Here is a 205,142-nt window from a genome sequence, read left to right as displayed (position 1 = left end):
AATATTTCCTGCTCGACGAAAACGATTACAAAACCTCAAACTAAAATAAATTTTTCAATCAGTCGAGTCACTTGCCAGGAGTCCAATTAAATATTAATGTACAAGACAATGTTTTGCAATGCAAACGCTTGCTAACAATTATCGCACAAAAGCATCGTACTATCGAAGACCATACTTCTTTCTTTTCCTTTTTTTCCCCAAAAAATCGCTTGCGATGCGTTCTACGCGAGAAGTCCTGGAACTGCATTAATATGCACCCTTTAACCCCGCTAGTATGCACTTAAATCGCATTAAAGCCGCGTAAACGCTTTATATTATTTATGAGCAGCGATAGGGATATTATAAACCGCGGTCTAACTACGAGAAGAGAATTGAATGGAACGTGAATGGAAGCGATGGAAACTGCAGTGAATATGACCTGAATGAAGCGTTCGTAAAATCCTATTTGTCATGGATGAATTAATACGTTGCGCAGCTTGTAACGGAAAATTGTACAGAGAAGCAGGCTACAATTGCGTGTTACGAGTTACACCGTCACGATAACGTTGTAATGCACCCTCGAGTTTCTCAACATCGATATTCGATTGTCTCAGAGCGAAGAATTACGGTACTTTCTCTTCAAAATTCACGTTTTCAAGAAATTTCAGTTAAAGTCTTAACTGAGATCTAGAATATAGAATTTACATTTATAGAAAGAAGACAAGGCATTAAAAGAATATTTTCGCTTGGAAATAAGTGTTCAAGACAGAAGTCCATGAGATAGTATTATAGTTAAAGACTTTAAACGCTGATATCTAGAAAACTAAAACATGTGACATGACTTAGGCCATTTTGCCTTACTACCATAGAATTACAGGTAGTTCGAAAAACGCTTGTAATTGGGATCGTTTATCCATTTAGTATGAATAATTCAATATACTTATATTGCAACTGAAATAGAAGACACTTTTTTTAAATGAAAAAGAATTTTAAATTTAAAGTCCTCAATTTTAAATATTAAATTTTGAATTCCAGATAAGAAAGGTGTTAAGGTCAATTTCTCTTGTGAATAATTATTTTTCATTTAGTTCCTATCATGAATAGATACGTTACGTATGTAACTATACATCGACTTTTTTCACGACCTGTCGCGCTATCGTAGAAAGGTAATTACGTTAAAGCGAAACTAAATACGTATCGATGGTGTTTGTCGATGCCAGCAGACATTACGTTCGCGACGAATTGCGAGCACGGAAGAATTGAATTGAAACAGTCGCTCAGAGGAACGATAAAAAGTTTTGATTGCTGGTACACGTTGCTCAACTCGATGACAGGAACGTGGTACGTGTATAACACGACCGATAAACACAATGGAGTACGAATGACGTGCGAAAATTTGAAGCGATAGGGAGAAACGAACTGCTAGTGATTTCTGTTTAAATGTATCTGACAATTAAAATAGTTGAAGCGAATTTTTATAGGTTTAGAAGAGAGCTATTTCTAATACACAGTTGAAATAGTGGAAGTGAATATTATGTACTTGAGTTATCACATGTCATGACGAATGTGTATTTCTGTAAAGTAATTCCTATGTAGTACCTAATAGTAATAGTAATTAATAACTCAGGATAATGGTAAGATGTGTACAACCAGACATTCGTTCGATTTTTTAATAAGATTTATGAATAAGAGGATTATGTAACTCTTTTCAAAAGAATATGGGTTAATAAAAAGAAGCAAGGAATAAAATTTGTACAATGTCACAGATGACGTCAATGAGGTAATAGAATACCAAAATGGGAATTTATTTGGTCTTGGAAAAAACACCAGTTTTCCTCTTGGAATAGGAAAATCTTTGCAATTCTGCAAAGAAATTTCCAAAAAAAGAATGGAAATACGACCGAGATGTTTGATAATGCATGGATAATACATAATTCAGAGTTGAAAATGGCAAAGTTTAAAATAATCTTTGGCTTATTTTCCGTGCACCTGAGTTACGTTTCTGCGCTTTCGCTTTTCCAGAAGTCTGTTCTGAAGGGAAACCCTCAAAGTGACCGCGTAGGTTTCAGTAAGTACATACTAACCTCTGGGCGTTATGAAAGTGTTTAGAATACTTAGTAAGGTCGTGTACTAGAATGTTAATAATAGGAGACATCTATCGAGCAAACATTTTGTATACAGACACTTGTGCTTCTGTTGCGTTACGTTCAACAAATGCGTGTCTAGCGTTTCTTGGTCAGGATAAGCTAACTACTACTACGAACACGCACTGATCTCATAAAGGCAGCTATTAAAAGATACTCTACGATGTTGTGTACAAATACGCAATTAAATGCAATCAAAGCGTCTGTCAATACATGCAGCAAGGAGCTGGACACAACTCAATAAGGGACATCCGTGTGAACTATTTTATAATTACTGAATACTAAATTCAACCCTGAAGCGAGTCCCCTACGTTACATTATCCAGGTGATACATTATGCATCGCCATTACGTAACCTATATCACTAGGTACACACGTAGATACATATAGGTACATGTTCTAATTATCCGCCATCATTAAGTCGACTAGTAGAGCACAACTAACTCGCGATTTGCAATCTACTCTGATTAAAAAGAAATTTATTAGAATCGTTAAAGGATTATTAAGCAGTCATACTTGTTTATCAGGGAGCAAAAATTCAATCACACTACGCAAACCAGCGAATTATTTCTCTACGAGATGATAATCGTTTTCACAACAATTGTACATATTGATTGTACAATACACGATTCATGCATGCTAATGAATCGCCATCGGGGATTTTTATCTATAGGAGATGCTCTCTGAATTGTCAATATTCAGAGATTTTTGAATATTTAAAAATTCATTAAAAACATCAAGCGAGAGATCCAGAACACTAGGGAGTGAAAAAAGATGCATGTGGTTTCATTTCTCGAATATCTAGCTGGAATATTTTTTCCCAAATTTCGGTGAATGGAAGGCCTTTGCAGTATGCATATTTAATTTCAATTTTAGTCGAAAGTTAGTTGAAATTGAGCAAGTAGATATTAAAGCAGGAGTATTTAAGTTGTTATATTTTAGTTTGATATGATTGATTAATTTGGAGGAAGCTTATATTAGGGGTCGCAGCAAACAGTTTCTAGTTTTAGGCCTTTATTAGTTAATCAGTAAGATTTGTTTTCTTTAACCCCTGACTGAAAACTGAATTAATTTTTATATAGGAAACAACTTTTCTCCGATAATATATACATATTCACATTAAATTAATTACTGGTAATTAACTCACAAAAACACCATAAAACTTCCACTGACTCATGTTCAAATCTTCAGACCAGGAAAGATTAACGACTTCCTCAATATCGTACTGAACACAATCAAACAGAATACAACAAATATTTAATTCAGAATAAAACCCCAGAATCCAGACAGCAATCACTCAAGACTTAGAATTTCTTTAATCGCCACTTCACAAGCTTTCAAAAAGACCTCACAAGAAATCGCATATCCCACAAAGTGCATAAATGCACCATCAACACTACAAATTATCACTTTGCCGCGTATTCCTCAAGTTTCAAGTGTCATCTAACCACCACTTGCATATTTATTTCCATATCTCCCCATTTATCCTCCAAAACCGGTCTAAACCCACGGAACCTCTTCTACGAAACACCTCGACTCTTCTCCAAGAAGTAAAACCATCTGACGAAGATTCTAAAGAGGATAAGTCAGGTCGAAGAGAATTAGATAACAAAGATGAAAATAACACGGAGGATGGATGAAGATTCAGATACAATTTCGAAATAAAATCAAACCAGAACAGCGAAATTGAGTCCCTTGCTAGGATCGTAACAATACATTCGTGTGCATTTAAAGGATTCCAGGAATTCCAATCTAAATACGTTGCAGATTCAGATTCGCCTCGAACCGAAGCTACTATTCGGTGAAAACGGATTTCGAGTTGCACAAAGGACACTGGATCACCATCCACTGGAGCATCCACATGAACGGAGTGAATTCAATTTAATGCATACTTCTCCAGTGTTCTTCCCACACACAGACAATGCATAATATATCACAACTGCAGTAGGATCCTGCAGTAATAGATACCACGTGCAGGACAGACCGCGAATATTCAACGCCACCGGTCGCACTGCGTTTGAAGCCTTCAGGAGGAGCGCTATAATGGTCGCGGTTTTTGTCTTTCTTTCGCGACTGTTGTGTCTCACCAGCGTTCCCTCTCCTTTGGCTGACTGTACAAACTGGAGATACCGGTGTGGAATCGCCGATTCGTGATCTTGACGAGTTCGCAAAATCGCTGTACGTCAAGCCTGATTCGGAAAGATCGAGTCCACTTGATGGCCGAGGTTCAAGGACGATTGTGGTGGCCATCTATGAATGACGATAAGAGTGTATGTAAAAAAGAAAGTGATTCTAAAGTTTCACACGTTCAAACTCTTAAAAGATTTTAAATATTCAAATACTAATTTAAGTTTTCAAACTTTCAAATTTTTAAATATTTAAACTTTTAAATTTTTGAATTTTGAAATGCTCAATTTTTTCAGTTATTCTAAGGCTTTTGTAATCGTCTCGATTTCGGAATACATAGTAGCATAGATGTAGACACTTGTTTCATAACTAAGCCAGCATTCTCGGTATAGCTTTTATTAAAAATTTCAAAAACAAGACGGTGAAAGGAGAAGGGTAACTATATGTATAGTTTTCCTTAAGGAATCGACGAGAAAGAATGTGAGATTGACTTTTAACGTAGAGGTAAGAAAGGGAATATTTCTCTCTGAGAGTTTGTCAAGAAAATATTAAAACCTGAGTTCTGATCTCAGTAAAACAAGAAGGAAAACTTCCTGGCATTTACTTTCCACGATAACAGGTAACGAGGATCGAAGAAACACTCTTAAACTTATACCCACATATAAAAATATATCTATCTGTATTCTAGTCTTCTTTGGCCACTGCTATTACACTGACTACCGTTAGTATCCTAACAAATTCTAAACGTATTCCCTTAAGTTTATCTAGACGTTAACATTATCTTCCAAACATATGTCTCATGCTAGCATCGTTAACAAGCACCTCTACATTACATCAAGCACTAAAGTTACAAAATATCTTGGAAATGTCAAGAGATCTGGCTTTAAAGGATCTCTGAAAATTCCTGTTCTCGCCTGTTTCAGAGAAGTATTAATATTTCATGGACAAGCTTCTTTTTATACAGAATTCGAATGTTTACGATCGTTAACAGGTGCGTCAACTCTTCTAATACCAAAGGATGATCAAAACCTACTACAGGCTGCGTTGAGCTCATGCAAGTTAACTGCGATGGCCTCTATAGCTCTAATACGAGAGATGTCAGTGTTTTATGTCATACTATCATCGTACCTCTGCGAGAGATATTACATCAAGGTATATGTGTACAGAATATATGAGTTTCAGTGAATATAAAACATAAAGATACTTATCACCCACGTTTAAGTACTTTTCTTACTGACAATAATACTTTTAATAGTATGCAATTTGAATGTTAATATACCTATAAAACATAGCATAGTTTTTAATATTATTTCTTGTGCTGATAAAAATAAGAACATTGTGATTCTTGAATCGTCAACCGATTTGCAATAAAATGCAAATGTAGAAATTAAAATTGATTTATTAATTTCTACGCCAAGAGCAATATTTGCAGAATTTTCTTTTATGTAAGTAATCTTAAAGTTACTTCGAAGCAGGACTTAACTTCTTAACTATTAAAATATAACTTAACCAACGTTACGTCTCTCTTCGACGTGGTCTATTTTCTAAAATCACCGCGCGAAAGTATTTCAAAGAGCTTAAGTCTTCCACGAAAGACTCTGGTGTAGCGAATTCAAGAGAAAAAGGTTTTCAGAAACTAGGCGCTTGCTGAATGTTTAGCGATAAGTCCACTAATTGCCTCACGAATGACGTTCAAGGTTGTTCCACGTAAAATATGAGGTCTAGAAGTAACACAAGAAGAAACGTGGTGAACGAGAAATTGCGGAAACGTCGATACTTCACGTAACTTTCTTAACCAGACGAACGTTCTACGGGCAATCTTGAAACGCAAAAGAAAACAGTTTTCCATTAACCGACCTCTCAATAGATGGGATACAAATCTACCTGAAAGGTTGAAAATAGATAACTGAACGCGAGAAATTTATTCAGAAAGTTCTGCGTAAGGTTTATAGATTGTAATACTTTTCGAAATACAGGAGGCTGGATAATAATATTGGTATTGAATTATTCAGTATTGAATTGCTCGTAAGCAATAAGTACGGTATCACAAGAAATACGTATTTACCAAGAACTATCTATTTATAGGTGTAACTAGAGGTTCTTATACGACTATAATTGACTAGAAATTGAAATTGTTAGAAACTGATTAACATGTTTGGCTTTAAATGGAAAAAAGCGTGACGAAAAAATAAATTACGGAAAAGCCAATCTTTTCCACTTGTTAGTAACTTTCTTACCATATCTCACGATTTATTTAATCTGTTAGTCATTAACAACACTTTCTTCTTAATATCTCTACTGCAGAAACCTTCAATTATGATCGAAGTACCGGTTTATCAAGATAGCAAATCCACATTAATTACTCCGCGCGTCAATCGACTCTGCGTTGCAAATCGGATGATCCGACGGTTTTCTCCGATTTTCTTAATCAACTGTTTGTATTCAATGGCGCTGGTATAAAATCAGCATTTCAAACAGGCTCGCGAAATTCACTTAATTTTGGTCGACTGCATGAATATGCATGTACCTTAACGCATGATTGGTTCTTGGTCGGTACTGCTTTGCTACATTTGCTTACAATATTCACACGCAATCACGAAAGATGTAGTCTGTAGTTGAAAGTAAACTTCGAATTGTTTCTCGTGATTTTTATGGATAGACGAATCAAAGCCTGCCCTTAGAAACTCAAGTGATGACACGATTCTTCCCACCACTTTCTTCTGTTTTTTTTAAATATTCAAATATTCAAATTTTCAAATTTTCAAATATTCAAATATTCAAATATTCAAATATTCAAATATTCAAATATTCAAATATTCAAATATTCAAATTTTCAAATATTCAAATTTTCAAATGTTCAAATGTTCAAATTTTCAATTTTTCGTCTCTTTTCCTATTTTATCCATTCATATAATCAATAGGTAACGTATATGATAGAAAAGTTGCAACTTATAATGTACCTACTAAATATTATAACTCATCATTTGATTATCTATTCTAATTCTCATCTTTCATAAAATCGTATGCCCTCGTATCAAGGTCTTCATAAAAAAGAATTCTGAATAAAAATTTATTGAATTCTCGCTTCGCCTCATTTTTTCTCAAAACGTTAAATTTTCGCCTTTCATTCGAGCGAGTGAAAAAAAACGAGCCTTTTCACCGTTGAATTGAATTATAAATACGTAACAGTATAGCAGCGCCTAAGGAAAGTTTATATTAGAGTCCGTTTTAAACGTTGGCGAAAGGGTGGCGTTTTAATTCCGTCGTTGGAAGAACATCGTTAAGAGAAAAAAAAAACAAAAATGTAACGGGCAAATGAAAGGATCCAAAGTGAGGCAGATGAATGAAAGGAACGGGAGAGAACAACCCCCGAAGCTCAACCGAGAATATCTCGTTGTAATGGAATCGAGAATGAAACGAGCCGGATCTGGACGAAAACAAGTCAGAAAATTAAAAAGGTAAAAAAGAAAATATTCTGCGTCTAACTATGAACTTTACTGCAGGATACGACGCGACATGACAAATGATGTAATAGGATAAGAGACAAGGGGTATTCCTTTATGGAAAAATACGTCGAAACTGTCGAGTAAATATTTTTTAATTAAAGCTTCGTCCTTCAAAAATGGATTTCAATTTCAACGCGCGAAGACGAATATTGGAGCTCAACTTATTTGGACTTACATTTTATAGTAGCGTTAGAAATATAATAATCTACATACATACATAAGTATACCAGTGATAGTTAAGCACATAGGTGTCCTGAGATTTTTAAATGGAATTTTTTAATGGATGAAATTTTATTCTCCAAGAATAAGAAACCTTATTCTCTATTTTGGACTCACGTTACGCGAGGAGTCTTCTGTTTACTGAGACCACTAGTTACATTCCATCATAACCTCCATTTTATGGAAATTAGACAAACAAGAAAATATACTATTTACTATGATTAAACAACAGTGTATACTAAGAAAGGATGAGAAGTAAAGATAAAAATACTGGTTTTAAAATGTTACAAAAGGCTGCACAAATAACTAAAAAAATAATTTTTAAAAGTTGTAACCTATTAAACAAGTTGGGTTGCTAATTCGACAAAGATAAAGCGCATAAAAAAGTAGTAATGGACTAGCAGATGCTTCGAATTAAAAGGCCCACAGACTTATTGTGCAATGAATTGTAGTACATACAACTGTGAACGATAGTGACATGTCCAAGGTTCTCGCGAAACGTGTTCTCAGATACTGTCACGTAAAACAGAATAGAACAAGTTGGTATATCTGTTTCTGCAACTCACTAAACAGCCTGCTGTCTGTGGGCCTTTTCACTTTAAACATCTAACGAAAGATTCAGGTTACATAAACAAAGACTATTAAATTAAATATAAGTATGAATATTAGAATTTTAAATCTTTCAAAGGATGTATATTAATAATATTGATACACTTAAAATATCCTGAAAAGATTCTTGTCCCTAGTTGATAACAGAAAACTGTCATCACAATTTTAAAAAATATTTAGAGTTGATATTACAATTTAAAAAATACACGAATGCAAGCTGTTTTGAATCATATCGCTTCACTTGCTTCACAATGCTGTCTTTATTCTGCTGCAGTCCGCCAAGAATTCTCGCAACTACCTTGTAAGTCAATATTATTCATAATTGTACAAGCACTACGACTGTCACCTACATACAACTAACGTTCCGATCCAATTATTAACAACATTCCCTAGAAACAGAAGACCCCTCAAGACCCCGAAAAACCGCTCAAAAGTTCCAAGCGTCAAATTATCGAAATTCCAACTTCACTTAAGATATTTCGAAGCAGGACAAGAACCGAGCCGGCAGAAGATTCCCAGGAGGGCCAGACGGATCCATTCCATCACTAGCTAAAAGCCACCCAGGCACGAGAATTCGAGGGATTTAAAGTACCATCCACGGCATTCTCCCACGTTTAATTTTCTTCCCTGAACCTCCCGCGGGAAAGCAAAAAAAAGAAGCTACAGACGATCGGGAAGGAAAGTGCACGGTTCTCACCCTTCGTTATCCTCGTCCCGTTCCGTCTCCTCCTTATTCTCCTCGTCGGCCATGCTCCTCGAATATTTTCTCGTCTAGTGGTCGCGAAGAAAGGGCTACTCGCTCATAGGTAGCATCACGGGTCCAGGCGAGACAATTTGTCAACTCTGTTCGTCGGGGATGATCTGAACTGATCGACGAGGCAACGTTAGCACGATAGAAGGCGAAAAGAGAAAGAACGCGCGGGAACACAGTTGCTCTTCGCCGATCTGGGCACACTACTATCAAATTTTGCTCAACCGGCTCGCGCGAAGTAGCCCAAGGCATCGTCAACTGTTACGGCTTCTGAAATCCCGCAAGGTACCCAATTCTATTTTGTATAATGCCATAATGCCATTAAGGGTATCCTATATCGCGGGTATTTTCCGCATGCGGTGTGTCACAGACAGAGAACGCGACGAGGAATGATCGGTCGCGATAGAGAGGCGTGAACGAGGGAGGGAACTAGAGCAATCGTCCACGACTCTTTCATCATTCTTAGGAGGAGAACTACCTCCGTGTAACGGTCACTTTTTCATGAGTCTTTGAGGGTTTGAAGAACTCTATGACGTGCGTCGAAGTATCATCTTGAAGGGATATGGACAACTGTTTATGAGATATTAGGGATTGAAGTTATTCCTGAAGTGCTTTTAGCTCTTGGAACGATTTGGAAAGTTTTACAAATTTAGGATTTGAGAATTTCGATGCCTGAGAATTCTAACATCTGAGAATTCCAACATCTGAGAATTGTAACATCTGAGGATTCCAACATCTGAGAATTCCAACATCTGATGACTTCCAACATCTGATGACTTCCAACATCTGATGACTTCCAACACCTGATGAATTTCAACACATAAGAATTCCAACATCTGAGAATTCCAACATCTGAGAATTCCAACATCTGAGAATTCCAACATCTGAGAATTCCAACATCTGAGAATTCCAACATCTGAGAATTCCAACATCTGAGAATTCCAACATCTGATGACTTCCAACATCTGATGACCTCCAACACCTGATGAATTTCAACACATAAGAATTCCAACACATGAGAATTCCAACATCTGAGAATTCCAACATCTGAGAATTCCAACACCTGAGAATTCCAATATTTGAAAATGAAATTAAAAATTTAAATATCTGATACTTTGAAAACTCAAGAACTTCAAAATTTAAAAATTCAAATACTTCTAAATTTATGACATTCACAGTCCTACGGGGGTAGCAGGTTGGCATAACACGTGATTCACCCATCGTAAACGGATTGCGACACGAACGGACCGTAAGTCAGGGCATTTAATACATCGGACATCGGCCGATTTCGCTCAACTTCGCGATAACGCGGATCCGAGAAACGGGAAGCTCGTATAGCTTCCGGTGGATTAAAAAAAGCTTTATGGGTTCGGTGGAATTCGTCGAATTAACCTGGGAACGGTAGATCAATGTCCTGGAAACGCGTCGGGCGCGTCCACCGCCGAGGGGGAGACAATAATTCCACGTGGGAAAAGTTATTAACGTCGATCCCGTGAGCGAAAGAGAAATTGGAAAACCGAAGAGGATTTGGTCGAAAGGCGGGCTTCCGCTAAAACGAACCGACATTTTAATCCTGAGCATATAGGGACGCTACAGGGCTGCCTGTCGACGTTCTAATATACGTTACAGAATTATTATTTGAAAGAAGATTAAAAAGCTGCACTTGTGTAGACGAAGAGACAAGGCAGCAGGCTGAGCCACCGAGCTGAGTTTCGAGAAGTGTGGCTGATGGAAAGCTTTAAATTACTCTAACTACTGTACAGTCTCGATTAACCGGAACTTGAGTATCTATTGTATAAGGGTGCAATAGGATCGAAGATAAAAGTGAAACCGAGACGATAACGAAATTTAGGAAATTAGGTATTGAATAGACACTTTGGTTTAGAAATTGCTCTTAAGCCGATTAATCTAAATCCTATTGTACTGTCTACTGAAGCGTAATAGGTGGTTGTATTGTCGGCTTCCGTAAATACGATGAAATTTAATGAAATGTATCAATTATTATATAAGTATTATGTTACACGCGAAATAGTTATTGTAGATACTAATTGTAAGCTGTTTCTAGAACTATCTCTAGAAATATTTCTCGATATATGTACGAAGTAAGAAATAATTAGACTGTTTTTTAATTTTAAGATAGTAGACTCTATTTCCTTGCAACAGCAACAAAATTTTTCATTACAATTAGTTAAGAATCTATAAGAATCTTGTAATTAGGGATCGTTCAATGAGTAATAAAAGGGAGTACCTACTCCACGCTGGAGGGTGTAAGAGCCACAAGGGCAATCCAGTTACAAAAGGTAATTTCGCAGTAACGTTACTGCAACGACCACGTAATCTCACTTTCATTTCCGTCCGGTATTACCCGTAAAGATTGTGTATTTCTACATGATTACGTCTAGCTGCAAAACTGGCACGTACACGAACGACTTTGAAGAGAGTAACATAAATGGTTCGTATTGCTTCCGCGAGTGCACTGCCAGGCACACAGAAAATATTAAGTGTCGATATAGGGTCCACCGTAGAGCAGTTTCGTTCATAAGAAAGATTAATTACTCAGACGCAGCAGGTTAAATGCTATGGCAACTCATAATATCTTCTAGAGACACTTTTAATAAGCAAAGATAAACGTTTTATCAAATTTAGGGACATTAATGTCAGTAAAAGTAATATAAATTTATGAGTGCGCCCTTAGTAACATCTATTATTTAAATAAATGAGAGAGAGAAAAAGTGAAACACGCTAAAAAAGATATAACAGTCGACGTAAAGTATTTAAATAAGCTAATGTATTAACTATAAGAGGTACCACATTTGATCACTCGTGTTAAATATATCCATTATTGAATTGATAAAGGATCTAACATTTACGGTTCATTAATCCATTTCTATCTTCAGAAAACTAGCAATGAATACACTGGTAATTAGTACACAATTTGAAATACATATGCATACATATTGGCACATGTGTAATCACGTGGAGAGGGTTCAACGTGACAGCATTTGGTACGGGTTGAACAGAGGCCAAAATCAATTCTACGTATTTCATTAATGTATAGAGAATTAAATACTTTCTATAGCGATGTCATCAGATTTCATAGTGGTTTGCATATGTTTAAAATTGGATAACTCACAAGATTCATGAAGCTACGATCAAATTTATCTTACTCAACAAATATAGATTTCTGCAAAGTCAGGTCATAGGATAAAGTTAGTGAAAAGTAAAATTATGTTGAATTCTACTATTCTTCTAACACAGATGGAATCAACTGGATTAACAAACGGTCAGAGAATTCGGTTGATCCCAATAGACCCTGATTTTTCATCTTTTTTCTGACTTTTACTCAATTTGTAAAACTCAATGGTTAACGTACGTATGTATGTACAATGAAATCGATACCAGCCATGATGGAACTTGATTGTGTAAGATCCAACTATAGAGTCGCTTTCCAACGGTTCATAGAATCAATGCAACTTTGACGGAATTTATGTACTGATATAAAGTTGGATTTCTATAGAGGGATTTGAATTATACACATATGGTACCATCGAATCAATTGTATCTCGAATGCGTTCAGAAATGAATATGGAACTGCTTGTGACTGAGAAAACAAGGTCGAACAGAACAAATGAATATACCAATTTACCAATCCTTTATACGAATCAGAAGATTAATTTAAATCCCTTTACTATTTCCAATAATTGAAGGACAAGCTTAATGAATCGATAAAATGATATTAACACCAGTCTCGGATATTGTAACAAGAATAGTCCCCCCTGTAACGCGTGCATAATACCGAAGACTCGAGGGATTCCAGATAAGGCATAAGAACGGTATTCACTTCGCTATTTTGCAACGTACGCGACCATCTCGCTTAATGCAGACGCCTCACTGACTTTGGCTTTATGCATTCCCCTGGCGTAGCCTGAATCGTGCCTATTGTGAAAATGTAACGAAGCGTCGCCTCAGCGACTTCCGATGCACCGTGGACGACAACGATGCATTCTTGTTTAATTTCCTGCGTGGAAAGCACCGTCACCTGCTTAACTTTCCACGATTGATAGCGTGAAAATATCCTCAGGTGGGTGTTAACTGAGTCACAACCTTATTGTGATGGTAAACATCGAACGAGAGCAACAAATAAGAATTTTCTACTGATAATTAACCTTACAGGGAGCGCGTGAGTGGTGGGTGTATCGAATGCATTCCAGCTGAAATAGCAAACGTGAAAATTGCTTCCAGTTATGTCAGCCTGTATCACTATAAATTATCTCCTATCGGCCTCTTCTAAACGAGAAAATGCATTATCACATCTGCATAAATTTATGTAGAAAGGTGTGATTTTCCTATATAAAATCTTAATAATTTCAAAATTAAAATAACTTTGTATTTTAAAACTGTCAGAAATAGGTATAAAAACACTTTTTTCTTAAAAAAAAAAAAGGAGAAAAAAGAACGTCAACACAGATATATTTACAATAGATACTCGAAATTGTGACTGTGACCAATTGACCTTTAATACTTATATTTATATGACCTGTGATATTCACAAAGTGAATTCTAACTTCCTCGTATATTCAGTACTAAAAAAATGATTAAATACATACACCTAAACCGAGCAGACTATATAACCACTAATATGAAGCCAGAGCGCGAATAATAAACGGTCAACTTTTATGTAGGTGGAGCGTAAAATGCACCGGATGAGCTAACTTAACCGTGTTATCAGTATTAATCTGTACGCGACGTGGAAATTCTAGCGCTCGTAACACGTTAAATTTGAAATATTTCTCGAATAATTTTCCGCAGAGAAGTCGCAAATTTTTCGTCATTTACCGTCAGAACAGCGACGAACACTTGCATTAATAATGCAAGTGGCATAAGTAGCTCCGTAATTTGAATGAAACGCTTCCGTTCTAGGCGCAACCCATCCTTTGTTCACTCACAAACGTGCAATAACAGGAAATATGTATTCAAGGCTCTTATGTATTATTACGCAAGAATCTGCAACCTATATGGGCCATCCTAGCAGCCAATCTCGAAACGCTCGAATCGCACGATCATGCAACGCACAGTTTGCGTTTAATCCCTCGTGAATCGATATATTCTAATCTGCGACGGAATTTCAATCCATCTGTACAGGGTACATCTTTAAACGTCCCTCATCCTTAGATATGTTATCAGCTTTATTTCTTACTGCGACGTTATTATTTTTAATCGTGGATCATACTACAGAATAACATTACGACATATTGAAATTAAATCTCTACTAAATTCTTAACACGAGAATTGCTTGCTATTAAAGTATACTAATGCAGAAATATTTGAGAATAGAAAAAAAGGGAAAAGTATATGAACTATCTTAGGAATTTCACTGTTAACTACAAGTTCATGGAAATTGTAGTGTTTAACTTGAGCCCTTGCTTATCGCGGTCTTCCATAAATTAAACTAAGAGTAAAACCGTATCAAGTGGCAAGAAATAACAGAGAAACGAGCACGAAAACTGATAGTAAATACAAAAACATTGCACGAAAACTGAGAGTAAGTACGAAAACATTGTACGAATGCTAATTTATGGTAAAAGCTTCTTTCCCAACCTTAACTGGAAAGCAGTGTAGCACAAGCTTCGATATGAATTCCATCTCCTGTATTATGCAGACAAAGGATATACTTTCCTTCCAAATAGGGAAGAAACATGTTACAGGAATCATACAAATGAAGAGAATGTTCCAAAGAAATGAGATGAAATTCGCGAAACAGGCACACAAGTATGTCTCTAGAAATATTTCAAGAGTTTTATGAAAAACCGAATATTTTACTCCTTCTTAAGTAATAAAAGAGACTTAAAATACAGAGATGAAAGTAAAATATTTTCTAAAATATTTAAATGAAATTATTTATTCTATTATAGGAATTACTGTGATATCACTGAAATTGCAGACATGTATATGTATCTAACTGTGAAAAGACTCAACAATGTGACTCTGTAATCAGAACAATTGCAGAAAATGACCTTCCTGTTAAATACCAAGTAAATTCCCCGATTCATCTGCGAAATACATATTACACATTAGCCTTCTACAGATAACTGCATACGATTAAAGTATTATCTTATTAACCTGTACTTAAAGGAACCGCGTTATAAATAACCTTGCCTCAAGTCTAAAACGTAAACAATCATTTTAATCAACAAGCTCAACGCAGATGTCTTTAATTACACATGCCAGACTTATTAAGTCAATTCAACCTAAAGATACCTCTGATGCATGACGAAGACGATGAATACTTCGATGTATTTTATTGATTTCATTGAAGTATATGAATACAGAGTAACAGTATATGAATATATTTAAAAAAATATAGAGTACCGAAGAAAATTAATCCATAAGTAACAAAAAATATTTATATAAATATGCTGACTATAAGACTTATTATATGACCTTGTCAAAGACCTCAGTTATAATGTCTCCCACAGATTATTTTATGCTAAATAAAATTGAATAAAAAATATTCATAAAACAAAACCATAAAAAATAAGGCCTCGACGTCATCCGTCTGACCTTGGTTCGAAACTGAAAAGTGAATGTAGCCAACGTCAAGGACACCGCTGTCACATTACATTCAATTTATCTCACGCTCCTATTCCCAAGAAACGCTGAATCTCCATATCATTTTTTTCTATCTATTCCATCATGCAAAAGAGCCCCTGTCCAACGTTCCTCGTTTCGCGCCACTTTTCTTAAACGTCATTTATCTCGATATAAATCGAAAACCGTAAACACGTTACAGCGCCACCATTCTGTATCATCGTACACTACATCCTTCATCAATCCTCAAAAATTCAAACCTCCAAATCTTCACGCTCCTTATTGGATGTAAAGTTATTCCCACGTTTCGCAACCATTCTTATCGCGTCCCCTCGGTTATCGGGAAATCGCGAATTAGCACGACAGTGAGGCCGACGTCGTCCGTCCCTCGACAGAAATCGTCAATTTCCGCCGAGTTCCGGCTCGCTAGCGCGAGGCGTCATTCGCTTAGCCTCCGCGGAACGAATCCCTTCGTTCAAACATACGTCGAGTCGCGCAAGCGACACGAGGACGATGACACTTCAACAGTCTTGTTATAAGCTCGCCGCTACATTCACAACACTAAAATTATTTGAACATTTGGAGCACAAGTCTTGCTCCTTACACATTACCTCTAGGTTTACACACTACGTACAACATTTAGAGAAACCACAACTAAGCTACCATATATATAACATAAAACCGTAGTACTTAGAAAATACGAAAACCATAGCAAGCTACCAGTAATAATAAATTCAATTCAGAAACGTCTATCTACAGAACTCGAAACTCGTCGATGAAGCTACACCCACAGCCTACAGCGAGTTTATAACAAAGTAACTGTATCGGTGCATCCGTCACTCGTTCACAGGCAGCATCCTTTGTGCTCGTTGCGCACGAATTATTCTACGCTTCGCTCACCTCATCGGGAGTAGTTTCCACGTGGTCGACCCGGTGTCCTCGCAGTCAGCTCCTCATCCTTCCTCTCTTTCTCTCCATGGCAGCGAGCAGCATCACCGTGGCCACGCGTATGCGAACGTGGCCGTTCAGCGCGGCGTTCACCGCCATGACACACGATCATTCCCCGTTCCCGCTCGAGAAACGGACACACAACGATCTCACCGACACTAGCGCGACATCCAGCGGCCGATCTTTTTCGGCGGCCGGCAACAGGTCGCGGCGCGACGAGTTCTTCCACTGACACGCGACTGTCCCCCTCCCCTCGGCGACGCTCGTTGTTTATTACGCGGTCAGGACACCGCGGTTGCAGCGTCGCCAGGCGTCGGTCCCTCTCTCGCGGTCACTCTATTTTCAGTCCCTTAGGGCGGGAGAGGAGGGACAGCGCAGTCTGGCTTGGACGAAGGCTTCGCGACACTATTAACGACGCGTAAGGAACGATCGCTCGTTCTGCAGACCGAAAGAGGGACGCGGTCGGAAACAGAGGATGAGGACGCGTAAAAGAGAGGAGAAATACGCGAGACGCGAGCGAACGCTACCCATTATAAATAGTCGCGGCTGTACGCTAGCGATGGAAGTAATACACTCGCGGCCGCCAGGTGGAACGACTGTACTGCTTGAGTATGGAGAAGGGCAGTAGCTGCAGGGAAATGTGATGTTGAGTTTATAGAGGTTTTTGATAGTTTTGAATATTCTGTATCTTGTTTCTGTGCAAAATTGTAGTGAAATATTTTTAGTAGGTACTGGTTTTTTCTATGGTTGAGCAGTATAGAGGTCGCGAGTTTGAATTTCGTGGCGTTGCAGTGGCGATCTATTACCTATGGATTTTTTGTCGATTCGAAGACCGCCATTTTCTGGATGTCATTTGAATTTGTTCTGATTTTAAAATTTCGATGGAAATAGTAATTTGGATATTATTCGAGTTTCGTAAATTATATAAATTTTGATTACTATGATATTTTATTTGTTATTTGAATTTTGAAAATTATTGTAGAAATAAATGGGAAAACTAGAAATTAGGAAAACCGAACAGTTCTTAACTATTAAATAACTAATATTCCAGCCTAGTTGAAGTTTACAAAATAAAATTTGCAATATTCAAACTCAAAACTTTCAGTCTCAATTTCTCGAAAGTAAAAATATGTAACTTATCCTATCTCACTTTCCAACTGCAAAATTAAATAATCCTTTAAATATACACGAATCTGAGTCATTGTATGTATATTTAAAATTCTAACTCCGACTGTACGCATGCTATACAAAACATATACATATAAATAATAAATAAAAAATAGAAGTCTCTCAAACTAACAAAATTCGAATAATATCCAAAATAATCTCAAATGTTTTAAAACTTACAACTAGCGTGAACCAATGGGTGAACAACCCTAACATTGAGGTTAACTTAACATGAAATGCATACATGATCGAAACTACCTCACAATCAATTGATCGATTAATTAATGTGTAGTAAAGGAACAGATTCTCGAATTGTTTGATAATGCTCAATACCGTATCGCTTCTATTACTCGCGGGACCAGGGCAGACAAAGACGAGTTGCAAAGGGAAGGAGAAAGAGAGAACGTCGGCGGAAGTATGCGCGTGAGAAGGAGAGAGAGAGAGAAACGGAAAGCCGCCTCTGGCTCGCTCTAACTTCATGCTCGCGTCATTGTTCCGTCACTGAAGCCTGCCTTGAATTTTAACGTACTGCGGTCCTAACACCGCAAATTTGCATGATTTCCTTTTGACAGTCGGCAGTCGTCAATTTTACTATCTCGTACCAGACGAACTCGGACAATGGAAGCATTCACGGATAAAATACATTTTCGTCGTACAATTAAACGATGAATCCCGAAAAATGAGAAATGTTGAAAGGTGATCAATTATGAGTTATTTTTCAATAGAAATATAAGAATTTTAGGTAAAACTGAAATTACTGAATTTTGCCTACATTTTAGATACGATCGTCAAATATTCGATATTTTACAAAAATAACCTCTCTCAATGTTTCCACCGTATAAAGAAACCACAAATTACCTTACATCCGAATTGTTAATCCTCTGTCTCTGAACGCGACGTTCGTTCCAAACAGACACAAGCAGAAAGTTCGGATTCTGTGAATGCAAAACTTACGTCTACGATCGAAACAGTTAATTGCTACTTCCGTGTTGAAATTCTCGCGTTGCAAAGTAATTCTTTTGGACACGGAATCTGCTAAGGTACTAAAATTCGCGCGACAGCTGCCGTTGAACACCGTAGCCGTGTTACTTGTTTTGACGAGGGACGTTCGTTGGCAGCACTTCCGCGCCTTGTACCTGTTTATAAAGTTTTGGCGCGAATCCTAGATGTCATTACGTTTGTCGAATATTTACGGTGGGATCATAAATCGATCGATATAATCGCGTTCACTACCGTTTTAGCCACCCTGCGCGTCAGTGTTTCTTTAATTAGTAGAACGAAGTATTTCGAGTGTCTTTAACCACGAAACGATGTGATTCACTGACGTTGTGTACATGGACGCGGAAGATTAATTATTTTCGAACAGCCCACGGCGTTCGTGATAGAAGAATGCTTCCATAAAAGTGAAGTAAGTATACTATAAATATTGCATAGATAAAAATAACTGTAATAAGATAGTGTTTTAGTCAGTAAAAGAATTCTTGTGAGTACGCGATCGTATTGCATAGATACTATTACGTGACGTAAACAAGGTTAAGCTCGTACAACATCGTAGAACGTAGTGGCATGACGTCACATGTTGTTAACCCTCAATCGTACGTCAACTTTACAGTACATTCGTGTTTATTCGTGTTAAAGTGAATAAATAGTGTGTGTTCTCGTAAGTTTACGCGTTCTTTAACTAGATCAAAGGAATGCGAAAGCGACGTTTAGATGGAGGTTAGAATTCGTCTCTCTGCGTTTCGCGAAATTGATTTTTTCCTTGGGACCAACGATTCGATTCGAAATGATATTTTAGGAGCGGGGGAAGATTCCTCCCGGGAATTTTATACGATAAACCGTTTTATTTTAATAATTGTGTGTGCGTGTATTTTGTACAATATAATAATAATAATTATAGTAGCAATAGAAGTAGTAGTAGAATAATAGTAGTAGAAGTAGTAGTAGTAGTAGAACAGCTGAGAAGTAGTAACAGCGTGTTGTATCTCGCCGGAATCCTCGCCATTATAGGTTAGGTCATCCGCGGGCAGACGTGACAGCAGCGTGTAGGCGTCCTCCGCTATCTCGCGACGTCCTCTCGGTACCGTTATGGTGTCGCGCGAGGCTCGAGACGAAAAGCCACCTATAACGGCGAGATTCTGGGACAATGGGGCGCCATTGTTGCCTCTACTGCCGCCACGACTATATTCGACGGTTCGAAGGATGTTTCGAGATTGATTGATGATCGATCGTTTGAATTTGCGGTTAGGTTTCGGTTCTCCAGAAGAGGCTTCTATTCCTCCTCTTCCTCCTCCTCCTCCTCCTCTTCTTCCTCTTCTTCTTCTTCCTCCTCTTCCTCCTCCTCCTCTTCCTCTTCCTCCTCCTCGGCCTCCTCCTTCTTTTCTTTTCCTCCCTCTTCCTCCTCCTCTTCCTCCTCCTCCTCCTCTTCTTCCTCCTCTTCTTCGAATTGTGGCTCCTCCAGTTCTTCGTCCTCAGCCGCAGCCTTCACGTCTTCTTCGCCCTCTGGGGACTCGGGGTCTCCAGGCTTCTTGCCTGGCCTCTCTCCGAACCATTTCGGCAACTTCGCTGTTTTGCAGAAATTGATACGTCATTATCGGTCGTTCTCGAAGGGAGCTCTTTCTGATTGCGCAGCTCGAACGATGATAGCGAGGATTTTAGATACCTACTTTTTTCTCGCGAAAGAAACTGCAAGGCCAGCTTATTTTTCAGAGTAAAATTGAGCTTAGAATGTGAAAGTCAATATTTGAGAATTTCAAATACTGGTTAACCAGTGGTCTGTGGATTAACATTGACCTCCGTTTTTTCATAAAAAATTCTGTTCCAAGATCCCCTTTTTCAAGCTGCAATTTTTCCCTCTCGGAGTACACAGACAAGGTAGTTAACAACACAGTCGGCTGTTTATCTTTTAAAGGAACACACAAAGTGTTGATATTTGCAAACGGCTGGTCTTTCTCCGAGAAATGAAACCGGTATGGTATCAGGAAGGTACGGGCACACTCCAATTTCGCGAAAACTTTTCTCCTCCTCGCTTTCCACCGAACGAGCTGCTTCGACAATGTCAAAATATACTTCTCTCTGTGGCCGTTGAAGTTTTGACCCAGTTTCCAGAAAACGTTCTGGTCAGGTTTCAAGACCCGTGTCTCGAGCAAACGCGCACGACAACGGCACGGTGAAATAATAAACGCGCGGAAAACAATGGAACGCTTTTCGCCTTGGTACACCGAGTATCTTCCTGCTATTCCCGACAAACAACTCTGAAACTACTTTCAACCTGTTGAACGGAAAATTCTCCGTTGGACTCACGAAGGAACACAGTTCCTAGCTACGGGGTTTGTTTAAACTTCTACTCACTTTGTACCCTTAGCCTGTTAACCGACGAAGTTAACTTGGGTGAAAATACCTCCAGATTGAGCAAAACAAATTTAGACGCGAAAGTTTCATAGTAACACTTATACTTCGAACCGAGTCAGTTGATTTAGTTGAGTTTCTAAGCCCTCACTGCCCTAATCGGTAATTATAGCAGTAGTAGCTTTATTAATTATATTTGAGAGAGTGTAGAATTATTTTAAAGCTATATTTCTTATTTATGAATTACTGAAAATCTTGATTGTTGCAGGAATAAAGGAAATGAAAATACGAGCAAGCATGGAGGTAATCAATGAAACCCTGAAACTTCTATCTTCGCTTCTATTATCAGGTACGACTCGATTTATTCTCGTTTTTAATAATAAGTACTTGTGAGTAGTGTTTTTTAATGAAATGCAATAGAGGAGGTGCTCCTAAACTCTCAGCTATTATAAATCATTCTTCATTAAAGGATTCTAATAACTCTATCATAATGTATTATAATACTAACATTATATTAAAGTTAAATTCAGAAACCTACTACTAGAATGCAAGGTGTTATATAAATAGGGATTTCGAATTCTCTGGAGACATTTTTATCCAAGTTGTAATTCGGTTGACAAGTTGAAATACCTATGAATTTAATGTCACGAATAATATTTACTAAAAATTTCACCATACGCGTTTGCTCGAAGATGATTCGAAAATACGTACTCTTTTGACGACCAAGGAATTGCTCCTTCTGCTGAGCCCACTGCTTCTCTATGGATTCCTTCTGCTGTTCGGTCAGACCCTGAAACACCAATGGACAAAATGGCATGCTAGGATACGTCGTCACACGGGGGGCACTCGCCTGGACCTCTCCCTCGGTTTTCGAGACATTGCCACTTGAATCTCTCCGTGGCGTGCCAAGGGGTTGAAGGGGTAACACGGGGTACATATCAACGAGTCCTATTTACACGTAATTCCGCTGGAGCCTTCTTCGTGACTTAACGAATCGGTTGGACGTTGAGGGAGGCACATGTCACGATCAACCAAACAACCGTTAGCTTGACATTGTCTCACGACCAGTTGTTAATGACGGATTCTCGTAACACAAAACCTTGTTGTATTCTCTGGTTACGTAAACTGGGCGTTAGTCACTTGACAGAGATGTCGGGGTGTGACGAATCTTAAACGAAAGCGTGTGGTTGAGTGGTGAAGATCGTATTGAGTGAGAGTGTCTTGAGAATCGTAGAGCAAGGACATAATAAAAAGAAAAAGATAGTCGTGTCTTGAGGTTTGTGTTTAGCGTGGTTTGATGATGACTATTCTCGTTGAACCATTTGCTTTGATAGCGTATCTTCCGAGGGTAGAAAAAATTATAAATAAATGTCTATTGATGTTGCCAGGCGCAAATCAACGCAAATGGAATCATGAACGATCGTATCTATTGTTCGAAGGTCTGCAGTAAATTGTGCGGGACTAATTCGTGAGCATTGTGTTCACGTTCGCCCTGGTAATGAATCACGATGAATATCAGGGACCAAAGCTCGTGCGCTGTACTTTGTTGATGAAACAAACGCGAGTGTGGCAACGTTTTCGATGCTCTTTGGTGTGTTCTGGTTGTGCTATTTAGTAAATGGGGATCCAACACGAATTAGAAACACGATCGCTATGACGATCCTGTGGGGTGAGCAAGAAGAGGGATTGGGTGGATTTTCAACCAGCAACGCAAGCAAGAGGGGTGGTACACTAACAGAGAGGAGGGGGGAGAGAGAGTGCTCGAGAAGACTCACTTTTGGTGCGCTTCATGAACTGTTCTGTTTTCTGTTTCCACAGTTTCTCGTTGGACTCCGCTAGAAGCGTGTCATAGCCCTGCGATTCAATCGATATTCTTCACTAATCGCTCGTTTCTCTATAGCTACTACTTCCTAACCAACTCTGTCGCTTATTCTTTTTCATTTTCTCTATTTTATTTTTCACTTTCCCACGTGGACCAAGGCCCAGCCATTTGAACAAAGTTCAATGAGGTTTGTGATTGTTTAAGTAACGTGGGATCTAATATTCTGGCTTTCGATTGGTCAAATCGTTTTTCAATCAGATTAGGCGAGCGTTCGAAGAATCAGCGACGGATTTAATCAGTAAAGGGCATACTTACACCTTCGAAGAGCTTCTTCTTGTCATCGTAGGACCTGGTATCCACACGACGTTCGTATTTGGAGGCAACTTGGATCTTGGGCTAAGGAAAAAAATCAGTATTAACCGGAAAGCTATTAAATGTTTCGAGATTCTTACTGTGGTAGTACTTACAGGGTACTTGCCAGTGAGGGCTTCGGGATCGAGACCTTTCTTCAAAGCCTTGTGCCTCAATTGCTGCTTCTGACGTTCCTTTAATTCTTTAAGCTAAAATGAAACATGAAAGTTAATCGTAAAATAATATGAAATTGCTAGTTGCAGACGTTCCATTTTTTCGTTATATTATAGAAGCAGTGAAGATGAAAATACATTATAGAGGTACTTACGTCATAGTCCTGGCGTTTCTGGCGCTCCTCAAGATCGTATTTCTCGGTTTCCAACTTGACAATGGTATCCCAGAGTTCATTAGCCTTGGACCGTAGCTTCTCAATGGACAGGTTATCGATTTCCAAGGGTTTGATGCGAATGCTCAGCGAGATTTTCTTCTCTTCTTCGAGCTGTTCTTTCGTCTTGTTGCGCTCCAGTTGCGCCGACGTAAGGTTACCCTGTATCGAGCGGAAAAGTACATTAGCTACCCCGGAACAGAGATTCGGAACACGCCACACTGCGATTCATCTATTCTCTGAAACTATACGAACTGCCAGATCTTTCCTGGTGATGGTGAAGTTAGGACCCTTCTTGCTTTGATCCTTCATCGCTTGCATCATAGCCTGACGTTTCTTTTCTGATTCTTCCAGACGCCTGCGTGAATAATCCTTTCGATCAATCTTCCGCTATAAACGCGGAGCACGAGGGATCGGGTAATGGAGAACATACGTACCTTCTCTTTTCCTCTATATCACGTTGTTTCTTCTCCTCTGGGGATTAGAAAAATAGTTAGTGAGTCGGGGTGAGCTTAAAGTAGGCTCCACTAAACGATATCGCGCGCTACTATCATAATAGAAGACACTAGTATACAAGTGTCTAGTTATAGTTACATTTTGTTCCAAAAATTTTAATATTGAGATTTTTCAAAATTCCAGATTCACGTTATTTGAGACATTTAAGATTTGTATCTTCCAAATTTTCGTCCATTTGTCACAAAATGTCGATGCATGCTGCATTCAAATGCCATTCGTCTGGAATCCCTTTTAAGAAGTTCTGGTATCGCGCAAGTAGCAAGAAATTGGCGATTCTGTGATAGCAGGGCGCGATATTTGTCAGAGGATCGTATGGGCACTGAAACGCGATAAAGTGGGATAAAGCTCACCGATTTCGCGTTGGCGACGTTCTTCCTCTTCCTTCTTTTTCTGAGCCAATCTCTTCTCCTCGTCCGCGCGAGTGATCTTGCGCTTCGCTTGCTTCTCCTGCGTAGGACACATAAAAGGGCCGATAAAAGATACATGGGAAGACGGTAACGGTCCACTGGGAATCCCCGTGGCTAGTGTATAACATAGAGAGGGTGAAGACCGTTTGCGCTGTTACGAACCTTCAATCTCTTCAGCTCCTCCTCCTCCTTGGCTCTCTGCTTTCGCCATTCTGCGATGTATTCCTTGAGCTGTTCGTCTAGGTCACTCCTCTTCTGTTCCTGCCTCTGTAGTGTCGTTCACCGAGAAAAGAAACGTCGGGGAATGGTAAATACGCGTCGCGTCTAAATCACTCCCGATATCGTATCTACGAGATCCCAGGGATCTCTCCTCACCTTCATAAACTCGGGATTCTCCCCAGAGTCCCTGATGTAGGCCGGAACGAAAACAAAAGTAACTCTCTTTAGTTGTTGCCCGCCTCGTCCTCCGGAGAGATCTCGCAAGATCTTCCAGAACTCCGTACGCCACTCTCACGTTCCACTTTCGATTATTTATTACACTTCATCCATTCTCTCTCGTGGCGAATAATTCTTTTCTTTTCCTTTTTTTTTCCATTTTTTAAAATTCTTTTTTTTTTCTGCGCTTCTCTTTGACTTTTCCCCTGCCCTTTACCTTTCGTCGCGCAACACGCAAACAGCCAGACAAACAGACAGACAGACGCAAACGGACGGACGCACGGACAGACAGAGAAAGTGTACGAAAGCGCATGGATAGAAGAAGATTAGGTGCGCAGTGTGAGAAAGAAGAAAAGTTCGCCGGAGCATGGGAAATGGATCAGTTGGAAAAAATCTGTTAGAATCGGAGGATATTTGCAAATAGATGAGAGGGTCTGTGGGAAATGTCTGAGTTTCAATTTTGTATTGAAAATTGAATCTATACGTACTAGGTTTATGCTAAAATAAATATGGTGTCTGGAGTTACTAGTGTTTTTACTTTAAAAAAGTGATAAATGGTAGTAGATAATTTTAAGACACTACTGAATCTTTTCTAAAGAAATCAGCACTGGTAAATTAATATTATAGATCATTAAAAGAGACATTAAAATAAAAAGTGCGATAAAATGTAGTAGAGTTCTACTAGAAGGAAAATACGCTTTCTTGCAATAGTCGAACATTACATTATTAGAAATTTGGAAACTCTTCAAAGATTTCGGAATTCATATTCCCTCGTGTGGGAACGCGATAGATTATATTGCATGAGGTGGATCGAATCCAGGACCATTTGAGCGTAAGGGAAGGATCTCTAATTTTAAAGATGATTCCTCGGTGACAAGAAATAGACGCTTGATTCTTGGATCGCAGGGATCGCTGGGACACATCGTTTAGTTTTTAGCTGAGAAAAAGTGGCACGAAGCCGCTCTTGAGAACAAGCGATCAAGCATTTTTCACAGAAGCGATTTAGCAGGTTCGAAGAGAAAATTCGACAAATCTGAGCAGCGTACAATGAGAACAAGAATAATCGTGTCTGAAACAAAACTGAGGCAGTAAATAGAAACTATAAAAAAATTCAAAATATTAAATCCATGTAAATGAATCGAAAATGCTCTAACATAGTTAAGAACAACGAAAATTTGAAAGCGCTATCTTCACAGTGAGAAGCTACTAACGAAACCGAGGCAAATGATTATTTTCATTTAAAACAAAAAAAAGAAAAGAAAAAAGATGATGTCAGAGGATAAACAGGATAGAAATGGAGCACAAAGATCCAGCACTCATTCTTCTCGTCAGACATTTTCTTCTTCTTTCCCAACTCAAATGCAAGCAACACACAGTCGCCACCGTTATCAGCGTCATCGCTATCATCATTCTTATTATCAATTATTATCCACAGCGTCATGAGAAAAAGCCACAGTCGAAAGCCAAGGAGCTGGCCAGTTCACATAAAAGATGAGGTTCCGACGATCGCGTCACTCGAGAGGCCACTGGATCTTCGTACACCCCTTTGAGCTTCAAATTTCTCTTTCAAATCATTTTCAAAATTAGACTAAATCCAAGCTTCACTTTGCCCTCGCAAACTAGCCACGAAAAATCACAATAGCAAGACCAACCGAATGGGACCGTTTCCAAACTTTGGTCCTGGTCAGTATTACTCGAAATCATAAACAACGTTCAACATACTTGGCAGAGCAAGCTACGATTGCGCAACCGTGTATATTATGAAACAATCCGTCGGACGGCACACGACACTGTGTCCCACGAAAATTCAGTGACCTCCCCTAACGTTTTAGCCGATCTTTCTGCGACAAAGAGACCGAAAACTTTTGAGAGGAGATTGGCTGATTATTGCTGCGGGTCGATTGATTATGGCGCAATACCAACAAAATCAACAACAGAACGTGACAAAGAGGAGCTGGACAGAGGTAGGGAGGAGAGGAGGGAAGGGTTGGTTGAACGAAGGGGTGACGAAGTAGAGAGGAGCAAGAACGAAAACGACTCGAGGAAACGCAGGACACAAAAAAACGAAACAGACACCAAATAGTTGGCTGAACACGAGATCAACGAAAACGTGGTGGAGTCATCAAATCGTTTGTATACAGTATACGTATATGGGCACACGAGATTATGTACAGAGCCGTTAATTCGTGATTAATTCAGATATAGGGAGATAGAGATAGAGAGAGAGATAGAGACAGAGAAAAAGAGACAAAAAGAAAAACACGAGGGGGTGGGGTTGAAAGAAACAGAGATACACGAGCTGGGGGTTGGGGGTGTTGCTTCGAGCACTGATCACGAATTATTAAACTCATTTATTTGGCAGGATCGAGACTTCGGTGGTACATTAAACACGGATGATAACATACATGGTGTATTGAACAATTGTGACATGAAACGGTCTACGTATAACGCGGGGAAGTTTCTTTTTTTTCTTGGAATAACGAAGAATAAATTGAAAGGAGTTTTCACACGTTTTCACTATTGTAGTAACGTGAAAGATTGAGTTACATATAATACGGAGAAGTTTTTGGAAAAAAATAGGCACTGTTAAGGGGTGTTTCCATTTGACGGAAGTTTGTCATAAGAAGTTTTGAAAAGAAATTTTTTGTACAGATTTAGTATTCAAAATGTGTCCTGAATGTTTTCTGGATAACATTATTATTAGTTACGTTTACATTTCAAATACAGGTTCACATGTATAAAAGAATATTCCCAAGAACTGATCTTATAAACATAGCTCCAAATGAGAACAGCCCCGCAAAAAAAGGATCTTTCGACAAGTTTCACAAAAAAAAAGACTGACTAAGTTGTAACACCTGTAGGATTCCTGAATCCGAAAGGAAGGAATGAACTTGTCCTCGACCTCCTAAATTCTCCTTATCTGGACAGCGAAATTGTTGATCTCTTTAATAGCTCGGTGCAAAGTAAAGAACGCCCCCGAGAATGGGCTGCGTTTTTCCATCGAACGGTTTGTTCGCTAATTAGATTGCATCACCTCAGAACGTGGTACGTTTCAAACGGACACCGCAGCTTCGGTACAAGAATAAACCGCATTACGTTATCGTACACATATTTATGAAACGTTTGGCAGTGGTCCAGCCGTCGCAAGTTATAGTTAGTTGCACGCACCCCTTATGCAACTGCAGCCTGTATAACACGGTCAAAAGCCTTAAAACTTCTCATCTAAACAACTTTGTCGCTCGTAAATTACTCGACTGAGCGAATACGTCATTCCTTTCTAATTGTTGCGTTACACGGTCAAGAACCCCCAAAGAAAATTATAGTTACTCAGGTTTCCAATTTCTGGGAGTAACGTCAAACAATCGAAGGATCTGCTTTCCTCGAAAATATTTCGGCTGTGGTTGCAGTGGATGCGTTTTCTGACGAACTGATGTTCTGACGAATATGTCTGAACTTGTCTGGCTCATACGATAAATAGTTCGGACATATTTGTCAGAAAACGCATCCACTGTAATCGCAGCCATAATCTTCTGAATCATCCTTCTATGCTAAAAACATCTTCCAACTCCATAATTCTTCAATTCCTCATTCACTGAGAATACAAAAGAGCGGCAAAGTTATCAGAGACGCAGCAAAATGATTTCCCACCGTTTCCTACGAATTCCTTCTCTCGAATGATCGATAAGCTATCAAAGTCATGATCGGAAGTCTCGTTCCCGCCAAAAGCTTCGAAAGAAAGCGCGGACTTGGGGGTTGGGGGAGTGTGTGAGAGCGGCCGAAGAACAAAGGAAGTATTATTGACGTGTAAACACCCTCGAGAGAATTCAACTTACTTTTGGGACGCCCTACCCCTACAAAAAAAGAAAGGAAAGGTACATTAATAACAGTAACAATTTTTCTTTTCGTGTCTTTTAACGTGGGACTGCACAAAGCCGCGAAATGTACGCTCGATTCGCCTTTTTCTTTTTCTTTTCTCTTTCATTTTTTTTTTTTTTCTTCCCCCCCTTCCGATTTATTTGCTCTACCCACGGTTTCGAATGAGATCCTGACCCACGATCGGACGCAGAGAAAGCATCGTTAGAATCGACGACGGCCTGCCGCTGTTCCATCCGCTTTTATTCTCTTCCGTTCGTCCGTTTCTTTACGAGCAGCCGTTAGAAAAGTTTCACGCGCTCAGAGGAACGGGATGCTCGCGGCCATTTAGATTGGCTTTTTATAGAGGACGTAAAAGAGGTGAACAGGCAGCCTACCGTCTCTTTCGTCTTGAGGATCTTGTCACACCTATATATAGCGTTTCGCAAAAACTTTCCAGTTCGCTCGAGTCAGGCGCGCGAGCAAAGAATTAGGCGACTGAGATGATGCGCGGGGACAGAGTTAAGCGAAGTGTGACGAGCGAAGAATCCCTCGGCGTCGATTGAAAAGCAAAAGTGATTTGTCTCTGGGATTGAAAGTGTAGAAGAAAAGCAGCGAGTTCGTGGATTACTCGAGGCAGTTTGTTGGTGAAGATTAACTCTTTGCCTTAGAAAGGCAAAGTAATTATGTCGACGAAATTAACTTGATTTTTGGACTCTAACTTCTGAGAAGCGTTGATTTATCAATGCGTTATTTGATAGGTAGTGATTATTGAATTAATAATTTTTTTCTCCCAAAATTAACCCTGATGTAAGGAGTGTAAGAAAAATCATAGAACAAAGGGTAGTTTTCTTAGAGAAGTGTAAATTTCGAAATTTGTATATTTCAAGTCTATAGGGTTGCTATTATTCAAAAACTCTAGGTCTATCTTAGTCCTTTTGCGCAAATATTCTCGACTTTAGGCAATTGTCCCCACGTTTGTTTATCGTCATCGTTCCAACATAATTTTGCTTAATGTTTACTGCTCACAATAGGCCTCTATAATAGTATATTAACAGAAAATGAATGATGCTCCATTCAAGAAAATTAGGTTCCTCAGGATTCACCAAATATCAGAAGAAACGTGACCAAAAACCGCCATTTGCTTTTCAATCGTCTACCTTCTCTTAAAACAGCGTCTGTCCCATACGAAACGACGAAATAACCATCACACTGTATAGCAAAGGACACCTGAGGCGTGTGCATGTAGTGTATCAGAGGGGACAGGGTGGCAGCGACAGATGTATTTGTTTAACCATCGACGCAACAACAGCGGCACAACATCAAAGAACAGAGCACGATAACCATAGCGGACAGACTAACAGAGTTCACGTCAGAGACGCAACGAATCACGTGGAACAAGATCAGCCATCGTTGCTTCGTCTCTACACCATGGAAGCGTATCGGTAGACGTGTCCACCGATAGCAACGTTCGAAACAGTGAAAGCCACAACACCAACTACGACAACAAATGTACGTACAAAAAGAAATAACTGAAACAAAAAAAAAAAACTGCAAAAAGAAAAGAAAAATACACAAGGTACACAGACTGCTACCAAAAATCTGAAACACGTTCGAAAAAAGCTCCAAAGCTGAATACCACGAAGGAGCGCGAGGATGGGGTGACGATGCGCGCACTTCGCGAACAATAATTTAGAGTGCAACGAAAAAAAAAAAGAGGGAAAAAAAGATGGTGGAACGACAAGAGCGCGACGCGTTTCACGTATAAAATGGAGCAGGTGATTTTTCATCGTCACGAGCCGTAGTTCCTGCTAACGATATCAGATTACCCCGGCGTTTGACTCGAAAAATCCATCTGGTCGAACGAGAGGATTCGCGTGTCTTTTGTGGGATTGAAAAACCTTCAGGACACGAAGGGGCGGCGAGGGAGGGGTGAGATTGCTTCGAAACGTTCGCGACAACAATGGAACGAGCCTCATTACGAATTATTAAACGGGGAAAGCGCGTCGCGAGGAAGGATCGGCTTTGTCCCGCGAATTACAGGAAATTAGACGTTGCTGTGCGCGACGTTTACCGCGTGGATGATGGAATGGAACCGCGGAACGGAAATATCGGTCGGAAGCGCAGGCGGAGGGTCGTCGACGTTGAAGAGGAAACGTCTCGCTGGAGAAATGAGGGTCTCCGTGAGGAGACTTTGCAAAGTACGTGTGTACAGAGAGAACGAGAGAAGGCAAGTAAAACAGAGCGAACGTCTCACAATAGAAATCACTTTGTGCAAAAGAGACGGGCGTGGTGGACAGCGACCAGCGAGGGACAGAGACGAAAACTTGACAGCGACGATAGCGGACGAACAGATGCTCGAACAGTCAATCGTTTTTATCGATACAAGGCGGTACAACAACAGTTAGATTTTGAACAGTCAGAAAGAGAAAAAAAGAGAGATAGACAGAGACAGAGAGAAGAGAAAGAGAGAGGTGAACAGTGCCAGCAGAGGCGAGTTCTTGCAGTTCTGCCGTGGCAGAAGAAAGACTTACTCGATCTTCCTCTCGTGGTGCCTTCGATTTTCGGATTTTTCGATTCGCGTTGTCGTTTGGTCGATGGTGATTGGTGGTTTGATTGATTGGTTGGTTTTTGTGTATTGTATGTGGAGGTTCAGGCGTGGGAAGGTGGAGAGATAGAGAAAAAAAAACAGAGAAACGGAGATCATAAAACTAAGTCTGAGATAATTGTCAGGATGATTCTATTATCGAAGGGTTGACGAATCGATTGTCCTAGTGATGGTTAGCTTTTTCCCCTATGGAATCACCGAGAAATATGGCTCATGGAAGATGCAAGGATTCTGTTCCCTCGCTATAAGCTCATAAATAGTGACTATAGTGTCAATACTTAGTCAGAATGAAGCACTATTCGACTTCTGTGAAATAAGAATTCATTTAAAATAATTAAATTTTTATTTGATAGAAAACTTAGTCATTTGTGTTAGAAACAGTAAAAAAATCTAATACAAAAGAATAGGAATGGATTTTAACTTCTTTTGCTTACGAAATTAATCCAATTATTTACAATTACTTTCGAAATAATATCCCTCTGCTTTGACATGTTACTCCATATTATACTATCACTGTCTTAAAAAAATTGTATGAGTTATTGTTCTGTAAGTCTAGCAAGAAATTCTGTCATTCCTGCTTTTACTTGTTCCACTGATAAAAAAGGGGTTCTCTTGAATATAGACTTCATCTTTGAAAAGAAAACAATAACGGATAGCTAGATCTGGCAAATATAAAGGGGTCCTAAGTGCAGAAATGTTTTTTCAGCTGAAAATTACCCCACAGGCAAAATGTAAGGATTTTGCATTAAGACAACACATCAAACTGCAACGCTTTGTCTATAAAGCAGCTTTGGTTGGCAAAACATCTTTGTGTATGCTTAAGAACCCTTTGCAAAAATAAAGTCTGTTCTCAAAAGAACTACTTTTTTATTGGTACATAAAGTAAAAATAGAAACAATAAAATTCCTTGACTTTGACTTATGAAAAAAGTTACTAGACGTTAATCGTGTTAAATCAAGAGAAAACTATTTCGAAAGTAACCACGATCAATTGAGTTAATTTTCTGAATAGAAAAAGATAAAATCAGTGTCTCGTTTTTGTATCTAACCACGTATTGCGCTATCAAAGAGTCATTTCATTTTCTCTCGATCCTCTTCTAATTGAAAGAACAATATGTCTCGGTGGTTCATTTTGTCTAGAAACGACTCGATATTTTGTTTCAATGTCCATTAAATTGTTTTCGCGAAACAAGCTCCGTTAAAAATTACCCAGGCAAAATGTTGAATCGCGTTCTCGACGTGTACAGTGTAAATAAGTACCATTCTTTGAATTTTTCCAAACCCAACCTTAGATCGTGCTATCGATCAGAACAGTTTCCCTCCTGCTGGATTCACCGTACGATATCGGAGAATTAATATGCTGCTAGACATTCGGAGACACGGCGCCATTTGTCTGCTCTATTTTCGTGAGAGAACCACGACTGTTCTAATTTTAAGTTGTTCGAGAGAGATCGCTCTACATAGGAACAGCAAAAGTCATTTTTTCAATATCTTGAGTCAATGTCATTATTCAAAATATTATAAGAGAATTCTTGGAAATTTGAGACAAAATATGCATTTCCTTTTTTAGTACTTTGAGGCTTCATATCATATAGTATTGCATCAACTATACACATTGCAGTTATAATATTAACAACTAGAAAAAAATTTGAATGTACATAAAAATAAATGTCCACAAAAATTTCAAAGTATTTATGATTTTAATTGGTACTCTTGGAGGGATACTATCTTAAATATATTCGAAATATTTTTTTTCCAAAGTTACACAATGTATTTAAGAATATAAATTAATATAAAATGCAACATCTTACGAAACTGGTATAATAAAAAAAGTATTTATAATAGTATAACTTTATCTCGTTCAGTGTATCGTATTACCAGCTGCCTCAGGAGCAGATCAGATTGTTTTCTCTTTTAAAGTCGTGTAAACCGTGCAGAAGGCTGCGCCAAGCGCGTGTCCTATTTTCGTAAAAAGGACCGTGTTTCTAATTCTAACCGAGTTCGTATTTGGTGAACGAGTATAATGTTTATTACCTCGATGGCCCTGTGCCTATTGTCATAAAGTTGCACAAGTGACGATAAACATAACGATACATGCATGCTGAACTTGAATGAATTAATACAACCTAGACGCGGGGAAAATATTGCACCATTGATATTTCATAAACCCTGTAGCAGAACATAGAAACTAGTTAATTTGCTGACTGAAAATTTTGCAGCTTTGCTACTTGAAAGTAATTTTGATGATCATGATGTTTTAAATTGATGGAACCTAAGAAAAGCTCATCGATTAATCTGTGAAAATGCTTCTAAAATTAAGAAGAAATTAATGTCACGAATTTCGTAATGAAGTAATATAGTTCTATTATTTATTCAATTTTTAATGAAGTTTCTTAAGAACTAGCTTTTAAAAAACCTAAAAAAAAGACTCATGTGTCTTTAAAATTTTACAGTGCATTTTCTCTTTGACAAAGATTGAATTCCTGTAGTCATTAACATTATAACTACTACCAAATGAATTAGGTAAAGTCTGTGACGTAATTTTAAATCGACTTCCGTGTAAATGCAAATTCGTTAAAGTAAAAGAGCGATCTCTCTCGAGACTTGTCGAGAACCATAGGAATCCTAATTTCTCTAAAAGAGGGACGTTGAAAGAGAGACTAAAGCGATCTTTTGATAAAACGACACGAAGAGAGCTACTTCGATAGACTACAATTACGCCGCTCAAAAGGAGCCTAGGGTCTAACAACCGAGATCAGGATAAAAAAAAAAAGACCACGAGCACTAAAGATTCCGCGGGTGACTCTGCGCAGTAGTAGCGAACGCCTAAGCACAGACACGCCTCCGGAACTTACTTCCTGAAATGAGAAAACGAGAGAACGTGGACGTTAGAATTGTCGTATGCGAACGATTCACTAATCAACTTGCCAGAGCAACACTTACGTTTCCTCGACCACCTCCTCCTCGCTGCTGCAAAAGAGAAAATGGAAAACGAGATTTGTTAGTGTACAGGGTATAGGTAAATATACGGGGCAGTCGAGCAAACAAAAAAAACGTAATAGGGGAATGGGGGGGCTTGGGGCCAGGGGTGTGGGTGGGCGGGGGCAATTGGCACTCTCGTGGGGTTTTTTCATTTAATTGCCCACTAAAAATGCTTTTTTATTCAACACATATCAGAGCTACATTTAATCGAATTAGATCGTTCAAAAAATTCATACTATCCTTTTCTTGTATATTGCTACTAAAAATTACCTAATTTTATGCGAATAAAATATTTGATCGACGAAATGATAGTAATAAGGGTTTATTGTACTGTAACCACTTCGTTACCAGTATCCTCGTTAAAAAAATACTTTGAAAATTGAAACGTCAAAAAACCCAATAAATATTTTAAATGACTTTTACATATGTTCATTGGATTGCGTTCGAACGTGAACACGATGGAACATAAAATTGACCAGCCGCCGCGACTCTTGATTTATCACGACATTTTTGGACCCGCCTGTCCACCCAACTGAATATGGATCCAAGCCGATCCAACCGTGTGATTCACCGCTGACATGTATACACTGTTTCCATCCGTCTGTTCGAATCTTTGCACCTTAAAAATAGACGGAACGCGACTCGTTCAGGACAAAACGATCCTCCTCGACCGTGCAAAATGCTCCATTAACATTTCTAGTGAGCAACTTATTCATGTTGGGCAAAGGTGGGGTCGGATCTCGTGCAATTACAATTTTTTCCAGACGAATACACGTGGGCTTCACGGGGGTAGGGGTGTGAAGGGGTAAGGTGTTACTTTCACAGCAAAATCGAGGGGCGTTGGTACATCTATGACAAAATAATTCATCGAACGACGTAGTACACGATCTGGGGGGAGGGGTACCACAAATTACGATCTCTCATCTTACGTGGACGCTACTCATTTTCGGTGGATATTGTTCACAGTGCGACAACGATCGATTTTTGGGGTCTCTGTTATCCTCGACTTAGGTAGCGATCTGACAGAGGTGAACAATGTAACGAGAGAATCGGCGATTGTCGACCCTGCATATCGTCACTAGGGAACACTGAACGTGATCTATCGGCGACGTATTCGTTTGACGTTTCGCTGGGCTACACCCTACTATCTCTCACTTAAAGTTACGTTCTGCCTGAAATATCCCCGACATTCCCTGGCGTTCGAACGCTCCGCGGACCGGATTTCATGGATATTTCAACGGTGGCTGAGACCATTTTTCAGCCTCCGTCTCGCGCACGTGTGTCCGCCTTACGTAACTCTCAGCGTGGCTGAGCTTTATCAGATGGAACACGATTTTATTTCTTTCTTTTACAGGATCTTGCTTCCCTTTGCTGGCTTTGTTTTAGCGAATTCAAGATTGTTTAGAAATAAGGGTAGTGCAGACCTGTTATAGCTGTGACTGCTGTGAGTATTTCTGAGCCAGAGCAGAGCCTTCGAGAGCACGTAAACTATGCCTTTGGGAGGGAGAATCTTTACTGTGAAGATAGCTCGTGAATCTTAGACTTAGAGCCTTTATAGGATCCTAGGGTTTAGGGCTTTCGGAAAGTCCTGAAGCCTAGGCTCCTTGGAGGGTCCTGAGAGTTAGGATACTTAAGGTCTTTTGAGTATACTGAAACTTAGGGTTCTTAAAACAGTTATATAGGTTGTTTTGTGATTTCCCTAGCCCTTGGTTTTGCTCTTGGCTCTATTTAATGTATAATCAAATATGCTCTTGCTTTTGAGATAGTTCTACTGTTAGCTGTAAGGTCTGCAATACACAATAACAACAATATCTGTAATTTCTAGTTTACGCCAATGAGAAAATTCTTATTAGATTGACAAGATCTTGTGATAAAAGTGAATCCAAACATGACCTCAGGTAACTTATTTCGAATTCAGTCTACATTTGAATTACTCTTCCTTTACTCGAATTCATTGGTAAGAACCGCCCACCTAGTCCCAAACAATTTTAACTGAGTTCCTATTGAAGCTATACATGGACAACTTTTAATCAAAAAGATCTTACCCACTCCATTGAAAAGTCTCTCATTGACATAAAATAGTAATTACAGAAAACTTCACTTTTCTGGTGGCACATGTTCCAACTACTTAATCCAATCATCGAGTCCAAGCAGTCTGAACTCTTCCTGGATCGGTCCCAACAAGTGATTGGGCCAAGTCTTGTCAGACTAATAATTCGCGACATTTCAGCAGCAATCTAAGGAAACACCACTACACTTAAACGAAAGACAACGACTGTAGAACGTCAGGGAATGTCGAGACTTAAACTGATTATTTTATACGCTCACTTTGCGATTAATTTTAATACTTACGAATATTGGTCCTCATCGTCAGACATGTTTGCGGGTGGTTAAGGCGCTGCAACATGCAAACAGATCACCTCGTTAACACAACGCCTTGTTGCTCCTCGATCACGGTATCACCAGCGAAGCGAAAAGGACGACCAAATCGTCTACGTCGAAGCCAATTCACGATTTCCGGCGGAGAAACGACTCTCCCCCGTTCACAGGCTCGAGTGCTGAATTCTTTCTCGCGAAAGAAAAATACCGAAATCACTCGCGAACGGGAATTCCGAGAAATCCAATAAATCCTTGCGCAGGGCAATCAGGATCGTCCATTTCCCTTCGTTCGTGGAGCACTTCTCGCGGAAAATTTGAAATAAACAAACCGGAAAAGGGACGCTGGGAAGGGAAACGGGTGGCGTTGGGGGTGGGGGTGGGGAAAGGGGTTGGCGAGTATCGAGCATAAATCGAACCTTGCTGGCGCGCGCGAGAGAGAGAGGTGAAGAGCTAGAAAAGAAAGGAAGTCGAAGGGGCGAGACGATGCACTGGTGCAAAGGTAATCTGATATTCTGAGACGAGAAAGAGAGTGCCAGTTTGCTAACCCTGGCCGCAAGCTCGACGTCGCAAGCTCTATAAGGAGCCCATCCCCTTCTCTTCCTCGTCATTCTAATTTTAGAAAACCGACTCTCTCGCTCTTCCTCTGTCTCCCCCTTCGTTCGTTCATCGTGCAGCCTCTCTTTCTCCCCCTTTTTCTCTTTCGCCTCCCTCGCTCTCTATGGAGAACCCTCCTCCTCGTCTCCGTTGCCGTTACTCCTGCATCGAACTTTCCGAGCACTTCCTGTCCCGAACTCGAGCCTCGACTTCCATGCCGTTTTTGCTCGAGCTCTATCAACCGAATTGCTCTGCCTCCTCAATTATTTGTTTAGTGTGTCCCCCTTGTGCGCTGCATTAATTTACCCTCTTTAAATTAAACGGTAATGGGCATCGGTCATATCGTCGATGGCAGTCGGGGGTTGGTTAGAGATCGAATGCTTTAGTTTCCTGGTGTACCTCCCACGATACAATGTTATGACATTGTTAGAGCAGGAACAGTATTATGTAATTGCGCGCGTCACAGAGGAATGTCTTGAAACGGGATATTTGACGCGCGTCTATAGCCATCGCGGCGCCAACGCGTTTCGTGTCTATATCGGTACTCTCTTCGACCCGCCATATTTGGAAAATTGAAACAATTTCTGTGGGCGATTAACCGAGCGTCGAACTTGAGACGAATTTTACAAATTTTTAGTTAACCATTTCCAGTGAGAGATATTGAAACTCGTTTCTATAAAACTACAAAGTACCCCACTATTATCAAGAATAAAAAATATTGGACCTAAAAAAAAACTTTTAAATTTAAAAATACCAGGTCTTATAGATTCTCTATATTCACTATTAAATGAAAAATCGTTCACGATACCAAGGTAGTTTGCAACTTCCTAATCTCTGAAATGATCAAACGCGTCACGTGGCCGCATCATGGCAGAACGGAAGCCAAACTCCTCCACAGCTGGCGAGAACTTCGCTCGTGCATTGTTTAAGCTTCCCCGCGGAAATTCGAATGTTCCCTCGCACGGAGTTTCCCTTTCGACCTCTGAAGTTCTGCCCGAGGGTCACTGCTACGCGTCGAGTCCAAACGTTTCAGTAGATTAAGCAGTGGCTTGGTCAGCCGCCACTCGTGGCGAAGAGTTTCGATAGAGGCAGTCGTGCGATCCTCGCGAGCCGAATCTCCAATCGACGGCTCCGAGCCACTTGCAACCCCGTTTACCCTCTACTCCACAGTTAACTTCTCGACACGGTAATCGAGAAAGGGTTGGATACCTGGGAACTCGCTGACCTTTCACCCTTCGGACTCGTCCTAGACTAGCAACTCCAGGCTCGGTCTCTGATGTTTTGCACACTTGCACACTTCCTTTTCCAGTCCCCCTCCTTTCGATTCGAGGTGCATCGACGGTGGGGGACAACTCGAAGAAGGTAACGGCAACGAAGACGAGAAAGCTGAACGCACTAACGAAGCATGGCAAGCTCACTAATTAAACGGAGAACGTAGAGGCGCACCACCGAGTTCGAACAATCTCGTTATCACTAGTTAACTGATATACATAGATATTAGGAGAAACATTGAACACAATGAAGAAATATTTAGAAACTTACACTCGAACGGTGTCAATGTGTGGCTATGTGTGTGGACGTGTGGGTGGGTGGGAGAAGTGTGTGTAATGTGTGGTATGAGGGTTCGCCTCGGGGCACCAGCCGAGCAACAGATGCTTCCAACAGGCACGCACGAAGAGCTTTTGCTGGTGGAATGTGGAGTCCGCGACAGCTCGAGCGGCTCTGAAGTCCTGCGAGCAGAATCTGGACAGCACCAAGACTCGGTGAACGATGCCTGCTCGGATTCGGCCGACTCGATCGCTCCCTTTCGTTTTCGCTATTAATAGATGGCAGATACACGTCCGTGGGGCGCGAGCGTGATACGATCCTGGCACGCTACTATTTTCGTCCCTTCTTAGATCCCGTGTGGATCGCCCGCTCTGTCGTGGACCCCTTTTGCCTGTTCCGCCCCCGCAGCGGTGCTGTCCAACACGGATCGACGATTCGCGACTAATTACTGTTATTGACGTCTTTGTTGCGCAAGGTGCAGGGATGCATGGTCATAGGTGGACTGGCGGATGGATGGATGAGGGGACAAATGAGTAAGTGGACACGTCGTTTGGTGAATAGATAAGTGGGTGAGATGTTAACGAAGTAGATGCATATGTAAATCAGTGGAAATAGAGATGTGTATTAAATAGAAATAAAAATAATACTCATGTGTGTATGGATCTTTGAAGTAGTAGAGTGTTACTGAACTAGCTGACAGCCACTTTATTAATTGAAGTTAGAGAAGTGTAGCAAATAACTAAATGGATCGATACGTGTAGAATTTCATAATATAGACATCTAGATACATGAATAACTAACAATAAGTAGAAACTATATAGCATATAAATATCTAAAAGCAGAGGAATAAGAGTTCTCTTACTATGTCTTATCTAGGTATTAAAGACTCAGCTTAACCTTAAAGTAAAGCCAAGTATAATCATTAGAGTGAGAGTAGTGAAAGATAATAGAGTAGGTGGCGAGTTTGAAGAAGAAATAGGATTGGCGAGCACCTACGTATGTATGAAGGAAAATAGTGGTAGAGGAGATAGGAGCTTGAAATTTAGAAGTGGAAGATGTGGGATATGCGTTAGTAGGATCAAAAGTCGTGGAATGAAGGGTCGTACAAATGGGAGTGTATGCAAGTGGATAGAGTCTTATAACCGGGTAACATGGATAGAAAACCCGTCTCCATTTGGCGCCATCCAATCTACTTTTGCGAGGAAGAGAGATGAATATAATAAGAGACGAAAGGTTTAGATACGTTGAATGCAAAAAGTAAAAGAGTAAAGATTGAGAGACGAGAAGCTGCTGGCTGACGTAAAATGGATGAGGAGAGGGATAATTGGAAGGGAAACATGAATTTTGAATACATTGATTAAGAGTTTAGCCACAGGGGGAACTTCTTATCGTTACTCAAAATCAGCTTTGTATCTATCGTGTGAACCCTGTCTAAACTTGGTTAATAATGCACTCTACTAGGGAAACAATTTATCTAGTCTGAGGTCTGTGAAACTCCTTTCAATACTATTAGAAAATAGATCAAATGAAAATGTATAAGCTTGCAATTCTGATCAAAAGAATCAATTTAAGATCAAAAGTAAGACAATTTAAGAATTGAAATATGTGTCTTCGAAATGTTAAAAAATTTGCATTAAATTATTCCAGATATAAAGTAACTAAATACCATAAAACCAAAAATAAGCAATATTCTATTATTTGCAACTACCATCATCTTTTGGTCCAACTGTACATTTCTTATTTATGGCGTTCGGATCCTGAACTCCAGGTAATTGGCATTAACTGTTTAGCAACTTGGGGGAACTTGGTAGGAGTATAGATCTTACATCGTCTACTTTCACCTTACGAACTTCTATATTTGATACATGTTACAGTTGACTCTGCGAGTCTTGAGTAAGCCCTTCAACAGTTCAGCAAGTCCCGTCAACTCCCATTATTAGGAGTTAATTGATCTATTTGAGCTACACAGTATAACTGGATTATTTTGGACTCTCACCAACATTATTCAATTTTCCGTAACTTCACGTTTAATCCTTTCGCTGCAACGCTATTCAGCCTCCATATTTCTACAATTTTCTAATAAAATTAAACAATATCGAACATATTTTTACTACATCCTCTACCACAATCTACTCAACTGCCCCACAATCTTAAATCAACTTATACACAAATATCATCCATATACAGGACCCCTTTTCTTCATTCTCTTACAGAATTCACACATCTAAAAGTTCCTCTATTAAAAAAAAGTTTCTGGAGTACCGTTATACTTATTTGAAAGAAATATAACTTCGAACTCGCGAATTCCTCATATCAAATTCTCCTACTCCATCGTAAGAACTGTAATTTCAGAAAAATCAGACTGGCGGAGCGCAGCTCTCGCGGTTTAAAAATAGCAATTTATTCGAAAGTGTACATACCAACCACTCGCGGAACCATTCCGCATTTCCTTTTCACTTCCCTTCCGGCGGTTCGCCGGCGTCAAGGAAAGGAGAAAATGGAAGTGTATTTTTAATGGTCGGTCTGGGTAAGTGTCGAGGCCGTAATTGTGGTCACATCGAGGCACGACCGTAGGGAAATTGCAGCGTATTAAAAAACGCTTTACGAATGTCATTCGAGGAGGCGGCTATTTATACCGTGAAATTCGAACGCGGTAAATTCTTCCCTCTCGGGACTTTCTCCCGCTTTCATTTTCAGAAATATCCTCTCGTCCGGCTTGAGGGGTGTAGTGTGCTCTGGAAAGAGCTCCGCGAAATATCCGTCCGCCTTATCCGCGATAAGAGGCTCGGATCTCTCGAGTAGAGATTCTGGAGATAGAATCCGAGAAATGTCGTGCGTTCATGATAAAATCCTTCGAGGAATATGATTGGCTTATTGATAAATAAATTACCGCGAAGTTAAGAATAATCGAGTTGAAAGACGTGTAAAAATATTGTTATGTCGAGGGAGAGAATTTTTATCAAAAAGAAACGTGTTATATTTTCACTATTCGATTCTGTGATTTGACTAGTTATTCGCGCGAGACGAATCTTATATATTTCTTTTATATATTCAAAAAATGCTATGCAGAAACAATAGCTTAGAGAACGAGGAAAAATTTTTCCATCGAGTCGGTTATTTCCGACGCTGATACAGCTATATTATATCTGTCTCTTGGCTATTTCGTATTTGACTTCGCACAACGGTGGACAGATTAACTGCCCACTCATCTACACGAATGTGCCACTAAACACATTTATTCTCCTGTGGCGACAGTACAAAACTGATCCTCAGTTCTTCGTTCAATCGAACTTGCGGAAAACAACGTAAGCCAAATTTTGTAAAAGATTGAATTTATAGTTTCATTAACATCGCTATCACGAAAGTAATAGAGAAAACAATTTTCAATATTAAGTTAATAAGAACGTATTATTAGCTCTTTTGCTATTGAAATGATGCCAAAACGTAAATTGGTTTCGCCAAGAAATCAACATTGTATGAAAATCCCCAACAATATCTCCTAATCAACCTAAAAAAAATGGTCAGCTAAGAACCCTTAAATTCTACACTCTACTCTAAACACACTCATCCAATGTACTCTTCAGAGGACTAAACCAACCCTTCAGACAATTCCTCTACTGCCACTCACCCCAGCGGCCAACGCAAACAAAACACAAATTAATTAAATCCGCAAATGAACTCCAAATATAACTCACGCAGAAACTCCTATTCTCACGCAGGGTCTAAAAAAAGCTAGCCAATGGGCAAGGCCGGCGACGCGTTAACAAGGGGGATGAATCCCTTAAAGGAGCCCTAGGAGGCGTCAGTAGTCACGGGGAATCCTAAAACGAGGAAATCCCCGTGCAATCGTGACGAATGGTTTGACCAGCCCTCGAGTAGGAGGTTGGTAGTTCGGGGCAGCTGTGTCCGTGAATAAAAAAAGCCCGACGGGCAGCGTTGTGTTGTGGAAACGGGAGCAGCGGCCGAGCCGACGAAATAGGAGCCGCGATAAACGAATGTGGGTTGGCCCTCCGAGACCTTGGCGAAGGTGGAGGTGGCAGAGAGAGGGACGTCGAGAGGAAGGAGGCTACCTTATCAGAGGCAGCCTGGAGGTTGAAACTACGGCCGCGTGGTCGGCGTCGAGCCACGAGGCGGCTCCTTATATGGAGGGGGCCACGCCGTGGAGAGGGCGCCGCGACGCTCGAGTATAAAGTTCCACGACGCCGAGGAGCACGGCTCACATCGCGTCAAAAAGCTCGTCTCCTCGTTCTGGTCATGATAGCGGATTAATCGCTCCTCGTAACGTCGCGCTGCTAACGTTAACTTTTACGCCCACGTAATTCAAGCCCCCCGCCCTCCCCCAGCTGATCTCCCACTAAAATTTTATCGTCCAATTTCGACAACTCAGACTCGAAATCGAAGTCGGACGATCCTACGGAGCGCTTCAATTTCGCCATAAATAATACAAGAGGAATTTTATCCGCTCTAAAGTGAGTTTTATCGGAACGAGCCTGGGTTCGTTTAACGAGATTATGTTAGTTATGGTATTACTTCGTGCGATGCTATTAACCCGCTGAAAGTCATTAAACCGCTAATGGCGTTAATTAATGCCGGATGAAACGAGTTGAATGGTTAACTGAATTTCCGGTAACGGTGGAATATGTAGCTGCGATCTCTGAAGCGACTCGAAACGGTTCGATGTTAAAATAACGAACATTTTTTTGAAGTCTTGAAAGCTTTTGAAAGCTTTTGAAAGCTTTTGAATAAAATTGGATAGCCTGCAATTTTAGAAAGCGGGCGCATGAATATAAATCACTGAAGAGATTTCGGTAGGAGCCAGAATTTACGTAATTCTAAAAAAAAAATGAAATAAATTTTCTCGAATGACATCAGTAACAAAGTCTGGAGGTCGAGTATTAAGGGACTTTAGAATAGATTAGATAAAAATACTATGCAGTTTGTTTCATTTAATCTTATTTATATTTATTAACGCATAGCCAGAACTATAATTAACATTTAAAAATATCGATGTTAATAAATTAATATAATACTTTAAGCTTAAACAAAATTAAATTCGTGCATTATTATACAGAATCAACATTTGCGAAAAGCAATCTATTTCATAACATGCATTTAGAGTTGTCCTTAATGTGTTCACGAAACAAATGTAGAATATGACTCTTGGATATTTGTATTGGATCCAAGTCAAAAACAAAATACTTTACGGGCAGTTTTCAACAGTTACAAGTATAACATGTCATTTCATTTTGTATCTCACTTTTTACTTGTTATTTCTTGTGCAGTAAAGCAGCAGGTCATTAACATTCGCAATTAGAATTGTTAAAAAAAAATTCTATTAATTACGGTGTCTTACAATATTAGGTACAATTGGTTTTTTGAAAGGCCTATCTTTTCCACCAAATCTCAGCTGACCTGACTCTTTTTTGCCACCAAAACCACCACCTAAAAAATTACATAAAATTGTAAAGACTATACACAAAATATATAAATTTTCAGTCAGTACAGAATTTAATTAAACATACCAAGTCTTCGTGGTTTCCAGCCTTTCATCGTACGACCACACTCAAAATCAACAAAAATTTTATGTCCTTTTAGTGTTGCATCCACACAGCGTCTAACTGCTCTCTTAGCTTCATCTTCGCTTCTCATTTCAACAAAAGCATAACCCTGAGATAAACCAGTCACAATATCAACTATAACTTTTGCAGATAGAACATCCCCATACCTAGAAAAAAACTGTGATTATTAATATTTAAAATATGCATATCATATGTACGTATGATCAGAGTACATTTGTAAGTACAATATCATACATCTTTCAAATCATATTTGGTAACTTTTGGACCAAATCTAGCCACAAATAACGTTCTTTCTGGCTTTGATTTTAATCCATGTGGAGGTTCATAATGAGCCTGTATTGCTCGACTAATAGCTTTGTCATGTGGCTCTGTGTCTGTGCCATCTATACTGCCAGCTTTTAAAGGATCATACTCTTTCGCATAAGGACTCCAGTTTTGCAATGTATCTGTCTGAAAATTAAATAACAAACTGTACCATAATATATACTTACACAATTTTGATAGTTTCGATAACCTAACCTCTAAAGTTAAATGAATGCTTAATAAATCACTGTAAAACGAAATTATTCTACCACGTTCCCCAGTATTTTCAAACTTACATGGTATAACTTTACCAAAAAACATTGTATACTCACCATTCTTGTAAACAATAAAAGCTCCAAATGACGATTGATAACAATTATTACCAATTAAATATAACCGAGGAATTCGGTTCAAAGATTTAATGTAAAATCCTCTTTCTTCGATCGTGTTACTAAGTAAAAACTTTCAAAAATCAAAAAATAGTAGCAGAACGTTTGCAATACGATACAAATCCAAACCAGAGCTGTTTCGCACACGCTGCTGCCATCTTTAGGAAATATTAGGAGAACAATTTGAAAAGTAAGGGAATAGTTCAGTGGACTATCACTTTCGTTCGAAAGCTAAAAAGAAATTGGTTCATTTTAAACAAAGAAGCATCGTTTGTGTTTCTCGAAGAATTTTGTAGAACCAGTGAGTATCACAAAAATATTGTTATTTATTTCGACCATTTTGATACTTCGATCTAGTTAGGTTATTCCATATCCTTGTTTAGACAAGGAACGGAAGAGAAGAGCCGCGATTCGGAACTCGAGATGTCAGACAACAGGTGGAACTACGGCTATTAATATAATACACAACATCGTGCCGTTTTGCGTTCTGCGGGACACTGTAGAAGACTTTATTTAAAGGCACTGGCGTGTTACATACGCGTATTTACATAATACGAATTCCTATCGCCCATGAAACTCGTATAGTCACAGTAGCGCGCCTTCGGGAATTTCGAATTCGATGGCGTATATTTTACTGGTGCTGGCGTCAATGTCGACCTTTCGGCATTTTATTGGCGTAAAATCGTAAAAGATGAATGCGTTGTACATTTATTCACGGATACAGGAATAATTGCCTAGGTAAATAACGAATGGTCAGCATTTTTCAACACAATTTTTTTGGAAAATTAAGTATTGTATGTGATCGATAACGGAGTAACCAAAAAATAGATTATTAATCGACGTATTTGAAAAATGAATTGAGACTTCGAAATTTGTTAAAATTAAGTTTATTTACAAAATTATAGTTTCATATGTCTCTTATCTATTATACCAATTTTGTGTTCAGAAGTATGAAGCTTTATTTAAAATTAGTTAATGGATTTATTTTAAATATTATGTTTTGAGTATTATGTGATCTCGATCATGCACTGCTAGAGTGCGCCATCGTTATTTTTGTGGTTATAAAGCAAAATAGCATATGTCACATATTCTTATTTTTGAGGTATTGGCGTTTGAAATTTTGAACCAAAATTTTATTGGAGTATTATAAGCTTAATTTTTTTTTAAAGTTGAACTTATGTTATCCTGCCACATCACCACAGACTTTTACGTCAGATTTTCGAATACATCAAATAATATGAGTGCACATAATCGAACATGAATAATATGAATCTCGCGATCCGCAATATGGATTAACAATTACAATATACGTAAATCATTCCAGTTCAATTCTTTTGACGCATGCTCCTAACTATATTCAATGCTTCTAACTATGCAAAATCGTTATACATGTAGCAAAATACAAATCAGCACACCAGCTCTTATTTTTCTAGTACCTATTTCTCTATATCCATTCACTACATTTGTTATTAAAGAATTCCACAAGGAAACGTACATCAAAATCCTCTAAACCTTTAGCATACCAAAATGGTGTCATATAAGAATTCTAATACTATTTTTTGAATGGATTTAAATTTTCAAATTTCCAGATATTCAAATTTTTGAATATTTAAAATACAAATTTTCAATTTCTCAAACGTACCAATTTTAAACTTTCAAACATTCAAAGCTTTGAATTTTTAAACCTTTCGAGTATTCAAATTTTTAAATTGTCCACGTGGGTACGATAAGAGTTAAACTACAGCTAAGTTATATTTACTTAATTACAAAAAAATGATTACCATGTATCTAATAATATTTCAGTATAATCATCTTCCAAAATTTTAACCACCCCTAGTGCCAATTATATGTATAATACTGTTGCGTACATAATCGTATACATGAATCGAGACGTTAAAATTTAATTGCAATTTTCAAATTTCGCCTCGAAAAAAAAATATCACGAAAACCTTAACATTGATTCCACATAATTCGAGCGTTGGACCATTACAAAAAAGACAACACTGGAAATACGTACTGTAGGCTGAGCTTTTATCGGGTTTATCACTCAGAAGTCATTACTCTGTTTCTTCATTAGTGTACTGCTCAAACGTCTAACCTAGGTAATTAACTAACTAGAAATAGAGTATCAAACTAGATCTAAATTTAAGTGGGCGCCCATTCGCTTTAACGCCAGTATGGTGTTAACCGCTTTAACCCATCTCTTCTTGATGACGTACCGCTTTAATCTGACTTTGCAGATCGGGTTCTCCAAAGCCACGTCCAGCCATTGGTGCTCTAACAGTTTCCCAGCAGTTGGTCTCTTCCTGAAGCAGAATAACAGGTAAGACTCTTGAGCTTTTAACGAGTAGCTTTCAAATTAGATCAGTTCTTGAGAAATCTTTCCGCAATTGTATAACTAAAAAATTACATGTACTTATAACGCAACACTATGCAAATTTTTTATCAAATAAGAAATTAGAAATATATTAACGTAGGTCTCTCATAAATATGTTCTCTATTCACTATACGATAAACAGTGAAATAGGTTTTCCAGATGACTACGGTGATCTATAAATGTAGAGTCATTGAAGACGATTTTAACTCCCTTTGCTACACAGTTACGCTATACTTATTGATGACGCGAATTAGGTGTGAGTTGATTGAAAAGTAACACTTACGATGTTAAGAGACGATGAAAGTGCGAAAAATGTGTGCAATTTACGATTAGTGCGAGAATAATGCGTGATTATAAATCTTTCTATCTATTTAAAGAATTCTGTCTCGTTATAACAGAAATATTATTTGACCTACTAAAGATAATCTTGATATCTTTGAAACACCAGCACTTAAAGAATTATCGTATAATTTTGATTGAAAATATTCTTTTATAGAAATAATCATATTGAGTACAGGTATACGTGAAATAAAATTATCCACAGTTTTCGGTTTCATGATTTTTTATATTAAATTTATAATATAAATAAGTCAATAAATGAAGGATATATGCCCAGAAATGTGACCGCGATGTATTATCGCGTAACATAACTTATCGTATAAATAAAATATGCGTGCACGAATGCACAAGTACTATACATAATAAATAGACGTACTTCTCAATGTATTGCTGTCGAACTTTCGATAACATTAGCTATTTGATATGCTTCTTTTAGTTTGATGTTCTTTACTTAAAATGGATAAGTCGATGTTCAACCCTTTGTATACTAAAAAAATTCAGTTTTTAGTAAGCTCGTTAAATATCAGATGTTAAAATTGGAAAAACAATAGTACATCAGAGAACAAAGGGTCGATGTACATATTAAATATTGAAGAAGTTGTAGTGAAAGTAGAAATCTTAATTTTATAGAAAAAAATTAATATTCTTTTTATAATAAAAATTCCACTATAAGCACTTCAATTTAACATATATAAGATTCAATTTGCAAGTAAAAAACTCATACGAAATAAGGGGAATCTTTCTGTAATCAATTCATATGTTGGTAACAGATTTCTCTCTTATCAGAGGCGAAAGAATGAAGAAATAGTACCATAAACCTAGGTAGACAGCCTCGACTTTATAACGAGGAAATACTGCGCCAAAGTCTTTTTCGCTATACAGGGTGTTCCACCTAACTTGAGCAACTTAAATATTACAATTACTTTTGATGTCAAACAAATTGTTCAGACAAAAGCTGACAAAAGTTATAAGGTCAACTTTTATTTTTTCTTTACATTGACCTTCATATGTCCTTTACATGCCCACTTAAAAAAATTGCAGTAACATAAAATTACGTTCCCCTCATACTGAAACATTTCTCCTCCTCACCAAGTACATACAAACGAGATATTTAAGAAGCTCAAGTTAAATGGAACGCCCTGTATACAAATTTGAAGAAGAAAACGCATATCAAGCAATCCAATGTCTTCATCGAACACTCCCTTTGCACGCCCTGAGAACTCCGCGACAACAACCCCCATCGCGAGAATAGCAAGCAGGTCCTTCGGCAGTCACCGAATCCGAGACACAAACACCCTCAGCGTATCGAACTCTGCGACGTCGAATCGCCAGAGGACGTCGACTGCTGTTGCTTCGACTGAAAGTACTCCGCCAAAGAGTTCATCGTCTTCCTGCCGACATTCTCCTCCCCGCCCCAGTCCACGCTGACCGACTTCCTGCCAACAGACGAAGGTCTCGTAGCCACCTCGTCCCACTCCTCCAACAAATGTAACAGCAAATCCTTCGTGCTAGTTGGCTCGTCGAGATTCAGGCTCTTGTGTAAATTACGGAGCCCGGAAATCCGTGGAACATCCCGACTGGTCTCCCCGAACAAGTATTTCACACGTGGACGTCGCCAAGGTGGCGTCAAATCCATCTCTTCTTCAACTAGCCCTGGAACCCGAGCAGCCTCCTTGCTCGAACTTTCCTCTCGCGCTGTAGCAGAACTAGCTTCCCCTTGGGACGTTCTGTCATCCTCCTTCCTAGCCCCCTTGCCCTCAGGAATCTGTCTGCTCCTCTTCAACGTCGCGAACATGTTGCCCGAATTCGTCTCCGTGTACTTGTCGAAACTACGACTGCTATGGAACGTCGTCCCATTTAACTTCCTGTGTCTCACTATGCTCGACAGCTTCTCCGTAATCTCGTTACACTCTGTATTCTCGTTAGCAACCAGCCCGTTGCTCCTCGAGTGGACACCGTTTCGGTCAGCCTTGCCTCCGTTCTCCGTTGCCTCTGTCTTTTTGCTAGAAGGGCTGTCCGAGGGTCGTGCATCCTCCTCGTTGGATTTCATGCACGTGCCCATGGCGATGGCCCGTAGGTGCTCAGAGAGTTTGATTATCTCCTCGGCCAAGACAATCTGGCTCGCTGGGTCGCCTCTGGGCTTCTCCATGGCGACACCCTCGGAGGCCCTCCTCTCGAAGCTCAGCCCGAAGTTGGGCACCCTCAGGAAGCCTTGGCTGTCCTGGGTCGGGCTGTCGGCTCCCTCCGACGGGGTGCTACAGATACTGGCGCATGGGGAGGGGCTGTACGCCCTCAGTGATACCGATTCTTCGAGAATCGAGCTTCGTCGGGGTATCGTCCACTGAGGGAAATCGATCAGATAGGGACTGTCAGGATGCTCCCGCCAGCGTTCCACGAACAGCCTCAGATTTTCCTTGGCCAGGTCGAGCTCCGCTGCGTTGGGGTCCCGCACCCGCGGCATCTTCAGCATTTGCGCGGAGATTTCTGACCTTCGTCTTCCCACTGTCACCGTTTGCTCGACCTGCTGCTGCTGCCCTGGCTTTCGCGCCAACCAACGGTGCTCCCTGCACTCAGCCGCTGACATTCGTTTTCTGAAAGATTCGATAGCCCCTTCGTGAGCACCGCCTCGGCTCGTACTTTCGTTTTCTCTTTCTTTCTCTCTCTCCCCCTCTCTCTCTCGCTTCCTATCTTGTGTTTGGCATGTTTGATATCTTACAGGGCGTTCTCTTTTTAAGGAGCAATTTAAGTATTCTTTCTTGTTATGGTGGCATGATTGAGTGTTTGAGGAGGGTAACTATGACGATCGATATGAAGTATTTTACTGGTTCTGTCGATATGAACTTGAGCAGTCTTTGGGTCCTAAGGGTTCCTTGAAATTTTTCATTTTGTTCATTACGTGAAGAAACTGTCTGGGTGGTTTCGTCGATGGGGGCGAATTGTGTGGATGGTGAGATGGAAAAAGCGTTCCACGGGGCTTGAGTGGATCTATCAGTGCCAGACACGCGTCTCGAGTGCTACGGAAATCGAATGATGGCTTCCTTGGTCGATCGTGTCCGGGATGGCAGAGTTTTCGGGGGCAGCAGGTCGCCAAACGTGATACAGGAAAGACTGTTCGTGAACGCACAACATCGTTCGTGAAAGCAACTCGTTTTCCCCTGAGAACGAGAGTCAACGTTTCTGTTCGACGTATCCACGTATGTAGTTTCGTAGCGAAAAGCGTAACGTCACTCGTCACTTGGAACTTTGACACGCTCAGTCGCCGATGGAATGTCGGAGGATCCAAAACGGTTCGATGAAGTGACTTTTTATATCGTTTCACTTTTTGTTTGAAGGAACAGTTTTTTGAGTGAAAAGCAAAATGTCGATAATGAAGATTGCATGCTTGGGATTAATCAGACACAAAGGGAGAGAGAGAAAGTCGAAGAATTAACTTTGAAAGAGTTACAACGAGAAATACTGATGTAACTGTCCAGATAACTGAATTAAAAGGAGTCGTTTTGATATCGGTACCAATAATAGCAAATATTGTAATGTTTTGATTACTCTGCTCAATAACCTTTACTTTTTTCATTTTAAATTTACTATTCTTCTATATTTATTCCGAAGCGTTAAAAAATCAGGTAACAAAATCCTTATCATGCATGGTAATGTACCATAAAATTGCAGCATTCTATTGCAATATATAAATTTGACTAAAAATAGTTTAGAAGATCAGTAGATTTTTCTCTCATTTTTATCATGTAGAATTACCTTTATCCTCTATAACGTAATACGATATATTGTTTGCATAATATACTGCAAATTTATAATTCATTACTCCATGTACTAAAAGATTCAATATACCCTCGTTTAATAATATCGACGACAATCCAGAAATGTAAACGAGGATTATACGTCGAAATTAAAAATATTCAATGCGTCACTGAATACAATCCGAATAATTCAGGGCGTCAGATTATTCAATCAGGAGGATAAAATACGCCAGGCGATTCCGAAAGCTAAATCGAAACGCAGATTATTGGTGTATTCCACGGAGGCGACCGTCCCGAATTTTCTTGGCAGCGGGTCTAACGTCAACGTCTTTCCTCTATTTTGTTATGTGGGCAGTTACGTCGTTAATCATGTGCAAACGCATCAGTGTCCAGGTTCGACTGGTGTCGATCGCGAGGACGCGTCGTGATTAGTGACGCATGCAGATATTTTTGCACGAGTCCTCCGCGTCACTTTTCCATCGTGTGACCTCTATCAAGAATAACAAACGGTACGCACTCTTTTTCTTTCACCAGGAGACACCGGATGAAGTCTTTCGCGTCCTCCGATATGTCCACGAAGGCGTCGTGATCGAAGTCGTACTTCGCGATGGTCACATTGGCCATTGTCTCGATGTCCGTGTCGCCCATGAATGGAGACAGACCAGATAGTCTGGAAAACATTTTTAATTGGTCTTTGAAATCGTCCTCTATAGTTGTGCTCAGTCTTCCTCATAGCTGTTTGAAGAATTTCTCCAAACTATAGGGTAAAGGTGCAAATTAGTGTGCCCTTCCCCTTTTGTATTCATATTATGTAACTAAAAATGTGGAAATACTTTGAATAAGGTAAGAGAACCATTACTGTACTCTCTTCCCCTTTTGTTTTAATATATGACAAGGTGTAGCACTGTTAAATTGAAAATATTTGTTTTTTAATGAAATCAAGTTTTCAATGTGAGACTGTTACAATTTGTTATATGTTAAAATAAAAGGGTACAGTAATAGTTCCCTTGTTCCAAGTATTTCCACATTCTTTTCTTTCATAGAAAAGTAAGTGAAACTTGGATTCGAGTAAAATGGAAATTGTGAGGAGACTTACAGTACGTAACAGATGACGCCTATACTCCACATGTCCGTACCAAAACCAATCTGATCGAAATTTACGACTTCCGGTGCAACGAACTCAGGCGTGCCAAATAGAACTTGCAGCTTCTTCTTTGGATCGTACTCTCTCGCGAGACCGAAGTCTATGATTTTGATCCTGTTTCCTTCCTTCGTCAGACACAATATATTCTCCGGCTGTAAATAGAGAATTTGTCAGATGTTGAGTCTAGATACTTGAGTTACTTCAGAGATTTGTTACAATTTCAAACATCTATTACAGCTATAATTAAATGAACCTTAATGCATAGGGATGCATTAAAACTCATCAGTAACATCCCACCCCCTTTGAAGCAAGAATTACCAGCATACGATACCTTTAAATCGAGATGCAATATGTTTTGTCGGTGGATGAACTCGATGCCCTCGCAGATCTGTCGCATGAAGACAGCACAACTGCGCTCGGTCAATACGAAGTCGTCGTCTATCACCCTCTCGAACAGTTCACCACCTTCGATCCTTCAAACACGAAAATAACTGTACGTGCTCTCTCGCTGCTGAATACGTTTACGACATTAGGGACTTACAGCTCCAAAATAACGTATATCTGTTTGCCCGTGTCGATGGCATCGTACAGCTGAATCAATCGGGGATGCTGAAGCCGTCGCATTATTTCCACCTCTCTCTCCACGGATCGCCTGTCCTCCTTTTTCGCGGTGTTCACCACCTTCGCGGCGAGCATTAGGCCGCTCACTTTCTCCTTACATCGATAAACTGTGCCAAATTTTCCTCTGCAAATAGTGACGATCTCGTTTCACGCGTTTGCACGGCTAGCCTCTGTTCGTCGGGATTGAAACAATTTGAATCGTTCAGACGATTCACTTGGGGAAGGAACTTCAGTATTTATTCGTTATGAACTCGAAATTTCGTGCTAATAAAAAGTTCGTCAAAGGGAAATATGGGAATATTCTAGTGACAATAAACACTGCTCAAAGAAATTTTGGACAAAAAATGGCAAAATTTGACTGACGATAACTCCGCGAAATATCATCGTAGGATCATGATCTTTTTTTTTATATTAGAGCCCGTAGTCTTAACTTTAAAATACTAGACCTTAGTTTTAGATTCAGTGCACCTCTACTACTGTAGTGCCTTAAATCTGAGGGCATGTTTATCATATTGAAAATAACAAAGTTTGACGAAACGCACGGGCTTCCTAGAATTTTTTTCGGAAATGCCACTTGCAGAAGCATAAAGTACAATTCTTCCCCTTTAATTTAAAAAAAAATTTAAGTCGCTACGATTTTTTTTCACAAAGTTACAACATTTCAAAGTAATCCCTGCATTTTGTCATGTGCTGGCACTACCCCATGCGCTGTAAAAATGTAAGGGTTATTTTAAAGTGTTGTAACTTTGCGAAAAAAAATCGCAACGACTTGATTCTTTTTTTAAATTAAAGGGAAAGGTTCCAATTTTATGCTGCTATAAGTGGCAAATCCGAAAAAAATTTTTGCAAATCTGTGCATCCCGTCAAAGTTGATAATTTTCGATACGGCAAATTGCAAAGTTTGACAAAACGCAGGGACTCGCTAAAATTTTTTTTGGAAATATCGTTTAAAGTAGAATAAAGTTGAGACCTTCTTCTTTGATTTAAAAAAAAGATTAAGTCGCTGCGATTTTTTTTCGCAAAGTTACAGCTCTTCAAAGTAACCCTTGCATTTTTACAGCGCATGGGGTAGTGCCAACACATGACAAAAATGCAGGGATTATTTTGAAATGCTGTAACTTTGTGAAAAAAAATCGTAGCGACTTAAATTTTTTTTTAAATTAAAGGGGAAGGATTGTATTTTATGCTCTTGCAAGCGGTATCTCCGAAAAAAATTCTAGGAAGTTCGTGCGTCTCGTCAAACTTTGTTATTTTCAATACGATAAACATGCCCTCAGATTTAAGGTGTTGCAATAGTAAATGTGCTATTGAACCTAAAATCCAGACATAGTACCCTAAAGCTAAGAGTTCAAGCTTTAATATAAAAAAGAGATCGTGGTTTGGAGATGATTTTTCGCAGAGTTATAATCAATCGAAGTTGGCCAATTTTCAGCCAAAATTTTTGTATGCCATTATTTTTGTGAGCAGTATATTTTCCCCGATTTTTGTGTTAGTGGTACTTTATTTTTATTATAATAGATTTAGAATTCACTGATATGTAAAATTAAACACAGGAATCAACAATATCCGCAACAGTAGTAAATGTCAGTTACCTATCCAAAATGAATTACAGTGTATGCATTATGATAACGTGTAGTCCCTAACACTAGCACACGAAATACTACTTAGACAGCTGCGCAAACCTAGAATTTATTGTATTTTATTGTGCCAAGCGACACACTTAGGAGTCGAAACATCCTTCAGTATCGTGAAACCTTTTTAACTTGAAAAATTTTCCTATAACTGTCTAGCCTCTAGCCAAATGAACCTCGAGTTAATTATAATGGAAGAATTCCTCAGTCTTCATCTGTCTCGATCGCAAGCGTCAGACGAATACGTCATCAGCGTTCAACCTTGATGAGAGGAATTTTCATGGACGAGAAAAAAATTCCACGTAATGACAAAAGCTCGAAGGAAGTGCCAACAGGTTACACCCTCGCTCTCGGCTCGCCAGGACGTAGTGTTGTAACCTATAACACGGCTGTCACGAAGCCAAGTTAGTGAGTCAGTGAGTTAGTAGAGCATACCATAGACAACAGGGTCGGAATAACGAATTATCAAAACGGAGCATCTGCCAGGGAACGACGTAGCGCCACGACAAATTTTCAATTCAAGGAATTGAAATAAATAACTTTAAAAGTCCTTCCCTTGTATGATCAATAGCAAATAGTCTCGACTTTGATAAAATACTTCTTCAATACAGAGGGAAAAGTTTACTAAAATTTTTGGGCAAGATAGTTGATCCAGTTTAAGATAGTTGACCCAGTACTCGATCAGTACACAGTCAGTAGTCTATCACTTCAATAAATAATAAAATAGCATTACTAGAATGTTCTCAAATTGATCACAGAATAAGTTTAGATGTCTCACTGTATCATACAATATGTAACTAAGTAAGTGCTTTAAAACCATTGTTTATTCAAGTAATTGACTACTGGGTTTTAAATGAGTATCGAGTCAAGTACCTTAGACATAGCTACTAAATTCTTTTTTGCTAGTAAATATTACTAATTTAAATGATGTAAATTGACTATTAAAAGAAGCTCTTTTTTCTTCAGCTTAAACGTATTTTTTCATTAAAAGAATCAGCGTCTCTACTAAGTGACCGACTACTGGGTCAACTACCTTACGCAACAAACAAAAATTCCAACTCGAAATGATCTATGATCAGGGTGCAAGGCACGAATCACCCAGTGTTGCTTGTTGACGCTCGATCGAAGCCGCGTGTCGAATGCGTCGAGACGCCCGGTGTCCGAGCGACGCCCGACGAGACGACCGACGCATGAACGTCGCTCGCCGCGAAAAATGCATTATTTATAGATGCACGAAGACCTTGATTACACGGCGGAGACGTGTACTGGCGGGGTTGCATTCCAACGTTATCAACCCGTGAGCCGAATCGAACCGCCTTCGATCCTCTCGTCGACGAAGGCCAAGCTCACGACCGACAATCGGTGAACGACAGTTGTGCTGGTAATTGTGAAAGTGGTCGAAGTAAAACCTCTGAAGAAGCTGAATTTATCGCTAATTTTGTAACGTAAATCGAGGTGATATTAAGTGAGTAATGAATTCAATTTTTTTGGAGTTTTAATTTAGACCACTTTCATAATTAGCACAGTTTTGTGGGTTTTAATGGACACAATGAATTTTTCTATTTCGTTATGTCTATTAAATATTAAATATGAAGTTGTCGTTTACTGAAAAGCGAGTTTTACAAGCGTTCGCGAGGCCTCGCCATCTAGCTGCACGTGACTCACGCGAAATCGTGGCTGCGATGGAAAGTGGCCAATTCAATAACGCGATTGGCGGAAAATAGAAGCGATTCGAGTTAATTGGAAAACATGATTTATGGAGGTTACGCGTACAACGTATCGCAGAACGCTGAATGATCGTGAATGTTTCAGACGTAGTAGAGGAGCACGTTTCACGCGGCGGAGGATGTTCTGTGATTCATGATTCGAGGCGTTTAGTTATGAATGCAGAGGCTTAAATGGAATGTTCATTCTTGTGGTATTGAGTGCTGTATATGTTAGAAGTGTGCTGCATATATTCTTGATTAGATGATTTTGAAATTTTGGGATAGTGACAGATTAGGAAATAATATAAAGTTGGTAATTAGTAAGGATAGTAATAGCTAGAATACAAGGAATGGTTTCTGGAAATTTATGGTGTAATATCTATTAATCAGTCTAACTGCTGAATAATACTAACTAGGTATAATAATAGTTATTAGGTGTATGAACTGTTCACAGGCCAAAGTGATTAACTCCACTTTTTGAATTTTTTTAAATTTTAATACCAAAGTACTTGTTTAACACTGAACTTTCTATATTCAAAACTTCTAAATTTCGTTAATCGATCTGACAAATGAGTTGCTCATATAAAAGTCAGTCTATTACTAAATAATATTAGGTCCAATTTAAATGATTGGATATCTTCCTAATTGTGTCTTCCTGATGCAGTACAACGAGATTAAAAGGAGTCCTCGCAATGTGCGCCTCCATCAATCGGGGGTGACCATTGAGAATTGATGGTTCACTAATAGGTTGTCATTGACATTCAGATCTTACCTTTGGCATCGGTCCATTCGTCAATACCTCTGCTCGTGGTACCGATACACGATCGCTATTGTGTCTCGGCATTCGATCTCGATTAAAAATAAAAATCCTACCCTTCGAATCGCACAATCTTGAAACCTATTTTGTAAACTACGTCTCGATAGACACTCGTCTTTCCTCCAAGATCAGGATATTTATTAATGTCTTGCACAATGTTTCCACAGTGCAACGACAACAAAAGTAACATTTAACTTAGACGAGCAAACATTATTTCGTAAATTTACCGAGCTCGCGGAGACAGCTGTTTTGTATGAAAAGGCCATTCAAACTCGAGCCTCATTCATAATGGTACACGCGGATAGTAACCAAAAGATTACGATGTATACAAGACAGGAATACTACGCTCGCCGGAAGGAATAAACACGTCAAGGTTCTAGAATTTTTTCTCTACTTTCACAAAGGACATCGTTCCTCTCTCTCTTTGGTTGCGTTATATTCAGAGTAGAAAACAAAATAGAATTATCAAAAAAATTCTTCATTTTTCCTTTCCTCTTGGCAGGAAAATACTGATTTCACATTCTATGCAAAACTATACAATACATCGGAAATTAAATACACTTTATATCATGTAGAAGATGAAACAAATCTTTACTCAGTCTACTTATAACTTTAGGTGATTTTGAAAGTGAAGAAGAAAAAACCAACCAGTTTTATCCACATTAAAATGTGAAATCTTTGAAAGCATTTAATTTTTCCTAAAACTGTAACAGCTTGAAGATCCTCAATTTACCGAGAAAGAGACAGCCTTCAATTTAGCCCTTTCAGCAGTCACCTCTTCCTAGAATATTTCCCACCGCCTCGCGCGTGTATTCAAGTTTCATGGCAGCTTGTATAATCGTTGTGCAATGGCTGCACGCATATTGTGTCAAATTCAGGAACAGCGTGGCCAAGCACTGCGGCCCGCCACGACATTTCCAACGATTTAGCTCGAACGTGCATAAACTCGCTTCAGAGCTCCTATTAATGCGGATATCGGCCCTGGAATGCTACGCGTGGCGAATTTCTGCGCGACATTCCCACCGCGACCAAACGTACATCGAAAATCTCCTTCGCGACGCGATTCTGCGGTCGACGGCGATCGCAGTTGTCCTTGGCACGATGTATTGTCAACAATAAAAATACGCATGTACATAAGCACGCGAATCAAAGGAAGCCATCGTCGCGCGCAATCACTCACCGTCCGATCTCTGATTGGATGTCATAGTGATCCTTGAACTCTACGCCTCGACGTATCGTCACATCTCGGTAGGGAAAGCTTGGCTCGATCTCTGGAAAACGAAAACGTGGAATTATAGGAAATCCTGATGTTTCGAATTCTTGTAGCATCTACTAATATCTACTAGTAACTAAATTAACAAATGGTTAGGGTTACTAGTAAATCGTTCTGCTAGGGACTAGCTTTACTAATACATAGTTAATTCTATGAGTGACTAGCTCTACTAGTAACTTGGTCTACTCGTGACTAGATCTACTAGTAATCTGTTCTGTTAGTGACTAGCTCTACTAGTTCTAGAAGCGATTGATTCTAGTAGTAACTAGTCCTAGTAATGACTAACTCTACTGATAACTAGCTCTGCTATTGACTAGTTCTACTGGAAACTAATTCTATTACTAACTAGTTCTTCTAGTGACTAGCTCCATTAGTGACTAGTTCTGCTAGTAACTAACACTAAAAGTCACTAGTACTAGTCATTTCAATTCTCTGTATTTCTCGCGACTATCCTTTTGCCTTCTTTCCCATTTACTTTCAATAGGGGAAAAGGAATTATTGATCTGTAAATAGATCTCTGAAGTCTCCTACTTATAAACTCCTTGCTCGTACAAAGAAAAAATGTACAGATAGCAAATATTATCATTCATGTTCATACAAGGATAAAACAGTTTCTCTTAAGCAGAAATAGGGAAAAATATAAGAATGTAAATGTGACGATAACACTATAGTAGCCACTAGTATAGCAAATACATGAATACATTACGATATACGAATAGGTCGACGATGTTTATAAAACCTATTTATTCTAGCTGTATTTAGTATTTTAAATCGGTGAAAGTGATTAGTCCCAATAAAAGCGCAAACTTGCGTCAGTATTCATATGTCAATACAATTAACGCTGCAATATGATGCTACTAGCGCTTGTCAGTAAAGTATTTTCAGATCCACGTTCATATAACATCTTTTTCCTTATTTCTACTCATAGAACAGACTGACATAGTTTAATCTTCCAACTTGGGAACAGACCGCTTCGCCTGGGAACAAAGCAATATCGTGGCACGTGAGTCTCGAAGGAAGCATCGTCGATCGCATCGATAGCTGATGCTGCTGAAATTTGACTCGAGCTCGCTTTACGAGCGGCGATTTCCGGCACGATCCACGTTTCTCGCGATACTCATACTTCAAAATGATCGCAACGCGTCGCACTGCGGCTGTGATTTAAACGGGAAATCAAACAGCCCGTTAATCGTCTATTTTTTGATGATTCTGAGTTAAGAGGGAACCTCGCCAACTCGTGAATTCTGACATTCAGGAAGTGACACGGATGTACCGAATTGTGTCGCGGGTAAATTTAGCAATTTTTGTCTTTTGAACATGAACTGGCTGTAATATTCCCTATCGTGCGCATATAACGTTCGTCGTGGTTCTGAGGCGCAGAAACAGCAGAAACATTGATAAATTACTAAGCAATTAAAACGACCTGTTGGATTTTCCTTTGATCCAAAGAACTCAAAGAACAGATTTCCCCTCGTCAGTATCCCCAAATAATTTTCAGCGACAAACGAGAGAAAATTATTTGTTTCTCTATCCCCCTCCAGTATCCGCACGCGTCCCTTCACGAGCGCACCGTTTCGCGCCGGCCGCGACCTCATTTCACCCTTTTGTACAAAACAGCCTGGTCCACGTTGTGTGGCAACCTCCAAAGGCTCGAGGTTCATCGAAATCATTCGAACCAGCGGGCGAAACAAGGGGCGTTCCCCCATCGTTCCAAATTCCAGTGAATCACTGCATTTATTTAAAGAAAAATCACGATCGAAGCACTGCACCACTGGCCCGCGTCAAGAATGGAATCACCAAGCTTTCGATAGCTCTTCAAGCATTCTCTATGAACTCTTCGAACCAGTATACTCTCTATGCTTCCTCGACCGTTTCCTTTACCAGAATCCCTTGACCAAAGGAAACCGACCGTTTAGCGACCCTTCCTTTCTTTCACCTCAGTCACCACGATTTGCATATCTATCCGTGAAAGAGCCGCGCGCCCCACGAGACGCTGTTCCCAGGTGTTCCCTCGGGTGTTTCCTCAGGTATTGTCTCCCTTACCGCCCACTGGGTCGGTCTCGTCGACGCGTATCATCCTGTCTGCTTGCTGCCCTCCCCGCGGGGCCGAGAAGGCCGACGACTTTGCGTTCTCCGACTCGTCGGCTGGTTGCACGCGGCCCACGGATCCCACGCGCTCTCCGCCGATCCGCTGCACCCTAAGGGCAATTATTAACTATCGCGTTCGTGGTCTCGGGCGCCTCGAGTCCCGGTGGCCGCCGTCGACGGCGGCTGCCTCTTCTTCTCGGCTCGGACGGATTTAGATTTTCGGCGGACGCCGCGGATTCTGGCTGGCGGGTCACGTGGCCAGTGGCGTTCCTCGACGCCCCCCTGTTCCCGCCCGCTTCGCGGCCAACCACCTTCGATCGACCCTGTCTCCTTTCCTCGAACAACCGTCGAGCGACTTTTCCATCGCGGCCTCGATATCGACTATGGATCGACGACGAACGACGGCCTCAAGTTCGACGGGGATGGCGAGCTGGAAGATCGAGGCACGATTTGAGAACCACGTGGCCCCGCGACCGGCGTCGCAACAGTTCTGAAACGGTACAGCCGTGAAAAAAAGTAGAACTTTGATCGTTTATAGGTAGCCAGTTTTTGGTGTCATTGGGTTCCTAAGTCTTTGAGGATTTTTATTTGGAATTTTGTATATAGAAGTTGTTGGAACACGATCATTTATGTATGGAATTATTTTATGGATTTTGAGCAGGAAAGTGTATAAGTAGTTATACAATGTAATGAAAAGGTTGATCTTTATGAGAATTTACAGTAGACGTACTGTAAACTTTATAGAGGTACTGTACTTATAAATACTGTACTCTTTTAGTGTAGTCGCCTTAATTTTTGGACTTTAACTGATATCGAAACGCCTTGGTCCAGCTTTAAGTAGTAGTTAATGTTAATTGATAGTCTGCGAATTGCTTATAGATTAATATTGTCTATCTGTTTAGCTATTTGCAATTACCTGCAGACTATGTGTGAATTAAAGATATCCTTCATAAAAATAAGGAAAACATTTCTTTTTATGTTATCTCCATATTTTTTAGTTATCTAGCGAACATAAGTATATTTTTTACGATACGTCTATGGAATTACTTATAAAGAAATAATACGAAAATATTAGCACCAAGAGTTCCTTAAATACGAAAACTTTTGTAGATACGATACTTAATAGAAGTAGACTGGAACCTTTACTGAACAGACAGTCTGCGCAGTATCTGCCTGTTTCTACTGCGTGTTATATTTCACGGCTTGTAATGGCAAAAGTTTTTGTTCTCGTAGCCAAAGATTATTTTTGATACGCTCTTTTTATACTTTGCTATCGCCTGACGTCTTATAGACTATTTCGTTTTTACCATTTTGTTTTTATATGTCAATTTCGTCATAATTTATATATACGAAAATTTTATCAATTATGATTTTAATTTTTTATTCCCATCAAAGACGCATTCTATCTTTGTATGATCATAATTTACAATCAAAACAGAAACGTTTTGTGGCTTTTCGAAAAAAAATATTTATCAATATAATTTTCCATTTCGATATTTAATAGTTGTGTACACTTCGCCAAAAAGCTAGTATCAGTGTTTATTTTTAATTTTAAATATTCGTTGTCTACATTCGCTGAATTGCTTTTGGCAACGTTTAAGCAATTTGTTTAACCGTCACATTCCTTCTGCATTCCTTTGTAAGCTTCTTGGGCGCGAATTTCAATATTTCTAAATTCCTTCGAGTTCAAAATCTTGGGACCTGTATTATTTAAGCTTTTCATTATTAAAACGTTTCTAAATATAAAAAATTTTGAAATTATGCATAAGAATTTACATTTTTCACAAATTGTTCTTTATTACGTCACATTGTCACCTATTAAGTTAGTGTGTGATATTATATAGTATGTGATGTGTTGCTTACAGTTGTGTTGTGTTATGTAGATGGTCGAAGAACATGACGCCAATGAGAAACATAACCTCAGAATTGCTATTTCAAGTGAGACTATAAAATGTTCTTGTGAGTTAAAATTCAATCAATATTAGAAAAATGGCAGGTACTATGAGACAGTTGGAAGAACGACAGCTTCCAGCTGAAGTAACAAAAATGCGATGGTCACCAAAAATGGACCTGTTAGCAATTGCCAATGTCAAAGGTTAGAATTCAAAACCGGCATACGATATTTCAGAGACCTTATTCGAATTCTATTATTATTCTATAAATGTAATTATTATAGGAGAAGTTACACTTCATAGATTAACATGGCAAAGAGTATGGTTGTTAAGTCCTCAAGAAGAATCCGATACTTTAGTGAACTTAGCATGGAGACCAGATGGAAAACTTCTGGCTATTTGTTATGAAATATCAAAATCTGTATGTCTTGTAGATATTGAAAACAAAAATATTATTCATAAAACAAAACTCAATTTGCATAGTCCGATTACATGCATGACATGGTTGCCATTGACAAATTTAGAAAATGATAATTCATCATCTAGTAACAAGGCAAATATGCAACCAATAGGAGAATTTCTTCCACCCTTGCCTAGTTTAAATAGAAGTTTTGGTCAGGAACCTGAACGCAAAGAATTCTTATCGCAAACCTTAGATATACTTTTTGTAAGTTTATTTACATTAAATTTATATAAAGTTTGAAACCTCAATTTTCTGATGATAAAATAGCTACATTATTTTGTAGCTTGGTTTAGATGATGGCAATGTTGCAATGTATGTATTTGGTATGTTCTACTGCGGCACAATTTCAGTTGGTCATGGTAGAATATTGGAAATTAGTGGTGGATTTGGTAAACCAATGTGGATTACGTGGAAGGACAACAGTGGCATTAAAGTGAATAGACTATGGTGTCCATTGTTACAACAAAATGCAGCATTTTTAAAGGTTTATTGCATGATAAAGATTATAACTTTGCTTTTAATCGTAGTAAAAGCTCTACAAAGTTTTTATTCAAACCTGAGGTAGCACAAGCTCAAGCTAATATAGAGTACCTGATGGATTATCTTTCTCGTACATTAATGGCAATCTCAGAAGCATGGGAAACAATTCTCCTAGAAATGGATGAGAAACTTGAAAGATATGCAGAAACAGATCCTCCTGGTATAGTTGCTGCTGATTTCCTAGAACTGTTAATGATTGGCATACCAACTCAAAATATGGAAAATTTTTTATTGCGAGATTTGACTGAAAAAGGATTGAAAAAATTGGGACATAGTATTGAAATGTGTTATAGCAATATACAGGTACAGATATGGATTTTTGAAAATCCATAAGACACCATTATAATGTGTTCTGCATTTTTACAGAAATTAGTATTAAAAAATTTAACTAGTGTTGGAATGGCCTTAGTATACCAGTTAGCTGAAATGAGAGGGATGGTCAGATTAGGTGGTCCATATGAACTACTAGGGCTTACTGATGAAACAATTATAACTAATGCACTTCATGCTGCTGAGGCATTTTTAGCTAAATCTTCAGAAATTCAACAAGTCATAGATCATAGTATGCGTGATTATAAAGCATTTTTCAGGTATATTTTTGAAATGAAGTAAAAGTATTATCGGAATACTTTTATCATTAAAGTTTGTTCATTTCAGATGGCTATATGTAGTAATCCTAAGATTAACAGATGAAAGAATACCATCTGAAGTAAGTCGTGTCAGTCAACAAGAGCTAACATTTATTGCCGAATTTTTGCGAGGTTTTGATAAAAGTGAACCAGGTGTTGGGGGCAGAAAGGGAGTGAATTTAGAAAAATTATGTCAATATTTACGACGTGAAAATTTACAAACCTGTTTAACACCTGAAGGAAGCGAATGGGCAGCTATGCTCGACGAAAACCATTGTCTACGCGATCATCCGCTTATTGTTAAACAAGATCTCAACTTTTCACTATTGCAATCTCATGCAAAATTAATTGCCGCTATACAGAATGTTTTTGGAGAAGCGTATCAAGGCTTAGTTGATCATTTTACGATATCAAGTATTCCCTTAGCATCGTCCATAGCGTTCACATCTTCTCAATTTGCAACAAATACCGATGGATTATTAGTCGCAACATGTGACTTAGATCATAAAGTGTTGCGACTTTTTAAAGTTGAATGTCTATGTTTAGAATCAGGCTCGCTCAATTTTAAAATGGGCATAGTAGATATAGATAATAGATCAGGTTTGTGCAATTATTATAAACATTTACATGACTGTTTGACGTTAATGCTAATTATATTGTAATATTTTGTTTATCAGAATCTTACTCTAAAGCCTACATGGATGGTACTATAGTTGATCTGCAGTTTTATTCCCAAGATTACCTCAGTTTATTGTTACTCAACAAACATACTCATGCATCGTTTTTTATACAATTACCACTGAATCAATCTCGAATTTTTGAAAATCAAGATAAAGGACCTATTAACTTAAGCGAACTATTGGGTAATAGTTGGCCACGACCTTTCCAAAGTATCTCTGCTAGGCAATTAGCAGTCAGCGGTGCGCGAAAAGTAGCCGCTATTTTAAGTGAAGGCAATAGGAAAATAAGATTACTAGAAACTGAAGTAGAACCCGAAGATGAGGAAGACGAAGAAGACGAAGAAGATGGAGTTAATGACAATATGCTGGATACTACACATATAAACACTACAAATAATTCTCAGTGACCTTACGCACGTAAACGACGTTCAAGGTACGAGCAATAAAAATGATATAAATATGAACATGTTTACTCGAAACATAGAAGTGACAAATAAAGTAAAAGGTGATATTATCTTGTATTCGTTGAAGTAAGGTAACATTTAAATAAACAATTTAATTAATATTTATATAATATAAATATATGTACAATACATTACGAGCTTTTGTGTGAAAAGTACTAGTTACGATTATTTCATCAATTGGGAAATGATCAAGTGTTTCTATGCTTTAATGGCACAACTGAATGTTTGTTATATATCATGTATATACATTTACGGATAAACGAACTATGAGACCATGTGTTTTTTCAATGCAATAATTTACAATTTATCATACAAAAATTACTTTATGTACTATACAGCTAAATTATTCATTATTTCTGCATCTGCTTAAATACTCTTGGAAAATCGATGTCAAGAGCTACATTATCGATGCCACTGCTATCAATCGTTGGTATAGGTACTGCAGGAGTAGCACTTACATTTGGTGTATACTTTGCAGGAGAATTTTCCCTCGATTCTTCTAAATCTGCGATTGTATATCAATAAAGTATTAGTATGATCATTTACTTTACTTCTTGACCATATTTAAATACTTTATAAAAACATACCAAAAAATTTGCGATTTCGTTTTCGTTTCGTTGTAATGACAAACAGAGCAACTGCTATGCCCACAACTACTACCATAGTAGCAGCCATTCCTCGTAATAAATTAGTCTAAAAGAATAAATATTTGAAGCAAAATTTAAATATACATATTTTTTTAATTCAAGATATCTTTTTTATATACCTCAAAATCGTTTTCCCATACATCTTCCCAGTCTTTTTTAACAATTAATTCAACTACATGAATATTGATAGCAGAATGATCTTTTATACCTCTAGAAATACACTTATAGAAACCAGATTCAGCTGTTGATACACCCTGTAAAGAAGATTAATTAAAGTAAAAAATGTCTTGTATACACATGATTTTAATTAAAGTTATTAATTACCCTGATATAAAGTTTCCCAGTTAATACTTCGTAATTATACTTGTTTTCATCCATGGCATTTCCAGGCCCAATAATGCGCCTGTCATCAGTAAGTTGCCAAAACATAAAACGATGATAATCATCACTACTCAAACATGGAAGCTCAGCTAAGTGACCAGCTGGTACTTCTGTGACTGTAATTGTACTACTAACAATCTCATTTTTTAATAATAATAGTGACAAAGAGGTAAATATAAAAAATTCCACTCTCATCTGTAAAAAAAAAAGAGAAAAATAACATTATTACAGTAATTGTTAATAAAATTTAGACATACACGAACATTAATATACATTTAACTGTGCTTATTACATTAAATACATTTTAATTGTTCTACCTGTTGCATGCTACTTATGTCCAGTCTTCTGAGTACAACAATACATATAAATGTGTCACTGTTAAAGTACTATCACTTGAAATTATGGTAACTACACAAATTTCATATATACATTATTTTTATACATGTACAAATAAAATCCTCAATCAAACAAAAACAAGATCATAACGAAACTGTAGGAATACTACGGAGCTGTGACACACAATTCCTTCTATCGCAAGCTACTCTAGCAAAATGTTTTATATTGTTAGCACATCTTGTCTTATTATACAACAATTATATTCTAATTATATTGATCACCTTTATGGTCAGAATATGAGTACTATAGAACCGGTTTTACATATGACAGATGGTTGTTCAAACCATTATCTTATGCACAATGCAAGTGGAACACACTTGTCAATGAACCATGTTACATAACTGTGAAGGTAACTGTATGTAATCTATCACTCCTTTTATGTTATATTTTAATATTTAAATGCACTAATATAAGTTAATAGTTAGCATCAAAGTCACTGTCTGTGAATGATGACAGTCTTATGAACTAATGAGAAAAGCTTCAATAATGAAGCTAAGGTAGAGTTACTTATTTATATCTTTGTCCTATTCATCCTTGTGCAATAGAGTATTTATAGTAAGCTACACTGGCATCTTGTGACTACCATACCACCTGAAAGTACGTTATACATTCCTTCATATTAACTATTGAAGGAACATTGATATGTAATACAAAACCTAATATCAAGGCACTATTTATGTGCATTCTACCTGTCTGTCGTTATGCAATACACATAAGGTAGAAAGCATAACAGAGTATCAGTATTTTATTTCCATTTACAAACTATTAAATGAAAGCCTTAAGCATTTACTACTATTAATTAAATATGCTACATGAATACTTTATTAGTTACATTATTCACAGAAATGCATGCGACTCAGTTTACTATAAAATTAAATTTGTATAGATTAAGCTAAATATTGTATATACCTACTTAAATATCTCTTTAAATAATTGTAATTTGTATATTGTCATTACCGATAATATTGAATCAGTCATATGAAGACATTAAGTGCCAATCCAGGAAGAAGTATCCAAAACGGTGCCAAGGCAACTTTTGCTGGTAAAGACCATTGAGGGATTTCCAATTTTAAACAAATCAAAATTTGGGCACTTAATTTCAGAAACACTGCTGTTATGTACCATACCTAGAAGCAAATTATTTTCAACTTTTATCAAAAATAACTAGAAGATCATTTAAAAAGCAATTTGACAATTATTTCAAATAAATTCATTAGTTTACTTATAGTATGCCATCAGTTTCTTTAAAATACTGATGTATGCATAAAATAAGAGGAGGATATGTAAATTATGTGAAAAGAGAATTGTTTTATGACATTGGTTGTGAAAGGGACATATTCATCTTCTATCTTTTTCATTTTCCTGCTCTTAGTAAACTTACTTGTCGACATAAGTGAACAGGAATTTCATTTTTGTATCGAGAAATCATTCTAAAAATGACATAAATGAGAAGTATATGGTCGTACAACCACATTGGAATAAAAACTATGAACCAGTTCCATTGTATCTTCTGATCGTGCTTCAAAATAATTAGAATCAGAAAAATTAAGATATTAAACCATGTAAATAGTGCACGATGTAAAACTGCCATTGAAACATAAGCTTAAATACGTCGAAAATCACGAGATAAAACGTGATCGCGAATCTATACGATCATGTTGCAAATTTGCCGATCTGTTTACATCAAATCAACACCTGATATATCAAGCTTCTAACCTCTATTATCGACTAACCTACAAAATGTAATAACTTTCAAGATGTCGCTACTTGAAAATGTGCGAATCATATATATGTATATATGTATGCATACATATACATTTGCATAAAGAGAAGTATAATGTACAATACATTGTAGAAAGTATTGCAAAATTTAAAAGTATATAAGTAAAAAGCAAGTAAACAGAATTAAAAGTAGAAATAATTTAACAAGATTTAACCTTATCGTATTTCAATCATTTTTCTATATAAAAAACATTCCTATTTTTATCAAAATAATGAATAGAACACATTTTTTTAATACAAAAATTTTATTATAAACTACGCTTTGCAATCCATATTACACTGCTTTTTATTGGTTTTGGTATTCATTTGGTTTCTATATTTTTTTATATATAAATACAGAGAAAAAATATTTTACAATTTCACTCGTCTACTTAAATTTAATTAAAATTTCGGTATGAATTAAATATTCCTAATAATGTAATTAGAAAGTATACACCGCTTCATAGTTAATTACAGCAATTTGTTATAACAATTAATTTCACACACTTATATCTAACTCTTAAACAGTTTCTGCGCAGTAAACTATGTGACTATCAATTTCTTGCATCTTTTTTTCACACTTATCTAACTTCTTATACATATAGTGTGTTTAGAATATCTGTAAATTATTTTCCTATGCATATTTAAGAGTTTCTCTTTTCTCATACTCCACAGAAACATTATATAATTATAGTGAAATTGCAAAAAAGTATGCAAATACACATTATCTATAATTTTGTGGGTGTATGCCAATGTCACGACAATTTTATCACCCGATAGAAAAATACCATAGCCTTCAAGTCATTTGTCGATCGTTCAGTCAAGCAACAGATACAGGCACGGGCTTGACGAGATTTTTCGGTGTTGCGATATGGTTTAATTTCTGATAGTTTAGCAACTTATAAGCAATCATTTTCAATTTCGAATTGGCCGATGTAACAGGTGGTTACCGGCGACCACATATTTGAATATTTGTGGAAGTTAGAAGTGTATAGTGTATACAGATTGTAATTATATACCATGTCTAAACAGATGAACAATACAGCATCAAATGACACTCACGTGAGTATATTTCCTGTAACAAAGTAATATTTATTTTATATAATTCGACATTTAGTATACATATTAACATTCATCTTACATGCCAAATTTTATCTTACAATTATGACAAAGTCATATCAAAAATGTAAATGATGTCGAAGTATTCTTAGTTCGTAATCTTATCAAGATCATGCGATTACTATATAGGGTGTTTAAAAAATGTAGACGCAGAAGAATATGTAGAATTGAAATATCTTTGTTAATACAATGAAATGAGATCGTCCGTAGTCACTAATTTATACATCGAAGCAAATGCAAATTGAAACAAATTTATCCAGTCTTTATTGTACTTTCTCGAGCAGCCTCATAAATATACATACGTAACTGATAATTCTTTGAGCAGATACCTTGGTCAGTAGCTTACAGAAATAGAAATGTACTAAAAATTATTGAATTTCATTTGTAAAGCGACTATACACAAGTAGCAAAATGTTATACACTTTAAAAATATTTTAAAGCGAGCTTTCATAACTAAAACACAATTTTTGTTAAAATACAATTTTATATTTAAAAAAATAATAAAACCTATTAAAAAATTAAAAATGATAAAAAAATCTATAAAAAACGTAAAATCTATGTAATAGAAAAACTGATTACGTCATGTTATCCCAAGGACATTTCGCTCATTTTGTAACAATGACATAACTCAGAAATCATATTCTTAAGACATATGAGATAAACTCAATATTTAGTACATGATTCTTTCTATGCTTGTAAGTTGAAAATAACAAATTTTTGAGTTACGTCATTGTTGCAGTAAATCAGGAATATACTTTGCAACAATCGCGGAAAGACATTGGGGCCACATTGTGTCACTCCTACATAGGTATAATACACATTTATCCTGTGTATGTAATACCTCCGGTAATATAGCTATAAATACACTGGAATAGTAGACACTGTTCTTAGACCGAGGAAAGTAAGATCTATTTTAAAGGGTAGCGCCCCGTATCTGACCCTATGGCAGAAGCCGGTGATTTCTCAAGGCGTGAACGTAAAAATTCCCTCGGAGCCGGCAACAGAACCGAAGACACTTCCGCAAGGGTTTCTTAATAGGGATTGGCGCTCGTTCTTTCTCAGAACTTTTCTTTTTTATTCATCCCCACTTGGTCTTCGTACAGTTACGACCTTAGCCTCGTTCTCAGCATTCTTTCGCGAAGGTGCCGACCACGTGCAATTTGATTTGCGATGCCAAACTTACGATCGCTGGTAAGTCGTTTAAATAAGAAAAAACGACGGTTTTTTGTTTTTTCTCATCGCATTTATTCAAACTAGTCGCAAAAATCGAACCATCACGCTTGACAAATAACCTCGTCGAGATATTAACTTTTTAGTGTAATATCTCTTTATTTTATATTATGCAGTGGTTTTGTTCTTGTTTTTGCACATTTGGAGCAAGTAGAGTGGCAGTGGATGATATTGGAGTTGCATTTATGAGCTGACACCTGAGTGTCTATAAATTAAATTGTATTTATTGAGTGAAGTCTTATTGAACAGTAGCTGTGTTATTATTAAGGATTCTGATTTCGAGGCAAATGTCTTTGGATTCATTTTTGAGGCCATAACTTGGAGTAGTTACAAATTGATATCTTGGGTCAAAAGTGGAATTAAGATAATGAGAGTATACAATTTTTGAGATATTTAAATTTATGTAATTACTGTATTATTTGGTGTTTTATGGTGTGGTATTTTATGAAGGAATTCGTAATTTTAGTGTATGCATATTTACTTGTAATATATGTATTTTTAATTTTTTTCTCTTCTTTTTTAGGTTTTACCAATATTGGCTGCTGTAGGAACAGTAGCTGTAATAGGATTAGTAGTCAAATTTTATAAATCTTGGAGCGGCGAAAAGAAAAAGAAGTCTCCTGTTTTACTGGTTGACCCAGTTGTTAAATATAGTTTACCATTAATCCAAAAAGACATAATAAGTCATGATACAAGGAAGTTTAGGTTTGGTTTGCCTACACCAGATCATATCCTAGGATTACCAATTGGTCAACATGTGCATTTAATAGCAAAGATTGGAGAAGATGTAGTCATACGTTCTTACACACCTGTTTCCAGTGACGATGATCATGGTTACGTAGATTTGGTTATTAAAGTAAGTAGAATGAAACCCAAATACTGATTCTGTGCTCCCAAATTAAAATTTTGTAATGTAATACTTTTGCTCAGGTCTATTTCAAAAATGTCCATCCCAAATTCCCTGAGGGAGGAAAACTATCTCAATACTTGGAAAACATGAAAATTGGAGATACTATCGATTTTAAAGGACCATCTGGTCGTCTTGTTTATAAGGGTAATGGACAGTTTTGCATAAAAATTTTAAGAAAAGATCCACCTGTGGAATACAACGTTAAGAAGGTATGTATATGATTTATGGTTTGAAATATATACTATGTAAATATACAATGATTATACATAATTACCCCCATCAATTGCAGGTTGTAATGCTAGCTGGTGGTACAGGGATCACACCAATGCTACAGTTAATTCGAGCTATAATAAAAGATCCCACAGATGAGACTCAAGCTTCCTTACTTTTTGCTAACCAAACGGAAAAAGACATATTGCTAAGAGATGAATTAGATGATATTGCAAAGAACCATCCTGACAAACTAAAACTTTGGTACACATTAGATACCAGTGATGAAAATTGGCCATACAGTACAGGACACATAAACGCGGAAATGATAAAAAATCACATGTTCCCTCCTTCATCTGATACAATTGTACTTATGTGTGGTCCACCTCCAATGATTAATTTTGCTTGCAATCCTAATTTAGATAAACTAGGATATGACTCGAAATTACGATTTGCATATTAAAGCAATAAATCACGTTTTGTTGTGCCGAATTGTAGATTGCATTTGGCTTGTTAGTACGTGTTTTTACTCGATAAGACACATGATATTATCTTTCCAAATACAGCATTTTTTGTTTTATGTTGACTATATATTAAGTGTGTAACAACTTTAAAACCTGCTAGTGTGTATACAGAACCAATTTACATAATTGTACGCATTTGAGAATATTTAAAGCAGTATTCAAATGTTGAAACTCATTAAAAAAGATTTAACTTGCAAGTATGCACTTAATTTTCAAGTATACAAGACTGTGACTAAAACAGAATAGTCTTTATAGAATAAAGACGTTAACATTTGTATTTTGTATTTCCGTATTTCATTTAATTTTTAATTTTTTACAAAATATGTTATAGTAGAGCTTCAGTGAAAAACAAAACATAGGTTAAAGCATTTATTGATGTTAAACCTTATTGTATTGTTATAAAAAATGATGATCGCAAATTGTAGTTGTACAAATTCCTTTCATATTTCCTTTTCAGTTGGTAATATAAGATTTATATTATAAAATGACAGTTCATATTGCAGAAATTACAGAAAAATTAGCTGCTATACAATAACTTTCAATTATTATCGACGTTTATTAATTAACAAAATGAATAATACTTGAATCAAGTTCTCGATAATTTGATTATAATTCGTATCGCGAAGAAGCAGTGCAAACATATTAAAGCAATGAAAGAGCATTTTAATTAACAACGTCCACGATCCTTGACGCGTTTCCTGGGTGCTGCCCGCAAAATATCATCCACGCGTAAAATCATTTCTGCCGCTTCTGCTGCGCTGAGTAAAACTTGTCTCTTCACAGCCCAAGACTCAGTAATTCCTAATCGTTTCATGCATCCAACTTTTCCTTGCTCCATATCTATGAGTATAGAACAAACAAAAATAATTTGTAATGAATATTTGACACTTCAAAAAATGATTAATTACAACCATGATTATGATATGAAAACGTACCAAGACCCATCGTATTCGCACCGGAATTATGTGCAGCTCTAAGCTCACTAATCAGTTGAGCTGAATCATAACCAGCATTGTCGGCAATAACAGTAGGTAACTGTTGCAAAGCTCGGGCGAATGATTCCATTGCAACTGCTTCTTTTCCAGGAGTGGCGGCAGCTGCTTTCATGACAGCACAAGCCATCGCCATCTCGCTGCATCCTCCGCCATAAACGATTCTCGATTCACGTACAGTAGCTGATAATACGCAAAGTGCATCATGCAACGATCTTTCTGCTTCATCGATGATCTGCTGCGTAGCTCCTCTAATTATTACTGTACACGCTTCTCCCAAAGGAACGCCAGAGAATTTCAGCAAAGTATCCTCACCTATCATTACCTGAACAAGTAGATTGATTTATGAAATTGATGCATACATTTAACGCAACTCGAAAGCATACCTGTTCAATGAGATCGCATTTTCCAAGTTTTACCATCTCAGGGTTGTCAAATGTGCTGACTATTTCTCCGCCGGTGACAAGAGCGAGTCTTTCGATGCCATCGAAATCAGCATGCTCGATAGCCATGATGTTAGCATCAGCAAACAATTGTTCTGGGTAATTATAAATTAATTGCCTATTGATGAAAACGTTGCAACCGTGCTTGATGATCTTGTCAACTTTATCCTACATTAAATGTAATTGTTAATAACTGAACACAAAGTTTACACTTTTGCAGAACTATCTGAATGATTACCTTCATCTTTTCCTTCTCTGCTGCTTCTAATTCTGCAATCTTTGCCATTGAATCAACTCGAACTCTAGATCCAAATACCTGAAAACACCATGTACAGGTTATTATTATTGATTAACAATATTAGTATAAATGCCTCATTTGCCTTAGTTACCTTAATTTTATCTGTATCCATGGGAGTATTAGCTATAAGTATACGAGCGTCTGTCACCCTCTGAGGCTGATGCACTCCAGGTTTCTTGTCTAACAAAAATCCATCATCAAGGAAAGAATCAGTCAAAGTTCCTCCTCGTTTCTTGATTATTTGAATGGCAGACAAATTGCCAGATCCTTTGAGGCGTAAAACGGCATCCACAGCAAGCTTGCTGAAATGTTCTTTATGTTGGGATAAAATCTTTGAGCTCAGAGTTGTACGAGCAATGTTTAGTAAATCTTCACGGAAACGTTCAGGATCTGCAGAATTATCCGCAGCAGCATTTTTTAAAGCTTCACGTGCCACATTGGTTGCATTTCTCCAACCAGAAATTATAGTTTGTGGATGAATTTTTTGATCAATTAATTTTTCTGCTTCTCTTAATAATTCAGCAGCTAGAACAACAAATAATACCTTTAAGTTTCTTAGCTTAAGTCAATAGAAAATACATTAAATATTAAAATAATATACAAACCAAGAACAGTGACTGAAGTAGTGCCATCTCCAACTTCGTCATCTTGTACACGAGACATGTCCACTAAAATCTTAGCAGCAGGATTATCCACGCCAACATTCTTGAGGATAGTAGCTCCATCATTCGTAACTTGAACATCTCCTGCAGACCGGCCATGAGCCACCAAAATCTTGTCCATGCCTTTAGGGCCAAGAGTAGATTTTACCAAATCGCCAATGGCTATTGCTCCCACGAACAAGCTCAATCTGGCAATTTCTGCCTTTTCTTCTTCAGCCTCATTTTTGAGGATCCTGACAGGGTTCAGGGAAACCTGTAAATAGAAATTTAAAGTTTCACATTTACTGACGATAGAAATCACAGTAAAATATTACTGTATATTCGAAATTAATCGAATTATCTGATTTATTATAATCAACACTGCATTTTCATAATTCTCCTTCCACGGACTGCCCAATAACAAAATTTATACTTCAAAATTGTTGTTTAAAGGAATTACTAATATACAAGAGAACTATTTGAGTCACGAAGGTACACACTGAAAAGATGATTTTCCATTGAAGAATATTATTAAACGAATAGTAAAAAATATATCTATTGACACACGTGCGCCATTTGTCACGCCTTCGTATACGAAACCGGGTAACGAACGTTAATCCATCGCTACTCTGATTTTTGACGGTATTACAAGAATATTGTTCTACAACATACGTTAGGCTAACAAAATCGATTCATTACCATTTCGAATCGCCGTTGAAACGACTGATCACAATTTTTAGTCGAATAACGTTACTTCAACACCACAGCAAAGCACAATTACAAGAAGTTATTAGCCTACAGATGGCGCCTCCACTTGAAACTGCGGACATATTCGTTCTCTACGATTTTCCGCTGTAGCTATTTCTGCATTGGACATTGCAGATAATGCCGATCGTCTCCAACGAATCGTGATACTTATTAAGTAGAATATACCACTCATAATCGAGCTTTAAAGGAAAACACCGAGAACCTTCCTTTATAATGCGCCTACATAGATGGCGTACCATTCCAAACACGATCCTTTCGATCTCGAAGTTAATTCCTTTTAAGGTTTGAAGAAAGTATCACGATACGGATTTTAACATACACGTTCTTTTATATTTAAATTAAAACAGGATGTTCAGAAAAACGTATACGAATTTAAGGAGGTATCGCATTTAGGGTAAATCAATATGTTAAAAATTTCCAAAAATATTGTGTACTGGAAACATTATAGAAATTTCACTTAATAATGAACATTAGAAACATTTATTTTTGCTTCACGTTATAAAATATCAATTAATCACTAATGGTGATTATCAAGGATATAAAAAGATATGTAGATTTATTTTTTATACAAAATAAAAGGGTAATCATTATCATAAGTTCCATAGATTCTTTTTAAATTTGTTCATAATATTTGTGATTGAGAGCATTCTAGGTTAAAATTAGTACTTCCTCTTGTCCACCAGTACACGAATATCAAGTTACCGGACGTTAAACTTATTTGAAAGCACGCCACAATATGATAATGTTTCTCAGTATCATCATTGCAGTTGGGTGTATTACATGTTGCCAGACACTTAACTCGACTAGACAGTTTATTGCATTTGCGATTAGATTTGAGGGGATCATTTAAATATCTTTTAATAACCTGGTACACGCGTCGAGATACAAAAGGTACAACGCCTACTACATATTTCCCATTTTTCATTAGTTAACAATATTCAAAACTGTAAATTATATTTTTCAAAAGCATCGATAACAAATTCAGTGGCGGATCCAGAGAAGAAGCGATAAAAGCGATTTTACCCCCAGCAGTAGTAACATTTAAAAGTATTCTGTTACAAGCAAATTTCAAATCATGCAAAAGAAGGTTCAAAAATGTAAATATGTATTTCTACATTTCGCCCTTCCCCCTCCCCCTCTACACCCCCTGAAAAAAAGGATTCTGAATCCGCCCCTGAAAAAATTACTGATCTTAATTTCTAATTGTATGAAGTAAACGATCAGTTCACGTGACGAAGACCACCGAGTACCCTTCGGAAATTTAAATTTCACTGACCAATCTGTGTGACGCGTGCTGGCGCGCGCGCGTGCACCTTTAAATAACGGTCTCCACCCAGCTGTCCCTCATTTCGTTCGCATCTTCACGTACAATAGGGGTCGTACAGACCCTTTGATGCTTTCATGCGACTGCAGACGTTCTCGCGCATATGTGACGGTTCGAGACAATAATTCGGGACACCGGTCGTTGTAGAATACAAAAATATAAAGACTTGGGATTCCCTTGATAATCGATTATCATTTTCTTGAAGCCTCAACATTAGAGAAACAGAACTAATTAAAGATCTGTTTCACCCTTTGAATATTGAAAAGTATATCGACGCTATATTCGACATTTTTCTATATTTTTTCATATTGTATAGATTCTATGTTTTGCACATTGAAATTTACCATAAATGCATAAAGGTCTGCAGTCTACTCATAAAATATATTTACGGGCCCTTCGATATTTGTGTCATTGAGAAGTTAATATACGACAAGTCAGCCTTGGCGTTTCATCGAAGCCCGCTGTCTTCACGTTTCGATCATTTCGTTCCCATTAATGTGTACACAGCAAACCTGTACCGGTATACGGGTACTGCATATGCAAATCAATCGTAGATGCTCCACCTTTTATTTAGAACAGTCATACAATATTACTCGTTATAAGTAACTGAAGCATACATGTACATCATTGCAGCTGCGATTGGTAAAAGTAGATCTCTGTAATCGATTTTCCCATGTAGATCACTTTCCACTGAGATTCATTTCACCTCCTACCTTCGAAGATTCCCGTCTGACTGAGAAGCTGTCACTAATGAAATTCCAATGCGTGTAGTCATCGGTCTACACAATGATTTTTAATGGAAATCTCGAGTTTCATTACTACTGACTGACATTTAAATTGACTTTTCTCTAAACTATATTTTCTTGCTTTCAGATACCATTGGATATTTTTTAAACGAATAAGCTTGAAAAATTTGAACTTTGATTACTTATATGTAAACATATGAATAGGAAATCGCAAATAAATTGGGAACGAGATGACAAAAAACATACAAATTTGGCTGCTGAGTCTTAAAAATAATTTTCCCAGAAGTCTGCCTAAAACATTGAAAAATAGCTCTGATATTATAAGGATACAAGTTGTAAACGTCTTTCTGCATCAATCATAGATGCAGAGGTATTTAAACTGCAAGATCAATTGTTTCAATTTACACTTCTATTTTAAACTGTTATTACATTATTCATGGTACAGAGGGGGCGTATTTCAATTCAAGCTTCACCATTCAAATACACCAACCAATCAAACCGTATCGCCGATTGGAGTCATAAAAGAAGACGGAATAAGTGATTCATCAGATACACACGGACATATGTGTTCCGAGCATCGAAGTGGAAGCATTTTACGCAGATGTCCAGAGCGGCGCGTGCCCCTGGATCCGGTGGCGGTGGAAAATGCCTTTGGGCCCCACTTTCACAGGGGGGAGCCCGACCCCCGCGCGTGTACACATACACATGAGAGCGATAGGGAGAACCGGAGTCACACCTGGCCCTCAAAAATAGCATTGGCGTGATTTCGTGACGTCTCTCGTAGCGTGCATACAACTTCCACGATGACGAAGCTTCCCCACTACTCCAACTGATGACTGATTACAAATGCAGCTTTCCTTCTTTTTTAAATAACTAGCTACATGAATTATTATTAAAAATTTTGTACATTTCTTGTTGTCAGATTTCTAATCTTTAAAACTGTTAGTATAATTTACAAATTCTGTGACATTTTTTTAGCCTTTAAACGTTATTTATACTGTCGTGTTTATTTAGAAAAACTTAGATTTTACTCAGCTTAAACAATTGATTAACAATTACAGTTGATTCAATTGTCAGACTTATTAGTATTTAAACTTATAAGAATTAAAATTAGTGAGGCTTATTATTAGTGTAACAGCCGTAATATTTACTGCTCTTTGTGGTATATCCTAGATTGACACTAAATTAATTTTACAATTTTTAGTAAAGAGATGCAGTCTTCTCGTGAAATAAGAATTCAGTCGAACAATTTTGATGTAGGAGAATTTTTAAAGGGCTCCAATCGGAGTTTCTATTCACGCCATTGCATATATCTGTGGAGAATGCACCTAGTTACGCTTTGGCGGTTACACAGGGGTCACACGTACGAAGGGGTACACGGGGGTACCACGTAGAGGAGTACATGCACCCCGCGACAGCGACAAAAGAGAAGGGGAGGAGCTCTGTTTTCATAAGAGTTGGCTTACGAGCTCGGGGCGGGGAGGGAGCGCGACTTACGGGAGGAAGTCGGAAGCGAACCGATCCGAGTCAGTCGTTCGCGAAGCATCAATACGTTTGGATCAATCGATCCTTCAGTGCATCCCACTCGATCAACGCGCTATCAGCGAATGGACAATTCGAAAGTACTCCTTGAAAGTACCTCGTGTGTGTCGTTATTTTATTACAATTCATTACTGCGAAATACGATCAGTATATTTATAATATAGTGTACATCTGTAATACTGTAATATAGTTTATATTATAGTGTATCTACATTTATAAACATGCATTTGAGAACTTAGTGAACTCGTGTTTTCTGAATACAGAAATTAACAATACTCAATTAAAATTGAATATACTTATTTTTTGATGCGTATACGTATGTAAATGGACTTCGAATTTCATTTATTTATTAAAAAGAATATATTCGTTTAACGAGAGTGTGTTAGTCGAGGAATGCCTGCGGGTGTCGACAGGAAGTGTTAGTGGATCTTCATGGGGGTTGCGATGGACACCATAAGGTCTTACGGGCACGCGACCTGTGGGAGGGTCGTTCTGCTCCGCTGATTCGTGAAACCACCCTAGCGTGCCATCGCATTATTCCAAAAAGTGGATCCTCGTCGTTACCGTCGAAAGTGAAACTTTTTAGGAATCGTATAAGAGGTGCTTCGCCTAATCGCTTCTGAACGAAAATTTAAAGTGAACCGACTAATTAATAAACGATTACCTGAAACAGTGACAAGATGAGTGGCTTCAAGAGATATCAGAGCAAAGTGTTCTGGAACCACATGGCTTCGCAGGATCTACAGAGCATCGATCCTTTCGCCACGCGCAGCGACCTCGCGAAGGTCAAGCAAAGTCCACGCGAGCAGGAGGTGCTCCAAGAGGAAATGGAAGAACGGTCATCTAGTATTAATGAGAGCGATACGACCGATGGAAACATAACAGCGATTCACGTATGCCCAGGCGAGAAGCGTAACTGCGAGACGCTGTATTCCGTGGCGACGATTTGCGACGACAATGTAATGACGCAGATGTAAGTGAAATTGAAATGAAGGATGACCAATGCGATCGTGGCGATGGAATTCTCTCCAATGCACGTTGAGCATTATCAAGCTTTTCTTATCGCACTTGACACGTCATTTATGTATCGCCATAGTAATTACTTTGAAGTATTTGTTTAACTTTGTGCGACAATTGTTCAACCATTAGTACTGTTAATTTAATTATTGTTCCATTGCGAGACTTTTTTGGAGATTTCAATGCTTCTACTTTGGCGTAAAATTGTGTTCTTCATTACACAAATATTTGCTAAATTATGTGTGATGTTAGTAATTTTGTGTCGATTTTTCTGAGATATAGATTAATACTTCTTTGCAACGTAGTTTTCAATTTAGCTCTGAAAATGTTCTACTTCTACTCTGATGTAGACTCGTGCGATGCTCCTCATAACACGAACATTAAATCGTTCAAACGCGACGGCTACTTAATTTTCATTTTATGTGTACTGTTATTCGCAGAAAAACTTGTTACTTTCGTGCTAAATAATCTCGATTCGTTAGCTTAGAATTATGAATTACTTAACACATATATAATCAATATATTATAATGAATTCCTGGTTAACGATTGACAAGGTTGACAAGTTAATTACTGTAATATCCTTATATAATTTATTATCACTAAAACGAGATATCTACTTTTTTAACAATCTTCGACACTTATTGTAGGGCTACAATGGAAATAAAAGACGAGGAGAAAGAAGACGAAGAAAACAACGTCGTTTTAGCACACAGATCGTATAGTCCCGTAAGTCATGATCTTCGAAGCCTCGATTCCGGTTTCTCTGATTCTGAGCGATCGAATTGCTCTGAGCTTTATGAGAACGAGACGCCGAGACGTCGTAGAAGACGCAAAGGAGCAAAGGATCGACGAGGAGTGTATTCAAGAGTCGGTTCACATTGGGTCGAGGACGAAACTCTCCCAAATCCTACGTACACTTCGACGCCCAAGGACTCCAGAATTTTGCCTCGAAAAGCTGCAGTCAAGGCATGCACCGAAAGAAGTGTGCCAAGAGCGAAAAGGTAATTTAAGTACAAATGAATTAAAAATTGGAGCTGCTCAAAGATTCAGATCAGATATGATATACAGTGGACTGGTCTGACGCATGTTTCAAAGTTTAACACTTTGTGATGGAATAATATAAACAGAGGAAGTTTGAGAATAATGATTCAGAAAAAGTAGATTGTTTTATCTATTTCACAGAATAATAATACGATATAAAATAGTTCATAAATTCATTTGTGAGGAAATATGTCCTATCATATAGAGTGTAGATTATTTACAAGTGCATTTTTGTGATATATTAGACCTACTAGAGTTACCAGATATTTCACTAATTAATAACCAAGGAAAGAAATGTTGTCCTATATTTACTACAGAAGAAACTGAATTAAAATAGTAGAAAATGTGTAATTTAAGAATGGTTAATGTGTTTTATCATTAGCATTGTTTTTCTCCACGTTTGTTCTAAAGTAATGATGCTTTTATGGAACTCCCTTGACTACGAAATCAAGGCGTTTCTTGCGTTAAAAGGAACGGCAACATTATCTCTGAAACTAAGCCGCACCTTGCAACACTCGATAAGGTGTACAGAATGTATGTTTTAAGAACATGAATCGTCACGATAATGTCCCTCGTGCTGAGCCAAGCGATAGGAATGCAACGCGTAAAGCAATTCCCATGTTGTATTCCTCTTCGTGTTTCGTAAACCTCTCCATTCGCCCCTATACAATGGCTGAATGTTGTGTTAGCAAGTAGACAGGTCGTCATTCTCTAGGTGCATTGGAAGTAGCGCGATTCTTTGTTTAGAATATTAATTACTCATGGACGTGTGCAGTAAAGTATAAACGCGACTCTTCGTTTAGACTATTAATTACTCATGAAAGTATGCAGTATAAATGCATTAAATTTTATTAAACTCGTGATGCAACAGTCCTGAAATATCAAATGGTTACAAAATTTAGTAAGATTTTATTTCAAACGTAAGTAGACGACGTCAAATACACGTGACACCTTAAATTTTTAAATATGTAGGTACAGAAATTCAATCTTAGAAAAAATATAAGGATTTGGAACTTCTTTTACTTGAAGATCAATTTTTAAGAGTTTTTGCAACGAATTTTAAATTTCTTTTATATAGAACTCTCCACAACTCAGGCATAATTTTATGCAAATGGTGCTATTAATATTCAGGGGAGTTGATATTAAAATTATTATGTGTCTTGTGTTCGAAAATCATAACGTCGATATCCCTTATAAACCGGTAATATAACTGGACAACGTATACTGAACATGTAGGAAAATTCCGTGACATATCATCAATTAACATCGATTAATAGACCTTCGAGTATTTACAACGCAAATTGGACTATAGAATCGGAGCAACTAATAGAGCATGTATTAATAACTGCTATAAAACAGACAATTAATTTACATAACCGTCTTCGAGATACACGAATGTAAAATCAAATAAGCATACAGAAGTATTTATGTTTATAAGAAAAATCTTATAAATTAATGTCTCAGATTTCGATAGAACCATATTCCATAAAAATACAAACATCTTCATTAGACACTTCTTTTAAAGTCTCTCACTCTTTACAAAGGTAACAAAAGAAAAAGGTTTATAAGTCAATTATAGCGAGGAAAAAGAACTTAGGCTCTAATAGAATTTGATCTTTATTTACTCTCCACTTCCAGTCAGACGAAGTTTCATCCAAATCCGAGATATCAATTTACAGAAGTCTTGTCATTCTAATTCACTTCACTCTCTCTATTGTATCTTCAATTTCAATGTGCATTCACAACGAAGAAAACACGATTCGTGCGATGGATAAGTCAGATGCAATCGTGGGACATAAAAGAGAAGTTAAGAAGCTATTATCCATCCCGACGTACTTCCACGTCGAAGTCTCAAGCAGGAACCTTTTCGTTTGCCTTCGCCACATATCCCATTCAGACTTACAATAGATTATACCGATCTCGTCGACGTGATTTTTTCCTCGACACCCAGTACATTCACGCGCGCACCCGTACGTGATTCAATGCAACGTGCCACACGTGGAATACGTAAATCAAGCAGCGACGAGAGGAGGTTTGAGTCAACCTTAGAGGCTCTCGAAGCGACAGCGAACCTACCAAGAATGCCAGTGGTGGATTGTTGCGCAGGTGACCGCGTACACGACGGCTTAGCTACTCGAACGAAATTGGGATTAGTCATCGCGTGTCCATGAAAGAACGATTCTAGTTCCGGAGGTGACCGATTAGTCAGCATTCCGCGTTACGACGATTCGCCGCGGTCTCTCTATTGTTCCGGGAACGGAATCCTGTGCACCTGGTTATGCGGATTGGAGTTGAAGAACAGTTGATCCATAGATATGCCGCGGCGATGGTAGTTGAGACTTTTGTCTCTCGTTATGGCACGTCTCAGGTAGCAATGGAATCTGGAACACTTCGAATCGCTCCGAATTTGTATATGCGGCGAACAAATAGATCGCTTTGAATATGATTCGAAGCTTGAAACTCCTGATAAGTCTTAAATTTTCATGGGTTTTGAGTTTTGAAACTCTTGATATGACTTGAGTCTTGATATGTCTTGAGTCATAAGTAAATTTCGAAATTTTGATACATATCAGGTACTGTAGACATTTATACAGGGTAATCTCAGGATTAGGCTTGAAGGAAGAATGAACCCCTTAATGCCCATGGACATTACAAACACGCCCCTTAATAGTGTTTAATGCTAGTGCTTGTGACGTCCATGCATAGTAGTCATTAGTTTAATTGAATTATTTAATTTATAGACTCTCTCGTAACCGAATTAATATATAGGGAGACAAAAATATTCAGATGAGGAAATTTTTAATACAAAATTTCTACACTTTTGGAAGAATGTCAGAAGAGTAACTTAGGTCATGGATATGAATGTTGTAATGCAAATTACTCGCGACACATATTTTTGATGTTGACGAAATACTATGTAGTGTCAAGGTGCATTTATGATTCAACCTCGAGGAACGCGAATCGGTGATTTAATAATGCAAGTTAATTGTTAATAAGGAGGCCACACCAATTTGTGGAATGAATCTGCGTTGCATAAATTTCACGGTACACGCATCTGCGAGCACAATTATTTCCCATTTATAACAGTTAAGATTTTGAGATAGGAAACATATACGTTTATTGTCTTCTCAACGATGTACAGAGTTTTCTTAAGCTAAACTGTTTCAAGTATTTAATCTTTGCTATTTCTATTGGCTATTGGGTGATCAAACAAAGACAATTCAAAACATTATCCAAGACCTAAACCTTAATGTAAAGACTATTGTTTCCTATTTAAATGAAATATCTTTCTTTCACAGAACGGAAGAGGAAGAAGTAGACGCTACACAAATCCCCTCATCTGTTTCCCTAGAAGATGAATGTCTGGGCGATTTCCTATACGCAGCCGAACCACCCGAGGATGCAACAGAACTCAGAGACACCAACAGTTCGATACCAACTAGTTTCTCAGGAGCAGAATTATCCTGTAGATCTCTTTCACACTTAAGGACATACAGACAATCATCATCAGTGAGAGCATGGCTGGGTGACCTCGAGATGGAAACTGAAAATGAGTGCACGAACACCTTGCAGAGCAAAGCTTTGCCTCGGAGAACTCGCAAGTTCATATCCGAAAAGGAGGAAATGAACGACTTGAAGTCACTCTCGACCTTCGCTACCGCCGCTGCGAACAAACTGCTCATGAGGGCTGACCAGTTCGATCGCAACTATCAATTCATATTCGAGTAAGTGCAGTGATAATAAAGACAACCTTTAGTAACTCTCTCAAGTCCTCTTCAACTCCTCATTAAATTGTTATTCGATTAATCAATTAACAAGATCGATAATCCATTTCAGTAAAGTGGCGCACCTAGAAAGTAGCAGGTCTGAAAAGGAACTCTTACGTGCCATCGAGGAAGAAGCTTTCTCCGTCCTCTCGGAACTGGGAGCACCGCCTCCCCGAAGAATTCAACAAAGTAATTTAAAAGGAATACTGTCGCAGTTAGAGAAGATGAAAAACTACGTTGACAGCGCAATAGACACTCGTTTAGACTTTTACATCGAGGTAGGTAATCTTTACACAATATTTGCACATTGTTTGTAATTAAGACAGAATTGAAGATACAATAAATTATATTTTTTCTGCAGAGAGTAGTCAGAGCACTGGACGAAGCGCCAAAGGATGACACCACAGTGGCCAGGGGTGCCTTGGCAGCTTTGACTGCATTAGGATTGGCAGGACCTCGAGCTGCGAATAGTATCAGCAGGTGTTCAGGCATCAGAGCGCTTCTAACGTCTCTGATGACCGCGGGAAGGACTTCAAGCGATTTCGTAGCAGCTTCTCTGCGCGCTTTGGCCAGCGTGTGTTGCTCCTCGACAGCTATAGACCAGTTCGTCAAAGACGATGGTCCAGAAATCTTAACAGATTTAATAATCACGGATTCATCTGAGAAGGAAAAAACTGAAGCGACGGCTCTAGTCGTGCAGATAACAGCTCCATGGGTCAAGGCTGTAGGTCTGCCTTATTTAGAACCTTTCGCGAAGGATTTGATCCCTCCCTTGAATCGCTTAGTCGAAAGCACCAGTTGCGGGCAGACACTGTTATTGGTCGCTGCCGCGTTCAACCACCTATCCAAGTCCAGAGAATGCGCTTCCGTGATTCTGGAGCACGATACTGTAAGGAAGTTACTGAAGAGCGTGAAGAAATCAGCTGGCAAGAATGTCTGGCTAATGGAGCAAGTTGCAGCCCTCATTAGTGAGTTAGCTCGCATTCCTGAAGCCAGATCACACTTGGCCGAGGCTCGTGCTTCTGTCGCGTTGGTTTCTTTTCTTAGGATGAGACCCCCAGGCTTGGAAGACGCCTACAGACGTTTAGAAATTACCGCAGCCGCGGCGCTCACGCGACTCTGCGTCGATCCAGAGATCGCGAGGCAAGTCGTCGCGGTCGGAGGCGCGGATTGCCTTCCAGACTGCAGGGTAGATGATATAGAAGACGAAAAGGAATTCGAGGCTGGATTATTAAGATATACAAAGTCTTTGAGGAGAGCGTACAAGAAAGCCGCGAAACAAATTGATATCGCAAGAGCCAGCGATTATAGCAACTTGAGTTAAACTCAACGTATTACAATAGTATTTTATAAAAAGCTGTGAGAATTAAATTGTATAAAATAATTTCATATATGTACATAGGAAAATATTGTACATTAAATAATAAAAATATTTAGACATTTTAAACATAAATAGAAGACGGAGACAAATATTTATGTAAAAATAATATATTCTGATATTGAACACTTCATACATTGTATAGTAAATGTGTAAATATAAGCTTATGCATACAGTATAGTAACACATGATCAAATATTTTAAAATCATAGTAAACTCGGTGCAATGAATACAAAAGCGATTATCCTTCTATGTAACATCATTTTTCAATTGATTCTTGTGGAATATGTCAACAGTTGTTTCTAAACAAGGTCTCAATTCTAGATCACAAGCACCCAATACAAATTTTCCATCAGGCGCTTTAAAATAGTCTAAACCACGTCCTATCTTGATTACCCAACCATTACTGAGTCTGGAATAGTATTAAAATAATTTTAATATCCACTAAATTTCCGCGAATACAATTATATATAAAAAAATCGCTTACGATATTTGTCTGTCGTGTAAAGTATCCGAAAATTTGATTTCAAAAGAAATGAGATGAGCTGTTAAACTCTTCTTTAATTCTTCCAGTCTTCCTATTTGACCCTTTTTATCTTCTGTATCCTCAGTTGTAACTAAAGACATCTTGGACAATGCATGGCACTTCCTTACGGCTAATTCACATAATCTTACTAAATTCTGGCACTAAAAAATACATTTTATTAGTAATAATAAAAACAATTTTCTAATATATATTTATAGACTGACCATTATAGTATTTAGTACCTGATGAAATGTTCTTATATATGGATCTTCAATGTGAATGTATGTGACAGATGCGTCTAAAAATCTACCAAGCACACTATCGTAACCATGGCCTGTACTACCATTTTCAATTTTAGTCAATTCTCTATAGGTTCCAGTTGTCTTTTTCTTGTCTATTAAAGCTTTCAACTTCTCTGCTCTGTCTAAGTACTCTGATGCTCTAGTAGCAAAATGTTTTTGCCTTGCTGGGTCCTTTGTCTCTGTATTGTTTTATTACTAATTCTTCAACTAGTTCATAAATTTGTAAGAATAAAACAGTATATACAAGAATAAAGGAAAGTATCAAGAAATTTAATACACATACTATTACTTAATTTTTGGGAAAACTATTAAAAAATATTTAATATAGAACAAGTAACATACCTTTCATAGAATCTAGAAGTATTTGAACACCTTCCTGGTATAATACCAAAGCCATTGTGTACTGTTCACTTTTATCCATCTCTACTGCTCGCTTTAAAATTGTGGCAGCTGCACTTTCCATTATGTGTGTATACTGAATAATGAATTATATCCAGTTTAATTGTCCTAACAAAGTGCCTAGATCTAGATTAAAAACGTATATCAGCAATATTACTGATAATAATTTTATGATATAAATCACACACGTGGATAACAATCGACTATAAATTTTTACGAAAATCTTATCTTGTTCACGATACGGTAATAACTTTAACAATATAATTATAGTAATATCAAACTTATTTTATAATGGAATATTAAATACTTTGTGGGAAATTATACTATTGCGTATTTGAATATTATCGACTATCGAAAATATCGATATTACCTAATTAAAATAGTAGTTGTGCCCCACACACAAATAACAGAACTATGGCGCTCAAGTACAATGTAATTCTAACCTAGCAAGTATTTATGTCAAGTTCAAGTAAATCAAATGACGTAAGATCAATTAAAATTTAATTTCGCTCGCGTAAGATTCCTATTTCGATAGAAAAATTATTCACGTAATTAATTGTAGAATAAAACCAACCTGAGATCCTTCTCCCAGCATGAAATTCTTTGGTTACAGATTATTAACCAAAATGCAATGACGTTCTACTGTATGAGCGTCTACTGACGTCTGTGTATGTGTGCGTGCGCGGGTTTTTAAATAGTAAACAGTAAGGCTCTTACTTACACTTGGACTTACAGCATTCAAATCTTGAGTATTCGAATATTCGGGTAGCTACTCAATCGAATTCGAGTAACTGAGTATCCGAATACTCGCTTGATTTAGATTCGAATATCCAGATACGTCTGTATTAAAGCTCTTACTATCGGGATATCTAAGCACTCAAAAACTCAAACTCGAACTTGGATTTAAAATTCTAGTTTGAGTATTTTTTTAAAGAATAATTGTAATAATAATTATAAAAAAAATAGTAGACTAACATTTTTCAATCATATTTTTATCATTATTTCAAATTAATAAATAGAAAATTAGCTCTAATATTGAATACTTTCTAAAGTGTAAATAATGAAGTGCAAAGTGGAAGGAGAATTTAAAAATTACTTAATTTCATACAGAATTGTATATTGTAGTTCTTAACATGAAGTCTGCAAAAAATACTGGAGCAAGTTCATTATGGGGAGAACTGCCAGCAAGAGAAACCCTCAAACAAGAAGTGATAACTCCAGATATCATAGAAAATGTTTGGAGACAAGTTATGGAAGACTCTAACAACACAGACTGTGATTTTCAGATGGATAGACAACCTGAATATATACAGTAAGATTATATATAACTTGAAAATGAGTTCTAGCTTCATAATAAGCTTCAAGCAATTTTGTACAATATTTGTTTTTATTTATAGATTACCCATGGGAAATCTTCATGTATTAAATACTATAAATTTTCATCAGCAATTAAGAATGATGGTAATTGCTTAAAATGTAATACACATATACAGTTTTTCAGATGTATCCATTCCTTTTTTTTCCCTCTTTATTTTTAGGAAGAAGGAATGGTACTAGGAAACATGACTACAATTGAAACACAAGATTTGCAAGATTCGAAGGAAACACAGAATTCATTTAACTTTTTACCTGTACAGAAAGAAAGGTATCAAAGGTTGTAGATATATCATATACATATTTATAAAACTCTTAATTCTTTTTATTGCTTTAGGACTGCGTTTAAAGATTCTTCTACAGTGCATTACCTCACACCTCAGACAACACGTTGTATATTGAGGCATGCAGTTATTGTTCTTCTAGCTCACATTGGCTTTGAAAAGTCATCGGATATAGCTATAGAAACGCTTATGGATATTGCTGATCATTTTCTAAGAAGAATGGCTCTTCTAATGAAAGTAGCATATGAACAGAAAGATCATGGCTTCCCGGTAATATAAAATTCATTTAAAGCCATTCAGGTAGTTTATTCGATTAACTCTTTTCATATCTTGTTAATATGTTTTGGTTCATTTGTACAGGATATAGTGGAAAGGGTTCTCTTGGAAACAGGCGTCGGTGGTGTAGCTGCTCTTCACGATTACTACCAAGAATATGTCTTAAAGTTTGAAGAAAACATGAGAAGGAAGGTGGAAGCAATGATGGAAAAACAGAGGCAACTTAAACTTAATGCTTGTAGTTCTAAGTATTTAATTGCATCGAAACCGGTAGTACTGTTATAAAAAAAGACACGTTCCATCGCTTTCAATGTTTCCCCAATTTCTAGGATGGTCTTGGACGAGGCGGCTAATAAATTACAATTCGAAGAATTAGATGAATTTGGTAACGTTTATCGAGAGGTGCCGACTCTTCAACTGTTAGATCCTGAAATGGGCTTCCCTCCTAGCCTGGATGCTGGTTTCCAAATGTTGTACAGCCTCGAACAAGATGAGTGAGTTGTTCTTAAAAGTTCCATCTGAATAAACAATTTTACTATGTACGTAAACTATTGTAGATTAAATAGTTTGGAGGTGGAAGAAGAAGAAGTGAACGTAAGCGATTCTCCGAGTACTGGACAACGATCAGACACATCGACAGACAAAAAGAAATCCTGACATACCTGAGAACAATAATTTATAACTTTTTTTCTACTTCCATGTCTAAAAAAACAGTTTACAATAAATCCTTAATATAATAAACTTCGAAAAACTGCAGAAAAGTTATTTATTCATTGCATTATTCAATAACTGTACACTACTATTTTATTTAAAAGACCAGACTATTAACAAGAATAATGTTAATACAACGAATTTGAATTTTTCGAAAATAGTACTATGGCGTCATCTAGCATTGACAATTATGAACTACTATTTCCAGGGGTGTTTGAGAGTTTTCACCTGCACGTTTTCATTCATAAAAAAAAAAACTAAATACTTGCACATATTTTAAAAATAATTAATTTTTAGCTCTGTATTCTTTAGGACTTCTCTACTACATCGATAAGTTTTGTTAATCAACTAAATGTTTGTCTGCGGATCCCAAAAACAGGCTATCTTCAGTGCTGTGTATCGGACTTAATGATTCATTACGTATCCGTTTCGCGATAGTGTCTTGCGCAATTTGTTGTGCTTTGCAGAAAATTAATCGGCATATTGAAAGTACGGATATCATTGATATCAAAAGAAAAGATCATTCTCGAATTTTACTTCATACCATTCAATAAAGTTCACACGAATCATATATAACTACCGGTAAGAGTTCAAATTTTTGTGTAATTTTACGATTGCTGATTGCCGGCATTTGTAACGTTGCAATTCGTATTCCGGTTTTCTTCTTTGATAAGCTGGAATATTTTAAAGAGACTAGTTTTTAGAGCGTTCAAACTCTTTTTATGCAACAGCTGGTGTATTTTTCATAAACTGTCCACGTCTGTGAGACATTTCGTCCAAGTTGATAGAGTGTTTAACATACATAAATCGATTGTCATTGTTGTTTACAGTCAGCAAAATGTCTATTCCCATTAAGCCAGAACACCTAGCGCAACTAAAGGCATTTATAGATATGTGCATAGCTGTTCCTGGAATATTACATAAACCAGAGCTTGCTTTTGTAAAATCTTTTATTGAACATTTTGGTGGAACTGTACCAAAAGAGACAGCTAAACCATCGGAGCCTGAACCTGAACCTGAACATGAACCTGCGCCTGAACCTGAAAGCGAGGAAAGTGATTTGGAGCTGGACATGACAGGAGTCATTGGTAAGCTCATATTTTTTAATTATTTTATTCTCTAGATCCATGATTAATGATAAATTGCATTAAATATTCTAGAACCAGATACAGATGCTCCACAAAAAATGGGAAATCCTACTTTACAACCAACAGAAGAAGAAATTGCAGAGTCTCAGGCTAAACGCTCGGAAGCTGTGTCAGCATTTGCAGAGAAAGATTATGAGAAAGCTTTAGAGCTCTATACTGAAGCTATTGTACTGAATCCACAGGCAGCACTGCTTTATGCCAAACGTGGACAAGTTTATTTGTTACTGAATAAGCCTAATGCTTGTATACGTGATTGCAATCGTGCTTTGGAACTAAATCCAGATAGCGCAGCGGCACATAAGTTCAGAGGGAGGGCTAACCACTTGCTTGGAAACTTTGAAGAGGCAGCTAATGATTTGAGACTGGCTTGTAAGTTTGACTTTGATGAACAGGCTGATGAATGGCTGCGTGAAGTTACACCAAATGTAAGTACACTTATTAATTTCTGTTACTCTTTTGTGATACATTATTTGCATGTGTGACATATAAATACTGAATATCAACTTTCTCTTTAATTTGATCTATTACGCTTTTAATTTCTGTAGTTTGTATTTGGGATTGAAATGTCGCATTTACATAATAAGACTTATAGAACACACATTCCTATTTGAAAAATACAAAGATAAAATCTACTTAACTTAAATACATAAAATAACAACTTACTTCCACTAATGAAATAAATATTTTAATGGATTAAGTGTAATTAACATGACTTTGAATAATTCTAATGACAATAATAATGATCATAATTATAATAATAATAGTAATAATAATGGTAATAGTAATAACAGTAATAATAAGAGTAAGAATAATAGCAATCTGCATATTTGCAAAAAGCCAATCACACAGCATTAACAACACAATGCAAATCTATAAATATTTTATATGAAATATTTAATTTACATAAGGTAAATTAAAAATCAAACGTTTTACTAAATCAAAACAATATATTCATTTACATCGAAAATATAGTTGTGTAACAACATGGGAACATGTTATCAAGTAACTAATAATATTTTTTTTAAATAAATATTTTATAACTTTTAATAAGAACACGATTCGTTTATACAAGGTATTTCACAAAAGCCTCAAAAAGAGATCATTCTTATCTCTTTCTTAATGGAAATATATTTATGTATATTTTATTTTATAACACATAATTCTTGCTTCCATCACGTGATTTTCTAGTGGTTGAAATGTCACAGTGTTGTATAATAGTTGGCACAACTATTATATCAGCTTTCAAAGAAGTCTGTTGCATGAGTTCATTGTATTCCCAACTTTTCTTTAGCGTATCAATGGGACCCATTATTGTTGCGATATGTTTTCCAAAATAGCATGAAAGGTTCAACTTGAACAAGGCTCTACTTGAACACATTCAAGGGAAACTCACTATCCATTTTAGATCGGAATGGTAATACTCTTTCATACATAAATAGTATCTTAAAATCTTCAATTTCCAATCCACCAAGATGCACTTGAGCATACATTATACTATGTATGGTTTGTCTTACAGTGCCATCAATATTTATGTTACTTACTTCCAAATCCAACACTATTTTTTCTTACTCTGAAGTTAATCTTTCTGTATCTTCAAATGAATCTTATATATCGCACAAATTTGTGTTCCAGGAGTTCGATTTAAGTTTCATATTCTTCACTTCATCTAGGGCTCAATTAGATCTTCATTTAAATATAATTCAACCCTACTGTATAGTGTTTCAGGAAAAAGTTCTCCGTACCATTTTGAGTATTGAACTTACCACTAATGTTCATCTTCTTTCACTCATTCGTTGGTTTATTTTTGTACAATCTGCTCTCAGCCCAAACTTCATATGGCTTCAAGAGCTCTCTTCCAGAATGTTCAATTACACTCAACTAGGAGGACTTGTTTCATACTCGTGTATGACTTGCTCTACCGACTTCTTGTATTTGCCCACGAGTTCAGGCAAGTCGTAAGCTATAGCTACGTCGAGTCTATTAATCGGGCATCCACGGAAATAGGTGCACGTGGAACTCAATAGAGGGAAGTCGTACAGAGGATTCAGCCGGAAGAAGTCTCGATAAACGTCTGGATCGGGCAGGTCGTAGCGCGATATATTCTTCAGAGTGCTCAGGCCTTCATAAATATGGTAATCCTGAGGATTCTCAATAATTTTGTCGCTAATTTCCTTCTTATTTCCAAAGAACGTCTTGTGATTATAGTAGGTTGTTAAATAGCAGTCTACCATTTTAGCATGATTGCGCACTCGCACCTGTAACATACAATAATTCATTTCTACTAGTCCACAAAAATAACTAATCTCTCTGTACTTACAGCGAATCTTCTTGCGCTTGCTATCTTATGTTCCACTCGTTTGTCAATGGCAGTTCGCAAATCACGTAAAAACGCACGCTCTTGAGCATACAGTAACCTGGTTGGGGCACCAGCTTCATATGGTATCGACCACAGTGACGTGGAGTACATTACTGGCGGCTCAGCGCTAGACATCAGTGGGGATATATTCCAGATCAAAGCTCCTTGGACTCTCATCAGCTCTTCCGGCTTCACTTGGTCAGCTTTGTTAAGAATGATGCGTGTCTGTTTTGGAAGTTCGAGTTACATATCTTGCTAATGCGTTTGAAAGCTGCGAGGAAGACTTACCTGATACTCTCGGCCCTTTAACTGGTCGAGGATAGCTTCTGTTTCCGGTCCCACGTCTAACTTCGACGGATCGTAGACCAGGAATATTATGTCAGCACGATCGATGAACCATTGGCAAGCATCGTTGAATGGGAACAAACGTTGGACTTGTTTGCGGATTTCTAGAATCCCTGGTATTTCGACGATGTTAACCTGACGGCATGATAGATCACTCAGGTCATAAATTATGCTTATTATTGACAGACGAAAGTATTGTTCAGAGCTCAGGAGATGGTCCTTAGATAATGTGGAGTTGATTGGTTCCAGGGACCATCTTATGAGCTCTGAACAATAGATGCTCACTTTTTCCAACAGTTTGTTGTTGAGTCGCAAGCCCTTGAGCCGGTCGAGCATTCCTTGCCCGAACTTTTGCAAGCCGGAGAAAGTCCAGTCGGCTGCTAGTTGCGTTCCATCGAGGATCTCCTCTTCCTCTCCGTGCATTAGAATGTTGAAGTAGGCCGGCGACGGCTCGGCTCCTGTGTCATTTCCATTTGCCGTTTTGCATTGCTCCTCTAAGCACTCTCTCAAACCACCTAAACACTATCTGCATATTCATGCTCCTAGCATGCTTCTACTGTTAAGTCTTTAGCGTTTATTGTGTTTCATTCTTTATCCTCTACGAAACTATCGAAGGCGTGATCATGGCCAACTGAGTTAATCTCTATACGAAGTAAGTCGAAGCATCTCCGCACAACAAAATTCACGTTTCCCGTTTCCGTTACTTACGCACCTGTCCTCAACGACGTCTGTCTGTATTCTATGTTAAGCAAGTAGTTTATGATAGAAGATTTCCCACCGCTCCATGGACCCATGAAGAGAACCAGAGGCTTGGAGAATATTTCTGGATCTGCGAGAACACTGAATATGAATAAAAGGCGACTCGACGAGGACTTCACATGTCTCTAGGCTGGTTCAGACACGTCCAACAATCGACTGTGTCGATTTAATCGAGTCGACACTAATTTCTAGTGTCCACGCATAGTAAGTTACTAAATTACTCGACTAAATTACTGGACATGTCTGTTCCAGCCTTAAATACTCACCACCAAAATGTCTGTTACTCAAGTCCCTGTACTTATACAGAGACTCCAACGGCTGGATGGCATTGTCATACACTTTCTTCAATTCCTTCAGAATAACATCTCCAATCTTTTGAATGGCGTTCTCCTTTTCTTCGTTCTCTTCGTCTAGCTTCAGCAATTGATTAATGTGATCACGTGGTCGTAGATTCTCTGGCACCACAATTTCTTGTATCAGGTCTTCCTCAGGGGTAGGTTCCTCTTCTTCTTCTTCGGTTTGATCTGCTTCTTCCTCAGAGTCTTTCGCCTCGTCTCCTTCTCCGTCTTCACTTACTTCTCGTCTACGCCGTGATTTCGGTGTTTCACTTTCTTCACCTTCTTTAGCTTCCTCTGCGGATTGTCCTTCCTCTCCCTCAGACTTAGCTTCATCTTCACCAGACTTAGCTTCTTCCTCACCAGATTTAGCTTCCTCCTCACCAGACTTAGCTTCCTCCTCACCAGATTTAGCTTCCTCCTCACCAGACTTAGCTTCCTCTTGGTCTGCCTCTTCCGCCGACTTTGTTTCTGCCTCTTCTACTGATTTCGCCGCCTCTTCAGACTGATCTTCTTTCGCTTCTTCACTTCCCGCTACTTCTTCTTCTACTTGGCCCTCGGCGCTCTCACCTTGACCTTCTTTGCTGTCCTCCTTTCCTTCCTCTTCGCTGGCTTGTTGCTCTTGCGACTGTGCTTCCTCTGTACCTTCATCCTTTTCACCTTCTTCGGCATCAGCCTCCTCTTTAGAAGCAGCTACTTCCTCCGTTTCTTCTTTGGAAGCTCCCTCGTCTGCCTGCGAGTCAGCAGCTTCGTCGTCGGCTTTCTCCTCGTCGGATTTCACCTCCTCGGTCTTAGCTTCGTCGGATTTATCCTCGTCAGCTGTCGCTTCTTCGGCCGATTCTCCCTCGGCCTGCGCTTCGTCAGATTTTCCATCGTCGGCCTGCGCTTCTTCGTCAGATTTTCCATCGTCAGCCTGTGCTTCTTCGTCAGATTTTCCATCGTCAGCCTGTGCTTCTTCGTCGGACTTTCCTTCGTCCGCCGGTGCTTCCTCTGCAGATTGCCCTTCGTCTACTTGCGCCTCTTCATCGGATGTCTTGTCTTGCGTTTCTTCAGCGGACTGCTCTCCCTGATCGCTCTCGGTTTGATCCTGACCAGAGTCCCCATCTTCTACCTTTTCGGTAGACTCACCTTTGTCCTCCTCTGTTTCTGTATCCGCTTCGCCAGATTTGCCTTCTGCCAGTTCAGTTTCACCTTCAAGAACAAACAGTGGAAAAGTAATCATAATTAAGAGCTCACGGTACCGATTGGTCCCAATTGTCTTGGTAATTATGAAAAGTGGACCGAGTCAAAACTTGAAAAAATGATCACTTATTTGCAATGTAAATCTATACAACATCAAATAAGTGATAAATTCAACTTCTTCGGTTTTTTCTTAGACCATTTTCATAATTACCAGTAGTTAGTCTAGAAATTTTTAACCATTACCTTCTTCTGTTTCACCAGCTTCAGCACTCTGCTCTTCTCCAGCTTCGGCACTCTGCTCAGCCTCCGCGGATGCTTTCTCATCTTCATTCTCACTCTGTTCAGCACTTTCCGCTGTTTCCGCTTCTACCGATTCCTGTTGGTTCTCTTCTGTTGCTGTATCTTCTTTCGAAGCATCGGTTGTTGCCTCCCCATCCTGGAACGAACAGTATAGAAAGGAATTATTGTTTGAAGAAATTCCAATCAATGTCTTTTATAAAAGATTTAGAGGGATTTAGCTTACTTCTTCGCTCGCAGCTTTTGCATCATCGTCCTCAGTCTCTTTATCGACGTCGTTCCCCGCCTCGGCACTGGTCTGCTCCAAAGATCCTTCAAACAAAACATTCTAGAAATCGCTGTGCTCCACTCTAATATCCCTCAATATTTTAACATTACCTGTACCGAGATCCTTCAACGCCTTCTCAATATATGGTCGACACAGATCCTCCGGTGGCACCTCTAGCTCTTCTTCGCTCTGCACTCCTGGAACGAGATTGGATTCTGACACTTTATGATCCTTATTTATAGAGTAAGGGTTCATTTCATTATGAAATATTCTGATTTCTAAAAGTCAAATGATCGTATCTGCAGTCATTCGACTATTAGAAATCAGTGTTCCCAGCGATTGTATCCTAAGAATCTTCTGAATTCAGAAGAAGAAAAAAAATTGATTCTTTGAATTTCTCAAATGGTTGTCCCCCCTTAAAGCTAAAATTGAACGAGAACTCGGACTGTGAACGAGTGTCTTGATGAGAAATGACTGCGCTAACGCAACAAGTCACTTCGTTAGGGATCTAAGGACGCGCTAATGGTACACAAACATTAGGGTATCGCTGGTGTTGTAACGCCTGACGACGTAAAAATATGCGAAACAGACGATCACGAGGAGAATTAATATAAGAGGAGGCGTATATCTGCTTTAGATGCGGGAATTCACGAAGATTTCACGGTTGGCTTGATTCTATGCCGATTCTTCGGCTGCCAGGAATTTTCATCGTAAGTTCTCACTATGCTGAACATGCGGTGTGCCAAAAGAAGACGCGGAGTATTAGATAACATTGCCGCGAACCTTAAGGCGGCGGGTTTAACGCCACGCGACCAACGAAAATATCTGACCCAGGTGACGCAAGATCTTGTCAAAGTCGTTACACACCGTTTGGGTCAGTCGCGTGCTCGGACAATGACAGGTGTTCGGAGACAACAACTGTGGCGATGCATCCCAGGGGCCGAGGAAAAGTTTTGGAGGATTGTCAGTGAAGAAATGAAGAAAGAGACCTTCGAGTGGATTCAACAAATACACTATAATTGAATGTATCTGTAATTAAGAAGAAATGAAGATTCTGCTGATTAGAAATTGTAGAAATCTAAGGAGAAATCTGAAGATCAATTTAGAGATTTCAACGTAATAGAAAATTTTGGAGATTGTTCTCAAGATATTCTAGTCTTTACTTTTAATAAAGCTATCTGGATTTTAGGTCGTTTTATTCAGGAATTCTGGAGGATTGAGAGATTGGAAAAGAGAGAGTATCAACACTTTGAAGAATTAGATATGGGAAATCACTGAGAGGGAAATAATTGAAATATATTTTTAGTTAATGAAAAATAAGTGACGCTGCTGAAAGAGATTTATTCTAAACAACTTGAAACAAGGACGAGCAATCAGATTAACTATCAAGATTCAAGATAGAATACAGACACATGCCTTTGCCATGTTGCGTGTTCAATATGTCAGTGTCCAAAGTACGAGGTAAAGATTCACTAGTTAACAGTGCTATAGAACTTTTGTAAAGTAAAGTTACTAAGATCGAAGAAAACTTAAAGTAACAAAAAAGACAAATAGTATTAAAGCAAGTCTTACTTGAAATACAATATTATGGATATATGAGGGTCAAAGCTAGTAGTCACTGCATAGAACCGAAAAGATATGCCCATTTGTACAACGCGCAGATCTGGTTTAGTCGCTACAAAGTTAGCAATATGTAAATGTCACAATACTTGATGGCAGAAAATGTAAAATCTCGGTCGATGAAAATGTCGATATCATCTTTCTAGGCAGTACCTGGGACGAGGCCGATTTCTAAGTATAGCGACGAGTAGGCGGCTTTGAGCTGAGCTACACTTGAAAATATTTATATATTCGATGAGTGAAACGTATTTTTATCGGTTGTTTGCCGTGAAAAATGTGTAAACGTTTCAATCGATCCAGCGAGAGGCAGGAAGAAGATTGTCCTACTCAATAGGGTGATTTGTAATTGACATTGCGAGATTAATGATTCACCCGACAAAGAGACATACAAGAGGATTGTTGGCACGTATATCCAGGATTTTATGCTTCGCAACCGATGAAATAGAGACTCGACGAATATTTGAACTGTAACAGAGTTCCTTGTTGCTTAATCGGTGACATAATTTTAAGAGGAAATTTAATTAGGCTGTGCACGAAGAAAACAATAAAAGAAATATACAACACCGCGCTCAACTCATAAATTTTCATTATTACATCACACGTTCTAGTGCTTTTGGCACGAGACCTCACTGTTTTATCTTTTTGCATACTTCTACCTTTTGTTTTCTACTCAGTGAACCTCAAAATTCACAAGAAGAAACAACTTCATTCGAACGATTTTCCATTAATCAGATCCTATGAATGATATTTTTGTTCTGTTCGATTTTCAGACTCTTATATACGAGTTTCAATTTTCAATTATACATGTAATTGCTAAAACAAATCAACGTTGAAAGTCATGGTCAAAGGAATCTTTAATAGCGTATGCAAGAGACTTGAAACTGAAGCGAATCGTACAATAAGATGTTGAAATTGTACGATCGCGACATAATTTGTGAAAATGTCAAGATACAGGTAATGGAAGCAAAGGTAAGCAGCTGTCGTTTGGCAAGCATAGCTACCAAGGATAAAGATAGAATCCGAAGCCTTGTTCCGTGCTTCGTGGCATGTATAGTCTTTATTCCTTTTGCTGTAAAAATCGAATTTCTTTAAAACTGCTTAATTCACTTACTCGCAAAATCTACGTTAATCCTTCACAGAATTTTCAAACAAATTAGTGAAATCCAATTAAATAGTTGTAGAAGTTCTGCTGAAGAAATTCACTGATCAAAATTTACATGAAAACTTCCCAAGTGAGAAGTGTAAAGACTTGAATAGAAATTCGTGTGATTTACGAGCAACATTTTACAGTTAAATAACTCTTTAAAGCGGGATTCGCGATCGGATTTACAAAATTTAGAGCGAATCTGGCACGGATTTATACCCGTCCTTATGTAATTATTTGCGAGTTGTTGACAGTCGGTTTCCATCGATTCCCAAAATAACAAATCCTTGAATCTACAATCAAAACTCTTTCTTTACACGTTGTCCTGTCTCATTGTACCATTTTAGATGAAGTGTTATCAGTTCTGACAACTTGTCACACTTCCTGAAAATTCAGGTACCTTGAAGATCTTGAAATTCTTAGACTCAATGAGAAACCTCTTTCTTTTTAAAACAGACCATGTTACAAAAATCAACGTGGCCAACTAAAATTGAATAATTGAAGAAAGTACATGAATAATCAATAGTACTGAGTAGAGAGTAGACAGTTCTATCATATTTGAAAAATCTTCAGAAGCATGGACTGACAGAGTGGAAGACTAGCAGCAGGTCCAGACGTTCGAACAAGTGTCATAGATGCATCAAGAAGAAATATTGTTCCGCTAGTGGTATACCGCTACAAACGATAATGTCGCAACAGATAGCAAGCTCCTCAGACTCAGGATTTGTCTGTTCGATGCTGAAGAGACTCGGTGAGCCAGAAACCGATGACGCAGACCGGCGACTTTACGTAACATTGACCTTCGTCAATCGTCACTCGTTCGTCAGCGCTTCGACCACATCATCAACCGCTAAAGCTTCTAGAAACCCTACCAGTAAGATGTATATAGGGGTCCATCATTTTCAGAGTTTCAAACAACAACGTAGTTCAATAGTAAAAGTTGGAGATGAAAGCCTGAAGACTTAGTGGCTGACTTCGTTGGTACTCAGGAGTTGCAAGAAATCGTTGATCTTCCTTTACATAACTTAAGGAACAGATGCTGAAGTCGTCGTACAGGTGCATTCTAAAAAAACCGCACGCGTGATGTGGTAAAAATAACGCGACAACAAATGACGATATCGTTGCACGAATTTGTTTTGGAGCACGTTGCAAGCGATTCGTGTGTATCACTTCTATGAAAAGCACCTAAATCACTCACTTTTAACGAACCTAGTAAATAGATCTCTGTAACTATGGAACAATACAGAACTAGTTAGCTATTCCAGTTATTAACGATATAGCAACTAGTTTATTAGAAATATACGACCTAGGTTTGCACAGCGCAAAAAAGAAGAAGACAATTAGTAAATATCTCTTGTTTGATATAAGTACATATAAAAGTAAAAAAAAATGTGATTTCTGTTATCACGACGAATATATAACCACAATGTAATTAGAAACTATTTTCTTTTAGATTAAAAAAGAAAGATTTCAAGAGCGTATGATGATTTAAACGTCATTGGCACTTCACGAGATAGGTGAAAAAGAAGGCGACAGTGCAAGGTCAACGTTCTGTTAGAAGAGTAGACGGAAGGTAGCCAGGTGGAGATTTCCGGCTAGGGGTACTCACCCTGTAAGGAGACGGCTAGAAGGGCCAGGAAGAGGCCCACGAAGAACGCGGGTCTCAGCCGCGAGCCCGTCATCTCGTTCCACTAGGCACTACACGATGAGAGCCAGGGCTGGCAGCTCGTCTACACTCGATAGTCGCCTTCGACTCCAACTCGCCCGCGAGGAACTGGTATTGTCACTACCGCCAAACCCCGAAGACGCCCCTCTACTTCTCACCCCACAGCCAGACGACGCACACTACTATTTTCTCTGTTTTTTTTCCTTCTTTCGTTCATTATTAGGATTCCTCGATTTTCCTCATCTTTCACTTTAAGGACACCGAAAGAATATTCTTTTCGAGTCAAGGGCTTGGAACTGAAATTAGACTTCGGGAAGTTAAGGAAGAAGTACAAGGACACGAACGCAATGCTTGCTATAAATAAAGGGGTGGTTTTGGACGAAGAAAAACTGTCTTAAGGAACTATTCTAGGAGGACCATTTTCTGTAAATATGTATGATTATACTGCAGATGAAGATTGAAGAAAATTGAAGCTTCTCGAAGATTAAGAGGTCTGAAGAGAGTCAGAGCTTCTATAACCGATGTAGAAGAAGATCGTAAGCTTTGCAAGCAATGATTTAATAGTCAACAACATATTCTACAGGCTTTGGAATCGCAAATATCGTTATACTCTGTCACTCTGTGTAGAGGGAATGATGAATTCGAGTTTTTATTTGAAAGAGGAAGTGCCTATTTATTTGGAATTTCGAATTTCTGAAGTATGCAAGAGTTGCGCGCGCGGACGCCACTGAATCACCGAATCTTTATCTTCTGATCCGAAGATACTGGCTGTAGAGTCGCAGTTTTAAAAATACCTCTCGGCGGCCCGGTTTTCTCGGGGTTCGCAGGGTTTACCTGGCCGACCGACAGCAAAGACATTGACTACCGATCTCGTACGAGTGTCCTGCACTCGCTTCGACCCGCCACGCATGTCATCTTCAACCCCATTTCCGTTGCAATCACGTTTTTTTATTTGCAAACCTGTCACTGGTTATTTTTCTTCTGGGTCGACATTCTGCTACTGTGTCGACACAAAACTGGAAATAGAAGTGTACACAAAGTTAGGTGTTCCTCGGGACCTGAAACAACTTAAAACTTGTATGACTAGTGATAGATTTACAGTAATAATTTATTTTCATAAAGCGAAACAGTACAGAATTACTAGTTAAGTAGCAATTGCGAGCCAATTGCGAGCATCGCTGTTATTTGATTCCTAAAATACATGTGTGATATGGGGACAAGGTCATCATGGGAATTAGAAAAGATATAGTTGGAAAGAATTCATATCTCACGTAGTCTGAATTACTATTCTTAAATTTACTGCCATTGACACGAGTGCAAATTGTAAATAATAAGGAGGGGTTTCTCGAGATGTTGAAACACAAAAAAGTTTCAAGTTTCGAAAATTCGAAACTTAGTACTTTTTCGTGATTCGAAATTCTCGAGATCTGAGTAAGAAAAAAGTAACAAAACTTCAAGAAATTATAATGCAATAAAAGAAGAAATAGAGTTGTTATGTTCTTGTTTGTGGTTTGCTTAATTCTGGCTATTAAGATTTAAGTAAAAATTTTGTCGAGATTTCAGTTCTTAAAAAATTCCTCTTACGAATCAAAAGCAACATTTCAAGTTCCGAGAATTCAAAATTAGGCTCCAACCCACCCCTAATAAACACGTAACTAATAATTACATGAAAAAAGCGAATATTCGTGAATTCAATTCTGCTGGTGGTAAGCTCCCATTATTGTTTAACTTTCTGTTGCACTAGGTGGAACAAAATTCCTCTACATTCTATCCACTCTCCCAAAGATAGCAACACTCTGAACAGTTTAATATTAGGATATATCAAATTCTTGTGCTTGAAATTCCAGTAAGCAGAATTGAAGCACATTTTCCATGTAACAAGAGATATAAAGGGGCCCCATTTGCAGATTTTCCGGTAATGTAATATTAGCAAAATTCCAGCTGCCTCTTATTGCAACCGAGCGTGGCTGCTTACCGCGAAGCAAAGAAAAGAGATTCGCGGCGAAATGCGTGCGCGCTCAGACAGAGAGGAGCGTCGCGACGATGGGCGCCTTTATATTTAGACGCCCGGGTCGCCGCCGTATAAGGTGGTGGTCCCTCGTACAAAGTTCTTTCTCGTCCTCTCTCCTCTGCTATCTTCCGTTCCTTCTTGCCCTTTCTTCTTATCTATGCATCTCCTCTTGCATCCACTGCGCTTGATCTTCACATGCAACGTTCTGACGTTTGATTTTTATGACACAGCAGATAAAGAATTTACTCTTCGTCGAATGAATACTTCACTGCATTCTACTTTCAATAGATCTAAACAGAAATTCTTTGAAAGCCTTTGAATTTCAGATGGAAAGTGTTTCAAATAATAATTCAGATACAGAAGCAACAAAAAAAAGGTCTTCTAATAATAAAAATGTGTTTGGTTGCAGGCTCGAAAGATTGAGGAGCATAGGAGAAAGAAGGAACGTAGACAGCAAGAGAAATTGGAAAAGGAGAGACAGGAGAGATTAAAGAAGGCAAGGGAAAGTGCGAAAGCTTATGAAGAAAACTCTCGCACATCCCAAACCGAGACAAGTGGAACTACCCCTGGAATGGGTGATTTCCAGAAGTTCATGAGTGATCCAGAGGTTCTCCAGGGTTTCCAGGTAGATTGAATACTTTATTCATTCACATATTGTTTCAGCTTGCGAAAGTGATAAAATTATAATGTCCATTTGTAGGATCCGGAAATAGCGAAAGCCTTCGCAGAAATGGACACAAATCCAACGAATATTTTGAAGTACCAGAGCAATCCGAAGATAATGGCATTTATTAATAAAATGGCTACGAAGTTAGCTAGTAAAACAGGTGGTAACATGCCACCTGGTTTTCCGGGTATGATGAGTGGAATGCCCGGTTTCGCGAGTGCCGCTGCTGGAGCACAGGATGCTCCAAAACCTCCTAATTCACAGGACGATGTCGGTCTCGATTAAATGGCTACTTTTCACATGCAAAATTCCTTCTGCAATTTATACTTTAGTCATTTACGGCACTCTTTATATTGAAACGATCCATATACATATGTATATCTACTAAGTATGTGTCTGTTGATAAGACTAACCACAAGCTGGAATCTAGTATTTATTTTTAATCCAAAGAAATTATATTTTGAGAAGAATCAATTGCCAGAGCTGGTTAAAGAAAATATAGAGGTTCTATAATAGTATATCTATATTTAGAACAATGATTATATTTTAAATATGAGATATATCGATACTGTTAATGAATTATTCTAATCTCCAGTTATGGTTCAACGTAGTCTTCGATGTATCTTTCAACTGTCAGGACAGTTTTACTATTTCCCAGCTTGTTTAAAAAAAAATGAAACATTTGATTAGGTCTAAGGTTAGAAATTATTCTTATTTCTTGTATGTCTTTTCATATTTTTCACCTTTTTAATTGTTGTTTATATAATACGAGGATGCATTATACTAACAAGTGATATGTGAATTTGATTCTACGATATTCATTTTTTTTTTTTTTAATTTTGTTTTATAAGTGTTAAACTTTTGCCTAATTATAATTGACTACTATGTGATAAAGCGTCCGTTTTTCAACGAAATATTATTGTTTTAATACTTAACATTTATTATGTACTAGTAACTATAATTAAGCGTTTCATGCAGCATTTTGTTCTTTGCTCGGAAGAAAACTCATTAGCAGTTTCGATGCGTTTATCGAATAACAGAGTAGATTTACGCACGATATGATGTGGCATATTAGAATCATAAAACGATTTTCGGTATGAAGAGAACCTATATGCGAAGTTAGCTGTCAGTGTGAAACGTAATGGATAGAGTATTGCTGATCGTTAAAAACACAGCAGATCGTATTGTGTAAAATACTTACAAGAAAGAGAGAGAGAATGTTTTTGGCAAATGTAAGCAAATATAATGTAAAATGTTTGCTGAACTCACAACTTCCGTCAGATTTTTAAATAGTTATTAAAGTGTCTAATATAATTTTATGATACTTTCAAAAAGTACGTTGCTTTTTAAGTTCGGTACGTTTATTAGGAGTGTGATACTACTTACAAAGGTAGTTAACCAGAGATCAATTATATTTTGATGTAATTTAATTTAAAAAACGGACAATGTGAGTTGAGCATTCAGCGAAAGGTATAGTGCTTCAAGTACGTCTGTTGAAACAAACTGCCATATATCGTGAGTTCAATAAATACATCATATAGTTCTGTATAAATATTCAACGTTCTTATTCACCAGAACGATCTTGATTAAATATATACAAAACACTTATCAAGAATCACATGTCCAGGGTGCTTCATTCATTTTCACTTAGCAACTTTAAAGAAGCTGTTATAAAAAAAAAAGAAATAGATAAATTGTTGAATGATACACCCTGTGTACAAATTTGAAAACAAAGAGGATTGCACTGCATGTTGGTATCCGACGATTCGATAAGGCGCAACCTCGATGGCTAACAGTTAATGTGCTATCTCACTTGCCACGTGATCAGCACAATAAATAAATTCTTACAAATGGTAGTCCTTAACAAACAATAATATTGCACGTGATATAAAAAGGTACTGCACTCTTAGGGATAATTGTTGCTCGTTTTAATATACGAAATTAAATAATGCCTCGCCGATACTATCTTTTAAGGAACGAGGCGAATGACCAGCTTGTTCGGATCCTCTACAAAATTCAAACTTCCTGTTGAATCGCTACCAGCGACATAGATGGTATACAATCGCTTCGCGGCGCTACGCTCTCCTAAGTTTGAGCATGTGCAAGTTCGGATGCCATGGCACTTTCCTGAACGTCGACGTATTTGTTTCGTCAGGAGATAGAACCTCCCTGCTGACCGCGTCCAGCAGTCTAGACCCAACGATACTCGTGTCAAAGCTGAACATCCTGCGATGTCGCTTGACCTTTTCATTATCAATGTTCCAATTCCTTGTCCCTGGATCACTGACGACGCGACGATGTCTCTTATGATGTCGATGATGGTGATGGTGGTGATGGTGATGGTGATGACGCTGCAAGTTTCTTCTCGACGATGGTACCACATAATCCAAGCTCTGAGGGTGCACCGAAGAAGTTCCTACGTGGAGTAAGGAGTTTGGGTCGAAGTAGAGCCGATTATTCGCGAAAGGAACAAAACGCACCGTGTCCATTACCAGCGAACTTGGATGAAATGATGTATTCGGGATTCTGTGGATCGTGGAAGACCATTCGTCATTCTGACGTAAATCGATTGTCACTTTCCTGCGACAATAGTGACGATGCACTCGCGGTTGCAGTCTGGAAGAAGAAAATTGAATACATTCTTAAGAGAGAGGTCTCTTTTTCTGCTGGTAAAAAATCGATTTCTTCAAGATTTCTTTTTTTGAAAAAACTTTACAGTAAATTATTTTTAGCCTTTCTGTGTGTTTTTGTTATGTATTTAGTTGCAAGATTCTTTTGGAGAAGATTCTTCTACGTAGATTTTTTCCTTAAAATAAAATAGAGTACAACAAACCTAGAGGAACATGGGTGTGACGTTCTGTGTCGTCAGTTGAGCGGATGATCTCCTCTCGGTGTCCTATAACACTTGTTCCACGCTTCCAGAAGCAACACGCAACTGTGAAACCGGTAGAAGATCAGCAAAGGAAGTCCAATCCTAGATATGACGCCCCACGCAAGGACTCCGAAGAATCTCAACTGAAGTTCTTGAGAGATCCAATTCTGTGTGATTATAGTATCGAAGGCCCACAACACGGAATTACTAAACAATAGGAAAGTGATCACCTGTCTCGCTGGCTTTGCAATTATTTGGAAACGAGTGATACAGGATCGTTTCGATGCCTCTGCTATCAGAGTGCTCTGAGCGAAGCACTGAATCAATTGCAAGATCGATGCAGTGAGGAGCATTATATGCCTCCCTCGAGTCTCTTCGGATTCACTTTCAAGTATCGCTAAGGAACAGGCACAAACTACGATTGTGAAGACAGAGTATAATTGGACACCAAACAGCGCCACGTTTGACAGCAAACTGTCTAACGCAGCCGGCGCTCTCGTTACTATGGACATCTGACGAACTTGAACAAGCCCACTGGCCGTCATTAGACTGCTCAGTGTCAAAATACTGGTCAAGGTGCCGCATGTTAACCAGGACAAAGTTGCTGATGGGAAGTGTTCATCTTCTCTCACGACGAGGAATATCAGGATGACTACTATGCCAGCTACCATGCAGAGTATGCCGAGGAATAGGCCTTTGCTGGAGCCATCGCAGCCGACTTTAGTGTGGCTCGTCAGATCCTTGCTTCCGTGAAACTTTTGCTTGTGCGACAGCCGATTGCGTCCGACGTTTTGACCCATTACGAAAGTAACTGCAGCGGCGATTAAGCTAAAATCGATTTGAAATGTTAATTGAATGTTTTCTTGTGAATCGTAACTTATGATATCATTCGCAATTATCTTGGTACATACCTGAATTGGACGATGAACGGGTAGAGAAATGGCATGCTCGAAGTCCACAGTTGTCCCAAGGTGTTCGTGTTTAAGCATTCTTGCAAAGCAATCACTTGGGAGATTTGTTCGTTTGAAATGGGCTGATAAGGTTGGAAGTCAGTTTTCTCTGTTGTAGAATGACCTGAAAGTAGAATAAATTATCTGGGATAAGATTTCAGGGAATATTAGGATTGAATAGGAAACAAGAAATTAAAAACCAACTTATTAAGTCTCTGGTGTGTCTTATCAGAGACTCTGGAAATCCTCGGAGATTCAATGGAGAAACAGAATTATGCAATCCTCGTTGCGCAAGGTGAACGAAATAGGTCCATTCTTGGGCAGAATCCCAAATCACTAATCGAATCCAGACAGCAATGTTCGTGGCAGCCAAATGAATGAATCCGAATCTTGCAGCTAAACCAAATCTTTCAACAAGAACCTGCAAATGAGTGTAATTCTTGACTCTGATCTATCAAATATTAATTACAACTTTAAGTGATTGTATACTTCACAGCAAAATTAAAGGATCACTAATATTGGGCTGAAAAATTCCTGCTGATTGATTGAATTGAACTGCTATAACCGTGCAAAAAAAAAAAATACAGCAGTGTACTTAGGCCCACTTTTAAGGGCAAAGCGTCTACGTTTTTATGTCTTACTTTTACATCACCCAGTGTATTAAACTCATTGTCAGACAAGAAACGATTTAGCGCCGATCAATTTACTCACTTGCGAGTTCACAAACAAGAAGTGCATCTGAAGGAAGGTGAAGAGCCCATGAAGTACCGGATGTACGAAGACAACGTCACTCAAGCATTCCGCTCCCTGCATCATCGAGTGCATCGCCATCTCCAAGCCATTGAATACAAGAGTCGCCAGACCGAACACTGTACAAATGCATTCATCAGAGCTCTACATGTTCTCAGGTTAATTGAATTTCAGTAGGATCGTTCGAAAAAACTCACGCAGCGCTCCAACTCGAATATAGAAACTTGTCGGTGCTGTTCTGGATCGCGAGATATGTGCGCGTTTCAGGGAGCCGAACCTAGTCAGGGAGGTGCCACCGAGTTCTGCATCGTCAGCGCCAATTGCACCGCTCCCGAGACTTCCGCAACTGTCCACCAACACCCATATGTAGATGCTGATGATCACAGCTATGCTTCCTACGTATAGGTACATGAGGAACACCCCCTGCAGATTGTAAGGAAAGCAGAAAAATGGACATTAAATAGATCTGTAAATTGAAAAAGAGAAGGGCTACAAGGACTACAAGAATTCTTATTAATTCTACAAGGGTTCTTGTTAATAATTCTGCAAAGATACTTATTCAATAAGTAGACTTATTATTTATTTATTTTTCAACCTATTTCTTTACTATAGTATGCATTTGGCTTTTTTACGCCAACAGCAAAGAATAAAATTGTTTATCAGGTCGTCTGACCTAGTTTTACACAGTTCCTTCGTCAACACACCAATTCAATTGCAAACTTAGTCAACCGAAAAATGTTAATAATCGACTCTGTCGGCTAAAGGCCTACAGTGATCTGGATCATTAATAATGATGAAGGATACAAGGTTTGCCGAGTTCATCTTGCTGCGAGGTATACTCAGCTTCCCATTGCTACAGGGAATGATGCCTGAACCGCTCGGACTTACGGTTACCATAACACGTAGGCATTTCAATTCAGACTGATCCATAATTTACTGGAAAAAGGGGTTACGGTGAGTCCAGCTGAATCGCGCGTAATTACGAATGCCGTTTGGACTGAAATCATCAGAACACCGCCAGCTGTTTGCTTTTCCATCGTCCCCGATTGCACCACTGCGATCTTGATCTAACATCGTTGATATAGGATATAAACAATGGTGTACGTAAACGATATGCATGGATTGTAGCAATATTTTACAGTGTGACATGGAAATTTAAATGGAACACAAAATGTCCTGTGCCTGTATCAGTATGCTAGAGAGCTAAATTCACAATCAGAGGATTCTGTAATTTTACAAATATATTGAAGAGCAGATACATTTTGTTCGTTCTCTTATGGTCTAATTTTGATAAAGCTTTACAGAATCCTTTAATGCAAAATCAATAATAATTCCTATCAAGACCAGACGACTGCAATTAAATATGAATTCTTTTTAAGAATCGTCTCTAGGCAGAGTCAATGCAACCACCTGCAAGCTTCCTGCACCCAAGGATATTAACAGTCCAAGACCATTATGATGCACCTTGGGCTACCGTACCGTTATCTGTCTAAGCAACCTTGAAAAATCAGAGATGAAACGATCGTAAAGTCTATGCGACGAAAAAAAAGCTCAACGAAGTGTTATATCCATGGTACGAAATGAACGTGTGTATGCTGAAGACCGTATCGAGGATGGCTGAAGATATACATGTAAATTGCTGCGGTGCATCATGCAATAGATAGCACCGGCCATTCTTTTGATTATAGAATGAAGCACTGCTGAATGGATAACAGTTCATTTCGTATCGCGACTTTACGAGGCATATCCCTGATGGTGTTGTAGTATTTCTAGGTTTATGACCGAGAATAGGTACGTTCCGACATTTGCTTTTTCTTTTTTGCTAGCAGTATTAAAGCAATGGTCACGTTTCAGATTTTTAATAGTGCAGGAAATCTTGTTTCTAATAGGTATGGTGACAGATGAATAAGTTAGAAGATAGTGTGAGTTTGATGATGCTATGAAATTTTCAGGGAGACTTTCTCAAGGCTGTTCGAGGTCAATCAAGACTAAATTTAATAACTTAAGGAAGGATATGTGTTAATTTATAAGCGATACCAGATCTTCTGTATGGCCTTCATCTATAAAGTTAGGTGATCTTGGAACATTAAAGTCTTACATATGGTATATCAGGTGTTCAATAGCATATAATGGTTTCAGAGAATTTCCATTTGAAGATTGGTAGTGCAATACAAGTACACAATTCTATATAGATAATAGTACATGTATTATATATATTAATTATCTTTGTTTGTTGACTTACTTGCAAACTGAGAAGGGGAACAGGTGTGTCCATGACTTCGGCCAAGCACAGAGCAATCATCAATACCACGACAAGCTGGCCATAGACATTCGAAAGAACGACCCATAATTGCGAACTGCAACATGCAACATAAAAGTTTTACGTCATTTGCATTTCACGTACCGCGTTCCCCATTTTTTATACTGGTTATAAAAAACTTTAATGCGCTTCGTTCCCAGTTCTTTCAGATAACAGGAAACCAAGAACACTTTTACTACGAGTATCCGAGGGAGCCTAAAGTGGCTTAATGATTCCACTTTGGATCATTAGCGAAATGTAAATAAATTCACAGTATTTATTCGCTATAAATCAATAACTTTCGTTACAATCAGTTAGCTTCAAAGAGGTAATAAAAGAGATTCATTTTTACTTTCAATAGACTATAAATGAAAAAGTAATAGGAAAAAATATGGAGATTAGCTCTGAGCTTGTAACGAGAGAATACTTAAAAATTATTTTATTTTCAAGGAAATTATCATGTACAATTATATTTAATTACTAATATGCACTTATGCAGATGTATTCCTTTTCAATACAATTTTGAATGTTTTCAACTGTTCAACCCCTTTGTTAAAACCGCTACTCTTTCGACCCAAAATACAGAGTTAGAAATGATATTACTTATAGGATGACCTATCGTATAGGTTACAAATGACAATGTCTTACAAGGGTTCAGAGTGGTCCAAGAGATCGTTCGGCGATCGCGCTCTAGAAAGGATCCTAGAAACAAGGGACCTGGAGGGAGCCGAGGATCTAGTCTCCACAGCAGTGGTGTCAGCCTCAGTGTTCCTTTCACCCCTGTTGGGGGCTCCTCCAGGTGCACCCTCCACGGTGCCACCCGTTGTGCTTCCGGTCTCGTTCAGGCTGTCCTTGTCGTGCTGCTCATTGCTGGCTGTAACAATATTTCAAACATAACGTAACGTTATTTCATCCTTTTTTTAGGAGTAACTCCATTAGTGCAGGACGAAAAGTGAACTAGGTGGTCGGTCACAAACGGGACCTACATTAATCAGCTCCACTCTCTTTTCGGTCTTCTGGGTCAGTGGACTTGGTGCCACTGACTTTCGCTGGAAGAATTCACCGCGTCTGTCCATTTTACGATTCAAATTCGATGATTTAAAGGCACTTTTCTCAGCCAACGGAATCAAATGAAATGGAATTAAAAATTAGAAAATATGTACCGGTGGTTTTAGGGCGTGTCAAACATGTAGTCATCCAATGGAAAAGAGATACGATGTAACATGGACGTCGTATTAAAAATTAGAAACTCAATTACAAACATCCACGCGTATAATCAAAGTCTACAACTGGAGCTTTGAATTTATACATTAGATAGGCGTGTAGTACTATTAAACCGTTCACGTGGCTATGAACTAATGATAAAGCAAACGTGCTGATTTCTCGAAAGTTACGATCAAATCCATAATTTGCGATGTACGATGTTAATAATACGTTTTCGTTTCTAAATCTGTATCAAAAATTAGCACCAGATTAATAGGCTTACAAGGTATGTTAAATCGACAGTAATTACTCCACGCAAACTATCGTAGGTCATTAAGTTCGAGGAAAATATTTTCTTTGACTATATTTTATTTTGTTCCTTTATCTTTGATCATTTTGCTCGAACTACTGTAATTTTTATATTTTGTGCATTTAATTTTTAATCCGTGTTTTTTGGCTTCAATTCGCCTTAAAGTTTTTTCACCTCTCAGAATGTCTGATTAATGAGACTCCAATAGTTTCTATAAGATCGACACTTCAGTTTATTCGACATAAACTTTCACAAGAGAACCTTGATTAACTGATCTTCATCGATAATGACTCGTACAGTAAAGTATTGGTAGTCTGCTGAAGAAAGTAAAGCTAGCTATCAGGATCCTTCACCTTTGGATCTCGTGGTACTTCAGATAATCAAACTCCTCCTGTATTTTCATTCGAAGTTCCTCTCAATAGCGTCGAGAAGTGAAAGATCCAACTGATTTCATGAAACAGTGCAGAAGAAGACCAAAGTGGTGAGATCGATCACTGACCACTGACTTTCCTCTTGTTCCAATATTTGCAAAGATCTTGCGAACACAGCGTACGAGAAATCTGTGTTCCATTACGAATTATGAAGAACTAATCTGAAGTCTATTGAGGTAGTTGAAGGCCTTGCAGAAGCAAAAATGGTGTTGATGGTTCGACAGATCTCGTCTAGTCGAAATTGTCGGAAAGAAAAACGATCGACACGATTCTCTCTGATCGTTTCTAATAGCCCGTGACGAATGAACTACGATTACTGAACGAATGGTCTGAAATGGTTAGTGAATCTTCAGAAGACGTAGATATTCCGTTATACATTCTGTATTACCTCAACATTCGAGACGAAATTAATTTTTTTCTCGCGTAAAGGATGATCGATCGTCGCGAGGTAGATTATAGTAGCATTGCTTTCAGTAAGAAATATTACTGTAAATCAATGTTCAAAATTTTTAATAGATAGGAGTATTTATCACAAGGCGCGTTAGACTTTACTCCTTACAGACAAGTCTAGATACGATAGATGTGTTTATTTTAATTAGACATTAAGAAAAAAGCTTGTTCGCCTAATAATGAAAGTTGCTCCAAATTTTCAAGCAGTGTACAATAATTCCCACAATGTCCCCAGTTTTATTCATCTAAACTACCCATAAAACGCAAGTATTATACAACACTCACTATCTTCTCATCCTCTCCAATATAAAATCATGACAAATGAAGATCCCCGATTAATAGCAATGGACATAAGATTGTCAAGCAAGTCCTCCAAGCAATAGCAATGCCCCGTTACCTCGCTATCTCGTTACGATCTCGCTATGCTTCTCCCTAGTTCTCCCTGCTTGCAACAAAGTCGATGGTATAATTGATAAGCCTCGACGACCGACGTCCAACGAATTCACGAGTCCAGCAACTCTGAGTATACATGATTGCTGGGGATCAAAAGTCAAGGGGATTCAACATTCAATGCCTGTTACACGACGATCCTGAGGTTATTGATGAAGTCGAAGGGCATCGTACAGTCATCAAGGGTCGAGCATGTGCTTGATAGAAGTGACGCGATGATGAAGGGCTGAAACGGAAGAGAACGCATCCAAGATGGCTTCAGAGGCCAGGCAGGATGATAAAGCTTGATCAGGCGCGGGCGATTCGCTTAGAACAGCCTCGTAATTGAAAAATGCACACTCCCTTGATCGCCGATTGCCAGTGGTGGCTGACTTATGGGAAAATGATACAGATGGTGTGGTTGGGCCTGAGTTATAGGGAAGCGCTATGCTCGACGGCGTGCGTTCGTAAGCGTGTTGCACGAGATATAGTGAAATATTCTGAATTAGCGAATCGGTTGATCATCGGGCGTGGCAATTGTGCAAATTAATGCGTACGAATGGTAAAGTATCACATTAGATCGTGATTAGCGGAGTTTCATCACGAAGAAGTGTTTCGATAGTCTACTTTGAGGATCTTCAGAGGAATCTTATTATTTGTAATTTATTTACTGTAAACGAGATAAATTTATTAAGATAAAAATACAGAAAAACTTTTAAGTCGAGGAAGAATGCTATAGGGACAAAAAAGCAAAAGAAGAGAAGAAAGAGAAAAATAAAATAAAACTGAACTAAATAATTCGAACGAACAGCAGTACAAAGTGAGCTTCATTTTAAACGATGAGTGACTGGGAAAGTCAGTTAAGAAGCTGACTTTATCAATATTATCAATCATACGAGAAGTGACCAAAGAGGTGACCAAACTCTGTCCTGAAATCTTGGACATGTAATAAGGAAAAGTGTTTCAAGTATGCTTCCTATTCTCGAATATAGTAAAGCTGTAGTGAGGATGTAGTGATGAATGGTAGTCAATATGAAGTAGAGAGTAGTATATGAGATACTTCATTTTTTGACCTAGAATTCTAAAAAATCTCAGAGTCAATCTAAATAAAAAAAAAAAAAACAGAAGAATATCTTTACAGAATTTCATGTAAAACATAAAAATCCGTGTAGCAATATGAGATCAAACTTTGGTGTCACATTTCGATCCTATCTCATATTCCTATTCTCTCTTCTACATCTGGGCCTCCGTCAATCGATCTGTAGCAATGGCGAATGATTGTATACTGCCAGGTGAAACGTGAAATTTCTGACCCGAATAGGTAGGAAATCAGGTCGGAGTTTGCAGATTCGTACGTGAAACCGTGAATTTGAAACCTCTGCGGTTTAACGTTGGAGCCATAGCTCATCGTTATACATTGAGACAGGAGCAAAAAATCTGGTAATAACTCATCTGACAGCTGGTGGAAGGATTCGAGAATCTCATCTTCCTCGTTCGCCATTAATACAAAACGGCAAGAACTTCGAATTTTAATTTGATACCCACTGCGAACCCACTCGACAAATAGCAAAATGAAAAGGGAAAAAGAAATCTAATGATATATCGTCGACGCGGAATTAACGAACTACTGCGAAGACGACGAACATAGTGGAATTTCTTGTCGTAATTGACACATAAATACGTAGGTAAACCACGACAACTGACTATTGCTTATTTTACTGTCGTCGAGCGCTTGACGCGATGAAAGTATCTTTCATGGCAAATATAAATGATGCAGGGGGTTTGAGTTTTCTCTGTCGTCTACCTTTCATAATTGTGCCACTGTTATACCACTTTTTAAGGTAATTGAAATGACTGTAACAAAAATAGCTCTTATCCAACTTTACAATTTTTGAAACATAATGGAACTTATCCCATAAAAAATGCAATATACATATACTGTGATGGATATTTTGCTTAAAAAAACATCAATCAATATTGGACAAGAATTGAAGGTGTTGCAGTATTTTTTTGACGTCCTAGAAAAAGACAAAAATCCATAAGGATCGTTTTTGTTATGAGCTATTCAATTAATACAATTATTTTGATAATTAGTTTGATTTGCATTTAATAAAATAATATACCTACGAAGTTACAGATTAAAATGGGATGTGCCTAATTATTTATTCAGTTTGTAGTGTTAGTAAAATAATTTGGATTAGCCTTTCGTCTAATATAATGAAAATTAAAGCAATGTTTATAAATCTTAAATACAAACCTGAAAGACATGTGAAACTTTTTTCTCCGCGTCTTCCATATTTCAGTCACTTAAGACATTATTACCCTTATTAGAAAGGCAGCAGAGCGCCAGTTTAGTGTTTACTATTGTAATTCAAAATGAACTACGCGAACAGTGGAAACAGTGGAGAAAGTAACTTAAAATCCAACAAGGTAATAAACAACTAATTAACCATCTGCCATCATAATTTAATCTGAGAATACCAGAAAGTGAGAAAATAATATAGACTATTTCTATAAAAGTATTTGCCACTGTGATTCAATGCAGTATCTTCTCGATATACATAGGCACACTAACCACTGACGAGTTTATACCGCGGGACATGTTTTCGAGGTCAGCTTATGCTCATGAATATTCCATATCGATATTATAAAAAATAGTCAAGAACATGCACCACAAACAATTCTTTCTCCCTAAATAATATCAAACAACATCGAATGTAAAGAGACTATAACGAAAAAATACTGTATGAAGCTTAAGAAACGACAGAAACAAGAGAAACAACAGTCTAAAAAATGCATGATCCACGCGTGCCACTGTTATCAGATAATTTACCTTTTGCCTTTTGTCAAAGGAAGACAATTGTAGTGACAGGTACGCTCGAATCACGGGCCATAGCGAATAATGAAAAGCCTCTCTTCGCCGAGATGCAGGACAAGTGGCTGTCAGTTTTCACGGGCAAGCAGGGGAGAACTGCTCCAGACACTATCACGAAACAGAATGGCAAAGTAACCCAGAAATATGCAGTGAAGGGGATCCACTGGTCTGGTACACGAAACGGTGGTGGTGGACACCGTGATGAGAGCTACGATTATGGTGCTGATGATGATGATGACGATGACGATGAACGACAACGATGATGGTGTCGTTTCTTGTAACCTCGTTTCCGATAGTCAAAGAAGTACCCATTGACTGTCATTGCTTTTATTCTTGCGCGACAATGTTCCTCGCGTTGCAGGTAGCATTAAAGGTATGAGAAGTGTTCTTTGGAGCTGAGAAGAGTCTTCAATGGTTCTTAGAAGGTAATATGTTATTAAGAAGACTAATCTCAGGTATAGAAAGACTTAAACAATAATTGTCTTTCTGAATTTTTTTTTTTTTAAGTATATCTAAGCACTGTAGTAGATATTCGTCTTTCTTCATCACGTACTTATATCTTTAGGTATGATAATTAATTTTTGTATGTAGAAATATTAATGATACTCCAGTTATAGAAGCATATATAATTTTTACACACTCTAAAAAAAAGTTAAAACCTCTACAGCAGCCTCTACAACTGTTTATCTCCCTTTCAGAAAATAGAAAAAGGGTAAGAAGGTAATTTCAAGAAATGAAAAAAATAACGACGAATTTACAGCGAGAAGTTGCAATCTGTCCAGCGAAATTGCACACTAGCGACTTCAACGAGCAAGGAACTGAATAAATGGACACCCCAAGATTAGTACGATCACTGCCGTAATTCGATTAATCGCTTGCCTCGTAGGACGAGCTGTAATAAGATGACTTATCGCACCATAATGTGCGGTCCACGGTACAGCACGCTGGAAATGTGGGGAAAAAATCGCTGCAACCACCTGTCGCATGAATTATCGACGCTGTATACCGACACTAACACACGTCTACTCCGTTTTCTTTTTCAGCAGCTCTATGCTCTGGCAACATCAAAGGAACGCTGGGATTTAGACGAGATAAAACTTTTCTCGAGTATGTCTTTATGAGTGAGCAATTCTAAGTGATCATCAGTGGACATGTGACCCTAATTCGAAACGATTAATATTTTGAACATGTGAGAAACGTAAGTTAATAATTTCATTTACAAAGATGAGAGCGTACTGAAGGTTTAATGAGAGTTGAAAGTGTGTTTGTAGATTCTCTACCTTCTCAAGACGTGATTGTATAAATGTTCTTTCGAACGCATAAAACAAATCATGGCGAACCGAGTGTAGTAATTACTAAATTACCAAAACAAACTATAGCGTACTAAAATGTATGGCTCATCGAACACCATGTGAGAATTAATAGATAATCGAATTACTTCGATGAGGGTTCGAGTATTAAATTAAGAAATACTTTTTCATTCCTGCTATCGATAGCATCTGCGTGTGTGATAACGTCGTTGCATCGCTGCATGCCTGCTTTTCGCGATTTACCCACGCGAGACTAATCGACTAATTTTACGCTGCATAGAACTGAAAGGCTCCGTTACCGGCGTTGAAGACTGATGAACTTCGTTTAATTTCATATATACCTCTAATTGAGTCGTTCCTTTGATAATAAAAAAAAAAGAAAAAAGCGAAAATCATAGAGTACTATGAAGTAGTGATTGGATTGATAGCGAATCAATAGTATCGATTTCACTCCATAAATTATAGTATTGCATACACTGTCAAGCATATCGTTATTAGCACGTTATGTGCGAGAGACTAATAATTATAGTTTCGCCCACCTTCAATGTACAAAGCTAAATGAATCATTCGACGTTTCTATCAAAGCATCTATGCCTATCTGATTTTTGAAGAGAAATTTCAGAATCGGTTATAGAGATCAAAATAGTGGAAAAGTTCATGAATATGTATGTATGATAAATAATGAAATAAGATGAAAATAAAAGTTACTAATATAAATATTTTTTAATTCTGTTTTGCGATATAATAAATGCAAATCCACTGATCGTTCAATTTGTTTATTCAAAGAGAAAGCGGAAGAATGGGGAAAAAGAAGAAGTAATTAAACAAAAGTAATTTAGAGATCTAGATTACCAGACTTTGAATATTTACAAATATTGTTTGATGAATATGCATATTTTTTTGTAAAGACTCCATGAAATGTGAACTCTTGTTAGTCATCAGTCTTCTCCTATCTCTCCTACTCAAAAGGACAAAGTGTGTTGTTCTTATGACAAAATATCTTCAGCTAAAAAGTTCCTGTTACAACTTTATTTCGTGTTCAGTCTCTCTCTCATTAATTTCTTTCACTATTTCCTTATCGAATTGTTTGAATATCACCAACATGTACCACATCAATCAAATCACTATACACGTAGATAATGATCATGACATATGAGATACAATCAATTATAATCAATATTGATTTCCATCATTTCCAATGCTACCACAGAAGCAAACAGTCGTCTATTAACAATAAGCTCTAATCAGCGAACTCGTAGACCCGAGGCGACAGGTGACACGTGAAACGGTGTCCGAAATTCGTTTTCAGCGGCCAACCGGTTTCTTTGGAGCACGAAAGCGTCTGAGCCTCTATGAAAAAGTGGATTCTCGAAAGTTTGAATGAGCAGTAGCACTTGTTGAGCGACTTCCACAACTACTCACAATGCTTGTAAACCTGCTTTCACGCAGTTCACGCATACTATACACGTAGCCATCGGCGATTTGTCGCGTCCTCGCGATCCATGGGGGATTTTCCATGGAACGCCACATTTTCCGCGACCACCTTTCACCTCTTTTCTTCCCTGCTTTCACGCTTTTGTGTCATCCACGCGTAACTCAATTCGCGCGCTGCTTTGACCACCGTGAGTTCAATTTCGCCCCAATGAAAATTCTATTCTATGCAAATGTGCCTGTTGGGATCTTGTCAGATCTAGAAGAGTTCCGTTACGGCTATTGTAAAAGTGTACAGTATCATTTTAATTGATTCATGTGGGCACCGTTGCAGTTTGATGATTTTAAAGGTGATATCCAGGAACAATTGTGAGCAGTCTTTGAGCGGAGGCGTTTCAGAGACTCCTTGTTTAATTATTTTTGTAATTAAATCTACAGAATTTATAAAATAACTTTTGTGAAATGAGGGTGTTCGTTTTCAAAAAATTATATACAAAAATCACTGAATATTTAAAATAGTTTTTACCTATTAGACTAGCACTAGCTTTTCCTAATGATTCTTCTAATGATTCTAATGATTCTAATTGCAAATTAGAAGAGTAGATTAATGAATTGCATACGCTCATGTAAATTCTTATTTACATAAACACAGTTAAAGAAATGGAAACTCATTTAAAATTTCTTTCACCTTCTAAACATCTTCTTCCTGAACCATGAAATCGTAAAACCGATCACTCTAACGCAAACTATCTGTCAGAAACAGGCTACTGCAGTAGACGATTAAAATCTCATTGCAAACATATCTTGAAAAATATGTTCAAGCACCAGAAGGTAATGTAATGAAACCTCGAAGTGGTATAATGGAGGATGATATGGTAGACGATAATCGAAGAAAATTGGGTATAACATTTACGATCATGTTAAACGGTGATTTAAGATGGCTTTTACAGTATATTTACAGTACACCATATATTAAATGCTAAATACATGATCACACATGCAATGTCAATTAACAGCTAGAAAACGCGGTATTCGAGGTATTTAATCTATGAAAGATTGAACTTTACCTTCACCTCCCTTAGACGTGCGTAAATAAACTTGCTTGAGTTTACCTCTATTTCTTGTGAAGATTACACAGATTTTACGGAATATGGAAGATGGCATTTAATTTATTACGTGCCTTAATACTATTTCAATCAAACAGTAGCATGTTTTCTACTTGCCACATACTTCTAATTTATAAACATAACTCGCAGAAAACCTGAGATATTCTGAGAGTGTTAAGAGTATTAAGAGGCTTTTACAAAGTCACAAAAAGTAACAGAAATCTAAAAAGAAAAAAGCTGTATAATGAAAATTCACTGAACTTCGCTATTTATTTAATTATCATATACCGAAGACAAGATATTAGAATATCAAATATTAGAATATTCTGAATGATTGAAAGCCTCAAAATCTCTTGAATGATCTTTCCATAAACAAGATCCTGTTCACTAACAAGAAAGTGGCAGGAAATTGCAGTCACGCATGAAGTGCACTTCAAAAGAAGTCAGAAGCAACCTAGCAACAATATTATCCTACGTGCAGCAATTAAACATAAAGTAACAAAAAAAAAAGAAGGAAGTTTTAGCAGAAACTATTATTAACGCTAAGAAGGAAAAATGTATGCAGCTCACGTATCTGCAAGAAATCATCGAGCAGCTGAGGATTTGTTTTCGTCTCATGCAAATGCAAGATGAAGTTCTCGACGAGAAAGCACCCCGTAAAAATCACATTTTTATGCGCGACAAGTAACGCTTCTCGCGTTTATGGCCACTCGTGAACGGCTGCAATTACGTTCCTCATACTTGAAACCAATAGACAGGAAAAAGAGGATAACTGTACTAAGGGGAGCTGGTTGTGGAAGTCGGTTCCATAAAGGAGCAAACCACTCTGTCGTGGATCGCCTCTAACGATGGCAAATCAGCGATGGATAATGACAACAGGCCCTTCAGGAGATAATAACGGTAGCACCACGTATTGCTAGATAATGTGGCATCGATGATTGATGACTGAGCCAATAATATCGTAGAAAAGATAGCCTAAGTAGAACGAGAAAGTAAAAGGTCCTCAAAGACGAAACGACGCGTCATTAAAGGACGCGGCCGATTCAAAAGGCGACTTTTCTCCACACTTTCTTCTCCATGAAACTTAAGTTAAAGACGCATTTGCTTGACATGCATGATCATCCTGATTGCGGCCTGGTTTCTTTGATAGGCTCGAAACTTTTCATGATGCGATGTGTTAAGAAAAATAGGGGACATTTTCGTGGGATCATTTGCAGATATTGGAGTAATGAAAAATGTTCAGTCGATAAGTGAAGTAAATTTTTGTATAAGTACTATTAAATCTTCTTTACTTGTAATGTAATTTAGATAGATTCTTATTAGTCCAATCAAATAAAGAGAAAGCAGTGAAATGCTGTATAAAATGTTATTTTTTAAAAATGGACTTTGAGATACAGAGATTTCAGATACAGAGTTATTAATACCTTTTCTATTATTTAGAAAATTATAAGTATAATACACAGCTGAATTGAAAAATTTTAAAATTTCAGAATATTCCATTTGCGGAATAGTTGCTATTTCACAGGCGTTTAGGTTAATGTTGCTTTAATGTCTGCAATTAATTATATAAAAGATGTCCCACATTTGTGTTAACTAAACCGTGTAAACTGTGAAATCATCAGATCATGAAATTAAATGTAATTAATTACAATGAAAATAGAAGAACAAAAAATAATTGCTTTAATTGGTACAAAGAAAGGCCGAGGATATAAAATTACATCTATGTAAAAATATGTCTAGAGAAAATATTGCTAAATAAGAGTGATGAATTGTCTTAGAGGAAAACAAATATTTCATCGAAACGCTACTTTTTATCCTATCTCGCCAAATTATTGTCTGTTCGCACGCATCTGCTCCGAGGAAAGTATGAAAAACAAACTCATCTAAAATAGACTTCAATTTTCCTTTCCAATGAAAAGAAGAAAAATAACTTCAGAATATCCTTATTTGCACGCTCATGCATTTGCATTTTCTCATGCAGACATTTGCAAAAATTGCTCTAAAAGATCCACAGTACTGATCGTTCCACATTCACCGCATAAACGGGGAAACATGATAGAAGACGCAAAAACAGCGAAAGTTGCGGCAGCTGTCTGTTCATTACCGCAAACCGCGGTAAAAAGTAATTGAATTGTGAGTCCATGAGAGCTATTCGACGTATCCTTGAGTACAATTTCACGGCGAGAACTCAAACGTTGCTACTCGCAATAATGATTGAAGCAGGGAACAAAAACCTGGCATTTTAATTTTCTGCTGACGTGAAATGTTTACTGAAGAAATGATAAATGGAATATGATTCAAGAAACAGGTAATGTTTCTATAACAATGAATTGCTTCAATCATAATAAAAATAATCAAGACAATTCAATTACAGTGTCCAATCTGTATTACTTAAATCCCGAATTTCAGCTGTGTATCCACTTATTATTAAATTGAATCGGTGAATTGAAGAACAATGCAAGTCCAAAAACCACATTAACTATTTTCAAATAATCTCAAAACTATATCTACACCCCAAGACCAAGATATATTAAGTCACATGGAAAAACAGTAGACTCAATACACTCTGGCTCTAAGATCCAGATGTAATCTTAAGATCATTTGAAAATAGCTAATGTAGTTTTTGAACTTATACTATACTTCAACTCACCGATGCAATTAGTTCCTTGGACTCTAATACAAGTAAGAAACTTCATAAAAATTGCCATGTTAACCATTCAACACACCCTTCCTTCCAAACCTCAAAGAGCGATCCACAGTAAGTGCCAAACAATCGCAATACCGTTACTCAGCATAGCCGATTAATCATTAGTACGGTTTCGAAAATACAGCATGGCGTGAATGTTGGTCAGCCGACTAATAAAGACACCTAACACGTATGGTCGACGTCAGGCGGGTGCACATAAGCCACGTCCTAGCTACCGCTAGCTGATCCTCTTCGTCGAGCAATACCGTACGACAAGCATGTTGCATACAAATTCACCGACGCGACGTCTCAACAGACGAAACCGTGTCGCGGGCAGTGTTATACCGTTGCACTCGACCAGAATTCGTATCGTTACAACCTTTTAGTGATTCACAAAAAAAATTAAGGATTTCGTCTTTATCGAAAACGTCTTCCACTTTACTCAGCCCCTTAACGCTTATACTCTAACCAGTCTCGGACACTTCTCATCACTCGTAGGCTCTTGAGCAAAAAAATTACACGGGTAGACATCGATGAATTTTTTTAAACCCTGACCTTTCTATGCTAATATTTACAATTTATGAAAAAATGCTTATTCACTTTTTCACTTCTGAATAATTAACAGAGATATTGTGTTGTTTCGAGACACACTATTTTTTTTAAATTTTACGTTAAAAATATTTATCAGGAAAAGTTGGGGGACAAAACTTGAAGACTCTTTGGTTTAAAAGACCCGCTAACGCGCTGACGCGTGATAGAATTTCTTGGCAAGTAACCGGTCACGCACTATCGCGTGATGGGTTTATGTTGAGTAAACGTGAGCTAGGTGGTTGGCAATTTGGGATACCACTGTCGTTCAGATCGGCAGCGAAGGTGACGTTACGAAGAAAACCGAGCCTTAAGGGGTTAACTGAAGAGAATTCGACCTCACCCTTCTTGTCCTTCACCGACGACGTGGAGGCAGTGGAGGTTTCCTCAGGAACGTCCACTGCGCGCTCCTCCTTTCCAGATACGATCCCACCGACGTCTCTGATCTCTTCCTTCCCTTTAGTCACCTCGTCCCTCTGACTATATTCAACTATTTGGTCCTCGACCTTCTTCCACTCGGACACCTCTTTACTCTCAGCCTCCATCGCGAAATCCTCCAAACCAGGAATATCTCGGATGTCTGGCACCAGGGTCTCCTCGTCGTCCTCCCTCAGCCTCCATTTGGCTCTCTGATGATGCTCGGTCACATTGTTCGTCGCGATTTCGCTCACCGAGTCGACCACTTCCTCGACCAGCTCCTCCTCCTGGAGCATGTACTCCCTTCTTTCATTCGGATTTTGATAGACTCTGTAGGGCCCAACCAGGCCAACGATTCCTCGAGGGACAGAGACACTGGTCCTCTTCCAATCGGCCTGCGCCTGATCAAACTCTCCCAGTCGGTTCGTATACATCTCCCCAAGATTGAAGAGACGTCTTGGCTCAGGAAGCTGCTTCGACGCCACTTGCAGCCACTTTTTCAGCTCCTCCTGTCGCGAGCGGATCTCCAGTTGAATCTGCTTCTCCTCGATCGACTCCGCGATCGGTTGAAGCTTCCTCTCGAGCAGTCCCGTTTCTGGTAGCTGCACTTTTTTTGGCTTCTTCACCACGCTGTAAAGAGGATCCTCATCCTCGGTCTCGAGAATGGTGGAGGTTTGAGAGATCGGTTTGTTTTCAGATGATGGGACGTAAGGCAGGTCTCTTTGGAGAGTTATCTCTGACTCTCTGTTTCGTGGTTCGCCACTCTTCACTGCGCTAATCACCACCACGTTGGTTTTAATGCCTGGTGGTAAACTGCTAGTGGCTTCGTCGCTGTCTAGAACGCTGTATATCGGCTCACGAGTCGCTGCCTCGATCCATTTGGGTCTGGTCTTGTGTTTCGACGAGGACCTTAGCCTCTGGGGAACGACTGTAGGTGTTTTTCGTTCTGCGCTTCCGACAGGAATGTTCTTCAGTTCGGCCACCATGGTCAGGTGCTTTGGTGTACGATCTGGGTGATCAGGCCTACCGGATGTCACGCTCAGGCCGTGACGAACATGTTAGAAGACCTCTGACTACCTCCCAAAGATCGAAGCACTTTTGGGTGTGACCTGGACGTGTCAGTATTTAACACAGATGATCCTTAATTAACATGAAGAAGAGGAACTCCTTTGCTCTTGAATCACTATGGATAAAATTCTTTCCTGATTTTGGAAGTGTACTCGATGATCAATTTTCTAGCCACTTCTCTCACAGAATTAATACTCAGTCACTAATCTTTAGGAAACCATATGGTAAGCTGAAGAACAGATTCAAAGAAAAAGAAATTTTTTGAATGTAATCCTGAGTGGTCTTAAGCTCACTTCGCGTTGAAGAAGATAAGATCGATAAACACTTTTTAATTTTTTGATTGAATGAAAAGAAATTTCCCAATTAGAATTTCAAAACTTTCGTCGAGCGCACCCGATCGACCACAAAAGGTAAATGTCGTTCTTGGCTTCAGTTTTACGAGAAACAATTCCCGTCCGCGTGGAGGTGGCTGGAGGTCGATCATATGGATCTAGCTCTCGTTCGTGACCAGATTGACGAAAAAGGTTTCACATCCTCTGCCACGACGATGGGCTTTTACATTTTCTTCCTCATTGATCGACGCAATTTTCCTCAATAGTGGACCCATGGTACAACTTCCTTTCACAGACTACAAACCTATCTATATCTTTTTCTTTATTTTGATCTCCTCTAAAAGTGTCTCAGATGTTTGCTAATAGTCTGTGCATTACCTCTCAGAAAAATTCTGAATATCATTAATATGCCCCTCGTGTCTTTCCTTTTCCTTCCAGTTCAACATACTTTCACACGTTGACGTCACCCTGTGCATTATATCTCATATTACCACCCCAACTATAATCGAAATCGGTGAACAGTCGCTGTCATTAAATCTCAGCGCTGTCGAGACTTGTTGACTGCTGGTATCGCGTAACGTATACTTACGAGTTGTTTCACCTCGAGGAACCAACAGTTATTGTCAAATGAGGACCGTTAACTCTCGTACCCAGCTATCATAAAACAGAGAGGCGCAAAAATCATAGGTCTGTGACAATAATGCTCCGAGATCCTTTATCCTTTTCGAGGAAGCTGCCTGAGAGGAAGTAGCGTGACTATCCAACAGGTGTTAGAGGTCGAAGCATTTTGCTCGATAATCGCTGCCCGACTATACCGATGTTCCAACGGCAGATTCTTCCGCGTTTAGCTTTAGGCGAGGATGCGCAGCTCGTAAATGGCTGGACAGCGGGATATACCGCTACAAAAATTGATAAACGTCGTCCATTGTAGAAACTCGCTTATCATCGTCGACAGAGATTCACGGGGTGTCCAGTAAATCGTGTCAGAGGATCTAATAAATCGTGCTGTAATGGACAATGAGAAAATTCTTCGCGAAACAATAAGTGTGTTAAGATTTCCAACAAGGATCGATGTGTATGATACGAACATAATTTCGAAAGCAATTTTTAGGCAATTATTTGTCTCTGTCTATGCTGTTTCGTTGTGACTAATTTCGAGTTATTTATTGACAGATAAGATTTCGAATTTTACTTCGCCTCAGGAGATGCGAAGCTTCTTCCTGCTCCTCAATAAGAATTATATCGTAAACACAGAAACCGAGGTCTTTGCATACCATTGACTTGAATTTTAGAAACTGTGAATGTCTGACTTGGGTTTTGTTCTACTACCAGCGTACACTAGTCAGGTTAGACACAGCGAAGTCAGTAGAATAAACCGCGAGTCAGAGACATTTCAGGTGTCTTCTAAATAAAATGAATAACTCAGAAACAAAGCCACAAACACAATTTCGTCTTAGTTTAATATGTAGAATCACACCTTAACAGTTCTGACACCAGTCGTCGAATTTAAATTATCGAATTTAAAATTTAAATTTGAATTTAAACAGAATTTCTCGACGTTGAATCATGCACTGAATGAATTTACTAAATTTAGACAAAATTTCGAGTTTTCACATACCAGCGACAAAATTCTCGCAACTACTCGCATTAAATGCTAACTGTGGAACTCTTGAAGAGTTACTCTTCCCACTGCACTGAGACTGCTAGAAGCTAGGAGAAATGAGCTTGAAGGTAGCTTGGAAAGTGAATCCTCGAAGGACTTGGCGGAAATCCGCTGATACGATCGACATTATCACATCTCAAAGTAGAAACCTAGGCAGGCTAGATGTTTCGCGCAGGGGGTTTAATAATGTTCAGTGAAATCAAATGCGTGTATTTCAATTAGAATTGTGATTTAATCGCAACATCATGGGAAAACTTGGATTCACTCTGTTAAAAAAGATAATTCTTATTCTCAAATATTTTTGCCGAAAATATAGTATTAATTCGATCAGTTATATTTGAAACACCTTATATATGTAATTCAATGAGAGTGAATATAAGATATGGGGAACAACAGAAATAAAAACACCCAACGTCTGCTTCATTTCCGCGAAGGGATAGGTCAGCAACGAAGACAAGTTGAGGTCCCGATCAATCTTGTCACAAGACGAGGAATGAACAGATTGACGTGTTTTTTGTTTCAGTTCATCTCACGGAGGAACCTGCGCCGAGCAAGGACATTGAATAATGAAGTTCCGAGGCATCCCGTTGTACACGTTGCTTATGTACTTGGAAAACTAGACATTGAAAGACTTTCAGAAAGTTCCGATGAGCAAGAGTTAGAACAATCGTGAACTGATCGTACTGTTTTTCTTTTTATTACAGAAACTATGCTGAACATGGAACAGCTTTCATAGACATTTTATTCGACTGTTTACCTTTCTCCAGCTTAATCCGAATAGGAATGAGTGGCTAATGTAGTGAAATAGTAAGACACGATTCGAAGAAATGAGAAACGCTTTCGATGAACATTTTTTAAATATATGGCAATATAAAAAGATCTCTGTGCACTATTTTTAATTCTTTGTAGCATATGTTAAAGACAATTTTGGAAGAAAAACACTTTTTCGATATAATACTATTTCTAAGTTTTCAAACACGGTAACGACATCGCTTAGCGGGCATTGAAATCTCCAAGGCAACAATGATACTACTGTCATTATAATATCATAACTTCGCGAGAAACCTGTCGTTTGTCAAAAATTATTTAATTTTTAATTAATCACAAGGAGTACCACCACTTCGATAGTGGTACCACTACTAAAATATGTAAATGAAAGTCTTTATTACATTCTTCATTTGCCCATATCATGTTTCAGAAATTCCAAGAAAAAAGGAGTCTTATGTTGATAAATGTAAGATTTTTACATAGCTTAATTTACACGAGAAATTCACTCATACGTGTCAGAAACCGAAGAATAACGATCAAACGTCTCGATAGATCGGTTCTGATAAAGGCGATCAATCGCGCACGAGTGAGCAGAAATTCTGAAAACAAGAGTCGGAGAGAAGAGCCGTGAGCAGACGCCGCATTATGGACAGAATTCACTCTAAGCCGATCATTTTCACTTCCGTGGAAAAGAAAAGGGAAAGTGCGCGTCGTTTCAGAACAAGAAACCGTGCTTTACTGAATGCGTTGTACATATTACGCGTAAAAAACGATTTACACGATGAATTACTTCCACGTTTTCTATAAAAAAATTGTTTCTTAAAACACTCTCAGCTAATCTGTTTTTACATGTTTGTTAATGCATGTTACTAAAATCTTGAGTCATATCGTATTTAATGAAAAATAAATCGCAAGAGAAAACGTTTCCTTTCAATCTGTAGTTGCAAGGCAAAATGACCTGAGTCACATGCTTTTGTTTTCAATACTGTCTTATGAATTTGTCCCTTACTTTTAAGTGAGAAAAGTTTTTTAATAACCTTTATTCCTTTTCAATCGACTGTTTTTAAAAATGTGACGTACAAGTCGTTTTACCTTAGAGTCACAGAAATATGGTTATTTACATATGTATATTTTTTTATATGTTGCAAGTAACCTTAAATGGAGAGATTTTTGATCAACTATGATTTTTTAACTACGATTTGCACAAAATTCTTATATTCAAAACATGAAACATCAACAAATTTGCGAACTTACTTGACTTCCCAGAGTTGCATTCCTGGATAGGTTGAAGAGTTCGTGGCATCGTTGAATTAGCTTCGTTATTTTTCCACACAATGGAATAATAGTCCACAACTATGTACAAAATATACCACAAATATGTGAACTATTATGTCGAAGTCCGTCAACAACGAATCCCATCTAAACTATCTAATTCCTAACGTCACATCTTTCTTGAACTTCTGATAATCTACTGTAGTACAACCTCCAAAAGTTCCACGAATTCAGTTACAGTTTCTTCAACTGTATATCAACCTTAAAACGTTTTCCGCGTTCTCCAATTCTAAATACGATGAAATTTACACTATGAAATGTGTACATTCGCGATCAGCGAGCCACAAAGGGAAAAGGAGAGAAAGAGTTTTGAAAATGACGAAATGTCAAATTAACGCGCACCACTGACGCACGTGCACTCGAACATACAGTCAATCGAAGATCACGTGTGAACTGTACCGCGGAGGAACGACCTCCGTGGCTTCGAATTCTTCGATTACGAATAGTTGACCTTCAGAGAAATGGCGGCACTCGTGGACGCTCCGTGACCACGAGTGTCGGCTATACTGGACTACAGTGCTAAGATGAACCAAGTAAACGGTCCCAGAGCTTAGTTCCCTAGGTAGGAGGAGCGTACATGCTTGGTTTCAATCTTCCTCGATCCATTCTCTCCACAACTTCAGAAAGAAAGAGAGAGTACAGGCGAACCTGTGTGTGCGTCGCGTACACATCATTACAGAACTCTCTTCTGGCGTTTCGTCCTTGTCTCTCATCAGAGGCAAGATAAGAAAGATGAGATTGGAAGCGCAACAGAGAAAGTTGTAGAAACGATTACAATACAACTGCGTATACATTTCAGACGCGACGAAGTACATATTCGCCACTTTCATCTCAATTAAAATTTGGAATTGCTATTTTCCTTCCTTCAAGTCGAGAATTCGTTATTATGGAATTATTTGAGAAAGCTTAGGAGTCAAATGTACATACGAGTACTTTTTGTTAATCGTTTCAGATATAAGAAAGTGAGATTTTTTTGTGTATAAAATTGTACCTTTTTATTCATTCGTGAAACATTGTTTAAATAATATTTACTACGCTACTGGTCCAAAGAAACTATAAATTAGATCTCTTCCTGGTGCTCGGATCTGTGAATATTTTAATCTTGAATATTCGAATACTCAGTTCTACAAATCGATCAAGTAATCAAATATCCGAGTACTCGCTTGATTTGAATCTTGGATATCTGTTTGAATCTCTTACTATTACTATTACTACGTTCAAATTATAGTAATTACACTGAGTACTCGTATATTCGGATAGTAAGAGCTTTACTATAAACACATTTTGTAAAGCTTATTGTTTAAAATTGCAGTGAATCTAATGTACAATTAACGATGAATAAGGCCAAAAGTATTTATGTACTCTGTGGTATGTAGCAGCATTGTTGCTTCATAATAATTTTTATTTTCTAAATTAACATACTTTCATTATGTTGAATGAATTCATTACTGATTACTAGATGTTCGCTATACAGCGTGCAGATTGAAATTATATGTATATACATTTGAAACATTGATCATACAAGTGGGAATACGTTACATTGTCGAATATGTTGCAAACTTAAATATTGTTATCAAAGATAAGGTGTTTTTTATTCTAAGATCAGTCTTATTCGTCCCTGATCTTGTAGTGTTCAATGTTAACTTTCAAATAAAAAATATCGCAAAAAATTGTGTAGGTGACATCATAATCTTTCCCAAAGATAAATCTTCAGAAATTATTTTCTCATAAATAATCTGTTAATATTTTGCTATCACTTTTTTTTAGAGCCAAAACCTGAGAAACCCATTATGGCTGCCATTTCATCAGAAGGTCCTCCACTATCCTCATTAACTTCTTCAATTTTTCTTTTTTTGTCTTTTCGTTTTTCTTTTCTGTATTCTTTAATTTTCTCTTCCTACGAATAATAAAAATGATCTTATTAAGAGAGTTGATCAATAAATGAACTATGTTTACAGTAGAAATATATGTGAAAAAAACAAACCTCTTCCTTCAATTCTTTTACTCTTTGCTCCAAATCATAATCTTTCTTTTTCTCTTCTAATTTCTTTTTGTTCATCGCAAAACGAGCCTTAACTTGCTCCAATGTGGAACGTTCTATTTTCATTGACATGCCCAAATTACGCTGATCTGAAAAAATATAATAAATCAGCTGCATTATTCTGTCTATAATATCTAATATAATAGAATGTTGAATCTCTTACGTTTTGTTCCATTGATGTGATCTAAGAAATTAATTGAATCCTTTACAACACAATCACAGACATTACAGTAATACCTGGAAACAAATAATATTGTTATATTAAAGTAATTCACATACTTTTATTGTTTTTGAAAAGAGACAAGAATTATGGAAGAAAATGTTTAAAACTCATATTTACCCTCCAGTTTGAGAAGATGGTGTATTTTTGTTAATAACAACACTTTTTCCTAATTTAGATTCAAGATCAACTTTATAATCTCGTTGTTTGAGCAATTCTCTTTTTACAGCTGGTTGTTTTGGAATTCCCAACTCCTCTTCAGCAATTTCATCCTGGAGACGCTGAAGAGCTATTCTTTCGTATTCCTCTCTGTTCCATTTTCGTCTATGATCGTCAGGTCGCTAAATAATAAATATATTAGATTTATATTGATTTAAATTAATTGAAAATGACAAATATTGTATAATATATTAACACCAAATGTTAGAAAACTTTATAATTATTCTTTACATAATGAGATTTATTAAAACATGAACATATATTACATTTATGACCGTATAGATCGTTCACTCATTAACAATATCTATGTTTTTAAATTCTATTTACTGAAAACATTTATATTCTTATTATTTTAGTAAAATTTGAGGTTAGAAAATGTGTCAATGAATAAGTTACAGACTACATGTAATTTATTTTAATAAGAACAATAACAGTACAAAATTTAATAAAAAAACATGTGCAAGTGCAGATTATTGGAATTCTTACCATGGACATTGTTGAAATTTTCAGACTCGATCAAACGTATTACGCATAAAAAAATAAACTATCCCCCTCTGCTTCGCTAACCTTCTGTAGGCGCACTAGTATGAGCGTCATATGTTCACACTTATACAAATATTTTCATTCATAAAATGAACATAAATAAAATATGGTATTATTATGTTGATAGCAAATAGTCATAAAAAATATTTTTAAAAAATTTAATTTTCAAAGTACTTGTATGATTAGGTGAAATAAATAAAAATCAAAATATATTTTTCAATAGAGTTTCATTTATGAAAATACTTATAATTTGTACAATAAGTTTTTATATCACGAAAGTATATTTATACACATATATAATATTTCTCATATTCATTCTTTACAATAAAATTCAATCCACTTGCACATACAACAATATACATATTTCTATACACATTGAAACAAAATTAAAAATTTCATGTTTCTGTTATTTCATTAAAATATATTATACTTCCATAATTTTTTAATTCATTCGATACTATGATTCTATTGCAACATTTGGCATATATTTGGTTATGCATGATTAATAGAAATTCTATTCTATAAATATATATTATTACCTTTGTCACAAAAATACAATAATTATTTTTTAGATTTCAGACATCTAACATTGACATAACACAGTACATAAATTAAGAATTTGCCTCCATAACAGTTACATAATAATTGAGCTTATAAATCTCTAATATAGACATGTACATATACAAACGGAGACGTAAACATCATTATCACATTGCCTCTTTTCTAATAAAACTCTGAATAGAAATTACTCATAAAATTTTACATCAGGTAAATAAGCATCAGGTAACAAGAAACTATTCTTTAAATATTGAATTATTCTCAATATCTTAATAAATCTGGCGGCACATCGGTTGGTAACGAAACTCCAAGTCTAGTTACCATGTAAGACGCCACTTTACAACCATACTCTAAGCAATCTTGTGGTTCCCATTGTGCTAAAACACCAGCTAGAAAACCAGCTACCAAAGCATCTCCAGCACCTGTTGTGTCTATTATTGGAGCCTCTGGTTTAAATGGTTCTACCTACATGAAATACAATGTAGCTTTTACTTCACTCTTTAATTTACTATACTTATTTGATTTACCTGAACAGATTGACCTTTTCCCCAAACAGTAATTGCTGGAGCAGATCCACCTTGAGTCATTACAAATATTCCACCATGGCGCAACCAATCTACATGAGTTATAGAATAAGCATTAACTGTAATTCTTTTTAAACTATTTAGAAGGAATGGTATATCAATAACGTCATCGTATTTAATATTTAATGACTGAGCCAATGCTTCCATTTCTCTCCTATTACCAAATACGATTTTAGCATGTCCAACCATTTCACAAATTGCTGCATAGTGATCCTGTAAAAGTTAAATGGAAGTGCTATTAATGCAAAATGTGTTAATGAACTAGAAGAGATAAGTAAAGTATTCTAAATGTTTATGTACTTTAAATATGTATAATCCATTGAGATTGAAAACTATAATTATATTTCTTTCTTCTGCTTGTTTGACAAGCTCTTTTGCAACAGGAAAACTGTGAGTTATGAAAAATCCTTCAATGTAAATTATTTTTATTGTGTCCAATGACAAATTAGACTTTTTAAGATCATCTAAGGTGTATACAGCAGCAGCACCTATGTTTGCAACAAGGCAACGAGATGATTCATTTACTAATGCTATGCATTCACCAGTAGGTAGAGTTGGATGGACTGCATATCTGAAAAAATCATTTATTCGTTAATATATATTGTAAAAAATAAAATTAGAGTAAAAAATTTCAAATATTTGCAAACCTGGCATCCACACCTGCTGATCGAACTAAATTCTCCAACATTGCTCCTCTTAAATCATTTCCAAGACCTCCACAATAAATACTACATTGATGTTTAAATGTATCATCAAAGAGCCATTGTAAAATTCTCATTGAATTTTGTGCTGATCCACCAGGACTAATCTTTTGTTCCACACTATTTAATATGCAAGATTAATAATGTTCATGTTCTTCATATATTAAATGGATTCATATTATGTAAAATACCAAATGAATATTAATGAAAAATATAACTAATAAGAAGTTAAGGTAAACAATATTTACACTGTTTATTTTTTATACAACACTGTTTAAAATTACTGCATTAGAAAAATTTTAAAGCAACAAAACTATGAAAATATAAATACCTGTATAAAATATGTACAGTGTAAACATAAAACAAATATTAACAAATATACTTATTAACTCTAGTGGTAAATTAGCCAGAATTTCCTGCATTTTTTCGCTAGGAAGTTCCATTTCTCCATCCTCTATCAAATTATATTTTTTTAGAAAATCTTTGTTCTTCATAAATACATAAACGTCCAATAACGGATTGCCAAAAGCTACAATTGATGGGTTTTTTAGCCTTAAGAGAGCAATTCTTAGTGGTATTCTTTCAACCATTTTTATTTTAAATCTTCATCAATCAAATAGTCTATATTTCTAAAAAAAAATATTTAATAATTACTTAAACTTCAATTATGTCATGGTATAGTATACACATATAATATGCATAATGTTATACCTTACAAGCAAGGAAAACAGTAGAATCAAAGAGTAAATATAACATTTATGAAAAATAAGAAGTGTCACAGGTAATTACATTACTTGTCACTTAAAAATCTGCTTACTATTTATCACTTAAAAATAAGCACTATTGATGTTTCTTTGTATTCACATCATTTTTTGTATAATTTTGTGCAGAATTATTTTGTGAAATTCATTTTTATTTTATATTTTCACAAAGCATATAACTGTGAGAAAAAATCAATATGTATATCTTACACACTTTCATTCTTTACAGGCCGGTGTCAAGGTTACGCCTTGAAATTAGATCATGTTACAATTACTCTTTTTATATTTTTTGCTAACATCGAATAAGAAAAATAAATAATGACAGATGAATTACAGAACTTTTTAAAATGCCCCTCTTTCGATACAATAATATAAAACACAAGAATCCATATACATGAAGTTATATGCCTACATATACTATACTGTTTTCAATATTAATCAATTAAATATTTACTTTTTTCTCAGTTTCACCTGTTCAGTAATTTGTGCAGAATTCTACTGTAATGATATCATATCGTTACGTAAATTGTCATAATCTCAGTGATTAATTCATTGTTTTTATTCTGATAAAAAAATATTTTTAATGAAAATTGTGTATAGAGTACCACCTGTCGTATATTGTAAAGGTGCTTTAAGGTTATATGAACAGGAGGGGAGAAACGTGCATCGATGCGCATGTTGTTAGTTAACACATGTTTTGAAAGTTAGGTTAGACAAAAAGGAGTTTTGTTCAGAAAATGGTTCGAAGGAAAATAGACAACCGTATTCGCACCTTAATCGAAAATGGTGTTACCACAGGCCACAGAACAATGTTCATCGTTATTGGAGAGAAAGCACGGGATCAGGTAAATAGACAAATGAAATTACAACTATCTTAACATTTTTTAACATTTTAACCCGAATATGAACCAGGATGGTTTTGGAAGTTTGCGGGTACCTGACAGTAAGGGTTTGTGTTAGGTCAGAATCCCAAAAGTTTATAATATTCAGATATTTGGTTTGGGTACCTACACATCTTTGGCTTGTGTACATATTTAGAACCTGCTATATTTTAACAAATTTAAAGGAAATACTCTTTTGTTAGGTCGTTCTGCTTCATCATATGCTATCTAAGACTGTTATAAGAACAAGACCTTCAGTGCTTTGGTGTTATAAAAAGGAATTAGGATTTAGCAGTCACAGAAAGAAGCGAATGAAATCCTTACAGAAGAAAGTTAAATCAGGGAAGTTAGATGTCAATGAAGATGATCCATTTGAATTATTTGTTGTTTCTACTAATATACGTTATTGTTATTATCATGAAACCCATAAAATATTAGGAAACACATATGGCATGTGTATTTTACAAGTAAGACATATTTTCTTCATATTTTGTAAAATGTCTCTTGTGTGAGATATGTACTTTAATACAGAATTAATTTTTTCAGGATTTCGAGGCAATTACACCTAATTTATTGGCACGTACTATTGAGACTGTTGAGGGAGGAGGTATTATTGTGTTTCTCTTGCAATCTGTCAATTCACTAAAACAATTATATGCCATGAATATGGATGTTCATCAAAGATTCCGCACAGAGGCACATCAAGTATGTTATTCATTTTTAATTTGTTCACTAAAAAATAGTATTTTAAAATTTATTATAAAATTAATTTGATTTTAGGATATTGTTGGCCGGTTCAATGAAAGATTTTTATTATCTCTTGCATCTTGTAAGAGATGCTTAGTTGTTGATGATCAATTAAATGTTTTACCCTTATCATCTCATAATTTAAAAATTGAACCTGTACAAAAATTAACTTCTTCTGAAGAACAATCAGAATTAGATACATTAAAAGAGAGTTTGCAAGATACTCAACCTATTTCATCCCTTATTAATTGTTGCAAGACAATTGATCAGGTTTGTTACAAAAAATACACAATTTTAATAATTTTGCAATTGTAATATACGAAATATAATTAAAATATTATTTTCAGGCAAAAGCACTTCTTAAATTCATTGAATGCATATCAGAGAAAACATTAAGATCTACCGTTTCTTTGACTGCTGCTAGAGGTCGTGGAAAATCTGCAGCTTTAGGTTTAGCTGTAGCTGGTGCTATAACATTTGGTTATTCAAATATTTATATTTCTAGTCCAAGTCCGGAGAATTTAAATACTCTGTTTGACTTTGTTTTTAAAGGTAAATTAGATGACAACATATGATGTTCCCATGTATTCCAATCTTGCATTATTTTCAGGTTTTGATGCACTAGGATATCAGGAACATCTTGATTATGGTTTAGTACAATCTACTAATCCTGAATTTAATAAAGCTACTGTACGCGTGAATGTTTTCCGAGATCACAGGCAGACAATTCAAGTATGATTCCTTTAAAATTCATTCAATTATTTGTATAGAAGCATGAAATAAAAAATTATATTTTTTAGTATATTCATCCTACTGATGCACACAAATTAAGTCAAGCTGAATTACTTGTAATTGATGAAGCTGCTGCAATACCCTTGCCTTATGTGAAAGCGATGCTAGGTCCTTATTTAATATTCCTTGCATCCACCATAAATGGGTAAATATAAGATTTTGAATTCCAATTCCTTTAAATAATTAATATATAAACTACTAATTTTTATATATGTATATAATATATGTCGTTTTTTAATAGATATGAAGGCACTGGTAGATCTTTATCACTGAAACTATTACAACAATTAAGAAGTCAGACTGTTGGTTCAAATAGTCATGAAAAATCGGATAAGCAGCAAAACGAGAAAACTGTTATTGGAAGACAGTTACATGAACTTACTCTTGAAGAATCTATTCGATATAAACCAGGAGATTCTATTGAGCAATGGCTCTGTGACCTGTTGTGTTTAAATGCAACAACAAATACTCCAGTATTATCTGGATGCCCTCCTCCTGACGTGTGTCAGTTATATTATATAAATCGGTATATAATTTATTTGTACAAAACCTATGAAAAATAATGCTTTTTATATTATCACAGTATATTACTTTTTTACTTACAGAGATACGTTATTCTCTTATCATAAAGCATCCGAGTTATTTTTACAAAGACTAGTGGCATTATATGTTGCATCACATTACAAGGTAGATACTCGTATATACATTTCTGTAAAATTAAAAGAAATAGAATTAATACTAAATTCTAAACATTTCTCAGAACAGCCCAAATGATTTACAAATGATGTCCGATGCACCAGCGCATCATTTGTTCTGTCTTTTGGGCCCAGTGAATTCAAACAAGAAAACACTGCCCGAAATATTAGTCGTCATTCAAGTAAGCATACAAAATATAGCTATAAAATATAATGGACTGCGCAAATCTAAATACCATAAGCACTCTTTGCACTTCTAATACTTTTATAACATATAGATTTGCTTAGAAGGTGAAGTGAGTAAGAATACTATAAGTAATGGACTTGGACGAGGACGCCGGGCAGCTGGCGATCTCATACCATGGACCATCGCGCAACAGTATCAAGATGAAGACTTTCCTGCGTTAGCAGGCGCACGCATTGTTCGTATTGCGACGCATCCTGATTATCATGGAGTAAGTATATATATTTCTATTGTTATCATGAAAGGTAACTATTTATGCTTATTAAGTATTTCCATTGCAGATGGGATACGGTAGTCGAGCATTAGAATTATTGAAACAATATTACGAAATGAAAATATTTAACATCAATGAAACGCTGCAAGAAGCACCGCTAACAGAAATATCAAAAGTTGAAGACGAAGAAGTAAATTTACTTGAAGAAAGAATTGGTAATTGCTTTTATCGTATTATACATTAAACATTGTAACATAAATATCATATTGACATATTCGTAGAACCTCGTGCATCTCTTCCACCACTGCTTTTGAAATTAAGCGAAAGATGCCCAGAAAGTTTAGATTATATTGGTGTATCATTTGGTATCACTGAACAACTTCTAAAATTTTGGAAACGAGGTGGTTTCGTGCCTGTATATTTGAGGTTCGTATTGTTACTAATAATTATCAATGGTTGTTGCACAAACAGTATTGTTTTCTTAATGTTCTTTTTTCTTTTTTGTTTTAGGCAAACCGCAAATGATATAACGGGTGAACATTCGTGTATAATGTTATACAAAATAAATTCAGAACAGGAAGATGTGAGGTGGCTCCGAGCATATTGGAATGATTTTCGACGACGATTCGTATCCTTACTCTCTTTCTCATTTAATTCGTATCGAACTTCATTGGCTTTGGGTATATTAGTCAATAAAGCAATTCCACGAGAAGTTATTAGTTAGTATAATTTACATAATATATTTCTTGCCAACATCACAGACTACTTAATAAAATTATTATATTGTTTTTAGCACTGACGAAAGATTCGTTGGATGTATATTTTACATCTTATGATCTGAAACGTTTAGCTATGTATAGTAATAATATGGCAGACTATCACCTAATAATGGATTTATTGCCGTCATTAGCGCGATTATATTTTTTTAATATGATGGGTGAAACTCATTTATCAGCAGTACAATCAGTAAGATAGTCTATGGTTTTAGCGTAGTTAATATTTTTTTTTGTAATTATACTCATATCAACTTCACTTTTAGGCCATTTTATTAGGTTTAGGTTTACAACACAAAACTGTTGATAAACTGGCAGAAGAATTGGACTTACCAGCTTCCCAATTACTTGCTTTATTCAATCGTACTATACGTAAATCTATGCAATATCTTAATGGAATTGCAGAGAACTATATTGAGACTACTATAATGAAAAAAGAATCAAATAACGACAATATACAGCTTAATCCTGTGAATGGACAAAGTTTACATGATGAACTTGAAACTGCAGCTAAGGTATAGTAATCTTTTCAATTGTATCGTGAATAGAATTGCATATAACACGGAAATTTTGATTCTAATGATTTAATGTAATTTGTTTAGGAACTGAAAGCGAAACAAAAAGCCGAATTAGAGAAACTGAAAAGAGAAAATTTAGAACAGTATGCTATCAAAGGTTCGGAGACTGAGTGGAATGATGCACTCACTGGGAAAAAAAGTAAAAATCTTATATCTATAAAAACTAGTGAAAAAAGAATATCAGAAGATGACAATGCGTTAGAACCTCAAAAGAAACAGTCCAAAAAGAGGAAAAAAAATTCTTTTAAAACGTGATCGATGTAAACATTTTTAGATATGGACAATAAAAAAAGAATAAATGAATAATGTGTAATTACATCTTGAAGTGTTTATTTTTGTACTTTATACGAAGAAATAGTATAAAAGTGAGGTAGTTTAAACAATGTCTTGTTTCTTTCCTTAAATTAGCATTGTTTAAGTATCAAAATATTTACATTTATTTTGCAATGAATAACAAAACATCTATATAATTTAACTATCATTGATCAAAAAAGTTATTGTCCACTATATATTTTACACACTGACAAATCAAATTACGTTCATGTTGTATAGATCGTGCTAATAATCTTTGCAATAATTGCGATTTATACGAATGTTTATTATTTGTAGTCGCATTGCGCCTTCTGTCTTTTGGTTCTTCTAATTTAATTCGTGATTTATTTTTGCAATTAGGATTTTTAGCAATAGAAGCTGAAATTGCTGGAGATCGTATATTAGAACATTCTTGTGCATTGATATCTGATTGTGTAGTGTTAGTCACTTTATTGTTCTTTATTACTTGTTCCGTTAAGTCAATTTCTTCTATTTCTATTTTTATCTTTTTAATTGGTACCTCTTCCGGAGCATCGCCTATAAATAACATTTTGGATATATAGAAGATAACATAATACATGTAATATAAATTATTTATAAGAAAAAATTGTTATAAATTAGTAAAAAGTATTTATACTTACTTCCTTCAGAACCACTTTCATAATTTGCGACTAAATTAGGTACAGATAAAATAGCAACTGCAGATTTTGGCAATATAGCTGCTTCTTCTTCATCAGAAATGTAATTAATAGCTCCTTTGAGTTCACTTTCAGTAATTTGATCAGATTGATCCTTTTCTTGCGAATCCAGTTCTGTTTGTAAATTTACTAAAAGATTTGTGTTTAAATAATAAATATAATTTAAAAATTAATAAATAATCTAATGATTAAATGCTTACACGTTCCAGGAAATTCTTGCAATCCCCTGTATACTTTCCTCTTTTCTAAAGTATTATTTTCTATCGGTTGTCTGTTTGTTGGCGGTTTTCGATTATGAGATTTTAAGGGTTTCTTTCTTCTTCGTTTGGTGATATCCTGATGCTGTTTTATCACTTCACCTCTTTGTACTTTTTCCATTTCCTCTGCCTTTCGCAATTCAATATTCGTTTTTGTAGGATATCTCCTGAAATATTATTAAAAATTGTTATTGTTACAATACAAAAATTATTATTTTTACAATAGCTTACTTTTTTCGTTCCATTATCCATTTTTCAATATCTTCAGGAGTTGATACATTTTTAATTCTATGATATAAACCAGTACTATGTTGCATAGTAATATGTTTCTCAACGAGTAATGGATGAGCAGAGAAAGTACATCCATCGATACCACAGAGTTTATGTTCTTTTTTATGTTCAGAAAGATCATCCTCTGATGAAAATTCTCTGTCACATATTTCACAATAATATGATTCATCATCATCTGAGCCGATATAGTTTTCATCTCTTTGATCATACGGTTCCTCATCATCTGGATAAAGATGTGCCTAAAAATGGTTACTTCAAATATTTTGACTTATGACGTACATGTTCAAATTCAGTGTAAAAATACTTCTTAACATGCAATCATTACTTGAAGGTGATTACATTCGAGAATTTATTGATTCCTATAAATTTCTATTTCGTATCTTCATTCCTTTTCATATTTTATAAAGTTTTATAATTCTTATTGATGTTACTTAATACATTAATTATTTACTTAATATTTAAGGAGTAATATGCATTATAAAATAATTCAGATCAGACATAATAATTTCCAAATTTAAATAGTTATAGGTATAGATACGTAATGTAGTTTGTTTTTAATTAAGATTTTCACCTTTACAAAATCAAAATCATTACAAGAAAATTTAAAAAGTTGACAGGTAGTGTTAATAATACACTCAATGTTCAAACTAATATAGAAGTATTTTTTCAGAATTTTTTATATAAAGCTAATATTTAAAAAATATGACACTTTAAAACATTTTCCAGGGTATTCAGAAATTCATTTTTTAAGTTTATGAAAACCTTACAAACACAGAGTTCCCATCTATTTTTTAAAAAAAAGGTCATGAGCAGTAGATTCAATTTTTACAATTGTTTAAAAAATATTGTATAATAAACGCAATGTATTATATACAATGATGAATGCAATATTAGAAATTGCATAAACACTTCAGTGTTAGAACATTGTATTTAATTGAGAATATAAAAAATCTTATTAACAGAGTAAAAATATGCATAGATAATATTGCATCTTGTGAACTATTTTGAAACAAAATAATCTATCTAATAATGCGGTTTCATTAAATTTACTTATTGTATAGTACTAATTAAAACTAATATGTGTTTATTTAATTCTATGGTATAAAAGTGTATGTAATAGATAAGAATTCAAGAAAGATAGTTTTCATATGAAAATTAATTGATATAGAAAATTGAACGAGATCATTTTCATATTTCAGAACGATTATTCGGCGTATGTATGTAATTACTTCTTTTGGTGGTTCATAAAGTAATTCGGAACACCAGATTTAGAACTTATAGAAATATGATTTATTCTTACAATACGCATCTTAATTACAAATTTATTTGATCCTGAATTCATTTTGTGGAAGTCATGTATTGTTGAAATTAATAAAATGTACTCGATACTACGATACGCTATAACAAATAATTATAAAAATTGCCTTATTTTGATACAGTGCCACAAGCTATGTAAACATCACTGAATTCTTATTTATTAAATAAATCCCTTTTTACGTTCAATGGAATACATATTAATAAATAATTTGAAGAACTATGTAAAGAGTTATTTTTACATATTTTCCAATAAAGAATGTTATAGCTTGCAGCACTGTATATTGGCCAAAGAGCAATTATAGAGCTTTATGAGATAGAACTATTAATGGCCAGACCTTATACAATTTATGAAAAGATATTATAAGTATTTAATACGATTATCATGAAAGTAGTGAGATAAGGAATATACAAAATTTTACATTTATGTACTGACGAATCAATAGAGGAAAAAAGCAGCTTAATTTTTGCATAAGTATTACACAAAACAAAGAAATATTTACTGAAGTATTTAACTCTAACTTCTCTAAATATTCTGTCATAAAAGTTTAACAGCATGCACTTACATTATAAATGCTAAGAGTGAATTTATATTGCAAAGTAATGATATTTTACAAATGATAGAAAATAGATAATACAAATTTTGCAGTTACAAATAATACAGATATTTTATGAACAGTATTTTCAATATACTGCATGTTAAAGTAAAAAAGAATCAAATCGTTCTGAAGTTTGAAAACAGAATACTTGTGTAATTTCAACTGTTCAATTCTTTATAGGAGGAGTAGCCTGAAGCTTAAGACTGTGCCTGTTCGCTGGAAGGCTGCATCTCCTCTGTTAGCTCCGTTTGTTCTGATTGCTCTGATTGCTCAGTTGCATTCTCAGTTTTCTGAACACCCTCGGATTCAATCGTATTCTTATCATCAGTTTTTTGACCACCCTGTAATCAAAGCAATTTGTCAACTATCATTGCAGCAAAGGGAAATTAATTATAGTGCCAATTAAATGTAGCAGTGCAAACAACATTCACTTTCAATGTAAGTATTATTACAATAACTTTGTTAATAACTCGATTTTCTTATCAAAGCAAAAGGAAAACTTCATTTTTAATCCGAAATTCATTTTTTCATATTGCATATATTTTTCATATTGCACTAATTTAAAAATAATTTTTTATCATAAATAAATACAATTATATACATATATTTAGATTATAAAAAAAGTTATTAATTTATATGACTTACTTACTTAATAGATACAACTTATAACTTTGATTCCTAGCTTTGTATAAGAAGCATTTCATAAACAACATAAATGAAATCTTATACAACTAATTAGACTTAACATATTATAATATTGTTAATTTTTTTAAAATACTTACTGTATATTGCTAAGAAGAAATACATATAGTAATTGTTTTATTTTTCCTATAATAAAGGATACACCAAATACAGTCCTTAATTATATATATTAAAATTAGCAAAAACTATAAGAAACTTTCAGAAGAAGGTATTAATTACATAAAAAACAGTAAATACTTTTTTCACTTATTTGTACAGGGTGGTCTACTCCTTTTATTTCAATCAAGTAAATCTGATTCTAAATATTACTGTACCAAAATACTTTATATGTATGTATTAACAAAAGTATAAAACTGTAAATGGTGTTATGTTTTTAATCATAGTATCAAATAATTTATATAATTTGTTCAGCATAAAGGTTTCATCATTATTGTATTTTATTTTTTATATGCATTTTATTAGCACTTCCATTTCCATGCTAAAAATCATTTTCTAGATACTTTAAAACTAATGCATTTTAACTAGAATGGAGATGTAATTTATTATACTGTTATAACATCCAAACTTACAGTCTAATTTAAAAAATTGTTAGTTTTAAAAATGAAAACATTATTTTCTACTGTGCAACACATATAAGTTAAATGAAAAAAATACCTGTTCAGGATGTTTTGCAAGATAATCATTTTTAGCATCTCTGATCATCCTTGTTACTTTGTTCCGTAAATCCTTAAATTCTTCCCACTCTTTTGCATCTTTATTCTTTTTTGCTTTAGCATAGAGCTTATTTTTCTTTTGTATTTCATTACGAATTTCATCTGTCATCCATGGTTTCTTTAGTTCTAATTCCTGAATAATCACAATGTCTTTTGATCAAAACATTTGTAATAATCTCAAATTATTGAGTCTCAATTTTTGTTTACATACATGAAACCATTAAAAACATAAATTATAATATAATACTTTTAATTTTTAATACAACTGACAAACTTTAACTAATTTTGACTCCTTAATTTATAATATCCAAAATTTCATTCGTAATTCATAACTAATCAGTTATATGTTCACTTATAAAGCCATTTTACTTGAAAAATTTCTCTGGATACATGTTTTTAAATACAAAAGAAAAATTTATGAACTTTATCAACACTACTTAACTATGTAACAAAGCATACATAAATGAAAGAAAATTCATATAATTCAAAACATTTGCTGTTACACTTGCAGACAAAGCATTGGAAAGCTTATTTCTGCACTTGTAAGATACACATATTTAACAACAAACATATTTACATAATTTTCATGCATTTATCAATGTACAATCATTTCCCTCAAAAAAAAATGTTTATCATTCTTAGGCTCAACTCTAAATAAATATAGAAAAAAATATATTCCAATACTTACCTCAAGCTTATTAGCCTTCTTCACATTATTCATTGCTTTCCCTTTAGCATTACCATTTCCTACAGAAAACCGTGGTCTCATATGTGACAAAATTTGAGGCGGCAATCCTCTTCTGGCCCATGGTCTCATCAACGGTGCTCTAGGTCCTGCACCTCGCAAACCTATTGGTGGTACCATCGGAGCCATCCCCCTGACTCTTGGGCCAAATAATGGCATCGGTCCATTGGGTCGACTTACTCCAACCGGTCGTGGCGGAGGCGGCAGTCTTTGCCGCATGGGACCAAAAACTGGGCTCATAGGTGGTGGTGGCATTCTTGGTGGTAAACCAGGGGGTGGTAGCCTACCCCCAAATCTCGGCGGTGGTGGAGGTCGTATACCAACTGGTGGAACTCTAGGCCCCAGTAAGGGTCCACGGTTTAGCGGACTCATGCTTCCGATTGAACCTTATTAAACCACTTTCGCGTTCGAAACTAATTAATGTTCGATATACCGCTAAATGCGAAGCCTTTCGAACGAGGTTAAAGTTGTAATTTCACGCACTGTTTATTTACGAAATATATCGCAGTCCGCACAAATTTTACACTTATTGGCTACAGTGTAACAAGTTCTTATTGAAATATCAATCGTAGTAGCAATACTTGACGTAGATATCGTAGAAACATTACGAATTCGCGTCGGAATGAACTTCCTGCACGACACAGTATTCACGGGAAACGAGCTTGATGTTAACCACCACAAACTATAAATTGTAGAAGTTGCTCACTCTTAACAAAAATTGTGATCGGGGATCGGGGATAAGCTGCGCAATACATACCGTGGAAGACGCTAGTATCGCACCATTGACATTATATATGTACGCCATTTATATATATACAGGAGACAAAAATAAATCGAACGTTTTAAATTGGAAAAACTTTTTATGTATTCAAGTTTAAAAAAAGTAAATGTGAAAATATTTTTTTTTTAAAAAGGAAATTTAATTAATTACATTTTTAGAATAGATGGCGTAATCGAAACTTAAAATTTCGGAATGTTCGGTTCATTTTTATCCACCCTGTATATACTTTTAATATTTCAATATTTTGTTAAAATTTTAATAGAAGTACGTTTTGCTCCGAAAATGCGCAATTTTCAAAATCAAAAGGATTCTAAAACTGTTACTATATTTAAATAAATTAATTTTTTGCTACAACAATGTGTTTTGGCTTGTTCAAAATGTTTATGCATTGAAATATATTTTTCAAGTATTCTAAAGATTCGTCTTTACCTTTCCAAACTTTCTATGCAATTCATTCTGTAGAATTTTAAATCCTTCTTCTAATTTGTCTTTTTATTAAGTAAGGACTAGTTTCGTTGAAAAGCTGCCTATATTTAAGGGTACTTTTAAGAATCCAACTGTTACGTCATTTACCTGATTGGTGTACTCGCGATTTATAAAGGACATGCTTCTCTCATTGGTCTATTTAAGCAACGCTTCTAACGTACCGCCAGCTGTTGAAGTTACGTTTGTTTGAAATCAAACGGCAACTGAAGTTTGTTGAGTTGCTTGGAGCTGGAGCTTCGAAATTTGTCTGCCATGTACAGACGGTAAATATATTTCGTCGTAAGGAGAAGAGGGCATGCGTAGTCTCTAAAGGGAAAAAAAAAGTAATAACTCGGAAGGAAAGAACATTGGATTTCTATATATATACATAACGTTGGCAGAAAATTCAAACCCAAATAATGGCCACGATTCGAGTACACGAGGATCAAGAAAATCGTATCACCGATGTTCGTCGCGGCAAAGAAAGTATTAGCGTGCCCCTTCAAACTCAAACATTGCAACAAACTAAACGTGCGGTCCTAGGAGTTCTTCATAACAATTGCAACCGTAATCCGAAAACAGTACGTATACCTTTTTTTGCTTTTCATCCCGCGTTTTTTTCTTTAATCAAAACATTTCTTAATTTTATTGATTTAAAATACACCGTAGACGACTAGTTCTTGGAAAAGATCTTTAAACATTGCCTAATTCGCAAAATTTCTTTAAAAGAAAATTGAAAGAATTTCTTTGATGTTCAATTGAAATAATATTAGTTGTTATGCTCCTCTTTTGCACAGGAAATTTATAAACAAGATGAAAAGTATCCAAAAACTAAAGCAGTTATACCTACGCAATTTGAATCTTTCAAAATCTATGAGGAAAAGAAGGAAGAAGTGCTGTTTAAAATTTATGAAGATAAGCTGGAAGAAGAAACTTCTGTTGCACTTAGAGATACAAGAGAGAAAAAAGATATAAAAGAACAGCAAGATGTTAAATCTGAAAGAGAGAAGCCGTGGTTAGAAGTGAATCCTATAAATGTTTCAAATCTACCAGCATTTTGCAACACTGTTCAAGATATAAATAAGAAAACGCAAAATGAAGCCATTTTTTCGCACGGTAGCCCAATGTCTTTGGAAAAATCTGTTCCTTATTCATCTTCCTCAAAAAAAGAGCTTCAGAAAAGGCGAGAGTCTGTTAAAGAAATGAGGATGAACTTTTTCGATGTGGATGAGTATAGGGCTGATATATACAGTTATTTGCGTACAGCAGAGGTATGTGCTTGTCATTTGTTTGTAATGGAATTTCATAGAAAACTATTTATTGTTTTCCTTACACAATAAATTTATATAGATATACTGCTTTAATAGAAATTTCTTTACAGACACAGCACAGACCAAAACCAGGGTATATGAAAAAGCAGCCTGATATAACATATTCAATGAGATCAATATTAGTAGATTGGCTTGTTGAAGTAGCCGAAGAATATCGGTTACAAACAGAAACATTATATTTAGCTGTTTCTTATATAGATCGTTTCCTGTCATACATGAGTGTTGTAAGAGCAAAATTACAACTTGTTGGCACAGCTGCTATGTTTATTGCTGCGTAAGCTTTACATTTATATTTCTTCAATTTACATTTCTTTCATTTATGACACTATAGTAAAAGTTACATTCATTTTTGTAGAAAATATGAAGAAATTTATCCACCAGATGTAGGAGAATTTGTATATATCACAGATGATACATACACAAAGAAGCAAGTATTACGCATGGAACATTTAATTTTAAGAGTTCTATCTTTTGATTTAACTGTACCAACACCACTTACTTTCCTTATGGAATATTGTATTAGTAATAATCTTTCAGAAAAAATTAAATTTTTGGCAATGGTAAGTATATCAATTTTTATTTTTATTATATTATAATGCAGAATTTTGATCTTTATAAAAAATGTTGCAGTATTTGTGTGAATTGTCAATGCTTGAAGGAGATCCATATCTACAGTTCTTGCCTAGTCATTTAGCTGCATCTGCAATAGCACTTGCACGGCATACATTATTGGACGAGATGTGGCCACACGAGTTGGAACTATCATCAGGATACAGCCTGAAAGATCTTAAAGATTGCATTATTTGTCTGAATAAGACCTTCTGCTATGCATTAAATATTCAACAACAAGCTATACAAGAAAAATATAAAAGCAGCAAGTAAGTTTTCTATAGGTCTAATATTTGAATTAATATATCACATAATACCGTCGCATCTAACAAATATATTTTTCCACAGATATGGACATGTAGCGTTGTTGTTACCACGACGCATCGATCATGTAACATTGACCTCCGAAGACGAAGAAGAAATTGCCTAATATACAACAGACATGAAGCAAACAGAGAACTGTCTATAAATTGAATACATTTGGAGATAACGAACCTCCCGTTATAAATCCCAAGCTTTAAAAGACAAGGAGGGGATTAGGGCAAGACTGACCTATTGTTTCACAAATGAAATGAATGAGTTATTATTAGCATGTTTAGTCAATATCGTTTGCCTGACGAAACATATTGACTTTACTTTTCATATTTCACCATCACCTATACATATTATAGGTTGTAGGTAAATTTTTAATAACTGTTTTTAGAGCTCCGTCATTATATTAACGCATGGAGCTCTAAATTATGTTATTTAGGAATTGTATTTTTATACGTATTTTTTAGACGATTGTTAACAGAACATTTGCTCTACGTACATGATACTAAAATTTGTTGCCAGTGATCTGTCATAATAATAGAAAATGTAAGAATAATAACTATATTTATTATTGATATTGTACTACAAGATACATATTATTATGATGGAAATATTCCAATGTTTGTGTACAATTATTTATAATATTCTTTTTAATCCGTTTGGAAGTATGCTGTTCTTTTTTTTGAAGTTTTTATAAAGACCTGTATCTAACACACCAGTTAGGTCAAACTTGTTTGCAGTATACTTGATCTGATCCTTGATTACCATACCTTTATCTATTTTATGCAGAGAGACCCTCCACTCTATGTCTGGGGCAATAACAATATTTTTAAACAGGGTGTACGAATAATTTGCAGTAAGTTACTTATATAATACTTTTTTATTTTTAAAATAATGATAAAAGCCTATTACGTATGATTTATATAAGTGTTTACAAAAAAACATTTTCTAAATAGTGATAAAAATTCATTATCATTCTGATTTAAAACATTTCGTACATTTCTCGTAATTTACACTTAATCGTAACAAAACTTTTATATCTCATAAAAAAGTCACAAATACATAAAGTATAATAAAGAAGAAGTGCTAGAACTCATAATACATCATGATATTTAAATTATATTTAATATTGCGGTATAATAAATAATACTGACATTACGTAACACTTAACGTAAAAGTTTGAAATTTGGTATAGAACTAAATTTAATTTACATCAATCATAAAAAGAGATTATTGTACATTAAAAACTTAAATATAACATATAAATATTCTTATTTATTAATTTCAAATGCGTGATATGTTGATATTTTCTATGTATCAACATATCGAAAAACAAGCAAAAATATTTACCATCATAAAGAACTTGATACTTTATCATTTTTTTTAGCAAAAGTCAAAAAAATTTAAGTGAACAATGCTGTTAAGAATGTAATATGCATTCATTTAATGAATGTTCAAAATTTATTTCTAGAAAATATTAAATAAATATTCCAAAATGTTATTACATTTATGAATTATTTAAAGGGTAAGACTCAGCCTTAATTATGTTGACTTACAAATATTCTGATTTATAATATATTCTTTTACTGAGGATTCATTTGACGTAAATATTCTGGCGTATGATAATGTTGCTGTTCATGGGCAAGCGATGGATGAATCGGTGGTGGAAAGCATCGAACATGTTCAACGCTTGTTGCATCGCTATCCCCGCTTTTCAAATACTTGTTTAAAACTGCGAAAATTTGCGAATTTAATACTTGGAACCTTCTGATTCTATCCACCATTCTCTTCAAGTGCTATTCAACATAGATACAGACAATTAATTACTTCAATATACATATAATTAACACCAGCATGTTTAAAAAAATATGATTTATCTACATATACTTACAATTCCTTTAACATTTTCATCTTTACCATCTACACGTTGTACTCTTAAAATATGATAACAAAAATCGAGAGCCTCGAATCTCCTCTGTTGGCCAAGTAATACTATCATAGTACACCCAGCCCAATGTAAACCCTCACCAAATAATTCTCTGTAATAGATGGAAAATATTATGCAGTTTTTTTCTAGTATAATGTAAAAGAAATTTTGTAATATTATACGTATCTATATTACTAACTCAACGGTGAATTCTGTTTCTCCAACCGGGATGCAATACACAAACTGTAATGCACTCCATAATCTATGAAATTCTGTGCATTCATCGATGTTCATTACTCCATTTGCAGGAGGAGGACCGACCCAAATAGGGTCATCTAAGAAACTACGTAGTCTACTGAGTACCACTTCGAATATAGATAAACCACAACAAAGTCTTTCTCGTGTTAACAAATCACCTTCTCTGGCGATCATTGCTTGCTACAAAATTAATTTTAAAAATTGTTGATTGTGCGTAAATATTAAATATTTGTACTAGATTGTTATATTTTCATAACATACATATTATTGCTCACCTTAGCTGTACCTAATTTATCTACATTTGGTACAATTTGTAAGGCTGCATATTTAGCTTCGAGTCGTTTCTGTTTGGTTTCCGGCTTTTCACCCTCTATAAATAGAATTGTTTAAAGATTTACATATATAAAACTTTTATTTTTATAATTTAAGAACGTTACCTTTACAATAAGGTCTAGGCAATATATTTTGAAATGGTGCTGCATGTAATAAATCGCAGACTTCTTCTTGTGATAAAGCTTGTTCCATTAAGAGGCAGAACAATATTGTATTACCAAATTCACGAAAATTATGAAACAGTTCAGTTTTGGCATCAGGATATTGCACAATGTCGTTCAACTGGGCGTGATAATATCCTAAAACTCCTGGAGACCCATAATCATATCTTGGAAGCTTACAGACCTTCGGCATGGCCTCCATTAAAGTTTTAGTAAATTGATGCAAGCTTCCTTGAATCAAAGACTTCACAATTTTTAGAAGTTCTTCCATTACAACTGCGATTCCTTGATATCCAAGGAGTTTACACATTGTACGGAAATGTTGTGGGCCAACAAATCCTGAATATTGTCCATATTGTGTACTATATGCTAAATTCAATTGTTTGCTACCCCATAAATAATGATGGGACATTTGAGGAGGTTTATCTCTATGTACTGGTTGCACAAATTGAAGTCCGCGACACTTAACAAACCTAACATATATTCTTGCTTTAGTGTGCACGTAAACCTAGTACATTTAGTACGTTTAATATCGTTATACCTGTTAGTTGCTGCGTTGTAACAATAATTTGGTAAAAAATCATAATTAAGTTCCCAAAATACATGAAGCGTAATTCTTCCGTACGGAGCCAGTACATTATGATTTGCTTCTCGAAACATTGCGTCATATTCATCCAATGCAAGCCATTTACTTAAAAGTTTATGAGTAAGTCGATTAACTTGCAAGAGCCCTTCTAATTCCTAAAGTGCATAAAATATGTTTTCACCGTAAATCAAATACAACTATATTTTTAATCAAATCGTTTCACTTACCACTACTCCTGTAATATCGCCAGATTCAAATTTACTAATCGCCAAATCTAATGATTTTTGCATATCTGCGTTAATACGTTGTGTAATCAACTTATTCAGATCAATACTTCTTCCCAATAACTGTACGTGTCTTTGCTTCAGTAGAGTTTCATATCTATTGGCACGGGGATATGGAAGTAAATATGCTCCTAGAGCAACGCATTCTACTCGAAATCTTTTATCTAGCAATATACTCGCAGCTAATTGTTTGTAATGAGCAAAAATCTGTTCGCTTAGCTTATAAACAAATTGATCGAAGCATAGATTTACTTCAGCTTCTACTTCATCGTAAAGGAATTGCTTCCGAAATATTGTCAGCGCATACAATGCACTATCATTGTATAAATCCAGTGGATATAAAACATACCTGAAATAGAGTAGGGCATTAGAAAAAATGTTTTTAAATAAAAAATTTAGTGCATTTTTACTTACTCCATCATTGATGGTTCTTTGCTTCGCAGTATATGGTCAGTCAATATCCATGGCATGGACATCTCAATAGGAAACTGAAACATGCATTAAAATTTTGAAATTAACATGAAATAAGTATTAGCAAAATATGTATGCTGCAGTGCACTACTAATTACAAGCCCCAAATTGTTAATTTGGGTATATCTGTGTGTAATTGTTAATAATGTATATCTTAAACATATAGATCCTTATACATTTGTGTCAATATAACTACCATTCATATGTAAATATACATTGATTTCATCACTTAATGCATGCTATATATAAATTGAAAAAAAAAAAAAAAAAAAAAAAAAAAAAAAATCGAAAGTTACTGACTTTATTATTCTTTGAATCGTTTTTATCAACTTATGCTGTGCTCAAATTACAAGCGTGCAAATATTTATTTAATTAAATAAAATAATTTTGCTAAATTATAGAAAGAAACCCTTATGTCTGAAAATAAATTACAATAGAGAATATATTATATTCATAATTTGAAGTATCAGAAGCATAAAAACGAATTCTGTGTGCAAAATACAATTACATACAAGAATACAGTAATAATGAAATCAGTAAACCATATTGATGGTTATATACTGTAACAAATTGTAAGTGTAAGTAACATTGCTACAATCACTCGTGTCTAACAGAGTACCTGAATACGCTTCTCCATGGTGATCAAGTCGCTGCACTCTTCATTATGCTGGTGACGTACGTGGCATTTCTAGTCATGAAATCAAGCACACAAAACGCTATTTTGATAGTAGTTTTTACATAGTACGAAACAGTTTACTTCTATGTTCGTTAAAAAATGAACTTAAAAAAAAAAGAAAACACTGACTACGGTTTTAAAATGTTTATGATGTTCTGAACGGTGAACACGGAATAGAAATTTAATAAGAATGTTCAATTACCTGTATTTTACGGCCCATGGTCATTTCTAAATAAAATTCTCTGTACCATAATTGGGATAAATCGCAACAGTCTTGTAACGATTCTAAAAAAGGAACAAAATATACTAATAAGCTACTCTAATAATGAGAATTTATATACACATACCGCCAAAATTTAAGAGGTAACTCCAGTAAAAACTAGTTTTATGGAACTGATCAATTTGTACAAGGTATTGGCCATCTATATCTTTTCTCAAAGTTCTCTTCCCACCACTTTTATCAGCAATTAATGATTCTAACATAGTACGAACCATGTATAACTGCGTTGAAGAAGGTCCTTTAAAAAAAAATATTTTTCAAGGAATCTAAAGTTGCGAAATATTTAAAAACTTAGTTGTTTTTTAATCTTACCAACGTTTCTTCGCGGTACCTTGATTCCAAACCCATTATCAGGGTCTTTCTTGCCTTTTAATGCAGGATCTCCTAATGGTTCTACTCCAAAATGCCAATCTGCACATGTTTCTCTTACAGATACAATTATACTAAAAAATCATTCAATAATTTGATTTACGTGCACAGAAATCGTATAAAATGTATTTTAATGATATTACGAACCTTCTAATAAGATCTTTTTTATTTTTAATTGCTTTACGCAATGGTTCTCGTAAAGTAAGTTGTACAAAATCTTGCAATTCTGCGTATATATGTCTACGTATTGCATCGATAAAAACAGTTTCTATACGCGCCATTAATACTTGTAATCCTTTAATCATTGCAATAACTTCTATTAGTGCAAATTTCTCTTCATCTGTATAATTGTAACGTGTTGCCTGGCAAAATAAAATATATCAAAATCAATTTTACTATCAATAAGAGTCACAATAAGTACTGTTTCTTACTCTTTCATATTCTTCAGCTTCTTGTGGACACTCCTTATTCATATGATGATCAGTAGGATGGAGAAGCTTCCAACTGTAAAGTTCTGTTACTACACTTGTCCACTGAGAAAGTAATTGTAATCCACGTAACGCTAATTCTGCGGTTTCTCGATTCTCCGCATCACTGCCACATTCCTTGTATGTTGTAGTTACTTCATTACTGTACCTATATCACAATTTATAAAATTATACTAATATTTTTCACATATTTGTTAATCAATATCTTTTTCTGGATGTACAAAAAATAAGCTTTTTCTTTACCTTGCTAATTCACTTATATATTTTACATGATCTTCTCTGATTTGCGGAAGGTGCACCATAAGATCTGCTTGTGGACTTATACTGTTTACTGAGGAAGACAACGGCCACTTTGATGCATCAAAATGTTTAGAACGTTTAATATAATTAAAAGGTGCAATTTGCATATCGCCGAATAATGGTACCACTTCCAAATTCTTAAAAATTCTATCAATTCTATCTAGCTTTAATCTTTTCTTTTGATCTAATTTATTGATGTTGCACAATTCATTGTCCATTAGGAATAAGCCGAATCCCATAACTTTTACCAACATATGTTTCTCATTTGGTGTTAAATACATTTTAGTTTCAAACATATGAACGCATATGTTTACGACGTCCGCGAGTAATTCTTCATATCCTGCAATTTTCTCTAAATTTTCTTTTACAGTATCGCGAATCTTATTCTGTATGGCTAAAAACATTGATAAATTTTGTGATTCTTGTAACGTTTGCGAGTCAGACATTACTTTAAGGAATTGAGCAGCTCTGAAACAAGAGAACAATTATCTTTATTTACACTTTTTTATCAATATTTAATGGTGATTTTAATGTACTAATTTAAACAAGTAACATTACCTCCTATATGTAGAATAATCGTTTTTTACACTGGACTTCATGTTTTTTAATTCATCCAATACAGCAAACATATTAATAAATTTTCCTAAAGTAAGTAAATATGCTTCAGAAACAAAATCTTTTCTTTTTTCATGATGACACAAACGTTTCACCTCTCCAGAAAATCTTTCTATTGCCTTTCTCTAAAAATCAGTATTAAACTAATGTAAAAAATGTTTGAGTATACAAGTAAAAAGAAAATAAATTTACCAGACAGTAATTACTTACTTGAAAATACATAAAATTTAGTAACTTATTCACTTCAGGTGCTAATACCTCTACAGTCTTTTCATAAATTTCTACTCTATTTGGTTGTTCATTTGATTTTGGTTGAGGAATTGCACGAGAACAGCATCTCCATGTGTACAACATCACAGCATGTTTTAAACCCTCTTCCAGTAACTCATTCTTTAAGATAAACAATATTATTTATATTACGGAAGTATTAATAGATAGTTCGAAAAAAAATTCTTGCAACTTATTGCATAAAAGCATACTTTTCAGCTATACTACAAATTTGCTTGTAATATAATTCTATTAATTATAATAATAAATATAACTACCAAACTGGCATGAACTGTAGCTTCTTCAATGTATTTGGCGATTCCCGTAACAAAACCATTTCTGTCTTCAAAATTGGTATCAAAGTTAGCTTGATATACCACAGAACATGGTTGTGCTTCGATACATGGTTGTTCATCGGGTAATGTGAATTCATCAAGAACATCAACATTTGACAGAGCATCACTCAAAGTTACTTTTTCAGTAGCCATCCTGACTTAAGAGTAAACCTGTACACCAAACAATTGTTTACACATCACTGACATTTAAATATAATTAAAAACAGAAACATTTTTTTCAAAAAATCAAAGTTATTCAATACATCTATTTGCATATGTACAATTCTTAAACTTAAAGAAATACATAAGTGTAAAAATGATGTAATTATAGAGCAGCATCGCACAATCATTGACATTTTTTAATACTGCTTACCTCCACAGAGGTTAACTGTCTATGGACGCAAATATGCTGGAAACCTATATCTTTCTATACAAAAACGAAACAGTTTTTAAATGTTTAGTAATACGATCAACACATTTTGTTAGGATAATAAAAAAACTGCGTTGTAAATGTATGTAATTAAATCTAACACTCCACCCTCTTGTAGGAAAGTAGAATGATTATTCTATCAACAATACTGAACAATACTTAAGCTCTGCTTACATACATACATACAGCAGTACCGCTCTGCTCTGTGTGTATGTATTAAATCGTCCCATCATAAGTTCGTGTCGTTTATTGTGGAAAAATAATCAAATCCAGGACATGAACTTACGAGGTGACTAAATACGCATGAGTACGTAGTATTTTAATTTATTTTAAGATGTTCTACTTCATTTTCATTTTCTTTTCTACATAAATAACTGCACGCATATTAATGATCTATATTCCAAATATTGCCTTCTACAAAATAAATATTTCTTCTAAAAAAAAGTACATGCTTAAGTATTATTAATTGAATCTTATTAATTATATGATCCAATAAAAATAAATATTTACAAATAACTGGACAGACATCATTACCAAATTATAGTTCATTTATTACTTGCTTTCATTAATTGCATGATTACGCATTTTAAATTATATCCACATCAAAAAGATATCTATGACTTATGATTTCAAAAATATAATATCTGAAATGAGTTATGTCATAATCATTAGATGTTGTCTCTATAACTTATAGACTATAGCAGACTATAGACAATCCTTGATCTACTTACAAACATGTTTTCAATCGCCTCAAGTTACATTTATGTATGTAACATTTAGCGTAAAACATGTTTTTACAATAAATTTAAGGAAATACATGTGTAATTCATCCGTAAAGGACATTTGTGAATCATTGGTTAGAAATAATACGTGAAAGGATATAGAAGAATATAGAAGTTCAGCTGTGACAGGTTGGGCTTGTGACGTGTTATAAACAAAGAAAGAAATGCATAACCATAAAGACAGTATTTAAACCTAGACCTATAGTTAAGAGAACAATTAGTAATCGTAGTTTTTTAATAGGAAATTTCACTCTAAAAATTTTGATTAAGTAATTTAAAGTTCCGTAGAAGTAGAATCAATAATTTCAGTTACAAGTACTCACGTGATATTAACAATAATCTCAAAAAATAGTATTAACGAAAAAAAGTACATATATGCGACATATCAGAGTTTTATAGAAAAGTGTGTGTGTGAAGCATTTGTGACTAATAGTTGTGAAAGATGACAAACGAAGTAATAGTAAATATTTTAACATTAAATTGCTGGTAAGCTAACACCTTATCATTATATTTCTTTGCATATATTAATTGAAAATATTTTTGTTTATTAACAATTATAACTATGTACATTTAATTAACATGTTACACATTACAGGGGTATACCATATGTTTCACAGAACAGGAGAGCTCGTATGGAAGCAATTGCAGAAAGATTAATTACTGAAAACTATGACATTATTTGTTTGCAAGAAGTGTGGTCTATAAATGATTTTAAGATGATAAAAGCTAAAGTGCAAGAACAATTACCTCATTCTCATTATTTCCATAGGTAGGTGCCTTGTCGGGTATTATTGTTTTCAAAATTATGTTACATTTTGATAGTACATTATTATTTCATTTAACGTATTTATACCATACGTTTAATCTATAATGTTAATTTAATATATGAAAATATTTTAAATACATGTATTTCAGTGGTGTCCTTGGATCAGGAATTTGTGTCTTATCAAGGTATCCTATTTTAGATGTTATGTTTCATAAATGGCCTTTAAATGGATATGTACATAAAATACATCATGGAGATTGGTTTGGTGGAAAAGGAATTGGACTTTGTAAACTAAGGATCCAGGATATGAATGTTAATGTCTATATTGCACATGTAAGTTTAGCATTAGAATGTTTATATTATGTTTTAACATGCTTTGTAATATTAAGATTCATTTATTTTTTAATATATCAGTTGCATGCAGAATACAACAGGCTTAATGATGAATATATAGCACATAGAGTTTTACAAGCATTCGATACTGCCCAATTTATAAGAATGACTTGTGCTGGTGCTGATTCTGCAATATTAGGAGGTGATCTTAATACAGAACCACAAGATTTAGCTTATAGAATCATATGTGGCATTGCTGGTTTATCAGATGCTTGCTCAAATAGTTCAAGTAATTTAGGGACCAACGAGTGTGCCAATAATAGTTATACTGGTTCAAAACTTGCAAGAACATTGCCTGAAGGAAAGCGTATAGATCATATTTTATACTTGGGTTTACAAAATTATAAGGTATATTATGCTGTTTTTATGAATTTTAATATTGTACATATTTGTATAATGAATTACTCACTGATTTAATACATTAACAACATATTGTGTATAGGTAGAAGTAATCAATTTTCAACATCCTTTCCCCAAACGTGTACCTTACAAAGATTTTAGTTATTCTGATCATGAGGCTATTATGGCAACCCTTAAATTTAGCCCTGGTAAGTTAAACAAAAATTTGTATATCAAGTAAACAAAGTACTAGATTTTTATTCTTACAGGAAAGTCTCAACTAGCAAGTATAGATGTTAAAGATTCCCTGAAAGAAGCTTTAAACATTTGTGAAACATCATTGAAGCATGTTCGGAGACAACGATTTTGGTATTTACTTTTGGGTTGCATATTAATTATACCTCTGGTTTGGTCTATGGGATTGGATTGTTCCATTACATCCTTAGGTGTAAATATTGGTCTCAATATAGGACGTATCTTTTTAACTGCAATATTATGTTATACTTTGTTTATGAGTACTATATGGAATAGCGTTGAAAAGAATACTTTAAAAGCGGGATGCTTGGGAATGGAAATTTATTTAACAAATTTAAGTAACAGTATCGATAAAAAATGAAACTGAGTCTATCATGCAAGTACGTAATTGACCCAAAATTGACTTCCCTTTTAAACTATTCCTCAACTATTTAACCAAAGACATCAAGCAACGTCGACATTCTTAATAAAGATATATTTTCTTATACAATAAACCTTAGCATTTCTACACATTAGTATTTTCACTGTTATATTATTATAAGACAATAATCAAATCATATCTTTTAAATATTTATGCCTTCTTCTTATGAATTATAATTGCATAAAATGTACGTTATTTTGTTCTACTATGATATTACATGATAATTCCATCGAAAATAAGATCAAGTTTTATTTTGATTATATCATTAAATTCTTTATTAAAAATTCTGATTAGATTTGGTATTTATTTATTCCATATCACATTCTTATATTATATATAACATATATATTATTGCATTATAAACAAATGATTATTGCCTATGAGATCTCCTACAAGCTGCATACTGGAGCAATATCTTTCAGTACAAATATATTTAAATATTATGTTATATATTAATGCTATATGTTTTTTATATGTATATATATATATATAAGTATATATAAATTTTTCTACAACCAATTATATACAGTATAGACCTTGAGCAAAGAGGCTCCTAATAAATAAAAAGTGTATATACAAATGTATATATAATTGACTATGTAAATTGTACCCAAAGGAATTGAAATAGAAAAACGTTGCGATCACGTACGTCATCATAGCATCATTCCTATTTTCACGAATATATGCTTCAATAGGCAATCATTTGAAAACAAGCTGCCATTATGGAACTTAAAAACAAGCTGCCATTATGGAACTTAAAAACAAGTTAGGCACTCTTTGGTTTTCCAAGTTTAAGGTAATTGTTCGACATAATTCTTTGGGACCAGACCTGTCTTGCCATTTAATGTACCTTCCAACCATCCTGGTTCCAAAGAGGCCTTGACTGTAATTAAAAATTAATTTCAGTATTCTATTTATGCCTCAATTTTTATCATATACATTACGCACATATGTACTGTTAAATTAGCTACATAATTCACATACCGTTCGTAATAATTTGATTTGGTTCAAACGATAGTTCGCCATCATTTTCTGCCATACAAGCATATAAAGTACGAACTCTCCTAAAAAGAGGAAAATAGATAATCATTAATTTTATCGTTAGATCTACGGTATATGATACACTAAGTTATTTAGTTAATATGAAATACATATTTACCAAATACCAGGTACTTGCCCAGGGCTTGAACGTCCACTACCAGGTGATGTGTTAACTCTGTTGAATAAATGTGCACGTTAAAAAAATACACGCGTGACCATAAAAATAAGATACAGTCTACTCTTTAAAAAAAAAAACCTTACACAGATGCTGTTGGATTGTTTCGTTGAGCGTAAGCCGATGGATAATGTACAACAGGTAATATAGAGCCACGTTTCTGTTTCACCGGTAAATCGGATGAAAATGAATGTGGATCAGACGCAATTGATTCACTTGAACTACTCGTATTGCCACTTGTTAATACTAAATTTGTATAATATTGACATATATCAATCTACTTGTAAATAAATAAAATATATTTTTCAAAAAGAAAATTAAAATAACCTTTGTCTGCAGAATGGTACATAAGATTCGCGTTGGTTAATTTAACACGTCCACTTCGACTGTTTAAATACGTCGGCATTCTATGACTTGTATGTTCTGTATCTTCATAGTCCCCATTCTTTCGATCATCAACAGAGGATGACTTAGTGACAATTGCTAATGAACCGTCATAATACGATCTCGTAACGGGCTAAACAAATAGATTTCGATCATTGTATCGCATTATTGTTCAATTGTGTGAAAGAAATGGTATATATTTACATGTGCGTGTGGAGACGACATATTGGTGTGTACTGGGTATCTTAGAAACAGAGCTCCATTTCCAGACGACGTTGATCCGTCCTCTGTATTAACGCGTTGTGATTTAGAGGGAACAGTGGTTTGTGCGATTTGTGTTGAACGCACAGTATCTTGGGGTGGGCCAGCAATTATTTTTTCACAATTCTCAATTAAAATTTCAACCACGATGTTATAGAATTTAATATCCATTATAGAAGCTACTGTTTCTTCTTCTGGTCGTAATAAAGATGGACCAAAACATACTGCCAAGTTACCAACAGTCATTAAGTTCTTATCACTTTTTTTCGCCACGCTGTTAAAAGAATATAATTACGTAAGTTTAATCAAAATATGTGTACATACTTTTTTATTGAAATTCTTGAATATGTATCCTCACCTGCACAGATGCCGAATAAGAAGAGTTAACATGTTGAAATTTGCAACCGGTAGTCGGTAAACGAGACTATGAATATCATTTAAGCGTGCTTCTTTCGTCTCTTGTTCTATTAGGAGTAATAACAGAAATAATTATATTGAACAATTGAAATTAATGAAGTTAAATAAAAACTGAGATACTTAAGAAATTCGTCTATAATAAATATTTACTCTGTATAATGGAGATAAAATGAATTTTAATCTGAAGATTTGAAATAAAACAATATTATAAAGAATACCTATACGCACTCGCGGCTGAAATGAAATTGTTATAATATCGGAAGGTCATTAATGGTTCAGACAGTGTCCTTAGATAAGTTTTGAGCGCACTAGTAATAGTTTTACTTTCCCATTCGAATCGATCATCTAAATTCAGTTTTTCTAATTTCCTCCTGTCCAGTCCCATTGCTAAAAGTTTGTTTACTTTTGAAGCAACACCCACCACTCTGTACAGACCTTGTTCTTCAAGGCCTAGAAGATAATGTGTCAGGTCGAAATCATTGTACAATATGATAATATTGTCACGTATGTAAGAAATATTGTTCATAGATATTACTAAGCTCACCTCTATCTTCAAGTGCTGCAATACATTTTGAAACAAACATAAATCCTGTTCCATCTAAAATAGTTTCTTCAGATTTTGTTGATACACCTACTATGGGATAATTCTGGAACAAGTATTGTATGCAGAATTGTTGTATTTACTAGTTAAGATATTCTAAAATATTCGTGGAATTACAATTAAAATACTTACTGGCTCTTTACCATCCATGACATCTAACCATAACTTTCTGTCCTCTTCGGAAAGTGCTTGGAATGTGTATACTACATTGGGCCTGAAAGAGTAAAAAAGAATTATACAATAAGGTCAAACTAAACATATTGTATAAATAAGTTTTAACATGATGTTATTATAATATTGAATATTGTTATTATTGTGTACATAGTTAATAAATTAAAATTGTACGAAAAAAGTAAGAGTGTTAAATGTGAAAAGAGTGTATGTGAAAAGTAAGACAGACTGTTATAAGCAAAATTTTCTTTAAACCTAATGTATTTTGTAATCAAATTTATTATAAATTTGTCAACGAGAAATAATAAAAAGATTAATTTTTTGTTTATTTAAAAATTTGAATTTTTATTAATAAATGAAAAAAGTAGGTTATCTATCACCTACCTTTGACTCCCAAGAATGCAAAACGTATCAAACTTTGAAGAATAGACATTCAAACATAAAACATAATATCACGTTAGATAAATTATTTAAATTAAACTGTCTTGTTCCAGAGTTTACTGTTAGAGATGTAGGAGATAATTATGCAGTAGTATATATTAAATGAGCTTACTTATCAACAGAAGTGATGTCAAAGCAAAACCGTTTTTCAATTGTGTCTGAAGTACGACGTACACAGGAAGCCAATTTCAATATTTCTTTACTACTCTGTAACAGTAAAGTATAAGTAATTCTTTAAAAACGGGAGATCGAAGTACAATTTTTAATTTCGAATTTCACTTACAAATTTTCCTGTGAGTTGATTATAAGGTATCATTGTGAATTCTTTCTTGTCTTTTTGATATGTACAATACTGTTTTGTCCATGTTGTACCAAACGCCTCTATAAAATTAAGCTGTCATTATAGTGTATTTATGTTATTTATACTTAAGCTTCTTACTATACTTACTTTTCTCCATTAGAAATAAATACCCCTCACGAGTGTATAACTTGTTGACACCAGATTCTACAGCAGACTATAAAATAAACATATTACTGGTACTTCTATGATATATTATCAAAATTAATAAAAAAAGACATTACTTTAAGCTGATAAAATAATCATATTTAATAATTTATTTAGAAAATATTTTCTTACTTATAATACATTTTTTTTTATGGCTTCTGATGATAATTTGGATTGATTAGGAAAAATAAAAATATTTGTACTTAAAAAGAAAATATATTACATACCTTTTTCATATCCTTCATTTTATTCATAAGAGATTCTGTTTTATCCCGGGTAGCAAGGAAATTTTCTCTAGTCTTGTAAAACACACACACACACATAAAATTGAAAATTAGTAAGCTATCAGTCATGCTGTTACCCTAATAATATTTACACCACACAGTACTTTAGTAAGAAGTTACATCTAAATATTTCTACAAGTAGTGGAACATTAACGATCACTTACATTATAAAAATGTAAAAATCACTAACATTAAAATTACTTTCAAGTGCCATACAAGACATTTAAAAATACCCAAGTTATACATTCCCAAATAATTTTTTTGAAATATCTGGGTTATGTTGTATCACATTCATAGAATAATTCCTACAATTGCCATCTTGATCATTGTAAAACATAGTGTAACAATATTGCATTTTTATAACGTACACAAAATGCTACTCATAATGTAATTACACAAATGTTTCATCCCAAAAAGCTTATGGAAATTAGAATGTGAAACAACAATTCTTAAAATATATTTAATGATATTGTAGATCAATGTTACAATGCATGAAGCAATTTCTTTGTCATTGAAACAGTGCTATTGTAAGTAATATAAGTTTTAAAATCGTGCCTCTGTAACACTAATGCTTCTTTCATATATTTTTAAGCAGTAAATTATAATAATATTTAAAAGATACCAACCTTTTGTATCTTCAATTGCAACTCAGTCATGTAAGGCTTAAAATCTTTTGCAACTTCATGCCCCTGATGGTAGAAAGTCAACCAACCAAACATAAAGCTTAGTAACTAGAAGAAAGTTTGTCATGTATTGTAATATACAATCTGTAATAATTTATATTAAGTTGTGATATTTCAAAGTACTTACAGTTTCAACAAATTCAAATTTCTTTCGCTCTTGTACTTCCTGCAGTAAGAATACATATTCTAAACTGGCTTGACAAAAATGTCTTTCGGCCATTTCCAGTGTTGCATCAGCCTAAAGGCAATATACTTTTTAGTAGATAAATCTAAGGATTATATTAATTTTGATTTTGTACAAGTAATAATTGTACCTCTTGAAGAACATTGTCTTGTTTTTTAGTAGATAGATTTAGGTAACGTTCTTGGCTTTGACAAAATTTAATAGTTTGTTTCTCAAACTTCTTCTTCCCGTCCTAACAGAAAATTAAAAGCATATACGTTATAATTTAAATATAAATATTAAATATATGAAAATCAAAACTATATTACCTTAACTCCTCCAATGTGATTTTTTCTAAATGTTTCCAGGGGAAGTATAATTTGCTCATAAGCACGTTCAAGCTAGAAATAAAGTATGTTACATTAAAACAAATTTGATGTACCTAATTTACTCTAGATCTATAAAATTCACATGTAATGATATATTCTGAATATTTGTGTAATACAAAAGAAGGAAAACAGCAATAGAAAAATAATTAAATAATTCATTGAATTTGTCAACTTATATAATACATATATTATTTTTATTGTATAAGTATATACAATAAATAATCATATTATGAGATATATGGCTAATTTTTATTATCAAAGAAATATATAAATCAAATTTAAATAATCGAAAATTTTCTACTTATCTAATCTAAGATAATAATGAAAACATCCTATGAAAGTAAATTAACAGTCTGTATACAGTGTTTAGCTAAAAAGGGAATCTATTGATACTAATTGCTAAAAATTTCATTCACATAAAAATGATATTAAACTAGAATTGTATATAATTTCTTATATTTTACCTATATACTAAGTATGTTATATATCTAATATATAGTGAAATATATGGTCTTATCACATTATTTCGTACACTAGTTATGGCTATTTAAGTCTTAAGTACTATTAAGGTATTATTCCTTGAAGATGGTATTACACTTTTATGTCTTTTTTAGCTATTTCTTTAATATTCCCTTAAACATTATAGAACACTATAATAGTCTCAAATATTAAATATCAAAGTAGAAATGATAAGGTGATTAATATAACTAAAGTACAATTCTTGTTTACACAAATATGTATATATATGTATGTGACCTATGTCCACACACGTGCATTAACATTGCTATTATAAATCAAGCAAAACATCAATCCTCATCTCACTATTTATAAAAAAACTGATTTTATATGACACATATATAAACATGTAGCTTACCTAATATTATTAGAGGTAAGTAAATGTATAACTCATTGTTAAAAATATATTTTTGTTACTGTTATTATATTAAAAACATTAATAATGTCTATTTAGTTGTTATTTTTATGTGCATGAAATGTTTAGAGACTCTATGAAAATACACCATAATAAATAACAATTACATGCAATAATATAATGTTTTGAATTCCTGCTGTCCTTTGGATAGAAGTTATCTAATGAAAATTCTGAAAAGTTTTATATAATTCAGAAATAAAAAATATTTCTGTGCATTCAAAAATGTGGAAAGATATGTACATTATAGTGTTCTACATTATTTATTTTAATAGTTTTAAAAAAAGAGACATAGTATAATGTAAACTAATATGCAAAGTTGTGTGAAAAACATTATTTAAAAGAAAATGACACAAAAGATATACCATTAAATAATCTGGTTGGGCTCCTTCTATAAAAATAAGGTTTATGTACATATATTGTTATACATACATAATTATGGTACTTGATAGATAGCTATATTACAGTTATTATGATAAGTGAACTACAAAATTCTTTCATTACTTTCTTAACTTTCTTATTATTACAATAAAAATAAAAATAATTTTTCTCTTAATAAACCATTAAGTGTTATAAAAGTTGATCTAAAGTATTTTATAGATATCTCTGATGTTCTACTATAAATTATCTTTCTTTCATAAAAGATTTTTTAGGCAAATATTATTCACATGAATGTACTAAAAACATTGCATACCATGCAATCCCTTTCATCCTCTATTGATGCAATAAGTTTACCAAATTCCTTTAGGCTTTGTGATATGTGTGTTTCATCTTCAGTTTGAGTTTCTCCAATGCATTCAAAACTAAAATTCTGCAGTGTTTTGGAAAATGCTCTCTGGGCCCTGGATAAGTCTAAACAAAAGTTATCCATTCTATAATTACTAGTCTGTTTAAATAACAAACATGTGATTAATAATAACATCATTTTCAAATGATTCAAAATATTAATTATGTTCATATTTCTAAAAAAATACATAATATTTCCAGAAATACATGAAGTCATACTGAAATAAAAATTTTTTATTTATGGTAGTATTATTATTACATTCGTAAAAAAAAAAAAAATAAAATACACGAAAAAGACGACGAAATACAAGGTACAAATTAAATTTTACTTATCTACTGTTATCACTTCTTTTAAGAAAGTGCAAACAAATGACAAATGCATTTAGTATGACACATTCAATATCAGAAAGAAATAAGGGTGGAGTTATAAATTGAAAAGAAATGGTTAATGACAGCAAGTGGTTAATTAAAAAACTGTTAAATATCATGATTTTATAGCTGACGTCTAACGTCATTAACGAATGTGCACATAAAATCGAATAAGATGACAGCAGCTGTTACAAGATACACACACACACACCCTAATCTTAACTCGCATAAAGAAAAACAAACTTACTTTTGGCAGCTTGCAAAAGATCTTTGACCTCCTTGATGAGCCGTTTAATTTGCTGGCTGGTCTTCTCCAATTCACGCTCATGATAATGAAGATTCTCACGAAAATAGGGGCTATCGGTCAAGCAATCCGTAAACTCTAATGGTTTGAGGCCAACACCCATTATTCTTGATTGTTATGTTAAAGTTCGAATGTCATTAATAAATTGAAACAACAGAATAGCCGATTCAACACTTATATAAACAATAGTCACGAATCGCTATCATTTAAAAAGTACAGAGCGATCTTATCACAGTATACGCATCGGAACGCTCTTGGCGCGAATGATCTTCACGGAAAACGAGATCAGTTTGCGATATTCCTTCGGTTTGTTGCCAGTCATGAACAAAGATACATTTTCTGAAACTTCGTTAAAGCTAAACTACGAATTTTCTGGGAGATCTAGATAGGGTGTAGATACAGAAATTTCGCGATGTTGATTAAAGATCATGTACCCTCTTTAGTCGAACAGGTTAACTACATTTTAAATGGCGGGAGATTTAATCTAAGGTAAAGATAACGTATGATGGTGTAAGATCTACAAATTTTAACTAAAAAATAAGAATCTATTAACTGCTTTCATAGAAACATATAAGATTATTGCTATTATTACTATATTTCTGTTAATAATCTCTATTTATGATCAGTCACTGTAGAAGATAGAATGCAGATATGAATGTACAAAAATTTATGTTAATATTCAAATTTATAAAAAATGAACAACCAATCACGTATTGTTTATCAACAAAATGCAGTTTTTGTTACATATTAATAATAAAAAATATTAAAAATTTTACAATAACCATTTTAAAAAAATATAAAATAAACCTTATCTTTGAACTTTTCTACTTTAAAAACATTTACAGAATAAATTAAATGTAATATGTGTAAATGATGTACGGATGCTGCATGTGTATCTACATACATGTTGGTATATGTACATATTTATTTATTTATTTATTGCACACATTGGTTCTATTGTAATGTATAATTCTACATATAAGATTATTGAAAATACTAAAGTATTAGAAAAATTTGTCTAAGAAATTGTGAACTCATAAAAAAGCTATGTATGTACATAATTTTCATGTAATCATGCAGTTTATTCTCTAAAATGTAATAGTATCTACTTTCTTTCAAATAAACATACAATTTATGATACAAATTACACAAATAAAGAATATATCGGGTTTTAAAGTACATAAAATAATATCCTCAATACTTTCTGTCACAAAACTAATAACATTTACTTACATATTGATACTTACTTAATAGTATAAATATTTGCAGAAATTCAGTAGCAAATTTCGTTTTCGTAAGACAATTTTAATCCCACACATGTCTTTACACAACACCAAAATGTCTTTCGGATTGACGTTTCATCGACATTACCATCACCACCATAAACTCTGCTACACTGTGTTCCCTTCATTAAAAATCGATCTTCGATACAAAATGTCTACGTCTTGAACTTAGTCTTAAACAATTATAATCTCGACCATGAACAATTTTTGTACAGAATGGACTTTTATTGACATTAGTAAAGTAATAAACAATTATGCCATTACAAAATTACACGAGATATATATGTATTATGTAAATTCAGCCACTGGTGGAGGAAAATATAAGAGATGATTCTGGTATTCTGGTCATCAAAATAAAGACGAAAGTAAAGAATTACGTTGAGCCTTCACTTGTTGATCAGAAGCATTTAAAGAAACCAAAAAAAGGATTCTACACACGATTCTTGGTCCGAACATTAGATGATAATCATTGTTCTACAGAATCTAACCCTTGCCCTGACAATAGTGTTATTCGATTTGCTGTATTATAGTATCACGTGAATGTAGCTTTAGTATAACCGCCATTTAGTAACATTAATATGTAAATTTGGTGGGAAATTTGAAACTGTTAGTGAAGTATACTATGTAGGGGGTATGAAAAAGAAAAAATTTAGCTTAAAAAATAAAACATACTTCGCTTAGAAGAGTTCTGCTATCGGAAAATAGATATCAATTTTTTGCGCATTCGAAAAATACATTTCAGCTAACAAATACGTATCTCGTTTAATGGTTTTAAAATTCTTTTTGATTTCGAAAACCGCGCACTTTTGAGCAGAGCTCTTTAAACGCTCCATGGGCACCAACTCATTTCTACTCAAATTACCAAAATTTCGCCAGAAGACACGTAACAGTGAAGTTTCAGGCGGTTTTTGTTAATTTTTACATGTTTAGAATTAACAAATAAAAGCACAATCATATTTTCGTTTTATTTTAGTCTAGAATCATTTTCTAAGATTTCCCTCCACCGTTATAGTCAAACACCCTCTATTGTAATAATTAAATATAGATTTAGTAATATAGTAACAAAATTTTTAGCATACCGATTTCTTATTTGATTCAAATCAGATAAGTACACATGGAATAATATATTCACAACTCATTTTTTCAAGAAAATTTTCTGAAAAGTTAATTAGAGTTCTTAACATTGCTTCTCTTTTTCGCTGATTTATTTTTCGATATTTCTATCCTTTTTCGTAGAGGGATCAGTGTTATGTAGCCGAAATAGCAAACTCGCCCTTAAGTTGGTCCAATGTTGGCCGAGTGAAATGCGAATTGAACATCTTACTACAGAGAGAAATGTGGTCAGTTTTCCAGTCTATGCTTGTGTGTAGTGTTTGTATGATAGGTTACATTGTGTCCTAAAATGACGTTTCTAACTTGTAAATATTATTTATTTGACGCCAAATAATTTTTGTTGAATATTAAGACTCGTTAACAAGTATTCTCGCTATTTGTAAGCTCGTGTATTATTTATCAATCGGTGTGAGGTTATGATAAGGAAATTGACTTGAGTCACATCCTGTGCCCAATGTTTACCATTAGATCACTTTTTCGATCGTTTGAAGGTAAATAACCTGTTATTTACGTATATTGTGAAATTATTAAGGTGTAAGTAGTGTTAACTCACAAACATTTACATAACCTCTCATATAACGTGCTTGTTTTGACATTCGGTGGATTCATGCTGTGTCCAAGGCATATTTTCGTACATTCATTTCTGTGCTGTATGTAACACTTTATTTTAGTCAATTTTAAACTATTAACACTATTTCTTGGTTATTATTCAGTATTTTAATGAAAAGTTTCGTTGTTATATTCAAAATATTTGTCATAATATTCTGTAGATGAGATAAGGAGTATGCTAAGTCTCATCAATAAACAATACATTTTATTTATAAGATATTGAATAAATCTATGTTTTCTGCGTATTGTAACAAGTGATTTTATTTGTTTTTATTAGATATGTGCAATGAACAAAGATTTTATTAACAATATTCATAGTTACTCCTTTTTGTTGTTTATGTACTGGCAATGCTAAGTGAGATGCAACTTTGTGTAATACACTATTGTTATATGAACCTGTGTTCACTTATTTTCTGTAAAATGTCAAAGCTTATGTTGCAATTAATGTTATAATATTTAAAGTTAATTATAGTTAAATATATATACTTGCATTCAAATTAAGATGTTTTCGTTACTTGAATGAGTATAAGGTTACCATGAATAGGCATTAAAAGTATTAATATAAGTTTCATGTAACAAATAAGCTGTATATGAAATAATGGAAAATATATCAAAGAATATGACAGTAATTGTATTTTATACAATGAAAATTGCTATAGAAATATTTGAATAATTATGATATGAAATATTGTTTGATTAATTATGATCACTTTCACAAGAAATTGATAATCCTATGATTTATTAGTTAATAAATATTATGATTGATATAGTTTTATTGAAATTAATTCTTTATGTCCTTGCATTATATTGTTTGTTTTTAGTACTACAATTTGTGCAATTATTTCAGATTGTGAAGGTTTATTATTATATCAGATATGACATTAAATGGTGTTAGTAAGCAAAAAGTAAAATGATTGGTACATCCTGTAGTTTGGAAGATGCGTGTCGGCAGGCTCAGGTACTATTCAAAAACTATTGTCAAATATAGTAACAATTTTCAAGAATTACACATTGTGCAAATGTTTGAATGTAGAAAGTTCTGTCTAGTGCAAGTATGTTCTATTGTAGAAACATAGGAATAATTTTTATATATGTTTATATGTTTATACAGGATATGATTAATCAAGTATCTAAATGTTGGAAAAATGTTCAAGGACAAAATTCTTTGGCCTTAACATCTGATAAATCATCCACTCAAAAGAGAGAACAGAATCATTCTAAACACAGTATACAGTCCAAATTGACTAGATTATACTTTGAAGAACTTACCAAAGTTCCTCATGCAACTCCTGATTCAGTTTTGGTATGTGCATTTTAACACCTATTAGAATACTTATTAAATAGAAACTAATTCAATAACAAAATTTATATTCATTGAAATGCATAGAATAATCTTGAAAATGAATGTGATCTTTTGGGAAGATTGGTGCAAAGAGAGGGTTTGCACACATTAATTGTTAATCTCTATGCTGGTAATAAAGGATACTCATTAGCTGTAAGGAATAGGTGAGGAGTTAGAATATTTTTACAACAGATGATATGTGTTTCATCATTTATCTATATTACAAAAGAATAAGATTATATTTTAATATTCTGTACAAAAAAAAGACAAATTAAAAAGCATTTAACTAAATAGTTTTACTTTAACAGTGATAAGGGAAATCAATATGATAAAAATTCAATATTAGCTGAAACACAACTGATGGGTTACGAACAGGGTGAATTGCTTTCGTGTATAGATAATGGCCAGTTGCCTGCCATGTTAGCAGAGCAACTAGAAACCAATCATTCTCACTTGTTTTATGATGGCTGTATAATAGCTGAAGTTCGAGATTACAGAAAAGCATTTCCTCATACTAAAGCTGAAGTTCATCATGTGCTTCTTAAGCCTACCACACAGGTAAATGATACAAACGAATAATATGTAATTGTTTTTTGAAAAAAGAAAAAATTCATTCAGAAAATCGAGACCTTAAATTTTAATATTTTGTTTAACACATTTTAGAGTGTACTCTCGGACGTTTCAACTTTAACTAGTGATGGTGACTGGAGTCACGAAGAGCGGTTAATGTTAGAATCACACTTAGTTGCAGCTACCCAAGGACCTCTATGTTTGGATCCAAATCCTATTCCTAGTTTAGCTACGACGAGACTACGACAGTCGAAATCTCTGCTTACAGATCATCAACTTATACGACAAGCCAAAAAGTTTTCTCAGGTGAATTTTACTTTCCTAATTTTCATAAATTCAGTTTTCAATATGTATTAATACTATATTGTAATTTACAGGTTACAGTAAATCGGAAGAGAAAATTGGAACAGTTGGCGCAATCAGATGGGTTAACAATACAAGATTTAATGCAGAAACTACGAGCAAAAAGAGGAGTAGTTACAACCACTGCCTGTCCACCGCCTTCACTATCAAACCCTCCTTTACTTCCACCAAATACACCCATTGATGTTTTAAGGTATGCTATTGCATTACATTAATTTTTATTAAGATGTTACGTGCTATGATTAACATTACTTCATGCATAACTAGATTTGCAAAAGCGTATGAACGCCCGCGAGAAACAAAAGACTGTTTGCCACAAGTTATAGAGGAATATATATTAGAAACTGGAGGAAGTCAAGGCGAAATAGATCACATAAAGCTCTCAATTCTGCAAAGACCTTCCAATTCTGAGTACCTGGGAGAGCTTTATATGGATAAGAACCACCGTGAAGGAGAGAAGAATGGTTCTGCATGTCGGTACGTACTTTTCTACTTTCAGTTAAATTGACTTTTGTCGAACTAGATTATTACTTTATTTTTCCTTAAAAAATACATTGAATATTAAAAGGTTTTTCTTTATAGGTTTACATTAGGTACAAGAGTTCTGGCAAACCATTACATTCAGCAGTTTACAGAAATTTTCACGGAAGAAGGTAGGAAAAATGTTAGAATTAAACATGTTGTACCAGGGCAGGTCCCTCGTGTAACATGTACACCTGGTATGCAACGGGCACATCAACAGGTATGCGTTCGTTTTAAGAATCACATTACATAGTTGAATGTATAAAAGTATTGTGTTTCGCTTATCTTCAAGTAATTTTAATATTCTAGGCGCAACAAGCAAAAGCAGCGCAATTAGTTGCTCAGCAATTACAGCAAGCTCAATCTCAACATGTAGCGCAGCAGGTAAGTCGAAGATTGCCTGTTAGATATTTTATTATGACTATCACTTTTGAACAATAACTATTTCAGATTTTGTCACGAGCTCAAGGCCAGTTAAATACTTTAGCTGGTCAAGTGGCTTCAATGAAAGCTATGACAGAAACTACTACTTCTGCACAAAATAATCTGGCATGTGTAGATGCAACAAATATACCGCAAGTTATTGCCCAAAATGAGACTACATCAATAAGTCCGGGGCAATCATTAACCAATGGTGGGCCGAATGCTTCCACCTCTGTACAAATTGACAATTCTGCAATGTCAGTAACAGATGGTAGCTCCTGTAATGGATCTGGAATTTTAGTTTTCCAGCAAAAGTCAGCTAATAGTATTAACAACACTGCTTCTACAAATGTTCCAGTCTTGGTAAAAATTCAAACATCTATATTTTTTCTGTCATTGAAACATTTTCATGTGGTTTTTTCTTTGCACAGCAAGCGCAATTGCAAGCTGGAACACAAAATTGTGTTACGGAAACTATTAGTCAAAGCCAAAATGACGTACCATTTAAAAAGCATTCTACTAATCCAGCAATAACTGCTCTAGTAACTTCCCTCATGAATTCTGCTCAACAATTTCAACAACAAGCTGCAGGTTTGTTACCACGACATTTATATGAAATACTAAGTTAAAGAAATGTAGCACAATATAAAAAGTTTGCTAAACACCTTTACAGCTAACGCAGCAGCTGCTGCTATGAATAATAATGCACAGACTACGAACAAGTCAAATAATGCTGCGATTCTTAGTTTATTGAATAGTAGTCCTGCTAATTTAACTCAACAGAAAGTTCAACCACGAAGGATCTCTTTGAATGCTTCCATCCCGTCTAGAGTTCTTAATCATGGAAATGTTATCAATGTCCCTAACACTACTGGCCAAGTAAATAAATAAAACGTATTATATATTCTCGTCATTGCTATAAAATTTAAACATCTGTACTTTTTAGGTAAGGGTAAGTTTAAGTTCAGCTTTAACAGGGCAATTGGGTTGTAAACAGCAACCGGTAAAAGCAACAGCTGTAAGATTAGCTCGCGTACAAGATCCTACTTCAACACTTGGATTATCGATGCCGGGACTCTCAGCTTTATTAGCAGGTATATTGTACAGAAATATATAAAATGAAATATGTATGACATTTTTTTTTACTGGAACTATTTTTTTTTTTTTTTACAGGAACACCGTCTGCGGATAATCCAATACCAGGAATCAATTCTGGGTCTTCTTTACTCGAACGCTTAACCGCTTCTTCCAGCCAAAATAATCAGTCTGCGAGTCCTATGACCACGCCACCATCTACTAATGTAAATCTACAGGGTGTGAATCTTACTAGTCTGCCAAATTCGATCAACGGTCTACAAAATGTTCAGGTTGTGGAGAGCTGCTTATTTCTACGTATGGCGTAGAAGATGAAATACTACTGTACTATTCGTTGTACGACAGGTATCATTTCCCGGATTATCACAACCTATTACGATGTCGCTAAACGTGTCAGCGACGACGGGTTCCGTTACACCTACAGGAGTCATTGTTTCCCTGCCTATATCATCTGCAACTAATACTTGCACCACGGTTTCTAGTGTTAGTTTCTTTGTATTTCACACAATTGCACATTTCAAACAATGTAACGTAAAATACACGAAAAATTATTTAATCACCTTTTTTTTTTTTGTTTCTACTTTTAGATGGTGGCTACAACAGTCGTTACCACAGCCATTGCTGGAAGTACACCAACGGTAGTAATAGCTAATCCTGCCAATACTCATTTGTCTTTACCTATCGGTAAGAATTATTCTTGATGGAATATACGTTTTAATACTCTTATCATTTTTAAATATTTTTGTTTACTATATTAGTATCTGACCTAAAAGATAAGTAAATATTTTGTAATTACGCGAAATAGATAATTATTCAATACAAAATAACTTAATACGAATGTTTTAGCCCAAATAATTCCTTCTGGAGTGAAAGGATTATCGCAACAGAATATACGCAGTAGTAATTCTGTTACTCTGTCACAGGTATTTTATTGTGTTCAAAGAAAAATAAATAAATTTGAATAACATGTTATTGAGATCCTCAGAGGAAAATAAATAATATTTTTTTAGGGTGGACAGGCTATTCAACTTGTTGGATCTCAACGGCCACGACTTAATCACATGACTCGTCAAGTGCAACCAAATCAAGTTAAGTCGACTGTTTTGCCAAATCAATTAGTAACTGTGGCCAAAACGGTAACAGCAAGTCAGTTGATACTATCTAATAACAAACAGGTGTTAACTCCTATAATGGGTAAGTTATCATAAGCGTTATACTCACGGGACGATTATTCGAAAACTAGATTATTTGTAATAATAATAGCAATATTATTTCTGTAATTTTGTATGTCATTTTTTTTAAGGGAAGTAATATGTAACAATTATTTTTCCTGGTCTATATTTTTTTCAATATATTTAGTCGATCTGTTCTCAAACGAAAAGAGTATTCAATATACTTGTTACAGATTTCAAAGATTTAAAAATATTTATTCTGTTTTATAGCAGCAACGAAACCAGTGCTTATGGCGTCTCAAACGACACCTTCTTCCCAAGTAGTACCTGCAAATAAACAAACTTTATTAACAAAATCCTTGCATGCTAGAGCTTCTACAGGGCAATGCAGTCAGCAAACTCAAGGTCTTGGAGTGGCAACATTATCGCAACAACAAGTATGTATTCGCAATCGTTTTAATTGAACTGATATTTATCTATTTATACACAGAACTCAAGAACGCCTTATTAGTTACAGAGAACTCTGGTCAAACCTGTACAGCTACAACAGTTACAGTGTTTGGCTGCGCAACACAAAGTAGCTGTTGCAACTGGTAATGCGCAAAACAGAACTCAAATTGAGCCTCAAAGAAATTCTACGTCTGCCCCTGAAGAAGACCCAGCCTGAATATGTTCAAATGATCAATAATGTCTTACACTACATTAAATAATTGGAGACCGCCTAGAAGAAATGTAATTGAGGTGTTTTGTATATTACGTTAATTGTGACATTTCAATTTTTAATTATGCATGCGATTATAATTGTAAATTATGAAAAGTTTTTATTCATGAACAATCGATGTTTATCAGCAAAGACATATTTTATAAGGTCAGCGTAGTACATACCTTCGTGCGCATGTGCAATAAATTATTTCTACAAAAAAAAAAAAAAAAAGAATGAATTTTGCCTCAAAATATTACTTTGAGGACGGTTTCAATTATTGTATATATAACTTATACATACGATTTGTTTTATATTAAAAGATGTAATAAATATTCCATTTTTCATTGACCTTTACCCTTTTTCATATTATTACTACTATGTTCATTTCAGAAAAAATTTCATAACTTTATTCATGAAGTAATCTAAAAAGACAGTAGAACTATTCGCTTCAATACTTTTTACTTCAATAAAGTAGAACATAATTCGATATACAAATTATTTAAATGGCTTTCAGTAGTATTTACAATGGCAAATAATGAAAAAGATTGTTTTATTTAAGCGTGAATTTAAGATTATACAATATGTAGAATTGTATTTGTGTATGTATTTAAAAGAATATGTATATTAATCGTGTAACAGATACACATATAAAGTTATTTTTCTAAAACAGTATTTATTGCGTGTAATTTTTTTAGTATTATTTAAAAAAATAATTTAGTACAAAATTAAATACATAAATTGTGCTTTTCATTGTTAACATGAAAATTTTTTTATTGTACAAGAGTACTTAGTTTATAATGTCTACGATTTATTAAAAATACCCATCCGCTGTTGATTACCAGTTAAAATAATCATTTTCGATAGTGATTACGTCAGTAACACACAGTACAAAAATTCAGCATATTAATTGGCATTCAGTTCCAGCTGTATGCAATCACATATTTCATTTTTCTATTCTAAATTAAATAATTAATGTCATTATTTCCTTGAGTTATTATCACAAGATGTTATTGTACAATATGATTTGCTAACAAACCATTTTATTATAAAAGTATTAAAATTTTTTCTTTATATACGAATATAACAACGATAAACAATTCAACATTTTATAATTAATTAATTTAATAAGAGATGTTTAAAATCTTTAAACTCTCTCTCACATGTTCAAATTTTCTTTTTAGAACTCCAACCTTTAGAAAACCGAAAAACCATTATAGTGGCTCGAGCCTTAACAACAAATTTGTATCAGACGTACCTCGTATATACATATATTAATTTTTTAGAATAGATTTACAGGCTTATACCATTTCATTTATCGGCCCTCTAAAGGTTAAATAATAATATAAAATTTAACTAGATTTAAGAGTTCTCGAACTAGAGCATAAACAAATTTCTTCCACATTATGTACATTTTCTTTACAATCAGTCTCTTTTTGGGGAGATCTACTACTTGCCTTGCAAGTATCTAACAACGTTGTCATCATCACATTATCATAATAACAACGCTAAACTTGCTTCAGTAGAACTCATTATACAATAAAATACTGTATATGCTCTGTTGAAGATATCTCTGTTATATGTCATTTCTATTTATATGGTACTTCTGTCACATCTTATAATTTATCAGTGTATAACACAAGCTATAAATTATAATTTTCTATTCTAAAGATTGTATCTGTAACAATGGTATGAATTCATCAACATTGAACAGTAATAATTATTACTGCAATGTGATATCATTGGCTATAGAAATATGTACAAATATGTTTCATAACAATATAAAAATATGATTCAATAATATATGTACATTCTCTGGTTAAATAAACGCAAAAAAATTATTTATCTTATATATTTAATGATGGTTGATCCACTTCTGGTCGACTATCTGGATTAAGAACTTGTATTGTTTGTAAATCTTTATTCTCTGCCCACTCACTTTCTGGATCAGAAGAAATGTTTGAGCCATTCAACATATCTTCTAGAGAAATATCTGATAAATTATCTATGCTTTCTTGATTTCTATCAGTGTATAAAGATTCAGTAATAACTAGAACAAAATTGTAAAGATTTTATATTTTAATTGATTTTACACAATGTTGATATTCGATGAATTTCCACATTGTAAACTGAATAAATAGTTAATACGAATTACCATCATTAAGTGTGTGCTGAGATAACCATGAGGGTTCATCCCATTCATCGAATTGCAACTTTGTGTTATTCTCAACTTCTTCTAGAGATAACATTGCCTGTGATTCTGAGTCTGTAACATCGAATATCTCTGTGACTTTAACTTTGTTATTATCATCCATATAGTAATATGCCATCACAGCTTCTTGGTCCGTAGTGACCTATAAGTTTCGTAAAAAATAAATTTAAGTACATATTCCTATTTGTAAAACCAAAAATATAATACTACTACATACTTGAAGTATATTCTCAAAAGTATCATCGACAATGGAAATGTCAGACATGTTTATTATGCATTTCGCATTATTACTGTGATCATTCCATGGTTGTCTAGAAAGCATAAATTAAAAAATCAATTATGAATTTTAATTAACAAGCTGCAAGTAAATTGTGGATACTTACAATTCATTATATTTTAAAGTTAAATTTAGATTTGTTTGACTTTTGTACAAATTATCAGTTTCTTCGGTTTCCTTATTATATATACCTAGAAATTGTAAAAAATATATTAGTACATGTCTATTAAATTAATTTTTAGTATTATTATAAATCATGTAAATAATCACACTTACTTGAACCATATTCTGTAATAGCTAAGTGACACCTAATAGTTTGTGGTATATGTTGATAATATATATTAAGTTTAGGAAACAACATGCTTAATTGATTCAAGAAGAAGGTTCTTAACTCTAACAAATTTCTTCGTAATTTAGGAACAGTCAGCATAAACCTAGAAATAAAATAAAATTATGTTAATTACTTCTTATGAAAGAAATAACTTTATATAAAATAACAACAACTAAGAGAAAAGAACAATATGATAAAAAAGACTTGCAGCTTGTTATGTTACAATGCAAATAAACATGCAGACAGCAAGCTGTAAGGGAATGCAACTATCCCCCAGTACTTATATTTACAAGCAAATGTATAATAGTGCCCGCTTAAATGGTCAAATTTTTGCCCAGTTAAACCCACAATCTTTAACAATTCTTGGAGCTGGCTTCGCAGAGTGATACCCAAATATGTCTGTTTCAATAGTCTACCGATTCGAGACTTACGCTCAACGTTTACACTCGGCTCGCTCGAATTCTTAAAGCAGTACTACCACTGGCTATGGCCAATTAAGCAAGCAATTCTTTAAGTAATTTCTAATTAAACACTAATGTAGTACAATTAGTTTATACTTTAAAACATAAGAAATGCAAAGCGTGTGCTTACCGAGAAGACGATATATGTCTAGAACAAGAAATCATCTGTGGAGGTGTAGAAAGAATATTTCCAACTACTTTATATTCCAAAGTGCGCCTTTCTACCTTGTTACCAATCAGGCTATGATTACATGCATAATGTTAAATACTTACTTATAAATAATGTTAAATTATTTAAATAGTTTACGACTCTTTCACTCATAAATCATTTATGATCGAAAAAAGAAAAGAAACGGAAATAATTATGATGTACGAAATGATTTTATTTAGACATTACACACGTGAATAACATTCTTAAACGGATTATAGGATTATAACTAACTTTAAACAAATCTAAAATTAGCACCAAAAATCAGGATCTTTTAAGATGTACATTTTTTGCAATTAAGTCCTTGTACAAGTACTAAATTCAAGATTATGTACAGATGCCTTTAATCTTAATTGGCATAGCTACATGTAAAAATTAGTAAGCAGCGACAACTACTATAGTTTTGTTAAAAAATATATAAGCTATTTGTGAATTTGTTACCTATATCACAATTTAATTTCCAGCGATATGAGAGCACAATGACTTTTCACTAAAAGCATACATTTGACTTGTTATGTTATATACATTTGACTTGATTTGTTATCTTAAGTAAAATAAATTAAATTATCTCAGTTAGCATGCAATTTTAAACAAACAATACATGCACGTAATTAAGTATTTATATTTAGTATTCCAAACATTATTTAATCAAATGTTTACATATATACAGTTTGAAAAAGATAAGATTAATAAAAAAAATGTATTATTAAATATTATAAATAATAAAGTACTCACTTTGTAACAGTTGCACACACTACATCTGCTGGCAATGTGTATGGTAAGCTAAGCAAGGATAGTAACTTTACACTTCGATGTTTGAATAACCAATTAACAAGGCCTTTATTAGCAGAATCAATTGCATCTTGGAATATGGTCATAAGTGTTTCTGGTAACTTAGATACTAATGCTTCCTGTAACAATTATGTATGCACATAAGTTAGGCCATTTTTACATATTGCATATGATACAAAAAATTGTACATACCTGTCTATGCATTTTACATTCTGCACATTCGGGATCATATTCCATGTTCTCATCAAGAGTTTCTGAGACTACAAATGTAGATTGTACGGCCACGCATCGGGTGCAATTCAGTAGATTATTACGATGAAGGAATCTTAAGGCATCATCAAATCCTTGCGTGCACATATTTGAAAGTATCTGTAAATTGTAATATTATATTAGATCAGTTATGGGCTATTAACAGTTTCATTTCATAAATATTAATTTTACCTCCGGATTAGGCGGGAAAAGTATCCTCGCGAACCTGTATATATTTTGTCTTGAAAGTTCAATGCTTGTATTTGCAACATTGACCTGTAAAGTATAAATTTATATCTATCTTCTTTTATAAACATAGTATATCAGAACAATGGAATTATAACAAGGTATTTACATGGAAAAGTTGTGAAGAAACATCTCTGGGACAGATATCACTTTCACCACAGAAAGGACTAACAGTAATAGTGTTTTCATCAAGTGTAGGCAAATTATCACTAAAACCACCATCAATATATCTAACGCCGTGGAATCTTGGTGGCAACAAACCAGAAACAACTGGAATAAATGCACTTGCTAGCAGTGCCTGTAAAAACAAAATTGTATTTTATTTAACACTGATTTACACTTATATTTCAATCTTATAGTATAACAGAAAATTTTATATATATGTATTAAAATTTTTATCTCAAGTTACTATCAACTTTATAATAGAATCCCATGAATGAAATATACTAATTTAATTAAAATATTTCCAAATATTAATACAATAAATGTATAAAAACATTTATGTATGTAATGGTGAAAATACTAATAGCACAGAAAATTAAAAAACAAAAACAAAATTTACCTATTACAATTTCTCTGTATGACTTCCAATGTTTGTAATTTCATTCCTCACTGTGCTAATCAAATAAATTTATGATAAAACAAAAACACAGTATTATCAACAAACACATACTTTATTGTGAATTATTTCTTTACTGTTGTAATGTTTTTTATTATTTAAACACTCCTTAATCAATAAGGGACAGGGGGTCAAAATCATGCAAAACATTGAAGAAGAAAACATGTAAATATTGGTCATTCACTTGCCTGCAATAAATCTTCTCTAGAAGAGAATTGTGAAACAATTACATTTTTTCCATCATATACTCTCGTCAAGGAGATATGCAGCTTACCGCTCACTCGAATGTGAGCATCGTGTGGCAGAAACTGTTTAACAAAAATCATTATAATATATAATATACAATTTAACACGGAATTTAAACTCTTTAAAGGCTAATAAAAATATGTACCTTTTGTAAGCTTTCTAACAATATTTCTTGCACGTTAAACGAGGGACTAAATGGGCCAAGAGTTCGTTGCCTCGCTTCACGTGCAACTCGTAATACATTACTCGTAATTTCACCTGTAATAATATTTGACACTAATTAATGTAATCAAATGTAACGAATGGGTAATAATTATATTAATGTCAAATTAAGGCTGTTCAGTTTTCGTAAAGCGAAAAAATGTATAGTATTTATCTTATCGAGTGGAATTAAATCATTCAAGATTGATTTATTATATATATATTCACTTCACGTAGACAGATCGCTTGTAATCTACATTTATGTACATATTTTTACGTATGTCAATGTATTTCGGGAAGTACGTTGAGTTAAAAAAAAATAACAATAAAGATATGAATCATGATGTATGGGTTTCTAGAAGAGCAAAAGAAATATTAAAGCTTTAGAAGAGATAAGTGTTAGTACATAGAGATGTCACGGACACCTTAAAATTATCAAAATCAAATATATCTTTAAGTTTTATTTAGAAAATATGTTTACATTTTGATAGTTCCTTCCGTGTTGCAATGTCTGATTATTTTACCCCACGCGCGTTTGTATACAACAAAATTGTGTCATATGTTGTATACAGGGTGACCCAAATAAAATAGTTTCTCGAGAATTAGAGATAAAATTGACTTTACTCGTTTTTTTAATCGAATGCAAGATTAATTAAGTGTAATAAATTTGTATCATTTTTTCTCCCATTTTATTTAAGTGGAAGATGATATTAATTTTTGATTATTCGAAATAGTTCTTATCAAACTCAATAGCATTTTTCTTTTCAATAGTACCTATATGTTTTTTACGGAAAATAATCTTACAACAACATGTAATTTTTTTATTTTGAAATGCACATTGAATTTTTCATACCTATAATTTTCAATTATAATTCATATTTTTCTTTTAAATATTACAATTCTAAGATTTTGAAAATTTACATTCACACTAAACAATTTTGATATTTCCACGGAACTGTGGCCCATCACTTTCATTTAATGAATTTTATTCCTATTATATCTTGTACAAATAATTGGATAATATTTAAGTTCAACCGTATGAACAGTTTTATCTCTTATCGACACGAGTCAGCATTGGCTTTCTAAGCAAATATTCCTTTGTTTGCTTTAGATACACAATGGCTTCGGCTACTTAACGCTGGTACTTACAATAGAAACGAATACAAAGAGTTTGTTTTATGATTAGAGGAAGTAAACTGAGCTACCACAAAAACAGATATGTATTTACGCTTAGTTTCGAAAACGAAGTTTCTCAATGATTTGTTGATTTCGACACCGCAAAGTGCTTTATACGCACATGAATGTCATAGAAGGTAGATTCATGTTCATTCTTATTATTTCAAATGTATTAATTAAATCTTATTTGTGTATATTAACGAACAAAGAATTCATCTTTCATAAAACCTTAAGAGAAATCGCAATCATGTAAAACCGTGACATTCATCACTTCCATAGATTATCACCTGCATTTACTTTAATTGTCGTATCGCAATATCTATCTAATATCATAAATATTGTTCAGACTTTAATCGTGATGACGATAAACGATATCAGATAATTCAACATATAAAAGAATTTTTTCCGTCATTATGATAATATTTTAGCCATTTTATATCCATGCAATTTTTGCATCACTGTTGCATACAACGTGAAAATTGAATGTTTACTATCAGCTACCAGCAACGATAAAATCTCGATCAATTTCTCTAGATTAAGGTATACGTTTTATCAGCATACTGCTAAATTTCTTGACTGATATTGAGATTTAAACATCACATCGTATTTAAATTGGTGCACCAGATGTATATATTATACATATTATATACATTGGAACAGTTGCATGCATAATACATATTAGGGATATCGATTCTTGTTGAAAAAATCGATACGGATCGGAAGTTAGAAAATCGATTCGCTAAACAATCGATTACAAACAATCGATTTTCCATTTCGATAATGGAATGTATAGGTAAATCAAACCTGAGAAGAAAATGACAATTTAAAAAAGCACGTTTCTCGGGAGAAGCGAAAAACTGTTTGTGAATATCAAACAAAATTTATTAGCAGATAAAATAATATTGTTTCCTTGTTTTTCCTGAAAAACGTACATTTTAAGTTGTGTTATTTCTCAAATATACGATACATATGCAAATGTTGTTGACGCATGTATCGTGTTCATCCTTTTTTAGGTACTATGAAAACATCCGCTTGATCCGTACGTTGCGCTTCCCCCTCTTATTTTTGTGTGTGAAAAACATCTACGTGTCGCTTATTGGACTAATCGGAATGCTTATTTGATGGTAAACATTTACACTTGCATAGAACGCAATTCTGTTGCACGAGCCAAAACACGTTTTTACAAACAAGGTAACATTGTGAAAACATTTACGTCATATATTATGTAAGTGATAACAAAATGTTATTACAAATATGTATCTATTTCCTCTAATGTTGTTAGCTTATTACTGTACACGAGTAAAAATAAAACTGACGCGTAACATGCGATGGGTTTAATTGACACAGATAACCAGGAAAGTTCAGTTACCTAAATTTGACTTTCAATTCTGTTTCGCTAAAAATACATCAATTTTCTATCAAGCGTGAAATGTGTGTAAAGCTACGGTTTTAAAAATATTCAGGAAACGAGCAATCGAATTTTATCAAAACGCATATCGTCGTAAATATTTCTAAATCGTTAAGCATAATAACAAAGGAACATGATAAGGATGAACTGATTGCTTCATGACTTGCGTTTGAATCATTGTTCAACGTGAAATGAAAATAAGAAGCTATTGTTTATTTATTATTCATTCTAAATTTACTTCTTTATTATTACAATACATTATTACACAATTTAATGATGGTAAGAGTATTTTTCGTAACATTTTTCGGATTTTTTTGATATTACTGTTATGTAGAAGTAAAATTTGAAAAAATTAGTTTTTTTTAAATATTCAATAAAACGATAACTACGTTTCGAAATACAGACGTGTCATTAATTTCACGTTTTTACTTTGCGCAAAACATGTCTTGACACATTTGTTTTGTAATGAAATATTCATCATTTTTGTTCAATACCCTGTCTTTTTTAAGGTATTATTGAATATTTAAAGAAAACTTACATACAATTTGTCATTTTTGGTTTTTAAAATACTTTGTCAAATATGTAATATTATTCTGAAATATGTGATTATAAGTTTGTTGTAAGTTTTATATTATAGAAGTATTAGATTTCTAGTTGGCCATGGTACTGCTTTACATGATACATACATACATCAAAGATATGAGATTGATGTATAATCTCATTACTATGTGATATTTATAACATAATATGCAGAGAATCAATAAATATTTACTATTTGTATACATTAATTAATTAAGAAACAATATTAACTTTGTAAATAATACTTTGTAATGGCTAGATCTACAAATTAGTATAGAAAAATATAAGAATGGCCAATGCAATTTTTTTCTAAAATTATGGATATTTTTTTCACAAATGAATTGTCAAATTGTTATTGCAGTAAAAAATTCAATAAAATGTGTGGTTATTTATGCTAACATATCTATTGTAATGGCTTGCATTGTATTATATATTTATTGCTGTAGCCTTACTCATAAAGAAAAACATTTGATAAGTGTTCTTGTTACTACTTCCAATTTGCTTATTCTAAGCCTGACCTACTTATGAGATTTATTCTCCAGATGACCAACTTTATAGAACCTCTTTAAAGTTTCAAACAAATAACAGTTACACTTAATCAAAATATAAACTATATTAGATCACAGAAAGTTTCCTAACATTATAACTTACTTTCTCAATATTATATTATTACAAGAACTCGTTTAAATAAATTGTACGTATAAACAATAAATATATAATGAAAAACTTTGAAGTTAATAATTATCAATAGTTCACAATGCAACATATTCAATAACATTTGTACTTTAAGACAATGACAGCAAATTAACAATTATTCTAAGTATAAAGTAACTCGTGTACCATAGTAACTAATACTCAAGAAAAAGAAAACACAAAGATATTTATAATTTGACCGTAATCATCAGTACACTGAAACAATTTGATCAACACGCACGGTACGGAAACAAAACGTGAGATGTGCATTATCAGCAAGTCGTAAACCGGACCGTAACATTGAAAAAAACTAATTATTTCAGATACCTCATATCTGGTTGATATTATAAACAAAGGAGTTCACTCACCGAGGGGTAAGTCACAAAGGAGGCAACAAGCGGCGATAGCACCAGCCGATGCACCACTAATCTTATCCAACAACAAGTGTGGAGCGTATTTCTTGAAGCACACCGCCACACCAACGTGGTATATACCGAGAAAGCCACAACCAGCAAACGATAAATTCATTTCGGAATTCTCTTACGTGTACGCTATCGTTTGCCGTTGCTTTGTATATGTGCGTGTAAAATTGTTAATAACGATTCGTCAAGTTAATTTCAAATGAAAAAATACTGATCCTCCGTCCCGACGGCACTGTGACCATCACTTTCCGAGAAAACCGCTTTGAACAACGTGCTTGACTTGACGTTCAACTTCGAACTGTCGATAGCCCTGAACGGCAGCAATAGCCTCCCGAAACTTTGAAGTCTAATCTCGAGTGTGATTGAAAAAAAACACATGATTCACAACAGCTAAAGAGATAAAGTACGTTTGTGACGTACGTACAGTTTGTAAATAGTTCTCCACCTCTTCATTGGCTGTTCAGAATGGTGTGGTAATAGCTCCGCCCACTTCGGTGTTCTTAAACTCATTCGTCAAGTAATGTGTAATTCCCTGGTTTCTCTTTCAGTAATAACTAGATTGCGGATCTCTATGCGTTTATTGGAATTTTAAATATGTAGAAGTTGTAGAATTCATATAGTATACAAAAATATACAAAGTATAATATAATTTACGGTAAATATGCATTTGCAAAAAAATTCACATTCTAATAAGTAATAATGCTCTTTTGCTTGCATATAATAAAAAAAGATAAAATTAAGAATTTGTAAAAGCATTTTGAAAAAAATGTAGGAAGAGCATAAGTACACGCTTGTATATTTTATACAGTTCCTAATGATCAATGATAGATTAGATTTTAATAAAATAGCTACATATGCTTTTCTGAGAAGCAATACGAATTATATTACAGAACTACATGTAATTTTATTAACAATTGGATGTGGGAACAAATTTAAAGAAAATAACAAATTTAAACACTGCGAATGTGTATTAGCCATGAGGAAACGTTCAAGATTATTGGTCGATGATCGAAAGTCGACTTATGATTGGTCGATTTCGTAAATGACACATGGCTAAAGCTTAGCAGTCATTTTTAGGTAATTTGAACTATTTACGATAAACTTCTGTTTCGTTTTCTCAACTAATTTTGTATTTACTATTTGTGCCACGTATATTTCATAATTTTCATCTTAGCTGTCTGATATTTTAAAAAATTAAGTCCAACTGTGAATAAACTATTTTATGTGTATGTTTTCCATCTGTTTGAAACTGATAATTTTATAAGAAATGCAACGATGTTCATTTTACTCAATTTCATAAATAATAACTCACTGAAATGACTTAATCAATAACGGTTGTTGCTTTATTTTTAGGTGACATTAATTTTAACTAATTTCATTAAAAAATAGAGAAACATAAAATAATGTGAGAAATAATATACAAAATTCTGTTGGACACGTAAACAACTTTGTACTTGAACTAAATATTACGTTGAAGACCGCAACTTTACGTTTATTTTGACACACCTCTATTTGACACATAACCAATAAACATCTATGTGAATTTAAACATAATTTAAAACGAACGAAAAATTACGATGGGTGAAAACGAACAAACATTAAACGTGAGTCGTGAAAATTCTAATACAGCGAACAATATAATTTTTCATGCTGTCTATATACCAGAAGAAAATGTTGATAATTCAGCAGAAAATACAAAAGGTAAAAGTGCATAAACAATTGATATTTTTTTATTTTATACATATTTTTAACTGTAACCCTTATGTATATTTTTTAATAATTTATATTTATGTTTTGCAGAAAATATTCGAGTTTATCAAGACAAAACTGAAGCATTAAAAGTAATTAAGGAATTTAAGACAGGTCGTTTAAAATCATTTAAGAAACGCTCAGAAGCCGAAGAATATGCTAAGACTGGGTCTGAGAAATCAAGTTATATTAGTAATGTGATACCTACTACAGCACCTGTAGTAGAGGAAAAATCAAGTAATTTTAAAGCCCCACGACTACAAGAGCTTGTGTGTTTTAAAAAGTTAATTCAAGATGGTGATTTATATGCTGTAAAAAGTACAGTCTGGGGAAATCCACGGTATTTGATTGGTAGTGGAGATACACCTGCAATTTTGCATGTAAGATGAAATATTAATAATTATATTTAAAAACATAAATATAATGGATAAAAGTATTTTATTTATTATAGGAAGGGTGTCGTTACAATGCATTACATATTGCAGTGAGAGCAAATAGACCAGACATGTGTGAGTTTATATTAAACACTGTTGGAAATGCAGACTTTATAAAATTACTTTATGGCAATGAATGCAAAAGTTATGTGGATCGTGCACAGATTATGTTAGATTTATATTTAAACACACCTGATAAAGGATTGAATGAGACACCATTACACTTTGCTGTTAAGTTTGGTTTAAAAGATGTAGTTCGAGTTCTTATTTCATATCCATGTTGTATAAAAACATTACCAAACAAATTTAAACAACTACCAATAGATGTACGTGCTAAAGTATTTAAAAACTCGTTCAAAAAATTACTTGTTGTGTACTTTACTGTATTTCTTATTTCATGCTTTACATTTATTTATTATTTATATTTTCCACTTTTTGATTTCTTATGACTAGTATTTCTTGTTCTGTGTTTATTTTATTAATATAGCTATTATCATTGCAGATAATATGTAGTAGGTCACATCAAGAAAACAAAGAATTGAAACAAGAAATACGTTTCTTGTTAGAAGAACAGTATTATGTACCTGTGCTAAGATCAGATGACAATACATTGCAACCAGTTATTGGAGAACCTTTCTCTCCAACTAGGCCATTGGTAAAATGAAGTATTCTTGCTTATGCTTTGTGAAATTTTATATGTTGTATTTTTTAGAATTTGAAGACGGATCCAATAAGTCCACGTTTAGAAGTTCGTGCATTCGCTGGACCAATGACAAAATCTCGAGCGTTAGAATTTAGAAAAAAGTGGAAGACGCCTCCACGTCTTCGTCTTACTCCTGTAAAGAAAATCACTGATGATGAATCAAATGTTACAGACAGTTCTATGAACAATGTAGCATTAAGGCTACAAGATACGGAAAAGGGATTGGAAAGAGTTGGAAGGTACTATTAACTTTACTACAAACAAATATTGCAGACTCTTTCTCAGTTTCAGTTAAGTTTTTTTATCATGAATTGGTTTTGTCATTCTTTTAATTTTTTTTACTCTTTATTACTCTACTCATAATCTTACTTTATTACTCTATTCACAAACCTGATTATTACAACTAAGGGATACTGCAACTTCATAAACTTGAAAGTATTCCTTTTAAAAAATATAAAATTTAAAATTTAGTGTATTATGTTTAGAGACTTGGCAGAGGAGTATCAAGTATCATGGAAAGAATTTTGGCCATTTTTAAATGATTTTGCAGACTTCCGTACTACAGAAGGTTTAATGAAACTTGAAAAATACTTAGAACGCAGATTTCAAAATCAAATATCACATTGTAATCAGGTATAAGAAACTTTAACAGTAATGTTTGTAGTAGGTATTATTATATTTGTTGTATTATTATTTTCAGAATATTAATGATAATACAACAAATTCAAACTCAGAAGTAAATTTGGAACCTGTTGATGAAATAGATTATTTATGCAACAAATTACAATCGTGCTCATTATTCAATGTTGATAATCAAGATATAACTGCTTCAGGTAAGCGTTGAAGTCTGTGGAATGATAATTTGTATTATAGTATGCAATGGAAATAATTTTTTTTTTAAAGATGAATTAGAATTTTTTACGCCACCATCATCACCGAAATTAATAAGTGACAGTTCTGATGATGAAATGGAAATTGCAGAGGAAGGTTCAGCCACATTTCTTGAAGGGTAATTTACGAAATCATATTTAAAGCTATCATTAAATAAAATCACAATTTCTCTTTCTAAAATATATTGTGATTGTTATATGTTTATAACGTATATTAATATGTATTTTACAGATCTGTACCGACGAAGTTAGATTATGCAGTTTACAATGCATTATCCGCGATTAATTCCATTACATACCCAAATATTTATCGCTGGCAACATGACATGCAGCTTATTATAAAGCGAGATTCAAATAGGTATAGTGTTCTGCTGACAAGACGAGCCCTGGCAACGATATAGATCTATTGGTTTCGGGGCTCATTTCGTCAGCGGAGCATAATAAATACATCATCATTAGTTTCTTATTTTACATCTATTTAAATTTTATAATTATAAGTCATCAATATATTATCAATTAATACTAATACAATTTAATGTTTTATCATTTTCAGAACTCAGAATATAAGATTCTCCAGAAGAAAACTGTTACTTTTTTAGATATGCTAGATATCAAGATGTTGAATAATGTAAAAAATAAAACTGTATAAAGTTTTTATATTATGCACAAAAACTCTTACTTCATAAGTAACTGTATAGTATACTATAACTTCGATTAAGTATACTAAAAATTATATATTTTCAGAAAGTTTTATATGTAATTAAAAACTATAAAACATTCATATTGTTTTCTAGATTACCATTTATATTTAAATTCATTCATATAAGGGTAAAACTATGTTTATTTTAATTTTCAACAAATTATAAGTATATTACACATTTTATTTTTTTAATTTATTATTTATGCAGATACTTGCTATGAATAATTTTTATTCACAATAATATTACATTTCTGTTTAACAGATTATTTATGATCTCTTCTTTCAGTGATATTATTATAACTTGCTGGTTTTTTCGTTTAATATATTTGATATTTTTTGTTTCTATATTTTTAATACCAGCTTGTTAATTTAATCAAAGTGTGACTGGAGCTGGTGGAGTTTGTTTCAGTTGTAAAATGATCGAACGCATTCGAGAAACGTCTTTAGAAGTACGGGATGATTTAGGATTAAAATCGCAAAGTTTTGCGATTCGTTCCCATTCAGTTCCTGGCTCGACTTCATCAGCTTCTGCGACGAACTGTTTTTCTGCATTCCTATTAATCAAAATTTTATATTAAACATAATTTAACAATATTAAATATTAAAACTATATGATATTGTAAATTATATGCATTAATGACATTGCATGATAAATATATAGCACTTTCACTGTTGTTTCTTATATAAGACATATAACAAGAAACTCAAAAACATTTATAACAGAACTTAAATCAAATATATTTTTGTACTTGTTTCTTTACTTTCTACAGAATAAAAAAATAATTAAAAAAAAGAAATTCTTTATTATATAACAAACTCCGTGGAAATTGAGTAATAAAAATAAATATTATAGAAAAATAAAAAGCATAATAATAATTGATTCATGAAATGTTTTAGCAAAGCAATATGGTAATGTCATTTTTATATTTCTGTTGCATAATATTATATCGTGATACACATGAATGCAAGAAGTGCAGATTTTACATATCATATGACTAATAGAATTTTAATATGAAGTATAATTGCATCAAGCATAAAATACATTTATTAAATTGTTACTATAAAGCAGCTGACATATAAGAAGGTATCAATATTTCTGATATCAATAGCAAGTGATTTTATAAATTGTATATGTATGTAAGCAAGCTATATTATACAGCAGTGCAATGCAATTATACATGCAAAAAAAATATAGTATAACTTACTTGGCTGATTCCCTAAGAAGCAGAATGAAAATAATATAATTGTATGTAGTATACGATTTAAAATAGTTGAATAAAGTATTTATAATTTTATATAGAATACAACTTTTAATTGCATCTACAGATGTCGATTAAAAGTTATTATTTTAGTAAAAAGTATAATAAAAATATTACATTAAACGTAAACCAAATAACAATTATAAATATTACCTGTTTGTAGTTTTTGTTTTACTAATAGCTTCTGCATGATGTTTATACCATTCTTCTAATTCTTTTCTTGCTGCCTCTCTCCATTCTTCTTTTTTCTTTTCTTCTTCTGCATCTAAATTTCATCAGAAAAAAATTCAGTATTACTATTCTAAAATTTGTAAGATTGTAAAAGAAGCAGAAACAATCAATACCTTTCTCTTCTAATCTAGCTTTCTGTTCTTCTCTCCATTTACGAATCTTCTCAGGTTCCTCTTTTACTGGTGGAGGCTTAGCTGTAGTTTCTAAACAGAATGTTTTATTAAATTATAACAATCATTTTATAGTGAATATTCTAAATGTAAAGTACAGTTTACCTGTTGCTGATGGTGCTTGTGTTTCATTAGGCTGTCCAACTGCATCAATTATTTCAAAACTACCTTCAGCATCACCACCTGGACCAACTTTTAAATTTCCAAAATATTTTGGTAAATTATATATTAATTAGCTATTATGTATATAAATAAATATTAGAATAACTCATTAATGCAAATAAAAATTGTTACCATCTGTGTTAGGTGCTGTTATAAGAGTAACCCCAGATAATGGAATTTCATCTTCCAGTCCTGCTAATTGATCCTGTTCTCTTGCTACAAATTCTGCTACTGGATCTACTTCTGGTTCAATGACAAAGTTATCACCAAACGCATCCATATTGTCTGACAAAAACATCAAATCTTTATTAATTTTGCATGCATATAGTGACAACGCATATAATATTATTATTATGATAAAAATATCATTAAAGTTAAATTTTTATTATATCTTCATCTTTCTTTGAAAAATATTATTTAAAAATTCATAATATTATAAAAATATATAAACACAGCAATATGTATTTAATTTTTTAATCATTTTTAAATGAATGTAAAAATATTATAGAAATTTGACTCTTTTTATATTACACTTTTTTATGCTAACACTAATTAGTATCATATTAATACTTCATATGCTGTTACTTATATTATACATTTTATAGGTTAATATGAATTGAAATAAATATCTAGCTAAGAATTTAAACAATATAACTGAAAATAACCTATAAATCTACTTTTATTTAAGAAACTGTATTGTATTTAAAATGTATATGGGAAGAACGTATTATATAAAAAAGTATATGTATCTTTGTAATAAATTCGAGAGAATAGTAAATCATATGTTGTACCTCAGTAATTTTGTGGAATGTGTAAACTTTTATCTCAGGAAACACCCCTAACTGACTTCTCTTCGGATTTCTATTAAATACAACTGCAAATTGTCAACGTCAATACTACTTTGATGTTCTGACACACACACATGCGCACAATTAAACGTAGTAGTGAGCGATAGAAACCAGTATTGCCAACATTTTGTAATCGTTACATGCAAATCTATGCTTTTGTAATTCTACTACTTTTTATATCAGCAAAATAGGTCATGAGATATACAATATGTATTATATAGGGTGGGTCACCTAACGTTTGTACCTCAAATATCTTTGTTGTTTTTTAAAATATATCAAATGTTTGAATGAGAAAGTTGAATGGTTCAATGGAGTTCATACAATACTTTTTTACGTATTATCATGCTTGAAATTATAATATTTTAAAAATAAATACACAAGATCATACATAAAATATTAATTTTATTTCTATTTTATAGGTCAGAAAAAAAACTCGACGCAGTATCCACTTTACTACTAGGAAGATTGTGCCGTATTTGTTTCCGTTTTCCACCTTTTACACGTTCAGCAACGTTCAATGTCTCAAAGTACTGCACATTCCAAAATTTGATGTCATTATTATGAGAAGAAGACGCGATTATAGTACCATCACGATTAACATCAAGTGCTTCAATAGATAGATTGTGTTGTCCTACAACTCCAAGTTGACGATGAGGAAATAAACTGATTGCCCTATGCAACAAAATGAATAGTAAATACATTATTTGTAACATACATCAATTATTTATCATCCTTCTTGGATTATTTCTTACCTAAGTATTCCATCTTCTCCTGCAGTTATTGCAACATTTTCAGTAATTGGTACCATACAATTTATAGCCTTCTTAGTTACACTTGGAAACTCATCTGAGTGAAGTCCAAATTCTCCCCAATTATATACATATACTTTCCCTTTGTTTGTAGTTGCCAAAACTTTTGTTTCAGATTTGAATAAACCAAGACATGTTAACTCCTCGTCGTATTCTTCTGACTATTGAAACATTCGTTGGTTAGATATAAGATAACTCAAGAACATACTGTACTTATTGATACCTACCTGAACATATAATTTTTTCCCTGGTATATTGAATGTAGTAAGAGATCCATCTCCACTAGCACACACTAAGTACTTTGCTTCTCTATTTGTTAAAATAGAACTTACATAATCTTCCATTTTCTTTAATGAAAATATAGGTGTATTTTCTTTTTGTCTAAGATCCCATACTTAAAATATTCACATATTAGTATAATTCAATTTCAAGAAGAAAGAAAAAGAGATACAATTACTTACATTTCACTATACCATCATCATCTCCTGTTGCAAACATGTGTTCTCCAATTGTGGTCAATGTGTAGATTGGTTCTCTAGGATATAAGTTAATAATTAATTAAAAAATTGTAGACTTTTATAAATTCAGAAAAGTAATTGAGTACATACTCGTGTGCATTTTCAAATAGTCTTATTAACTTTTCAGTTTGTACATCAGTGAGCATTATGGACAGATCTTTGGCAGTAGAGAACAAAGTTGTACCATCTTCATTAAACTCTATGTCACGACACGCTTTAAGATGCAATTCTAAAGTTGACACAAGTTCTGTTTCTGTATTACTATATTTATACCTAAATGTATAAACAATTGTGTACTCATTATTATGTAGTATTGTTCATAAAAAAGTAATGATTAATATTATATAAATGTAACACTTACAAGCAAACATCTCCTACAATATTAGCTACTGCAATTATGTCAGAATCAGGATGGAAACATACATCTACTACATGTTCTTCTGTAGTAATAGGTGGAGGATGGTTTGACTGTAAATTCCTTGATCTAATTATTGCCTTCACAACTTCATCTTCTTCCTCATCTTCATTCAGTGAAATCGGTTCTGTACCATCTTCAAAAATGATGATAGAAAAATTATTTAAAATTTATTGTTACAAACTTTCGGGTTTCTGACACGATTTCGAAAAAAAATCCTGATCAGACTCAAACCCTTAATCTCGAATACTTGTACATCCTTAACAAGTATATAATAATATTTATAAACAATACCTGCAGAAACAGAAGCCTGTTCATTCAACTCGGTGCTTTCATTATTTTCGTTTTCTGAATCAGAGTCATCATCACTGCTTAAAGTATCGCTGTTATCCGTAGATGCTTGCATATCATCATCACTGTCATCGCTGTCACGGCTATCATCACTGTCGTGACTATCATCGACGAAGGTACCTATAAATTACTTACAATTACAATGCAATACAATCAGCAGACATTACTTTCATTTAAGAAGACGTACCTATTAACTTTCCCTTATTTAAATGCATACTTTAAGAAAACAAAATATTTTGAATACCCTAACCTCTTCAATCATTTATTAGATAAATCTATCCCATGCACCACGTGAAATTAATGAAGTTCGAATTTTATGATGCATCTTCATGACAACTGCGATGGAAACAATTGAGTAATTAGTAGAATCTCTAAATTCTGGCATTATAAATAATGGAAACATTTTACATCATTACATATTTGTTTATACAACTATTTTTTATAATTCCAAAATTAAATGAATATAATAATTTACAAAGAAAAGTTCATCGAATAAACAGTTTCATAAAGATTCCTCGTAATTTTTATCAACTATGCCATCTACGTAATACGTGATACATGTTTAAGATCATAAAATTAAAATTGTTTTTACAATAAATACTTCTAAATAGCATTCATTAGTGTATGAATAGGACCTATAATTTTTGTTAATTTTATAAATTCAATTCTTGAAATTATTCTATTTTAAATAGAATAGAAATTTCTAGAATCATAAAATTTCTACACCAGAGGGCGTCACTGTCCACAGAATAAGCCCGCCACTTAGTTTCCTACCTTGCCGTGGTAATTGGAGTATGCATGTAGCATGGTTGACCATGGTGGACCATGGTGCTATACAATTTAAGAAAGATTATATTTTTATAAGTTGTTAAAGTAATTCTTGCGTGTAGTCGTTTGTGCATGGATACTTTTAATATGGATACTCGAACGAATGAACTGTTAACAACCGGTCTTCTAGCGACAGTTAAAGAAGAACCGATTGATCAAACTGGCGCGAAGCAGGACGTGCAACAATCTCAAGTACAGGGCGTTTGCATTGACGAAGAATGCGAGCAACGTATCGAGTGCACAACCGAGGGCCAGGAAAGCGAAACGCGTGCACTTTTATCGAAATGTGTGTTTTGTGGAAAAACGTTTACCTTTGGAGATGATCCGAAACTGTTGGAATGTTTACATGCAGCATGTTCAGCATGTGTCAACAGTAAACTAAGCGATCACAATACATCGATTGACGTGGATGTTTTGTGTAAGGCTTTATTAATTCATCTATTCTCGGTTTTTTAGTATTTGTAGTGAAACGATTAAAACGATTTTAAATATTTGAAGGAAAATAGATAAACGTGTACGTATATGTTTCGAAAGTGACATGACTCCTAAAACGCAATTTTTGAGGTATGGCTAGGATGGAGTTTAGTGAGCATATCTCTGTCGTAAATATTTTACTAATTGAATTTCAAATTGTAGAGTATATTTAAAAAATTCATCAAATGAGTAACCATAAACTAGTTCAAATAATGTAGATATAATCATTTATTGTAAAGTATAACTAATTAAAATAATATAATAACCTTAAGATTAATATAAGTGACAGTCTTCTAAACTCATAAATAGGTTTTTGTTTTTCTTGGGAATGTACATTTTTGAGTTGCGTTACTTTTTAAATACATATTTGTTATTTATGTTCATTCAGAAATTATATTTATATCAGTGTTACAAAGGATAATCATTTAGAATAAAGACATGAGAATTTAAGTTTTAACTCTAAAGTAGCTACAGTTGTGGAAGTAATTCCTGTGTTTACATTCTTTGAATTATACATGTGGTATTTGGAATAAATTTATAAATAAAATTAATTTTTATTATTTTAATATATTTTCACAGTGGAAAGCAATGTAATTGCTTGTCAAATCTGTAATGTCACTACTCAAGCAGATAACTTAATTGAAAACCGATTTCTATCAAAACTCATAGAAGAGGATAGTAGTCCGGGTACAGATGATGAGAGTAAAGAAGTGGAAGAAGAAAAAACGTGCACCAGCTGTCATGATAATGTGATTGCCACGAGTTGGTGTGTAGAATGTGAAGAATTTATTTGTCAAAATTGTGTTATGGTAATGAAACAATATGTATAGTGTGTGCACTTCATTGGTAATCAGTTAGAAACTATTTTAAATCTTGTGTTTTTTAAGGCACATCAAAGATTAAAAATAACAAAGGATCATACGATCAAACCAAAGGATGAGGTTGCCAATGATAGAGATAATGTTAAAAAAAGCAACAAAAAAATACCTGGCTATTTATTTTGTACAATTCATTCACATGAACAATTATCTTTATTTTGTCAAACATGTGATAAACTTACGTGTAGGGATTGTCAGTTAAGTGAACATAGAGACCACAAGTACAAATTTATTCATGAAATTGCAGCTGAAACACGTGCTTCTGTATCAACTTTACTCAAAGAAGTCAGGTAATTTTTTTACTTTTAATTATAATTGTTTATAGTTTTATTATATAATTTTTAAAATGAATTGCATTTTTATTTTTAGTTATAAGCGAGTTTTACTGAAAAGCGCAATGAAAGTTATAGAGGACAGGCAAGTCCTAATTTTAGAAAAGAAGAAAAACTTAGTGCAAGACATCACACAAATGGTGGTGCAGTAAGTGATTATCACTTTCTTGTACACCATTAAAATGTAAAGTTATTAAGAATTCATTTTTTTTCATAGGTTAACAAATGCAATTAATACGCGAGGGAAGCAATTAATTATGCGCTTGAATAAAGTTTGTGATCAAAAGCAAAATACATTAAATGAAAAGAAAGTTGCTTTAGATCAATTGTCAAAACTTACAGACCACTGTATTCAATTTGTGAGTCATGCCTTAAAAAAGGGTTCAGACATGGAATTACTTTATAGTAAAAAGTATGTATTTATTTACTCTTGTCAAATATTTCTACATTTATTCTATAATGCTACTATTGCAGGTCTGTTAAGAGCCATTTGCAAAGAATAAAAAGTAGACGAGCTGACATTCCAAATCCAGAAATACCTGTTAGGATACATTTATCTTTGGAAAAAGTACCAGATTTGATAAAAGGTTAAATTAATATAAATAAGTGCTCAATTATATCATTAAATATCAAACGCTTATAATATTACTTTTACAATTTCAGTGGTTTCATCAATTGGAGCAATAGTAGTAGATGGTAGAGTATACCCTTCGGTATCTCCTTTGGGTGGAATAAATACATCATCAATGTCATATAATGAATCCCAGCCTGATCAGAAACCACCTAACATGTCAAGTGCACAGATGGACGGTTCATCTGTAGTTACACAATTACCTCCTACAACGCAACAATCGAATAGTATACAACAAAATTCCTATCAACAAGTGCCTCTTCATTTAACTTCTCAACAACAACAACAACAACAACAACAACCGCAGCAGCAACAGCAGCAGCAGCAACCACAGCAACAACAACAACCGCAGCAACAGCAACAACCGCAAGCACAATCGCAAAACTATATGCAACATTATCCTATGAATAATATGCCACCTCGATCATCGCCTCAAGCACATCAACCACGTGTACCATATGCAATGAACTTTAACAATAGATTACAACAGCCATTGATGAAGCAACAACGTCCATTAGGAAGTTGTCATCAGCAAGTAACATCATCTACGCATCCACATCAACAAGTTCACGTGGATCAACTTGGACAAAACACAAGTTTGCGTGGTCTTCTCGCACATAATCCTCCTCCTTATCGACCTTCTGCAAATTATGTACCATATCGAGTACCTCCTTATAGGCATCCTTCAAATAACTCCCGACAGTGTACATGTGCGGTACCACCACATATGTATCAACCAACAAACACGTCCATGGTATCCGGTATAAGGCTTCAACAATGCAATTCAACTTCAGCATCTACACAGCCTTTGAATTACCCTGCACAGCAACCCAATACACCTCGGTGGCACATACTTCCAAACGTTAATCCTTGTCTTCCGTATTATCCTTCCCGTCACCAAGCCACATCGCCTATGCCAGTTCCTATTAATGATTCATATAAAATAACATTAAAAAGTCAGCAACCAAACGCAGGTCAAAAATGCAACACGCAAACAAGCACTGCATCCGAAAATCAAAGTTCAGCGTCTGTTGGCCACGCAGTTAGTTCGTCGGTGCCTAAAACTCCTAGCCCAGTACCTCCTGGAAAGTCTGATGAAACTGAGAAGAGTTTAGACAAGTTTTGTCAAAAGTCCTTAAATGATTTAATGCTCACTATTGCAAAATTAGATAGTAATGGAATTGTGGTAATACCGGAAGCCCAACGAAATCAATTGGATTCTGCTCAAGTTAACAGTTTAACCGATGAAGGAATGAATCCGATGGCTGAGAATTCATCAGGTATTTTCATTTATTTTATCAATTATTTATGATCTTGTGCTGTGCTAAATAGTTTACGCCGTTTATAAAGATTTAATTAACAGAATTAAAATATTTTAAAAAGTATGATACATAATTCTATGGTATTAAATGCACGTACATAATTATATATGTTCAATAGATAATTCGAAAAATGCTGCTGCATCCATGACAAAAGATGATCCGAATGAGGATTGGTGTGCAGTGTGTATGGATGGTGGAGATGCAGTACTATGTTGTGATAAATGCCCAAAAGTCTTCCACTTATATTGTCATATTCCTAGTTTAAAATCGTTTCCTGAGTAAGTATATAAGTGATAGAAATTAGTTAGAATATATCGTGTAACCGAGGTAAATTTTTTTTCTATCAGTGAAAGCGAGACTTGGCAGTGCATGTTATGTACGAATGTACTTGATTGCTCGGACGACCCACCAGGAGAGAAGAGGCCGAATACAATGAGCGCGAAAGAGTTACGGATCGCGCAAAGAATTGTGCTGGAACTTTATTGTCAATATGAGCAAAGTTTACCTTTTCGTGAAGTTGTTTCTAATGAAGTAAGTTTATTATTATATGTATATAAATACAAGAAGACCGATAATAATTTTTTCTGCAATGTTTCGTTAACAGATAGTTGATTACCATCGTATTATTAAAAAACCAATTGCATTAGATGTAATTAGAGATAAATTGAAACCTGATCATCCGAATCACTATACAGATTTAAGGCAAGTTATGGCGGACATTAGACTGATGTTCAAGAATGCTTTTACATACAATCCTGTAAGTACTGTTATAAAGCCTCATTTTTGACTTACAAAAATCGAAAACGTGTGTATTACTATCGATCTAACTTTGATTTTATTTAGGTCGAGTCACAAGTATATCAAGAGGCTCGAAATTTAGAAGAATTTTTTGAAAAATTGTTACTAAAATGGGCACCAAATTATGCTTATGATGATCCCTTCCTATCAGCTGATAAAGACGAAGATGAAGAAGTATTCCCGCCTAATAGAAAGTACCGACGTATAGTTACTGATTAAGTATCACTTTTCATAATTGAGCACTTGTAAAAGTATGTTACTTTTTAAACTACAAATCAGAACCATACATGAAAATATTTACAGATATTTTTTAGGTACATTAAGTATTGCTTTTTATGTTTAATGAATCGATAAAGATACGTTATAAATATCTGGAAATACTAACAAAGTTATAGGAGGCTTAAGGCCATAGTGTGATGATGATCGATAACACAGTTGTTGTCTTCACTTAACTTTAGTATTATATTAACTGATATATATATACATATATATATACACACACACACACACACATACACACTGTTGTTGCATACGTGTAGTTCTCACGTTTGAGAAACTGATCACGTATTTCCTCACACGCCGAATTAATTTTATGAAAGGTGTTCAGTTAAAAAAATAGATCTTCAACAATAACAGTAAGTTTATTTAAATTACTACAATATATGTTTGGCTGATCACTTTGCAAGTTTCAAATTTTGATGAATACCGTCTGCCAAGGAAAGATTACGATTTAGACGATTGCTTTTTTATTGGATCAGGGCTCAAATTGTAAGAATTCATCAATGTAAAAAATATGTGGTGTATTAGGATTTTTGTCAGCCCCTTTTATACGAAATAGCATGAAACATTAGTACTATATCAGAAGCACTAAGCAATTTACTAAATTGTCATAAAATTATGAGGAGTATTGTTGAAGTCTCATACGTAGGGTTGTGGGTTGAAGACATAGTGAATAGTACACAAGAATTATGAGACATAATGAAGAGCATGCTTTTATTATTTAATACATTCTTCTATTAATAAGTAGATTCGGTGAACAAATTATTCAAATGAAATTAATTTCGTAATATGTACATATGTAAATAAACAATACGAATATGCACGTGGAATAGGTAAACACATTTGTATCGAATGTGGAATTAATAATACAACATATAATATAATAGAATATGTATATTAATGCATATATTAGTAAAAATAATTTGTATAATAATACTGAAAAAAAAGGGAAATATGTTTCCCTGATCTAACATTCCCGAATCGACAAACGTATTATTCCATTATTTCAGTATTTAGGCTTCGAATATACAGGAGCTATTGCTCCGGTTTCATTAAAAAAAATATATTTTTTAGTTCTATGTCTCATAATTTTTTTGTACTATTTATATACTATTAAATAAAAGAAAAGAAACTAAGAAATGAACTCGAAAATTAAAAATAGTAAAATTATTCTCGTCGGTTTTGAACCTACAATGCCCTTCTCATGAAACAATGATTCTCCTTACGTTCCTATGATGAATTTCGATAATTTATTCATTTTCCTATTGCTTCTGGTAATAGATCAATGTTTAGAGCTATTTTTTTTATAAAAGTCGTTAGAATAACATCCCTAATCTTGTCTAATACTTTTCTTATACGCATATCATCCACTAGAATTTGTGCCCTATCTCAATTAGTTCTATTAGCCCTATCGCGAAAGTGCACGTTCGAATCATGACTTATCCTTGTAAATTTTTAATGATTTTTATGGGCCGCTCAATGTAAACCGAAAGTTATATTTATACATATTGATACCTCTATTCTAATGTTACAAATGTGACAAAAATGAAATCCTACATGAAAGCAGAAACTTGCTTATTTCAATCTAGCTTTATAATTTATATAATTATACCCGGTTATTTCAAGGTTTGTTTTTTACGCGTGGTATTCGAATGAGGACATCGATCTGTTATTATAAGGAATTTAAATAATTGGACGTGGTTAGTTTTACTCGATTGTTGACTTAAACCACCTAAGAGACAGGAAAATATTATTGTAGATTTCCTATATTTTGACCTTTTGTCTATTACCATTACTTAATGACGATTTTTGGATATCTGGTGTTCAGAATCCTTTGTTTTTCTGAGATCCACGTTATAAATGTTCTTAGTCTCTATGACTTCTTTAAGCAATGACTTACGACGCGACATATCTGCTTTGAACGATTTCGTCCGACAAAAGAAAATTTCAAAGAGAAATGCGGAACAGTAAAGTTGCACTGACAAAGCGCTTACAAAATTGTGACACAAAGTAAAGTATAATGTTTGAATACACACAATCTGCGACAGAACTATAAGATACCTACGACTCTAACGAATATTGTGATATAGTTTTCCGCTTATATAGAATTACCAAAGCGTAACTGAAGTTCTTTAATTACAATTTTGTGACTATAACTACTTTGATCATTTTAATTAAAGTCGAGATTATTTAGAATTGCAAATTTTGTAAAGAAAAACAGTGCGTCTAAACTATGTGACCGGGAATGCTCTTTTGTAAAATAAATGAAAATAGTTGACAAAAAATAAACTTTATCTACTTATTGATAATATGTAGTGTCACCTCTCTAAACGAGTAGTGTTTATATTTCGGAAAAGAAAAAATTCCGAATTATGATCCCTTTTCATTGTTAGGAAGAGTAAAATACGCTACTAAAGTAGAATCGCTTATTTTTGGTGTCATATTATATATTATTATCAATTTCAAAATCATTGGTTTTGCAAAGTATCTGTCATAATTGATATTAAAAGATTTGAATTTTCGCGCCGTTGTCGCAATTATATATAAGTAATAGATAAGCATCTTCTGTGTTTTTAGTGGCACATTTTACCACGCCACTAGTGACACGTACTGGAAATAAAACAAGAGCGGGAAATCTCTGATCCATTTTCCACTTGCATTACTGAGGAATAATATATTAATTTTACAATGAAATCTTTTTGTAA

At 35.0% G+C, this 205,142-nt stretch overlaps 27 protein-coding genes and 3 long non-coding RNA genes across 69 annotated transcripts; 14 read left to right on the top strand and 16 right to left on the bottom strand.

The window, feature by feature from the left end:
• Positions 1-20,172: 20,172 nt before the first annotated feature.
• Tpnt (troponin T, skeletal muscle) lies at positions 20,173-39,399 on the bottom strand. 8 transcript variants are annotated; one of them, XM_076393446.1, is made up of 14 exons: positions 39,258-39,399; positions 37,095-37,140; positions 34,704-34,730; positions 29,135-29,152; positions 25,242-25,272; positions 25,029-25,133; positions 24,810-24,906; positions 24,381-24,417; positions 24,199-24,301; positions 23,887-24,105; positions 23,675-23,767; positions 23,523-23,603; positions 23,161-23,239; positions 20,173-20,602 (listed from the first exon to the last, which is right to left on the bottom strand). In XM_076393446.1, the coding sequence occupies exons 2-14, from the start codon at positions 37,118-37,120 to the stop codon at positions 20,310-20,312; spliced, it is 1,209 nt and encodes a 402-aa protein (XP_076249561.1). In that variant the 5' UTR covers positions 37,121-37,140; positions 39,258-39,399; the 3' UTR covers positions 20,173-20,309. The 8 variants fall into 8 exon arrangements, with proteins under 8 accessions (XP_076249561.1, XP_076249563.1, XP_076249562.1 ...); XM_076393448.1 differs by lacking the exon at positions 23,161-23,239 and adding an exon at positions 22,097-22,175; XM_076393447.1 differs by lacking the exon at positions 39,258-39,399 and adding an exon at positions 37,538-37,678.
• A 136-nt stretch (positions 39,400-39,535) lies between these two features.
• On the top strand, positions 39,536-40,823 carry LOC143188927 (uncharacterized). Its single transcript, XR_013003591.1, has 2 exons — positions 39,536-39,796; positions 40,140-40,823. It is a non-coding gene; the product is annotated as an uncharacterized LOC143188927 (long non-coding RNA).
• Positions 40,824-44,205: 3,382 nt separating this feature from the next.
• LOC143188926 (U11/U12 small nuclear ribonucleoprotein 35 kDa protein) lies at positions 44,206-45,665 on the bottom strand. Its single transcript, XM_076393464.1, has 4 exons — positions 45,478-45,665; positions 45,077-45,292; positions 44,786-44,999; positions 44,206-44,705 (listed from the first exon to the last, which is right to left on the bottom strand). Exons 1-4 carry the CDS (start codon positions 45,478-45,480, stop codon positions 44,599-44,601), a joined length of 540 nt encoding a protein of 179 aa, XP_076249579.1. The 5' UTR covers positions 45,481-45,665; the 3' UTR covers positions 44,206-44,598.
• A 1,990-nt stretch (positions 45,666-47,655) lies between these two features.
• Positions 47,656-63,232, top strand: LOC143188928 (uncharacterized). Its single transcript, XR_013003592.1, has 2 exons — positions 47,656-47,857; positions 63,148-63,232. It is a non-coding gene; the product is annotated as an uncharacterized LOC143188928 (long non-coding RNA).
• On the bottom strand, positions 48,756-61,455 carry LOC143188920 (uncharacterized). The gene is made up of 7 exons (XM_076393443.1): positions 61,238-61,455; positions 59,102-59,192; positions 53,688-53,891; positions 53,478-53,619; positions 53,099-53,298; positions 52,520-52,672; positions 48,756-50,841 (listed from the first exon to the last, which is right to left on the bottom strand). The coding sequence occupies exons 1-7, from the start codon at positions 61,269-61,271 to the stop codon at positions 49,548-49,550; spliced, it is 2,118 nt and encodes a 705-aa protein (XP_076249558.1). The 5' UTR covers positions 61,272-61,455; the 3' UTR covers positions 48,756-49,547.
• A 7-nt stretch (positions 63,233-63,239) lies between the features above and the next one.
• Apc4 (anaphase-promoting complex subunit 4) lies at positions 63,240-66,456 on the top strand. 2 transcript variants are annotated; one of them, XM_076393442.1, is made up of 7 exons: positions 63,240-63,377; positions 63,459-63,841; positions 63,921-64,121; positions 64,199-64,480; positions 64,544-64,767; positions 64,835-65,406; positions 65,484-66,456. In XM_076393442.1, exons 1-7 carry the CDS (start codon positions 63,272-63,274, stop codon positions 65,891-65,893), a joined length of 2,178 nt encoding a protein of 725 aa, XP_076249557.1. In that variant the 5' UTR covers positions 63,240-63,271; the 3' UTR covers positions 65,894-66,456. The 2 variants fall into 2 exon arrangements, with proteins under 2 accessions (XP_076249557.1, XP_076249556.1); XM_076393441.1 differs by having other exon boundaries at positions 65,481-66,456.
• Positions 66,036-68,486, bottom strand: LOC143188925 (uncharacterized). 3 transcript variants are annotated; one of them, XM_076393461.1, is made up of 6 exons: positions 67,596-67,857; positions 67,296-67,386; positions 66,922-67,173; positions 66,717-66,851; positions 66,538-66,643; positions 66,036-66,455 (listed from the first exon to the last, which is right to left on the bottom strand). In XM_076393461.1, the coding sequence occupies exons 2-6, from the start codon at positions 67,302-67,304 to the stop codon at positions 66,301-66,303; spliced, it is 657 nt and encodes a 218-aa protein (XP_076249576.1). In that variant the 5' UTR covers positions 67,305-67,386; positions 67,596-67,857; the 3' UTR covers positions 66,036-66,300. The 3 variants fall into 3 exon arrangements, with proteins under 3 accessions (XP_076249576.1, XP_076249575.1, XP_076249577.1); XM_076393460.1 differs by lacking the exons at positions 67,296-67,386; positions 67,596-67,857 and adding an exon at positions 68,332-68,486; XM_076393462.1 differs by lacking the exon at positions 67,296-67,386 and having other exon boundaries at positions 67,596-67,856.
• A 1,373-nt stretch (positions 68,487-69,859) lies between these two features.
• On the top strand, positions 69,860-73,412 carry LOC143188923 (NADH-cytochrome b5 reductase 3). Of its 2 annotated transcripts, none has more exons than XM_076393455.1 (4): positions 69,860-70,197; positions 72,008-72,340; positions 72,415-72,603; positions 72,684-73,412. In XM_076393455.1, the coding sequence occupies exons 1-4, from the start codon at positions 70,156-70,158 to the stop codon at positions 73,065-73,067; spliced, it is 948 nt and encodes a 315-aa protein (XP_076249570.1). In that variant the 5' UTR covers positions 69,860-70,155; the 3' UTR covers positions 73,068-73,412. The 2 variants fall into 2 exon arrangements, with proteins under 2 accessions (XP_076249570.1, XP_076249571.1); XM_076393456.1 differs by lacking the exon at positions 69,860-70,197 and adding an exon at positions 71,282-71,445.
• Positions 73,413-73,484: 72 nt separating this feature from the next.
• On the bottom strand, positions 73,485-76,286 carry Cct2 (chaperonin containing TCP1 subunit 2). The gene is made up of 7 exons (XM_076393445.1): positions 76,202-76,286; positions 75,467-75,776; positions 74,953-75,386; positions 74,802-74,879; positions 74,507-74,731; positions 74,064-74,445; positions 73,485-73,968 (listed from the first exon to the last, which is right to left on the bottom strand). The coding sequence occupies exons 1-7, from the start codon at positions 76,202-76,204 to the stop codon at positions 73,796-73,798; spliced, it is 1,605 nt and encodes a 534-aa protein (XP_076249560.1). The 5' UTR covers positions 76,205-76,286; the 3' UTR covers positions 73,485-73,795.
• A 3,612-nt stretch (positions 76,287-79,898) lies between these two features.
• On the top strand, positions 79,899-87,219 carry Insc (INSC spindle orientation adaptor protein). 2 transcript variants are annotated; one of them, XM_076393621.1, is made up of 6 exons: positions 79,899-80,482; positions 80,556-80,855; positions 81,548-81,901; positions 85,241-85,666; positions 85,779-85,986; positions 86,070-87,219. In XM_076393621.1, the coding sequence occupies exons 2-6, from the start codon at positions 80,563-80,565 to the stop codon at positions 87,030-87,032; spliced, it is 2,244 nt and encodes a 747-aa protein (XP_076249736.1). In that variant the 5' UTR covers positions 79,899-80,482; positions 80,556-80,562; the 3' UTR covers positions 87,033-87,219. The 2 variants fall into 2 exon arrangements, with proteins under 2 accessions (XP_076249736.1, XP_076249737.1); XM_076393622.1 differs by having other exon boundaries at positions 80,160-80,198; positions 80,269-80,855.
• A 116-nt stretch (positions 87,220-87,335) lies between these two features.
• Positions 87,336-88,966, bottom strand: LOC143189028 (MIT domain-containing protein 1-like). Of its 3 annotated transcripts, none has more exons than XM_076393632.1 (5): positions 88,888-88,966; positions 88,257-88,389; positions 87,837-88,093; positions 87,574-87,773; positions 87,336-87,498 (listed from the first exon to the last, which is right to left on the bottom strand). In XM_076393632.1, the coding sequence occupies exons 1-5, from the start codon at positions 88,906-88,908 to the stop codon at positions 87,336-87,338; spliced, it is 774 nt and encodes a 257-aa protein (XP_076249747.1). In that variant the 5' UTR covers positions 88,909-88,966. The 3 variants fall into 3 exon arrangements, with proteins under 3 accessions (XP_076249747.1, XP_076249748.1, XP_076249749.1); XM_076393633.1 differs by having other exon boundaries at positions 87,855-88,093; XM_076393634.1 differs by having other exon boundaries at positions 88,257-88,439; positions 88,888-88,954.
• On the top strand, positions 88,574-91,002 carry LOC143189027 (uncharacterized). Of its 8 annotated transcripts, none has more exons than XM_076393625.1 (9): positions 88,574-88,796; positions 88,927-89,017; positions 89,439-89,625; positions 89,711-89,774; positions 89,852-89,958; positions 90,025-90,241; positions 90,332-90,495; positions 90,577-90,741; positions 90,805-91,002. In XM_076393625.1, the coding sequence occupies exons 3-9, from the start codon at positions 89,447-89,449 to the stop codon at positions 90,902-90,904; spliced, it is 996 nt and encodes a 331-aa protein (XP_076249740.1). In that variant the 5' UTR covers positions 88,574-88,796; positions 88,927-89,017; positions 89,439-89,446; the 3' UTR covers positions 90,905-91,002. The 8 variants fall into 8 exon arrangements, with proteins under 8 accessions (XP_076249740.1, XP_076249741.1, XP_076249743.1 ...); XM_076393626.1 differs by having other exon boundaries at positions 88,574-88,827; XM_076393627.1 differs by lacking the exon at positions 88,574-88,796 and adding an exon at positions 88,843-88,861.
• Positions 91,003-91,403: 401 nt separating this feature from the next.
• On the top strand, positions 91,404-106,806 carry LOC143188613 (putative protein FAM10A4). The gene is made up of 5 exons (XM_076392945.1): positions 91,404-91,540; positions 91,789-92,046; positions 92,119-92,531; positions 104,499-104,714; positions 104,790-106,806. Exons 2-5 carry the CDS (start codon positions 91,797-91,799, stop codon positions 105,039-105,041), a joined length of 1,131 nt encoding a protein of 376 aa, XP_076249060.1. The 5' UTR covers positions 91,404-91,540; positions 91,789-91,796; the 3' UTR covers positions 105,042-106,806.
• On the bottom strand, positions 93,040-102,221 carry LOC143188611 (uncharacterized). Of its 4 annotated transcripts, XR_013003548.1 has the most exons (11): positions 102,022-102,208; positions 97,759-97,845; positions 97,607-97,692; positions 97,327-97,519; positions 95,833-97,092; positions 95,520-95,636; positions 95,093-95,322; positions 94,751-94,942; positions 94,424-94,687; positions 93,870-94,361; positions 93,040-93,789 (listed from the first exon to the last, which is right to left on the bottom strand). XR_013003548.1 is itself a non-coding variant. In XM_076392942.1 (10 exons), the coding sequence occupies exons 1-10, from the start codon at positions 102,092-102,094 to the stop codon at positions 93,981-93,983; spliced, it is 2,883 nt and encodes a 960-aa protein (XP_076249057.1). In that variant the 5' UTR covers positions 102,095-102,208; the 3' UTR covers positions 93,040-93,980. The 4 variants fall into 4 exon arrangements, 3 of the variants coding, with proteins under 3 accessions (XP_076249057.1, XP_076249058.1, XP_076249059.1); XM_076392942.1 differs by having other exon boundaries at positions 93,040-94,361; XM_076392943.1 differs by having other exon boundaries at positions 93,040-94,361; positions 95,093-95,265; positions 102,022-102,204.
• Positions 98,844-99,841, top strand: LOC143188614 (uncharacterized). Its single transcript, XR_013003549.1, has 2 exons — positions 98,844-99,109; positions 99,415-99,841. It is a non-coding gene; the product is annotated as an uncharacterized LOC143188614 (long non-coding RNA).
• Positions 106,807-107,621: 815 nt separating the features above from the next.
• Positions 107,622-125,849, bottom strand: LOC143177008 (proton channel OtopLc). The gene is made up of 8 exons (XM_076374723.1): positions 124,790-125,849; positions 112,276-112,501; positions 111,571-111,685; positions 109,526-109,751; positions 109,290-109,447; positions 108,783-108,999; positions 108,540-108,702; positions 107,622-108,456 (listed from the first exon to the last, which is right to left on the bottom strand). Exons 1-8 carry the CDS (start codon positions 125,847-125,849, stop codon positions 107,622-107,624), a joined length of 3,000 nt encoding a protein of 999 aa, XP_076230838.1.
• Positions 125,850-130,984: 5,135 nt separating this feature from the next.
• LOC143188846 (zinc finger matrin-type protein 2) lies at positions 130,985-133,083 on the bottom strand. The gene is made up of 5 exons (XM_076393320.1): positions 132,993-133,083; positions 132,408-132,628; positions 132,231-132,304; positions 132,011-132,156; positions 130,985-131,923 (listed from the first exon to the last, which is right to left on the bottom strand). Exons 1-5 carry the CDS (start codon positions 132,999-133,001, stop codon positions 131,780-131,782), a joined length of 594 nt encoding a protein of 197 aa, XP_076249435.1. The 5' UTR covers positions 133,002-133,083; the 3' UTR covers positions 130,985-131,779.
• A 284-nt stretch (positions 133,084-133,367) lies between these two features.
• Positions 133,368-135,981, bottom strand: LOC143188889 (adenosine kinase). 2 transcript variants are annotated; one of them, XM_076393394.1, is made up of 6 exons: positions 135,604-135,981; positions 135,283-135,521; positions 134,839-135,012; positions 134,492-134,762; positions 134,135-134,404; positions 133,368-134,072 (listed from the first exon to the last, which is right to left on the bottom strand). In XM_076393394.1, exons 2-6 carry the CDS (start codon positions 135,480-135,482, stop codon positions 133,869-133,871), a joined length of 1,119 nt encoding a protein of 372 aa, XP_076249509.1. In that variant the 5' UTR covers positions 135,483-135,521; positions 135,604-135,981; the 3' UTR covers positions 133,368-133,868. The 2 variants fall into 2 exon arrangements, with proteins under 2 accessions (XP_076249509.1, XP_076249510.1); XM_076393395.1 differs by having other exon boundaries at positions 135,710-135,981.
• Positions 135,982-136,356: 375 nt separating this feature from the next.
• Positions 136,357-140,965, top strand: L(1)g0020 (RNA cytidine acetyltransferase l(1)G0020). 2 transcript variants are annotated; one of them, XM_076393391.1, is made up of 17 exons: positions 136,357-136,498; positions 136,738-137,001; positions 137,081-137,239; positions 137,315-137,551; positions 137,629-137,833; positions 137,892-138,013; positions 138,082-138,218; positions 138,315-138,599; positions 138,679-138,760; positions 138,834-138,950; positions 139,047-139,223; positions 139,294-139,441; positions 139,508-139,652; positions 139,737-139,945; positions 140,020-140,192; positions 140,266-140,514; positions 140,602-140,965. In XM_076393391.1, exons 1-17 carry the CDS (start codon positions 136,391-136,393, stop codon positions 140,830-140,832), a joined length of 3,048 nt encoding a protein of 1,015 aa, XP_076249506.1. In that variant the 5' UTR covers positions 136,357-136,390; the 3' UTR covers positions 140,833-140,965. The 2 variants fall into 2 exon arrangements, with proteins under 2 accessions (XP_076249506.1, XP_076249507.1); XM_076393392.1 differs by lacking the exon at positions 140,602-140,965 and having other exon boundaries at positions 140,279-140,419.
• LOC143188888 (FMR1-interacting protein NUFIP1) lies at positions 140,881-146,930 on the bottom strand. The gene is made up of 6 exons (XM_076393393.1): positions 146,152-146,930; positions 145,405-145,596; positions 142,076-142,374; positions 141,788-142,011; positions 141,531-141,716; positions 140,881-141,426 (listed from the first exon to the last, which is right to left on the bottom strand). The coding sequence occupies exons 1-6, from the start codon at positions 146,578-146,580 to the stop codon at positions 141,056-141,058; spliced, it is 1,701 nt and encodes a 566-aa protein (XP_076249508.1). The 5' UTR covers positions 146,581-146,930; the 3' UTR covers positions 140,881-141,055.
• A 640-nt stretch (positions 146,931-147,570) lies between these two features.
• On the top strand, positions 147,571-150,097 carry Cyca (cyclin A). The gene is made up of 6 exons (XM_076393690.1): positions 147,571-148,035; positions 148,252-148,725; positions 148,836-149,059; positions 149,141-149,345; positions 149,416-149,663; positions 149,743-150,097. The coding sequence occupies exons 1-6, from the start codon at positions 147,874-147,876 to the stop codon at positions 149,822-149,824; spliced, it is 1,395 nt and encodes a 464-aa protein (XP_076249805.1). The 5' UTR covers positions 147,571-147,873; the 3' UTR covers positions 149,825-150,097.
• Positions 150,098-151,045: 948 nt separating this feature from the next.
• Positions 151,046-157,571, bottom strand: Sra-1 (Cytoplasmic FMR1-interacting protein Sra-1). Of its 2 annotated transcripts, XM_076375077.1 has the most exons (19): positions 157,430-157,571; positions 157,000-157,227; positions 156,665-156,844; positions 156,398-156,579; positions 155,783-156,307; positions 155,483-155,687; positions 155,199-155,413; positions 154,995-155,125; positions 154,750-154,920; positions 154,605-154,687; positions 154,346-154,414; positions 153,670-153,743; positions 153,199-153,604; positions 152,927-153,126; positions 152,329-152,858; positions 152,167-152,261; positions 151,833-152,071; positions 151,598-151,745; positions 151,046-151,502 (listed from the first exon to the last, which is right to left on the bottom strand). In XM_076375077.1, the coding sequence occupies exons 2-19, from the start codon at positions 157,207-157,209 to the stop codon at positions 151,290-151,292; spliced, it is 3,876 nt and encodes a 1,291-aa protein (XP_076231192.1). In that variant the 5' UTR covers positions 157,210-157,227; positions 157,430-157,571; the 3' UTR covers positions 151,046-151,289. The 2 variants fall into 2 exon arrangements, with proteins under 2 accessions (XP_076231192.1, XP_076231193.1); XM_076375078.1 differs by lacking the exon at positions 154,346-154,414.
• Positions 157,572-157,705: 134 nt separating this feature from the next.
• Nsmase (neutral sphingomyelinase) lies at positions 157,706-160,393 on the top strand. 2 transcript variants are annotated; one of them, XM_076393672.1, is made up of 6 exons: positions 157,706-157,793; positions 158,864-159,037; positions 159,184-159,367; positions 159,449-159,775; positions 159,870-159,975; positions 160,036-160,393. In XM_076393672.1, the coding sequence occupies exons 2-6, from the start codon at positions 158,901-158,903 to the stop codon at positions 160,380-160,382; spliced, it is 1,101 nt and encodes a 366-aa protein (XP_076249787.1). In that variant the 5' UTR covers positions 157,706-157,793; positions 158,864-158,900; the 3' UTR covers positions 160,383-160,393. The 2 variants fall into 2 exon arrangements, with proteins under 2 accessions (XP_076249787.1, XP_076249786.1); XM_076393671.1 differs by lacking the exon at positions 157,706-157,793 and adding an exon at positions 158,218-158,754.
• Positions 160,394-160,732: 339 nt separating this feature from the next.
• On the bottom strand, positions 160,733-169,777 carry Graf (GTPase regulator associated with FAK). Of its 6 annotated transcripts, XM_076393665.1 has the most exons (21): positions 169,592-169,748; positions 168,288-168,451; positions 167,580-167,737; positions 165,898-165,969; positions 165,720-165,821; positions 165,533-165,643; positions 165,349-165,453; positions 164,666-164,737; positions 164,382-164,448; positions 164,217-164,314; positions 164,046-164,140; positions 163,454-163,535; positions 163,265-163,367; positions 162,949-163,170; positions 162,662-162,767; positions 162,247-162,577; positions 161,986-162,175; positions 161,745-161,904; positions 161,602-161,658; positions 161,427-161,506; positions 160,733-161,325 (listed from the first exon to the last, which is right to left on the bottom strand). In XM_076393665.1, exons 2-21 carry the CDS (start codon positions 168,445-168,447, stop codon positions 161,234-161,236), a joined length of 2,463 nt encoding a protein of 820 aa, XP_076249780.1. In that variant the 5' UTR covers positions 168,448-168,451; positions 169,592-169,748; the 3' UTR covers positions 160,733-161,233. The 6 variants fall into 6 exon arrangements, with proteins under 6 accessions (XP_076249780.1, XP_076249783.1, XP_076249782.1 ...); XM_076393668.1 differs by lacking the exon at positions 161,745-161,904 and having other exon boundaries at positions 169,592-169,777; XM_076393667.1 differs by lacking the exon at positions 164,666-164,737.
• A 1,203-nt stretch (positions 169,778-170,980) lies between these two features.
• On the top strand, positions 170,981-177,893 carry LOC143177241 (uncharacterized). 4 transcript variants are annotated; one of them, XM_076375100.1, is made up of 21 exons: positions 170,981-171,231; positions 172,197-172,307; positions 172,461-172,652; positions 172,737-172,855; positions 173,000-173,249; positions 173,355-173,567; positions 173,639-173,817; positions 173,892-174,101; positions 174,207-174,366; positions 174,456-174,530; positions 174,597-174,932; positions 175,001-175,160; positions 175,243-175,448; positions 175,516-175,663; positions 175,743-175,936; positions 176,010-176,147; positions 176,252-176,348; positions 176,511-176,587; positions 176,675-176,858; positions 177,110-177,273; positions 177,348-177,893. In XM_076375100.1, the coding sequence occupies exons 2-21, from the start codon at positions 172,260-172,262 to the stop codon at positions 177,501-177,503; spliced, it is 3,306 nt and encodes a 1,101-aa protein (XP_076231215.1). In that variant the 5' UTR covers positions 170,981-171,231; positions 172,197-172,259; the 3' UTR covers positions 177,504-177,893. The 4 variants fall into 4 exon arrangements, with proteins under 4 accessions (XP_076231215.1, XP_076231216.1, XP_076231214.1 ...); XM_076375101.1 differs by having other exon boundaries at positions 177,107-177,273; positions 177,354-177,893; XM_076375099.1 differs by having other exon boundaries at positions 177,107-177,273.
• A 213-nt stretch (positions 177,894-178,106) lies between these two features.
• Positions 178,107-188,034, bottom strand: Bmm (brummer). Its single transcript, XM_076374941.1, has 12 exons — positions 187,603-188,034; positions 183,323-183,435; positions 183,120-183,239; positions 182,422-182,610; positions 182,259-182,342; positions 182,010-182,186; positions 181,761-181,936; positions 180,302-180,459; positions 180,132-180,216; positions 179,966-180,059; positions 179,692-179,890; positions 178,107-179,586 (listed from the first exon to the last, which is right to left on the bottom strand). Exons 1-12 carry the CDS (start codon positions 187,760-187,762, stop codon positions 179,384-179,386), a joined length of 1,758 nt encoding a protein of 585 aa, XP_076231056.1. The 5' UTR covers positions 187,763-188,034; the 3' UTR covers positions 178,107-179,383.
• Positions 188,035-188,672: 638 nt separating this feature from the next.
• Ankle2 (ankyrin repeat and LEM domain-containing protein 2) lies at positions 188,673-192,205 on the top strand. Of its 2 annotated transcripts, none has more exons than XM_076374693.1 (11): positions 188,673-188,733; positions 189,010-189,357; positions 189,457-189,785; positions 189,857-190,165; positions 190,342-190,494; positions 190,552-190,781; positions 191,028-191,175; positions 191,243-191,375; positions 191,524-191,551; positions 191,665-191,790; positions 191,986-192,205. In XM_076374693.1, the coding sequence occupies exons 2-11, from the start codon at positions 189,234-189,236 to the stop codon at positions 192,029-192,031; spliced, it is 1,626 nt and encodes a 541-aa protein (XP_076230808.1). In that variant the 5' UTR covers positions 188,673-188,733; positions 189,010-189,233; the 3' UTR covers positions 192,032-192,205. The 2 variants fall into 2 exon arrangements, with proteins under 2 accessions (XP_076230808.1, XP_076230807.1); XM_076374692.1 differs by having other exon boundaries at positions 191,446-191,551.
• A 136-nt stretch (positions 192,206-192,341) lies between these two features.
• Clc (clathrin light chain) lies at positions 192,342-194,884 on the bottom strand. Of its 3 annotated transcripts, none has more exons than XM_076374695.1 (7): positions 194,746-194,884; positions 194,087-194,239; positions 193,898-194,002; positions 193,736-193,825; positions 193,545-193,656; positions 193,338-193,349; positions 192,342-192,686 (listed from the first exon to the last, which is right to left on the bottom strand). In XM_076374695.1, the coding sequence occupies exons 2-7, from the start codon at positions 194,232-194,234 to the stop codon at positions 192,506-192,508; spliced, it is 648 nt and encodes a 215-aa protein (XP_076230810.1). In that variant the 5' UTR covers positions 194,235-194,239; positions 194,746-194,884; the 3' UTR covers positions 192,342-192,505. The 3 variants fall into 3 exon arrangements, with proteins under 3 accessions (XP_076230810.1, XP_076230813.1, XP_076230811.1); XM_076374698.1 differs by having other exon boundaries at positions 193,898-193,984; XM_076374696.1 differs by lacking the exon at positions 193,338-193,349.
• Positions 194,885-195,184: 300 nt separating this feature from the next.
• On the bottom strand, positions 195,185-197,211 carry LOC143176993 (WD repeat-containing protein 55 homolog). Its single transcript, XM_076374694.1, has 8 exons — positions 197,083-197,211; positions 196,839-197,015; positions 196,491-196,680; positions 196,220-196,402; positions 196,073-196,146; positions 195,839-196,005; positions 195,555-195,772; positions 195,185-195,474 (listed from the first exon to the last, which is right to left on the bottom strand). The coding sequence occupies exons 1-8, from the start codon at positions 197,108-197,110 to the stop codon at positions 195,216-195,218; spliced, it is 1,296 nt and encodes a 431-aa protein (XP_076230809.1). The 5' UTR covers positions 197,111-197,211; the 3' UTR covers positions 195,185-195,215.
• A 522-nt stretch (positions 197,212-197,733) lies between these two features.
• LOC143177123 (E3 ubiquitin-protein ligase TRIM33) lies at positions 197,734-204,726 on the top strand. Its single transcript, XM_076374916.1, has 11 exons — positions 197,734-198,141; positions 198,777-199,006; positions 199,085-199,365; positions 199,445-199,555; positions 199,625-199,819; positions 199,882-199,994; positions 200,071-201,318; positions 201,479-201,638; positions 201,708-201,891; positions 201,965-202,117; positions 202,204-204,726. Exons 1-11 carry the CDS (start codon positions 197,796-197,798, stop codon positions 202,375-202,377), a joined length of 3,195 nt encoding a protein of 1,064 aa, XP_076231031.1. The 5' UTR covers positions 197,734-197,795; the 3' UTR covers positions 202,378-204,726.
• Positions 204,727-205,142: the final 416 nt, after the last annotated feature.

Source organism: Calliopsis andreniformis, chromosome 3 (genome assembly GCF_051401765.1).
Source record: "Calliopsis andreniformis isolate RMS-2024a chromosome 3, iyCalAndr_principal, whole genome shotgun sequence".
NCBI lineage: Eukaryota > Metazoa > Arthropoda > Insecta > Hymenoptera > Andrenidae > Calliopsis > Calliopsis andreniformis.
Note: the sequence above shows the minus strand (reverse complement) of the source record. Positions and strands in the feature narration are given on the sequence as shown.

Excerpts from the sequence above, each read along its gene's own strand:
- LOC143176993 (XM_076374694.1), bottom strand. The coding sequence starts at position 197,110 with ATGCATTTAAATAAGGGAAAGTTAATAG. Across the intron at positions 197,016-197,082 it reads AAATAAGGGAAAGTTAATAG|GTACCTTCGTCGATGATAGT; the intron begins GTACGTCTTCTT and ends AGTAATTTATAG. Across the intron at positions 195,475-195,554 it reads GGAGAAGATGGAATACTTAG|GGCAATCAGTTTATTTCCTC; the intron begins GTAAGAAATAAT and ends TTTGTTGCATAG.
- LOC143188846 (XM_076393320.1), bottom strand. Across the intron at positions 132,157-132,230 it reads TCACATCAATGGAACAAAAC|ATCAGCGTAATTTGGGCATG; the intron begins GTAAGAGATTCA and ends ATATTTTTTCAG. Across the intron at positions 131,924-132,010 it reads TAAAAGAATTGAAGGAAGAG|GAAGAGAAAATTAAAGAATA; the intron begins GTTTGTTTTTTT and ends TATTATTCGTAG.
- LOC143188613 (XM_076392945.1), top strand. The coding sequence starts at position 91,797 with ATGTCTATTCCCATTAAGCCAGAACACCTAGCGCAACTAAAGGCATTT. Across the intron at positions 92,047-92,118 it reads GGACATGACAGGAGTCATTG|AACCAGATACAGATGCTCCA; the intron begins GTAAGCTCATAT and ends TAAATATTCTAG. Across the intron at positions 104,715-104,789 it reads AGGTTCTCCAGGGTTTCCAG|GATCCGGAAATAGCGAAAGC; the intron begins GTAGATTGAATA and ends GTCCATTTGTAG.
- LOC143188923 (XM_076393455.1), top strand. The coding sequence starts at position 70,156 with ATGTCTAAACAGATGAACAATACAGCATCAAATGACACTCAC. Across the intron at positions 70,198-72,007 it reads CAGCATCAAATGACACTCAC|GTTTTACCAATATTGGCTGC; the intron begins GTGAGTATATTT and ends CTTCTTTTTTAG. Across the intron at positions 72,341-72,414 it reads ACGTAGATTTGGTTATTAAA|GTCTATTTCAAAAATGTCCA; the intron begins GTAAGTAGAATG and ends ACTTTTGCTCAG.
- LOC143189027 (XM_076393628.1), top strand. The coding sequence starts at position 89,447 with ATGAAGTCTGCAAAAAATACTGGAGCAAGTTCATTATGGGGAGAACTG. Across the intron at positions 90,242-90,331 it reads AGAAAGATCATGGCTTCCCG|GATATAGTGGAAAGGGTTCT; the intron begins GTAATATAAAAT and ends TCATTTGTACAG. Across the intron at positions 90,496-90,576 it reads CTTAATGCTTGTAGTTCTAA|GATGGTCTTGGACGAGGCGG; the intron begins GTATTTAATTGC and ends CCCAATTTCTAG.
- Nsmase (XM_076393671.1), top strand. The coding sequence starts at position 158,711 with ATGACAAACGAAGTAATAGTAAATATTTTAACATTAAATTGCTG. Across the intron at positions 158,755-158,863 it reads ATTTTAACATTAAATTGCTG|GGGTATACCATATGTTTCAC; the intron begins GTAAGCTAACAC and ends TACACATTACAG. Across the intron at positions 159,038-159,183 it reads CATTCTCATTATTTCCATAG|TGGTGTCCTTGGATCAGGAA; the intron begins GTAGGTGCCTTG and ends CATGTATTTCAG.
- Insc (XM_076393621.1), top strand. The coding sequence starts at position 80,563 with ATGAGTGGCTTCAAGAGATATCAGAGCAAAGTGTTCTGGAACCACATG. Across the intron at positions 80,856-81,547 it reads GACAATGTAATGACGCAGAT|GGCTACAATGGAAATAAAAG; the intron begins GTAAGTGAAATT and ends CACTTATTGTAG. Across the intron at positions 85,667-85,778 it reads AACTATCAATTCATATTCGA|TAAAGTGGCGCACCTAGAAA; the intron begins GTAAGTGCAGTG and ends AATCCATTTCAG.
- LOC143188920 (XM_076393443.1), bottom strand. The coding sequence starts at position 61,271 with ATGATACGCGTCGACGAGACCGACCCAGTGGGCG. Across the intron at positions 59,193-61,237 it reads CGAGACCGACCCAGTGGGCG|AGATCGAGCCAAGCTTTCCC; the intron begins GTAAGGGAGACA and ends TTCGTTTTCCAG. Across the intron at positions 52,673-53,098 it reads GGCGTCATCTGTTACGTACT|ACTATCTGGTCTGTCTCCAT; the intron begins GTAAGTCTCCTC and ends AATGTTTTCCAG.
- Ankle2 (XM_076374692.1), top strand. The coding sequence starts at position 189,234 with ATGGGTGAAAACGAACAAACATTAAACGTGAGTCGTGAAAATTCTAAT. Across the intron at positions 190,782-191,027 it reads GGATTGGAAAGAGTTGGAAG|AGACTTGGCAGAGGAGTATC; the intron begins GTACTATTAACT and ends TATTATGTTTAG. Across the intron at positions 191,176-191,242 it reads AAATATCACATTGTAATCAG|AATATTAATGATAATACAAC; the intron begins GTATAAGAAACT and ends TATTATTTTCAG.
- LOC143188889 (XM_076393394.1), bottom strand. The coding sequence starts at position 135,482 with ATGGTTGAAAGAATACCACTAAGAATTGCTCTCTTAAGGCTAAAAAAC. Across the intron at positions 134,763-134,838 it reads TCAGCAGGTGTGGATGCCAG|ATATGCAGTCCATCCAACTC; the intron begins GTTTGCAAATAT and ends TGATTTTTTCAG. Across the intron at positions 134,405-134,491 it reads ATGGATTATACATATTTAAA|GATCACTATGCAGCAATTTG; the intron begins GTACATAAACAT and ends TAACTTTTACAG.
- Apc4 (XM_076393441.1), top strand. The coding sequence starts at position 63,272 with ATGGCAGGTACTATGAGACAGTTGGAAGAACGACAGCTTCCAGCTGAA. Across the intron at positions 63,378-63,458 it reads AGCAATTGCCAATGTCAAAG|GAGAAGTTACACTTCATAGA; the intron begins GTTAGAATTCAA and ends TAATTATTATAG. Across the intron at positions 64,481-64,543 it reads TGTGTTATAGCAATATACAG|AAATTAGTATTAAAAAATTT; the intron begins GTACAGATATGG and ends GCATTTTTACAG.
- Bmm (XM_076374941.1), bottom strand. The coding sequence starts at position 187,762 with ATGAATTTATCGTTTGCTGGTTGTGGCTTTCTCGGTATATACCACGTT. Across the intron at positions 181,937-182,009 it reads AATGTAAAATGCATAGACAG|GAAGCATTAGTATCTAAGTT; the intron begins GTATGTACAATT and ends TAATTGTTACAG. Across the intron at positions 180,460-181,760 it reads GTGTGTGCAACTGTTACAAA|GTTTATGCTGACTGTTCCTA; the intron begins GTGAGTACTTTA and ends TTTTATTTCTAG.
- LOC143177241 (XM_076375099.1), top strand. The coding sequence starts at position 172,260 with ATGATTGGTACATCCTGTAGTTTGGAAGATGCGTGTCGGCAGGCTCAG. Across the intron at positions 173,818-173,891 it reads ACACCCATTGATGTTTTAAG|ATTTGCAAAAGCGTATGAAC; the intron begins GTATGCTATTGC and ends ATGCATAACTAG. Across the intron at positions 176,148-176,251 it reads CTTGCACCACGGTTTCTAGT|ATGGTGGCTACAACAGTCGT; the intron begins GTTAGTTTCTTT and ends TTCTACTTTTAG.
- Cct2 (XM_076393445.1), bottom strand. Across the intron at positions 74,880-74,952 it reads TGGATACAGATAAAATTAAG|GTATTTGGATCTAGAGTTCG; the intron begins GTAACTAAGGCA and ends TGGTGTTTTCAG. Across the intron at positions 74,732-74,801 it reads CAGAGAAGGAAAAGATGAAG|GATAAAGTTGACAAGATCAT; the intron begins GTAATCATTCAG and ends CATTTAATGTAG.
- Graf (XM_076393665.1), bottom strand. The coding sequence starts at position 168,447 with ATGGGTGTTGGCCTCAAACCATTAGAGTTTACGGATTGCTTGACCGAT. Across the intron at positions 165,822-165,897 it reads ATCACATTGGAGGAGTTAAG|GACGGGAAGAAGAAGTTTGA; the intron begins GTAATATAGTTT and ends ATTTTCTGTTAG. Across the intron at positions 161,659-161,744 it reads AACAATCCAACAGCATCTGT|AGTTAACACATCACCTGGTA; the intron begins GTAAGGTTTTTT and ends TTTATTCAACAG.
- LOC143189028 (XM_076393632.1), bottom strand. The coding sequence starts at position 88,908 with ATGCTGGGAGAAGGATCTCAG. Across the intron at positions 87,774-87,836 it reads AGGTACTAAATACTATAATG|TGCCAGAATTTAGTAAGATT; the intron begins GTCAGTCTATAA and ends TGTATTTTTTAG. Across the intron at positions 87,499-87,573 it reads TTACACGACAGACAAATATC|ACTCAGTAATGGTTGGGTAA; the intron begins GTAAGCGATTTT and ends ATACTATTCCAG.
- LOC143188611 (XM_076392942.1), bottom strand. The coding sequence starts at position 102,094 with ATGACGGGCTCGCGGCTGAGACCCGCGTTCTTCGTGGGCCTCTTCCTG. Across the intron at positions 95,637-95,832 it reads GAGTAACAGACATTTTGGTG|ATCCAGAAATATTCTCCAAG; the intron begins GTGAGTATTTAA and ends GTGTTCTCGCAG. Across the intron at positions 94,688-94,750 it reads TAAAGGGCCGAGAGTATCAG|ACACGCATCATTCTTAACAA; the intron begins GTAAGTCTTCCT and ends CTTCCAAAACAG.
- Clc (XM_076374695.1), bottom strand. The coding sequence starts at position 194,234 with ATGGATGCGTTTGGTGATAACTTTGTCATTGAACCAGAAGTAGATCCA. Across the intron at positions 193,826-193,897 it reads ACAAGCACCATCAGCAACAG|AAACTACAGCTAAGCCTCCA; the intron begins GTAAACTGTACT and ends CATTCTGTTTAG. Across the intron at positions 193,657-193,735 it reads AGCTAGATTAGAAGAGAAAG|ATGCAGAAGAAGAAAAGAAA; the intron begins GTATTGATTGTT and ends GATGAAATTTAG.
- LOC143188926 (XM_076393464.1), bottom strand. Across the intron at positions 45,000-45,076 it reads CCAAATATGATTTGAAAGAT|TTTTTTTCTAGGTATGGGGA; the intron begins GTATGATATTGT and ends TAATAATCACAG. Across the intron at positions 44,706-44,785 it reads CTGGAAACCACGAAGACTTG|GTGGTGGTTTTGGTGGCAAA; the intron begins GTATGTTTAATT and ends GTAATTTTTTAG.
- LOC143177008 (XM_076374723.1), bottom strand. The coding sequence starts at position 125,849 with ATGGTGGCCGAACTGAAGAACATTCCTGTCGGAAGCGCAGAACGAAAA. Across the intron at positions 111,686-112,275 it reads TTGGACCACTCTGAACCCTT|TTCGCAATTATGGGTCGTTC; the intron begins GTAAGACATTGT and ends TGCATGTTGCAG. Across the intron at positions 109,448-109,525 it reads TATTCGAGTTGGAGCGCTGC|TGTTCGGTCTGGCGACTCTT; the intron begins GTGAGTTTTTTC and ends GCATTTGTACAG.
- Tpnt (XM_076393446.1), bottom strand. The coding sequence starts at position 37,120 with ATGTCTGACGATGAGGACCAATATTC. Across the intron at positions 24,907-25,028 it reads AGGAGCTGAAGAGATTGAAG|GAGAAGCAAGCGAAGCGCAA; the intron begins GTTCGTAACAGC and ends TGTCCTACGCAG. Across the intron at positions 20,603-23,160 it reads GTTCATGAAGCGCACCAAAA|CGAAGTTGCCGAAATGGTTC; the intron begins GTGAGTCTTCTC and ends TCTGCAAAACAG.
- LOC143188888 (XM_076393393.1), bottom strand. The coding sequence starts at position 146,580 with ATGAGTCCGCTAAACCGTGGACCCTTACTGGGGCCTAGAGTTCCACCA. Across the intron at positions 145,597-146,151 it reads AGAAGGCTAATAAGCTTGAG|GAATTAGAACTAAAGAAACC; the intron begins GTAAGTATTGGA and ends GTGATTATTCAG. Across the intron at positions 141,427-141,530 it reads TGAAAGTGGTTCTGAAGGAA|GCGATGCTCCGGAAGAGGTA; the intron begins GTAAGTATAAAT and ends TGTTATTTATAG.
- LOC143177123 (XM_076374916.1), top strand. The coding sequence starts at position 197,796 with ATGGATACTTTTAATATGGATACTCGAACGAATGAACTGTTAACAACC. Across the intron at positions 198,142-198,776 it reads GATTGACGTGGATGTTTTGT|TGGAAAGCAATGTAATTGCT; the intron begins GTAAGGCTTTAT and ends ATATTTTCACAG. Across the intron at positions 201,639-201,707 it reads AGTTTAAAATCGTTTCCTGA|TGAAAGCGAGACTTGGCAGT; the intron begins GTAAGTATATAA and ends TTTTTCTATCAG.
- LOC143188925 (XM_076393460.1), bottom strand. The coding sequence starts at position 68,352 with ATGACTGATTCAATATTATCG. Across the intron at positions 66,644-66,716 it reads TATGGGAAAACGATTTTGAG|ACTAATTTATTACGAGGAAT; the intron begins GTATATAAAAAA and ends TTATTCTTTTAG. Across the intron at positions 66,456-66,537 it reads ACGAAATCGCAAATTTTTTG|ATTTAGAAGAATCGAGGGAA; the intron begins GTATGTTTTTAT and ends ATACAATCGCAG.
- Cyca (XM_076393690.1), top strand. The coding sequence starts at position 147,874 with ATGGCCACGATTCGAGTACACGAGGATCAAGAAAATCGTATCACCGAT. Across the intron at positions 148,036-148,251 it reads GCAACCGTAATCCGAAAACA|GAAATTTATAAACAAGATGA; the intron begins GTACGTATACCT and ends TCTTTTGCACAG. Across the intron at positions 149,664-149,742 it reads GAAAAATATAAAAGCAGCAA|ATATGGACATGTAGCGTTGT; the intron begins GTAAGTTTTCTA and ends ATTTTTCCACAG.
- Sra-1 (XM_076375077.1), bottom strand. The coding sequence starts at position 157,209 with ATGGCTACTGAAAAAGTAACTTTGAGTGATGCTCTGTCAAATGTTGAT. Across the intron at positions 156,308-156,397 it reads GATTATTCTACATATAGGAG|AGCTGCTCAATTCCTTAAAG; the intron begins GTAATGTTACTT and ends CTCTTGTTTCAG. Across the intron at positions 152,859-152,926 it reads TACAACGCAGCAACTAACAG|GTTTGTTAAGTGTCGCGGAC; the intron begins GTATAACGATAT and ends AATATATGTTAG.